General features: G+C 36.6%; 6 protein-coding genes and 1 long non-coding RNA gene across 15 annotated transcripts in view; 3 read left to right on the forward strand and 4 right to left on the reverse strand.

Moving 5' to 3' along the window:
- Positions 1 to 5,125: 5,125 nt before the first annotated feature.
- LOC140147030 (uncharacterized) lies at positions 5,126 to 16,353 on the reverse strand. The gene is made up of 8 exons (XM_072168806.1): positions 16,130 to 16,353; positions 15,059 to 15,361; positions 13,565 to 13,636; positions 11,822 to 11,893; positions 11,292 to 11,366; positions 9,790 to 11,088; positions 9,114 to 9,404; positions 5,126 to 7,035 (listed from the first exon to the last, which is right to left on the reverse strand). The coding sequence occupies exons 1-8, from the start codon at positions 16,182 to 16,184 to the stop codon at positions 7,025 to 7,027; spliced, it is 2,178 nt and encodes a 725-aa protein (XP_072024907.1). The 5' UTR covers positions 16,185 to 16,353; the 3' UTR covers positions 5,126 to 7,024.
- Positions 16,354 to 21,847: 5,494 nt separating this feature from the next.
- Positions 21,848 to 38,938, reverse strand: LOC140160170 (uncharacterized). Its single transcript, XM_072183450.1, has 8 exons — positions 38,617 to 38,938; positions 38,285 to 38,356; positions 37,213 to 37,284; positions 32,167 to 32,295; positions 31,677 to 31,952; positions 31,164 to 31,430; positions 24,845 to 25,080; positions 21,848 to 24,199 (listed from the first exon to the last, which is right to left on the reverse strand). The coding sequence occupies exons 1-7, from the start codon at positions 38,936 to 38,938 to the stop codon at positions 24,938 to 24,940; spliced, it is 1,281 nt and encodes a 426-aa protein (XP_072039551.1). The 3' UTR covers positions 21,848 to 24,199; positions 24,845 to 24,937.
- Positions 38,939 to 56,608: 17,670 nt separating this feature from the next.
- LOC140166250 (uncharacterized) lies at positions 56,609 to 59,412 on the reverse strand. The gene is made up of 3 exons (XR_011860836.1): positions 59,162 to 59,412; positions 57,529 to 57,753; positions 56,609 to 56,853 (listed from the first exon to the last, which is right to left on the reverse strand). It is a non-coding gene; the product is annotated as an uncharacterized lncRNA (long non-coding RNA).
- A 1,618-nt stretch (positions 59,413 to 61,030) lies between these two features.
- Positions 61,031 to 72,831, reverse strand: LOC140160178 (uncharacterized). Its single transcript, XM_072183458.1, has 6 exons — positions 72,759 to 72,831; positions 71,668 to 71,796; positions 71,184 to 71,453; positions 66,640 to 68,943; positions 61,726 to 62,151; positions 61,031 to 61,344 (listed from the first exon to the last, which is right to left on the reverse strand). The coding sequence occupies exons 1-6, from the start codon at positions 72,829 to 72,831 to the stop codon at positions 61,031 to 61,033; spliced, it is 3,516 nt and encodes a 1,171-aa protein (XP_072039559.1).
- A 4,942-nt stretch (positions 72,832 to 77,773) lies between these two features.
- Positions 77,774 to 89,182, forward strand: LOC140147057 (uncharacterized). Of its 2 annotated transcripts, XM_072168831.1 has the most exons (4): positions 77,774 to 78,663; positions 79,756 to 79,932; positions 87,541 to 87,762; positions 88,508 to 89,182. In XM_072168831.1, the coding sequence occupies exons 1-4, from the start codon at positions 77,859 to 77,861 to the stop codon at positions 88,516 to 88,518; spliced, it is 1,215 nt and encodes a 404-aa protein (XP_072024932.1). In that variant the 5' UTR covers positions 77,774 to 77,858; the 3' UTR covers positions 88,519 to 89,182. The 2 variants fall into 2 exon arrangements, with proteins under 2 accessions (XP_072024932.1, XP_072024938.1); XM_072168837.1 differs by lacking the exons at positions 87,541 to 87,762; positions 88,508 to 89,182 and adding an exon at positions 83,960 to 84,205.
- A 3,487-nt stretch (positions 89,183 to 92,669) lies between these two features.
- LOC140147072 (vam6/Vps39-like protein) lies at positions 92,670 to 180,377 on the forward strand. Its single transcript, XM_072168847.1, has 19 exons — positions 92,670 to 92,853; positions 102,407 to 102,472; positions 104,909 to 105,019; positions 111,056 to 111,150; positions 114,200 to 114,307; positions 115,165 to 115,251; positions 117,108 to 117,294; positions 119,620 to 119,740; positions 120,080 to 120,197; positions 123,802 to 123,931; positions 124,963 to 125,243; positions 126,452 to 126,593; positions 128,121 to 128,281; positions 128,886 to 129,102; positions 130,890 to 131,018; positions 132,082 to 132,230; positions 133,080 to 133,229; positions 135,421 to 135,555; positions 179,126 to 180,377. The coding sequence occupies exons 1-19, from the start codon at positions 92,781 to 92,783 to the stop codon at positions 179,300 to 179,302; spliced, it is 2,637 nt and encodes an 878-aa protein (XP_072024948.1). The 5' UTR covers positions 92,670 to 92,780; the 3' UTR covers positions 179,303 to 180,377.
- Positions 180,378 to 194,954: 14,577 nt separating this feature from the next.
- The window catches only part of LOC140147081 (spectrin beta chain, non-erythrocytic 1-like), a 107,922-nt gene continuing 14,518 nt past the window's right edge, over positions 194,955 to 288,358 (forward strand). The window contains exons 1-34 of one of the 8 annotated variants that reach the window (XM_072168855.1): positions 194,955 to 195,111; positions 213,035 to 213,165; positions 221,849 to 222,000; positions 241,491 to 241,664; positions 247,885 to 248,173; positions 251,134 to 251,434; positions 254,256 to 254,373; positions 255,366 to 255,688; positions 256,390 to 256,528; positions 257,316 to 257,481; positions 259,259 to 259,294; positions 263,021 to 263,265; positions 263,794 to 263,994; positions 264,634 to 264,750; positions 265,898 to 265,936; positions 269,414 to 269,491; positions 269,870 to 270,034; positions 271,028 to 271,230; positions 271,934 to 272,159; positions 272,976 to 273,092; positions 273,484 to 273,759; positions 273,905 to 274,072; positions 274,902 to 275,074; positions 276,086 to 276,314; positions 276,791 to 277,054; positions 277,668 to 277,886; positions 278,638 to 278,928; positions 279,500 to 279,708; positions 280,175 to 280,379; positions 280,939 to 281,133; positions 282,109 to 282,288; positions 283,082 to 283,326; positions 284,412 to 284,550; positions 286,851 to 286,895. In XM_072168855.1, the coding sequence (XP_072024956.1) occupies positions 213,063 to 213,165; positions 221,849 to 222,000; positions 241,491 to 241,664; positions 247,885 to 248,173; positions 251,134 to 251,434; positions 254,256 to 254,373; positions 255,366 to 255,688; positions 256,390 to 256,528; positions 257,316 to 257,481; positions 259,259 to 259,294; positions 263,021 to 263,265; positions 263,794 to 263,994; positions 264,634 to 264,750; positions 265,898 to 265,936; positions 269,414 to 269,491; positions 269,870 to 270,034; positions 271,028 to 271,230; positions 271,934 to 272,159; positions 272,976 to 273,092; positions 273,484 to 273,759; positions 273,905 to 274,072; positions 274,902 to 275,074; positions 276,086 to 276,314; positions 276,791 to 277,054; positions 277,668 to 277,886; positions 278,638 to 278,928; positions 279,500 to 279,708; positions 280,175 to 280,379; positions 280,939 to 281,133; positions 282,109 to 282,288; positions 283,082 to 283,326; positions 284,412 to 284,550; positions 286,851 to 286,895 (6,030 nt within the window). In that variant the 5' untranslated portion in view covers positions 194,955 to 195,111; positions 213,035 to 213,062. Of the gene's footprint in view, positions 195,112 to 213,034; positions 213,166 to 215,984; positions 216,237 to 221,848; positions 222,001 to 241,490; positions 241,665 to 247,884; positions 248,174 to 251,133; positions 251,435 to 254,255; positions 254,374 to 255,365; positions 255,689 to 256,389; positions 256,529 to 257,315; positions 257,482 to 259,258; positions 259,295 to 263,020; positions 263,266 to 263,793; positions 263,995 to 264,633; positions 264,751 to 265,897; positions 265,937 to 269,413; positions 269,492 to 269,869; positions 270,035 to 271,027; positions 271,231 to 271,933; positions 272,160 to 272,975; positions 273,093 to 273,483; positions 273,760 to 273,904; positions 274,073 to 274,901; positions 275,075 to 276,085; positions 276,315 to 276,790; positions 277,055 to 277,667; positions 277,887 to 278,637; positions 278,929 to 279,499; positions 279,709 to 280,174; positions 280,380 to 280,938; positions 281,134 to 282,108; positions 282,289 to 283,081; positions 283,327 to 284,411; positions 284,551 to 286,850; positions 286,896 to 288,358 lie in introns of those variants that run through there. The other 7 variants (XM_072168875.1, XM_072168868.1, XM_072168860.1 and 4 more) reach the window with 7 other exon arrangements.

Below are 288,358 nucleotides of genomic sequence, written 5' to 3' on the forward strand. Positions count from 1 at the left end.
TTGGCTTCATTATTAACTAAATGGAAACTATAGATGGCGCTATTTATCCTAAATCATATTTCTTTATTTGCAACGGGTAGGTGATTAATACTGCCATTAAAACAGCTGGAATAGGTGAAACAAGCAATAAAGAAATTTTATGAACATATTTTACCAAACAATAAAAGGAATTATTTGTATCAAAAGCTTGAAAGCGTAATTTCCAGTAACTAAATAGCGCACCAATTTTGTCATTAATAGATACATTTTATGTCCGAAAAAGCTTTAAAAATGCTATAAAAGTGAATAATTTTGTAGAAGAGGGGAAATTAAAGTTGAGAATGACTCAAAAGCATCTGATATCACTTTTAGCTGTTTAAGCCTAAAATTTGGTTGTACATGATGTTTTGTTTGAAAAACAAATAAATGATCCCATCAAACAACCGTGGAACCAGACTTATTTCTTATGAAGTGTTTCATCTTTTTTTTTTTTTTTTTTTTTTTTACGACATGGCATAACTGGGCATTAACAGCAGAGACAAATAAATCATTTAGAAGCTGCTGACGAGGATGCACCCAGAAAGCGATTAACCTCCCTGCTAAAGCTGGCCTCGATCTAATGGCTGGAATTTGGGCAGGTAGAGAATTCCATAATTGGGCTGTAGATGGTAGAAATGATCTTTCATGGCTGACAAGGTTTGATCTTGGGACTTCCACTGCTAGGTCATGGGATCTCACAGACCGTCGCAACCTGGGGTCATGGACATGGATGTCTGGCATCAGCTGGCATAACAACTCAGGGGCCTCCTTGTAAAACATACGATGGAAGAGGGTGGCTGCTCCAACTGCCCTGCGGTGGCTCAATGGCTGAATACCATGATCTTCATACTCATTTGTTGGCAGACCAATGACACGCTTAGCTCTATTTTGGATGGAGTCAAGCTGAGCTAGTGAGGTGGGAGTTGCACCAGTCCAAGCACTGCTGGCCTATTCCATTTTTGATCGTATCATGGCCTTGTAGATGATGGCTCTCTGTGCAGGTAGAATATAGGGTGAAGCTCTTCTGAGGAGTCCCAGTCGCTGACCGGCTGTCTTTGACATTTTGGTGACTACTTGGTTCCAGGACAAGTTGTTATTCAATGTAAGACCTAGAAGGTCCACGCTTTCAGCTTCTTCAAGAGTTACACCAAAAAAGTGAAGTGGTGGATGGTTGCCATCAGCATCTCTTCGGTTGGGGATGGTAGTGGTTTTACATTTGGCAGCACCAAACAGGACATTCCATGTCTTAGCCCATGTCTTGATCTTGGCCAAATCCCGGTTGAGAGATGCTGCAGCAGGAAGTCTATCTTCTCTAGATTTGATGAAGGACATAATGGTAGCATCATCTGCGTACAAAATGGACTGAATGTTCAGATCTTGTGAGATGTCGTCAATGAAGATGATAAACAGGAGGGGGCCTAGTATGGAGCCCTGGGGTACCCCATGATTGATTCTTTTCGATCCAGACTCCCTCCCATTCAGGACGACCTTCAGTGATCTATCTTTGAGATAGTCCGTCAGCCAAGCATGAAGAGTACCTGAAAACCCTAGTGCAGAAAGTTTCTCAAGCAGACCAGTGTGCCACACACGGTCAAAAGCTCTGCTGATGTCAAGGCAGACGACCCGTGCTTCTTCTCTGTTGTTGAGTGAGTTGGCAAGACATTGCGAGACATATGTCAAAGCATCTGATGTAGAGTGACCAGCCCTGAAACCAAACTGCCGAGGGGAGATCAGATGATGTTCATCCAGGTGTTTCCACATTTTCTTGCTAACAAGCTTCTCCATCACTTTTGACATAATACACAGCAGAGAGATGGGCCTGTAGTTTCCAGGTGTATGTTTATCACCCTTCTTGTAGCACGGGATGACATGCGCACACTTCCACTGAGCTGGCATGTAACCTTTGTCAAAACATAATTGAAAGAGGCGAGCGAGTGGAGTAGCAAGTTCAGGAGCCGCCATCTTCAGGACAAGAGCAGGAACATCATCTGGGCCAGAAGCTTTGTTGATATCTAGCTTCAGTAACTCTTTCTTAACTTTGCTGGGCCAGAACACGACCTTCGAGCAGATGGAGGAAGTCCTAGTGTGCAACTCTGGGATACTTTTGTTGTTGTCTTCTTCAGGGATGGTAGATTTTTCACAGAAAAGGGAAGATAAACATTCTGCCTTGTCTTCTGAAGAGATGTGTGTATTTCTATTTGCCTTCAGTACTGGAATTTCAGACTTTCCACCCTTCCCAGCTAGTCTACGTGCTGTCCACCACCAGCTCTTTGACCCTGTTTTCAGTTCAGTAGTCATCTTCTCTCACCCGTATTTTGTGGGAGGATATAGCCTTTCGGGAAATAGAGGTGTAGGTGTTTCGTGCCTGATTATACTCTAGGCGAGACTCTCCAGTAACTTGTCCTTTCGTTGCTTTCATTGAGGAAAATTACAACACAAAGTTCCAAAAATTATACTCCCCTTTGTAGTTTCCTCATATTGTGCGGATTTGATTGCAAAATCCTTGTCTTCGTGATTCGGTCTTTCGGCCATGTACATCCCCGTTTTCGAAGTGGGTTAAAGAAACTTGGTTTTCCCAAACGTGCCGCCAAAGCTTTTTCCAAGTATGCCTCTGTCAGTTCCATGATTGGAACCAACATCATTTGGAGACTGCGAAACAGGCTCACCAAAGTCAATTATCTCTTCCTGTTCATTATCACGTTGTTTGTAATTTATTCATGTAATGATTTATAATGCCGCTTTGGTGACCCAAATGTATTTGTTCATTATTGAATAAAAATTCGTATATGTATGTATGTGCCCTGTAATTGTAAAAAGTACTAGAACTCAATAGCTCTCATTCCCCTACTCGAACACTCTTTCGCTGGTATTTTTGTAACACCATTGTTTCATTTTGGTCTGACCCTGTTTGCAAGTTTCTTTACCGATCAGTTACTCTGTTAAATGACTATATTGACACCCTCTGTTGGTCAACGTTACATTAAGGTTACGCATCGCTTTCTTGCCTTGCGGGGCTATTATATATTGAAACTCCATTAAGTGCAAATCCTCACTATGAAAGCTTCCGGCCTCAGCCATGCCGAGCCTGCGGCTTTGAATGTTTTTTAAAACCTGGCGGGCTGGGGGCCCAGTATCAAGAAAAAATATCAAAGCCGCAATCCCGGTAGGGCTGAGACCGGAGACTTCCATAGTGAGGACTTGCAACTAATATATAATAGCCCCGCAGGGCAAAATATCAAGGTGAATGCGTAACCTTAACGTTACAGATAGCTCTTCATACTTAGAGACAACCCGTCACCCACTTTTATTTCGTTGCCCCTTCACCCTCTCATTCTTGAGACCCTGCCAGATGTCGGGGTAATTTTTGCATATGTTTGCATATTCTTAGCTACTGACCATCTGGCACCGCTATATAGGCTGCATAATACCTACTCTACAATAACATAAAAAATGTCAAAATGTTGTTTACTTTACCAGCAAGATAGCATACCAAACCACCTGAGCGTAAATTGTAAACGCACTTGTGGTTCCTTTCTCGTGATAAACTTATTTTCCGAAAGCATACAATTTATAGCCAAATTAGTGAGCGTGCTGAAGATGAAGTAGTTGGTGCGCATGTGTCGAGGGTATGATAAGCGGGAAAAATAGCCTTGAGTCCAGATTGCATGTGGTTATCGCGAACGTATTGTTTGGGAACATGAAGGATCTAGTTGATTGTGATTGGCCTGTTGATTTGACTGACATCAACGGTTTACTATGTTAACGTCCCAATTATTGGTCAATAACATTGAGTGCGGTGATCAGTCAATATTATTGAGGCACGCATGCGGTGTGCGGTGATAAGATGTGTGCCTATGGCTGCATAATACCTTCCTGAAGTAATACACTGCGCCCAAAAAGTATCAAAACACTCAAAACAAAAGCCATTTCTTAAAGATACTAAAACAATAGATAGATAGAGAATATTGTTCTGCGTATTTTGATACCTAATTCGATATGATATGACTTTATTTTCCTAGCTTATAGCAATTTGAAAAAAGTAAAAGAGCTTTTCAAAAGTAACAACAAATTGCATTGGCTTTTTCCTCGAAGCACGTAGATATTATCACAGCAGAGTGAGCGTTCATCCGTTTGGCTTTATTGAACCCGTAACAATAGGCAGCATAAGTCGCCTTTAATGAGGAAATATTTGAATTTGTTACTTGAAACTCGAGACCATTTGTCATTCAAATGAGTATAGTTTAGTGGAATAAAATCGCATTGTGCCAAATAAAACTCTCCATCTATTGACTTGTTTATTGTGCAGTTTTAATATGGCTTTTGCTTTAAGTGTTCGGATACTTTTTGGCACAGTATATATAGGTCAAACGTAGTCCATTAATAGAGAGGACCGGGTAGATAGCATTCCAATCCACCTGAGCGTGGATTGTACCCCTAAAGCACTCAAGGGTCCTTTCTGTTTATTAACCGGAAAATTGAGCCAATTAGAGGAGTCGTTGCTTCTGCTCGATTGCAGACGGTTTGTTATTTGCGATGAACTGAACGACAGAAACCGACTGTGAAGGAGACTAGGGGAAAAGGAGGCATTTCGAAGGGGACTAGGATCCGGACTAGGATGCGCTTTGGGTTACAGGGTGCTGATTGAGAGTTATGGCACGGGGATCATCAAACTAGCACCAAGACCTTGTTCACTACTTCATCAACTATCTTCAATTGACCGCACTACTTCATCAGCTATCTTTAGATAAGAGCATATTACTTCAGTTAGCTTTAGATGAACACACTAATGCTCTGTTATTAGCACCAAAACCTTGTACACTACTTCAACAGCTATCTTCAACTGATAGTACACTATTTCATCAGCTATCTTCGGATGAACACATTGCTTCATCAGCTCTCTTCAGCTGAGCACAATACTTCGTCAGCTTTCTTCAGCTACTACTTCATCCGCTTTTTCAACTGAATACACTACTTCATCAGTTATCTTCAGCTGATAACGCTAATAATACACTACTTCAGCTATCTATATCTTCAGCTGATCAGCAAACTACTTCTGTAGTTTAACATGTTGAATGCTGTTGTCATATAAAATATGTAAAGCTTGAAATACGCACATGTATTTTCATTTATTCATTCTATCTTTATTGCGGTAAGCTTTTCCAATACATGTAATAAGTACTGAAGCAGTGGCGTGCCTGGACTTTTTATCACACATTGTGTTCATTCGCGCGAAGCTACAATTTTTACAATGTTTTTTTGATAAAATCAAGATGGCCCCGAATGTGTGAGTCTCTTATCCCCCTCCCCTTGTCAGGCACACCACTGACCCAAGAGGTCCAGATCAACAATATAAGTCTATGATCAGACAAAATCAAAAATGCAAAGAATACAATAATACAAAATAAGGATATAAAAATAATGCTTACATGCCAACGAAATAACCAATATAAATGTAATTTACATAGCAAAGAACAAGAGCATTTGAATTTGAATTTGAATTTCAACAAAACAACAGGACAAAGTAGTCAAGAATATGTACATAAAGTTTAATATCAGAAAAAAATTATTTGGGGACAAATGTTTGTACGAAAGGTAAAAATTTTCAAATGATGGACGGCCTTTCCTCCCAGCTACACACACTTTAAGTAAATATCTTTAAATTTATAAAGTTTACTTCGAGGACTGTTAAATATGAACAATGTCAATTTTTAAAAATTTTCAATAAAATTTGCATTATATCGCGAATTTCAACAATATTAAAATGATTTGATATCAGAAGGACATTCCTCGTATTTAGAATGCAATTTGGTGTGTCTGATGTGCTCTGGCCTCACAAAAATACAAAGGTGGGTGACCGACACCTTATAGATTTTATACACAATAAGAAAATTCACCATTAGTATTTCAATTCAATATATACACATTTCACAAGTAATAAAACAGTTAAAGATTTAAAACACATTAAAATTGATATATGAGAAATGTCGGCAATATTTCAATTATTAAATATATACATTTAAAAAAAATATTGCTTTAACCTTTGGCCAAATACAAGCTTAAAGCCCTGTTTGCAATATTTTTTCAGTGTATGCGCTATAATTTTTGAGAAGAATGCAAAAATAAGCACAAAATTGGCCAGGGGTGTAGTACCCCCTTAACGTGCACATGGGTGATTCTTTCTGTACACGGGACCAATGGCTTTACTATTTTGGATCTCATCACTTTATCATATCAATGATTCCTTAGGGCCTACTAGCTTATAATTCCTTGCATCAATTGGTCGCATTGTTAGTACAGTAATAATCCAGGTAAATCTAGCAATTTGTTTTTCTCAACTTGAAACTTACTAAACCGTGTTATTATTTTCACTACACTGAATTACTACGAGGTTCTCATAACATCATACTAAAAGACCTTACATGGACAGGAAGGTTCAAGTGGGAAATTTTATACATTGTTTTGTATTTATCTTTAAAAGAAACGACGACAAGTACATGAACGTAAAAATTTTCAGAAAAGGAAATGATGCAAGGATATCATACAAAAAGGACTGAAGATTTCTAACAAAATGAGCAGTGCGGCCAAATTTATATTCCATGACAATCTTTGTTCGTTCACCATTACAAGCTACCTTAAATTTCTAAATAGATGAAATTGCTTATTTATGTCCCCGGGTTTCCTCCGTAAAACCCCAAAATTTCGAAAAAATTTCACTTTTTGCAGAACTTCGGCAAATCAAAATTTGTTGATTTGCCCCCCCCCCCTCCACTGCTTATAGACGCAAAACTAGTTACTACTTTCTCAAACTTGTGACTTTGGACCTTATAATATTTTCATACCTTAAAATAATGGAAATTATAAAGCCTCTTTCCACTACATGGATTTCTAAGGACCAAGTGAAATATTCTTTTGCCTGGACTATACGTTAGGGTATAAAAAATAATGTACTTTTAGCTGGATCGAAGTCCTATATGCGGCAGTGTCATTTAATTCGTGGTCTGAACAATCAACCGGAACCTGTTGAAATAAGTAAAACGACGACTGAATTATGCAAAATATAGTAATATTTTCTACAAAAGGCAGAGAAATTTTGAACGAATGGATGGTCTTTTCTGTATTTGGAACTGCATATGGATTGTCTTTATTATCAAAGGCAATGTTTTAATATCATACTGATCTAAACTTAGCTGCAAATTATTGCACTGTTATCAATATTTTAATACCAAATTCTGGACAACACGTGGGGACCTCCTTGGTGAACTATAACGGAACCGGCCTCTTCACAGAACCTTGTAACAAAGCCACTGAGCCAAAACTGTTAACTCAAATATTTCAAAAACCTGAAACTGTCGGGACTATATAGTTGGCATGACAGTGACGACATGTAATAATATATATCTGTATATGTCATACAATCCACTGGTTAGTCCTTCCAATGATAACAGTTCTTTCGTTTTCCTCTAGACTTGCTTCAAGTCCTTTGGCGTCCATAGTTAGTGAATGTAAAATTCATGGAAGCTTTGCCACATGTTCCCAAAATTTCTGTTTCAAAAGTTATTCTTTCGAAATAATTATTTACCATCATAACTTTGTAAAAATTTATTTGACATTTGAATTGTTGAGGCCAGATAGTGGACTTTCTGATCACTCCAGGCATAGGGGTAGTGTTTGAGCAAAATGCCCACCACGCCACGCCCACCCCACAAGGCACACTTCCTCCCTAGCTCATGTTATTTAAGTATTGGCACAATATTCGGTAAAAATGTTTGCAAAAATAGTTTACAATAACATTTTTGGAAAACATTTAAAAATATTGTTGTAGTGTGTTTTCATACAAAACGTTTCAAAACGTTATCATGACCTTTATATAACCCGACATTTTAATGTTACTAAAACGTTTTTACCTAAACCAATAGCCAAAATATAACTTATTTAAGGGCGTACTACACCCATATATTGGTTTGATTGGTCTAAAAAAATATTTTTTCATTTATAGCGAGGCGATATATGCACGGATCATGTGAGATAAAAAAAAAATTTTAAATAAATAAAAAAAGGTTGGCATTTTATGATTACAACATACAAAAATTTAAATATATGAATATGCATTTCATATGTTGTTTAATATTTTCTCCGTAGTTTCCCTCATTCTTCAAACACTGCCCTCTTTACTGGGCTGTAAATGTATCGCCACTGAAACGCACAGTATCCCTGATGGGGATGCCTTTGTAGCCGAAAAAGGTTAGCAAGAACATGAACTAACCTGGTGAACTTAGGTACCCAGCAAATACAAGGTTAGAAAAGGTTGCCCAAACCATGTAAATTTCCAATTTTATAGAGGGTATATGAAGGATATAAAACGTTTTCATAACGTTCAAAAACATATTTTGAAAACTTACTGCAAAATATTCTAACATAATGATATTTAAGTGTTGACGAAATATTTGGCAAAAACTGTGTGAAACAAATATTTAACAATTTAATTTTGACAACATTAAAGGAAGTCTCCAGCAATCACAACATTATGTCTTATATGTAAGAAAAATAATTATCATGCACGAATCACGTGGTTTTATTTAAAACAAACTCATAGTGACCATAAAAATGAATAAAAACATCCGTCTCTCAGCACGCGATATTCAAAAGTCCCGGGCGCAGAGATTGTCGAATGCAATGACGTCTCAGTAATACAATAAAGGCTGACGACAATGGAACACAAATAACCATTACGTCATTGCACTTAAATAATTTCGGCGCGGGGATTTTGAATATCGTGTGTTTAGAGCCGACTGTTTTATTCGTTTTTATGGCCAATATGAGTTTGTTTTAAATAAAACCATGTGATTCATGCTTGATAATTATTTTCTAACATATAAGGCATAATGTTATGATTGCTGGAGACCCCCTTTAAAGAAATTGTTGTTATAGTGTGTTTTCATAAACCCGACTTTAATATTATTAAAACGTTTTTACCAAAACCAGAACCCAAAATACAACCCGTTTATAAACGTTTTAAAAAGGCGCTTTGTGTTTGCTGGGTAATTAACTGAGACAGCTTTTAACAAAGCCATTAAAGCCCAAAATATTTCACAAACCTGTTGTGGTAGGAACTTCAGCAGTTGGCATGACATTGGTTGGCATTGCGGTGGTGACTTGCGGAATACTAGATATATGTACCTCATACATTTTATCTGGTATTAGTCCTTCCAACAATGTCCCTTGTTCATAGTTCTCAGCATATGTGTCATTCCATGTATCAGAGTCAATCACTTTATATTCAATCTTAAACCTATCAACCGTCATATCATTAGGCCAGATCCATTGTACTTGAAGCTCTTCATTATATACTTGTATACATGCTTCATACATAATATTGATAGTTGGATCTGAGTAAAATAAATGCAAGAGCAACAAAATGTCACCTTAAGATTCGGACAGAGCCTTCATTATCACTTCATCATGTTGATACCTAATTTATTACCTTAGGTAATAATTATAAGTCACAATTCAAAGTTTTCTCAGAGTTAGATGAGAAGCAAAAACGGCAAGAGACAAAGAAGAACAATCAAAGATACTATTTTTGAAAGTATACTATACTTTTAATCTATTTATTTTCTGCATATTTCTAGTGAAAGGAGGTGATAGGAGACGCAGCATGTCCTACGTATAATACATTGAGTGTAAAACATCACAGTCAGTTTGATTTTTTCTTTTTAATATTCCTATATCCTTGACCAAGAATTAACATGAAGCATAACATAATAATTATACCTTGCGTTGATGATACAGAAGTCACTTCTTCTAGTGTAGTTGGTGCAGCTGTACTGGCAGTAGTGATAGATTCGTAATTGGTTACCTCTTCTTCTGTCGTTTTGTCAGTAGGATAAATAGTGGTAAATTCAGGCTGGATTACATCTGTTCCTGCAGTTGATTCAGCAGGACTAATAGGAGTGGTAGATTCAGATGGGGTTACCGTTTCATGGCTAACAGTAGTGGTAGATTGAGGCTGTGTTCCTTCTTTTCCTGTAGTTGATTCAGTAGGGCTGATTGGAGTGGTTGATTGAGGCCGTGTTACCTCTTTTCGTGTAGTTGATTCAGTAGGACTGACGGGAGTGGTGGATTCAAGCTCTGTTACCTCTTCTCCTGTAGTTGATTCAGCAGGACTAATAGTAGTGGTAAATTCAGGCTGTGTTACCTCTTCTCCTGTAGTTGATTCAGTAGGACTGACAGGGGTGGTAGATTGAGGCTGTGTTACCTCTTCTCCTGTAGTTGATTCAGCAGGACTAATAGGAGTGATGATTTGTGGCACAGTGGTTGATTCAACTGGAATGTCAAGAGTGGTAGATTCGGGCTGGGTTACTTTTTGCCCTGTAGTTGATTCAGCAGGACTGACAGGAGTAGGAGATTGAGGATTGGTTACCTTTTCATGACTGACAGTAGTGGTAGATTCAGGCTGTGTTGCCTCTTTTCCTGTAGTTAATTCAGTAGGGCTGACAGTAGTGGTAGATTCAGGCTGTGTTGCCTCTTTTCCTGTAGTTAATTCAGTAGGACTGACAGTAGTGGTAGATTCAGGCTGTGTTGCCTCTTTTCCTGTAGTTAATTCAGTAGGGCTGACTGGAGTGGTTGATTCAAGCTCTGTTACCTCTTCTCCTGTAGTTGATTCAGCAGGACTAACAGGAGTAGGAGATTGAGGATTGGTTACCTTTTCATGACTGACAGTAGTGGTAGATTCAGGCTGTGTTGCCTCTTTTCCTGTAGTTAATTCAGTAGGGCTGACAGTAGTGGTAGATTCAGGCTGTGTTGCCTCTTTTCCTGTAGTTAATTCAGTAGGACTGACAGTAGTGGTAGATTCAGGCTGTGTTGCCTCTTTTCCTGTAGTTAATTCAGTAGGGCTGACTGGAGTGGTTGATTCAAGCTCTGTTACCTCTTCTCCTGTAGTTGATTCAGCAGGACTAACAGTAGTGGTAAATTCAGGCTGTGTTACCGCTTCTCCTGTAGTTGATTCAGCAGGACTGATAGGAGTGATGATTTGTGGCAGAGTGGTCAGTGTCTTTGTGATAGACCCAATGGCTGTTGCGAAACACAAATGCAGATACGTTTTTGAAAGTTGATCATCATACAAGAATTGAAATTTTTAACACATACGACATGGATTTGAATCTTTTCTTCTCGGTTATTGACAGAACATACAAGCGGTCTCCCAACAAGAGCCATCAACAAATTGACAAGTATTGGAATATAATTTAAGAAACAACATTAATTTTGATACATACAGGCTGATTCTGCAGGACTGGTAAGAGTTGTAAGTTGTGTCATAGTGGTCAGAGTTTCAGTTGTTGTATCATTTCCTGTCGATCAAAACCAATGCAAGGTAGACTATTGATTTGGATAATTGCTTAGAATGTTTAGTTTAGCATCAAGATTTATATTTACTCTTGTTCTTTATAATATAGGATGATTGCTGTGTAAAAGTGTTACATCAATTGAAACAGCAGAGACATGTCAGATGTAAAGCACAAGAGCTAAAAAACAACAACATTCAAACCCCATACAATAATTGATTTGAAATTACTGAAGATACCAGTGTTTTTGATGATACCAGATGAGCACGTACAGTGACAGTTTTGGAAAAAGATGCCAATATACAGTAGTAACTGTTATTTACAAACTCCCCAGGCTGTCATTTCCTGAAATTCTGAAAAGTGACGTGAACTAAGATATTTGGGTTGACACATGTATTTGTAACAGGTGTTTTTTTTATCAATATGTACCCAAAACGTCACTATTAAAGTAGCTTACTTACTTTGAGGTAATTGTGGACGTGTGATATTAAGTGTAGGTGGAGGGTCTTTACAAATGCAGGGGTCTGTAAAATCTGCAATTATAACACAAAAGGAATCATATGAGAACAGTACAGTATAACAAAATGGGTAAGTTATATATAGCTTATGTTCTGATCCGTGGATCAATTGGCTATTCAAGTTGAAATCCATTCCCAGCAAACACAAAACGTTTTCGACATCATTCGGAAAAGGTTATAAAAGGTTGTCCGAAAACGTTTAAATGTCGGGTTACATAAAGGGTATATAATGGGTATAAAACGTTTTCATAACATTAAAAAACATTTTTTGATAACCTACTGCCCAGCAAACACAAAATGTTTTTCAGAAAACGTTTAAATTTCGGGTTATATAAAGGGTATAAAACGTTTAAATAACATTTCAAAAACATTTTTGAAAACTTGATACTAAACATTCTAAACAGAACGTTATTTTTGGTTTATTTTTGGGTTGAAAAAATATTTTGCAAAAATGTTTGCCCGAAATATTTGCAATAACGTTTTAAAACGATTTCATGACCTTTATATAACCCGACATTTAAATGATATTAAAACGTTTTGAAAACAAAACATTTTAAGAACATTTCTGCGTTTGCTGGGTGCAAATATTTCAAACATAATGTTATTTAAGTGTTTACAAAATATTTTGCAAAATATGTTTGCAAAAATAGTTAACAATACCCTTTTTTAAAACATTTTAGAAATATTATTGTACTGTGTTTTCATACAAAATGTTTTGAAATGTTTTCATGACCTTTATATAACCCGACATTTTAATGTTATTAAAACGTTTTTACCTAAACCAAAACCCTAAATATAACTTATTTTAAATGTTTTAAAAACGTTTTTGTGTTTGCTGGGTACACACTCTACATGCCCTATGTAAGACATGACTTTAATCTCCCACACAGGGGGTATAGATTTCAAATGGAGTTACCCATTCTGGTAAACCCCAAATGAAATTCACACAACCTGTGTGGGATATTAATAACACCCCTTCCCCCAAACAACAACAACAACAACAACAACAAAACCAAACAAAAACAACAACAACAACATAAAAAATTGTACAAATTTGGAAAAGAACTTGCTCTATTATTCAAAGGCTCGCAGGATAGTTCTGAGCAAGAATCTTTCATCTTATTCTGATCCACTGAATGCTTGCGAGATGGGTCTCTCTCTGATGACATTATTTAATAATGACATTATTTAAAGTAAGAAAAGTTGTCAGTTGGATACTGACAAAGTGTTTTGTCTTACTACTTTTCACGTAGCAAAATAGCTTATCGACATATTTTTAAAACTAAATATTTCAAATGGTTTTGAAACAATTGATATTTTGTTCTTTATAATAACACCTCCTGCAGAATGTGGAATAATTGTTATTCTCAATGTTTTATTAATATATTCAAAATAATTTGTCACTGGTTTTTTAAATGTTTTTAATCATGTAATTTAGCCTCAGGTCTGTAATGTGATGAAATTAATGAATTGGATATAGTACGATACCATAAAATAGAATTATACTTTTGCTACTGGATATCGTCTTAAAGTTATTGAAAGAACATAAAAGTTGCCTGGTAACAATAGCCATCAAATATGCAAATATATTTCTCTTTAGGTAATATACTTGAAACATTTTTACTTTGTGAATATTTTCTAAAAGAAAATGATTGAAGAAATAGAACATTGAATTGTGCTACATACCAGGGACTGTGGACATACATGGTGATTCAGTAGGATTGATATGACTGGTGGTTTCTGTTGGCGATCCATTGTCTGTCGATAAATACAAACAAAAGGTAGATAATTTCCCCTGCCCAGGCAGGTTGCTCGATAATATAATTATTCATTAAAATTACGCGTCTTGCATTATTCATAAACACGTACCTTTTGTGGGAAAAGTGTTATTCTCAATGTTTTATTGATAGAATTCAAAACGTTTTTGTTGTTTACACGTGTTATTTATCAATGTTATTCAGCCTCAATTCTAACAATAGGCCAATCGTTACCTAGCTGGGGGGTTTTCAACCCCCGAGCTAGGTACTGTTTTGCTATCCGATTCTTCTTTCTTTCTTCTTCTTCTTCTTCTTCTTCTGGCAACAAACTTCAAAATGCTTCTCCTCCTACATGTTACACCCTACAATTACGTAACTTGCACATATGTATCGGCTATATCCTGTGGCCATATGGTGCAAACAGAATTGGGATCAAAGGTCATTAAAGGGGCATTTTCTGTATATATCCAAATATCTTCAAAATGCTTCTTCTGCCACATATTACATAGCACAATGATGTCACTTACACATGTGCATCGGCTTTACCCAGTGCCCATACCTTACACACATAATTGGGGTCAAAGGTCATTAAGGTGATAAAATCTTACAATTATATTATCTGGACATCTGTAAGGGGTATGGGGCTCAAACTTAGTGACAACAAATATAATGACCAAGGGAACATTTTGCAGGGGTCAGGTCAAAGGTCATGCAGAGGTCAAATTTTAGAAATGCATTTTCTGGACATCTGTAAGGGGTATGGGGTTCAAACTCACTGACAACAAACTTAATGACCAGGGGAACATGTTGGAACATTTTGCAGGGTCAGGTCAAAGGTTATCTGGGGTCAAATCTTATAATTTCATTTTCTGGACATCTGTAAGGGGTATGGGGCTCAAACTCAGTGACAACAAATCTCATGACCAGGGGAACATTTTGCAGGGGTTAGGTCAAAGGTCATGCAGAGGTCAAATTTTAGAAATGCATTTTCTGGACATCTGTAAGGGGTACAGGGCTTAATGTCAAGGGGAACATTTTGGAACAGTTTGCAGGGGTCAGGTCAAAGGTCATCTGGGGCCAAATCTTAGAATTTAATAATCTGAACATCTGTAAGAGGTACGGGGCTCAAACTCAGTGGCAACAAACCTTATGACCTGGGGAGCGTTATGGAACATCATGCAGGGGTCAGAGGTGTCAGGTCAAAGATCATCTGGGGTCAAATCTTAGAAATACATTTTCTGGACATCTGTAAGGAGTACGGGACTAAAACTCGGTGACACCAAACCTCATAACCAGGGGAACATTTTTGGAACATTTTGCAGGAATCAGATACCTCCACAACACCAACACGCGCAGCTAGGTTTGTGGTCTATGACCACCATTTGCCACTAGTTATAGTTCTGATCAAAAATTACTTCCTTACATGTTGCGGTTGTGTATGGAACAGTTGATAATATTTCTGTCACTATCTCAGTTATAAATTTGGTCACCCATACTCCTGAAGTTGAATCAGCAAAACTTGCAGGAGTGGAAGATTCAGGTTGTGTTGCTTGTGATGTTTCAGTAGGGCTTAGAGGAGTGGCAGATTCATGATGTGTTGCCGCTGTGCCTCTTGTAGATTTACTTTCACTGAGTGGAGTAGTAGCTGTTTGTTGGGTCCTTTCATCTTCTGTTATTAATACGGTTTGGGTATTTGGTTGAGATGTAGAACTCCGCAGCGTAACACCTGTGAAGATAATGAACATCTTAGTCCTTACACTTTGAGGGTCTGTGTGGGTAAATGGCTAAATGCTAAAGAAAGGGAGGGGGTGCGTAAATAGTCATTAGGTCATTGGTACCAAAAATAATGGTATACGTGTAAAGTGGTTGACAAAGCGTTTAAAGCGAACAAAAGAAACGTAAAGTGGAAGCGTTATTTAGCATAAAGCGTGTAACCAAATATTCAAACCAAAAAAAAATACTTCAGTGTTGTGTAATGATTATTAACATTCCTCAAAACCACAATATGAGGACAGTACCTCTACTTCCTTCATATTCAGATTGCTCAGGGGGTTGCACCGCCGGTGCCAATCCAAATGAAATGGTCTACTGCTGTAAAAACGTTGGGAAGTAGACCTTTTTTGTAGAATAATTCACAAGAGATCCACTTTTATTGGTAAAAACGTTCAAATTGGCCCTTTATTTAAAAAAAAAATTACAAAGGTCCATTTTTGAATGAATAAATTCTGGATTAGCCAAATCATAACAAAACAGTAGTGTACTGACTTCTATGGTGCAAACAATCTCTTTAATAATACAAGATTTGCCGAATTATTGTAATCTATGATGTCAGTATGTAAATCCTCGCATGTCAGGTTTGTTCGGTCAGAAAAACGCAATCTGAATGTCCAAATTTCAATCCGAATGTTAATCTCAGCTAATCTCTAGGATCTACAATCAAGGATCACCAAATTATTTTAAGCATGTTTGAAGTTTATATATCAATTAATCTCACCTGATATTCCAACAATGTAAATAAATAAAACACACAGAAGGCTGAAATACTTCATTGTACAAGTAGATGTTATTATTTATATTGGTTAAGCGTAAACACGGTGTATGCGGTACTCCTAAAGCCGATTGCACTATGTAACAAATTCGACCTCAGCATGCTCACCTGACCTGTTATTTTTGTGCAATGAACTGATTAGACTCATTTATACACACACTGCAAATACAAAATTGCTCAATGTTTAGTAAATAACTAGTGAATAGAACTTAGTGTTGATTAAATTGTACTAAAAATTTAATCAATTGACTCTTTTTTGTTTCTCTGTTTCCCTTTTACTCAACATTGAGCAATTTTAACAATTTTGTTTATTTAGAGTGCAGGTGTTATTTGTTGTTGTTGATTAATTTCAATTATTGTTAAGTTCCAGACAACTCTCTGAAATATTTTACACACTTATGTTCCATGAAGTCCACTATAGACTTGGAGACAGCTGGCCTATCCTTTGCATACACAATCCTTGCAATGATGACAATATTAAATTTCACGATTCACTCCTTTCTTCTGTGAACAGTTTCCATCCAGTCTGTGAGAGGAACCAGTGTATGCAATTATCAGTCCTTAGAATAGGGTAGTCTGTTTCGAGACTATCCTATATGAACTATCTGGCTTGGGAACAAAAGTAAAGATGGCAAATATTTCTGATGTAGATGTGCTTCACTGTCCATCTCATACAACATATTTGTTGAGTATACCATTTGGGCATAACTGTCTGCTTTTACATTTACCAGGAGAGTTGAGAATATAATCAACTTCTCACAATTTTGACTCCCCTCATATGTGATGCGATCGAGCAAAATCAGTCGGAACTCGGAAATATTGATTTTGAGATATAGCCAAACAAAGGAACTATTTCCTTTTGATTCCTATTGTTTTGGAAACTCTTTAATCGTTCATAGCTTTGGAACTGGTTGTTCAATTTCAATGGGGTTTTCTGCAAAATCCAGCATGAAAAATGTTTTTACTATCCTACTTCAGAAACTCAAAATTTGATATTTCCGAGTTCCCACTGATTTTGCTTGATCGCATCACATATAGACCTAGCTTTCATATGGACCAAATTACCTAGCTTGTAAAAGCAAAATGTTAATGTGTTCATACCTGTAATAACTGATATTGTCAACAAGTCATTAAGTACTAGTACCTTTTCTGACCCATTTAAACATGCAATTATTTCACCCATAATTAAGAAAGGGTCTCTCAAAGCTGATGAATTAAAGAACTATAGACCTGAACATCCCATATACCTCGAAGGTTGTTGAAAAATGTGTCATTAATAACATCGACAGGCACATTTAAAAGAATGGCCTTGGTGAGGTTTTACAGTCGACCTATACCAATTCACAGTACGGAAACAGCTTTGTACAAAGTGAAAGATATAATCATGAAATGTATGTGTCAACATCAGGACGTTTTTCTGGTTCTACTGGATCTCAGCAATGCCTTAGATACGGTTAACCATAAAATGTTGCTTAAGAGACTGGCTGATGAAATTGGGGTTCGAGGTAGGGTATTAAGATGGGTCCAGTCGTATTTGTCCTGTAGAACAACTCGGGTGTGTATAAATGATGTGCTATCTGACCCTCATGACATTGAGTTTGGTTTACTTCAGGGGTCCATTGTTCACAATTTATACTCTTCCTATAGTATTGTAAAACAGTTAGGCATACAACTTTATGTTGGCTTTAACCCAAAAGATCATGTTTCCATATCTTCTTCGCTTCATCGGCTCTCTGCATGCATCAAATCCACAAAGAACTGGGTTAATAACAACATACTCAAGCTAAACGATGACAAGACAAGAGTTTATGGTTATAACATCACTACACCTAAAACATCACATATCTCCTATTTCTTGCTTGTCGAGGACGTTACAAATAGTGATAGTGTTCGTAATCTTGGTGTCATCTTTGACTCACAAATGTCCATGTCTTCACATGTAAAATCTCTCTGCACCAACTTAAACTTCCAACTTCGCAATATTTTGCGTATACATAGGTTTCTAGACTATGATACCTGCCACCTCGTCAAACGTGCCATTGTTCTCTCCAGACTGGATTATTGTAATGGACTCCTTCTTGGATCAACCAAAACAGACATCCAGAAATTACAGAGAATCCAAAACTGGACCACGAAAGTTATTTGCCAAGCGTTGAAACAAGATCATGCCACGCCGTATTTACATCAACTGCATTGGCTACCCGTTGAGGATAGAATTACCTTCAAGATCTTGGTGATAGTGTTCAAGTGCTAGTGTTCAAATGAGATGACACCGGTTTGCTTATCGCATTGTCTTTCTCTTCACATTCTAACCCGTCAAGGTCTCCGTTCAGCAGCAGACACAACTCGCCTCTCTGAGCATATTACTCAACAACGACATTAATATCTTTTGAAAAAAGGACATTCTCATACACAGCTCCTTGCATCTGGAACAGTCTACCTGTCATCATCAGAGAGTCTGCCACATTACCTGATTTTTAGAAATCATTGAAAACATATTCTATAATTTTGCATAAAGAATCTGACTGAAACGGAATTAAACGACTGGAAAAAATCTTGAATCACAGGGAAGACTTGCGGACCTCGGGAAAGGAGATTACGCATGTTAGATGGAGCATTAAAGTGTCTATCTAATTAAGTTTATCAGCAAAGCTAGACTCCAAATTGTTGAATCAAATTCATTGCTCCATTTTATGTTTCCTCAGGTTAGCAAGTCGTGCTCTCTTTGCAGAAATCCATATGATACAATTTCACATGTTGCAAACGTCTGCATGCAATTTCGTTACAATTACATTTCAAGACACAACCGGATCATCAATATCTTTGAAAAGGAAATTAAAAAAATACAACGGGTGTGATATCTACCCTGAAAAAGATCATCTCAGGTGCCCTGATCACGAATGACGATGATGGAATTGAATTCGCAAACATCTTTCAGGACATTCAAGCAAGAAAACCGGCGAACCAGACTTATGTCTCATGAAGTGTTTCATCTTTCCAGTAACTTGTCCTTTCGTTGCTTTCATTGAGGAAAGTTACAACACAAAGTGCCAAAAATTATACTCCCCTTTGTAGCTTGCTCATATTGTGCGGATTTGATTGCAAAATCCTTGTCTTCGTGATTCGGTCACTCAGCCATGTACATCCCCGTTTTCGAAGTGGGTTAAAGAAGCTTGGTTTTCCCAAACGTGTCGTCAAAGCTGTTTCCAAGTATGCCTCTGTCAGTTCGTTCCATGATTGGACTGCGAAACAGGCTCACCAAAGTCAATTAACTCTTCCTGTTCATTATCACGTTGTTTGTAATTTATTCATGTAATGATTTATAATGCCGCTTTGGTGACCCAAATGTATTTGTTCATTATTGAATAAAAAATTCGTATATGTATGTATGTGCCCTGTAATTGGAAAAAGTACTAGAACTCAATAGCTCTCATTCCCCTATTCGAACACTCTTTCGCTGGTATTTTTGTAACACCATTGTTTCATTTTGATCTGACCCTGTTTGCAAGTTTCTTTACCGATATCAGTTACTCTGTTAAATGACTATATTGACACCCTCTGTTGGTCAACGTTACATTAAGGTTACGTATCGCTTCCTTGCCTTGCGGGGCTAGTATATATTGAAACTCCATTAGGTGCAAATCCTCACTATGGAAGCCTCCGGCCTCAGCCATGACGAGCCAGCGGCTTTGAATGTTTTTTTAAAACCTGGCGGGCTGGGGGCCCAGTATCCAGAAAAATGATCGAAACCGCAATCCCGGTAGGGCTGAGACCGGAGACTTCCATAGTGAGGACTTGCAACTAATATATAATAGCCCCGCCGGGCAAAAAATCAAGGTGAATGCGTAACCTTTATAGACAGCTCTTCATCCCGTCACCCACTTTTATTTCTTTACCCCTTCACCCTCTCATTCTTGAGACCCTGCCAGATGTCGGGGTTATTTTGCATATGTTTGCATATTCTTAGCTACTGACCATCTGGCACCGTTATATAGGCTGCATAATACCTACTCTACAATAACATAAAAAATGTCAAAATGTTGTTTACTTTACCAGCAAGATAGCATACCACTTGAGCGTAGATTGTAAACGCACTTGTGGTTCCTTTCTCGTGATATATTTATTTTCCTAAAGCATACAATTTATAGCCAAATTAGTGAGCGTGCTGAAGCGGAAGTAGTTGGTGCGCATGTGTCGTGGGTATGATAAGCGGGAAAAATAGCCTTGAGTCCAGATTGCATGTGGTTATCGCGAACGTATTGTCTGGGAACATGAAGGATCTAGTTGATTGTGATTGGCCTGTTGATTTGACTGACATCAACGGTTTACTATGTTAACGTCCCAATTATTGGTCAATAACATTGAGTGCGGTGATCAGTCATTGAGGTACGCATGCGGTGTGCGGTAATCAGACGTGTGCCTATGGCTTCATAATACCTTCCCTGAAGTAATACACTGCGCCCAAAAAGTATCAAAACACTCAAAACAAAAGCCATTTCTTAAAGATACTAGAACTAAATTACAAAATAAAGAAGTCGATAGATAGAGAATTTTGTTCTGCGTATTTTGATATGATATGATATGATTTTATTTTCCTAGCTTATAGTAATTTGAAAAAAGTGAAAGAGCTTTTCAAAAGTAACAACAATTTGCATTGGCGAAACACGCATATATTATCACAGCAGAGTGAGTGTTCATCCATTTGGCTTTATTGAACCCGTAACAATAGGCAGCATAAGTCGCCTTTAATGAGGAAATATTTGAATTTGTTACTTTGAAACTCGAGACCATTTGTCATTCAAATGAGTATAGTTTAGTGGAATAAAATCGCATTGTGCCAAATAAAACTCTCCATCTATTGACTTGTTTATTGTGCAGTTTTAATATGGCTTTTGCTTTAAGTGTTCGGATACTTTTTGGCACAGTATATATAGGTCAAACGTAGTCCATTAATAGAGAGGACCGGGTAGATAGCATTCCAATCAACCTGAGCGTGGATTGTACCCTAAAGCACTCAAGGGTCCTTTCTGTTTATTAACCGGAAAATTGAGCCAATCAGAGGAGTCGTTGCTTCTGCTCGATTGCAGACGGTTTGTTATTTGCGATGAACTGAACGACAGAAACCGACTGTGAAGGAGACTAGGGGAAAAGCAGGCGTTTCGAAGGGGACTAGGATCCGGACTAGGATGCGCTTTGGGTTACAGGGGTGCTGATTGAGAGTTATGGCACGGGGATCATCAAACTAGCACCAAGACCTTGTTCACTACTTCATCAACTATCTTCAATTGACCGCACTACTTCATCAGCTATCTTTAGATAAGAGCATATTACTTCAGTTAGCTTTAGATGAACACACTAGTGCTATATTATTAGCACCAAAACCTTGTACACTACTTCAACAGCTCTCTTCAACTGATAGTACACTATTTCATCAGTTATCTTCGGATGAACACATTGCTTCATCAGCTCTCTTCAGTTGAGCACAATGCTTCCTCAGCTTTCTTCAGCTGAGCACACTACTTCATCCGCTTTTTCAACTGAATATACTACTTCATCAGTTATCTTCAGCTGACAACGCTAATAACACACTACTTCAGCTATCTATATCTTCATATAAAATATGTAAAGCATGAAATACGCACATGTATTTTCATTTATTCATTCTATCTTTATTGCGGTAAGCTTTTCCAATACATGTAATAAGTACTGAGCTCCCAAGAGCAGTGGCGTGCCTGGACTTTTTATCACACATTGTGTTCATTTCGCGTTAAGCTCCTAAAAATTGGCATTTTTACTATATTTTTTTGGATAAAATCAAGATGGCCCCGAATGTGTGAGTCTGTCATCCCCTCCCCTTGTCAGGCACACCACTGATCCAAGAGGTCCAGATCAACAATATAAATCTATAATCAGACAAAATCAAAAATGCAAAGAATACAATAATACAAAATAAGGATGTGAAAATAATACTTACATGCCAACGAAATAACCAATATAAATGTAATTTAATAGCAAAGAACAAGAGCATGTGCCCAATTTCAACAAAATAACAGGACAAAGTAGTCAAGAATGTGTACATAAAGTTTAATATCAGAAAAAAATTATTGCACTCCTTTGTTTAAAACTATAATATACAAAAAGGCATAGAAATTTGAGGTCTTTGGGAACAAATGTTTGTACGAAAGGTAAACATTTTCAAATGATGGACGGCCTTTCCTCCCAGCTACACACACTTTAAGTAAATATCATTAAATTTGTAAAGTTTACTTCGAGGACTGTTAAATATGAACAATAACAATTTTAAAAATTTCCATAAAATTTGTATTATATCGCGAATTTCAACAAAATTAAAATGATTTGATATCAGAAGGACATTCCTCGTATTTAGAATGCAATTTGGTGTGTCTGATGTGCTCTCAGGTCCCACAAAAATACAAAGATGGGTGACCGACACCTAATAGATTTTATAGTAAATATGAAAATTCACCATTAGTATTTCAATTAAATATATACACATTTCACAAGTAATAAAACAGTTAAAGATTTAAAACACATTAATATTGATATATGAGAAAATTTCGGTAATATTTCAATTATGACATATATACATTTTAAAAAAAACCTAATTATTAATTTAACCTTTGGCCAAATACAAGCTTAAAGCCATGTTTGCAATATTTTATTTCAGTGTATGAAAAGAGTTTTTGCCACTTATTACAACAATATTACACATTTAAAATTTCTTCTTCTTTCAATTTCTTCTTCTTTCTATTCACGTGATGTACATCAATTTTCAGTATTATTGCACGGGGTTTACGTGCACATACCTATGCACGATCCTGGAACTTAGGATTGATTGCAGATATCAGAACCGGGGATGCTCCCCTTCTCTTTTCGAACAGCTCGGACGCATAAGGGGATACTACACCCCTGTCCAATTTGGTACCTATTTTTGCATATTTCTCAACTACTGCACTGGAAATTTTATTTCAACATAGACAACAGTTGTTGAGTTACAGACAAAAATGAGGGAAACCAATATTTGATCAATAAATCAATAACTACTTGCCTTGAGTTGCTGAATTTTCAGTGCAGTAGTTGTAGTCCTTGCCCCTATAATATACATATCTTACTTGTCACCAATGCGCTATAATTTATTTTTGAGAAGAATGCAAAAATAAGCACAAAATTGACCAGGGGTGTAGTACCCCCTTAACGTGCACATGGGTGATTCTTTCTGTACACGGGACCAATGGCTTTACTATTTTGGATCTCATCCCTCTAGCTTATAATTCCTTGCATCAATTGGTCGCATAATCCAGGTAAATCTAGCAATTTGTTTTTCTCAACTTGAAACTTACTAAACTGGCTTATTGTTTTCACTACACTGAATTACTACAAGGTCCTCATAACATCATACTAAAAGATCTTACATGGACAGGAAGGTTCAAGTGGGAAATTTTATACCGTTTTGTAAACAAACGACGACAAGTACATGAACGTAAACATTTTCAGAAAAGGAAATGATGCAAGGATATCATACAAAAAGGACTGAAGATTTCTAACAAAATGAGCAGTGCGGCCAAATTGATATTCCATGACAATCTTTGTTCGTTCACCATTACAAGCTACCTAAAATCTCTAAATAGATAAAATTGCATAATTATGTCCCCGGGTTTCCCCCGTAAAGCCCCAACATTTCGAAATTTTTCACTTTTTGCAGAACTTCGGCAAATCAAAATTTGTTGATTTGACCCCCCCCCCTCCACTGGTTATAGACGCAAAACTAGTTACTACTTTTTCAAACTTGTGACTTTGGACCTTATAATATTTTCATACCTTAAAATAACTGAAATTAAGCCTCTTTCCACTACATGGATTTCTAAGGACCAAGTGAAATATTCTTTTGCCTGGACTATACGTTAGGGTATATAAAAATAATGTACTTTTAGCTTGTTTGAAGTCCTCTATGCGGCAGTGTCATTTAATTTCGTGGTCTGAACATTCAGTCGGAACCTGTTGAAATAAGTAAAACAACTATTCTGAATTATTCTCAAGAGTTTAGAATGTTGACGACTGAAGAATGCAAAAGAGAATAACAATTTGGTTTATTATATAGAGAAAGAAAGGAAAATAAAATAAAAATTACATGGGTAAAGAAGAAGACACTCTGCACGAAAAAAAGGTCTTTTGAAACTGAATTTGGAATTTATTTAAATAATCAAAAGCAATGTTTTAATATTATTCTGATCAAACATTGGTACTCACAATTATTGCATTGTTATTTTAACAAAAAGTTCTAATCAATCTGGTAAGGTAACGGAACCGGTCTTATCATAGAACCTTGTAGCAAAGCCACTGAGCCAAAAGTATAACTAACATACTCCAAAAACCTGAAATTGTCGGGACTATATAGTTGACATGACAGTGGCGACATGTGTAATAGACATCCGTATGTCATACAATCCACTGGTTAGTCCTTCCAATGATATCATTCTTTCGTTTTCCTCTGCATTTTGTAATATCATATCATATTTTGACCACATTGTTAGCATTGTTATAAATGATTTGAACATAGAAATGGTTAAAACACACGGCCTCTTCATAGCACCATGTAACGAAGCCAATGAGCTCAAAATATAACTGAAATATTTCACAAACCTTTAATAATAGATATCCGTACTTCATAAATTTCCCCTACGGTTACTCCTTCCAACCATGTCATTCTTTCATTTGCCTCGGCATATATGACATTCAAGTATCAGTTCCTGACAATCTATATTCAACCTGAAATCCAACTACCGGACGCTTTATTGGCCAAGACCAACGCACTTGAAGATTTGTATTGGACGCTAATATCGATCCATCGTATAGAATAGGATCTGATACACTAGGATCTGAGCAAGAAATAAAAGAGTTAATCAAATAAAATGTAAGCTCGAGATTTGGACACAGCCGTCACTATAACTTTATATCATGATCCAGGCAGTAATCCCAAATTTTTGTTGCACGTCAGCGGGGCAGGGCGGTAACCGAAAGGGGCACCCCCTAAAATTGACCCCCTCTCTCCCACCACTAGCTCAAAATCAAGAATACAATCTATACTATCCGGGGGATTCACCAAATTCTCATACTAGTAACCAATTGAAACTGATCAATCGTGTCGGGAAGAAACCAGTGTTGGACCGATATTGCGTATAAGCTCGTATGCTGATGTATGGTAGTATATATATCAGTCGCAACCTTTCTGGTTGTCAGACTCTTAAATCGAAAATATTGGTTTTTTAATATTTTAATATTTTGCTGACTGCAATTATGAACAAATCTTTTCAATAATTTGCCATAAAATTTGTATTATAGCGCAAATTAAAAAAAAAAATTGATATTAGAAGAACATCCCTCGTATTCAGAATGCAATTCGATATGTCTGATGTGCTCTCATGTCCCAGAAAAAATGCTGTGCTGATGTTGCTATCTGATGAGCCCTTAATCTGAAGGAGTGGTTTCAATCTTATAGCGATTGTAATTAAAGAACAAATCTTTAAAGATTGAATATTCAGTCGAAATGATTGATTTTTCAATCGTATGCTGACTACAATTAGGGACAAATCCTTTACAATATTGAAAATATAATTTGAAGTTTTCATAATACAAAACCAAAATTTGTGACACTGACCTGACAGTTTCGTATGTCTTGGACGACATACTTCTTCAGAGTGATTGGTATCCCATCATCCTCTGTGCTGGTGGTAGCACAGCTCCATCCCTTGGGGCGTGGTCTTGAGGAGAGGGTCATACACATGACTTAAATGGTAGGCCCCCTCGTCCCTGTTCATGACGGCTGGGCCTCTCTTACGTATCCAGATTGATTCTCTGATGAAGCGAGTACTCGCATCACACTCCTTCTGTAAAACTTTGGTATCGTCCCAGTTGATGACATGGTTCTGTTGAATGGCGTGATCCGCTATGGCTGACTTGCTTTGCTCTGTAACTGACTCTTTTCTGGTCTGGCGCGTAAAGTTCTTTTTGCCCCTTTCCACTTTTTCCGTTTCTTTTTGGTGTTCCTTAAGCCGGGTGTTCAATTTTCGGCCGGTCTCACTAACGTATGTACAGTCACAGTTTTTGCAGGGAATCTCATAGATACAGTCAGTTTTGTCTAGCGGGTCAATTTTGTCCTTCGGATGAACTAAAAGCTTCCTCAGCGAGGTGTTTGGCTTCATGGCAGTGGCAATGTTGTGCTTCTTGAACACCCGATTGGCTCTCTCAGCCACGCCTTCGACATATGGAATAACTACAAGTCCCTTGGTCTGCTGAGAAGTGTCTTTGGTTTTGTTTTTGGTAGCTTTCAAAGGTTTGTCCCTGATCTTCTTTTTGACTGTCTCAATTGTCCACTCTGGGTAGCCACACGTTTTCAATGCTTTCTTGATGTTGTCTTCCTCTTTCTGTCTGTCTTCTGTTTCTGTCACGATCTTGTCCATTCTGTCCAGTAAGGTGCGTACTACTCCTAACTTGTGATATATTGGGTGGTGGGATCTAAAGTTGAGATACTGGTCTGTGTGGGTAGCCTTGCGATAAACCAAAAGTTTGACTGAGCCATCCTCCTTTCTGACGATGAGCGTGTCTAAAAATGGGATACGGCCGTCTACTTCCTTCTCGTAAGTGAACTTTATGCTGTCTGTTGGATCAGTGTTGTTCAGGTGGTGTGTGAGGTTGTCAACTTGATTGTCTTTCACTATTTCAAGGATGTCGTCGACATACCTCTTCCAAAGTCTAGGCTTACAATTCAAGGGCGCTGTAGCGATGGCTTGCTCTTCTAAGAATTCCATGTACAGATTGGCTGTGATTGGAGACACTGGGCTGCCCATAGCTGCGCCAAACAATTGTCTGTAAATCTTGCCCCTGAATGAGAAGTATGTTGTGGTAAGTACAAAAGCCAGGAGTTCCATCACGTCATCAACTGAGAGCAGTGTTCTGTTTTTGAGAGACTTGTCTTTAAGCAGGCGTTGTTTTATGACCTCAAGCGATTTATCCACAGGTGTATTAGTGAAGAGCGACACCACGTCGTGAGAATTAAAGATCTCTCCTCCTCTATGTATACTTGGGCTAAATCTTCTGCAAGCTGTTTGGAGTTCTTAACATGGTGTTCCGTCTGTCCAACTAGGGGAGCCAAGATGTCTGCTAGCGCTCTGGATGTATTGTAGCTGATAGAACCTGTATAATCAACAATAGGTCTAACTTTGTTGCCTTCCTTGTGGATTTTGGGTGTTCCGTAGATCCTAGGTACATTTTCCGCTGTGGGGAACAAATGGTCGTACTGCGATTTGGTGATCTTCTCTTCCTTCTTCAACCTACTCAAAATGCCTACAAGTTGACGCTTGTAGCGTGGAGTGGGGTCACGGTCAAGCTGTTCATAAGTCTTTTCATCGCTAAGCATACCTTGTAATTTTTGTTCATACTCATCAGCCTGCATGACAACTGTTGCTTTGCCTTTGTCTGCCGGAAGCACAATGATAGATTTCTCTTTGCGTAGCTCATGAATTGCCTGTCTTTCCTCTTTGGTGATGTTCTGTTTTGGTGTTTTTGCACTACGTAGAACTCCTGCCATCTCCGATCGGAGGTAGTTTTCTACATGCTAACTCCGTCGCGACGATGTATTCCTCATGAGGTAACACAGTTGGCGAGGGTGCAAAATTCAGCCCCTTGGCGAGTACGGACTTTTGCGGTTGAGTAAGCTTAAATTTAGACAGATTGACGACCCATTTCTTTAGTTGTTCTCCTCCTAGTTCCGGGTTTTCTGCCGTATTCCTGCGGTTGCTGTTCGGGGAGCGAGATTTTTCTATCAGCAGATCCAAATTTTGTGTATGCCGCCATTTTGTTTTCTGAAATTTGTTCTCTGTTTTCCGGGTCACATGATCAGTCACCTGATTTTTGATGTCGTCGGTAACCCGCGAAGAAATGTCATTTTCAAGCCTCGATTTCTGCTGTTTGAAGCCATTTATACGGTTGTTAGTAACTCGGATTCTTTCCCGGAGAAGCTGGTGTTGTGCTTTTCTATTATTTCTCTGGCTCGGTTCGTCTTGATCGGACATTTCAGTTTGAGACTCCGTGGTGTGATACGCAATTCTTTACAGCGGAGTGTAATAACGAGGTGGTTTCTGTGACGGGCGATCTTTTTGCCTACTCCTTCTAAGTCACGCACGATTTTCACGGTGTTTTGTCCATAGTTATTTCTTAAACTTGTGAAGAGATTCATCAGGTTTGTAGATAAATATAATTTGAAGTTTTCATATACAAAACCAAAATTTTTGACACTGACCTGACAGTTTCGTATGTCTTGGACGACATACTTCTTCAGAGTGATTGGTATCCCATCATCCTCTGTGCTGGTGGTAGCACAGGGGCCTACCATTTAAGTCATGTGTATGACCCTCTCCTCAAGACCACGCCCCCAAGGGATGGAGCTGTGCTACCACCAGCATTGATGTTGCTCTGAAGGGATGCCACACGTGGATACTATAAGAAATGTAGTTTTGTAAAGATTCCAAAAAAATCCGCACATTTTGGAACATATATTAATTATTTAGGAGAGTGTTTTAGGATTTTGTTAGAAAAGGGATGATTTTTGATCATCTATATTTTATTGTTTTATGCATTTTCCTGTCATTTCCTGCAAACCTAATAAAGATATTTTGATAATTGAAAATAGGCTGTATCATAAATCGTAGAGGTTGAAAGCGTAACCAAGCGTGCAAAATTATTATTTGCCATGGAACTTCGGTCATATTTTATTTGAAATAAACTGTATGTTAGGATCTGCATGCATGGTATGCATAGTATTGATGGTATACAGACACTGACCTTTCCCTAAAACTAGTAAGCAGCAACTTGTGTAACACACCCGTCATGGGTTCGAACCCTTTTGTTGTATTTTATTGTTAAACCTAAATAGCGTGATTGCTTTTGAATGAGCTGCAACACACATATTTTGTTTGAGGATAGCTGGATCTATCTCCTTTCTTTACATCTTCTCTGGTTATACATACCTGGACAAAATACAATGCAATTAATATTGTAACCCACCACTTGAACAAGATTTAGTCAAAGCAAACAAAGACTAGAGCTATTTAATGATTCTATAGAAATAGATAGAAGATTATTATCCTCTTCCGCAATAGGATTATTGATTGGTTTAAACAAAATCAAATGAGAAACATGTCGCGCCTAATTGAGGTACCTATGAATACGACCTTCACGCACATTTTACATTGTATCTCAGAATACAATTTGCCGACTTTACGGCTCATTCGTAGTTTACACACACAAATAATAGAAAGATGAGGACATAATTATTATTGAATGAGAGGGAGAGTAAGAGAGGACAAAAAGAAAGAAAGAAATATAGTGGAAGAAGGAAAGAGAGAGAAGGGGAGCACGGGAGTGATTAAGTTAGTGTAGGCCGAGGAAAGAATAAGTACAGAGAAAGAAAAGGAAAATAATAATTATTATGGAAACTAAACACATAACAGCACTAAGCAGTCATTCGATGACATCAATGCCGTTATTCGTTACGTAATTAAAACGCTCAGTCAGATTTCGCACCTGTCAAAGTCACCCAATTTCGAAAACTGGACGTTGAATGTACATTTTCATGAATATTGATTGGCAATATTTTCCAATATGTCAGCGCTCTAATCAGGACATAATAGAACAAAGAACGTTGCAGTCCGCTGGGCCTACACACGAACATAATACTAGTGATTTCATTGTCCAACCGTCAATAAAATCAAACTAGATTAGATTTAATCAATAATATTGAAGAGAAATATTATTTTGTATCTAGTCCTGCACCTAGGGTCCCCAATATTGATCAATCAAATTGATCGCGTATGGGCCGCATGTGCAATAAAGCCATTGGATTTTGGCGGACGCTGCTGTGGTGTACATGTAAAGCGGTTGACAAAGCGTTTAAAGCGAACAAAAGAAACGTAAAGCGCAAGTATTCTTAAGCATAAAACGTGTAACCAATTAATATTACACCAAAATATATTAAAAAATATTAAACCAAAAAATACTTCAGTGTTGTGTAATGATTATTAACCCTAACCGCCTAGGGCCTTTTTGGCGACGGAAGGGAAAGAAGGAAAGAATAAAGAGAGAAAAGAAGGAAAGAAGTTGTTTGCTCTGGGTGGGATTCGAACCCGAGACCCCTCGCATGCCAAGCACTCGGTCGGCGACACTTTGCCACGGGTCTTGGGCTTCGCTGGCCAGCGGAACCGTTCCTACATATCACTTAGGGCGATTGCGTCATCACACCACGTGGGATGCATGCACGAACAGCGCATATATCAAGTAGTATTTTGTAGAATTCAGGAGCGTAAGGGTTAAGGAAGCCTATACTGAGTTTCGATAGTGGTAACCTAACCCTAACCGCCTAGGGCCTTTTTGGCGACGGGAAGGGAAAGAAGGAAAGAATAAAGAGAGAAAAGAATGAAAGAAGTTGTTTGCTCTGGGTGGGATTCGAACCCGAGACCCCTCGCATGCCAAGCACTCGGTCGGCGACACTTTGCCACGGGTCCCGGGCTTCGCTGGCCAGCGGAACCGTGCCTACATATCACTTAGGGCGATTGCGTCATCACACCACGTGGGATGCATGCACGAACAGCGCATATATCAAGTAGTATTTTGTAGTATTCAGGAGCGTAAGGGTTAACAACATTCCACTAAACCATAATTATGAGGACAGTACTTCTACTTCTTTCAAAAAAAATCGGATCGCTCAGGTATTGCACCCTAAATGCCAATTCTAATAAAAAAGGGCTACTTCTGTAAAAACGTTGATAGGGGAAAAATTGCTCATGGCTAAACGATAGTGCAGATAATATTTAAGCATTTGAACGCACGAAAACATAAATCAGGGGGTTTGGTATAACATCCACACCCCTTTTGTATGACGAGATTTAATTCAATTCTTTGAAATTACCTGGTACAGCAGTTGTCGCTAAGTCTTCCAAGTAAATGGTTGTGAGGCGACAGGATGCTTCATCACTGCTATCATCACAATCTGCTTTACCATCACACAATGAATTTACATCGACGCATCTACCATCATCGCATACGATTTCTCTGATTCCACAGCAGCCAGGTGGTTCATCACTTTCATCTGAACAGTCAAAACTTCCGTCGCAATACCAAGAACCATTAATGCACACACCATCGTTACATTGAAACTTGTCAGTCGTACAAGAATCTGTGCCCAATATACACAAACAAGACGATGGTCAAACAAATTATAAAAGCATTAATCAAATGTACGTTGATTTATATAATCTTACTGTAATCTATATAATTATATAATTTGGCTAATGTTGTAAGTGTGTGTATGTGTGAAGGGTGGGGTGTGTGTGTGTGTGTAAAAGGCTTCGTCAGTTTATGGTAATCTAATCTTTTATTTTCTGAAAAATTTCAGAGATATAATTCAATTCTTTGAAGTTACCTGGTATATCAGTTGTCGCTAAATCTTCAGTGACCACGTAAATGGTTGTGAGGCGACAGGTTGCTTCATCACTGCCATCACCACAATCTGCTTTACCATCACACAATGAATTTACATCGACGCATCCACCATCATCGCATACGGTTTCTGTGGTTTCACAGTAGCAACCAGTCGGTTCATCACTTTCATCGGCACAGTCAAAATATCCGTCACAATACCAATAATCATGAATGCAGGCACTATCGTTACATTGAAACTCGTCGCTCTGACAAGAACCTGTGCCCAATATACACAAATAAGACGATAGTCAAACAAATTATCAAAGCATTAGTCAAATGTACTTTGATTTATATAATATTTCTATAATGATAATATATAATATAATTTGGCTAAAGTAAGGCTCCGTCAGTTTATGGTAATCTAATCTGTTATTTTCTAAAATTAACTTTGGGGTTCTAAGCCGACTTTTTATATAAATGGCACGTTTTACCTAAATATGATGATGCAGAAGTCAAGTCTTCAGTCACTTCATCTCCTGTAGTTGATTCAGCTGCACTGGCAGTGGTGATAGATTCAGACTGGGTTGCCTCTTTTCCTGTAGTTGATTCAGTGGTTGATGCTAAAAATGTAAATATGATAACAATTCACATTAATGTCTACTTTTAGAATATTTAGGACATACAGGGGTGAACACAACTTAATTTTTTGGCTTACTGTATATTCTGGCTTCAGGCCTGCCTATAATATAGGCCTACTAATACTTCATTAATATTCAGATGGCCCACATTTAATAACCATATGCTTGTAATAATTGCTTTAAATACGTGCAGGAACATTGTCAGATATTAAAGGGACATTTACACATAACAGCACCGAAAATGGCTCCGATTGTGGTTGTGGAATGCGCCAAGCTAGCTGCTCTCTCAACCTGGTCCAAGTCAAATTTTGCACTTTGGGGCATATTATATCGAATCACTTGCATCTGAGATCACAGAGTATCATTAATTTCCTAATAAAATAATCTACTACAATAATAATATACATTGGGTCTGGATGAAGTGGCCTCTATTTTATATAATACTTAAACCCCCCAAAATTAGCGATATTTTCAAAACAAGTAACGCCACTTCTGAGCATGGCGGTCCTTTACAGTTCTTACTATTATAGTCCTTTTCAGTTTCGAGATTGTTCTTAAATCGAAATAATCACATGTACGTGTGTCAAGTCATGCACAAGTCAAATCATAAAAATATAGAAGTGCACCTACTTCTGTGGGGCAAACAATCTCTTTAATAATACCAGATTTGCCGAATTAATATAATCTATGATGTCAGTATATAAATCCCGGCATATCAGTTTGAATGGACAGAAGAACGCAATCTAAATGTCCGAATTTCAATCCGAATGTCCAAATGTCAATCTCAGCTAAATCTCCTGGATCTACAATCCGGGATCACCGAACTATTCTAGTATGTGTCAAGTTTATATACAGGTCTAATTCACTGACGGAAAACTCAACCAATAAAGTATCGAAACGATTATAGATGGTCAGATATATCGGGAAATTAAATATATAGCAAAAACTTATTTAATGTATATAAAGCGCAGCTTTCTCCTACGCATTTTGATACCTCTTTTGTTGCTCTGCGATATCATTTGGTCAAGCTATGGGCGCTTGAGTGGCTTCAAGTCGGATTTTGAAAGTTGCACTTAGCTCCTATTCAAGCCAAATGCATTCGTCGTGTACACACAAACAAAATCAAGACAAAGATGTGCTCTCTTTACTTAACTAATGAACTTTACTTTATTTTACTCCTTCGACTTCCAACTTCAATACTTGCTACCCTTTACTGATCTCTGACTTATCTCATGAACTCTTTCTGCTGACATCTCAATACTTAACTTGGTGTGCCCACCATTACACACTCATTTGAATTTGGCGGACAAAAGCAATGGTCATTTATTGGTTTCAGTACAACGCATTTGGCTTGAATAGGAGCTAAGTGTAACTTTTAAAATCTGACTTGAAGCCACTCAGGCGCCCATAACTCGACTAAATGATATCGTAGAGCAACAAAAGAGGTATCAAAATGCGCACGAGAAAGTTGCGCTTTATATACATTAGATACGTTTTTGCTATATATTTCAGTTCCCGATATATCTGACCATTTATAATCGTTTCGATACTTTATTGGTTGAGTTTTACTTTTAAAGCAGTTTTCAACGAGTTGATATTTATGTAAACACTGTGTATATACAGTACTCTTAAAGCCGAATTAATGATGCAGCAAAATGTGACGTCAGCAAGCTCACCCGACCCGTTATTTTTGTGCAATGAACTGATTAGACCCTTTTAGACTTGTTTATATATACAATGCAAATACAAAATTACTCAATTTAATCTTTTTTGTTCCTCTGTTCCCTTTTCACTCAACATTTAGTACTTAGCTATCACAGATGCTGACCGCAGGCCGCAATCTTTTTTAAGCTAGTAAAAAATAAACTGTCAACAAAATTTAATTCTATAATGAAAAGTATAACATGAAAGCATACAGCCAATGATTTACAATAATTTGCAATGTATTGCTGCTGATTAATGTCACTTATTATGTTTCAGAAGCCTCTCTGAAGTATTTTACACACTTATGTCCGATAAAGTCTACTGTAGACTTGGAGACAACTGACCTATCCTTTGCGTACACAATCCTTGCACTGATGACAATATCAAATTTCACCATTAACTTCTTTCTGAGAACAGCTTGGATCCCCTCTGTATTACTTTCTTTTTGACAGAATTGATGTGTTTTTACCAGAGTTGTAACTGGTCGAAATACATCCACCATATCACCTTTTTTTTTTTTGGATTCTGCATTATCTTTGCTCAGTATTAAAAGGTATAATATTTTCACTACCTAACATCTCTGGTACCAGCTTTAATTTGAGAGCATTTTTTCAACCGCATTTGTTAGTGTTTTTCTCGTAGAGAATTGTAGCCAATACTAGTCTTGTAAAGCGGTTTTCAACGAGTTGATATTTATTTTAATCTCACCCGATATTCTAACAATGCAAATAAATAAAACATACACAGAAGGCTGTACATAATACTTCATTATGCAAGTAGGTGCCATTCTTTTTGGTTAAATGTGAACACGGTTTATACGGTACTCTTAAAGCCGAATTAACGATGTAGCAAATTATACCTCAGCAGCTCACCTGCCCTGTTATTTTTGTGCATTGAACTGATTAGGCTCATTCGTTTTAACAGACTGCAAATGCAAAATTACTCAAAGGGAGTAAAAATTTAATTAATAGACTCTTTTTGTTGGTCTGTTTTCTTTTTACTCAACATTGAGGTTTTTTTTTAGTTTTTATTTAGAGTACAGGTATTATTGGTTGTTGTTGATAAATTTCACTTGATGTAGATGTGATTCGCTGTCACCTCATTCAACATACTTTTTGAGCATATTTATGTGACATACCTGCCTGCTCTTACATCTACCAAGAGTGTTGATAATATAATTAACTTCACAAAATTTGCCTCACCTCATATGGGCCAAAGTACCTAGTTTATAATCATGATAACGGATGCCCTGTATTTGGAAAAATGACTAGAATTCATTAGCTCCCATTCCCCTGTTTGAGCACTCTTTTGCTGGTATTTTTGGTCAAACCATTGTTTTATTTTGGTCTCACCCTGTTTGCAAGTTTCTTTACCGCTATCACACACTCTGTTAAAACCATAATATACGATTTCGATTATTTTTTTTTACTCAAAATGGTGAAATAATAACTGTCTACTCAACCTGGTCTCCCTAACTAAACTGCCGTATATAGTCAGTTTGCATATGGCTTTAAACTGACACTATAGAGCAGTTTAGATGACTATATTGACGCCCTATGTTGGTCAACGTTACATTAAGATTACGCGTTGCTTCCTTGCCCTGCGGGGCTATTATATATTTGAACTATATTAGTTCCAAGTCCTCACTATAGAAGTCTCCGGCCTTAGTCCTGCCAGGCTTGTGGCCTTGATATTTTTAAGCCCAGAGTACGGGCTGGGGGCCCAGTATCAATAGAGGATATCAAGGCTGCCAGCCCGGCAGGTCTGAGGCCGTAGACTTCAATAGTGAGGACTTGCAACTAATGGAGTTTCAATATACAAAAGCCCCGTCGGGCAATAAAACTGCGTAACCTTAACAAACCCCGTCACCCATTTTAATTTTTATTGTTATGTGTGCTTAATCATGGTCCACTGACCGGGTGGCATCGCTATAGGCTGCATAACACCTTCCTCGCAGTAACAAAAGCCATATATACAATAGAACTAAATTACAATATTAAGTAGTCGATAGAGTCACTTTTGAAATTCGACCATTTGTCATTTAATTGAGTGCAGCTTAATTAAATAAAATCACATCAATTGGCTACTTTATTTTGCAATTGAGATTTTGTGTCTTTAAGATATGGCTTTTGTTTTAAGTGTTCGGATACTTTTTGGCGCAGTATAATTATATAGGTAAAATGTAGTCCATTAATAGAGAGGATCAGGTAGATAGCACATTAATCCACCTGAGCGTGGATTGTACCCCTAAATCACCTGAGGATCCTTTCTATTTATTAACTGGAAAGTTGGCGCCAATCAGAGGGGTTGTTGCTTCTGCTCGATTTCAGACGGTTTGTTATTTGCTACGAGTAACCTAGGAGCAACAGAAACCGACTGAGAAGGAGATTAGGGGAAAAGCAGCTGGCGTTTTGAACGGGATAGGATGCGCTTTGAGCCAGGGGCTAGGGGTGCTGATTGAGAGTTATGACACGGGGATAATCGACCTATTGCTCTGTAAATGGCACCAAAACCATGTACACTATTTCATCAGCTATCTTCAGACGAGCACACTACTTCATCAGCTATCTTCAGATGAGAACATTACTTCAGTTGAGAGCATTTAGTTGACCACAGTTGAGCACATTCACGGCTGTTTAATAGCATATCATTTTAAATAAAAGGTGAACACTGATGACGCTATTTATCTAAAATCGTGTTTTCATCTTTACAGTGTCTACTTCTTGTAAAGATGAAAACACGATCTGTCTGAGCATAGGTGTGACTAAATTTTAAATTCTCGTTGTGGCGGGGTGTGACTAAATTTTAAATTCTCGTTGTGGCGAGGAAATTTGAACATTTCGATTGTGTTTTTCTGACAGAATGGACACCCTCGATTACGTTGATTCGGCATATATTGTATTATACAATTATATATTATTAGATGGCTTTGAGTATACGAGAATATACCACATGAGTCACGAAAATTCCGACCGAGCCAAAGGCATATAATAATGCATCCAATATCCTTATATAATATGAAGCTTTTATGAAGTAGTAAATGTTGTTTACACCCCCCCCCCCCGCTGTCATTTCCAGAAATTCTGAAAAGTGACGTGAACTAAGATATATGGGTTGACACATGTATTTGTAACAGGTGGTTTTTTTTAAAATCAATATGTACCCAAAACGTCACTATTAAATTAGCTTACTTACTTTCAGGTAATTGTGGACGTCTGATATTAAATGTAGGTGGACAGTCTTTACAGATGCAGGGGTCTGTAAAAGCTGCAATTATAACACAAAAGGAATCATATGAGAACAGTACAGTATAACAAAATGGGTAAGTTATATATAGCTTATGTTCTGATCCCTGGATCAATTGGCTATTCAAGTTGAAATACATATGCCCTATGTAAGACATGACTTTAATCTCCCACACAGGCGGTATAGATTTCAAATGGAGTTACCCATTCTGGTATACCCCAAATGAAATTCACACAACCTGTTTGGGAGATTAATAAATCCCTCCCCAAAAACAACAACAAAAAAACAAAACAAAAAAAACAAAACAAAAAAAACCAAACAAACAACAACAACATAAAAATTGTACAACAATTAATTGCTCTAATCAGATGTGAAGATTAAACAACGATCAAATTTGGAAAAGAACTTGCTCTATTATTCAAAGGCTCGCAGGATAGTTCTGAGCAAGAATCTTTCATCTTATTCTGATGCACTGAATGCTTGCGAGCTGGGTCTCTCTCTGATGATATTATTTAAAGTTTCCCAAGGGGCTTCCAACACCATAAGTAAGAACAAAAGATCTTCTTCCCCTGGCAGGTGGTATCATGCTTGATGCCTTTAGATGCTGACAAAGTGTTTTGTCTTACTACTTTCCACGTAGCAAAATAGCTTATCGACATATTATTGAAACAATTGATATTTTGTTCTTTATAATAATACCTCCTGCAGAATATGGAATAATTGTTATTCTCAATGTTTTATTAATATATTCAAAATAATTTGTCACTGGTTTTTTTAAAAATGTTTTTGATCATGTAATTTAGCCTCAGGTCTGTAATGTGATGAAATTAATGAATAGGATATAGTACGATACCATAAAATAGAATTATAATTTACTTTTGCTACTGGATATCGTCTTTAAGTTATTGAAAGAACATAAAAGTTGCCTGGTAACAATAGTAACTCTTTAGGTAATATACTTGAAACATTTTTACTTTGTGAAAATGATTGAAGAAATAGAACATTGAATTGTGCTACATACCAGGGACTGTGGACATACATGGTGATTCAGTAGGATTGATATGACTGGTGGTTTCTGTTGGTGATCCATTGCCTGTCGATAAAAACAAACAAAAGGTAGATAATTTCCCCTGCCCAGGCAGGTTGCTCGATAATATCATTATTCATTAAAATTACGCGTCTTGCATTATTCATAAACACGTACCTTTTGTGGGAAAAGTGTTATTCTCCATGTTTTATTGATACAATTCAAAACGTTTTTGTTGTTTACACGTGTTATTTATCAATGTTATTCAGCCTCAATTCCAACAATAGGCCAACCGTTATAGTTCTGATCAAAAATTACTTCCTTACATGTTGCGGTTGTGTATGGAACAGTTGATAATATTTCTGTCACTATCTCAGTTATAAATTTGGTCACCCATACTCCTGAAGTTGAATCAACAAAACTTGCAGGAGTGGAAGATTCAGGTTGTGTTGCTTGTGATGTTTCAGTAGGGCTTAGAGGAGTGGCAGATTCATGATGTGTTGCCGCTGTGCCTCTTGTAGATTTACTTTCACTGAGTGGAGTAGTAGCTGTTTGTTGGGTCCTTTCATCTCCTGTTATTAATACGGTTTGGGTATTTGGTTGAGATGTAGAACTCCGCAGTGTAGCACCTGTGAAGATAATGAACATCTTAGTCCTTACACTTTGAGAGTAAGGGACCGGGCGGAGGGGGAGGGGCGCTCCAATAGTAAAGTGATATGCATGTGCTGTTACCATTTACAACACGGTCTTGGGGGGTGTCTGTGTGGGTAAATGCTAAAGAAATGGAGGGGTCGTGGACAAATGCTATAGAATGAGGGGCTTTTGAGGGAGATCCTAAAATGGGTTCTTCCCGGGGCAGATGGAGTACCAAGTAGGAGTTTTTAATGTCTTGGGAGCGAAAGCCGGCCTTTTGGGGGTAAAAATAAAAATATGGGCTGGGGAGGACTTCTTTGGGGACAACATGAATGATAATATTTGATCTCTGGGGTCAAATGGGAGTCTTTGGGATACCACATAATGCGTATCTTAGCAAGTCCAGTGATAGTTTTTTCTTACAAATATATTTATACAAGGGAGAAGGGCATTTTTAATTGGGATGAAAAGTATAGCCGTATCATATATACATTTTGATGTCAACAGTCATGGGTCTGGGATTTTATTTTCCTACATTAGTGGAACCAATGTTTTTGGTATCCTTAAAGATGTTATGATAAGGATTTGATTGATTCCCTTTTCTCTATTCCCCCGTGGTTTCCACGAGAGGTCAATGGTCACAAAGGAGCAAAACTTAAAAATAGTCCCATCATGATGTATCTCAAATTGTTCCTCTCATCACAGGGAGTAAAAAAGTCAATTCCATTTTATTTCTATTGTACTTAGTTCAGGAGTTATAAGGTCGAATAGATCAAATGTCAAAAATTTCATACCCAGAGATCAACATTAACATGATTAAAAACTGGCTCGATTTCATCGAAAGTGGTCTCCCCTTAAGATATCTCAAACACATATTGAATTCACAATTATAGTGCAATAAAAATATGTACAAGCATATCATTTGACCCATGACCCATACTAAAAAAGTCATTTAGTGTCATGCACTAGAAGTGGCGTCATAATCGGATTAACTATCATAGCAATAGATGAATACAATTTTTGAATAGATCGCCCTGCACTACAAGCAGATTGCACTAGTCACCTGCGTATCTCAGCAAACATAGATTTAATACAATACCGCTCTTTTCAACGATACTAATCTTACAGGTCTTTCTTTGACATCTATGGTTCAATGCCACACCACTCCACGCCATACATAAATTCTGCCAGTCACATTTCCCCAATATGAATTTTTTTTAAAGTAAAAGTAAAATTTTAATTTTAATTACACTTTATTAAAGTTTGGCGGAGGCGGGGTTCGAACTCACGGCGGCGGACTGCTTTGGACACACTATGAACCCAGCGCCTTAGACCACTCGGCCATTAGTCTTGTTGGAATTCATTTGAAACTTATTTGAAGATATAATCGCAACTTCAACATAGGCCTACCACGTGACAAGCAAAGGCAAAAAGCGTGCCATATTTTGGAATTTTATTTGCCTAAAAACATTTATGTGTATTATTAGCGCTCAATTATTGTTAACTGCGTGTTTTATACAAAAAAAATCCAACAATTAACATGATAACTGGGCGTCTATATGGACAATACATTATATCGATTTTGACACGTGCTTGTGTCTCAGTACATTTCCATGGTCAGTAAAATACTATAGAGGAAAACCTACCATTTTCTTGTATACACGTTCGATGTTTTGATCAAGTATGTGAATATTCGACATTAGACCCAAAATGTTTTTTCAGGAAATAAAAGATTAGATTACCATAAAAACACAACAGTAATCTTTGGTTGGGTCTAATGTAATATTCACATAGGATTTTCAACGTTTTTTCTATCCTTATTCTTGCTCAATTAAAAAATATTTTGGCGTATATAAAATTGAAATAAAATTCTCTGCTTCTTAAACGACATCAAATGTGCCACAATTGGGTATCACGAATCGTTATATATGATGTGCAGTTAATATTCATATTTTTTTAATACAGAGGATGCTTCAGTTTTGACAGGAAAAATATTTTCTTGAAAACCCTCTCACTCGGTTAATTTTAAAAGGTAACCACGCTTCCCTAGAATGTGCAATAAATTAGCATTAAAATTTTTCTTATTCTAACAGCAAGCGTTTCTAGAATGTATTATGGCGAAATGTGGTGTAGTTCAATGCATCGGTACCGCGTGAACGTCACTTCGACGGCGAATATTACTGAATAGAGAATATCCGATCCGAAGTTAGTCTTGGGTATCAAAAAGAACAGCGTAAAGGGATTGGTATTCGTACGATATCATAGTGTGTCATATGCAAGATTATGCGGATAATTATTTTGGAATTTTATTACAGAGAAAAACCGACAGACACGTGCGTAGATAGTCAGTCATAAGGTCATTGGTACCAAAAATAATGGTATACGTGTAAAGTGGTTGACAAAGCGTTTAAAGCGAACAAAAGAAACGTAAAGCGGAAGCTTTATTTAGCATAAAACGTGTAACCAAATATTCAAACCAAAAAAATACTTCAGTGTTGTGTAATAATTATTAACATTCCTCAAAACCACAATATGAGGACAGTACCTCTACTTCCTTCATATTCAGATTGCTCAGGGGGTTGCACCGCCGGTGCCAATCCACTGCTGTAAAAACGTTGGGAATTAGACCTTTTTTGTAAGATAATTCACAAGAGATCCACTTTTATTGGTAAAAACGTTCAAATTGGCCCTTTATTTAAAGAAAAATTTACAAAAGGTCCATTTTTGAATGAATAAATTCTGGATGCAAGCCTGTCTATAATATACTCTATATATCAGATGGCCACACCAATATCTAATAACCATGCTTGTAATAATTGCTCTAAATACGTGCAGGAACATTCTCAGATATTAGGGCAAATTTACACAACAGTAAAAATGACTGTGAATGCGATAATGGGATGTGCTAAACATAATATATTATGCTCTCTCAACCACCTCTACTTGGTCCAAGTCAAATTTTGCACTTTGGGACATATTTTCATCAAATCATTTGTATCTGAGATTATCCGAGTAGAGAATCAACAATTTCCTAATAAAATAATTTACTACAATGATAATATACATTGAGTCTGGGGGAAGTCGCCTCTATTTATTGTGTCAGTACTAAAAAAAGTATCATTAATACTATTTAAAAACACGTCACGCCAATTCTGAACATAGTTGAGACAGTTCGTCCTGCTTGCGGTCCTGTACAGTTCTTACTATAGTCCTTTTCAGTTTCGAGATTGTTCTTTACGTTGAAATAATCACACACACATGTGTTAAATCACGTATCAGCCAAATCATAACAAAGCAGTAGTGTACTGACTTCTATAGTGCAAACAATCTCTTTAATAACACAATATTTGCCGAATTAATGTAATCTATGATGTCAGTATACGAATCCCCGCATGTCAGGATTGTTCGGTCAGAACAACGCAATCTGAATGTCCAAATTTCAATCCGAATGTTAATCTTAGCTAATCTCTAGGATCTACAATCAAGGATCACCGAATTATTTTAGCATGTTTGAAGTTTATATATCAATTAATTCAAATGACAGAAATACTTGTAAAGCAGTTTTCAACGAGTTGATATTTATTTTAATCTCACCTGATATTCCAACAATGTAAATAAATAAAACACACAGAAGGCTGAAATACTTCATTGTACAAGTAGATGTTATTCTTTATATTGGTTAAGCGTAAACACTGTGTATGCGGTACTCCTAAAGCCGATTGCACTATGTAACAAATTCGACCTCAGCATGCTCACCTGACCTGTTATTTTTGTGCAATGAACTGATTAGACCCATTTATACACACACTGCAAATACAAAATTGCTCAATGTTAAGTAAAAAAGAGTGAATAGAACTTAGTGTTGATTAAATTGTACTAAAAATTTAATCAATTGACTCTTTTTTGTTTCTCTGTTTCCTTTTTACTCAACATTGAGCAATTTTAACAATTTTGTTTATTTAGAGTGCAGGTGTTATCTGTTGTTGTTGATTAATTTCAATTATTGTTAAGTTCCAGACGACTCTCTGAATAGTTTACACACTTATGTTCCATGAAGTCCACTGTAGACTTGGAGACAACTGGCCTATCCTTTGCATACACAATCCTTGCAATGATGACAATATCAAATTTCACGATTCACTCCTTTCTTCTGTGAACAGTTTCCATCCAGTCTGTGAGATGAACCTGTATGCAATTATCAGTTCTTAGAATAGGGTACGAGTCTGTTTCGAGACTATCCTATATGAACTATCTTGCTTCGGAACAAAAGTAAAGATGGCAAATATTTCTGATGTAGATGTGCTTCACTATCCATCTCATACCATATACCATACCATATTTGTTGAGTATACCATTTGGGCATAACTGTCTGCTTTTACATCCACCAGGAGAGTTGAGAATATAATCAACTTCTCACAATTTTGACTCCCCTCATATGTGATGCGATCGAGCAAAATCAGTCGGAACTCGGAAATATTGATTTTGAGATATAGCCAAACAAAGGAACTATTTCCTTTTTATTCCTATTGTTTTGGAAACTCTTTAATCGTTCATATCTTTGGAACTGGTTGTTCAATTTCAATGGGGTTTTCTGCAAAATCTAGCATGGAAAATGCTTTTTACTATCCTATCAGAAACTCAAAATTTGATACTTCCGAGTTCCCACTGGGTTTGCTTAATCGCATCACATATAGGCCTAGCTTCATATGGACCAAATTACCTAGCTTGTAAAACCAAAATGTTAATGTGTTCATACCTGTAATAACTGATATTGTCAACAAATCATTAAGTACTGGTACCTTTTCTGACCCATTGAAACATGCAATTATTTCACCCATAATTAAGAAAGGGTCTCTCAAAGCTGATGAATTTAAGAACTATAGACCTGAACATCCCATATATCTCGAAGGTTGTTGAAAAATGTGCCATTAATAACATCGACAGGCACATTTACAAGAATGGTCTTGGTGAGGTTTTACAGTCGACCTATAAACCAATTCATAGTACGGAGACAGCTTTGTACAGAGTGAAAGATATTATCTTGAAATGTATGTGTCAACATCAGGACGTTTTTTCTGGTTGTACTGGATCTCAGCAATGCATTAGATACGGTTAACCACAAAGTGTTGCTTAAGAGACTGGCTGATGAAATTGGGGTTCGAGGTACGGTATTAAGATGGGTCCAGTCGTATTTGTCCTGTAGAACAACTCGGGTGTGTATAAATGATGTGCTATCTGACCCTCATGGCATTGAGGGTCATAAATCAGGGGTCCATTGTTCACAATTTATACTCTTCCTATAGGTAGTATTGTAAAACAGTTAGGCATACAACTTTATGTTTTCACATCTTCTTCGCTTCATCGGCTCTCAGCATGCATCAAATCCATAAAGAACTGGATTAATAACAGCATACTCAAGCTAAACGATGACAAGACAAGGGTTTATGGTTATAACATCACTACACCTAAAACATCACATATCTCCTATTTCTTGCTTGTCGAGGACGTTACAAATAGTGATAGTGTTCGTAATCTTGGTGTCATCTTTGACTCGCAAATGTCCATGTCTTCACATGTAAAATCTCTCTGCACCAACTTAAACTTCCAACTTCGCTATATTTTGCGTATACATAGGTTTCTAGACTATGACACCTGCCACCTCGTCAAACGTGCCATTATTCTCTCCAGACTGGATTATTGTAATGGACTCCTTCTTGGATCAACCAAAACAGACATCCAGAAATTACAGATGATCCAAAACTGGACCGCGAAAGTTATTTGCCAAGCGTTGAAACAAGATCATCAACTGCATTGGCTACCCGTTGAGGATAGAATTACCTTCAAGATCTTGGTGCTAGTGTTCAAGTGCTAGTGTTCAAATGAGATGACACCGGATTACTTATCGCATTGTCTTTCTCTTCACATTCTAACCCGTCAAAATCTCCGTTCAGCAGCAGACACAACTCGTCTCTCTGAGCTTAATACACACCTATGACGTCGCGCTATTGTTTTACCGCTCCATTATTTTCCACGAATGGAGCGATGATCACAATAACACGCCATTCGTAAATGCCTTTCTCTTTTCTCTGAAAAGCAAATACTTTTCAGGGACAAAGTACTGGCATTTACGAATGTAGTGTTAATATCAATTGCACTTTTGAAAAGCAAGTATTTGCGAAAAGTGCGGTATTGTTATCATCACTTCATTCATGCAAAACAATGATACGAAAAACAAGAAGAAAATTATTTTCATTAATACAATAAATTGAGGAAGCGGATAGCAACATTTGCACAGTATTGTCATGGGACCTGAGAGCACATCAGACATATCGAATTGCATGCTGAATACGAGGATTGTCCCTATACCTAATAATAATAATAATTTTGATTTTGTGAAATTCGCGATATAATACAAATTATTAAAATTTCATATTTTTATATTTTTCCAAATGTAACAGTCCTCGAAGTCAACTTTATAAATCTAATGATATGTAATTAAACTATAGGCCTATGTAGCTGGGATGAAAAGCCGACTCAATTGAAAATTTGACCTTTCATATAGAACTTAAACATTTGTTTCCAAAAAGACCTACATTTTTTAGTGTTTTGAGGAAAAAATCTATATCTTTAATAATGAAGGTCACAATTTTCATATGATTGACGGCTGTTCAACCCAACTTCCTACTATTTACTGCATATCGTTAGATTTATACAATTTACTTTGAGGACTGTTAAATTTCAAAAATATCAATTTTTAATAATTTGCCTTAAAATGTGTATTGTATCGCGAATTTAATAAAAATCTAAATTATTTGATATCAGAAGGATGTGTCTGATTTGCTCTTAGGTGCCACAAACAAAATACGTAAAAACGTCGCTATCCGAGCCCTTACAATGCAATCTGTGAAAAGCAAGTCAAGATCAAAACGGGCAGGTTAAATTGTTGGCTAAGTACGTTGTACTTATTATGCAAGATGTGTTTTACCCTCACTTAGGCTTTACTTCGTAGGCCTTTACTTTTATTTATTTGGACCTTTCTTTCTACGCTTACTGTTTTTTATAACATTTTTTTTCCTTCTTTATTTTTTTATACGTTTTCAGTGGCTTAGGCCCTACATATAATTTGTCATATTTTGGGCAACATTGCTACATATACATAATACACATTCTGTATCAATGTACAGGGTGTCCCAAAGGTCTCGATACCATTTTAAACGTTCATAACTCATAACTCCAGCACGCGATAACAAAAGTGAAGGTATCGTTGAAAAGAGAAAACTCTGGCAATTTTTTTGACACCAAATTTGACATGTAAACCCACTAACATAATAAATAATCTACGGTGAAACAGCTGGGCATATTACACAAAAACCATACAATAAGTTTACAGCTCATCTCCGGATCCCAACTATCCATTACCTCCTCTCAACTTCAAGACCAATGTCTCTCCATTCAATTCAATTGCAAATATCAAACAGTTCTCGTATTATAGAATTAGACTATCAAGATGATATACAACACCAGGAATTGTGTACTAATGCTTTGATTTTATTCAGAAATCAAGCCAGTAAAAGCTATTTTCTAAAGTTGTGTAATATTCCATTCTTCAATTCTCTGCTCTCTCACAACCTGCACAAAATTCCTGCACCAGGAGTGTAAGGACATAACTCTTAATATTTCGCAGTGGATGATGAAAGACGGAGAGGTGAACATTTAAAGTATCGTTCTTCATATTGTAATTGCAAACACAAGGAAACAACCAGTTGTTTTCCATTACAAGTGTTCAAAAGTCAAGGCATATTCTAAGCATTAATAATAACACATTTGATCTTCAGTCGATGCTTCATCATCAGTGTGATCAGGGCCAGGGTTGAAACTTCTATTTGAATATATAACCATTGTTAGATTGGAAATTCTATGAAGAAATGTTTTCAATATATCATCATCAGCCATATCATAACAGAACAAGATAAGCTTTTTCTTCCAAATTTTACTAGAATAGAAGGCGAGGAGCTAAGTCTAAAAATCGATTTTATAATTCTCAACGCAAAACGCATATTTTTGATTACCACTATTGACATGTTGCATTTTAGTTGCATTGTTCATTGGTCATATATGTCTTATTAAAAAAGGAAAATTTATCATGTTTGGCATCCAAAGAATTGCCCGAATTTACTCTTTTCAAATATGTATTTTGATTTTCCCTCGGTTAATCCTAGCGAAAGATATGACGGTTCAAAAAGGTATCGAGACTTTTGGGACACCCTGTATTTAGGCCTATGAATCTGTTTATTTTCAAATCGTTCTCTTCGGGCATGTTTAATAATGATAAAAGCCACAGTAGGTCTATTTTCTGTATAATTTTTATTTGTCATTAGTATATTTGATGTTTCATCTGATGGTATTTTGGCATGCTTGAATATTTACTTACATCGATCAGTAGGCCTATCCGATACCGTAAAACGGGTAACTTTGGGCACTTTTCAGAGTTTTTAAACCACTGCTTCCAAACAAAACCAAATATATTTCTAATTATCTCTTTTTTATGACGTTAGGGTTCCTTCTACACCTTGAAGTTTAAAAAGATTTTTGAATAATTTTGAAAGGGTGCCCTAGGGGTTGAAAATAGCCTGACCAAAGTTACCCCGCATTTGGGGCAACTTTGGTCAGAGTATTAGGCTACATTCCATGAAGAAAAGAAAATGAAAAAAATTGATCTTCGCTGTATATGGGCAAGGTTTTGTTTTTTGTGACATTTATCCCCATGCAAAATTAAGCAAGCACGCATCCTTGCTCACAAATATCGATTTTTATTTTGTCTGAAAAAAATGTAAAAAATGCTCATTTTTGGTCAAAATGCCAATATTTTCGTAACTTTCAAAGAAATTGGACATGAGCGACTTCTTCCAAATATATTTCTTAACAAATTGAGACCAAATATGACTAAAAACAATATTGCTGTACGGAAATATGACCATTTAAAAAATATATTTGAACGACCAAAGTTACCCCGCTTACCGAAGTTACCCCCCTTTTACGGTAATTAAATATTACAATGTTAGGGACGCTCCATTTGATTTCGGAAGGGGACTGGAAGTTGAGGTGGCTTTTATTTCGCGTCGAAGGCGGCGAAATTTGTTTTGTTTTTTGCCGACAAAGTTCAAGGACAATAATAGGCCTAGGTAAAATGTGTTGTAGTACATTTAAAATTTTCGTACCTTTTCGTACCTGATTTTGGTCCTTCTGCTGCGAATCAACGATATATATCCTCGGAATGATTCCATCACAAAATTATCCAAGATAAACAATAGTGTCCATAATTGCATGGTTGTTCCAAAATCGTAAACTCGATTCACAGAGAAGAGTATCATTGCTCAGGTATAGCGATAGGTGTAGTTTTCTTGAGGTTGACAACTGTAATGACCATTTCATATGAGCCTATACATGCTATATGACCTTTTGCCAATTTTCTTTATTATGCAAAATAGAGACCTAAACGCAACATGACGCAACTACTTCAACAGTTAATACATTAGAAGTGGGCATAAAGAACTATTGATGGTCTAATCACTTTAATGATTTTACGAATCTACGTTTATTCAATTTGTGTAACAAACATTATAAATCTTTATAATTCAAGAAGGTGGTTACGGATGATTTGAACTAAACACCTGGATCGTGATATGATGGGTATTTCTATAGAAATTTTACATAAAGCTGAGTCGGACTATTTTTGCACTCGCACCTAAAATTTAGTACGATCATTATATTAGCGTATTGTCCGGCATCAATGAGTAATTGATCAATTTGTAAAGAGCAACCTATTTCAATAACACTCCATTCGTGAAAAATAATGGAGCGGTAAAACAATAGCGCGACGTCATAGGTGTGTATTAAGTCGGTTAATGGCCGCGGATTAGAACGTGAGTGGGTAAGAATGGCTTCGCCGCTCCGCGGCTCAGCCATTCTTACCCACTCACGTTCTAATCCTTGGCCATTATCCTATACATAACTCAACAACGACATTAATATCTGTTGAAAAAAGGACATTCTCATACACAGCTCCTCGCATCTGGAACAGTCTACCTGTCATCATCAGAGAGTCTGCCACATTCGGGGCCACAATACCTACTTTTTAGAAATCATTGAAAACATATTTTATAATTTTGCATAAAGAATCTGACTGAAACGGAACCAAACGACTGGAAAAAAATCTTGAATTACAGGGAAGACTTGCGGACCTCGGGAAAGGAGATTACGCATGTTAGATGGAGCATTTAAGTGTCTATCTAATTAAGTTGATCAGCAAAGCTAGACTCCAAATTGTTGAATCAAATTCATTGCTCCATTTTATGTTTCCTCAGGTTAGCAAGTCGTGCGCTCTTTGCAGAAATCCATATGATACAATTTTACATGTTGCAAACGGCTGCATGCAATTTGTTACAATTACATTTCAAGACACAACCGGATCATCAATATCTTTGAAAAAGAAATTAAAAAATACAACGGGTGTGATAGCTACCGTAAAAAGCTCATCTCGGGTGCCCTGATCACGAATGACGATGATGGAATTGAATTCGCAAACATCTTTCAGGACATTCAAGCAAGAAAACCCACGGTTGTTTGATGTATATAGAATTGGCTTCATTATTAACTAAATGCAAACTATAGATGGCGCTATTTATCCTAAATCATATTTCTTTATTTGCAAGGGGTAGGTGATTAATACTGCCATTAAAACAGCTGGAATAGGTAAAACAAGCAACAAAGAAATTTTATGAACATATTTTACCAAACAATAAAAGGAATTATTTGTATTAAAAGCTTGAAAGCGTAATTTCCAGTAACTAAATAGCGCCACCAATTTTGTCATTAATAGATACATTTTATGTCCGAAAAAAGCTTTAAAAATGCTATGAAAGTGAATAATTTTGTAGAAGAGGGGAAATTAAAGTTGAGAATGACTCAAAAGCATCTGATATCACTTTTAGCTGTTTAAGCCTAAAATTTGGTTGTACATGATGTTTTGTTTGAAAAACAAATAAATGATCCCATCAAACAACCGTGGAAGCAGACTTATTTCTCATTGATCACGAAAACATGAAGTGTTTCATCTTTCCAGTAACTTGTCCTTTCGTTGCTTTCATTGAGGAAAGTTACAACACAAAGTTCCAAAATTATACTCCCCTTAGTAACTTGATCATATTGTGCGGATTTGATTGCAAAATCCTTGTCTTCGTGATTCGGTCACTCGGCCATGTACATCCCCGTTTTCGAAGTGGGTTAAAGAAACTTGGTTTTCCCAAACGTGTCGCCAAAGCTGTTTCCAAGTATGCCTCTGTCAGTTCCATGATTGGAACCAACATCATTTGGAGACTGCGAACCAGGCTCACCAAAGTCAATTAATCATCTCTTCCTGTTCATTATCACGTTGTTTATAATTTATTCATGTAATGATTTATAATGCCGCTTTGGTGACCCAAATGTATTTGTTCATTATTGAATAAAAAATTTGTATATGTATGTATATTATGTGCCCTGTAATTGGTAAAAGTAAGTAAAGGTAAAGGAGACGATCCTATATAAACAGTGATCGGAGTGCCCATCTCTCTTTCATTGGCGATTGGGCCAGACTCCTCCATGTAATGTTGCTATAGGGCGATCGCTACACCTCCTCTATAGCGAGTCTGTTACATTCCCAGCATTTAAGAATGCCGGTACTCATTTAAACACCTGGGTGGAGAGGAGTAAACGGGATAAAGTGCCTTACTCAAGGGCACAACACAATGGCATCACCGGGGCTCGAACCCGCAACCTTTCGATTATGAGTCAGTACCCGTTCCGCTAGGCCAAAAAGCTTGGTAAACGTACTAGAAGTCAATAGCTCTCATTCCCCTATTCGAACACTCTTTCGCTGGTATTTTTGTCACACCATTGTTTCATTTTGGTCTGACCCTGTTTGCAAGTTTCTTTACCGATATCAGTTACCCTGTTAAATGACTATATTGACACCCCCTGTTTGTCATCGTTACATTAAGGTTACGTATCGCTTTCTTGCCTTGCGGGCTATTATATTTTGAAACTCCATTAGGTGCAAATCCTCACTATGGAAGCCTCCGGCCTCAGCCATGCCGAGCCTGCGGCTTTGAATGTTTTTTAAAACCTGGTGGGCTGGGGGCCTAGTATCAAGAAAAATATCAAAGCCGCAATTAATCCCGGTAGGGCTGAGACCGGAGCCTTCCATAGTGAGGACTTGCAACTAAAAACAAAAACAAAAAATCAAGGTTAATGCGTAACCGTAACGTTATAGACAGCTCTTCATACTTAGAGACAACCCGTCACCCACTTTTATTTCTTTACCCCTTCACCCTCTCATTCTTGAGACCCTGCCAGATGTCGGGGTTATTTTTGCATATGTTTGCATATTCTTAGCTACTGACCATCTGGCACCGTTATATCATCACTTTACCAGCAAGATAGCATACCAAACCACCTGAGCGTAGATTGTAAACGCACTTGTGGTTCCTTTCTCGTGATATATTTATTTTCCTAAAGCATACAATTTATAGCCAAATTAGTGAGCGTGCTGAAGCGGAAGTAGTTGGTGCGCATGTGTATAAGCGGGAAAAATAGCCTTGAGTCCAGATTGCATGTGGTTATCGCGAACGTATTGTCTGAGAACATGAAGGATCTATATAGTTGATTGTGATTGGCCTGTTGATTTGACTGACATCAACGGTTTATTATGTTAACGTCCCAATTATTGGTCAATAACATTGAGTGCGGTGATCAGTCAATATTATTGAGGCACGCATGCGGTGTGCGGTGACAAGATGTGTGCCTATGGCTGCATAATACCTTCCCTGAAGTAATACACTGCGCCCAAAAAGTATCAAAACACTCAAAACAAAAGCCATTTCTTAAAGATACTAAAACAACAGATAGATAGAGAATATTGTTCTGCGTATTTTGATACCTAATTCGATATGATATGACTTTATTTTCCTAGCTTATAGCAATTTGAAAAAAGTGAAAGAGCTTTTCAAAAGTAACAACAAATTGCATTGGCTTTTCCCTCGAAGCACGCAGATATTATCACAGCAGAGTGAGCGTTCATCCGTTTGGCTTTATTGAACCCGTAACAATAGGCAGCATAAGTCGCCTTTAATGAGGAAATATTTGAATTTGTTACTTGAAACTCGAGACCATTTGTCATTCAAATGAGTATAGTTTAGTGGAATAAAATCGCATTGTGCCAAATAAAACTCTCCATCTATTGACTTGTTTATTGTGCAGTTTTAATATGGCTTTTGCTTTAAGTGTTCGGATACTTTTTGGCACAGTATATATAGGTCAAACGTAGTCCATTAATAGAGAGGACCGGGTAGATAGCATTCCAATCCACCTGAGCGTGGATTGTACCCCTAAAGCACTCAAGGGTCCTTTCTGTTTATTAACCGGAAAATTGAGCCAATCAGAGGAGTCGTTGCTTCTGCTCGATTGCAGACGGTTTGTTATTTGCGATGAACTGAACGACAGAAACCGACTGTGAAGGAGACTAGGGAAAAGCAGGCATTTCGAAGGGACTAGGATCCGGACTAGGATGCGCTTTGGGTTACAGGGGTGCTGATTGAGAGTTATGGCACGGGGATCATCAAACTAGCACCAAGACCTTGTTCACTACTTCATCAACTATCTTCAATTGACCGCACTACTTCATCAACTATCTTCAATTGACCGCACTACTTCATCAGCTATCTTTAGATAAGAGCATATTACTTCATCAGTTAGCTTTAGATGAACACACTAGTGCTCTGTTATTAGCACCAAAACCTTGTACATTACAACAGCTCTCTTCAAATGATAGTACACTATTTCATCAGCTCTCTTCAGCTTAGCACACTACTTCATCAGCTTTCTTCAGCTGAGCACACTACTTCATCCGCTTTTTCAACTGAATACACTACTTCACCAGTTATCTTCAGCTGATAACGCTAATAACACACTACTTCAGCTATCTATATCTTCAGCTGATCAGCAAACTACTACTGTAGTTTAACATGTTGAATGCTGTTGTCATATAAAATATGTAAATCTTGAAATACGCACATGTATTTTCATTTATTCATTCTATCTTTATTGCGGTAAGCTTTTCCAATACATGTAATAAGTACTGAACTCCCAAGAGCAGTGGCGTGCCTGGACTTTTTATCACATATTGTGTTCATTCGCGCGAAGCTCGCAAAAATTGGCATTTTTACAATGTTTTTTTGATAAAAATCAAGATGGCCCCGAATGTGTGAGTCTCTCATCCCACTCCCCTTGTCAGGCACACCACTGATCCAAGAGGTCCAGATCAACAATATAAATCTATAATCAGACAAAATCAAAAATGCAAAGAATACAATAATACAAAATAAGGATGTGAAAATAATACTTACATGCCAACGAAATAACCAATATAAATGTAATTTACATAGCAAAGAACAAGAGCATTTACCCAATTTCAAATTTCAACAAAACAACATTAATTCATTCATTCATTTATTTATTTCCACAATTCACATAGAAATACAAAATACGCATTAAAATACCATCAAAAAATCATGGAGGAGATGGCCGAAAGGCCAGTAAGGCCAGAGGTAGCCATCCTTTAACAGAAAAGTTACCAAACAGAAAATTCAACAGCAAATAATAAAATTAAAAACAACAAACAAACAAACAAGAAACAAAAAACTACAATGCTCGTCAATTAATCATATTTTGAAATTAAGTGTCTTTTGTACACGTTCCGGAAATGTTTCACTGAATAAGACGCTCTTAAAGATTTTTGCAATGAGTTCCATAATATAGGACCAGCTGTACGGACAGCGTGATCGGTGAAAACCCTGCTATTTTTAGTCAAGTTATAGTTATTAGCGTTTCTTGTTTGGTAATCATGAATATTAGATCGTAGGGTAAATAAACTGTCAAATAAGCTCGGTAATTCATTAATACTGTACTTATACATAAAAACTCCCAATTCTAATTTATAGGTGTCATTGTTTGCTAAAATGTTATATTTGGCAAACAAGGGGGCTGTATGACTTCTGTAATGACTACTGGCAACTGTCCGTATCGCCCATTTTTGGAGTTTTACAATTTTATCCAAATATGTTTTACATGTGTTTCCCCAAATTAATATTCCATAGTTCAAATAAGGTTGAATAAAGGTACAATATAGAGTATAAAGAATGCGATCTGGTACAAAGAATTTGAGTTTGTTCATTACACCAATATTCCTTGAAATAGTTTTTGCTATACAGTTAATATGACACCTCCATGTTAAGTTTTCGTCTATGAGTACTCCCAGGAATTTGGTATTATCTACCCTTTCTAGAACGATTTCGTCTAAAATTATCTTAACATCTACATTACAGACAGTTGTTGTTGAATCAATATTTATCCAATTCTTGGACGTCATATGTGGTGTTCCCAGAATCATATAATTGGTTTTACTGGCATTTACTGATAATTTGTTTGCTCTGAACCAATTACTGACTTCCTTTAGTTCATTGTTAATTAACCAAAATTTGCTTCTCAACAGGACAAAGTAGTCAAGAATATGTACATAAAGTTTAATATCAGAAAAAAATTATTGCACTTTTGAGGTCTTTGGGGAAAAATGTTTATTCGAAAAGTAAAATTCTTAAAATAATGGACGGCTTTTCCTCCTAGCTACATACTCTTTAAGTAAATATCATTAGATTTATAAAGTTTACTTCGAGGACTTTTAAATATGACCAATGTCAATTTTTAATATTTTGCCATAAAATTTGTATTATATCGCGAATTTCAACAAAATTAAAATGATTTGATTTCAGAAGGACATTCCTTGTATTTAGAATGCAATTTGGTGTGTCTGATGTGCTCTCTGGCCCCAGAAAAATACAAAGGTGGGTGACCGACACCTTATAGATTTTATACACAATAAGAAAATTCACCATTAGTATTTCAATTCAATATATACAAATTTCACAAGTAATAAAACAGTTAAAGATTTAAAACACATTAATATTGATATATGAGAAAATGTCGGCAATATTTCAATTATGACATTTTGAAAAAAACTAATTATTGATTTAACCTTTGGCCAAATACAAGCTTAAAGCCATGTTTGCAATATTTTATTTCAGTGTATGAAAAGAGTTTTTGCCACTTATTACAACAATATTACACACTTAAAATTTCTTCTTCTTTCTTCTTTCAATTTCTTCTTCTTTCTATTCACGTGATGTACATCAATTTTTATATTGCACGGGGTTTACGTGCACATACCCATGCACGATCCTGGAACCTAGGATTGATTGCAGATATCAGAACCGGGGATGCTCCCCTTCTCTTTTCGAACAGCTCGGACACTTAAGGGATACTACACCCTGCCCAATTTGGTGCCTATTTTTGCATTTTTCTCAAAAATTATAGCGCATTGGTGACAAGTAAGATATGTATATTATAGGGCAAGGACTACAACTACTGCACTGGAAATTTTATTTCAACACAGACAACAGTTGTTGAGTTACAGTCAATAATGAGGGAAAACTAATATTTGATCAATAAATCAATAACTACTTGCCTTGAGTTGCTGAATTTTCAGTGCAGTAGTTGTAGTTCTTGCCCTTTTATATACATATCTTACTTGTCACCAATGCGCTATAATTTTTGAGAAAATGCAAAAATAGGCACAAATTGGCCAGGGTGTATTACTCTTAACGTGCACATGGATGATTCTTTCTGTACACGGGACCAATGGCTTTACTATTTTGTTATCAGACATTTACATGTCTGTTAAAAAATGAATCCTTTGTTGACACCGCATAGTGGCAGCCTGGATCTCATCATTTTATCATATCAATGATTCCTTACTAGCTTATAATTCCTTGCATCAATTGGTCTCATTGTTTGAAATTAATAGCTAAATAAGGAATCAAATTATGTAACCAAACTAAATTGACTTTGAATCGATTTGTTTACTCGACAACTGACTCCTGAAAATATGAAGGGTAGGTTGCAGAGTAAATAGTAAATAACAATAGTTGCGGCATAACTTTAAGAATTTACTCGTAGCAACTTAATTGCGCAGATGGAAGTCACAAAATCGCCAGCTACTCGCCAAATTACTAAACTAAATTTCAGTAGCTTACTCAGGAGTTACGCTAATTGTGTGCACTTAGCGGTCAGTACAGTAATAATCCAGGTAAATCTAGCAATTTGTTTTTCTCAACTTGAAACTTACTAAACCGGGTTATTGTTTTCACTACACTGAATTACTACGAGGTCCTCATAACATCATACTAAAAGACCTTACATGGACAGTAAGGTTCAAGTGGGAAATTTTATACATTGTTTTGTATTTATCTTTAAACGAAACAACGACAAGTACATGAACTTAAAAAATTTCAGAAAAGGAAATGCTGCAAGGATATCATACAAAAAGGACTGAAGGTTTCTAACAAAATGAGCAGTGCGGCCAAATTGATATTCCATGACAATCTTTGTTCATTCACCATTACAAGCTACCTTAAATTTCTAAATAGATGAAATTGCTTATTTATGTCCCCCGGTTTCCTCCGTAAAACCCCAAAACTTTTTGCAGAACTTCGGCAAATCAAAATTTGTTGATTTGCCCCCCCCCCTCCCCCACTGGTTATAGACGCCAAACTAGTTACTACTTTCTCAAACTTGTGACTTTGGACCTTATAATATTTTCATACCTTAAAATAATTGAAATTAAGCCTCTTTTCACTACATGGATTTCTAAGGACTAAGTGAAATATTCTTTTGCCTGGCTAATACGTTAGGGTATAAAAAAAATAATGTACTTTTAGCTGGATTGAAGTCCTCTATGCGGCAGTGTCATTTAATTCGGGGTCTGAACAATCAGTCGGAACCTGTTGAAATAAGTAAAACGACGACTGAATAATGCAAAATATAGTAATATTTTCCACAAAAGTGATAACAATTTGGTTTATTATATAGAGAAAGAAAGGAAAATAAAATAAAAATTATAAGGGTAAAGAAGAAGAATTTTTTGCACGAAAAGACGGTCTTTTCTGTATTTGGAACTGAATATGGATTGTCTTTATTATCAAAAGCAGTGTTTTAATATCATACTGATCTTAGCTGCAAATTATTGCATTGTTATCAATATTTTAACACCAAGTTCTGGACAACACGTAGGGACCACCTTAGTGAACTATAACGGAACCGGCCTCTTCACAGAACCTTGTAACAAAGCCACTGAGCCAAAACTGTTACTCAAATATTTCAAAAACCTGAAACTGTCGAGACTATATAGTTGGCATGACAGTGACGACATGTGGAATAATATATATCCGTATGTGTCATACAATCCACTGGTTAGTCCTTCATATGATAACATTCTTTCGTTTTCCTCTGCATTTTTGTAATATCGTATTATTATAAATGATTTAAACACAGAAATTGCTAAAAACCCACGGGGATTGTTACCCTTGTGAACCTGGGCAACTAGCAGAACCGGCCACTTTAAAGCAACTTGTAACAAAGCCGGTGAACCCAAAATATAACTGAAATATTTCACAAACCTTGAATAAAAGATATCCGTACTTCATACATTTCCCCACTGGTTAACCCTTCCAACCTTGTCATTCTTTCATCTGCCTGTGCATATATGACATTCCAAGTATCAGTTCCTGATAATCTATATTCAATCTGAAATCCATTTACCCGAAACTCTGATGGCCAGGTCCAATCCACTTGAAATGTCGTTTGCTGTGCTTTTAGCCATCCTTCATATATAACATTTGAGACTGAGTAAGAAATAAATAAAATATCAGCTGCGAGATTTGGACACAGCAGCCATTGTAACCTTGTAAAGTGATTCAGGCAGTAATCCCGGAATTATTGCTGATCTAAATTCTTGTTGCACATCAGTTGCATTGTCGAAGGAAGTGGGATAGGGCAGTAGTTGTAAGGGGGACCTTTCTAAAATGCCCCCTTCCCAACACAAGCTCCAAGTACAAGAATGCAATATCCGGGAATGCACCAAATTCTCATACTAGTAACCAGTAGAAACTGATCAATTGTGTCGGGAAGTAACCAGTGTTAACTGGACCAATATACATGTATATATTGCATACACTGTTGTGTACTCTCTTAACTTTACTGATTGTTAGACTATTATATCGAAAAGATTGGTTTTTTCAATCTGTTGCTGATTGTAATTATGGACAAATCCTTCTCGACTTCATGCTGAATATTCAGTGAAAGGATTTGAATATGCAATATCTTTAATCTAAGAGAGTGGTTCTCAATCTTATAGCGATTGTAATTGAGGACCAAATCTTTCAGTCGAAATGATTGATCTTTATTGTTTTTCAATCTTTTGCTGATTGCAATTAGGGACAAATCCTTTCCAATTAAATAAAAGATTGAACATTTCAGTTTCAGTTTGAATCTCATTCCAACCATATGCAACGTTTGCCGTTTGGAGTAACCCTATCAGTCTAAGGAAAGAGTTCAATTGGCATTTTGGATTGACGTCAAAAGATTGAAATACTTCAATCGATTAATTTAAGAGAATACTGATGAGTCGGCATTTTATGATTACAACATACAAAAATTTTAATATATGAATATGCATTTTATATGTCGTTTAATATTTACCCCGTAATTTCCCTCATTGGTCAAACCATGTCCTCGTCACGTGACTAATTTATCGCTATTGAAAACCATAGTAACCCTGATGGGATGCCTTTGTAGCCGAAAAGTGTTGGCAAACACATGTGACCACCCTGGTGAACATAGGTACCCAGAAAACACCAAACGTTTTGGCCATTATTCGCAAAAGGTTAGAAAAGCTTGCAATAAAAGGTTTACATTTCGGATTATATAAAGGGTGTAAAACGTTTTCATAACTTTCAAAAACATTGTTTGAAAACTTACTGCAAAATATTATAACATAAAGATATTGAAGTGTTGACGAAATATTTTGCAAAAACCGTTTGCCAAAAAATCTATTACGATAACATTTTGACAACATTTGAAAAATGTTGTTGTAGCGCGTTTTTATGCCCTTTTCCAAAACCAAAACCCAGAATATAACCGTATTAAGCTTTTTAAAACGTTTTTGTTTCTGGGTAATTAACCTGGGCAGCTCCATAAAAACGTTTAACATCGCCATTGAGCCAAAACTATAACTCAAAATATTTCACAAACCTGTCGTGGTAGGAGCATCAGTAGTTGACATGCCAGTTGGTGGGATGACAGTAGAGATATTGTGCCTAGTAGATATTTGGACCTCGTACTTTGAATTCGGTGTTAGATCTTTCAACGTTGCCGTTGTTTCATTTGCCTCGGCATATGTGTCATTCCATATATCAGTTTCATGCAATTTATATTCAATATGAAAGCCATCTGCCGGTATATTACGAGGCCAAACCACTTGAAGCTCCGTACGGTATACTTCTAACCATGCTTCATATATAATAGTTGGATCTGAGTAGGAAATAAAAGAGCAATAAAATATCACCTCGATATTTGGACAGCCACTACTCTAACTTTATCATGTTCATTTCATGTCCTAGGCATTTATTGCCTAATTTATTACTTTAGGTAATAATTATAAATCATAATTCAAAGTTTTTTCAAGGTTAGATTAAAAACAAACACGGCAACAGGCAAATAAACAAAATGTAATAATAAAATACAATAAATATGTAAAGATTGCAATTACTATTTTCTTAGGTATACTGTACATAAATCTACTTTTTTGACACTTTTCATGCTTACATCCGTCGCTTGATCGGAGGAGCGATTACCGATCACACGTCGCCCGCATCAAATCGGTACCAGCATCAAATCGTTTGGAACGTTCGCTACTTGCGTTTGATCAGCATATTCACTGTGATTTTTCTGTCATTCGCTGTGACTGCTGAATGATAATGCGGCATTTAATAAGAGAAACTCGTGAGACCCTCAGGATCCATATTGGGATGCATATGTACATCCATTGCCTACTCAAAACAAGACCAATAAAGGTGGCATGATGCAGTCATGTCTACAGTAGAATTCACCACGATCTTTGCAGGACTTAAACCTCATTAAAAGCTATAGATAACACTCATTGAAAACAGCTCAACGGATTAAATCAGATCTTCTCTGGTTGTGCACATGTGTCTGTTTTACATCTGCGGTATCGCAATGAGCTGGTATTATAATTTCAGTTGGGTAACCGATTATAAAGGAAACACAAGGAAACAATGGTATGTGGACCTTTGTTCACGAAATGAGACAATGGTCTGCTTTTTGTTAACCAGCATTCTTGAAAATGAGCAACATAATGATTGTTGACTTAACACGGTTTGGAAATAATTTCTTCATATTTTTGGTGTTATCTGACGTTTACATATCCTTCCTGAAACACAAAAGTGCGACTATTTCCAAACACCTAAATTAGCTAAAAATTTAGGACATGTTACAAAACTATATTTTCTAAAATTTCGTAGAATACTTTAAATGTAGCTTGTACCGTTTTTTTGTGGCATCCTTCAAAACTGAGCGGTCCATTACCAATATTTTCGGTCAAATCTCCATTCAATTTACACGGGGAGTTGGCTAGCTATGAACTAGCTATGAACTAGCTATGCCTTACCCTCACTCATATTTTACCAAAGTGCGACTATTTCTGAACATCTAGCCTAGCTGTAATTTTAGGTCATGTTAGAGAAATATATTTGCTAGAAGTTTGGAGAATACTTTAAATATTGGCCGGTTATTTTTTACACAGTGATGTTAACTAGGCAAATGCATATACTTCCAAGATACACTATTTGTAAAGGTCGCGCGTCAATGGTGAGAGCACTGTGTATTGTGTATAGGAAAACGGACAGTAACTGCAGTATGGTATGTTCAACAGAACCGTCAAAGATATGTACGCACTATTTTTAAAAGTATACTTTACTTTGAATCTTTTTTATTTACTGCATATTTCTGGTGGAAGAAGATGATTGAAGAAGCAGCATGTGCTATGTAATAATACATTGAGAGTGAAAGGAAACATCACAGTCGGTTTTGATTTTTTTGCTTCTAATATTCAAATGCAGAGGAGTTTTTCCTCCTCCTATATCCTTGACCAAGAATTAATATGAAGCATAACAAGTTCTCAATAATTATACCTTGCGTTGATGATGCAGATGTCAAGCCTCCAGTCACTTCTTCTAGTGTAGTTGGTGCAGCTGTACTGGCAGTAGTTATATATTCAGAATGGGATGCCTCTTCTTCTGTCGTTGATTCAGTAGGACTGACAGGAGTGGTAAATTTAAACAGGGTTATCTCTTCTCCTGAAGTTGGTTCAGTTGGACTGAAAGGAGTGGTAGATTGAGGCTGTGTTACATCTTCTCCTGTAGTTGATTCAGCAGGACTGACAGGATTGGTGGATTCAGGCTGTGTTATCTCTTCTCCTGTAGTTGATTCAGCAGGACTGACAGGAGTGGTATATACAGGCTGTGTTACCCCTTCTCCTGTTGTTGGTTCAGTTGGAATTACAGAAATAGATGATTCAGGCTGTGTTAACGCTTCTCCTGTAGTTGATTCAGCAGAACCGACACGAGTAGTAGATAAAGGCTGTGTTACCTCTTCTCCTGTAGTTGATTCAGCAGAACTGACATGAGTGGTAGATTCAAGCTGTGTTACCTCTTCTCCTGTGGTTGATTCAGCAGGACTGACAGGATTGGTGGATTCAGGCTGTGTTACCTCTTCTCCTGTAGTTAATTCAGCAGGACTGACAGGAGTGGTGGATTCAGGCTGGGTTACCCTTTCTCCTGTAGTTGATTCAGCAGGACTGACAAGAGTGGTAGATCCAGACGGGATTACCCCTTCTCCTGTTGTTGCTTCAGTTGGACTTACAGAAATAGATGATTCAGGCTGGGTTACCGCTTCTCCTGTAGTTGATTCAGCAGAACTGACACGAGTGGTAGATTGAGGCTGTGTTACCTCTTTTCCTGTAGTTGATTCAGCAGAACTGACATGAGTGGCAGATTGAGGCTGTTTTACCTCTTCTCCTGTAGTTGATTCAGCTGAACTGACAGGAGTAGTATATTGAGGCTGTGTTACTCCTTCTCCTGTAGTTGATTCAGCAGGAATGACAGGATTGGTAAGAGTTGTAAGTTGTGTCATTGTCGTCAAATTTTCTGTTGTTGATCCATTGTCTGTAGATAAAACCCAATACAAGTTAAACTATTAATTTGGATAATAACCTAAAAAAAGTTCATGTAATAAGTCCTGAATGTTCTTGTGTTGAACATTCAGATTTGGATTTCTTGTAGCTTATTGAAAGAACTTAAAAAGCACCACCATACAAGTTTACTGATACCCTTTATCAAGTCTAATATCGATGTTCTAAAAAGTGTCACATTTTCACCAATTGAAACAGCAGACACATGTCAGGGGATGTAAAGCACAAGAGCTAAAAAGGAACAGAAATGTCTGAAAAGACATTCAAAACCCACACAATGATTAATGTGATGTGAGGTGCAGAAGAGTGTTTTCTGATGATACAAGAAGAATGGTGACATTTTTGGGAAAAGCTCTAACTGAATATACCGTATAATTAGCTGAAGATAAATAGCCTCATGGGTGTTAGTTGCAAATCAATGCATTTTTGTTACTTTAAGTAAAAGCTAAGGGCATATAGATTCAGAATTCGCCGGGTGCCAAGAAGGCATCATTGAGTAAATTGAGTTATTTAGGTCAAAGGTCACATGGGGGATTACATTTGAAACATGATGCAGTCATGTCTACAGTAGAATTCACCTCGACCTTTGCAGGACTTAAACCCCATTAAAAGCTATTTAACCAAGATAACACTCATTGAAACAGCTCAACTGATTAAATCGGATCTTCTCTGGCTGTGCACATGTGTCTGTTTTATATGTGCGGTATCGCAATAAGCTGCTATAATACAGCTTCGGTTGAGTAACCGATTATAAAGGAAACGCAAGGAAACAATGGTATGTAGAGCTTTGTTCACGAAATGAGACAATGGCCTGCTTTTTGTTAACCAGCATTCTTGAAAATGAGCAACATAATGATTGTTGACTTAACAATGTTTGGAAATAATTTCTTCATATTTTTGGTGTTATCTGTCGTTTACATATCCTTCCTAAAACACAAAAGTGCGACTATTTCCAAACACCTAAATTAGCTAAATATTTAGGACATGTTACAAAACTATGTTTTCTAGAATTTCATAGAATACTTTAAATGTAGCTTGTACCGTTTTTTGGTGGCATCCTTCAGAACGGAGCGGTCCGTTACCAATATAGCTCAATATTTTCGGTCAAATCTCCATTCAATTAACACGGGGAGTTGGCTAGCTATGAGCTAGCTATGCTTTGCCCTCACTCATATTCTACGAAAGTGCGACCCCTTCTGAACATCTAACCTAGCTGTAATTTTAGGTCATGTTAGAGAAATATATTTGCTTGAAGTTTGGAGAATAGTTTAAATATTGGCTGGTTATTTTTCACACAGTGATGTTAACTAGGCAATGCCCATATACCTATAACATACACTGTTTGTAGAGGTCACGCGTCAATGGTGAGAGCACTGTGTATTGTGTATAGGAAAACGGACAGTAACTGCAGTATGCATCTAACCTAGCTGTAATTTTAGGTCATGTTAGAGAAATATATTTGCTAGAAATTTGGAGAATACTTTAAATATTGGCCGGTTATTTTTCACACAGTGATGTTAACTAGGCAAATGCAATATACTAACGTACGCTATTTGTAGAGGTCACGCGTCAATGGTGAGAGCACTGTGTATTGTGTATAGGAAAACGGACAGTAACTGCAGTATGATTATCTAATCACGTTATGCAATACCACAAGTTCTTCCTTTAGTTCTAAGGAGTAAACTAGTCAATGCTCATATATCTCTAGAATATCTAATTAATGAGATATAAGTCAAAGGGAAAAATCAAAATTGTAGAGAAGTAACAATTCAAAATGCTCGAATTACAATTAGAATAGTCTCAAATTGTCCGTCATGACAAGAGAAAAAAATATAGCTACATGAACAGAATCTAGATTTAATGTTATGACCTCTGAATTGTCAAGGTTATATTATACTCTATAGAGTTGTTGGAACATTATTACATCATTAATTAGGCATCCTGGAGATATATGACCATTGACTTTTTTTTATTCCTTAGGACCAGATGTGTGATATTTTATAACTTGATCAAAGCATTTAAATGTCCATGTGACCTTAGACCTCAATAACTCAATTTGCTCAAATTTGCTTTCTTGGCATCCGGCAGATTCTGAATAACTTTTCCTAATACTTGAAGCAGAAAAAAGCGGAAAAAGAAGCGGCAACAGCCAATAGCGTAAACAAAACAGACAATATGACACAACACTGCCTGGATGCTTGACGCCCCAAGCCCATTAGAGAATGAATTTGGAGAAAATCTTCTGATAATTGCAAACACTCGCTGAGCAGCAATACCTTCCCTCTAAACTTTTAATCCGATAAGCTGATTATCTATTTGTTTTCATGAATTGGAAGACATTCTTTGATGTATTACTGAGCTCAATCATCTGAAATTACTGGAGCGTGAGCCACCCAGGCTGGTGGCTCAGCATAGTATTTTATTAACAGAAGGTTTTCTCCAAATTCGTTTCCTAATGCGAGGTGCGTTTTTAGCTCTATTGGCCCCGTTACAGAAAAATATGCACAAAATATATTTCCCAGTGCAATGTATACATTTTCAAAATGAATGTGAAGAAAAAATTATTATTGCCGGAGGTGGGAATTGAACTTCCGTGGCAGTCCAAGATACTTACCGTTACACCACATATACATTGGGGAAATTTTAGTATAATTATATTATAACATATCGTTAAATTTTTTTTTTTTTAAACAGTACTTAAGGCCAAGAAAAAAAGAATGTTTGTCTCAGACACCCGCGCGCATTGCTATGTGAAATCCAATGCGTTGGCCGTAATTTTATTTATTTATTTTTTGCCCCTATTTTCATTTTTTCAGTATGTATAGCGATCCAATTTTGCCTTTTTTTGCAGTTTGGTTGTTGTTTTTTGTACACATTCCGCCATGATTGTAAAAGAGATAAACAAAACTATTCATTGTGTAGGCCTATATATTACTATGTTTCTGTATTTGAATATCAAAAAGTACATAAATATAGCATATCTCATATCCCATATTCTTAAAAAAAAAAAAAAAAAAAAAACGCATAGCACTTAGCCTTTTTACCAAATGTGTCAGAGACATATTTTCTTTTTTATTTGGCCTTACAATGAGGTTCACTGTCGAACCGCAACGGATTTAGACTGATAAAATAGTGCTTGATAACATACATACACTTTTGGAATTATTTGAGACATTTTCGCGTTTAAAGGTTAAAAAATAAACCTCAAAGACACAATTTCATGCCTAATATTGATACTGCGATTTTTTAAAGGTATATCCAAGCACCATGTTTTTATCCGACATTACTTGAAAAAAATTATTGTTTTTTATTTGAGCGAAAAAAATACAAAGCAAAAAGGTATATCTCTAAATTGTTCTGATTTCAACATGTATCGATCGACTTTTAGCACGACTATGCATAACAATAGAGGATGGTCAGTAGCGTTCTGAGTGATAACTTTTGTGGAATAAGTGTTATTCTCAATGCTTTATTGATAATTCAAAACGTTGATGTTTACACGTATCATTTTTCAATGTGATTCAGCCTCAATTCAAACAGTACATGGGCGTGGCAAGAGCCTCGGTATGGATGGCGGATACCTTCAAAATATACGTAAGATAATACGCCTAACCTTACACGCCTAAGATGAATCTTAGACGTCTAAGATGCAATATTAGACGTCTGAGAGTTTCGCGGCAAACTTAAATCGACGAATCACAGAGCCAGAAATCACAAACAACCGATCATCTTAAGCATATTCAATTAGTGGCCAATTTAGACGCCTAAGATTTTACACGCTTAAAATTTTACACGTCTAAGATTTCTTAGACGTCTAAGATTGACCATTCACCGTGACCTATAATAGTGGTGGACGGTATCGCGATTCTCCCAAAATATACGACGGACGCTTTATAAGCTTGCTGTGTTATTTGGAGGCACACCACCAAATAATATCCCATTGAAGTACATGTAGTAAAATTACAAGAAAGTAAGTAATCCGGATTACAATACTTCCCTTGTGTTAAGATTCATCATTATATATCCGTGGTAACTATTTCACATTTGTCTTGATTTGATTTTTCGACATACCAGGGGCCTCTTGCTTCTATTGTAAATACAGCAAAGATGTAAATGTTACATTTAAAGTGAACATGAAATTGTTGCGTATAATTTTTTATTGTAGAGCCTTATGGCGAATCTTACAGGGGCCCATCAAGATCTGGTACAACAGGACAAACCACCCTACCGCTTAAGTGTTGACAAAACACTGCACTTACAAGAAAGTGAAAGTATGGTTAGTGTTACAATTTCAGTCATGGAGGCTCTGCTTTCATCCATCTGAACCTCAAGCTGAACCCCTTATTTCAAGTTCGCTTTTGCTCGGGGCCCCTGAACCCTCGGGCCCATGGGCCTGTCCACCCGCTTGCTATTAAGCCCCTGAAACAGTACCGTTCCGATCAAACAAAATTACTTTACTTACATGTTGAAGATGGAACAGTTGATGACACTTTAGTCACTTTCCCAGTTTCTCCTGTAGTTGATTCAGCAGGAGTCGTCGCAGATTCAGGTTTGGACACCCATACTCTGGTAGGGGTGGCAGATTCAGGCTGTGTTACCTTTTCTCCTGTAGTTGATTCAGCAGGACTGACAGGAGTGGTAGATTCAGGCTTTGTTGCCTCTTCTCCTGTAGTTGATTCAGCAGGACTGATAGGAGTAGTAGAATCAGGCTTTGTTTCCTCTTGTCCTGTAGTTGATTCAGCAGGACTGATAGGAGTAGTAGAATCAGGCTTTGTTGCCTCTTCTCCTGTAGTTGATTCAGCAGGACTGACAGGAGTAGTAGAATCAGGCTTTGTTTCCTCTTCTCCTGTAATTGATTCAGCAGGACTGACAGGAGTAGTAGAATCAGGCTTTGTTTCCTCTTGTCCTGTAGTTGATTCAGCAGGACTGACAGGAGTGGTAGATTCGGGCTTTGTTGCCTCTTTTCCTGTAGTTGATTCAACAGGACTGACAGGAGTAGTAGAATCAGGCTTTGTTTCCTCTTCTCCTGTAGTTGATTCAGCAGGACTGATAGGAGTAGTAGAATCAGGCTTTGTTTCCTCTTGTCCTGTAGTTGATTCAGCAGGACTGATAGGAGTAGTAGAATCAGGCTTTGTTGCCTCTTCTCCTGTAGTTGATTCAGCAGGACTGACAGGAGTAGTAGAATCAGGCTTTGTTTCCTCTTGTCCTGTAGTTGATTCAGCAGGACTGACAGGAGTGGTAGATTCGGGCTTTGTTGCCTCTTTTCCTGTAGTTGATTCAACAGGACTGACAGGAGTAGTAGAATCAGGCTTTGTTGCCTCTTCTCCTGTAGTTGATTCAGCAGGACTGATAGGAGTAGTAGAATCAGGCTTTGTTTCCTCTTTTCCTGTAGTTGATTCAACAGGACTAACAGGAGTGGTAGATTCGGGCTTTGTTGCCTCTTTTCCTGTAGTTGATTCAGCAGGACTGACAGGAGTGGTAGATTCGGGCTTTGTTGCCTCTTTTCCTGTAGTTGATTCAACAGGACTGACAGGAGTAGTAGAATCAGGCTTTGTTGCCTCTTCTCCTGTAGTTGATTCAGCAGGACTAATAGGAGTAGTAGAATCAGGCTTTGTTACCTCTTTTCCTGTAGTTGATTCAACAGGACTGACAGGAGTGGTAGATTCGGGCTTTGTTGCCTCTTTTCCTGTAGTTGATTCAGCAGGACTGACAGGAGTGGTAGATTCGGGCTTTGTTGCCTCTTTTCCTGTAGTTGATTCAGCAGGACTGACAGGAGTGGTAGATTCGGGCTTTGTTGCCTCTTCTCCTGTAGTTGATTCAGCAGGACTGATAGGAGTAGTAGAATCAGGCTTTGTTGCCTCTTCTCCTGTAGTTGATTCAGCAGGACTGACAGGAGTAGTAGAATCAGGCTTTGTTTCCTCTTGTCCTGTAGTTGATTCAGCAGGACTGACAGGAGTGGTAGATTCGGGCTTTGTTGCCTCTTTTCCTGTAGTTGATTCAGCAGGACTGACAGGAGTAGTAGAATCAGGCTTTGTTGCCTCTTCTCCTGTAGTTGATTCAGCAGGACTGATAGGAGTAGTAGAATCAGGCTTTGTTTCCTCTTTTCCTGTAGTTGATTCAACAGGACTAACAGGAGTGGTAGATTCGGGCTTTGTTGCCTCTTTTCCTGTAGTTGATTCAGCAGGACTGACAGGAGTGGTAGATTCGGGCTTTGTTGCCTCTTTTCCTGTAGTTGATTCAACAGGACTGACAGGAGTAGTAGAATCAGGCTTTGTTGCCTCTTCTCCTGTAGTTGATTCAGCAGGACTAATAGGAGTAGTAGAATCAGGCTTTGTTACCTCTTTTCCTGTAGTTGATTCAACAGGACTGACAGGAGTGGTAGATTCGGGCTTTGTTGCCTCTTTTCCTGTAGTTGATTCAGCAGGACTGACAGGAGTGGTAGATTCGGGCTTTGTTGCCTCTTTTCCTGTAGTTGATTCAGCAGGACTGATAGGAGTGGTAGATTCCGGCTTTGTTGCCTCTTCTCCTGTAGTTGATTTAGCAGGACTGACAGGAGTGGTAGATTCAGGCTCTGTTAATTCTTCTTCGGTTGATAATTTAGTAGGGCTTAGAGGAGTGGTATAATCATCCTGTGTTACCGCTGTTTTTCCTGTGGATATAGATAGACTGAGTGGAGTAGTAGATGTTGGCTGGGTCCCTTCATCTTCTCTTGTTAATACGGTTTGTTGGGTAGATGGTTGAGATGTAGAACTCCGCAGTGTTGCACCTGTGAAAGTCAGAAAAAAGGGATGGGGTATGAGCGTTTGGACAGTATTTATTGTGGGACATTAGAGCACATCAGACATATCGAATTGCATTCTGAATACAAAGAATGTTCTTCTGATATCAAATAATTTTGATTTTTGAAATTCGCAATGTAATACACATTTTATGGCAAATGATTAAAACTGACATTTTGATATTTAACAGTACTCGAAGTAAACTTTATAAATCTGATGATATGTACTTAAAGTGTATGTAGGTGGGATGAAAAGCCGACGATCAATTGAAACTTTTGACCTTTCGTATTGAAGATATGGATTTTTCCCCAAAACACCCAAAAAAATTCGGTCTTCTTTTTTTTGGGAAAATCCATATCTTCAATATGAAAGGTCAAAATTTTCAATTGATCATCGGCTTTTCCTCCCAGCTACATACACTTTAGGAATATATCACTAGATTTATAACATTTACTTCGAGGACTGCTATATATCAAAAATGTGAAAAATATCAAATTTTAATAATTTGTCATGAAAATGATTGTGCTCATTCGTCACGAAGGAGAACAAGGTGCCTGGAACAAAGACTGTCAGCTACTATAATATCTGATCTAGGTCAATAGAGGGCATAGTGATTGAAAAAATAATGGTTAGCACAGGTTACCCAGTCTCTGCTTAATTCAAACAGCACGCTTTTGATTTTGACTAAAAACCAAGGTTAACATGCTGCTTAAATTCAATTGTATTTTTTTTTTCCTCAAATATTATAGTTACCCAAAAACATAAATTTTGGTAGCTTAAGGATCACTACCTCCATATATCATGAATTTACTTTCAAAATGAGACTTTTTCGTCCTGAAAATTGGGACATGAACATGAGGTAAAATCAGCATATTTCAACGTAGCATCTGCGTTTTATTCCAACACTAAGCAGCCATTCGATGACATCAATGCCGTTATGCGTTACGTAATAAAAACGCCCAGTCAGATGTATTTCGCAACTGCCAAACACAAGTCACCCTATTTCGAACTGGACGTTGAATGAACACTCTCATGAATATTGATTGACAATATTATGTCTGCGCTTAAATCGGACATAAAAGAACAAAGAACGTTGCAGCCCGTTGGGCCTAGACACGAACATAATACTGATTTCATTGTCCAACCGTCAATAAAAATATTATTTTGTATCTAGTCCTGCATCTAGGGTCCCCAATATTAATCAATCAAATTGATCGTGTATGGGCCGCATGTGCAATAAATTAGCATTAAAATGTTTCTTATTCTAAAGCTGTTCTAGAAACACTTAGATTTTGGCGGACGCTGCTGTGGTGTACATGACAGGTGGTTGGCAAAGCGTTGAAAGCGAACAAAAGAAACGTAAAGCGGAAGCATTCTTAAGCATAAAACGTGTAACCAAATATTAAACCAAAAAATATTCAAAAATATTAAATCAGTGTTGTGTAATGATTATTAACAACATTCCACTAAACCATAATTATGAGGACAGTACTTCAACTTCTTTCATATATATCGGATCGCTCAGGTATTGCACCCCAAATGCCAATTCTAATATAAAAAAAGCTACTTCTGTAAAAACGTTGATAGGGGAAAATTTGCTCATGGCTAAACGATAGTGCAGATAATATTTAAACATTTGAACGCACAAAAACATAAATCAGGGGGTTTGGTACAACATCTACACCCCTTTGGTATGACGAGATTTAATTCAATTCTTTGACATTACCTGGTACAGCAGTTGTCGCTAAGTCGTCCAAGTCAATGGTTGTGTGGTGACAGGTTTCTTCATCACTGCCATCATCACAATCTGCTTTACCATCACACAATGAATTTACATCGACGCATCCACCATCATCGCATACGGTTGCTCTGATTCCGCAGCAGCTAGGTGGTTCATCACTTTCATCTGAACAGTCAAATCTTCCGTCGCAATACCAAGAATCATTAATGCACACACCATTGTTACATTGAAACTCGTCACTCGGACAAGAACCTGTGCTCAATATACACAAATAAGACGATTGTCAAACAAATTATAAAAGCATTAATCAAATGTACGTTGATTTATATAATCTTACTATAATCTATATATATATAATTTGGCTAATGTTGTAAGTGTGTGTATGTGTGAAGGGGGGGGGATGTAAAAGGCTTCGTCAGTTTATGGTAATCTAATCTTTTATTTTCTGAAAAATTTCAGAGATTCAATTCAATTCTTTGACATTACCTGGTTTATCAGTTGTCGCTAAATCTTCCAAGTCAATGGTTGTGAGGTGACAGGGTGCTTCATCACTGCCATCATCACAATCTGCTTTACCATCACACAATGAATTTACATCGACGCATCCACCATCATCGCATACGATTTCTCTGATTCCACAGTAGCAACCAGTCGGTTCATCACTTTTATCGGCACAGTCAAAAAATCCGTCGCAATACCAATAATCATAAATGCAGACATCATTGTCACATAGAAACTTGCCGCTCGGACAAGAACCTGTGCCCAATATACACAAATAAGACGATAGTCAAACAAATTATAAAAGCATTAGTCAAATGTACTTTGATTTATATAATATTTCTATAATGATAATATATAATATAATTTGGCTAAAGTAAGGCTCCGTCAGTTTATGGTAATCTAATCTCTTATTTTCTAAAATTAACTTTGGGGTTCTATGCCGACTTTTAATATAAATGGCACGTTTTACCCAAATATGATGATGCAGAAGTCAAGTCTTCAGTCACTTCATCTCCTGTAGTTGATTCAGCTGCACTGGCAGTGGTGATAGATTCAGACTGGGTTGCCTCTTTTCCTGTAGTTGATTCAGTGGTTGATGCTAAAAATGTAAATATGATTACAATTCACATAAAGGTCTACTTTTAGAATATCTAGGATATACAGGGGTGAACACAACTGGTACCTTAATTTTTTGGCTTACTGTATATTCTGGCTTCAGGCCTGCCTACAATATAGGCCTACTAACACTTTATTAATATTCAGATGGCCCACATTTAATAACCATATGCTTGTAATAATTGCTCTAAATACGTGCAGTAACATTGTCAGTTATTAAAGGGAAATTTACACATAACAGCACCGAAAATGGCTCCGATTGTGGTTGTGGAATGCGCAAAGCTAGCTGCTCTCTCAACCACCCCTACTTGGTCCGAGTCAAATTTTGCACTTTGGGGCATATTATATCAAATCACTTGCATCTGAGATCACAGAGTATCAATAATTTCCTAATAAAATAATCTACTACAATAATAATATACATTGCGTCTGGATGAAGTGGCCTCTATTTTATATAATACTTAAACCCCCCAAAATTAGCAATATTTTCAAAACAAGTAACGGCACTTCTGAGCATGGCGGTCCTTTACAGTTCTTACTATTATAGTCCTTTTCAGTTTCGAGATTGTTTTTACATCGAAATAATCACATGTACGTGTGTCGAGTCACGCACAAGCCTAATCATAAAAATATAAAAGTGCACTGACTTCTATGGGGCAAACAATCTCTTTAATAATACCAGATTTGCCGAATTAATATATAATCTATGATGTCAGTATATGAATCCCGGCATATCAGGTTTGATTGGACAGAAGAACGCAATCTAAATGTCCGAATTTCAATCCGAATGTCCAAATGTCAATCTCAGCTAAATCTCCGTTTGGATCTACAATCCGGGATCACCGAACTATTTTAGTACGTATCAAGTTTATATACAGGTCTAATTCACTGACGGAAATACTTTTAAAGCAGTTTTCAACGAGTTGATATTTATTTTGATCTCACCTGATATTCCAACAATGTAACTAAATAAAACACACAGAAGGCTGAAATACTTCATTGTACAAGTATATGCCATTCTTATTTGGTAAGTGTTAACACTGTGTAATACAGTACTCTTAAAGCCGAAATAATGATGCAGCAAAATGTGACGTCAGCAAACTCACCTGACCCGTTATTTTTGTGCAATGAACTGATTAGACCCTTTTAGACTTGTTTATATACACAATGCAAATACAAAATTACTCAATTTAATCTTTTTTGTTCCCCTGGTCCCTTTTTACTCAACATTTAGTACTTAGCTATCACAGATGCTGACCGCAGGCCGCAATCTTTTTTAAGCTCGCGAACAAATGCGCAACAAATAAACTGTCAACAAAATTTAATTCTATAATGAAAAGTATAACATGAAAGCATACAGCCAATGATTTACAATAATTTGTAATGTATTGTTGCTGATTAAATTCACTTATTATGTTCCAAACGCCTCTCTGAAGTATTTTACACACTTATGTCCCATAAAGTCTACTGTAGACTTGGAGACAACTGGCCTATCTTTTGCGTACACAATCCTTGCACTGATGACAATATCAAATTTCACCATTTACTTCTTTCTGAGAACAGCTTCCATCCGCTCTGTGGTACTTTTTTTTTACAGAACTGGTGTGTTTTTACTAGAATTGCAACTTGCCGAAATAAATCCATCACATCACCTTTTTTGGATTCTGCATTATCTTTGCTCAGTATCAAAAGGTATAATATTTTTTCTAACTTACATCTCTGTTACCAGCTTTAATTTAAGAGCATTTTTTCAACCGCATTTTTTAGTGTTTCTCTCGTAGAGAACTGTAGCCAATATTGTTTTTATTCGGAAAGTTCCATCAAATAATAACCCAGTATGTGCAGATTGTACCTTGCAAGGTCAAACTGTTAGTCTTTGCTTTTTGTTCTTCGTCCTATGGATTAAGGTGATGGGATTGTGATCTGTGAAGCCAAGCAAAGAGTATACTGTGGTACTCAGAAACGCATAAAAATATCAATGCTAAGGCAAAGCAATTTGCACACACTCTTGTGGAATTCTTTCCCTTGTGCTTGTCAGGCTTAAGGTTATTAACTGTTGTGATTTGGTAGTTCACAGCATCTTACGAATGGTAGTGAGCTTTGGCAAAAATTGCATTGCTCAATTCATAACGAGCGTGTAGAAGAATTAAAATATCACAGATGCACTTTGATAGGTGCTGCGGTTCTTGAGTTACGTTGTAAAGAGGGCTGAAACAACAACACTTTTGTAAAACGTACATAACTCATTAACAACAATAAATTAAGCAAGTTTGCAAAGTATACGATTTGTAGAATGAACTTTTGCAAACATCAAGGTGTTATTTTTCAATAATATATTGATCTAGATAATGAAAACCGATTTTTAGGTTGCTTCGACCAACAATAGAATTACCTCTTATAAATGCATCTACGCGCAGTTTCCACCTCGATACACCAGAGTACACAGATATTTCCAGATAGCAAGTCTAGTCTCCACGCAGTCTGTGTAATACTACACGGTTGAGTGCATATCAAGAGCTGTGTGAGATCTAGTGGAAAATAGCCGTCTGTGATTGGTTTTTGCCAAAATCTCAAGTGTTCCCTTCATCCAATCAAGAATTTGTTTGTATCGAACAAAAGCTGACACTTCCCCCTAAAAACAGTTTTTCACATTAGGTCAACAGATAACGAAATTCAATGTTATAGCAAGGCAAATGTGGTAAATCTGTTGAAAACTACCTATCCAAGCACATTAAGTGACCATAATAAGTTTAAAAAAATCAAAACCTCAAGTGTTTCTTACAATAGTTTTCAAATTTTATGTCATTTAATGAAATTAAAACACTTATATTGGCCATATACTAGCTATATTAGAATGAGCAATGGCCAATTCTCTTAAAATTGCAAATCTTGTGCAAAAAGTTACTGATTTCGCCTGTTTTGTCATACTATTGTAAATTCAATGAACTATGACTTCGCTAAAGAGCGCTTACAAATTGATATGGTGTGTTCTGAAATAGGTCTACATTTAATTCATACATGTAACAAGGGGATCAGTGGAAATCACATCCACCAAGTTTTACAACAATCCAGCAATCTATATTCAGACGACCTTTTAAAAAATGTTTTTTTACGACATGGCATAACTGGGCATTAACAGCAGAGACAAAAAAAAAATCATTTAGAAGCTCCTGACGAGGAAGCACCAAGAAAGCGATTACCCTCCCTGCTGAAGCTGGCCCTCGATCTAATGGCTGGAATTTGGGCAGGAAGAGAATTCCATAATTGGCCTGTAGATGGTAGAAATCTTGGTTTGATTTTGGGACTTCCACTGCTAGGACATGGGATCTCACAGACCGCCGCAACATGGGGTCATGGACATGGATGTTTGGCATCAGCTAGCATAATAACTCAAGGGCCTCCTTGTAGAACATACGATGGAAGAGGGTGGATGCTCCAACTGCCCTGCGGTGACTCAATGGCTGAATATGATGATCTTTATACTTATTCGTTGGCAGACCTATGACACGTTTAGCTTTATTTTGGATGGAGTCAGGCTGAGCTAGTGAGGTGGGAGTTGCACCAGTCCAAGCACTGCTAGCATATTCCATTTTTGATCGTATCATGGCCTTGTAGATGTTGGCTCTCTCTCTCTGCAGGTAGAATATAAGGCGAAGCTCTTCTGAGGAGTCCCGGTCGCTGACCGGCTGTCTTAGAGATTTTGGTAACTACTTGGTTCCAGGACAAGTTGTTATTCAATGTAAGACCTAGAAGGTCTACGCTGTCAGCTTCTTCAAGAGTTACACCGAAAAAGTGAAGTGGTGGATGGTTGCCATCAGCATCTCTCCGGTTGGAGATGGTAGTGGTATTACATTTGGCAGCACCAAACAGGAAATTCCATGTCTTAGCCCATGTCTCTATCTTGGCCAAATCCTGGTCGAGAGATGCTGCAGCAGGAAGTCTACCTTCTCTGGATTTGATGAAGGACATAATGGTAGCATCATCTACGTACAAGATGGACTGATTGTTCAGATCTTGTGATATGTCGTCAATGAAGATGATAAACAGAAGGGGCCTAGTATGGAGCCCTGAGGTACCCCAGCATTGATTTTTTTTTTCGATCCAGACTCCCTTCCATTCAGGACGACCTTCAGTGATCTATCTTTGAGATAGTCCGTCAGCCAAGCATGAAGAGTACCTGAAAACCCTAGTGCAGAAAGTTTCTCAAGCAGACCAAGGTGCCATACACGGTCAAAACCTCTGCTGATGTCAAGGCAGACCACCCGTGCTTCTTCTCTGTTGTTGAGTGATTTGGCAAGACATTGGGAGACGTATGTCAAAGCATCTGATGTAGAGTGACCAGGCCTGAAACTAAACTGCTGAGGGGAGATCAGATGATGTTCATCCAGTTGTTTCCACATTTTCTTACTAACAAGCTTCTCCATCACTTTTGACATAATACACAGCAGAGAGATGTGTCTGTAGTTTCCAGGTGTATGTTTATCACCCTTCCTGTAGCATGGGATGACATGCGCACATTTCCACTGGGCTGCCATCAGTTGGAGATCTGCTGCCAAGCGATTCCTGATGGTGACAGTTAAAATCACCAGCTAGGATGCAGATGTTGGCCTTTGTTTTGGATAGCAGGCGGTCTAGGCTTCTATGATACCATATCTTCTATTATATCATACCAAGGGGGATCATAACCAATTCATGACAATCCAAATATCTATTATCAGTAACTGTTAACTTGATTTGACCTTGATGGTTTTGATGCTTAATTGTGTGATTAGACCTACGTTTTATAACACAGCTTTGGACATTCTGACAATCCAACAATATATACTTAAATCGACCTCAGATGACCTTTAACAATTTTGGCGCATCGACAATCTGACAATCTATACTTAATTCACCTCGGGTGACATTGACCTGACCTTCAACATTTTCGCGCTTACATGTCCATAACAATGTAACTCTTACAACTTCCTGTCAACTCTCTGATTCATAACTCTAAACTTCTGTCTGTTTGCCTTTTCTGGTTTTTTTACCATTAAGTACACTACAGGTGTTTTTTTTAATTAAATGGCTAAAAGTGATTGTGCAAAAGTAGAGTTTCATGCCAAATATTACAGGCCCTAAAAACTTTATTTGTGAACGGATTTTCATCGTTCATAAAACAAAATGTATGTTTGATATATTAATTATTTCATTTGCACAATTATTAGTAAGCCGGTAAAGTGATTGTGCAAAAATATAGTTTAATGTCAAATATTATAAGTCCTAAAACTTTATTTGTGAATAGATTTTCATCATTGACAGAACAAAATATATTAATTATTTCATTTATAAAATTTTTCTTAGTTTTCATCCATAGCGGTGTTATGGCAATTCAATAAAGAAAAATTCTGACATCGACTGCTCGGTGGAACAGATGGGTAAGTGCAATAGCTGCCATGTGTAGTTTCCATGTGTACATGAGTACAACATACTGTGTGTAAATTGCCAAATGTTCACAGGGTAGCTATTGCACTTACCCACTTCTTGACCTGAGCAGTCGACATTCAAATGGTCAACATAGGCCTACATGCGAGAGTTGACGCTGGGAAAAGTCGACGTTCAACCATGTTAACAAAAAAAGTTATTTGCAAATTGTTGATCGTTAAAGATCAAGTATTTGGTTCAAAAATATATAATTGTCACTTTAAATTTTAAAGTCACGTAGCAATAACAAAAGAAAACAATGATTCACCAGGTACCACAAAAATGGTTCTGAAGTAGAATTTATACTGCATCGCTGAGCGACGAGCGATTGGTATTTGACCAATGAGGAAGCGCGCTTTTTCCAACGCAACAAAAAAGTGCCCCACCTCATTGGCTACAAACCACCTCAGCGATGTAGTATAAAGTCTGCTTTACTCAGTGATCCGGAACAATAATTGCCATTGTTGTTACACTTGTTGCCAGACTAGATTTGAAGCGCTCCGTGTTTAATTCTCAGTATATTAACAGAACTATACAAATCATATCAACAAACTTACCTAGGTCGATTATCTGTAAATCATCATGGCAGTGTCTGCGATGAAATTCGCGATCGTTGTTTCTACAATCATGGCAACCCTCCAGAGCGGCAATTGTCAAATATTAGCTATTGGCCCGGGATTTCAAGAAACCAACTCACTACTGCGAAATGTCACGAATACTTCAGCTACTGTATCCTATATTCTGCAACATGTGGAACAATCTTTGAAAAACCAAGAAGATTTGCATATCGTCACTAACATTTTGCTTCAGAATAGCAGTTCTACTGCAGATTACATAGCGTCTATGCTACCGGAAATAATTCTACTCTTACTAAATCAATGGAGGTTGGAGAATGAATATCGCAATGACACTATTGATGTACTTCACAGCCAGCTTGATGCTCAGCAAGATAGTCATGATGAGACAAAGACCTACTTGCATAATCAGCAACACACACTGACTCAGATGGCAGAAACGCAAACGCAGATAGCTGAGACGCAAAATCGGACTCTAAATAAGCTGAGTGAGATAGGCGAAACACAAACACTCATTCTAAGTCAAGTAGTAAATTTATTGCAGATGCAGAGCCAACAACTGGAGAATATAACATCTACTATGAATACTATGGTGTCTGTTCTAGAGAACCAACAAGAAGACGTTCAGAACATTTCCCGTTCGTTACCAATTGTACTGGACCAGCAAGCTAATGAGATTGAACTTTTAAACCAGCAACTGTTGACCATGAAGAATTGTTGTTTGGAAGCTACTGCCGATGATTACGAGGTCCATGTAACAAAAGCAGAAATGACCACCAAAGAAGATGCAAGGACCACCGAAAAAGCTGCAGGTATTTTACCAATAAATGTCTGGCCCAGAAAGAGCAGTTTGTTCTAGCACAAATCTTACCAATGCACTTATCAACCCAAATATCACAACTTTTCAGCCCGGGGGGTGTAAATAAAATGTTAGTATTAATAATAGGCTGGCAGCTATTTCCAAAACTGACACTATAATGTGGCTCCTCTGGTGTCATCAGAAAACACTGTTTTGCATCTCCAGTCATTTTCACATTAATTATTGTGTGAGTTTTGAATGTCTTTTCGGAAGTTTTCTGTTCTTTTAGCTCTTGTGCTTTACATCTGTCATGTGTCTGCTGTTTCAAATTGATTGACAATGTGACGCTTTTACACACCAATCACTGTGTTAACCCTACGAAAACTACCTGCCGATTGGCCAAAAGAAGTTTTCATAATCAATTGGACCAATAGAATAATGTGAATTATTTGCAAAGCTCCATTGTGATTGGTAATAAAAAATGAAGATATCATTATTTTAATTGACAAATCAGAGGTTATGTTAGATCGGCAGGTAGTGCTCAGGATATTAACGCAGTATGGTATTGTCTTTAAGTAACAAGAGTAAATACAAATATTGTTGTTAAACTTGATAAACGGTATTAGTAAACGTGGGTGGTTTCACTTTTTATGGCCTTTCAATAATCCAGAGGAAATCCAATACCGTAAAACCTCGTCTAAAAGCATATAGAGTGCTTCTGATGAAAGCTGAATTAATCCAGGCGCCATTTTGAAATTTGAGCAAATAAATTACAAATCCATGCATATTCAAACAAGTATTATTGTAAGACCAATCTATTGTCTTGGCATATTTACGCATGTATCGTATTAATTTAGCTTTCATCAAAAACACTATATATGCTTGTAGACGAGGTTTTACGGTATATGTATATAGTAACTTTCGAATGTTCAAACCAAGAACATTAAGAACTTCCTATTACATGGATTTGGAATTCGTCTGGTTATTATCCAAATCAAATATCAATAGTCTACCTTATATTTGTTTTTATCGACAAACAATGGGTCAACAAAATTCATGTCGAGTGTTTTAAATATTCTTTTGTAATTTTCAACTTTCAATAAAGTGTCTCCTTTCGCGCCAGACGTTGCGTCAACAACAGCAACACTGACCAATCTGCCAGAAATTCTAACTCCTGTCAGTCCTGCAGAATCAACTACCGAAGAAGAGGTAACACAGCCTGAATCCACCACTCCTGTCAGTCCTGCTGAATTAACTACAGGAGTAGCGGTAACAACAGAAGGTATAAACTAAAATTTTTCCTATAAATTCTGGTTGTATCGTGTTGTTTTGTTTGCTTATTTTCGCTCTCGTTAGATGTAAAACGTTTATCGGTCGGAACCATGCCTTAATCACGGACGTTGTGTGAGTGCTATTGACTAGTACAGGTGTATTTTTCGACGGGAATGGACTGGAACTAGATGTGAAACAAATGTAACCTTAGGCAACATTCATGATCAACTTCTTCTTAAAATCCAAAGTGCAAAATGTCTTTGTGGTATAAGGGGAAGCTTCCATCATCTAATTTGACAATTTCAGATAGCTACAATAGTGCACTTGATTTCAGTTTATATGCACTACAATATTGTGCAAATTATGTTACAGTTGTCATATTTGGCAGATGAATAGTACTTATAGTGCTAATTAATCTAGACTATGGAGGTATTTGGACAGTACCCTCACTATATTAGAAAAAGGTCATTGAACCTGTTCAAAACTCTCACACCATCGTGATCCACTGGTAATAAGGATTCAGAAAGAGTATACTTTGACCTATCTATAGTGATGTACGGTTATGGAGTTATGGGCAAACATGTAACATTGTGACGTCATAGGTCCAATTTTGCCCCCGTTAGGATGGGGCGAAAATGAAATGCTCTGATTATGATGAAACTGGTCTCAAATCATTTGTCTTGCGGTAAGAAATCAGAAAAGGGATCGTTTTAACTCTATCTTCGATGCTTTCTTATCCAGGTAACACAACACTTTGTCAAGGTCAAATTGATACAATATAGAACTCAATGCAACTCAATAGGTATTGTCGATTTTGATGTGTTACTGAGATAACGAAACATCCTACATAGCACAAACTATTATTTTTCTGATTTATCATGGAAAGGCTAATAATTTTCAACAAATCGGAGCATTTTTTCAATTTTGCTCCGTGTGGTGTCAAAATTAGACATATATGACGTCTCAATGTTACCCTTTTTGCTCATAACTCCATAACCGTACATCGCAGATAGGTCAAACTATACTTTTTCTGAATCCTTATGACTAGGGGAATATATTGCTTGTATTTTTAACTAAGTCCGAGCAATTTTGAACTTGAACTCTGTGTAAAAGTTCAACGACTTTTCCCACCAAATTAGGGTGCTGTTGAAATGCCTCCATAGCCTATAATGATAAGACGTATAAGTAATCTATCTCTGCCAAATACAGCAAATTTAACATGAATTGCGCGATTGATACGGGAATTTATTGGACTACAAAGAAAACACAAATGTTTAACAGTTCCTTTGTAACACATATTTCAGAAAATAGCGCAATACCCTGGTACATTGTTAACAGAGTAAGTTTTGAATTTCAGCAAATGCTTGTGGACGTTATGCTTCGTCATACTGAGCCATTTTTGTAACACGAACTACGAAGGGTGGGTAGTGGTAACACTGGTAATCCTCTATATTTTGCAATATTAAACGTCATAATTATACGTTTATATTTGTTGGTACTACGGGTATCTTCTATCCCTATTCAGTGATACCAAAATGAGCACAAAAATTACACATTTAATATCGCTATAGCGTCATTTATTGTGCTTGCACCCTTGCAAAATTGCATTACGTTTTGTTACCTGGAGAGATTTGATCATGTCTCACCTCCTTTTTCAACCAAATCGACGGTAATAACTCTTCTAGTGAGGGATCAACATTTAACCACAAATTGCCTCTGGCAAAACTCACTTCCTGGGAACTGAATACCACACAAGGTCATTTTTATGTAACTCATTGACCCATTTGTGTTATATACTGCCTCCAGCTATAATGGCATCCTTGTGATCTGGTCAACTCATTAACATGTATCAACCTCAGGAGGGAATTCAATTTTTGATAAATTCTCTCCAGGTAGTGAAACGTAATGTGGGCAATCCTGGCCATGTACAAAAGTATAGGCAAAATTGATTGAATTATCCCACGAACCCTCGCTTTTCACTGGATTTTCTGCTGATCAGAATATAAAAGGAAAGTCTATATAGTTTAGCCCAGTTAGAAAGCCATAACCCTTAGAATGATTTCACAGAGAAATTATAAATCGTGGGTTTTTTTACTGGAGAAGCGTATGATGTGTTTAACCCCACCCTTATGGTAATTTTGGATGGTCAGCTCTAACCACGGGTAAGGCGGTGGGTAAAATTTTATCACTAAAATAAGCGTAAAAGATGGATCTACGATTCGCTGAAGTCATTTAGGTGTAAATGTATGTATATTAATGCGGGGTGACGGTACAACTCCCTCCCCCTTTGTAAATACTAAATACTAGAGTTAATGACGAGTATTTTCTTTTTTTATTATTATTCCCTGTGCTTGGAACTGGTGGAGGGAGAAAAAACATACACAATGAGCCACCAGTTCCCAACGATCATGAATCTATACATAATAAATAATAATTATTTTTAAGAAATGGGATATTAACGTTTAGCGACGTTTTCACGTATTTTTTTATGAATCTAATGATGTACTGAAAGTGTATGTAACTGGGATGAAAAGCCGACGATCAATTGAAAATTTTGACCTTTCACATTATTGATATACATTTTTTCCCCAAAAGACCTAATTTTTTTGGTGTTTTTGGTAAAAAAATACCATATCTTCAGTACATATCATTAGATTTGTGCGCTCTGTCATGCGCTTCGCGCTCGCCATCGCCGCCACCACTTCGCGGCGTGAGCGCTCCGCGCTAGAAATCGGGGCATCATAATCAGTTTCCAATGATTAGCATATTCTGATGAGTGTAGGTCGGCTTCGGCTGGCTTGCATGAAACAATATTGTAAATAATGCTTTAACCCTAACACTGACCCATGCTTTTTGGTATCGGAAGTCAGAGAAGATCCGAATTTTTCAAGAAGAAGAAGAATTTTTGACTTGGCACCCCCGGGATTCGAACCTTGACCCCTCGCATGCCAAGCGAACGATCGCGGACCGGAAGTTGCTCGGGTTATTGCTGCCCGGCCAGCAATTCCGTGAGCATATCACACTTCGGGTGATTGCGTCATCGCAGACCCTGGGATGCATGCATGTTATGAATTTTTCATCGTGGTATTTTGTGGTATTTACTGGTGTTATAGGGGTAGAGGACACTCTAATCTGGAAAAATACATCTTTATTAACCCTAACACTGACCCATGCTTTTTGGTATCGGAAGTCAGAGAAGATCCGAATTTTTCAAGAAGAAGAAGAATTTTTGACTTGGCACCCCCGGGATTCGAACCTTGGACCCCTCGCATGCCAAGCGAACGATCGCGGACCGGTAGCTGCTCGGGTTATTGCTGCCCGGCCAGCAATTCCGTGAGCATATCACACTTCGGGTGATTGCGTCATCGCAGACCCTGGGATGCATGCATGTTATGAATTTTTCATCGTGGTATTTTGTGGTATTTACTGGTGTTAGGGTTAATAAATCACCAAGTTTATTTTAAATGTATTCCAGCACTTTACTGTGGATGATTTACCTCACTTGGATTTATTTATCTTTAGATTTATAAAGTTTACTTCGAGGACTATTAAATATCAAACATATCATTTTTTAATCATTTGCCATAAAATGCGTATTATATCGCGAATTTCAAAAATCAAAATTATTTGATATCAGAAGGACATTCTTCGTATTCAGAATGCAATTCGATATGCCTGATGTGCTCTCATGTCCCACAAAAATACTGTCCAAACGTCCGTACCCCATCCCTTAAGGAACACAAAAGGACAATCATAAAAGAGACAAATACGATGGACAACGACAACGTTCACTCTCACCCACAAACAAAACAAAACACAAGCACCAGTCTTGTGTGTAACAAGGGCACACATTGCTACATGGTTACACCCATCTTGATCCTGCCATAATTAGTTTGGAAAAAAAAAGAAAAAAAAGTGAAGAAAAGGAAAACAATTCAAGGTGCTTCAAGATCAATGGTCCATTTTTTGATATGGAGTCGCAGTAACCTTTACTTTCAGCAATTTTAAATGCCGAGTATTTTCTTTTTATATTGCAGCTATTGATGCTAATCAATGCGTATCCAACCCTTGTTTGAATGGAGCAACCTGTACGGACAGAGTAGGGTCGTATACTTGTACTTGTGTGCCAGATTGGACTGGAATTAATTGCGACCAAGGTACTTTTAGTAATTTTATATGATTTGATATGAAAATGAATAATACAATTTTATTTAAAAAATAAAATATTTCCTAATAGCCTCCTAATTATGTTCTCGTAATCGTGATATATGGAGGGACCTGTGAAGATGGAATCAATGAATACACATGTCAGTGCGCCGCAGATTATACGGGAACCCATTGCGAACTGAGTAAGTATTCTAAGTAGTAGTAAGAGTATGAGCGGCGTGAGCCGCGAATATTCTTACAAACTAGTAGCACCCACCAAAATGCTCTTATAGAGGTGTCCTCTTTATGGCCATCTGTCTTGGTCTCAAACTTGTCATCAACTCCAACTTGTTTCTCTATAAACCTGTCACCAACAATTCCTTTACTTAAGAGGTTATCTACATGTAGGGTCATGGCAGGTAACTGGGTAATTCATTGAGCAAGGTAGACATGATAGATGGTCATTGTATGTGTCCAGATTTATAGACTGAGTTTGACAGTCTGTTGTTGTGTGACAACCTTAATTTCTTCCTATACATTTTTACCTTGCTTTCTTTACTTCTTCCTTACTGTCTTCCTTATTTTCTTTCCTATCTTTTTTTTTACTTTCATTCTTTCTTTCCTTCTTCATATGCATTTCTTTCTTTCTTTCCCTTCATCCTTCCTTTCTGTTTTCTTTCTTTCTTTCTTTTTCTTCTTCCTTCCTTTCTTTCTTTCTTTTCTTTGTTTTTTCTTTCATTTTTCATTATTATTTTCCTTCTTTCCTTTCTTTCATTCTTTTTTTACTTCTTTCTTTGTTTTTCTTTCTTTTTTTCATTCTTTCTTTCTTTCCGTCCTTCTTTCTTTCCATTTTTCCTTCAAAATCCAAACTATCAGTGTATTAAAAGAGTATCTTAGCTTTAACCAGCTAGGTCCCTCACATTGAGATGTTTCAAACATCTGTCAAATATGGTACATATCTCTTGTCACTACTATAATTAAAAGGGGGTCTCCTAACAAATATGATCTGGTTTAGTTTTGTATGTGAGGTGAAGGTCAGAGTATAGTTGCCTTTGCAAATCCAAAATATTGGGTATTGGTTTTACACCCACATATGTTTACAACATCAATCTGTCTCAACAATCTGTTATCAGTCAAGTATGTCACATATCTGTTGTCACTTAATTGAAAGTGTTCTCTTGTTGAAAGTTCTTTTAAAAAGACACAATACAGTTCATATTGCATTGTACAATTTAAATATGGAAAATTATAGCACTGCTGGAAAAGGGTACGGTGTGCTACTAGTAACCATAGCAGGCCATGTTAAAGGAAGGTGACCTGATGATATATTTGGAAAATTCTTCAAATTAAAACTTATATTAAACATAAAAATTAATGTCGTCCATTTGAAGCATTCATGCAAAAAGAACATGTAAATGTTCCTTGTAAATGTGACTAATTGAATTATAAACTGATATCAAATGAAGGTAGGTGATAAAATATTGAAAGTAGGAGTTCCAAATCGGTGTATTTCCGAAGATATCATCAAAATATTGTTGAATTAGTCTAAAACGTGGTATACCACAATTGAGACTAATTTGGCAGTTTTTTGATGATTTCTTCGGAAATATACTGATTTGGGACGCCTAATTTCAGTATGTTAATGAGAAAAATATAAGCTTTCACTTCACACCAAAATCTGCATTTTGATGGGGGTAAAGTGGGGGATGTTTAAATCACATTGGCAGTATATAAAAACGATTAAAATGAAGTAGCCTAGTGCACCAAAATCCCTTTTAAATATATTTATTTTATTATTATAGCTTGGAATGCATGTAGTTTTAAAAATTGTGTAATTGTTATATCTCCTGAACTTATGCACCTTGTATTTTTTTTTTTTGCAGCCATTTTGTATTGATATCATTTTGTTGAAAAATAAAGGTTGTTATAAAGGGTTTAAAAATAGGGCCATATCCTTCATATCAATAGAATCAACTATTTGTCAACGTGTTTTGTCGTTGAGATGGGGGAGGGAGGGAGGGGCATTATCTCAATATGTTGTAGTTTTATCCTGATGTGTTTTATCCTGCTTGAGTAAGTGCAATATATCGTGTTTCTTGAATCATGGGGCTTCTTGCTTTTAATATAGTGCTGTTTAAAAAAATGTTTGTACTTTTAATGTGTTAATAATCTTTTTAAATTTTATGTGTATTTATAGTGCAATACTTTTGTTTATTTTCATGACCAGCTTGCAAGTGTGGGGTCCATTCATCTCTTAGATGCCAGTACTTATTTTGTAACTTTTGCTGGGCGCTGGCAGCTCTTGCTTGTTGGTCTAATATTGCTGTATATATTTTTGAAATGCCTAATGAATAATAAATAAATAAATTAATTAATTAATTAATTAAATTTTTGAAAAAAGGGGGGTCTTTTGGTGACAGGAAAACAAAAAGGGGGTCATTCGGGTGAGACGGAGTTCAAAAATTAAAAGGGGAGTCATTGGGTTAGAGGGATTTGAAAAATGGGGGTCAATGTGGCCGCACATCCCCGTCACCCATTTTAGTGATTGTCCCCGAGTATTTTTAAATAAATTTTAAAATCGGTAAAGATTTGTTTCTCAATTACAATCGTTATAAGATTTAGAACCGCTCCTTTTTGGCGTTTTAAAGATAAAGATATTGAAAAATCAAATCACTTGACTGAATATTCAACATGTTCAGTCGAAAATGATTTGTCCTTAATTGCAGTCAGCAAAAGATTGAAAAACTAATCTTTTCGAGTTAAGAGTCTGAAAAGTTATGAGAGTAGCAACTGATACTGCCATACATGCAATAATTACGTTATATTGGTCCATAAACACTGGTTACTTCCCGACACGGAATCCCCCGGATATTGTATTCTTGTACTCGGAGCTGGTGGTGGAAGAGAGGGGTCAAATCTAGGGGGATGCTCCTTGCGGCTATCACCCTGTCCCGCTTCCAAATGCAACTGATGTGCAACAAGAATTCATATCAGCTACAATTTGTTTATTACTGCTTGGATTATTATCAAGTTAAAGACCCATTCAGTGATCCCAGCGCAAGTGTAAAAAAAATTTAAATTGTTTATAAATTGCTTAAAAGTGAAGGATAAGTCATTCAAATTGTCATTTGGTATTTTTGAAATGTCAAATTTGGCTAGAAACGAAGAAAACAGCAGTACTGAAAAAGTTGAAGCCCCATTCAAATACATGTAGCTAATTTAGATACTGTCAGTATCTAAATTACAGATTCGTGTAAGATGTCTTATTTTGTCTTTTAAAAATACACAGCTTTCGGCTGAACCACTCGCAGCCTATGTTAGCACATCTATGACAATGACAAAGGTACAAAAATCTGAATTTTGATGATTATTACCATCGTTCAGATGAGCAAATCACTGAATGTGCCTTTAAATGGTGGCTGTGTCCAAATTTCGAGCTGACATTTTATTTACTCTTTTATTTCTTACTCAGATTCAACTATTATATATTACCGACGGTTAGTAGCACATGGAACGGCACTTCCAGTGCATTGGACCCTGCCAGAGTTTCCGGTAGATGGCTTTCAGATTGAATATAGATTGTTAGGAACTTATACTTGGAATGTCATATATGCCGAGGCAAATGAAAGAATAACATGGTTGGAAGGGTTAACCAGTGGGGAAATGTATGAAGTACGGATATCTATTATTAAAGGTTTGTGAAATATTTCAGTTATATTTTTGGCTTATTGGCTTTGTTACAAGGTGCTATGAAGAGGGTCCCAGGTTCACTTGTTTTTTTAGCATTAATGAATAGTCATTTATTATAATACTAACAATGTGGTCAAAAACCGTAGACCTGTATGACAAAAATGCAGATTTTTGTTTTTGCATGTTTGGCCACCTTCAGTGCAGTCTCGATGATTGTCGACACCAAAATCACTACTAGTATTTAATCAAAACGAAAGAATGCACAGAAAAAATACTGAGTCAGTTGACATCATTTTGATGAGTCTATGGTTTGTCCTTGAGACGACACGCTTTGACATTTTATTGAGTCAATTGACTCATCACTAATGAGTCAAGTGACTCAGTAATGAGTTAAATGAGTCAATTGACTTGCTTCAAATGAGTACTGAGTCAGTGTATTCATTAGTGAGTTAATTGACCCGTTCAACTCATTACTGAGTAACTTGACTCATTAGTCAATTGACTCAATAAAATGTCAAAGCGTGTCATCTCAAGGACAAACCAAAGACTCATCAATTCGTCAACTGACTCACTTCACTGAGTCAAGAGACTCATCAATGTTGTGTCTGTGTTCCCACTTTTTCAATCTACTATTTTTGTTTTTACATGTTTGGCCACCTTTAGTGCAGTTTCGGTGATTGTGTGTAGACTCCAAAATCACTATTTAATCAATCACTCAATCAGAATATATGTTTTACTTATTTCAACAGGAGCCGACTGATCAAACCACGAAATTAAATGATACTGCATAGAGGACTTCAATCCAGCTCTACTCAGGGATGAAATACAAAATAATTATATTTTTTCACAAACAGGGGATGTCTTTCAACTCAATAACTCTCATAAAGTCTTTAGTATTGTGGCAAATTCTTTTTTTATTATTTCATTAGAGAATGAATTTGGAGAAAACCTTCTGACTAATTACAAACACTCGCTGAGCAGCAAGACCTTCCCTCTAAGCTTTTAATCCGATAAGCTGATTATCTATTTGTTTTCATGAATTGGAAGACATTCTTTGATGTATTACTGAGCTCAATCATCTGAAATTACTGGAGCGTGAGCCACCCAGGCTGGTGGCCCAGCATAGTATTTTATTAACAGAAGGTTTTCTCCAAATTCATTTCCTAATGACATTTATAGATGCAAGTTTAAGGAAAAAATAGTTTATGTGGGTTAAACCATTCCTTGAAATTCAAAGAGATGATGACTAACATATTGCATTGAAAAAAGATAAACTCTCTCTTCATTATAGAAAACAAAATGATTTTTAATTTATTGGTTTTTTGTTAATTAATTGTTTTTAATAATTTGTTACAATGTGCATGTACTTGGTAGTTGAATATATTTTTGATTTGCTGCTCTTTTTGTCTTTGTTTTAAGTGATCTTTAAGTGGTTCTTGTGATTTGTAATTTTGTTTATTGTGATTTGGTTTTGTAATAAAAAACATATGAAATAAAAAAATATTTGGAGCCGTTTTGATGTTTATTAATGATGTTATGGCAAAGAATATTGTACTTGTGGGCACGCAGGTGCGAAAACGTTATCTTATAAAGGGATGGGGTATGAACGTTTGGACAGTATTTATTGTGGGACATTAGAGCACATCAGACATATCGAATTGCATTCTGAATACGAAGAATATCTTTCTGATATCAAATAATTTTGATTTTTTGAAATTCGCAATGTAATACACATTTTATGGCAATTGATGTTTTTGATATTTAACAGTACACGAAATAACCTTAATTAATCTGATGATATGTACTTAACGTATATGTAGGTGGGATAAAAAGCCGACGATCAATTGAAAATTTTGACCTTTCGAATTGAAGATATGGATTTCCCCCCCAAAACACAAAAAAACAATTTGGTCTTTTGGGGGAAAAAATCCATATCAGCTACATACACTTTAAGAATATATCATTAGATTTATAAAATTTACTTCGAGGACTGATATATCAAAAATGTGAAAAATATCAAATTTTAATAATTTGTCATAAAATTTGTATTATATCGTGAATTTCAAAAAATGAAAATTATTTGATATCAGAAAGACATTTTTCGTATTCAGAATGCATTTCGATATGTCTGATGTGCTCTCATGTCCCACAAAAATACTGTCGAAACGCTCAAAACGCTAATTCCAGATCCCTTAAGGTATAGATGATGACTTCAGCTGACCTCGTCAGTTATCATTAATTTTTAAATCTCCTGCTTGATATCCTCAGGAACAAACAACAAAGGAAGAAATCAATAATACATTTAAGTATTATTCCGCGATTCGGTTAAGGTAACCGTTACCTCATCTTCGGACAATGCATGGTCGAGGTCCAATGACCTATAACCTTTTTTCAAAACGCCAAGTTATTCAATCAACCACTTTTATTGGTCATTCGGATGAAATCAGTCATTCAGGGGAAATGGAAGGTCCCGTGGAAGGAAAAAACTCTGAGAAATTCAAAATTTGCCCCCTCAAAATAGGATTCCTTGGCCTTTTAAAACCCCAGAGCTTCCGGGGCCGCTGCCCCCTTGACTTCTGACTTCGTCTGTAACATCAATGCTCATCCTGTCCAGGAAAACTGGGACACATTCAAACATGTCCTTTCCGATCTCATGATTAAACATACCGGTATTCCTAAAAAGAAAGCCACCACAAGACACAATTTGCCTTGGTATAATAATAAATTGAGATGTATGCAGCGCAAATTAAAAAGACTTTATTAAAAGCAAAGAAAGATAAATTCGCCTGAGGACGAAGAAATTTTTACTACGGACGACAGCTTAGAAAAAGCAAACATTCTGAACAGTTATTTTAAGTCGGTTTATAGGAAAGAGGATACCAACAACATCCCTGATCCCACTGGCGAGAGAGTTGAAGACATTCCACCTCTTCATATCAGTGTGAACGGCGTTCAGAAATTACTGGAGGAGTTAAATTCCAATAAAGCGTCTGGACGGGCCAGATACCTTCCAGAATCTTAAAGGAGTGTTCCACATAGCTAGCATCTTTACTCAGAGCCTCCAAAAACTTCCAAACAGGTGATCTACCGCTTGATTGTCTAACATCCCATATTACACAAGTCTTCAAAAAGGGAGACCGTAGTTCACCATCAAATTACAGGCCAATCTCTTTGACCTCGATCTGTTGTAAAACAATGGAACATATTTTAACCAGTCATATTATGAAACATTTTGATTGTCATCAAGTTCTCACCGAATCACAACATGGGTTCAGAAAAAGGAGAGGATGTGATACGCAACTTGTCCTTACTACGACAGATATTGTTGAATCCATGGACAGGGGTTGTCAGGTCGATGCCATATTATTGGATTTCTCCAAGGCATTCCACCGAGTTCCACATAAGCGCCTTTTAAAAAAATCATTATGGAGTCACCGGGAATATATTCAAGTGGATTGAGATCTTCCTAACCAAGAGGAAACAGTGTGTCGCCCTCGATGGTATTCAGTCTCAGCAGAGGTAGATTCCAGCGTGCCACAGGGCACTGTTATTGGACCGATGAGCTTCCTAGTTTTCATCAATGACCTACCTTGCTGTGCCCGGGTTGCTGTGTGAGTGCTGGTACAAAGACCAGACTCTTTGCCGATGACGCATTCATCTATCGAGAGACTGGCAGATGATTTTTAATACCGATAAATGTTTCAAAATGAACTTCACAACTAAGAAAACCATCAAAACCTTTCCATACACATTGTCCAAAAAACTCTTGAGGCAACACATTCTCATCCGTACCTTGGTCTGAAGTTTTGTGACAATCTACGTTGGAAAGAGCATATCTCTGAAGTCACAAATAGCTGTAAGAAGATACTGGGTGTCATCAGAAGGAACTTCAAAGCTTGTCCTACATACATCAAGTCTCGCCTCTATTTGTCAGAAACCTACGCAAATAACTTTTTTCCATGGACAATTCCACACTGGAACGGACTACCCCACGACATTTTAGACATACCAGACTACGGAAACTTCAAGACGCCATTAGGCTACCTCAAATTCGACAAATCCAGTCTTAGGTCATTGGTTTTTACCAACTCTGATGTGATGCGGGTACCCGTTTATTCAGAGGATAGCGTCCAGATCCAGATCCAGAGACCAAAGACGCGCCTGATACCGCCCCCCGGGGGGATCACTCAAATATGACATTGTACCGCGGTACGCATGCGTGACCAATTTTTTTTCAAACACCCCTAAACGAGTTTTACCCTAACAGCAAATTTAGCCCCTTAATAAGGTAATTTAATATAGAATTTACCCCCTAATGAGTTTTTTGGCCAGTAAAAATGAAAAAATGTACCCTTTTCGGACTCGTAATTTACCAAAAATTTGAAAAGGTACCCTAAACAAGTTGTTCAGTTTCAGAAAACTACCCTTATTCTTGAAAATCAGTGTTTTTTAGACCCTAAATGCGTCACTCGCGTAACTCGCCTTGCCTAAAAAAAAAAACCCCTTTTCCTTGTTTTTTTGGTCACGCATGCGTACAGACCAATTATGTGAGTGGCCCCCCGGGTACCGCCCACACCCTTGTAACTATTAACTATAGTCCCCCGGGGGCTATGGCTTTAACCAGTGACACCGAAAGGGGGTCCCTTTTTACTATATTTGTGTGTTCGCGCATAAGATGGCTTAAACAGGCCTGACACAGACGTTATTCATTGTGTTTTGCTGAAGTCATCCAAAAATGGAAAAATTCATAGAAAACTATTCATCATGTTCTGGAACCACTATGTGACCATGACTTTTTTCTGACTTTTAGCTCACCCTGATATACACGAAGTCGATCCGGTTTAAGTTTACTGCAAAACATGATGACGCCCTCTTGCGTCACATGACATATTGCAAATGGCGAAATGAACACCGACGGTCGAACGAGTTAGGAAACTCTCAATAAAATCAGCTCGAGTGCGTTCCTGTAGCAAAATCAAAAGTTGTTAATAGCCCTGAGTGATTCCATGAGGTTCTGTTACAATGCATGATGCATATGAAGCTAAACCAATCTTGGAAAAGCTGCCGTTGGCGATAGAATCGATAGCATGTCATGGTAAGCTTACCTATTTGTTTACAATTTTAAATACTAAAAAGTGTTATTCAGATTTCCTTTTACAAATTAAGCGTACTGCTAGCCGTCCAGCGCGTATTGTTTTGCACAAGCTCCAATGCACGTACGCTTGACGTCGCGCGCATATAGGCGATGGTTCAGCTGTCAAAGGAAATCTGAATAACACTTTATAATCAAATTTAAAAGTAAGACTTGGCCAAACTGGAACACTGTGAACGCTAGTAGCTCCGCGATAAACACACACGAATATAGCGTGGTACAGAAGAAAGTATACATGCGCCTTACACTGCGTACACGCTTAGTACACTACGTGGGTATACCGTCCCAGTGTCAGTTCCACTATAGTACAAGGAACTTATACGATGTCCTCATTCACAAACTGATACGATCTGTCCATCGTATAAGACTGTCCCCGTAAGGCAATGTGGTGAAGGAATATTACACAGTCAAGAATAGGCTCCATCATTTTTTTATTAGGATCCCTCCAAGTCTCCCAAAATATCAAAAGCGTTGCACATTTACTTACTTAAGACTGTCCTTTTTTTTTTTTTGCTTAGACAAAGTAGGGCCAAGCTACCTAGAAATGGTCAAATTTTGGCAAGAAATATCTCTGTGTAATCCTATGTAAGTCCCATATCACATCGTTATCGGCGATCGTGATTTTCTGAAGTTTGGCTGGTACCCACTAGCGCCATGCACGTGACATGACACAGCTAAAATAATCGACCGGAAATCGGGGATCATTAAAACGTCAACAAATTTTAAAACACAGAAAGCAGTAAACTTAATGGCGAGCGGTCCGAATTTTGAGCCATACAAGTTTACGTGGTGAACTAGTTCCACTAATTGAAACTCCCGGCTCCGACCGGGAGTTCCAACAGGTGCTGTACCGCTGGGTGTGTGTTTGTATGTGTTTAATGTGCATTCACATACACACTTACCCGTCGGTATGACGAAAGTGTTGCTCCAAAAATGATTGCAAATTCCACATTTGTAATCATTTTTCACCACAAAATATGATATGAAAACACAGGTGAGCAATGTATGAATTTATATATGGAGAGGTCAAACAGGTTGTTAATTATTGTCAATATTAATATTTTGCGACATTTAAAATGAAAATAATTAACACTGAAGACATCCTATGGCACCTTCTACAACTTGAGAACAAGTCCTCAAATGTTCAAAATTTGTAGTTACTACAACCCAGTGTGGGCAAGTCATACGTCATATGCAACACGCATGTTCCAGTTTGGCCAAGAATTACTTAATTTGATTATAGCAAGCATGCAGGGTAGGGTGCATCAAACGCCCCTCATGTCATGCAGATTTTTTCTACCTATTCTTAAAATGTGCCATTGGGCTAGAAAACACCCTGTGTAAAATTTGAAAAAAATTGAAGGCAGGGACGGATTTAAGCAGTGGCCCGGTGGCCCGGGGCCAGTGGATTTTGCGTCGGGCTAGTAAACTTCCAACAATGCTGGCCCGGCGGGCCACTAGATTTTTGAGCCTGATATAACACTTACGAGACAAGATATCAGTGATGGTCATATTTACACAGTTTTCTGCTCTGCCTGTCACTTGAAATTTATATCTTTATTCAATGATTTTTTTTGTATAATATTTATATTCTCTTATTCTTGCGTTGCTAGCAACTTAGAAATATACGGCCGCTTTTTACAATGATAGCAGGCCTATGTACTACTTTAGCTCTTCCATGCGCTACATAATTATATCTGATGATGATAGCGATACCGCAAATACCGCCTAGTTTGAAACTTTTGGAACTAAAAAAGGCAGGACTATTGACTGAACTTGTGTTAGTGACTACACTCTCTACATTCAGTACATTCAGTACAAAACAAATTAAAATGTTAAGGTTTGCTTGACTTTAAGGGCTCGGATAGTGATGTTTCCACATATTTTTTGTGGGACCTGAGAGCACATCAGACATATCGAATTGCATTTTGAAAACAAGGAATATCAAATAATTTTGATTTTTTGATATTTGCGATATGATACACATTGTATATGATGACAAATGATTAAAAATTGATATAGATTTTTCCCCAAAAGCACCGACAAAAATTTGGGTTTTTTTTGTGTGCAGTAGAACATATTGAAAAAGCTGGGCCAGTAAATTTATTGCAGGGCCACTAGATTTGCCATTTCACTGGCCCTGAGGGCCAGTAGAAAACTGAAACCTAAGTCTGTCCCTGATTGAAGGTGGTCAAGGGTGGCCTTGGTGGCGTTGAAGTTGCGAGGTATTGAATTGCCTTCTTACATATGGCAGCTATTTTAACACATTTGTTACCACAGGATAAAATAGCTGCCATTTGTTTTATTGCCTGCCGTGATACTGAGTGATCATAACGGATATCAAAAAGTTACAAAATACAAAACAATAATCATGCATAAGCTTAGAATCCTCACTAATATCAACTTAGAAAGAAATAGCTCCCATATGTGCTATTTTCCAATAATGACTGTATGTTGTTTATCCTCCTAGTTCTTTAATATATGTTGGTTTCTTGACAATGCTGCAGGTTTAAATGATATTTGTTTCTGCAAAAACACATCTATAAATAAGGTATTTATTCCTAAATGCTTAGAACCATTCATTTCTAACATAGTATAAAATAACACCAATGCCTATTATTCATAGAAGTTGAGAATGCTGCAGATTCCCTGTGCAGATCAACATCTGAGAAATTTTGAGCTGTAATTAAATGACCTGGGGCACTGCATAAGTCTATGGATGGCAAAAGTCTTGTATTCAATAAAGATCCATCTCCTAGAAGAATCCCGATCACCAAGAAGCAGCAGTTATCAAAGTTGCAAGACTTTGTGACTTTCGTAATTCGTAAATCTATAGCCCTTGGTGGATTACTTGCAGTGTAGTTGATGCTCTTTCAAATGATCTGCAGCTCTTTCATAGTCTACTTCATCACTATGCTGTGAACCTGGATGTCTCCAGCAGCGCTGTCAAAGCCTCAAAGCGATACCTCTGGTACTTGATATCTGAAATGGTACCACTTTCCTTTTTAGCAGCTAGATACCCGAGGATGAGAAACAACAATGGTTGGCTGATAGACTCCTTAAGCTTCAACCAAGTGAAGAAATACAAGCACCAAGAGACAGATTTGGCACAGGGTTTGGAAAACCAAAGTTCCCAGAAGATATCAATGAGTCCACTACTTTAGATGATTTGGTGTCACAAGACTTCTGGTTTTATAAAAATTCAGCATCTCCACATCAACTCCACTTGGGCCAGTTGTTAACAGTTTCTGTGAGGAATTCCAGGTTGTTACCGGTACCTGCTGCCTCTTGGTGATCTGTTCCTGCAGAAAGTTACTTAATGAATTCTTCTAGGAGACAGATCTTTATTGAATACAAAACTTTTGTCATCCATCTAGACTTATGCAGTGCCCAAGGTCATTTGAACTTAATTACAGCTCAAAATTTCCAGATGTTGAAATCTGCAGCATTCTCAACTTCTATGAATGATAGGCATTGGTGTTATTATACTATAGAGGAATTTGATGAGACAGATGCCCTGTTTAATTCTAAGCAAACTAATGCTGTATTGATTTCAGATTTATTTGCTCCATTGCATCACAGATATACTTAAATTTAAGTATCTGTGATTGTATTCACATTCGCGACCCTCCTCTCACAGTGAATGGAATTTATCCAGTGTGACGTCACTAGGTGTCACCATAGCTGGACCTTAGGACCGATCGTTATTTACGGCAGGGGGAATGGGCGTTTTGGAAAAATATTGACAAAAAATTTTATGTTCCTCCTCATTCCGCTCAAAAAAAATTTTATGCTCCCCTTGTTTTCCCACTTTTCTCCATTTAAAATTTAACAATCCCCCTCCTGGTTCAACTAAAATTTCAGGTTCCCTTAAAGACCCTAAAAATTTCGTGTTCCCCTAAATTTTCCCATTCCCCTCTGTCATAAATAACGATCGCTCCCTTATAATATAAATGAACGGTTCTTAAATTTTTTTCAAATTTTACACAGGGTGTTTTCTAGCCCAATGGCACATTTTAAGACTAAGTAGAAAAAATCTGCATGACATGAGGGGCGTTTGATGCACCCTAATGCAGGGAACTTACGTTGTCCTCATTCACAAACTGATACTATCTGTCCAACGTATAAGGCTAAGACCGTACTGCGGAGTGCTGAAGGAATATTACAGTCAAGAATAGGCTCCGTCACCCATTGTTTGGGATCCCTCACAATCTCCCAAAACATCAAAACACCTAAGCGATCGCCGATGCATTAAATTATTATAAAATACAACTGTCTTTTATCATATTAGTTATTACGCACACAAAGTTTTGTCAATTTGCCTAGAAAAGTCAAATTTTGCCAAATTTAATCTCTGTGCAATCCTATGCAATTCCCACATCACATCGTTAATCGGCGATCGTTTTTTTATCCTGAAGTTTGGCTGGTTCCCACAAGCGTCATGCACATGCACAGCTAAAATAATAGAACGAACGGGAATCGGGGATCATTGAAACATCAACCGTTTCAAAATACGCAATGACAGTAAACTTATTGGCGAGCGGTCCGAATTTTGAGCCATCAAGTTTACGTGGTGAACTAACAATTTACGCTATGTTATAGGCCTAATGTTTTAATCTTCTTCTTCCAATTACATGATTATGTACCGTACACATATCTCTCTTAGAACTTGAACTTCCGACTATAGTCATACTGTGAATGTTGTTGGAACTTTTGTCTTCTGCAAGGGTTCTTTCAAGCGTTTAAAACCATCACGTATGTCATGTATGGCCATGCGTTTTGAGTTGGGCCAGTAAATAGGTGGAGATGTTACATGCGCGCGGCATTTTAGGGTTCATCTTTTTAATTTTCTCAGTTAATATGTAGCCTATGTAGTTAAATTTGGTGTCAAATTAAAGCTTGTGATGAGACCAATACAGTACACCTTAAAAAAGTTGTAAAAAGTTATTAACATTTGAATAATTTGCATATAATTAGCATAATGTGCGGGGTGGAGGAGGATCAGGAGGAGGAGGATCAGGAGGAGCAAATTTAATAAAAGTGACCCCCAGGGGTCATATGATGCAAGAGGTCCATTTCTTTTTTCACATTTTTACAATTCACTTTAAACTGCATTTTATTATACTATAACACCATACAATCATATTCCAGGTAATTTAATTTGCTTTGAGAAGCAATTTTGCATATTTTATTTTCCGTTCGGGTTACACATTGAAGTCAATGGGAAAATATGCCTTGAAAGAAGCTGGTGCAAAATCATTTTAATTTTATTGAACCTTATGATGTTATACAAGCTCTGACTGAGAGGAATTCAAATATGGAACTTTTAAATATGTGGGGTGAAACTAACTTTTTTTTTAATTTGTCAAATTTTACATTTTTTCCCTAAAATATTTGGTATTTTCAGTTTCATAACTCCTTAGTGTTACACTCTGTGTCATTTTAAAGCGCATTTTTTGATTCCTTGGTTCATTTGCAGCCAGAAAATGTATACTTTTATATACATTATTCATATCTAAACAAAAAACATGCAATTTTCATCTCGCGAAAACATGTAACGCATTACCGGCCCAACTCAAAACGCATGGCCGTATATGTGCAGACTTGTTAGTCCGAATAATCAGTCCCAGAACAAAATATTAATTTCTGACATGATCGTGTTCTGGGTCTGAACTGTTTCCATATGAAATCTTGATGGCAAATTGGACAAAAGAAGCACATGGTTCTACTTGACAGCTTTTTAATCCCTATTCATGTTACGTGAATCACGCTATTAATTGTGGACCATCCTTCTGATACTTGAGTGTTTGGACAAGCAGAACGGTCTTTTTTCTACCTCTCTGTTTGTAAACAGACGAGGAGGTCAAAATTGTCATCCTCACCGAATAGGAAAGTCAGCGTAATAGTGCGGCACTACAGACTTGTCAGTACATCTCGAACAACTCAATACATCATTACATGCACAATGTGTGGACCAAAATATTTGTGTACATAATTTTAGGCTTGTATCAAATTGATATTTTGTACAATTTGTACAGCTATCGAATCTACCCTGTCACGATCAAACGTAGCTGTGTGTAAAAAGTGTCCATAAACACTGGACATCGCCAATACATGAAGTTGCGTTCTTCTTTCGTGTAAAAGAGTGGACATCGCCAATATCATATATTTATGACAAAACGTGTCCAGAACGCGAAAAGTGTCCAGCTCTCACACTTGCTCTCTCGGCTACGACAATGAGGTTTGTTATGACGCGGATATGAGCTGACCTTGTCAGACCGATTCGCAATTAACCTAGTTACATTGGGTGACAAAGATTTGTAGCGTTGCACAAACACCTTGTATAGCAACACCTTGATAGGTTTTCTAGTCCAGTCGTTTTAAAAAATGGTACAGAAAATGAATGTGTATTGTATATAATTATCTTATCTAATCCCGATTTCAGACTAATCCTGTCATAATTTCTTGAGATTAACAAACAGTATAACAGTATCCCCCTTTGCGAAATAAAATAACTAAATTGCCGGCAAACACACTTGTTTGATGGCGAATGCAGCGGTCTCGCAGGGGTAATTTCTTCATTTTTATCTGGCAACACTAACAAAATCGCGCACAACATGTACAGGTCTGACAATTTCCCACAATGCCTTGCGCATTTCCGGAAGAAGGCCTGGCAATTTCCCAGAATACCTTGTACATTTCCGGCAAAATGGTAAACAACACATGACGTTTCAATAGGGAAAATGGAGATATCGAAGTCGCATTTTACATCAAACAGCCGCAAGAGTAAAACGTTCTGAAGGATCGGTAATGATTAACAGCTGGCCTCCATTTGAAGTGCATATTGAAGTTTGTGACTTCGTATGTTATGTGCAATAGATATTATAGGATTTTTAGGAAGCTTAAAATTGGCAAAAGTTCCAAGATTGTATTGATGTTCTGGACATGTCACACCGGAAGTGTGACGTGACCACACTGGACATAACTTGTCAGTATGGGAGCATATTTCCCATACATGTACATTTGTTGAACGAATTCGCGTTATGAGATGAGACGAATTCGCTTGTATGTAAGATCTCATAGCTCTATGCTGCGAATAAAAATGTTCAATTGGCGGTGCTGTCTTGGATTTTGGGGAACCCGAATTTAAAATCTTAAATTGTCTTAAATCATATAATGCAAGCGCATCGAGCAGGAAATTTTGCATATGGTCATTTTCACAGTAAAGGGTGTAACTTTTGATTTTTTGGGTCAAAATTTCAAACCACTTAAATATGTTTCTGTTTACTGAAATCATGCATAGAAGCAACTTAAATTCCAGTAAAATAATGTTTCAAGGCTTAAACCTTTTGATTTCTAATAAAAAATTGACATTTCCATAACATTTTGGTTAAAATCTAAGAAAAAAATGTATTTTACATAACCTCAGAAAATTATGACATGAAAGCTGGAATACATGTGAAATCCCATTCCAAAGTAAGTCAACAGATATAAGTTAAATTTTATACCATGTTTTGCTATGTTTGTAATTGCAGTTTTGAAAATTTTTAACATCAAGTGTCATTTACAATGGAAATTTCCAAACCTTAAACATATTTTTTAAGTTTTAATTGGGTTCCTAAAATAATTTGAATGTCTAACTTCATGTACAAATACTACTTGATGAAAGGAACCTCCCAGCCAAGTTTCACAGAAATTGGAGTTATTTTTTAGAATTGGCAATTCAAGCGATTTGTGTTTCGGAGGCTTCAGTTAACAACACCGGTGATCATAAAAGTAAAATATTTGGCTAACCACTACAAGTTGACATAAAAAAATAGGTAAAAACTATCACAATTACCAATTTTCATGCTTTGCTTCTAAGTATTGAATTTCAGTTGTAACAAAATTAAATTATCACAGCATGTCATTTTTTTTGTTTCGGAGGCTTCATGTTAACAATTGTTAAACATTGCAGAAGTAGTTTTTTTGAAAACAACAGTGTTGGGATCATCTAAGCTGTTATTTTCTTGTGTATATTGAATCAATGATTCTATGCGGCAGATATTGTAGATTTATCACATGTTAATTTTTTCACCCATTTGTTAAGCATGGTGTTTTTTGCATGTGAAGCCTCCGAAACAGGCTTTTTTGGATATCAGTATATTTTTCAAACTTTTAACCATAATGTCAAAAATTTTTTTAATTTATGACATTCTGCACATATCAAGTAATAATTACAATGCAGATATCAGTATGAAACACACCAATTTAGATATGCATAGATGATAATTAATCTTATTGTTGTTTCGGAGGCTTCATTTGTTTCGGAGGCTTCAAGTGTTAACGGAAAGTTTGTATTGGGTCCCATTTTCAAACGGTGATATATATCTCCACGATTTAAAAACATGTGACTTGAGGATCTACTTTGCTACATTTTGATAAATAGATTTGATGAGCTCTTTTATTTATATTTGCACAAGCTTGCTGAACAGTTTGTTTCGAGGCTTCAAAAAGTTAACGGAAAACGGCTCTTTGAAGTCAAGATTTTATAAAAATTTTAAAAGCTTGCAAATCTACTAATTTTTGTTACCCATTTCAAGTTAAGATAACAACTGTTATGAATCAAGAAGAAGTGAAGAAATAACCAATAATTATGAACCAAAGCTACACCCACAAAGTTTGTTAACAATTGTTAACGGAAAATGAAGCCTCCGAAACGACAAATATCGAAGTCCGGTTCTCAAAAATACAGGGCTGTTCACAATTAAATCTAATGTGGCAGTGTTTACTGAACATATGACTGTTCTTTCAGGATAAGAAAAATTATCCATGAACTAACTGAAGAAAACACAGGGTTTTACAAAAATGTTACTGTTTTTTATAGTTTTTCAAAATGGCAATATTCGGTACATTTAAGCCTGCTTAAACTGAACGCAGTAACTCCCAAAGCTGATTATGCTACCCAAGGTAGCTGCTAACTAGATGACTTATGTGGCCAAAAATCATGGAATTCTGTGGCTTTATTAGAACACTACGGATTAAAATGTTAAAAATCCAAAGTTACACCCTTTACCGTGAAAATGACCATATATATTTGAATGTGTTCCTAATGTTTTCCTACACCTTTTTAGGGTGTAATATAGAAACGGTGCCCAAAATATCTGTGCCAAAAATCACTTTTCCCCCCCCCCCTTCGACCTGACAAAAATCGCTTGACCTCCCCTTTCGACTTGCCAAAAAATGCTTGTCCCACCCCCCTTTTGGCCTGCCAACAAATCTTTGCCCCCATCTATAATTCACCACCCCGGGGTGCACATAATTATTGCACCACCCCTTATCGTTGAACTACTTGTAGTCACTACTACATAAGAAGTAAAGTTGTGTATTTTGGAACATTTCCTTTCTTATTCTTCTTTTGGCAGTTGTAAACATCCAGAGTTTTATCCCTTCCTTTTCTTATTCTTCCATTTTTTTCAGTTAGTAAACATCCATTTTTTTACCTTGCTTTTTTCAGGAGACCAATTATTGGTAGGCACCAAGCCTGGACATCTTCTTGTGTATAGTGTCACTGGGGGACATGGTAAGCTAACATACGAGGGGGTATCAAAAAGTTTTAGAAATTGCCCAGAAGTGAAAGAGCTATATCAATGAAATTTTGTCAGTGCAATCACTGGTCCTTATGTACACTATGGTGCAAAAATGGTCTCATAAGTATGTTTACTTTTTTTACAGGAGCTAGATGTCACTACTTGCCTATGTAACCACATAACCAGCAAAATGGAGCAAATTGAGGCATGCAGCATGAATAAGTTCCATTTTAAGTGTTACAGTGCCCAGAAAATCTGTGATGAAATAAAATTCCTTTTCCAAAAAGCAACAGTGACATATCACAATCACCACCAAGATAACTTTCATTTCATCATCAATTTTCTAGGCACTGCAACCCTTCAAAAGCAGGATCTTAATAATGCTGCTTGCCTCAATTTTCTCAATCTTGCAGTTTATGCGCAGTAACTGGGGCAGCAGGTTATTGGCATCTAGTGCCACCTGTAAAAAAAGTAAACATACCTATGAGACCATTTTTGGACCATAATGTACATAAGGACCAGTGATTGCACTGACAAAATTTCATTGATATAGCTCTTTCACTTCTGGGCGATTTCTAAAACTTTTTGATACCCCCTCGTATAGTCATGAATGTGGTCAAATAAAATGTTCATATAAATTACAGAAGGCACTCAAGAAAATGCCTTTAGGGGGTACTGCACCCCTGGCAAATTTTGTGCCTATTTTTGCATGTTTCTCAAAAATTATAGCACATTGGTGACAAGTTAGATGTATATTATAAGGGCAAAGGCTACAACTACTGCACTGGAAATTCAAGTAGTTATTGATTTATTGATCAAATATTGGTTTCCCTCATTTTTGACTGTAACTCCACAACTGTTGTCTGTGCTGAAAAGAAATTTCCAGTGCAGTAGTTGTAGTCCTTACTTACTTGTCACCAATGCACTATAATTTGTGAGAAAAATGCAAACATAGGCACAAAATTGGGCAGGGGTGTAGTACCCCCTTCAGAGGCATTTCACTAACATTTTTTAAGTTCTAAAATATATCTGAAGCCCAATTTTTTTTTGTATAGTGTAAAGATGGGGTTTGGCTTATGATGGATGTAAAGATAGGTTTGTGATGTGTCAGCATGCATGGTAAAAAAGTGCAATGCCCCCATGGATATTGGGCACCCAAGTTATATGGTCTCAAAACCGTATCATTTTAAGAGATGCTTCCCAAACAAATGCCCCCCCATGGACATTGGACACCCAAGTCGGTATAATATGGTCCCAAAGACATAATTTTAAGAGATGCTTCCCAAACAACTTGTAAAACACCATGTATATATCGTTATGAATTCGGCAGATGGCCGAATCCGGATTCGGCTTTTGGTAAATTCATTTTAAGCATGCATTACTTTTGAATTTGAGAACAAGGGATCAATGCTGTACATAATAGAGGGCAGTATATCAATTTTGTAACGGAGATCAGATGATAACAGCATAGTAGGTATTCAAAAGAGGGCGGCATACAGGTTTAGCTAACGGTGCATTGCAGTACGGTCAACGATGATAACCGTTAAAAAGTCGATATGCTGCCCTCTATAGGTAAAGTATTGATCCCTTGGTCTCAAATTCAAAAGTAATGCATGCGTAAAATGAATTTACCGAAAGCCGAATCCGGATTCGGCCATCTGCCGAATTCATAACGATATGTGCCCTGTTCTAACAAAACCAAAGTCGCATTTTTGACATTTCATGACTTGAATACAAATGTAAGCACTAGGCAAAATTATATAAATAGCATCAATACTATGACCAGCTATCTACATTTGTGTACTGCGACCCCCTTTGTTCACCAGGTCACTTGTGCCTGGCCGAAGTTTCGTCAGTGTTATCTCCTCGATTTCAGCTGTTAATGCCAAAAACATGGCTGGCGACTTGTTCTGGGTTTTGCTGGAGCTGGTCACACATGAATAAGGAGACACCGTTTTGGTGATATATAATTTTTTTTGGCCCTTCCAAAATTGACCAAAAATTAAAATTTGACTTTCATTGCAAGTTAGAACTAAATAAAGGATTAAGATTTAGCTATGTTTCATTTAGCAAAACAGGATGATTCACAATGTATATTTTTAATCCAAAATTTTATAGTCATTATATGATTACGTGTCAATGATATCAGTAAAGTTTTAACCCCTGGACACTACTGGTCATCTAACAGCATTTCTGATTGGTTGATAACTTAAAATGCTCATTTCAATTGCCAATATGACTACATGAAGGCTTTAAACTATTCATGGTCAAATTTGCATTTGCAGATGATCTTATTAATACCCTCCTTGATTGGTTCAAAATTGGACACAATATTCATTTTGGTCAATCGGCAGGTAGTTGTCATGGTGTTAAACATGTAACAAATGCTTTAGTGTTCATTGATTGAAAGTTGTATTTTTTATACACAGGGAGCCAGAATTTCAAAGTTGATTTATTGAAGTCTTTCAAGTCCTTCTCCAAGAAACCAATCCAGCAACTTGCATGCGTCCCTGAACTCCAGATACTTATTAGTCTTTCAGGTAAGTACTGTTAAACATGTCCAATTATAATACTATTGTTTGCTGCTTGTTAGTAATGACACAAAGCAAGCATACCAAAAAGTGCTTGACTCATAAAAATACTTTGGTCGCAACCCATCACATGACTTGTGATACACCTGTGTCCTACCGCACCATTTTGACAGGATTACCTGCTTAACTTTCTAAAAACTGCACACAAAAAATGCATTTCAAAGGTTGAGTTGGACACAGCTGCAGAGAATGAGGTCTCCAGTTTCTGGAGGAAAGTCTGATACAAATTGTTTTGTTTTTTTAAATAAAATGCTAGAGTGAGCAATATCCCATGAGGAATGACACAAGTCCAGTGAGTCAAGGCACCTAGGCACTATAAAAGACAACCCAGTGGGGACAAGTTGACATGTCAAAGTTGAATCAACGTTGAAATCCAAATCAACCTGATTTCAACCTGAAGTTGAAATCAGGTTGATATTTCAACGTTGAAATCAGGTTGAAATTTAAATCAACTTGATTTCAACCTATTTTCAACCTAAGATTGAGTAAGGTTGAAATAAGGTTGATATTTCATTGTCAAATCAACATTGAAATGAGGTTGAAATAAGGTTGATATTTCAACATTGAAATATCAACCTTAGATTGAATTCAACGTTGATTCAACATTGATGTGCCCACTGGGAAACCACATGGGCCAATCAGTGGTAAACATAACATTGAGTAAGGTTGAAATAAGGTTGATATTTCATTGTCGAATCAACGTTGAAATGAGGTTGAAATAAGGTTGATATTTCAACGTTGAAATATCAAGCTTAGATTGAATTCAACGTTGATTCAACATTGATGTGCCCACTGGGAAACCACATGGGCCAATCAGTGGTTCACATGCAGATTAGGAACAACAAGAGTGAAGGGGTACAGTAACTTAAGCATCAGACACATGAAATTAGACCGGCATCAGACACATGAAATGTAACTGGCAGTTTCTCAGACGTCAATCCAGAATGTTGACAACTGAGGATGTTAGTCTCTGGTTAGCTGTTGAATGTATGTGCAGGGCACAAAGTAGATCCTCGGCCGAGTTACAAAGTTACCACAATAGAGTAGCTTTATTCCGTGTGGTAGTAAACAGATAGTTGTCCAAGATTCTGCTTGCTGATAGTTGTCCAAGATTCTGCTTGCTGCTTGTGCAGGCATAATATATGTGGGCATCAACCTTGTCTGTTGTGAAAAGGACCCACAAGTGCATTAGCATAACAATATATATATACTTTACTCACTGTAGGGTGCATCAAATGCCCCCTATGTCAACCGATTTTCTTCTTATTTGGCCAAAGTGTGCCACTTGCTAAAATATTAATCTACAGCAAATTTAAATTCAATCGGATGTCGTCTTCTGGGTCCACCGGGAGCTCAAAGTTTTGACGGGATATTTGCAGCAAATATCACAATTACACATGAGGCAGCTTTTTATCTTTCAATTGTTTGCACATAAATATCATGGCTGCCGTATGCATTTTGTATCTAATTACACTTTTAGAGGGGAAGTGGAATTTTGTATGGTTTCACATCATATTTTTAGTGATTGACAAGTGTTGAACAATAACTATTGCTTTGGAAATTAATAGCTGCCACATACCAACATGTTATTTTAATACATTTGCGGTTATTTGCACATACAAGTCATGGCTCACGCATGCATTTTGTATCTAATGGAAGTGGAATGTTTTATAGTTTCAGATCATATTTTTAGTGATTGACTAGTCTACTTTAGTAGACCATTTTAACATTCTTCTATTCATCCCTCTATTCCCTCTGACCATGGAAAGGCAGTGGGCCAACCCTGTTCTGATCCAAGAGCTAGCTATCCATGCAGAACGGTCACTTGGGATTTGTTGTGTTATATGCATGGAATGGTATGAATTGTTTAAGGGAATGCAAAGCAGTCTAATGATTGACAAGTGTTGTACAATATTGCTTAAGAAATTAATAGCTGCCATATATACCAACATGTTATTGCGGTTAATTCCATGCAATTTACCTGTTCAGTTTTACAAGTCTAGTACAAAGCCACACCAATGTTCATTAAAAAGGTGTTTTTTTTGGAGTATAACCATGTAGCATCACTGAAGCAACAACACTAGCTGACATTACAACAGGCAAGGACTTATGGTTCACCATGCACATTCTGCAGCTTGATCATAAATTTCTTGCAGGCTATGTTGACACATGCCTCAATCCCCAGGTTTACAGACCATGGTAGTCAATGTTTGTGTGGTAAATGATGCTGCAGAGCATGGTGTCAAGCTCAGCTCAGACTTCTTATCAGCAGCCCAATCTGAGGAACATTATCAAAATGTCTTACAAGATGTGGAACAAGACAATGTGAATTTTTATATATTTTTAGTCACTCAATGTTTTTTACAATAACATTTTCTGTGGTAACCCTATAGCAAAAATAATGCTATTATTTTGCAGAGCACACTTAGGCCCTTACAACAATATCAAATTGCATGGGGTTCATGATTCACCCAAAATAAATATTTCCATCCCAATTTGGTGCAAATTTATAATCGGAAATTTAATCTTTTCACAGATTCCATGTATGTAAGTGTCTTTAGTTGCCCATTATCACCCCAAAAACCTATCTATTTATATCAGACTAACTAAACACATTCCAACATGCTTTTGTGGCAGGAAGAATCACTGAAACAAGTCATCATAATTTACTTAAAAACATTAACATACCTGATAAACAACTTGCGCTTACCGAGTAATTAAATACGCCGATGGGAATGCATCTTAAAGATAGTACATGAAATTTATCTATGTCCCATGAAAACAGGCTGATTCTTTCAAACATACATACACAAATATTAGGATTTTAACTTCATAGACTGTAAAAGTATTTAAAGAGTGCAATTGCACACATTTACATCCACATAGTCCATGCAGGTTGTGTCCGATAGCATGTTTTGATACCAAAATATGATACACAGTCTTTAGGTATGACAGCATCAATTGGCTTTAGGATTGGCTTTGTAGTGATCTGGATTGCCTGAATGTTGTGCAGATTGTACATTTTAGTAGTATCCATTGATGACCATAGTTCCTGGAGGATACTGATCTTGATGTCCAAATTCATCTTCATTTTCATGGATTTTCCGATTTATTGGATGCAAAAAGGTCTTTAGCATCATGCTGACATTAATTGACTTAAAATAAACAAAAATGTGCACTCTTAATTACTGGAAGGTATATAGGCCCAACAGTTAACATTATTTGGCTTTTTAAAATAAAATAAATCAATGGACATGAAATATTATTTTTAAAATAATTATTTTCCTACCGATTTGCAAGTTTATAATTGTCACAAAATCACTATGTTATTATTATTTTCTTAATTATCACCTGGTTTGTCCATACTATACATTCATTTACCTACTTGTCAATCATAAAACAATAAAGTAGAATATGTTAGCTTTCTTTTGGTACCAAATTTATAGCCATACACAAAGATTTGACAAAAATATCATCGTTTCTGCAAAAATTGTACTAAAAATGTCAATTTCCCATATAGTTTGTACAGGCGGCGCCGCCTCCGCCTCCACCCCTGTACTTCAAGCTACAAAAAGGTATATCTTCACTTCTAGATGGACTATGGCAATGCCACTTTGCAGGAATATGGCATAATAACACAGCTTTCAAATGAGACCACATGCATTGATCTAGCTTTTGTAATTATGAAAATATATGAGATTAACTGCAGCTTGATACCAAAAAGCGTAACATCTCCACCCTTTTTGGGTGGCGAGTTTAAAACGCGTGACCATAGATGTTATTCTCATCAGCGACTGATAGCTTGTTTAGGACTTTCAACAGAAGACAGAAGTACCTGCATATGCAAAATTGACTGTTTCAAAACACCCCGCCAAAGTCATGCAGGTAACACCAAAGTCATGCAGTGAATTGGTTTAAATAAAGAATACTACGGGAACCAGCGCCTTTTGTTAGAAGTCACACATGAGTAAATTGAATCATTCAGAGTCAGAGGATGATGTAAGCACTTCCCAGCAAGTCTTGCGGTTAGCACAGCTGTGTGAGTGAACATGACACCACTGCCTGCCAACTGCATACACACGTGCATGGTTAAATTTGAATTTGGACAGATATATTTACAATAAAAACACCTTCAAAAAAGTTGGTCGATTTCACATTCTATGTTATCTACAGAAGGTGTGAATTATCCTACTTGCATACATCACTTTAGATCTGAAATCGACCAAGTAATAATGACACACGGGCAATTCTAAAACAACATCTTTTGCACAGAGTTCAATGGGATTTGGAATTTTAAGTGGCAGTTGAAACTCTAGTGATAACACTTTTACAGTGCATCATGGGGCTTCCTTAAATCATCCTCTGATTCAGAGTCTATGATTGGATAACCTCTATTGCATGTAATTAACCGCAAATGTATTTAAAATAACATGTTGGTATACATGGCAGCTATAGAAGCAATAGTTATTGTTGTACAACACTTGTCAATCACTAAAAATGTGATGTGAAACCATAAAACATTCCACTTCCACTCTTTAAGTGTAATCTGATACAAAATGCATGCAGGAGCCATGACTTTTATATGTGTAAATAACCGCAATGTATTCAAATAACATGTTGGTATATATGGCAGCTATTAATTTCTAAAGCAATAGTAATTGTACAACACTTGTCAATCACTAAAAATATGATGTGGAACCATAAAACAATCCACTTCCCCTCTTTAAATGTAATTAGTAACAAAATGCATACGGGAGCCATGATTTTTATGTACAAATAATGGAAAGATAAAAAGCTGCCTCATGTGTAATTGTGGTGGACCCAGAAGACGACATCCGATTGAATTTAAATTTGGTGTAGATTAATATTTTAGCAAGTGGCACACTTGGCCCAAATAAGAAGAAAATCGGTTTACATAGGGGGCGTTTGATGCAGTCTATCTACCTCAAGTCACCAGCACTAGCTTTGAAGTTCAGCATGTTCTGCGGTAGCCAAAGATCTTTTAGTAAAGCTAGATGAGAATTAGTGTACATGTTTACGTAACCTCCTTCAACTCATTTGCATAGAATTGGATACCAGGATCGTATTCGGATTCGTTGAACTTCGAATTAGCATACTTTTGGATACCTCCATATTTGGGTTTACCTAATTAATTATTAATTATTAATGACGATTACTTTGTTTACATCATGACGTCATTAGAGCTTGTCACGCGTCCAATTCGAAACACGAAAAACATTTGCACTTTTCTTTCAATTTATGTTATATCGTGAAATACCATATAGCGGAGGTGTTAGTTTTTATTTAAGGAAAATAATCCTGGCAATGACCCCATGTTGACAACGGCTAAATATGCTGTATTAGTTCTGGAAAGAGTCCGGCGATGGTCGGCCTTTTTTTTTCTTCATATTTTGATGTCATTTAGTAGACTTGCTTACCAGTCGCTTTTCATTATCCTAACTACAGCTTGCACATTGAAAAGTGAACTTCGACGTACGTGATGCGAAAAATTCTTGCCGTACCTTTTTTGATTCATTTTTCAGCCGGGACGGTTACGTTTGCGGCCACGCATCGGTATAGGGATGACCGGTTCTTGTGTATATTAGAATTCTGTGGCGGTAGCTTAGCGTTACATGGTGGGTGTACATAATCAACGTGCTGCATATGTACACGCAAGAAACCACGCTAAGCCAACACAGCACATGCTGAACTTCAATGACACTTGCGAGTCATTTTCTCGATGGACTACATCAATCCGGTTGAGGACTGGGTTGAAGCTTGATGGGTTAGATCAGTCAGAAAAGGTGTACTTAAGAGGTTGTCACCAGATGGTTTGTTTAGTGATGAAGGAGCACAAAGCCGGCTGAGACTGGACACACACAGGGCTATTAGTGTGCAGAACACAATGTAACACCATATACATGTACCAAGTGGCATTTACCCCATTTTACATCTGAACTCTTTTGATTATCATTATATTTTCAGATAATGTAATCAATGTCCATGATTTAGCGCAATTCAATCAGATCACCAGCATCGGCAAGACCAGGGGAGCCACTCTATTTTCTATTGATCTTCAGGTAAGAAACTTGAGTTTCATTAGCAGTTTTGGAGCAGAAAGTCTCCAATGTTTTTTTACAGCATTTTATCTCAGTTTGTCTTGTTAACAGTATGATGATTACCACAGAGACAGCTATCGTATTGTCTGTAATAAATGCCCTGGGGGCGTTGCATTTTTCCAAAAAGGTGGGGGGGGGGGGGGTTGAGTTGGGTTGCGTATACTTTGTAGAAGCATTTACATGCTGCCTGGATACAAAATTGTGCAATTTGGTTGGCCGATTATATACATAGATTGGTCATGGGGGCTAGGGTGCATCAAACGCCCCTCAATTTCAATATATCATTCTGTCCCATAAAAATAAGCTGTGCAAAATTTGACGTGAATCAGAGGTTGTCTAGTGGGGCCTCCAAGGGCCTAAAGTTATTGCATTGGGTCTATGTATAAAAGTTTGTTGACCCCTGTACAATTTCAATTAGAAGCTAGCCAATGTTTTTAAATACCCGCTAAATCCAAACCGTTTGGTCTCAGCAGCTGTAATTACACGAGCTGATAGTATGAATGATCCTCTTCGAGATAATATTGAAATAGGCCCGGAAGTATGAATAACAGTGCGTTCAGGACAGTGTCACACAACCCTTTTCTTCTGAATACTTTTAGTCAAGATTTCAATGTCTCGAAAAGGAGCATTCATACTATCAGCCCAGGGGTGGGGGGGGCACTCAAATGATAGTGTACACATGCGTGACCATATTTTTTTGAAACATCCCCTTAACGAGTTTTACCCTACCAACAAATTTAGCCCCTTAAGGTTAGCCGAGAGTTTTTCATGCGCTTGATTTCAGAGGGGCGTAAGTTCATAACAGAAACAGCCATGCAGAAAATGAACAAGCGTACCGCGACGTAGGCCTACTTACAATAGAATATCGATCCACGGTCAAGACATGAAAAGGCTATGAAACTTGGCTTAGCTCGTGCCCGGAGCTCGGATGCCGGGGTGGCACAAGCCGCTTTCGCAATTTTCACAAGGATTTTATAAATTTTAAAATTGATTGGTGGCACTTCGTCAAGCTACGCCCTGGAAAATGTGTTGATTTTGAATTTATAGCATTGATATCTTTGATGAAATCAATGCTGCTATTCCCCTGATTACAATGTAAGGGTAGGCAACAACAACAATATCAAAAAGCAATTATTTGTAAATCGAATTTGGGATGAAAATCAACAAGACAGACTTAGCAGGCCTACAAATTTCTGAATTATATAAAGTGAAAAACAATCAATCACGATTCACTGCACTCAGCTTAATCAATCAAATAAAACTAAAAAGAAAGGAGCAAGAAAGAATAAAGAAATACTGAAAAGAGAAAGAAAGAGAGAGAAAGAAAATGAACGAAAAAGAAAGAAAGAAATGAAAAAAAAAGAAATGAAAAAAGAAAGGGAGAAAGAAAAGAGGAAAGAAAGGAAGAAAAAATGAGAAAAGAGAAAAAAAAAGAAAATTCAGCCACACGGAGACTCGAACCCACAAAAATAGTTCATATTAGATTCCCAGTCCAACGCTCTATCCACTCGGCCATAGATCAGCTTACGCAATTCACTGTTCTCAAAGCGGATAATATAACTATAATTGGATGCAATTAAATTATTACAATCGCGTCCGCATTATGGCTCTTAGAATAAACACGCATGTCGGCGCTGAAATTTTGAACGAACTGATGGAAGAAAACCTCGCTTTTTGCAAAACTAGCTTCAATTTGGAGTGAAAATCAAATGGAATAGCAATTGCCAGAATGTTGAGAAATAATGTAGGTATTCAGATGTCTAAATTAACGTATCGTAATCAAGATATCGATAATTTCACAAACCAGCTTTTTCTCAAGCAAATTCTCCAAAATTTTCCCCCAAAACAGGCTTTTAAAATTTAATCGGTACTGTATTTGGTTCTTCCCCATGGTAACATTATTTCTTTGATCGATTTGTAATACAATACGAAAAAGAAGAAAACAATCACTCGGTGTAGATTTATACGTATAAAAAAAAAAAAAACCTCATGGAACGTGTTTTTGATCTTGTGAACATGGTGGGTAAAAATGCTTTAAACGAAGGATTTTCAAATTTATTCTAATAATTTGTATATAACACACACAAAAATGTTAAGCTACATCCAATGCACCAACATTTCACTCGCTGCGATATTTGATTACTGAGAAAACTCTGTTTTAGAGAACAACTTTATGCGTCTTTTTATACGTTTTTTATACGTCTCTTTGTGTAACCTTAATAAGGTAATTTAATATAGAATTTACCCCCTAATGAGTTTTTGGCTGGTAAAAATGCAACAAATGTACCCTTTTTGAACTCATAATTTACCAAAAATTGGAAAAGGTACCCTAAACAGGTTGTTCAGTTTCAGAAAACTACCCTTATTCTCGAAAATCAGTGTTTTTGACCCTAAATGCGTCACACACGTAACTTGCCGTAAACACTCCTTTTTACTTGTTTTGTTGGTCATGCATGCAACGCGTACAGACTGTTTATGCGAGTGCCCCTCTCCCCGGACTATCAGCTTGTGTGATTTCGGCTTGTGAGACCAATCGGTTTGCATGTAACGGATATTTTGAAACTTCGAAGTAGTTTCTAATTGAAATTACACAGGGGTCAACGAACTCTAATACATAGATCCAATGCAATAACTTAAGGCTCTCGGAGGCCCCACTAGACAATTTCAGATTCACTTCAAATTTTGCACAGCTTACTTTTATGATCATTGGCACATTTTAAGACAAGGGACAACAAATTCTGTGACATGAGGGGCGTTTGATGCACCCTAATGGGGGCAGTGTGACTTCATACGCTTATGAGACACACAGATTGTGTTTGAGAATTAATTATACAGACAGCGACTTAGATCAAAAATACTATTGTGTTCCATACAAGGACATGGTTACAGACTGTGCAATAATTGACTGCATGGCTGAATACTTACATTTATACATTCTGATAATTTTCTTTCTGACAAGTTCTAAAATATTTCATTTTGTTACTTTCCTTTCACTTTCCTTTTCATCCAGAAGCCTTCCAGTAAGTCAGGCGGTAATTATGGCCTCAAATTATGTGTTGCCGTCAAAAGGAAACTACAGTTATTCTACTGGAGGAACAGATCGTTTGAAGAACTTCAGGTAAGAAAGGAAGGGGGTATGGAGGGAGAGAAATAAGGGGAGGGAAAATGAGAAAGAAATTCATTAAATGAACAAAAGAAAACGGGAAGAAAGGAATTAATGCCATTATCAGATAAAGCATTTAGCAAAGTGGCTGAGCGAGCCATTTTGAGAAAAGGAAACAGGAAGGACGAGATACGCATGGCCAGGGAGACACAGAAGAAGCTAACAGATGTAAAAAGAAGGAAGAAATGAGAAAGGCCAACTAGAAGAAAGCAAGAAATAGATTAGTTATAAAGAACAATGGAAGAGATGTGGGAAACAAAAACTGTAGGACAGGTATGGACACAAAATGAGAAGAAGAGGAAGGAATAAGGGAGGGGAGATTGTAGTGCATCAACATTAGTTTTGTGTGTACATTTGAGACCTGTTCTCACAAAATGAGGGGTAAGTCTCCAGCAGGTCAGATTTTTGGCTATTTCTCTATTTACGATCCTGCCCAAAAGTGTCTGCTTTTGACAAGACACGTCACATATGGTTCATTGTACATGTCAAAAAACAATAGAAAATATAAGAATTCTTCATTGAAATTTTGACTTTTGAAGACCAAGTGAGGGAGCAACTCGTGACTAGTTGCATGTCATATTAAAGCTTATGATCCAGAGAATACGAATCGGGTCATAGCTCAAAATAAAAAAAATTGTAAGAGCAGGTCTCATTTAATGATATCCTTAGCTTCATATCTGCCCAATTCCTCTAGTTACAGTAAAGAGAGATTGCATTTGAAATGTTACCTGAATGGATGTGTTGATAAAGAAAGTTAAACCGTTATTCAAAGCATAAACTTGATATGACATGTATTTTTTTTTTTTCTTTAGCTTGGAGTGCCAGATGTTCCCAAAGCCATGGCATGGTGTGGCAACTCACTGTGTGTGGGATTCAAGAGGGATTACTTCCTAATCAAGGTAATGTCCATTCTTTGTGCATAAAACAAGTTAACTTGGGCCTGATCTAACTTTGGAGGTTTTACTAAAGGTCTGTTTATACTATGCCGCAATTGTGATGCGGTGCATGCTGATATATTGATTACTTTTTGCCGCAACTTGTCATATTTCCAAGTTAAAATATATTGCGATATCGCAATGCAGTATTTTGCAGTACGATGCAGTGTGGCAATGCATTGCGGCATCGTATAAACAGACCTTTAGAGAAGGATCCTTTTCTTTTCTTCTGTTACAAAGTCTAAAAGTTAACTGCAGCTATCTAATATTAAACTACACATATTTGCTCAATGGAGATCCTTTATCCTGTAACATTAGGCCTAAAAAATAATAAAAAAAGTTTGTATAAGCACCAAAGTCAGGGTAGGTTGGTCGGTTTTATTATCTTTTTAAAAAAAAATAATTTGCCACATACAATATTAAAAACCACAAAAAGTTGACCACAAAATATTATGGTAAACAATGATTCCTCAGATTTGTCCGGCTCATTTTTATTAGAGTTGTGCGGAACAAATTTCAAACAGGCAAAACATTTTGCGAATTTTAAGATTCAAATTTGAAGAAAAAAATGAAGAAGAAAAATGGGACTCCGTTTGGGTTGGTCGAAAAGGGCAACACAAATCTTTTTTTAGGCCTTATCGACAAGTGTCATTACACTTGTGTAGTGAGAAATTTCTTTGTAAACTTGTGAGCAAAACTTAAAGACATTAAACTAGAGATTGAAATTCTCTGTTTTGTAAATGTTAATTTCTGTATTGTTTTCAGTTTTATAAAAATAAACATAAAAATTTACCCACTCTAGGGAAATCCGATTTTTTTCCATATTAAAAAACACTATGTCCACAAATGAATCCAACATTGCGATGCACAAGTTAACCTCGCAAAATCGGTGATGTAGCCAAAAAAAAATCCTGAAACTGCAAATATATGACCCCTAAAGGCAAGTACATGTAATGATAACTTTGAAGTAAATTTCAGTGTAATATTTGATCGGTCTGTGCATTCTGTTGAATTTACATTGGAAATTGGACCCAAATAATCTTAAATTTTGCCTGTTGTTGCGAAAGTCCATTTTCGGTTTTCTAAAATGGAGGACTTTGGGCTCTACATTAAACATTCCAATAAATATTTCTTTTGAAGTTGGATAAGAAGATATTAGCAGGGGTGTGATTTTTCCGATTTCGATTTTTGGGATTAAAAAAAAATCTGGATTTTTGTTTTAATTTTTTTTTTTTTTTTTTTTTTTGTCGCTTTTGGAGTGGCCCTGGACCAAGAGCTAAATACTTAACAGAGATGTCACATTTCCGGAATTTTGTTTCCAGATATGAGAAAATCTCCAATTTTAAAATGAAAATTCCTTAGAACCCTGACTGGATGATTTATAGACACACTGTACTGTGCAAAAATGGTGATGCAATTTCTCATGTGTATGTGAATGATATACTGGAAGTATGTATTCACAGATAATGAATGTGTTTATACTATAAAGTGAAGTATTTTAACAGTTTCTCATTTTTGCATTTTACCCCATGAAATTGCATCTCCAGTGGTGCTCAAGTGTGTAAAACCCCTCTGGCTTCAAGGGGCTTCGCCCCCTCGACCTTGAGCGGGCCCCTGGACCCCCGGCCGCAAGAGGCGAGAGCTCCACTCGCTTCGCTCGCTCCGCTTCGCAATTTCATTGCCTTGGGTTTTTTTTTTCAAAAAGCACCAATCACACCCCTGTATTAGGGATCAGGATTGAAAATAAACTTCATATGTATTTGTTAAATGTTTTATTTATTTCCCATTTTGTTTGATTTGTATGCCAATTTATTCTGCAGATTGAGAATGGCGAGTTAAAAGATCTCTTTACCACCGGCAATGCCTCACAAGCAGAGCCCACAGTGACAAGGCTATCAGAGGACATGTTGGCCTTGGGAAGAGACATGATGAGTATTATCATTGACTCTGAAGGAAACCCTGCCAAGAAGTATGCATTGACATGGTCAGACTATCCGCAGGTGCTAGGTAAGACTGGGATGGAGTTAAGTACTACAGTTTCTGCGAAAGAAGAACGGCACTTGTTTATATTTTGAGAGCGTGCACAGGGTAAACACGTAAGTGGGGTTCTGATTGGCTAATTCAATCGTCTGACAATCATAATAACAGATGCGGTATGTCACTCATTAACAGGACACTCGCGGCGATCTGAGCAAGGCACTGCCGTTCTTCTCTGAAACCGAGTGTAACTCACTGCAATGTGTTTTTCCTTGAGGGTTAAGACAGAAAAGTAAAATGTGTTTTTCCTTGGGGTTTAAGACAGAAAAGTACATTTTTACTTTGCCTGCTTTGTCATAACTTTCCGTTGCAGTACTTCAAGCAAAGCTAGTCAGGGTTTGATTTTTGCAAGCAAAAACAGGATAAAGTGGCAAATGGCCAATTTTTGCCTGGTTTAAACTGGTAAAAATGGCAAAAAAAAAGGCAAAAACTCATATACCGGTATACATGTAGTCAGTCAAATATTAAAAAGTAACACAGAAAGCTTCCAATCAGTAATACACAACTATAAATGAATCATTCAACGCATATTTTGTCTCATCAAGTCCTTAAAATGAAAGCATTTTGAATTTAATATGCTGCGTTTCAGTAAGTGTACTAGTGAGCATTGAAAATCCATGCTTTTAATTTCTTATAATTACAAAATCTGGCCTTGTTATACTCAGGAAATTACTTTTTTTTACTTAATAATTTGTTTTGAGATTATGAAAAAAGGTGAAACATTTGTCACTTAGTTTTTGCCATTTGTGCCGGCAAATGCCAAGTGGAAAAAAAAGCGGTTAAAACCATGGCAAACCCTGTAGTATTATTTGTTCATAATTCTCACATTATTAATTGCTAATATTTATATGATCAATTGTATTGTTGGGGATTATGCATACTACATAATAGTGGTTATGCATGGTGCATAGCAGCTGTTGGAAAAATATGAAAAAGTGGATCCCTTGAACACAAAACATCCATGGAGAGTGTATTATGATATAGGATGTATGACATTTTGTAACAAATGTGGTTCAATTGATTACTGAAACTGACCTTTGACCCAAATCTTCACTAGGGATGTCCTTGGTTGAGTTTTACATTGCAACTTATTAAATATGTCAATTGAGGGCACCTTACAGAAACACTTTAAAGTGCTTCTGTGAAAATGGTGAGGTGCATAATGTAGTGAAATATAAATTTCAAAATTTAGTATTTTTTGTAATCAGGTAGTTTGGTGTTTGTGTATTGTGGTTACTTTTTGAGATCTGCTCACACAAAACCAAGATAAAGTCAAAACCAAGATAAAGTAAATTATAATACCTCAGATTGTCCGCTTTAAAATGAAATATCACCTACCGCAAAGATTCTCCCAATGGTGCAAATAGACTCCCTTGACACTAGAATTTTAAGAACGAACTAAATATAACCTGCTGTAAAAATTCCACTAGCAAATAAGGGCACAGACCCTCAGTTCTTGTTAGGATTTTCAGTGGAGGGAGCTCTATATTTGTACATAAAGTTTACCGTAATGCAAAAATACCCATGTGCGCCATAAGGCGAACGTTTTCGGTATTATGATTGCTTATTTGGCCTTCGAAAATACATCTTCATACAATGGTTCACCCCCAGTTTGATAGTGACGTAGGTGTGCATTCCACAAGACACAGTATCAAATCGTGCGCGTAAAGTTGATCTCAAAGAGCGTACATACACATGTACAGGTGGTTTGTCAGCACGCTTGCAGCGTAACATCAAAAAGGCATTGACGTCACTACTGAACTTGAGGTGAACCAATGAATTCCTTTGTTGTTTATTGATTTTTGGCATGTTTAAATGTTATTCAGATTGAAGTAAGACTACATAATTTGTGAGCCAGTAATTGGGAATAAGTTGTATCTACAATCTTTGAAAAAAAAAAGTAATTGGAACGCTTGTCGCACTCTGCCAAAATTCTGTGCATAAATGATCATGGAAATGACGTATATTGTGTTTGGGAACAAACATGACATCTACAACAATGAGCTACCCTTCCCCTCTCCCCATCAATCATTGTTGGAGTACAATGGGAATCTGTTGAAGACATTGGCATTTCTCAACATTGCACGGGGGAGATGGGGTGACAGTTTTCCGTTTTTTACACACAAAGCATTCCAAGACTTATTTGGAGGATTTTACCTTAGATGCTTGGACTGCAACAAGAAATCATTCAAATAAAGTAGACAACATTCTGTGAAACATGTGACTGTCATTTTACCACAAAACCAAATTGCCATGTATTTAAACCAACATTTGTTTTTATTGTACTCTCTTCAGAACATGACCAACCCTACATTATAGCAGTATTACCAAAGTATGTTGAAATAAGAACCGTTGACCCAAGACTACTAGTACAGACGATAGAGGTCAACAAACCCAAGTTTATCACTATGGGCAGGTAAGGAAAGTAAAATTATGTGAACAAAATATACGAATATATAAATCTATTGATTAATCTATCAGTTAAGGCTATAATGTATGATCTTTTGAAATAATTTTTTTTTATAAACCCTAATTTTGTTTTGAATATTTGTAATGTTTACACATGTCTTAACTTCCACCTTAATGGAATCAGATGAATTTCATGTGATTATAGGACAAAAGAACAATTTTGAGATGATGTCATAATTACAATATTAAATCCCCCATAGAGCTCCATGTACATACAGCCAAGATAACCTGTGGGTTCATTTCATTCTACCACATTATTATCTGCTTGTATTTTGTGTCTTTTCAGTGGCCATGTATACGTCGCATCACAGAATTTTATCTGGAGACTAGTACCAATCCCAATCACAGCTCAGATCAAGGAACTACTACAGGACAAGCAGTTTGAATTAGCACTTCATTTAGCAGTAAGTTATCATTGTGATGCCTCTGCTGATTCTAGAATAATACACAATTGATTTTTTGGAAATTGTGGGATAGGCTTTTACTACTGGATTTCACAACAATCAATGGGTTTTTAGCAGGTTCGCTGTCAAACAAGTTTAGATTGGTCAAGCTTTCATCAGGAGTAGCTCTGACTTCTTCAGGACAAAGTACCTAAGAATGAGACATGCAGGCCGCCCCTTGCCTACTGGTCGCTCTGGAAAGAGCTGTTCACTGAAGACTGGCCCTTGTCAACAGAGAACAAGCATTTTTTTTAATTACTTGAATATCTTCTTTTGCTAGATGAAGCATAGCTATTATTATTATTATTATTTATTATTTATTCTTTCTTTATTGAGGGTTATACTGCTTCAGTGACAAGCACTGCTTTTCAAGCAGGCCCTCATTGATACATGTTATATAGCAACAAAATATATTACGATACACAATATTTACAAAGTATCATAGAGTATTTACAATGTATTTACAATATATTACAAATAAGTATAATGGTACCATCAACTACAAGATAATTATAAATACCATGATTCAAAATACAGAAATACAATAATTATATTTATATACAAAATCAAGCAAGTAAATGAATAAAATATAGAAAAAGACAGGCCTAAATTTCTTTAATTTTTGATTGAAATTGGCCTAAAGTCATATTTTCCATCTGAGCTCTTACTGTCGGTGGCAAAGAATTCCATGCATAGGCTGCCCTGACATGAAAAGTACGTTGACCTGAATTTGATTTAAATTTTGGTACAATCAATGTATTAGAAGTATGATTTCTAGTTATATGATTATGGTTATCATGAACAAAATCAAATTGAGAAGATAAGTACAATGGATATTCATTCTTTAAACATTTGAAAACAGTCATTAATAGACTATTATGCCATCTTTGATCAAGTTTAACCCACTGCAATGTATTCATTAAATCATTAGTTGGTGTCCTTATATCTGCTGAGAGAATTATTCTAGCTAGATTATTATGAAGTACCTGAAGCCTATTATGGTACTCTACACTAAAATTTGACCAGACCATGCTTCCATAATCAAAGTGGGGAATAACAAGAGCATTGGATAACATTACAGTGGTTTTGTATGGAAGGAAATATTTTATACGTTTTATTATGCCAGTTCTTTTGGAAATAGTTTTACTAACATTATCGACATGAGCTTGCTATCAAATTTCACACCTAGATATTTAAACTCATCTGCTCTTTCAATATCATTGTTGTTATATATTAAATGTACATTGTTGAACTTTTCAAGCATTTTGTTTGTACCAAAGATCATAAACTTAGTCTTTTCAACATTTAAAGTGAGTTTGTTTACTTTGAACCATTCAGCTACCCTACTTAGACATGACTCCATTTGAATTTTAAGATCAGATTCATTTTTAGCTTTACACATTAAAGAGGTATCATCTGCATACATTACAGTTTTACATTCAGACACAGCATTAGGTAAACAGTTAACAAAAATTATAAACAGTAAAGGACCTAAAATTGAGCCCTGAGGAATACCAATATCAATTGGCCTAAAGTCAGAAAAAGTTGAGTTAACATTAACAGTTTGTTCTCTGTTGTTTAAGTATGATTTAAACCATAATAATTCATCCCCACATACCCCATATTGTTTAAGTTTCCTAATCAGAATATCATGATTTACAGTATCAAATGCTTTCTTTAAGTCTATAAATAAAACGCCTGTAGCATAACCTGTATCCATATTCTTTAAAATGTAATCTTGAACATCTAGAAGGGTTGTTCTTGTGGAATGATTTGGACGAAATCCTGATTGAGCATTTGATAATAGTCCTACATTACTCATATATTCATATAATTGATCATGAACAGCTCTTTCAATGATCTTTGATACAAGTGGTAATACAGAGATAGGTCTATAGTTACTAACATTAGTTTTATCACCCGATTTAAATATTGGAGTTACTTTAGCCTTCTTCCATGCATCAGGAAAAGTAGACCCATTCAAAGACAGGTTGCAAATATGAACAAGGCATTTTGAGATGAAAGGCGCAGCCAACTTTAATAACCTTACATTGAATGGATCTAATCCTGATGATTTGCAATTTTGCATTTTACTTATTTGTTTAAGAACAAATTCATTAGATATTGCTCTAAAACTAAATTTGTTTACACTATCATTTTGATGAGAACATACAGTATTACAAGTGCATACATAATTATCATTGTTATTATTAAATTTACTCCCAAGTTCATTACCTATAGAAGTGAAAAACTCATTGAACTCATTTGCCATATCCTTTTTATTACCTGAGTAATTACCATTCTTTTTAACAACTGCTGTAGGTATACTTGATGTTTTGTTTGGTATAATTTTCTTAATTGCTTTCCAAAGATTTTTACTATTATTTATGTTGTTATTTATAGCCTCGTTACAATAACTCTTTTGCAGTGAATATTTCATATTGTTTACTTTATTTCTAAGAGACTTTGCTTTACTCCAATCTTCAGCAATATTTGTCTTATGTGCTTTTGAAAAATAGTAGTCCCTATCTTTACTTAGTCTCAAAAATTCACTGTTCACCCATTCAGGTAAACAACCTTTAACTTTCTTTTCCTTAAATGGTGCATGCTTGTCACAGGCAGCATTGAATGAAGACTGCCATTCATTAAGTGCTTCATTGACATCATTTATATTACATATTCTACCCCAATCAATATTTTTGATTGTATCAATATAATCTACTTCATTGAAGTTTTGAAACACCTGGATCTTACAATTTTTGGTGGAAGTTTCAACTTATTACATTTTCTTACAGCATATATTAATGAATGATCACTAAGACCTAAACTATGAACACCAGATGAGATTATAAGTTCTGGTTTTGATACAAATATTAAGTCAATTTTTGTTTTACTAGTTTCGGTTATTCTTGTATAATCTGTTATAATTTGTTTCATATTAGAATTGTTTGCCAACCTTGTCACTTTTCTTAAATTACTAATTTTAACCTGATCTAAATTAAAGTCTCCTAAAATATATACATCATCATATAAATCGTTACATTTCTTAAATATATCATCAAGATTATCAAGAAAATCAACAGTACAGTCTGGTGGGCGATAAATACTGCCAACTAAAATAGGCTTTGTATTGGTTAAATTAAGTTTTGATCTTAATCTTACCACAAAGGTTGTATCAACACAACTTTTTGTGTGAATCACACACCTAAGCCAAAGCCTAATGTACGAATTGTGCACCTGCAGTTAGTTAGCAGGTCTGTATTCATGCACAGAAAATGAGCGTCTAGGTAGACGTTAAACACATAGACCCAAACAATCAGAGTTTAAATGTGCTACTAACACCCAAATTTATTCTGCATATTTTATCTATTAGAGTAGATGTTCCAAAAGCCTACAAATTTTCACATCCACATGCGTATAAAACTGCAATTTTGCGCAAACATCCACCACTACAACGTTAGCTTGATCATGCACGATGGCAGCCATTTTTGTTGTTCCAGAAAATAAAATTTTGTCAATAGGTGGAAACAATAATATAAAATGGTATTTGTTGTTTTCTTTATAGAATATGACGGATGAGGTAGAAGCAGACAAACAGAGGAGAATACAACAGATTCAGAATCTCTATGCCTTTGAGCTCTTCCAACAACATAGATTTGAAGAATCTATGAAGATGTTTGCCAAACTAGGAACCGGTATGTATACTCAAGGTTGAAAATAACACAGACAACTACAGGGTTGGGTTGGGTTCTTAGATTTATTGGCACTTATGGGATACTCAGACCATTTGCAACATTTTTTACTACCTTTATTTATCATATTCAACACCGGAGACAAGGCAGATCAATATACTCTGGGAAGAAAGCATGTTTTAGATGTAGGAGGAAATTGGAGAACCAAAAAGCTTGTATGAGGGAGTATGGAATGGAAACCGAAATTGCTAAATGCGCACAACATCGTCCAGGACCGGCAAGTCTTGAACTTCAGTGCACCTCAGCACCTCAGTGGTGCTAAGCAACTATAGAACAGCTACGTTAAGCTGCTCGCCCCCCCCCCCCTACACACACTTTTGGAAAGGAGTCAGTCATGGTTCAGGATTCACTTTGGGCTTACATAAAGTCAAGAATTTGACGTCATTTTGCCTCTGGTTTTACAAAATTGTAACCTTTTTTACCCAAATTTGTTGATATTTTAGAATGAACTTGATTTTTCAACTTTTCGTTGAATTTATTTTTTGATAAGCTTACTACAATATTATGACTAATAAAAAATTGTATTTACTCTGTTATTTGCCCCCCTCTAATAAATGCCCTCATCATTTTTGTTCAACTAGATTTTTTAAAAATGCTAAAAAATGCTAAAAAAGTAAGCTAACCATTGTCCACACACGATCAGTATTTGCCGAAAATGACATTGCAAACCGGAAGTGAACCAAAAGACGTTGATCCTTAGTTTATAGTTTGTCATATTGGTGCGATTATTAAACTTACCTATATTTTTCAGGAATTATTGTTGTACAAAAGACCTGTACATAATAATACAGTATATAAGGGACAGTAAGAACTGTTTTTTTACTTGTGAGCATATGAATATCTGTTGAAACATGTTCACCATGAAATTTGTATTCCTGATATAATAAAAAATGTAAAAATCTTAGTCCAGACATAAGCTTAACCACAATGAGATTAATACAATTACATTGATAATATGATTTGTCATTATACAGATCCATCTCAAGTGATAGGCTTATTCCCAGACCTGCTTCCCAAGGAATATCGCAATATGCTAGAATACCCCAGTGCAGTGACAGAATTATCTGGTGCAGAACTGGAGAAAGGTCTGACAGCTTTAATAGAGTACCTGACCCAGAAGAGACAGGACTTGATGAAGATGTCCAGTCAGGATTTGAACCAGGCATCTACTATTATGGAAGGGTGTGCCACGGTGACCTCACGGAAACAGATGAGCCTTATTATTGATACTACACTACTGAAATGTTACTTGCAGGTTAGTAACTTTGGATGTACCATATTCATCCATTAACCGCCCATGCCTTATAAGCGCCCATCCAACGACCCATCCATGCAACTTCACATGTATCAAACACAAAACCATCTACACATAAAATCCATATTCTGGGCCATTTTTTACATATGCAATTATGTAAACAATAGAGGCCCTGCATGAAATTATCGATTGGCTCCAAACAAAGGATTTGAGCCGGTGTTCTTCACCGTAGTTATGGCGGAGTGCAGTCCATTCAATCAAATGTTGTCATCAACCTATTTGATCGTAGTGCAGGGTTATGTGTGTGAGACGAACTGTCACGGTAGATTGCAATCATGCTTTTGTTGAATGCATTTGAGTAGTCCGCCATATTTACGGGATGATACGTCACATGCAAGGCCTCTATATAAAATTAAGCGCCCACCCAAAATGATTTACAAAAGGAATACATTATTTGTGATTGTTTGGACGTGAGTTTGGCCTCTGTTTGGGGTTGTCCACAGGGTCGGCAAGACCAGGCCCTGCTGCGACCGACATTTGATTCCCTGTTATGTCAGATTTATTTGAGCCAAAACTTGCCCTTGTGGCACCTATTTGTGTGAAACTGATACTATAGAAAAAATATTAAATTTGTGTACATCGTGGAACATTCAATTACGCTTGTTACTCCGCGACTAATCATGCTAACTACACGTGCGTACAACGCTACTCTACGCGTCCATATTAGCGAGACTATCTGCGTACAACTGCTTACTACGCACAGCCACGCAAAGAGTATGTTCCACGATGTACACGAATTTGATAATTTTTCTATAGTGCCCATACCATTGTAGCAGTTGCATTCAAAAATCGTTAGTATTCAAACACTGGTAGCGTTTTCACAATCACTTTTCCAGTCATCGTGCCTTCAAGTCAACTGGATGTGATTTGACGCTAGGGCATGCTAGCGACTTATTGGTCAGATACCGGCAATTGCTTTAACAATAAGCGACGATATGATATGGCCTTAAACATTGTTGTTTTCCTTTGGTGAAATAATTGAATTTCATAATAAAAGACAGAATGATTACCTAGTCACACGATCTGCTGACAGCCAGCAACAGAATTAAGCCCTGCTCAGTTTGCAAATATTGGTGGTGAGCATGTACACCAGTCTCCTTGTAGAAGGAATTGTGCTTAATATTTGAATACACTTTTGGACATTTCAGACAAATGATGCCTTAGTGGCTCCACTCTTGAGACTAAAGGATAACCATTGTCATCTGGAAGAGAGTGAGAGGATCTTGAAGAAATACACCAAATATAGTGAACTAATTATACTGTATGAGAAGATGGGATTGCACAAGAAAGGTAAGAAATACACCAAATATAGTGAGCTAATTATACTCTATGAGACGATGGGATTGCACAAGAAAGGTAAGAAATACACCAAATATAGTGAACTAATTATACTCTATGAGAAGATGGGATTGCACAAGAAAGGTAAGAAATACACCAAATATAGTGAACTAATTATACTCTATGAGAAGATGGGATTGCACAAGAAAGGTAAGAAATACACCAAATATAGTGAACTAATTATACTCTATGAGAAGATGGGATTGCACAAGAAAGGTAAGAAATGCACCAAATATAGTGAACTAATTATACTGTATGAGAAGATGGGATTGCACAAGAAAGGTAAGAAATGCACCAAATATAGTGAACTAATTATACTCTATGAGAAGATGGGATTGCACAAGAAAGGTAAGAAATACACCAAATATAGTGAACTAATTATACTCTATGAGAAGATGGGATTGCACAAGAAAGGTAAGAAATACACCAAATATAGTGAACTAATTATACTCTATGAGAAGATGGGATTGCACAAGAAAGGTAAGAAATACACCAAATATAGTGAACTAATTATACTCTATGAGAAGATGGGATTGCACAAGAAAGGTAAGAAATACACCAAATATAGTGAACTAATTATACTCTATGAGAAGATGGGATTGCACAAGAAAGGTAAGAAATACACCAAATATAGTGAACTAATTATACTCTATGAGACGATGGGATTGCACAAGAAAGGTAAGAAATACACCAAATATAGTGAACTAATTATACTCTATGAGAAGATGGGATTGCACAAGAAAGGTAAGAAATACACCAAATATAGTGAACTAATTATACTCTATGAGAAGATGGGATTGCACAAGAAAGGTAAGAAATACACCAAATATAGTGAACTAATTATACTCTATGAGAAGATGGGATTGCACAAGAAAGGTAAGAACACAATATCAAATCGCAGATACTCTTTTCATGTGTGTTCATTATCTGTTTGAGGTACATCCGAATGTGATACAACCTCAAACTGTAGGCCGAATGTGATATGACCTGAAGCCAGCAATATTTTTTTTTTCTTGAGAACAAACAGGATAACAAATTCATCATTAAGTAGACATGTATCAATGCTGAGTCAATACAATCTCAAATTAATAAAAGTTATACTTTCGCCGGCATGGACCCGTCTCAGCTAGCGTACATAATCACTCTTGTGTAACATGAAGCAGCATGCAACTGTGTGTCACGACATGGCTCATAATTGTCTTGCTGTATTTATCAGTTGTCAACTTGGTATTATGCAGCATGGTACCAACAGAATTAAAGTATTCATGTCAAGTAAATGTACTACTTGTTGATATATGTGCCCTGGTTGCGGTATAAGAAGTATGATACTAAGGAAACATTTTTATCAGGGATATCCGTTTAGAAAGTACACTTAAGTTGAAAGTGTGGTTTTAGAAATTGACCAAATGATTCCAAATCCATGTTTTGCACTAATTAGCTCATTATATGTTGTTGTTGTAATGTTGCTTTCCCCATCAGCTCTTGATCTACTAATGCGTCAATCCCAGAAACCAAACAGCACCTTGAAAGGACACGAGACAACAGTGGCTTATCTACAGAGATTAGGAAAGGATCATTTTGATCTGATTAAGGAATACTCACAGTGGGTGCTAAAAGCTCATCCTGAAGATGGACTGAAGGTACGCAAATATGTATTAGGTCACAGTGCGCTGTGTATGTATGTATGTATGTAATATATAGTTAATCAAAACAGCTGAAGATAGTGCTCGATATAACATAATTACGCAGTTTTATGTATTTATGTATGTAACTTGAAGTAATCCATTATCTTGCTTGAAACATTCATTAGATTACATCAAATGGCTATTTTCAATGGAGTTTTTGAATGATTGATTGATAAATAGATTGATTGATTGATCGATCGATTGATAATGATGTAAGCATAAAGCATAGTAGAGCAAAACAATCTACCAACAATCAATTTTTAGGGAACTCCATGCATACTACATGGGATGTTTGTTATATTTTTAAATTTTGTGCTTATAGAGCCTTATAGAAGGTACAAAACAATTTACCGATGAGCCTCTTCCATATAAATCCACTTGCCAGGAAGTTTCAAGTGAGATGAAAGGATCAACCCCACAAATGGATGAGCACAAGTGTCTCTGTTTGCAGAGGTAATCTTGTTTTTTTTAAGAGATGATTTAGATTCACTCTATTAAACATAATTAATCTAGTAAAATGACATGCTCAACCTGTCTGGATTTTCTCTTATCTCTACAGATTTTTACCGAAGACATTCCAGAAGTTGAATCCTTGCCACGTCCTGGTGTTCTAGATTATCTCATAACCAAAGCTAAAGATCTCGCTATACCTTATCTAGAACACATCATACACAACTGTAACGATGTCACCCCTGATTTCCATAATAAACTCATCCATTTGTATAGGGAAAAAGTGCAAGAACAGTTAGAAGAGTACATTCCATCATTACCTGAAGGTAAGGTCAAAGTATTTAAAGAAGTGGACATCATCAGTTTTGGCCACACAATTTGTTTTATGAGAAATGTGCTTTCATGCCCATGTGAACATTAGTCTACTCCCTATTCCAGAAAAATTACTAATTAAAAAAAAATTATCTTGTTTTGCCAAACATAGTTAAAACAATTTTTGAATGAATTGCTCTGCACTATAAGTAGGCTGCACCAGCGATATAGAATAAAAACTAGATAACTAAAGGACCAATCACAGGACGAGCTAGCTGGAGGAATGGCGACCATTATGCTAATTAGGAGATTGTTGTTTATGTCTGTGACGTCATTTTTGCCAAAATTTTTGTGCCGAAAAATGACGAACAATTTCAGTTTTCTTTCCATTACTGTTATATTGTGAAAAACCATATAGCTGTGGAGTTAGTCCAATATGTTAGGAAAATATTCAAACCGATGACCCCATGTTGACACTGGCTAAATAAGCTGTTTTTTCACTCGTAAGGGTGACAGTCACTGTTGCAATTTTGTCATTTTATTTTTCACAGACGAAATGAGAAGATTTGACCTTTTGAGGTCATTTAGTTGATCTGTTTACCAGTCGTTTTGATTTTCGTAACAACAGTTCGCCCTTTGAAAAGTGAACTTCGACGTACGTGGTGCGAAACTTTCTTGCCACCACTTGCCAAGTTTTCTTACGGTGCTTCCCGAATTTTTTTATCGTGTGGTTGATCAGTGCATGAGCGGCAATGACACACGGCACCAGGGCATTCGCTTAACTGCCTTGGGCTGCACTCATCACCTGTCATGTCTGTGTATGTTTGCAATCATAGATTGAATACAATACCATTCTTTTCAAAGATACTCATCGTACAGGTATGAGTGAAACATACACGGACTCTTCATAATGTGAAATTTCCATAGAATTACAAACCAAGTCTTTATGCCTATTCTTTGATAATCAATGCTGCGATACAGCGTACGTCTAGTGCAGGGCAATACATTCAAAAATTGTTTTCACCTATCATTATGGTAATTTATCCTGTTACATCACTACTTCTACGGCAAATTGAAATTGTCTGGAAAGGTTTGCATTGGAGAGTGTTCTGGTATAACCAGCCCTCGAATTAAGGATCTGAAGGGGCACGGCAACTTGTTTAGGGCAAGTTGATAATTGCCTTGGATTTTCACTGAAAAGGCAAGGCAGCACTGCAGTTTGTAATATTTCAAGAGGGCATCATGGCAACTGTTGAAAATTTGAGAAGGGCACCAAGGCAAAGTGAAGAAAACACACACAAACATAGATAGATAATTTTATAATGAAGAGGCAGGGCTGGGGCACCGACGGCAACTTCATTAGAGGGCACGGCAAGTGACTGCCTTGGGTAAAGGACATATTTTGAGGGCATTACGGCAGTGGGGATGGGCACCCACGGCAAAATGCCATGGGTGCCGTGGGTTAATTCAAGGGCTGGGTATAACGACCAAGGAAATGGTAATGAAAATTGGGAAAGGTGGGGTGGGATTTATGAGCAGTCTGACTGTCAAGAAATGGGACATTCTGTTTGAAATCTCCCACACTGGGGGTGTAAATTTGAAGTGAAGTCAACCATTCAGGAAAACCAATTTGAAAGTTGCACCCCTGTGTGGAAGATTTAGGTCATGCCTTCCGTAGAGGGTATATGGATTTCAACTGGAATAACCCAATGCAGGTTATTTTCCAGAAACAGGTTGGTAACTCCTATGTCGGATTGAATAATTAGATTCTTACTTGATGTTCTTCCTCCCTCTGTTGCAGGTCAGGCTCCAGTAAGAGCAGGAACAGAACCTGGTGAGCTGGGAGAATTGCGGCGGAAACTGCTCTTCTTTCTAGAAACGTCCTTGCATTATGTGCCTGAGAAGTTACTAATACACTTTCCAGTAGATGGTGAGTAGTTTTTTTAAGTTGAAGTGCTAGTCATATGTCCTTGTCATTGACAGAGCTGGCAGGTTGGTGTATTTTTGATATTAGGTGAGTCGCCATCACACATTCTTAGTCAGTGGGTATGGTTCAGCTTGTAAACGTTAAATTTCATTGGTTCCTGGAAGCCACCTATCAAGGGGGGTGTATGTGTAGTTAGAGAATAAACGATAGGAATTTTTGATTTTACTATCTACCGTGTGATAGACGACAGGCAGGTCCAATATTTTGAGTGGATGCTGGTGCAGCCGGTATCCACTACTATCATCATGACTAAATCTCCCCTTTTTTCTGAAATGAACGAAACTTGTTTACCATTTTAGTTGCGCGTACTGTGATCTCGTTCGTGTATTATTATAGAACTTGCGCTTCGACAAGTATCTTCCATGACGACACGTTTGCTGTCGTCTGCGGTGTGATAGACGGCATGCAGAAACCAAAGAAATTCAGCGCAAACAAGCGAAACCATAGCCACTGGTGAAGAATGTGTTATACACGCACACAGCAGCAGGTTGCTCAATTGAAGTTGTAAACAAGTTGTATTCATTTTAGAATACAAGGTGTTTTCATGATGGCAACTTTGTTGCAGGCTGTGCCAGCATCCACTACTTTAAATATTGGAGCTACCTATCCTCTATGATATGATAAGAAGATAGTATAAACAAAAATTTCTAGTGTTTATTCTCAAATTACAAGATAAGGTGTTTTGTCTTATTATGCATTAAATTTGCAGTTTTTTGAAATTTTTACTTTATTATTCTGAGACAAAATATAAACCATAGATATTAAACACACAGATTGGAATTTTCCATACCTGTGACCTCTAAAATAAATAAAAAAGTTTCTTTTGTGTACGCTCGCGCTATTTGCGCTATTTTTTAGTTTGCTCACGCGGTACCTGCGTCGATCCCCATAGGCAACATGTTATGATTCCACAGTATGGTATTAACAAACAGCTTTTTTAGCATTACCTGCTTTGTTTGGTAGAGATGAAGAGACTTATTTTGTATTTTATTTGTTTTCATTTCAGGTTTCTTTGAGGAGAGAGCATTATTACTTGGTAGACTAGGTAAACATGAGCAGGCTCTTGCCATCTATGCACACTTACTAAAGGACACAAGGAGAGCAGAGGATTATTGTAGGCGCAATTATGCCATTGATAGAGAAGGAAATATAGATGTAAGTTCACAATAGTTTGCTTTCAGTGCGTATAGTAAATTTGCTGCAAACTTTTGATGAAGGGGTACTGCTGCAATGTTAACAAGGCAGAACTAACAAGGCATACGATGCGTAGTTCAGTGACATAACAACAGCAGGTCATGTGACATAAGCAGCCAATCGGAGACAAGTACGTTTTTAAAAATCGAGGTATAATCTTAACTAACATAGATGCAACTTACTTTTTTATTTATATTTTTTTATTTATTACACTTTATCAATGGTATATACAATAATTATAATATAACATCAAAATATATTGCACATGAATATTCAAAAGTACATAAAAAAAAAAGGAAGTATAGATAAAATTTTGCACCAGTGAAAGGCAAGGACTAACAGGTGCAAAGCACCTCTAGGACAGTCCCACCAAGGATCAAAACAATGAGGACACCCCCTCCCCCCTCCCAAAAAATTACCATCTTGTACATAGTAAAGTACGTCCTTGTCAAAGTTTTTAAACAATTTACTATATATGTAAGGAAAAATTGATATGTAATCAAATTTCTGATACCCCGAAAGGCTGGTTTCTGTGTTTGCAGTTTAATACTAATTTTGAGCAAAATGGAAAAGGGGTAAAATTGTAACGTCATCATCATTCAACTATCTCCTATTGTTTTGTTTTTCTGATATTTTCAGCAATATATTAGACAAGGATGTTAATTTTCAAACAGTTTCATAATTTTGTGAAATTTGCTCTATTGATCATTTACAAATGTATGGAAAATAGTACATTTTCAGGAATTGGTCAGCTTTTCAGTATTTTTGGACCAGATTCTGAGATTCTTCTGTATTTGCTTTTTATTTCAGGTTTATTTGTGCCTGTTTCGTACGTATATAAGCCCACCAGACCCTGACTCATTGCGGATAATGGAAAACATTCAGCCACCTCCTGAACCAAATATAAATGCTGCATTAGAAGTACTGGAATTTCATCATGACAAAATTGACACAGCCAAGGTAATTGAATTCTTTTTCTTTCTTCCTTCCTGCCTGCCTACCTGCCTTCCTTCCTTCTTTCTGCTTCCTTCCTGCCTGTGTACCTTTTTGCCTGCATGCCTTCCTCATTTGTGCTTTCCTCCTTGCTTCCTTCCTTCCTTCCTTCCTTCCTTCCTTCCTTCCTTCCTTCCTTCCTTCGTACCTTCCTTCCTTCCTTCGTACCTTCCTTCCATCCTTCTTTGCTTCCTTGCATGCCTGTGTACCTTTCCTTGTTTCCTTTGCTTGCCTTGCTTGCTTGCTTGCTTGCTTGCTTGCTTGCTTGCTTGCTTGCTTGCTTCCTTCCCTCTTACACTCTTCTTTCCTACCTGACTTCCTTTCATCCTTCTTTCCTTCCTTCATTCCTTTCTTCCATCCTTATTACCTGCCAGTCTTCCTTCTTTTGTGCCTGTGTGCCTGCCTTGCTACCTCCTATCTCTCATGTCTGCCTGTCTGCCTTTCCTGCGTGCCTACCTTCCTACCTCTTTCCTTCCTCACTTCTTTAGTATCATCAAGGCTAGTTTCAAAGCTGTATTGCATAAATGCAGGTAAGAGAACCATGGATGATTTACTCTATTACAGGCTGTATTTTAACTGGTCGATGCTGTGTATTTTGGTCAGCTGTATATAATTTTTTACGACGCATCGTAAGTCTCAAAGTCCATCAAAAGTTACAATCTATTATAAATCATATTTTACAGAGAAGATTTGCAATTGATAGAGAATTGTAAGTGATAGAGCTTCATTGCAGGAAGACACGGTCAAGTTGACAAAGAGTGCTGGCAACCGTAGGCCAAAAGAAAAGTTGGTTGGTTGTCCTCGACCACCCTGTGGAAGGCAGGGTCAGTCCGTCAGAATTGGTTTTGTATTGTTTACTCAACTTATAACCACCGATAAAACTCAATCGAAATTGAATTGGGATTACCCAAAAAGTCACAGGTCTGATTAAGGGATTCCGTCATGTGTATCAAAATCATTTGGTGTAGCCTATAACTTACCGAAAGTAGCAGAATTCAAGTGAGAAAAATAATAATTTTTATTTGTAAAATTTTACACTGCAAATTGCTGTACAATTATATCAGTAAGCATGATATGCAGAATATCTTCCCACCTGTTCACTAGTTCAGTTCAGTTCAGTTCAGTTTTATTAGTCCACTGCAAGATTCAAGAAACAGGTGTTCTGGGTCATTCAGCTGGTTAAAAGTATATAGATCACAAGAATATTTTGATATTTTTTTATGTGGCCTGAAAAATTATGTGCAATTTATAATGTTGCAATATGTGCCCCCTCCCATAACCCTGTCCCGTCATATATTCGGTTGGCATCCCTTTAATTTAGTAACTATTGGGCTTTGCCTGGCTTCAGCCAAATGTTATAAATAAAATAAATAAATATAAAAGGTAAAAAAATGTATAATGTTTTGGATTGGCTCAATGAGTAAGGTGGGTCGGTCGAGGACAACCAAGTAATTTTTCCCTTACTATGACTTCAACCTTGGTGAAATTAGTCCCAGGTTTGACATTTTGGACACTTAAAAATGTTATTTTGCATGATCCATCATACTATATGCTATAAAATGAGTTGGAGAAAGATAAATTAGATTTTAATACTGTATATCTTGAATTAACCCCTCTCTCATAAATGCCCCATCTTTTTTCAAAGAAAAAGGGACCAAAATTCATTTTCATGCATGTAAGCATGGTAAGTAAGCTTAAAACTGGCATGTCATCATCACCAAATTGCATGGACAAACCGTATTCTTTTTTTAAATTTATTTATTTATTTATTTATAACATTCGGTCGAAGCCAGGCTAAACCCAATAGTGCTCAGAGGCTATTAAATTCAAGGGATGCCATCCAGATATGACGGGATAGGGATATGGGAATAGGTCCGATTTTAGATGCAGGAGGAAAACCGGAGCACCCGGAGAAAAACCTGCGAAGACGAGCATGGATAGGCAACCAAAATCACATGTGGCACCGCGGGGAATTGACCCCGGCCACAGTGGTGAGAAGCGAGTGAGAAGACCACTACACTAACCCGCCCTCCCCATTCTAACATAAATTTCCATCCAATTCATTGCCACATTATAGTAGAATGTTCATACATATTATTTCTAACTGCTGCATGGTAACGTTTTCAACTTATTCTTGGTTTCTTCTTTTTTTCATTAGGCCTTAGAGATGCTTCCGGACACCACCCAAGTCAAGAACGTGTATGTATTCATGAAGAAGGTGCTAGAAGGGAAAGCCATGGTGAAAAGAAGTAATCAGATCCTCAAAAGTTTATTCTACTCGGAAAACCTGCAGGTAAGTTTGGAAACCATCCAAATTACTGTATACCACAGGGTGGATCTACACAGGAACATCTTGAAATGTTGTAATCTAGTGGAGTAAAAACTGTCAGCTTTTTGAAAAAGTATTTGGTCTACTCCCAAAAGGGAAGGGTTAGAGGGAACAATCCGTTGGTCTCTCTAAATCTGACCACCCGCAACCTCCCCCAAAAAATTCTTCCTTGAATGTAAAGCGGTTATCCAGTAAAGATGAGTGAAGTGTTTATAGTGGACTCCGGAAGACAATGCATAATTCCGGTTTACCCCTTATACCCTGTGTTATAGATTAGAGTTAGAGTTAATGTTATAGTTATGGTAGTGTGCAGAGTATTCCAGAATTATTCGGAAGACAATTTCAATGTGTTGCCCACAAAGATGTTTTACTTTAGTAAAACCTAGATACGCTGATGCCTATTATGATGCACGGCAGTGAACGTAACCGTTCCGGCTGAAATCCGGAAATGACGTCATTTGTTCTGGTGCTGCCACTTCCGGGTAACGTGGGAGAAGAACATGCCTTTTGCAAACAAAATGGCCGACTCGTCCCGGCCCCTTTCCAGCGAAAATACAGCTTATTTAGCCAATTGAACATGGGGTCACTGGTTATAATATTTTCCTATCATATTGGACTAACACGTTAGCTATATGGTATTTCACGATATAACAGTAATAAAAAGAAAACTGCAAACGTTCGTTCGTCGGATGTTTGACGAAGTGACCAGCTCTAATGACGTCACTATGTAAACAACATAGAGGTATAAATAATTAATTAGTTAATACCAAATATGGAGGTATCCAAAAGTATGCTAATTAGAACAGGTTAGAAGGCACGACGAATCATAATACGATCCTGGTATCCAATGCTATGCAAATGAGTTGAAGGAGGTTACGTGAACGTGTAAACTAATGCGACTCTTGTGTATACTAACCTCTGTGGTTGCCCATGACATAGCATTTCTAATTGAGCAGAAAATAGTTTTCTGGTTACTTGTAATTGTTGGGATCCCTATTTGCCTTTAAAAGTAAAGCATATAATGGATAAACATTATTCTGTATAATGTTTAGAATGTGTGTAGTTTGTGACATATTGGTTTACAATCTTGAAAATGCTAATTTTTGACTGAATATGGGAATGTTGGATTTACCACTTATCATTTTTAGAATAAGGCCTAAAAAAAATTGTTTGATTGGCGTAACATGAAAAAAAATTAGGGTAGGTCGGTCGGCAATTTTTTTTACACACATTTTAAGCTGAAAATCACAATTTTTGTCTCTTTTTTTAAATGTTAATCTTTTTTTGATTTTTGTATTCATTTTTTGCAAAAAATAAGAAAAAAAGTCTAGGGTCGGGCCTATTTTTAGGGTCGGTCGGGTTACGCCAATCAAACTATTTTTTTTTAGGCCTAAGTTGAACACATCAGTGACAGGATTGAATATGAATGTGAAAAGCTTGTGAGGAGAAGGCAAACTCTGCAATTTTTACATAATCTCCCAGCCATAGTGGGTGTTGGTATGTTGGGTTTTTGTGTAGAATTATTTCTTTTTGGGGGGGGGGGGGTGCGACAGGCTTAAAGGGCTTTAACTCTATTCGAAGAGAATAATTATTTCATTACAAGTTGACACTTGTTGAAATTTTTTTATTCATATTTCTCCTGAAAAAAGAGAAATTGTGTTGGTAAAATGCGGGCTCGTACAGGTCCTCCCCCCATTCGAAAAGAAATTGATTTCCAAGGCAGCGGGCTGATGATGTCAGTAAATGAAGAGGACACTATATAACATAACACATGAGCCCTAGAGCTCTTTTGAAGTTCATTCATGTATAAATGTGTGACCTTCATCATGATAAATTGAGAATGACAACATGAAGTTAGCTCCCGGCCCATTGAAATTGTTATTTGCATAATAAATACAATATTGATGTGTCACGCTCAAATTCTAAGCTTTTACGGTAATATTGCTATAAAATATTTTTTATTTTTTAGTCCAAATATTTCTCATCATGTTGATATACATATGAATTGTAATATCACAATTTACTAACATATAATAAAGAAGCAGCCTGATTTTATCCATGTCTAAAAACCATTAAATTTGTAATACTTGATTCAGAGTTTTTTTCTGATAACAAAAACAGTATACGTTCTGTGCATTGAGAGTAATGACAGCCCATTCTCTCAAAGCTGTCACACTTCATTTCATGACATCACAGATTTTTCTAGGTCAAATCTGTCTCGTTCAAAGGAACTCACCGCTTACAGTTGTTTTTTGCGGAATATCAATTTTAAACGACTTATTTTCTCAAAAAAGGAGTCATTTTCATTGTCCTCATAATATTAGCTTGCCAATGATATGTTGTCCAAGCAATATATATGCCCTTTAAATGAGGACCTTTTGTGAATTTGTCCTTCAAAAGAGGGCAAATTCCAATGTTTTTACAGAAACAAGTGGACCTTTTGTGAATTTTCCTTCAAAAGGGTAAATTCCAAGGTTTTTACTGCAAAAAGTGGACCTTTTGTTTGTTTATTTATTTATTTATTGATTGATTGATTGATTGATTGATTGATTGAGCACGAAATAATGGTTTATTAATGGTATAAATCTAAATCTAACTGACTGTCAAAATGTCCAGTATTCATTGTATCTTGCTTATTTTTAGTATAGGTCGATTTGATTCGGGGTTTTTGTTATTAATTTATTTGAATCTAAAATAAAATTTAGAAACAGTAACTGGTCTAGTAGCCTCATACATAGAAAGGAAAATGTGCATTTGTGACACGATCATGGGAAATACCTCGGATGTCGCTAATATTGATTTTGAGATATTGGCAAAGAAAGTGTTAAAATTATTTTGTTTAATGTTGTTTTCAGCGATTGATAAATTGACGTATTTTGCAAACAAAAGTCGTATCAACATGGGGTTTCCAGTTTCTGAAAGCTCTAAATGTCATACCAAGTGGGATGACGTCATCATGAGGAGCTAGATGGATACGAATATTCGGCAAACAAGCGTTGCATGATGGCTAATTTCTGTTGTTTATGTTGTGAAGAGTGTCAATGACGATGACCCTCATGCAATAGGTCCCAGTTTTTTCTTTGAATGTCAACAGTGCCTAATGAACCATAGACCATGTTATTAGATGGTCTATGAATGACCTAAGGATTATATAATATGCTGTGCATCAAGCGGGTGACAGATCTTGACTGGAAGTTGACAAAACAATGTGAATGTAATTGAGAAAATTATAACAAAAAAACAAGTGTTTAGTAATAGGAATATGTCTGTCAACCAAATTCTTTGCATGTATATTTGCAATAAATCCTTATGATAATCAGGGATGCAAGTTTTCAATTTTTTTATGGATTTTCGTTATTTGTCCAGATTGTGTTTTTTTTTTGGTTTTTTTGCATTTCCGGATGTGGATGATGGTATTTCATTATAAAATTTTTTTAGGGGGGTGACACCCTTGTAGCCTAGCACCCAATCCTTAGCGTTCACTAAAAAGATAGTGCTCTGATCAAGCATTCGGCTTGCTCGCTACACTCGCACTGTTTCAGGGTGTGTTTTTTCAACAGGTGCTTACATGTTAAAAAAGGTTCACAAAACATATGGAAGATTGTGTAATTTATATTATAATAATAAGAAAACTTGATGCTGCCTCCAGAAACCATGGAGTGTAAACTTTGTATTTGTCTGTGACAGCTCCCAAACAATGTGTAAAACATGAAACATGGAACAAAACAAAAAATAATTGTTTGTTGTGATTGATTTGGGTTTGAAGTGTGGGGGTGGGTACAATGTATTCAGGGCTAAGATGATATGCCACCAATCATCATGTAAGAACCATGTTAATACTGCCCTCTGTCTCAGCCATGAGTCATACATGCTCATAAATATTCATGAGTTGTCCACACCTGGGAGCTAAGTGGCCTGCGTTGCATATAATGCATTGCCGAGTTAAGTGCTTTTCACACTGTACAGAGTCAGCAGATGATTTATTTAGATGTTAAATTGAAAATGAAAATTTGTAGAGAACAAATGAATTATAGTCATGTTTGTTCTAACTGGGTGTATTTTTGACCAAATGCATAAATTAAAAATATATATTGTTTTTATAATTCAGATTTTATCCTTTGTAATTTATAACATTGACTTTGCTTCTGTAGACTGGGTGGGACTTTGGCACCATCCATGTGCTGTAAAATCTGTATTAATTTTTGTGTGGCTAAATTTTCACTATCATTTAAATTCTAATAATTATGCATGTTTTTAGAATTTTAAAATTTAGGTTTTCCCACTTTGGTCTCAGCATTTTAAAGATATTGTTACTTATTTGTTGTTTAATGCCATTTTTGTGCTAGCATGGATGGCATGTGAGAGAGGTGAATAACGATATAGTGTAAATATATTTGCTTTCATGGAATTATCTTGGTACGTGGAATGATGAGTCACAGCGATTTATTTAGCACTTTGTGATTGGTATTTTAATTTGATCTAAAGGGTCAATGTTTATTTGGCGTATTGGAAGGTGTGAGAAAAACAAATATGTTAATTATTTGCATGGACATTGATAGGGGGTGTGGACAGTGGGCATTCATCCCCTCATGTGTTTTGAGGAAGAGAAGGCTGAACAACATGAAAACGCTCCCCCTTGGTTTATCATTTAAAGTTATAATTTATAACCTAAACTAACCAAACATTAGGAAATAATGTTTATTTATTTGTTTTGAGCACTTCTAAGGAATTCAAACAACAATTACAAAGGGAATTTTTTTAAAGTAAAGTAGACTTTTGAAGAAACTGATCTGATTGATTGATTTTGTCTAATAAATAGACACTGTCTGCAGCATATCTAAGGATAAATCAACATGATCAAGCTATGATATCATTGGATGAAAATAGAATAAATAGTACAGATAACATAAAATATTATTTGTATCCAGAATGTTTTCATGACTCATATTTTTAATTTGGGATAATAGTGACAACCGTATAGTGGCAATTACTATTCAGTATTCAGATATAGATATTTAGATATATGCATTAAATGGCATTAAATAACAGGCATTACAAATATATTGCATGATTGTATTGTAATGAACTCCAATCAAAGAATTGATTCTTTCCTGGCAGATCCTCAATTATATTTGGGCTTGATACCAACTGAAATGATTTCTAATCATGGCTGCAAAAAATAAGTACCATTTGGACATTAACAATAGTAACTTTATAGACTGAAACACAAAATGGCTGTCCTCTGTCTGTTGATCTGAGGTGACAGTAATGATGCAGCATGGTGAGCATTCATGTAGATCAGATGGTGATATGCTTCTATAATGCCAGTTTAGTTCCTGCCTGCCATCTATCATCCAGTTATGAAAAAGATCAAAAATTATCATTTAAGGAGGATGTTACATAGTGTTTTAATCTTCATTGTTCCCACTTCTATCCTTGGAATTCGATGAATATTTTGTTTCCACTGGAACCAAAAATGTCCATGGTATAATGTGGAAATGGGGCTCCCATTAGGATCAATGTTACATTTATTTTGTTTTCAAAAATAGCTGCCAATATGTTTTGTATTAGATGTTTTTAAATAGCTGCCATTTATCATTTCAATTTGTATCATACAACCAGCATGCTTTATTCTTTTGAGAGCCATGCTCGAATTTGTTCACGGAGCAACCCATTTTATGAAGCACCAACTCAAGAATCATAGGCTCACAAAATGCATGTTTGGCAATTCAAGTTTTTGAGACTTTAGCATATTAATAATAAATTGAATATGAAGCAGCCATTTTGTGGATTTACGTGACAGTAAGAGATGACACGCTGAGAAGATTCTGGGTCAAGGGCAATGAGGACAGCTGTAGGATAATAGACGGGATTCATGGTGATATGTGATGATGAGGAAAGATGAAGGCTGTGATGGTATGCTAGACTGATAGCGAAAGCAAAACGAATGTAAATTTAGAGGATCAATGTTTATTTTGCTTAGTGTCCCTGTAAACATTCAAACATTCGCTCTGTGAATGTCTATGTCAGACAGCTGTCTGCAGGATATAGACAGATTTTCAGTGGTTAGTGCAATTTCGCAGTATCTTCAATAGCTGCCGTGTACACACTTCAATTTCTATATTCGATATTGTGCATGATGTTAAAATACGACACCTGGCAGCTATTGCAGGTAGCCCTTCTTGCAGTGTTAAGACCCTTGATTTTTCATGGTGAAGTTTAAAATATGCTAGACTGAGCACAGTGAATGGAGATGGATGTGGTTTAGCTTAAGTGCATGGCAAATAATGGTGGCATGGAAGGCTGTTTTTAGACACCAATGTGTTCAACATATTTATGGAAATATAACAATATAGTGCTAAGAAATAGTCTTCATTTTAATGTCTGCAAACTCTTATTTGATAAGGTTTGGGTGATTGTAATGCACAGTGAGATTTTCATATCTATCAAATTAAACTATATGAAGAACAAAAATTCAATATAAAATTGCATTGTCACACTACTCCCATTATTAAAACAAGTAATGCAAATTTGTGATACAGATTGGGAGGACAGGGGGCATCCAACAAATAGTTGGCACATGTATCCTCTCCAACTTTGATTTTGTCCTTTTTTGTATCAGAGATTGAGCTTGACCCAGGGTTGTCCCTATAAATTGTGAACAATAATTTCAGGTTCCTTCCTGTGCATTTTAAGGTTGAACCAATGAAGCTATTTCATATGCTTTTTAATTTAATACTAAAAAGGAAATATAAAAGATTTACAGGAACTGCAAGTCTGCAACACCAAAATGCTGCCGCCTGTAAAAATTCAGAGAGAAAATCCTGTAACAAATCACAATGAACACATATGTAAACAAATATAACAGATGGTGTTTGTTTAGCCAAGTAACCAAAATAAACACACACAGGATCAATACACGATCTATAATATCTAATGAGAGACTAGATAACATTAAATGTGAAGCTGTTGGTGTGAAAATAACCTGGGGAAAATAAGGTCATGGCCATTATCAAACACGTTGAAAATTTGAGGCTAATTCCAAATCATATGTTACTTTCTGAAAAGTGAAGACTTAAGTCCGGGGGGGGGGGTCGCTCACATGCGGTGGTCAAGGGTCCCCTTTTCAGACTCTCCGGCAGTTCCTTAAGACCCACATTTGGATCATGCTCCAGTTCTTTGAGTCTCAAACTCTGACAATTGGAATTTGGCAGTTTCAGCTGCGCATCCTATAATTTGGCCCAATTTCAGTTCACTAGACTCCCCAAAAATGTTGAAATTTCAGTTCGTCAAGCCCCTATTTTGCCTGAAAATCAGATCTTAGTTCCCAAAGTGCGGCATGGAGTCAAATTAATCTCTCAGCCAGTTTATACAGAAAATAGATGCCAGTAGAAATATACACCATGATTACCATGGTTGTGGCTTAGCAGGGATTTCTGGTAGAATTGATTAATCAATGATATAGTGATTTGTGTGGTAATGGGTGCCATAGCACCTTGCAAATGAGTAGTTATTAATTACAGCTAATCCTATAGCCCAAAGCAATACATATTATTGGAGTATGATTCATGTATTGTTGTAGTTAAAATATGAGAAGATGTACTACCATTTTTTTTTAAATTTGAGTGCATCTTTCATATTCATTAAAATTATATTTTCAAAGAATTCAACAGTTTGATAGCTTTATTACAAATACATTTTTTGGTGTGGCGTTTTCGAAAGATTAGTACCCCAGCTAGTTTGGGTTCCTTTGCTTACTTGCAAGGATAATAATTATCCAAATTAAAACTCGGAAAAACAGAGTATGGGGTTTTACCATAGTACCCTTTTACCTTTTTAAATCATTGAATATTCTTCTGCATATGAAACACCTCAAAATTCATAATACCGATTTTTGTCCATGGATAATTAACTAACATCAACTAATTATATACTTCATTAATATATTCTTGTTCATTGATTGGTTAAAAGTGGATCACATGACCAAAAATAGTTCTACCATCAGTACTCCTATCCGTAAATAGTACCTCTAAGCCGTAAATAGTATTTTCAATGTCCCGGATGAGCCGTAAATAGTACCTCCAAGCCGTAAATAGTACTTTTGACCATGCGTTCGCGTCTTGCGCGCATTCGATGCGACGGAACAGTTCACGCACGCTTGAAACTGCCATAGCGTCATTTCAAGCGCTGCTGTAATTGGTTAGCCCGAATTTAGGCTATTCGATTTTTTGAAGGGTAGGTTGTGCTTAAATTGGTGCTGTTCACTCAGGATAGAAGCGGATGAGTCAAAACGTCAAATGATTTTCTTTTAACAAATCAATGAACAAAGAACATATTAATGAAGTATATAAAACAAATATATACTGCCTTTATTCGAAGTTCTGGTTAAAAATATGGTCCCTCGTTGAGATCAATTAATACTATTTTCCTTCGGGCTGCGCCCTCAGGAAAATAGTACTATTGATCTCACCTCGGGCCCATAGTTTTAACCAGAACTTCTCATGGCAGTATATATTTGTATACTATATACCGTTATTCACTCTGATGTGGCAGTGACGATAACGTGTTGAGGTAGCTTTTGTGCGTGTGCATCTATGCAGCATTTTCAAGTATGTGCGTGTATGCGCCAGCACTTTGGGTGAAAGCTAGCAATTTGAAGCTGCGTCCAATGAAATGCGCACTGATGTCACTGCCACATCATGGTTGAAAATGGTATAACAAAGCAACATAATCTAACTTGGTCCGGTACCAATCTTTTAGAAACACCCTGTATTATAGGCCAATGAAAGTCGATAATGACTTGAATTGAATTCATTATTGTGATTTTCCAAAAATAACAATGAAAACTGAAAATTTGCAATAAAACAATGAAAATCTGTACATATTTAATGGAAAAATCAAAATCAAAACATCCATTTTGCTACCAAACTTGCAGCCTACACTAATTTGGTCATATAATGAAAGTCACAAAAATAATGAATAATGAAAAAGTTACCTCACTTGTTTTTAGAAATTATGTGATGGGAAACTCAAAATTGATTACAAGGGACCTGATATACTGCTCTATAAAGGCTAAAAGTTGAATTGACAAGTTGGCACTTCACAGGACAGATTTGGACTTATGGACTATCATGTTTGTGCATAATTATTACAGAAATGTGTGATGAATAATTTTAACAATGTGTAAGTCATTAACATACTATACATTCATATCACACTTGTCTCTTCCATTTCCACATGAAGAGTAAGGGTTGTTCTTTCTGTTTATAGCAGGTGTTTCTCCTTGGTAAAGGCTAAAATACAGGTATTTGTGTTCTGGTGTTTCCGCTGCGGCAAAAATAGCGTTTTCCGTTGCAGCAAAAATAGGGTTTTCCGCTGCCTAAAATTTCAAGGAGAAGAACAAAGCTAATCATTTGAGTGGAAAATCTCAGTCGGATCCGAAACTTGCAGCGAATGATAATCGCTGTGGAGGACCGAAAATACGATGTCTCACGCAAAAAATGTACAGAAAATGACTAACCTTAAACTAGCCGTTAGGAAAAGAGAGTTGGTAAAAATGTGGGTTTTAAGAGTTTTGGAGATTAAGTGAATTTATTTAATTAATTAAATTTATTTATTTATTATTTAGGCTGATGTTACCAATACACTGGCACTGTTTTCCCTTAGTTCTCTGAAAGGCAGACATGCTGCATGTGTCTGTCTGATAAACGGGTACAGAGCATGATTGAGGGCACTGGCTTTTTAAGCCTTTTTCAACGAAATTTTTTTTCATATCATAGAATAGCCAAAAGTTTCATTTTAATAGCAAGAAATGGCATGTAGAACTTTGAACCCAGACAATGTTACACCACAGCTAATAATACAGTTCAAAACATTTGGTTTCCAGTGCAGTGGGAGAGGCGACAACCGCATGTTAAATTGGAAAAACCATGCAAAATCAGTCCTAGAAAAATTATGTTCACAGACTTCTAATTCCAGAGATCCCATACTCCATGTAATTTGACAGTTTTTAAATCCGGGATCCATATAGTTTAATCTGTGATGGTTATGTGACCAAGACTGTAATAATTATTTACGAGGCTGAAATTCTCTTTCTCAATTTCTCTTAGAGTTCAATAACCAGAACGTATACTTGCTATTGAAATGATGCAATCTACAAAATTATTTTATGTTCTTTAAATTGATCCATTTATATCTCGCTATTATAAGGTCCCCAGGCTGTATGCAGGACCTTGTCTCTGTTCTGCAAACCCCTTACTGTACAATCACAATAGTTAATTTGCGGAACATGCGTTACTTTTGCTCTGAGGCATCTATTACAAATGTAGATTAGTGTTTGCCGAATCCATGATTTGATAGCCCAATTGGGTGACTTTTGAAGATTTTCCCTTGACTTTTGATTCGTTCTTGCACATAGAAAGTAATGGTTAAGAAAAATATAGGGTGACTTTTTGACATTGGCTCCCCCGATTTTTGGGAAATTTCTGTTTTATAGAAGGCAATGATTTAAGAGAAATATTGGGTGACATTTCTGTAATTTGATGGGTGATTTGGGCAAAATAATTGTTTGCAACTGTGATAAAGATATTCATCATCATCTATGTTATCTACAGTTTTGGAATTTCTTTTGAAATTAGCAGTGGATTTACATTTGGCTTGGAAGGTTATCTGTTTCAAAATATTTTCCAACATGCTATGATACTGAACCACTCAGTATGTCTTCTTATGTTGCGCATTAATTTCACATAGAATGTAAAGAAACTCATCAATTCTATTCAAAAATACATAAAATATTTTGACTGTTGTCTGCTTAATTTTCAAGTGCATAGGGTTAATCAATTACAATTATTAGAATGTATTTTGCAGTAGCTCAATTTTCACACACGTTGTGTCTCTTCCAGTCCTGTGAAATTAAAACATGCAAAATTTGCATTATTATATGTAAATTAATTTTAAAAAGCCACAGGATGGTGAATTTGGACAGCAAAGTGGTAAAATTGCTCAAGTGTGAATAACTATTTACACAAAAATGATCAAATTGTCATTAATATTAACATTCAATTGTAACATATGTTGTGAGTGAGTCACCCCTGTCTGAGTCAATGTCAGGTTGCAGCACAGTTTAATTTCGGTATTTGATGAAAATTGGATACTTCAACACCAATAAATTGCGGATGACATTTTATTACTTTTGATAAATCAGATTTAGAAAGATAGATTAAAGTGCATTAATCTTTGAGCTCTTTTTGCCATGTAGTTTTGTATTTTAAGAAAGGCGTGAATATAACAGTGATAGCTAGAATATGATAGGCCACACCTAGGTTTGAAAAAAAAATCATGAAAAAAAAATCTGTAAATGTGTTTAGACATTCTATTTGAATATTCTAATTATGACATTAGGTCAGACAATGTTGATGCTCATCTTCAGGATAATTGAATGATCTCTACATAGTTGGTCTTGGTATATTTTCATACACATTAATAGCTATGTGACAGTGGTAGTGGCAGCTGTCTGTCCATGGTGTAAAGAAGATGCAGCAGAGGTATAAAGCGTAATATAATAAACTAGGGCATATTTCTTAATGTGATAAATTATCAAAAAAATTAATTGAAGTGCAATTGAGCTCACTTTTTATGTATTTTATGATTTTAATATAAACAGCCACACCCAGATTAAAAAACAAACAATAAATCAAAAAATACAAAAAGCTGTAATTAAATATAAATTTAAATCTATAAATGTTGTTTGGACATTCCATTGGAAGATTTTATTTTGTGAAGTCAGATCAAACAGTCTTGACATTCATCTTCAAGATACTAAATTGTCTATTGAATTTATTGAGGTTGTTGAATTTGTTCTGTGAATAGTTGGTCTTGGTATATTGTCATAATGCATCTATTTCTTACATTGATGTGTCCAAAAATAGTGACAGCTGTCCTGTGGAAATTAGATAGAGTAGAGTATAAAGGGTAATGCTAAGTTCTGGTATAATATTACTTGACTTGATAAATCAAATTGTTTGAGTATCATGATTGGAATGGAATTCGGCTTAGTCGGTAACAGTAGCAAAGGTAGCTTCCATTGGTAAGGTGTAAAACTTCTTTGCATTGATGTTTGACAATGCGAGTTCTATTCCTTGCGCAGTCTCTGTCTGTTCTTGTGAATAATTGAGCTACCTTGAAAAGGTTTTTTTTTTTTTTTTTTTTTATAGCATTTCAAGATTTATCAACATGACAAACATTAATTTTGCAATGTGCATGGGTACCTCCGTTTTAAAAGCAGGACATACTATACCTTCTAAAATAAACAAGGGCATAAATATCACTTGCTCACCCTTTGTAACATTAAAACATTGGTAGTAATACTAGTATGTATGATATTTCCCTTAGTGAGTGGCCTCTTTTAACTAGACAATGGCCTCCGAATCCTCTTCACTTGGGAGACGTAAACAAGTAATCCGGATCACAAATTGTTCCATGTTCACTAAGTAATTGAAGGACTTCTTAAATTCTAACATCTCTCTAAATATCACTAGCTTATGCTGCCCTCTGACGGGATATATTTGTAACAAGGCTGAATCTCAGGTGTGTTTCTCATTATAAAGATAGCTTCCATAATTACATGTGACGTGGAAGTTCAGCGCATGCATAATTAGCTTAGACATTAAAGGGGCTTTACCGGAATAATATTGTTCCCTACGTAATGAATTGAGTGGCTTATTAGCATACATTATTACCATCCATTCGTCAGACTTCAATAATTGTGATCTAAATCAGGGTGTGTTTGTCATTATCAAATGTATGATTACGTGTGATAGATGAATAGTGGTTGCATATTGTAGATATTAAAGGGACGTCATCTGAATATGCATGTTTTTTGTCGCTCCACCCTCTATTAGTCTTGTGTAACTGTAGCAAAATCTTATGTATGATTGTCATTATAAAGGTGAGCATGATTGATTGAGAGTGACATAGAAAAATAGTTCATGCATATAGGCTTTGCATGAAGCGCTTACTCTCTGAAACATTAGTAAGCATGCCAAACCCTATCAGTTAAAAGCAGGTTATCCATTGTCAAATTCTGTTCAAATGTAATAATATTGATTGTTTATAATATGTAGGAAACCATGAAAAAGTGTCTGTATTTGTATGCATCAAATATGGCCTACCTGTATGAGTATATGTTACTGTCATACCACCCAGTATTGGGTGGTTAATATTTACCATGGTTGAATCTAGCCTGCATGTCAAGTGTGTTTGTCATGTGCTATTCATTATAAGTTGTATGGGAGCATGACTGTAGAGCTAGACTGCCATTATATTATAGGCATTAAAGGGGCATCACCTGATGTTGTATAAACTACTCACTTATTATCGTGTAGTATGAATGGGTAGCAACTGCATTTTGGGAATGAGCCTGTGGACAGTTTTGGCACCTTTAAATATTTATATCTATACTTCGACTATAATTATGGGCACTTTGATTCAATACTTGAGAAGTAGATTTCTTGTGTGAAATCATTTATACCAGTATGTTTTTATACCAAGATATTAGGAGCATTTTAAATATGTTCATAGATATAGCCCAATAAATGAGTGGGCAAACAGAAGAGAAGTTAAGGCAAGTAAGTATAAGGCACCCCCAAATGCACCTAATATTTTGAAATTTGAATACATGAACATTAAGTATTGGATTTATTTCCCCATAACTATAGCTTCATTTATTTCTGACACATTTTGGTTACAAATTTTGCTACAATAAGTACAACACCTATTGTTGTTACTATGTATGAATTAGGTCAAACATTAGCAGACTCCAACATGAGACAAATTAATGCTTCAACGTGTTTCCATTGATTTCCTGTTGACAGCTAATGTATCAATTTCAGCTTATTATTGGTAAAAAAAGAAGTTCTACACTTAGTGCGCATATTATTTTCCTCACATAAACTACTAAATCCAAAACCATCACTTTTTTCCCTGAGTGGTAACCTGATCAGTATACCCAAAGGAAGATCTCTCAGGAAGAGATAGGATTTTAATGGAGTCATCACAAACAATACCAACCAAACAAAACAGACACTTGTAAATGTTTCTCTTTTGAGATTGACTTACACACACTTAGTCTGGGGTGAGTCTGTTAGGTTCAGTTGTGAAATATGATCAGATTGTATTTATACAAAAATGTCTTCCAGTGAAACTTATAAAGAACCGACTCAAAAATGTAAATTGTTTTTGTTAGGTTTTTATGATCGATGTTCTAGCGCATGTTGTAACTTAATCAGAAAGTGTGTAAATTTGAGTAATGTTGTTGAGTAGCAACATTGCTTATTATTTAAAATAGGAAAGGCTGATTTGAATTAGAGCCTGCTCCAACATATTGTTCTTTACAAACAAAAGACAAATCTTTGAAATAAGACAAAAGTTGAATGATGATAATCCATGCTATTGCCTGTATTTGTATGTTCAGTAGATAGTTCAATATTATATGCTATCTTCAGTAGATAGTTCAATAGTATTTGCTATCATCTTCAGCAGATAGTTCAATATCATTTGCTATCTTCAGTAGATTGTTCAATAGCATTTGCTATCTTCACTAGATGTTCAATAATATTTGCTATCTTCAGTAGATAGTTCAATAGTTAGACGGTTCAATAATGTTTCCTATTTCAGTACTTCCTATTTCAATACTATTGCTATCTTCAGTGGATAATTCAATATTATTTTGCTATCTTCAGTAGATAATTCAATAATATTTGCTATCTTCAGTAGATAATTCAATAGTATTTGCTATCTTCAATAGATAGTTCAATAGTATTTGCTATCTTCATTAGATAGTTCAATAAAGTAAAAACAGAATATTATTTGCTATCTTAAGTAGATAGTTCAATACCATTGCTATCTTCAGTAGATAATTCAATAATATTTGATATTGTCAGTATATAGTACAATGATATTTGCTATCTTCAGTAGATAGTTCAATAGTATTTGCTATCTTTAGTAGATAATTCAATAATATTTGCTATATTCAGTAGATATCTACATAGTATTCGCTGTATATTTTCAATGTATTGCTACAATATTATGCATGGAAGAAAGGGCATGTGACTATTTCAATTAGGGACAAACAGTGCTATCTTTATTAGATACATGTAGCTGTCAGCACTATATGATTAGCAAGCCACAGGTTCATTGGTTCCATGAGTTCAAATCTCCACCACCATGACTTTGAATTGAACGAATAGTAATATATAAAGCAGAAAGAAACTATAATGTTCAAAGAGAAGCTCATTATAATGTTAAGTCGGACATTCTATTACATTGTATGAGGTTTATTTGTGGTTGGTATTTATAATATGGATGACTGCCTCCGCTAGGAAGCTTTGTGCACTCATCGTATTCATCATCATTATATTGGAGATCATGTAGAGACAATATAATGAGAAAAACAAGCCCTGACATTTAAGACCTTTCCTCTTGCTGCGTGACTGATTAGTCTACTTGAATTACTTCAAATTTTTGCTATTTTTGTGGCTGTTTTTCAGAATAAGACAATACTATGTGATATACTACATGTGTCACAAAAATATATTTCAAAACTTTGCAGTTGCCTGCAATATAAAATGTTAAAATTATTAAATCAAAATTAACGATGAAAATTACATGGGTACAAAATTAGCGGTGCATTTGCTTTATAGTGATACATATTTTGAAATAATATGCTTAGCAACACTGAAGATACATCAATCAACAATTATTTACCCATGACTGTAAACATTCTTGCTATTAATATTTTGTAGAGCTTGACCATGGATATTTTGTGATGGGTAGTCTTCAAGATGTATTACAAATGCTGGATTGATGTTTATACCAAGCTGTCACATTAATATAATCTTAATTTCATATCATGTTACAATTAGTGTGTCAAATTGACATTAAGTAAACAAAGAGTAACAATATTCAGGATATAACTCGATAAATATTCTCTTTTGCATACTTCTCAAAAGGAATGCTAAAAGCAACTTTATTTTTTAATCTCTAGAAACAAATTTCTACCAATACCTATTAACTAATGCTCATGAGAGCTTTTATCCATCTTATGAGTCTGATATGTAAAACTTGGTCAGTCTTTTTACAAGTATAACCTAGTTTTCTGGATATATCAAGTTATCATATGTCAAGATTAGAGATCTCATAATAATTATAATCCATGGTATCATTTTCATACCTGCCAAGTGTCCCGATTTTGGCGGGACATCCCGATTTTAGACCCCTAAAACGTCATAAAATCGGATGTCCTGATTTTCTAAAAAAAAAAAAAAAAATTTTTTTTTTTTTTTTTTTTTTCAAAAATATTTTTGGCCAAAAATGAAGTTATATAGGCCCTAAATTACTTGTTATTGAAGGTTGGAAACCATAGAAATACTGCTACTTTTTTTTTTTTTTTAAATGCCAATTTTTTTTTACAAAGTTGGATTAAGTTGTACATTTTGATTACTTTTGCTTCTATTGAACAGTCAGGGACACATTGAATTAGTGTACATTGTTAGCTGTTCAATAGAAGCAAAAGTAATTAAAATGTACAACTTTATCCAACTTTGTAAAAATAATTTGGCATTTTTTTTTATTTTTAGTAGCAGTATTTCTCTGGTTTCAACCTTGAATAGCAAGTAATTTAGGGCCTATAACTTGCTTTTTTGGCCAAAAATATTTTTGGAAATAAAAAAAAGAAAAAAGAGGGGAGGTCAAAATTTGATGAATCATCATTTTTATATTATGCATTATATATATCAATTTCAGCCACGTAGGCCATGTTATTAGGCAAAAAAGAACTTTAAAGAATGTCTCTCATGTACAAAAGTATAGGAAACTGAACATTTGAAACCACTTTTTTAGGATGAAGGAAGCATTTTTTCAAAAAAGTAGACTTTTTGGGGTGCTAAATCTGGTAACATTGCCTGGGCTTAGGTACCTACTTTGCATATTTTATGGTATAATTTTGAGAAAATAAGTCAAGATAACAGCCTTGAAGAAGATTGCATGTATATATAGATATTCTTCAAGGCTGTTATCTAGGTTTGTTTTCTCAAAATAACCTTATTTTTTAATCCATTTAAATGTAATTTCCCCTCAGAAATAATAATAATAATAATAATATACACTTATAGAGCGCGTTACAAACAAAACAGTTTCTCAATGCGCTTTACAGAAAAAAAACCTTAACTACAAGATATACTACAAATTTAAAAAGCCCAATAGAGCAAAACAAGATAAAATCAAGCAAGATTATTACAACACAGCATAAATGCTAATTCAGAGAACAACGAAATCATAACCACCACCAGACGTGCTTTCGCAGTGTTGAACGGGGGAGAGGCAAAAAGAACGCAAGCAGCAGGCCGCGAGAACCCGGAGACACTAGAAAAACACGCCAAGTGGTTGAAGCAAAAAATTAAACAATTAATGATGCAATCAATTAAATAAAGCCAAACAGAAATGCATTTAAAAAACAACACTATTTGCCGTGGGAAGAGAAAACCGATGTTGCACCCGTCCAAGGCAGGACAAATAACACAAAAGAGAGAACAACACCAATATAGCTCAACCCACTACAAAAAGCTAATACACAGGCATATTGATAAGTAATACATATAGCATAAAAAAATAAACATAATAAGTATAAGACAGTCTGAACAGATCCAAAAAGATCAAACAATATTGCACGAGGATGAAAGATGCGGAAAACGAGGCGTCAAGCAAAGAAAATACCCTCGTGAAATACAGAACGATCATATCATTATGAATATGTATACAATTATAGCACCAGAAACAACATAATAATATGCAAGCTATAAAAATATGAAACACATATATAAGAACGAATTAGATATCCAAATTAAACAGGTATGTTTTTAGCAATGACTTGAAATGGTGTCTCCTGTAGTGTAAAATGTGTAGAAACCCTCTGGCTTCCGGGGGCTTCGCCCCCTCGACCCCACCAGGGGCCCTTAAGCAAGCCCCTGGCCATAGTCACGAGCGCTACGCCCGCGTCGCAAGCTCGCTCCACTTCGCAAGTGTCCCTATTTCTAGTTTTCAAAAGTTGGCAGGTATGCATTTTAGATTTCACCAGTCCAGACTGATGGATAAAACATATGGTAACATGCTGCTGATAAAATGGAGCCAGGAATGATGATGATCAATAATTAGAAAGGCAATAAACTTAGGCAATATTTCTGGCATGATTTGATGGCTGTGTAAAATGTTTTTTCCATGAAAAACAAAAACATCATCAGTGCAAATATTGGACGACTCTACACCAGAACGGGATCTGCATTAAAACGCATCAATGCAATCTCCTGAATGCACACCCATAATAGCAAGTGTCTACACAGCGCTCGAATACACATCCAGAAAATGATTGCGTAGTGAGCATGTTTTTATAAGATTGTTACAGTACATAAGCGTGTAGGGCGCTCATGGTGCGATCATCACTGCGATGCCATGTGCGTGTAGGGCGCTCATGATGGGAGGTTGTCTGCACGCACAAAAGTAGATCACATTGATTCCCTGGAATGTATTCTGAACCTAAGTGCAGGGGAGTTAGGAAGTTGTAGAAGCACAACGCCGATAAGGGAATTGTAGAATACTTATTTCAACTAGTAGATGGTCAAAAGGTGTAACCTCTGAGCAGTCTCATGTGACTGTCTGGTTTAACATAGGGATGAAGAAAAATTGATAGACACCAACCAAACTTATTTTTCACCTTTACATATTATTATTTCTAGTAGTATAAATGAGCAGGGTTCTCACATGTACATACTCTGCAAAATTCATGGAATTCTGACAAATACAAAGTCACAGAAAAATGTCATGCAAAAGTCATTGTTTCTTTTCAAAGAGAAAGTGAGAATGCACATTTGTTAAAATACGTTTATGGGACATTTGGACATCCAACCGATCGATTTGAACGTACCATTGGGCAGGAGAGGAGCCATCTCTGTAGACGATAAATCAATATGACCTTCATCAAGTGAGGATCAGCCAAGCACAAAAAGTTTCTTGTTTAGCGCAACTGGCATATTATCTTTAAGCATTTCTTACTGTAGGCCTATAGGCCTAATCATATACAGGCTTGCCTCTAGTGTAATGTGCGAGTAGAATGATTTTTTGTGATATTCTTCTTGATTTGATTAGTATTATTACTATTTCTTTTCTTTTAACACCTTTACATCATATGCCTATTATGATACAGTTTTCCACATACGCCTTCCAGTTTGCCAAAGGCATATAGAAAATAACGAAATACCTGTGTGATAGGCTCTGACACAAACTACAGCGACAATTAACTGATGGCATGGGAAATAATAATATCAATGTAGAATACTTTGTGGGAACAAGCTAATTTAATGTAGTATATGATTCTGAATATTTATTGCAATGTATTGGTTAGTACTTTTGTGTTTTTCCAATATGATTTAAACATGTTTAATACACGCCTGCATTTGTAATACTTGTTGGGGAGTAAACAAAATATTCTGTGTACGTGGCCTGAACCAAAGGTCTGTAGTGCAAATCTGTTTATTTATCCAGCGTTTAGAGAATATGTACTCAACCGTTGCTGTCAAAAGAGCTTCAATTCTGGATTCTTGTCCGAGTATTTAATAACATTGTACGTACCATATATGCCTACTGCGTATGCGGTGGCATACCATAATTCTCCACTGACGTATAGAACAGCATTAACAAACTTTGATACTTCTTGGACCTAAAGATTATAAGAGATTATACACCTGGATGATGTTGTATTTATACTTGCACCTACCAGCACCTACTGCGATGTCGCCCGAAGCTAGCCTTTCGAATATGCTTCTCGTGTGGCGTGTGTTAACAAACGAATTAGGTATGAAGCATGCACGCAAGGTTAACACCGTCACACGTCTGCACATGCCCGTAGATGCTAGGCCTAATATGAACTTTCATTTAACATTCTAACCAAGCACATGCACCTCAAATCAAACCTTCTACCTCTCCTCCGGCAAACATAGTCCAAGGGTCCCTTAAACGTACTATACAAGTGTTAAAGACGTTAAAGATAAAATAGAGAAAATCATTTTTTTTTATGCATTTAAATTAGAGGCAAGTTTGGCTCTATGATAGGTAGTCGGAAGATCAAGTGTAGTCGGAAGATCAAGTGTAGTCATACATGTATCTGTAGGTATGGAATCTTGTGATTCTGTCATTGTAAAGATACAGAATTTTAAAATTGAAAGTTTTAATCCTGTAAGGTACTCTTTTCAGCTGTATAAGGTATGTGACTTGCAATATATCTGCTGACATTATATATGCCAACTTAGTACTAATATATAATAATAGTATACACCAGGCACAAAAAGAAACTCGTCAGTTATATTCATCCTTGCTGTTCAATAACTTGATAATTTTGGATTATTCTGAAATATACATTTTGTTAATTGGACTTTGCTTTCTCATTTGACACCCTGTTCGTGAAAAACGAACAAGAATTGACCAAGATATGCATTTCCAAAGCCTCAAACCCCAAAATCAAAAGTTGCATTTTCAAAGATTTTCAATAGGAACGCATCGTTGTATTGCACACAAGCACCACAGGCCAATCAATAAAGCACACAGTGTAACAGGCACAATTGAATCGTTAAAATTGCAACTTTTCATTTTGGGGTTTGAGAGTTTGGGGCGCATATCTTGGTCAATTCTTGCTCAATGTTCACGAACAGGGTGTCAAATGAGAAAGAAAAGTCCAATTAACAAAATGTATATTTCAGAATAATCCAAAATTATCAAGTTATTGAACAGCAAGGATGAATATAACTGACGAGTTTCTTTTTGTGCCTGGTGTACAATAGCATATATTTGATTGAAAAAAGCGTACTATAAAAATTCATAAATGCAGTTCCAAACTTGTATTGTTGAAAGAAATACAACATCATATGTAATGGGTTTGGAAAGGTAAAGCTTGATGCCCCACATCGCCTGCAGGACTTGTATCTGTGCAGCGAAATTGCTATTGATTCTGACGACATGGCATCCTCACATGTCACTCTCCCAGGGGGCTCAGTTCTGTATCTCATTCAGCACTGTAAATTAACAAGCTGAAATGAGCATGGTTGGTAGCAAACATCAGCTCCTTAACTTTAAGGTCAAAGGTTGGGGTCATGTTGGTGAGTGGTGGCTTGTGAACTGTGTGGCTGGTGTGGAGAATGATTTAGGTGATAGTGTCTTGTGTTATAAGGCAAAAGGTAGACTCTTTTAGAGCAGGAAAATCTATTTCTGTCATGAGTTGTCAATATGATCAAATGATTGGAAAACATGACTGCTTCAGAAGAAATCTAGCTTGACTGTCTGAACCTGGGTTAAGTGTATAGGACATAGTGGCCCATTTAAAAAACAAAAATGATTTTTTGATAATTTTGTATTATCATGTAAAATACAAATATTGAAATGTGTCCAAACATGCCATATTAGTCCTAAACGTTGTCCAAGTTGTATATAAAACCCTTCCATAGTCAGAGTATTTATTGCATTCAAAAGCCATGCCTATGCAATGAGGACACTAGTTTCAGATGGACAGAGAATCTATTTTTATCATATGACATGTCAACATGAGGAGCAGTGGATTGCAATAACAAGATTGTTACTGTGCCGATGAAATAAACACATGCTTGACAGTAACGTAAGAGGGACACTCGGGGCTGTAGTCACTTTGGTTTCTACATTATATATAAGACAATTGTATTTTTGTTAGCACTGGTACAGCCAGAAAGTAGATCTGTATTAGCCACAGGATGAGCAAAAACAAGTTTCTGAGATGTGTTTAACTTTTCTTATTTCTCATAAACTTGAAATTGCTTACCGAGAGGAAGCTTTCATCCAGTATTTTCTTGGACGTCTTCAGCCCCAATATTTGAGATGTTATATTTCATTGGGAGATGTGCTGGTGCTTCTTATTTCATATGACCTGAGATGAATGTTTAATTATTGTGATTCCATAAACAATTTTGTTTTTACATTTTTGGCCCTTACACATATGTGGGGCTTGTGTTATCATCCAAATGGTTGTTTGCCTGGTTGTTTGTATGGCTGTCCGGTTCTTGGTTTGTTTATTTGTTTGGCTGTCCAGGCAGAAGCAAATTCATTAATCCACTGTGCAGCTCCAACACAATAACCGATTAACTTCATTATGTTTTCAGGGTTATTAGGAGTTAAGAAAACCTAATAATGATAATATTGGATGGCTTATTTCAAGATGATACCATAACATATCGGATTCGTCATACAAATATCGAACTCGCCGTTGGCTCGTCCCAATATTTTTATGACTCATCCGATATGTTATGGTATCATGCTCAGCCATCCAATATTATATAAAACTTGGTATGGTAATAGGATATGGTGGCCTCATGTGCTGTATAGTTTTTTTGTCATGTTATTTGCATATTTATGAATATTAATGAGCTGATTTGCCTATTTTGTCTACATTGTATTAATCCGCTCTGCAGCTTAAATGCAATAAACGATTAATTTCATTATTATGTTTTCAGGGTTATTAGGAGTTAAGAAAACCTAATAATGATAATATTGGATGGCTAATTTCGCATGATACCATAATATATCGGATTCGTCATACAAATATCGAACTCGCCGTTGGCTCGTCCGATATTTTTATGACTCATACGATATGTTATGGTATCATGCTCAGCCATCCAATATTATATCAAACTTGGTATGGTGATTGGGTTTGGTGGACTGATGTGCTGTATAGTTCTGTGTTGTGTTATTTGCGTATTTATGAATATTAATGAGCATATTTGCATATTATATATTATTTGTATTTAGAAACCATTGTTATTTACACACCTTTGTGTGGGGGCCACCTTAATTACAAACCGCATAACTCTAGTTAAGTTAACAATTACAAATAATTAAGCAGGTTTTCCAAGACTGATATATATATTTGGAAACTTTGAAATTTTTATAAATTTACCACTCACCAAGTCTCCTTGTCTTATGCTATGGATTGCTTGTCATACTAGCTCAACATGAAGGAACTTGTACTGTATTTCACCCATATTTTTTTCATCAGAGAGAATGAAGAAGCCACTGAATATGAAAAATAGACACATAATCTTTGGTAGGAATCCCATATAAAATTGATAAAATTGCAGGGACCATTTTAATAAACATCACATGGTCTGAAAGTGTCAAAAATGTAATTTGCCAGCTCTAGTTAGAGGATTTCTAAAGCATGCATAGAACTCATATGATGTTGAATTTTTCACCAAACAAATCTCAGAGACTGCCATGTCAAATCATTCAAAGGGCTTTGCTTGGCTAATAAAATATTTACTTTAGGATTGATAGTTGAGTTAATGTCACTCATCTTGTCAGCATTTGAAAGGTTATCTCACATGAAATGCCATCCACTGTAAACCTCTATAGAGTTTCTTGTCTGACATGGTAACATGTACCGGTACCTAGACATAGTTGAGTCATGTCTGGAAACAAAGGGAATATGATTGGTGGTTCAAATGAGACCATTTATCTATACCATTGTGATGAATCTGTATTTATAGCAATGACAAACAGACTATAAGAATTGGAAAAATCAAGAAAAAATATGTAATATCATCAGTTTGTGACATCAAACATGTTGTTGCTGTTGTTGTTTTGTTAGGTTATTTTTGTTGTTGTTGCAATAGCCTTTCTTTTGGAATTGATAGCATAATTATCACATTCAATGATCATGCACCAAAGTTCTTAATGCTGCAGTGCACATGTATGTTTTTTTGTAGAAAAAAAGCTTAAGTGCTACGTAGTGTTGGGGTGTGTGTGTGTGTGGGGTAAGGGTGTGTATATACCACTTTTCCTTGTTTCTTACCATTTTGGTGCCACTTAATGCTACAGCGGCTTACACATACTCATGTGCACAAGTTTGAGAGACAAACCCTTAAAGGAAGATAGAAATATGTGATTGTACTTGGTATCCACTGAAGATAACAAAATGTGATCTCCTGAAGATAGTAGCATATAAATTTAGCATGTTATCTACTGAAGGAAGCAACATGCGATTTTACAATGCTATCTACTGAAGATAGCAACATGTGATTTTACAATGCTATATACTGAAAATGGGTGATTTTACAATGCTATCTACTGAAGATAGCAATATGTGATTTTACAATGCTATCTACTGAAGATAGCAACAGGTGATTTAAGCATGCTATCTACTGAAGAAGAAAGCAATATGTGATTTTACAATGCTATCTACTGAAGATAGCAACGTGTGATTTTACAATGCTATCTACTGAAAATGGGTGATTTTACAATGCTATCTACTGAAGATAGCAATATGTGATTTTACAATGCTATCTACTGAAGATAGCAACAGGTGATTTTAGCATGCTATCTACTGAAGAAGAAAGCAATATGTGATTTTACAATGCTGTTTACTGAAGATAGCAACGTGTGATTTTACAATATATACTGAAGATATGTGATTTTCAATGATATCTACTGAAGATAGCAATATGTGATTTTACAATGCTATCTACTGTAGATAGCAGCATGTGATTTTACAAGTATATCTTCTGGAGAATGTAACATTCTGATTTACACTGCTTTCTACTAAAGATAGCAACATGTGATTTTACAATTACCATACTCATTCCATTAATCACCCATGCCCCTATAAGCGCCCACCCAGTTGACAACAAGCAAACTGTGATAATAGAGAGCCTGCGGAATGAAGTTACTGGAACTTTAACGGCAACTTCAAAAATATCGATTTGATTTCTTGCTCAACTTCACTTCAACGCGAACGTCAGATTGGTTTCTGTACCAACAGCGTCTTGTTGTTTAAACTAGGGGAAGTGTATCAATGGGTGATCAAAAGAAGGGTATGTAAAAGCGAATGCATCAAATTTCTCCCTTTTTTTTGCTGAAGTGGTTTGTTGGTAACACTTATTACAATAGGCGCTTAGTTTGAATAAACATGGATTACATCTCTTGGCGATGACCAATGCAATGGGAATTAGGCCTATGTTATGAGCTATACGCTAATATTATACTTCTAAACATGTTTCAATTAAATATTCTTGTGATATGCCTATATTATTGTCCCAAATTATTATAATAAAAGCTGAATTATTATTCCAGTAAACGTCAGCTTTGTCAATTTTATATTTCCATCAGGACACAAGCCCATTTTATCTGTTTGCTCTCCCTAGGCCCCCCCACCACCACCATCACCACCTCTCCATATCATCCCCTCCCTCCATCTATTCATCTATCCTCACTTTCCCACTCCCCAGTGGCGTTGCCAGGAGTTTTCTTTTAGGAGGGCAAGGACTCCTCTTTGCATTCTGATCGAATTAAATATATCTCCCCCGAATGATCCTCATTTTGTTATTTAAAAACTCCCAGAATTTTGAATTTCAACCAACATATTTCTGGATGCTCCTTTTCTGACATTCTTATTTTTTGTAACAAATAGGCCTCCTCTTTTAATAATGAATAATTTGGTTGACATACAATACCCATAGGCCTATAATATGCGTATAATAGCGTGGCACATGTTAGACCAGCTTTCTGCTGAATTGGGGTACCGGTACATAATGTAGGCCTAAATGAATAAAATAAAAATTGACAAAAACATGCTATTTTAGTCCATATGTGAATTTGAAAGGGCCATAGATCAAAAACTATAGGTCACAGACATTCACCATCATTAACTTTTTTGTTCAGAATAACTAGGTTGATATAATGACATATTTTGAAATCAATAAAATATATATTTATTTTTTTTTCCCATGCAAAAATTACATTTTTAGGTCAAAAATGGCCAAAATAGCACAAAAATATGGTTTTTGCCATTTTTTTATATTTTTAGAGTTGTGCTGTGACATTTTTATTCACCAGTGTTGGAAATCCATATGACATGTAATATCTACAATAAAAATGAAATTTCTACTCAATTTATTTTTAAAGTTACTCATTTTTAACCCCAAATAACTCCAAAATGAGTAAAGTAAAACGTGGGAACTTTTTGGATATTAATTCAGACATATATTTACTCTTGATTTGTTATGTTTTTATGTTCTGCCCAAGAGTGGACTACGGAAGTGAAAGATAAATGCCCATGTCTCATAGTCTACCAAACCAAATTAGATTTCCAATAATTGGTCTATTAACTAGACAATACATAAGTGGTAATTATGTAGTCTATGAGGAAATATGCAAACCATTGTTTTAATTATGACGTATTTTCATCATAATTTACGGCACACTATAGATTCTGGCGTTAACTTTAACTTCAAGCGGCTTTAATGGCAGAGTGGTTTTGAATACATAATCCTCTATAATCCTCTAGACGTTAAAGTTAAAGTTAAAGTAACTCCATTTCGCAAGCTCTCTAATATTTGAAACTGCCCATGCAAATCTGGATCATGGTCTGAAACATATGTCATGCACCCTGATGTTGATAGACGAATATTTGGGCCATTTTTTCAGTATGCAATTACGTAAATAATGTAAAAAAATAAGCGCCCACCCAAAATGACTTTGTTAAGCGCCCTAGACGGTTACTGGAACAAATATATCTACTGAAGATGGTAACATTCTGATTTACAATGCTATCTACTGAAGATAGCAACATTTGATTTTTCATTGCTATCTACTGAAGATAGCAATATGTGATTTTACAAATACAATTATATTTACTGAAGATAACAACATGTGATTTTTCAATGCTATCTACTGATGATAGCAATATGTTATTTTACAATTATATCATATACTGAAGATAGCAATATGTGATTTTGCAATGCTATCTACTGAAGATAGCAAGATTTGATTTTTCAATGCTATCTACTGACCATAGCAATATGTGATTTTACAATTATATCAACTGAAGATAGCAATATGTGATTTTACAATTAGGCCTATCAGGGGTGTGAGAGTTCAGCTTTTTTAGCTGATTTCACCTATTTGTATTGCCAAAATTTATGTGTTTTCTTTTATTTTCAGCCCATATTTAGTGTTTTTACCCTGATTTTATGCTGTTTCAGCTATTTTAGTCATTTGCCTCTTTTTTTTGTCTGAGGCCTCTCACACTCCTGAATTATACAATGCTATCTATTGCAGATAGCAACATGTGATTTTATAATGCTATCTACTGAAGACGGCAATATGAGATTTTACAACTATACAAATTGGTCATCTACTGATGTCAACATGTGACAACATTTTGTGATTTTACTATGCTTTCTACTGAAGACAGCAACATGTGATCTATGCTATCTACTTAAGATAGCAACATGTTGTTTACCAGTGCTATGAACTGAACATTTCTACTGTATTTTGTTTTAGGCATCATGTACCTGTGTATGTAAATGCTACTTTATCAACTTGTATGTTTTGGTAGTTTTATAGTCAATGATGCATTGAATAAAAAACAAAGATTAACATTAAATGGTTTGGTTAGTACACATGAACCAAAAGGTAAACAAATAAATGTGAAATTAACAATGGTGTCTGGTGTAACATTCCCAGAAACCAAGTTGCCAGAATGTTAGTGACCTTGCAGTGGTGCCACATTAAATATCCAATAGAGATAAGCCATTCATGTGTTATTCATATTAAGCCCGTTACATGAAATATGTGTGTTTTTATTTCATCACTTGTTCATATATGAATTTACCACTCATGGTCTCTGCAAGGTCAAGTGCAGAAGGAGAAATGTTGGTCCGATAATTTTTCATAATTATCCAATAATTAATTCAAAGTTCTGGTTTTCTTGTGCAGACTTTGCTTGCAGTATTTTGTTGACTTTTAATTAAAAAAACTCTTATGAAGGTATGGGAGTTTCATTTTACGCTGAAAATAAGGAAAATAATGTGGCATGGAAATTCCCACATTAGCAGACACTGACAATGTATACATTTTTGTGCTGCATTTTTGCACAAGTACAAAAAAATAATGTTAGTTTATAAAAACATACATTGGACCTTTGTAGCATTGGCTATTTTTAGAATCGAGGAAATGAGTCTGACAGTCTGTAGTCTTTGGTGTGTTAGTTGAACCCTGTGTACATGAATGTCAATATAGGCTTAAGGCTGTATTCCGATAGATGGTGTGACTTAGGGGGACATTGTACTTTTTGTGTGCAGCAAAATTAGACACCATCCAAAATTAGTTGATGACTAAATAATTGTGCTTGTCTAATTTGTTATTGTTTTTAAGATTACACTCTGTTTCTTGTTCTCAGAAGGTGGAGTGTCTAGGGAATGTCCAGCAACCTTCCACCTCAAGGGAATTGTGCCCCTTCCCCAGGGGGATGAATAACTGAAATGTGTCCCAAGTAGAGTGTTCTTGCATGATTATATTGAAAATCTGGGGACTGCAAGCTCTATAAGCTACCCCTTGGGCACATCACTGTTGTCTTACCATTTGTAGAATTTCTGAGTATTACTTTAAAATCTGACAGGTGCCATTGCAAATTACGTCTAATTAGCTTCAGAGAAAAAGTGCTCCAGTAGTCTCATTTTGGAGCAATAGTCTCTATCAGGGAGTAAATGTAGTCTTGTTGTCAAACAACTTGTCCGCTTCAAGAGAATTTGTAATAAAATGGAATATGATAGTAGGTGCCGGAACTTTGAATCCAAGTAGAAAATCTTTATTGAATATCCTATGGCTGTATATTCAATGCAGGTGTGAATGCAATCTTTAGCTTTAGTTCATGCACAAATATCAGTGCTGCTGTTGTGATGTATTAAAAGATGTTGTCTATCCTGCTTAGAGCAAAAGGTCAAACATTTTTTCAATAGCACACACAGTCAATTCTTGGCAGTTGTGTTGACCAGTGACATACTTTTAGACAAGATTGATTCTGACCTGACACATTTTTGATGTTGCAGTTTATTATACTAAGGAAAATGTGTCATTCAGAGGTGCGAAATAAGGGGACAAACCAAAAGATTGATGATGCCATATTATATAAAGGTAGCAAAATTTGTTATAAAGCTGACTCCTTCCACATCTGGAGCAAAACTGGAAGTGGTTCAAAATGATGTAAATGATTGTACAAAAACATAAATTGAAATTTCAATCCTCTCCCTTGCTAAACCAACTAGTTTATTCATAGCACTTCAAAAATCTTTTGTTTTTTCCCATTTAACCAACGGCTAACATTGGGAGGTGTGTATTGTTATTGTGTCATATTAAAAATGGACTCATTCCTCTTGAAGTTTGTCATATTTACCTTACAGGATGAATGGTGCCATTACATGTATACACACTGCTTGTGTTTGCATTTGTGCATTCTTCCAGTCATCAGGGAAGTGTTCAAAATGTTTACAAGTTATTGTATTTAAGCAGTGGTGTAGCAAAGGCAGCTGCCCCCATGAGAAGTCTTTCCCCCCTCTTGCTCCCCATCTGTGGGATACTGGGCACCCTGATGTTTAAGATATTTAGGCCTTTTTTTTACTTTTAAGGCTTAGCCCATTTTAGACAACATTTCATCAAATATTCCCCCCTTGAAAGTTGTCTGCCCCCCCCTTTCCCTCCTGCCTAAGCCAATGTTTTTAAGCTTTATGAACTCTTCTTGTCATTGTTTTTAAAAGCACAATAATCTTTGGTAAAATAATAACCAGCACCCTTGGTGACAGGCCCACTTGACATTTATGATGTGCATAATGTTTATGCTTTGCTCCAAGACAATGACGCCAAGATTGAGCTGGGATACCCCAAGGCTCTGTCTGATATTTGTATTGGTCAGTTTAAAATGCTCCACGGAGAAAATATCATAGGTGATTGTAAACTAACACTTCGGACGAGGATAAACGCTTATGAAAATTTATTTAATGCAACGATAAATTAATTAATTGGATTAAGAAGGAAACTCAAGTTTATTTCCTGTAGGTGGCCTGAAAACCAAAAATTGTTGTTGGGCAGGAAAAACCTCATTGGCCCCTGAACATGTTTAAAGCAAAACCTCTTCTGTGACCTGTTGGCAATTTTGTTTTAAACATGCTCAAGGGCAACAAGCAACGAAAAAATGTAAAATGCCTTCTTTTAAGAACAGGATATGTCCTAAAAATGCCTCAAATTGCACATACTGATGGTCAAATCAATTATAAAATCTATTTAATATGACAAATATAAATTTGTATTGATTTGTTATAATATTTATTGTTTTTGCTCGTATTTGCAGTGAAATCATGTGAGAAGTGGCTCCCACGTCATATGAAAAACAAATGTGTGCAATAGCAGTCCGGTATAAAACCAGAATGTTCACCATGAGGAAAAATTATTTAGTTTGAAAATGATAAAATGGATTTGTGTTGTACTGAAAATGTGTTCAACATGGAAGGAATAGGGCTAAGATAACCACATTTTGAAGCTCTTTTATCGACCTTAAAATCAGAGTGTGTAGTGCTCAATGGAATAAGGCATTGTATTGATTTTTTGCAGCTAATTACTATTGTTTTTCTTGTTTCTTGATTTGCCGAGTTCTTTCCAAATCTACGCAGTAGGTTTTAAATAATGTACTCATAACCACCTAAGCTTTGTTTGCACTCTCAAAAACTTCCATGAAATCACAATTTCCCATGAATAGGAAACTGTGGAACATCCAATGTGTGTTGCATAAAATCCCATCATATGCATTTGCTATGCCAACTGAAAACCATACACCCTCTATGAAAAACATGACTTTAATCTCTCACACAGGGGGTGTAGATTTCAAATGGAGTCACTCATTCAGGTATTCCCATTTGAAATTCACACTCCCTGTGTGTAAGATTAAGGTTATGTCTTCCAGAGGTGTATGGATTTCAACTGGAACAGCCCAATGTTACTTTACAGTTTATGCTGCTTTCAGATTCAAGTACAGAGCGAGGCTTCAAGCCAGACAAGTGATGATGTGACACACCACTTTGGAAAATGTACTCAGTATTTCTAGATACAAATTTCAATTTGAAGTTAAAGGCCTATTCAGTGATCCCAACGAAGGTGTAAAAAAGTTGCGATTGTTTATAAATTATCTATATTAAGTGAAGTATAAGTCATTAAAATTGTCATAGGTAGTTTTAAACTGAAACATTTGGCAAAAAAAACTAGGAAAACAGCAGTATTGACAACGTTGCAGTTCCATTCAAATACATATGGCTAATTTCTATCCTTAAGGTTAGCCGAGAGATTTTCATGCGCTTGATTTCAGAGGGGCGTAAGTTCATAACAGAAACAGCCATGCAGAAAATGAACAAACGTACTGGGACGTAGGCCTACTTACAAAAGAATATCGATCCAAGGTCAAGACATGAAACTTGGCTTAGCTCGTGCCCGGAGCTCGTGAGTCGGGGGGTGTCATGAAGGATGGCATGTCGGTCAGATGCCGGGGAGCACAAGCCGTTTTCGGCAATTTTCATAAGGATATTTTAAAATTGATTGGGGGCACTTTGTCAAGCTACGCCCTGGAAAATATGTTGATTTTGAACTTATAGCCTTTATATCTTTGATGAAATAAATCAATGCTGCTATTCCCCCGATTACAATGTAATAGGGTACAACAATAGGGCCTAACATCAACAACAATATCAAAAAGCAATTATTTGCAAATCGAATTTGGGAAGAATATTCAACAAGACAGACTTAGCAGGCCTACAAATTTCTGAATTATATAAAGTGAAAAACAATCAATCACGATTCATTGCAGTCAGCGAATCAATCAATCAATCAAGAAAGAAAGAAAGAAAGAAAGAAAGAAAGAAAGAAAGAAAGAAAGAAAGAAAGAAAGAAAGAAAGAAAGAAAGAAAGAAAGAAAGAAAGAAAGAAAGAAAGAAAGAAAGAAAGAAAGAAAGAAAGAAAGAAAGAAAGAAAGAAAGAAAGAAAGAAAGAAAGAAAGAAAGAAAGAAAGAAAGAAAAAGGAAGGAAGAAATGAATGAAATGAAATGAAATGAAATGAAATGAAATGAAATGAAAAAAAGAAAAGGAGAAAGAAAAGAGGAAAGAAAGGAAGTAAAAATGAGAAAAGAGAGAAAAAAAAATTCAGCCACATGGGGACTCGAAACCCACAACAGATTCCAAGTCCATAAGATTGATAAAGGTTCTTGTTCAGATCCAATAAAATGATACTACTCACTCAGAAATATTTCAATTCCTATCAGGAATCTTGTTCACTCTGGTACTGGTGTTTCTAGGTGTTTTTATTTCTGAGTGAGTAGTATCATTTTATTGGATCTGAACAAGAACCTTTATCAATCTTATGAACTATGAATGATCCTGATGAATCTGTTTCAAGAGAAAAAGATTCCAAGTCCAACGCTCTATCCACTCGGCCATACATCAGCTTACGCAATTGCTTGGTCTCGAAGCGGATATATAACTATCATTTGATGCAATTACTTGATTACAATCGCGTCCGCACAATGGCTCTTAGAATAAACACTAGGGTGATTCACAAAAAATGAAATTGGTATTTTTCAACGGGACACCCCCTCATTTTGTTCATTTTGGTAATAAAATTATACCTGCAAAATATGAAAAAATTTAAAAAAGTTTAGGGGTGCTACCGGTCAATGAACTTTTGTACACAAAGTCAATGGGATTTTTTGTCAAAAATTTCAAACGCTTATTTCAGGGCCTAAAAAGTCTACCAGGCTTGCAAAACTGAAGTAAATGTTCAATGATATACCTAACTTTGTGAAAACATGGGTGTTTTACCAAATTAAAGTTCATAGTTGACTGTAATAATAAAAAATGTTTCAAAAGTGACAGAGGGAGTGTAGCTCAAGAAAAGAATACCCTGGGATATCCCCTGGAACCCCACCAGGCACCCCAAATTTATACCATATTGAACTGAACTGTTGATAAAAAAAAAGATTAAAATTCTTCACATATTAGTTTACCCCAATGGTGATACCAGCTTTTGAAATCTTATGTAATAGTAACTATCAAAATCCATACATCTGTATCAGGGGTGGTCATTATGGCCATACCTGATGAAGATTTGTATTGTTTGAATTGAATGACCACAGGAAGGATTAGATTCACCATGGTTGAAAAGAAATGTATATAAATTGGTGTCACAACATTGGATAGTGGCCAGTTCAAAACTACACCTTGTGCAAGGTACTTGTGACAAGAGCTAGAGTGGCTAAGACACATTTACTACTGGATTACACATTAAACATTACACTACACTTACATAAAATTACAAACCTACACACATTCAACACTTGAATAACATAATTTACAGTTACAAACCTACATACATCTATACTAATAAAATAATAAGCGGGCTGTATCTGTCTGTCTATCTGTCTATCTATCTGTCTGTCCGGCTATGCGTTTATGCCGTGCTTGACGCATCGCTCAAATTTCGCATATAGATAGGTATCGGGCAAAGCATGTTGGCCATGTGGTTTTCAAGGTCATCGGAGGTCAAGGTCAAAGGTCAAATGGGGAAAAATACCCCACGTGGATACAAAGCAGCAAGTGGATAAAAAGAATTCAGTAGACAATCTACAACAAGTTTCAAGCTGCCCAAGCGGGTGTCATTCAGCTTTTGGCTATCTGCCCAATTTGAAATGCACTGTAATGTCTACCCAGAATGCATTGCTGCAAATGATTTGTACATTTCAAACTTTGTCCGATCGGGCCCAAACTTGCTGCCAATGAATTCTATAAGTGCCCATACGCCAATAAGTGCCCACACCCAATAAGTGCCCATACCCCAATAAGCGCCCATACCCCAATAAGCGCCCATACCCAAGTGCTCTCACAGCATCAGGGCTCTCACAGCCGCAGGTGCACTAGTTTTAAAAAAAAGAAAGAACTAGAGCCCCATAAACACAACTTTATATTAGCCAAGTACCATAATATTTTGGCTGTTCCAGCAACTGCCTTGCCCCAAATGTAACAGTTTTCACAAAATGCAATTTTCTGGAAAGCGGGTTAACATTTTACAATATTCTTTAGCATTTATTTTAAGGACATTACTCACACTATGATCAAATATTTTTGGCACAATCAGGGAAAATTAACATGGCTTTTTTGTGTTGTAAAGAAAATGGCTCATAAATCCCATGGACTTTGTGTACAAAAGTTCATTGACCGGTAGCACCCCTAAACTTTTTTGAATTTTTTCATATTTTGCAGGTATGATTTTATTACCAAAATGAACAAAATGAGGGGGTGTCCCGTTGAAAAATACCAATTTCATTTTTTGTGAATCACCCTAATAAACACGCATGTCGGCGCTGAAATTTTGAACAAACTGATGGAGGAAAAACCTTGTTTTTTGCAATACCTAAGCTTCAATTTGGAGTGAAAATCAAATGGGATAGCAATTGGCAGAATGTTGAGAAATAATGTAGGTATTCAGGTGTCTAAGTTTTTTCTCAGGCAAGATTCTCGAAAAAGGTTCCCAAAAAACGGGCTTTTAAAATTTAATCGTTACTGTATTTGGTTCTTCCCCATGGCAACATTATTTCTTTAATCGATTTGTAGTACAATACAAAAAAGAAGAAAACAATCACTCTGCGTGGTTTTATACGGAGCGCACATTTGAAAAAACGTCATGGAACGCGTTTTTGATCTTGTGAACATGGTGCGTTAAAAGCGGCTTTAAGGGGTACTACACCCCTGCCCAATTTTGTGCCTATTTTGCATTTTTCTCAAAAATTATAGCACATTGGTGACAAGTAAGATATGTATATTATAGGGGCAAGGACTACAACTACTGTACTGAAAATTCAGCAACTCAAAGCAAGTAGTTATTGATTTATTGATCAAATACTGGTTTTCCCTCATTTTTGACTGTAACTCCACAACTGTTGTCTGTGCTGAAATAAAATTTCCAGAGCAGTAGTTGTAGTCCTTGCCCCTATAATATTCATATATTACTTGTTCCCAATGCGCTATAATTTTTGAGAAAAATAGGCAAAAAATTGGGCAGGGGTGTAGTACCCCCTTAAACGAAGGATTTTCAAATTTATTCTAAAAATTTGTATAAACACACAAGAAAAATGTTAAGCTACATCCAATGCACCAACATTTCACTTGCTACGATATTTGATTACTGAGAAAACTCTGTTTTAGAGAACAACTTTATATGTCTTTTATACGTTTTTTATACGTTTCTTTGTATAACCTTAAGTAGAGGAATTACAGATTCATGTAAAATGTGGCTATGTTACATGTAGCACATCAATGACACTAACTAAGGTGCCAAAATCTGAATTTTGACAGAAAATACAACTTTGCATAAGAATACCACCTTGCAGTATCTCACCATTACTTTTTAAAAATAGCACTCCCATTTTGCCCATGGTGGTGTGCTTGATGCAGTGACGTGGAGCAAATTGCGTGAACGTGATCAGATGCAATGATACTCGGATGGATAGATGGTGGTTGAATTGGCTTTGTAAACTATTTATTTTTGTGGTGTAAAATTTTTGTGACAAACATTTTAAAGCATATCTTGTGTTAAGTGAGGGTATGATCTTCACTCTGTAGCTCTAAGAGTATGGTAGGTTTTTTCCTTGAATTAATTCCATTGTTGGGTAAGAATCTATCATCCATATGTGCAAAACTTCTTCACGATTTAAAAACAGAAAAGTATATGTGACTAACAATCATGTGACGAGCAAATAACCTTTTTGTATTGACACACACCTGACATGCACTGTAGTGATTGTTATTTTATTTTAAAATATAAATTCTCTTAAGAATCGCTGAACCCAAATAAGGAATAAATGTACTCATGCAGGGAATTTGGGGATTTCAAATTTGGAGATGAAATTTTATAAACTTTTTATAAAAAGCTTTCAACTGCTTATTAACACACAATATCTGCACAGTAAAGGGTTAATCTAAATTGTGTAGGCAAACCATTTCCATACTTCAGTAAATTTTCACACATTCTGTTCACTTCCATGATAACATGAATGTAAAACCATTACCACCTAAATGTATAGGATGGTGGGAAAAATGTGAAATTTACAAAGTTATAAAGAGTCTATCATGTTGATGATATTTTATGAACACACAAAAGATAATCACATGAAAATTGCCTTTTGAGGTTAGCATCTCAAGGTCAGCTAAGGGACAATTGGAGCAGAAAATCGGAATTGATTGCTGTTCTTAGCCAATGGTATATCCATATTTAGAGTGAGATTGAATTTGTTTTTCCATATAAAATATAGAATGCTTTCATAAAATTATGTGCTAGCAATTTTGTTTTCGTACATTGTGTGTTTCCAATTTTGATATGACTACATGGGTATTTGGTGCAATAATAATTGGATGCCTATTTTGATGTCTTGTCTGATAATAAGGGGATGATTGATTAATTGATTGATTGATGGATTGATTGATTGATCAATCTAATGGTATGATTGATGGATTGAGTGAGTGATCAATCCAATCATTTGTTTTTATGATTGATTGATTGATTGCTGTTTCCATTTGTTTTGTTATCAGTAATTGTTGTTCAACATTCAAAATTGATTGATTGATCAATTAATTGGTTGATTCATTGGTCCATTTGTCTAAATCATTCATTCGTTCATTCGCAGCTCTTTAAGTCAATTTATTTTTCTCATTACTTTAATCTGCTGTACTCTGAAGGTATGTTTATGCAAATTCTATAGAAATCAATCAAGTAGATCAAAATTAACTGAAATTTTGAAAATTATTTCTATTAGGATGATGTGTACTTTTAACTCATCTATTAATGATAACCACCTGAGGCACTGCCTAAATATTTTCAACCAAAATAGTTGCTAAGTAGGTGACTTGATTATTTACATGATCTAAAAACAATTTCACCTTAATATATACACACTTGACATTTCATATTTTCTCAGGAGAGCAATCGTTATGGAAGCTATTATTTTTCTTGTGCAAAAGTCAGGGGGCTTGGACTTGGTAAATTAGCAGAGGCCACCGCCACGCGCCACTGTAGGATGCCTTTACAGTTTTTGATGTACCGGTATCTATACTTTTTCCTGAATTTTTTCCATGATTGTAACTAGGAGTTTTAATGTTTGAAAAATATTGACTGACATTTAATATAATTTTTAAGTCATTAATTCGTTGCTATATTGCATGCAAGTATGCTCGTTGTTTTTATAGGGGATGTTTAAAAACTTCGTAAAAACCTCAGATATTTTTCATGTGGATTGCATGAGTTGTAAGAAAAGAACTTTTAAAAACCCTAATCATTGATTAAACGTAAGAAGTATGTTAGTGCATAATAGTATAAGAAAGCACTTACTTGTGTTCAAGCTTTGGCTTTTCATTTGCCAAGCAAAGGCAAATATTACCAAAATGTCCATACTTTTACCTCTTTTGTGTGTACTAGTCGTAAAAAAATAGGGAAAATATGTTTTGCTGATTAATTTTCTTCTCATCAATTACATGTCATGAAAAGGCCCTTAATCTGGCATCATTATCCAGAGTCGTCTTTTTTTCTGATTGAACTACCAATGTTCATCAGCTTATCTGGTCCTGCTAATATAATTTGGAGTCCTATGGACACACCCTTCGGTGGAATATTGGTATTTTCTTTTCGCTTGCATTTGCAATATTCTTTTGAGCGTGATGAATGGTATCTATTAAATTCTGTACACTCACGCATAACCTCCACTCTATTTCCTGACAACTTATATCTATTGACACGGATACATGCAGGCTCCACTTGATATCATATAAATGTCATTTGATAGATACAGGATAGCTGTATTTTGAAATAGCTACGGTGTGTGATATTTAACCACCATACTCTGGCTCTATCCTCACTCACCAAGCCTTGTCATGCACTGTTATGTGAAACTTCCTCTATGATGTTCCATCTGTCTTTAGGGTACTCTATACAGGAAGAAAGATCTGCATTAATGCATATTAATGTGCACTTCCATGGCATGTATTGCGTACAAAATGTGTGTAAAGTAATAATAGGGAGGACGGGTTAGTGTGCTGGTCTTCTCACTCTGGGGGTTCAATTCCCCGCATTGCCACATGTGAGTTTCGTTGCCGATCCATGCACATCCTTGCAGGGTTTTTTCCAGGTGATCTGGTTTTCCTCCATCTAAAATTGGACCTCCTCCTAAATCTCTGTCCCGTCATATTCAATTGGAATCCCTTAAATGTAGAGCCTCTGAGCACTATTTGGCTTTGCCTGGCTTTGGCCGAATGTTATAAATAAATACTTCATGTAAAAGCTATATTTTTAGTGCCACTTTTACTGTGTCTTGTAACGTAAAGCTATGTTCTCTCAGCACCACTTTTACTGTATCTTGTAAGGTAACGTGTAAGCCCGCTTTTGTTATGCGTTTGCATGACGTGCATTTACGTGGTCCAGTCGCCTTTAGATGTCATAACATTACTATTACCGCGTGAACAGTCACTATGCAAGTCTACAGTGATCTGGACTTCAGAAGCTCACATTGACATAGATTTAGTATCCCATATGGAGTGCCCCATCATACAGTATCTTACCCAAGCTTTGAATGATACATATCAGTGTTGGGTGGTGGTGATGATCGTCTCTTCATCTTGACTTCTCTCGACTACTTGTTCTATTTTGTCATTTTCTTGGCTGACATTCTGTGTGTCTCATCTGATCTGACATCTTGAGCCCAGCCCATCTCCATATGGTATACCTGGTTATCTCTACCATGGTTTGTTCATGCCTTGTCTCATGTCGTTGTTTCTTCTGCTCCATAGCACTATTTTCTGTTTCATTTCATTTTGTTTGCTGACCATATCACTGCTGCTAAGGCTTCAGTGAATAGATGGCCCTTTGGTCATTACATTCATCACCGTGGAATATTTATCCATGTAACCATGAAACTTAGAAACTGAAAAAAAAATAGAGTGTATAAGGTAACCCTAATGCCCTTAAAGGGGTTCAGTTCAGTTCAGTTTTATTTCATCAAATTCATCCATTAAATAAATACAATATAAAAAAGCTTTTACAAACATCGTATAATATGGTGAAATGATGAGGATGCCACTGAACGCAGAGCGTGTTGTTGTGGCACCCTTTACAGAAGTTAGTATTAAATAATTATGATAAACTTTAGACTTTAAATTTTAGAATAATAATAAATACAATAGCAAGATATATGCCTTGTGGGTTAGGTATAAACTAATTATCACAAGAGCTGTGCTTTCAATTATAAATCAATGAGTAGTGATGGTGAAAATAACAACCAAACCTACACAGTAGGTGTAAAAGGTTGTAAAATCCCATTATAATATAAAACAGTTCAGGCATGGCATAAGTATTACGGTACAATAATAACAAAAATGTAAAAATTAGCTCGGGTGAAAGCATAAGCACATGATTGCACGTGCACTTGCAACGAGTCTATATAATGAGCTAAGTTATAACTAACATAGCAGGTAACTATATATTTAATGCAATATTTTGTAAATTAAATCTACATATTTAATGGAACGATAAATTAACATGGTAAATGGTGTATAGTTCTGCAGAGCAAGAACAATGAAATGCAAAAGTGATAATCTGCATACAAGGCAAAGCGAGCTAACAAAATTTATCAAATAGCTTATTTTAATATAACAAAGTAATAATAATAATAAATAAAGACTGGAACAATACAAACAGACAGACAAACGGGTCCGATTTGTTGTGGAACATATATACTGAATTAATTTTATGCAAGTAGATCCTGAAAAATGAGAAGGAAAAAACCAAACAAAAACAACAACTGCAGGTGTAGGCTAATCAGTGTTGTACATATGTGCTGATGAGGATTTTTTTAGAGTTGGATTTGAAAGATGGCACTGAACTACAAGATTTGGTAGACTGGGGAAGTGAGTTCCAATAAAGGGCTCCTTGAATACTAATTATATTATCAGCCAATTTGGTATTGGACATTTTAACGTGGAAATCATTGGCTTGCCTAGTATGGTGATGGTGAATACTTTTGTTAGTTCTAAAAAACTCCTTAATGGACAAATCTTTTGGGAGGAGATTGTGGTGGTATTGGAACATAAATGTTCCGAGTTGATGGAAATAAATATCTTGCACCTTAAGAGTATTCAGTTGTTTAAAAAGCGGGTCTGTATGGGCAAGCCAAAGAGAGTTGGTGCATGTCCGAATAATTCTTTTTGTATAAGGAATAATGAATTTATATGGGAATTATTTTGTCAGCCCAGATAATGTTGCAGTAGGATAAGTAGGGGAGAGCAAAGGTGTTATAAAGTGTATGTAATGATTCCTGAGGTAGATAGGGCGAACCTTACGGATAATACCATTATATTTAGAGACCATTTTGGATACATTGGAAGTGTGAGATTTCCATGAAACATCGTCATCAATTAATATGCCTAGAAATTTAGTTGTGTGAACTTTGTCTAAAATATGATTATCTATGAGAATTTTAATATCTTTGTTATGAATATTACTGTATTTATTTTTGAAAATCATGAAATTAGTTTTTTTTTTTTTTTATTAAAGTTTATTTAGTTTAAACCAGTTCGAAATGGTTACTAGTTCATTGTTAACTAGAGTTTCAAGGAGTTTTGATCTTTATGTGAAAAAGAATATTGGTGTCATCGGCAAATATGACGAAGTCCGCATTGTTGGAACAAAGAGGAAGGTCATTAATATAAATTAAAAACAAAAGTGGGCCCAATATCGATCCCTGTGGTACACCACATGTGACAGATGTCATATCAGAGGAACTCTGATTGAAAACTACATATTGTTTTCTGTTATTAAGATAGCTGCGTATCCAATTATTAGCAGTGCCTCTAATACCATAAGTGTCAAGTTTATTTAAGAGAATTTCATGGTTAAGTGTATCGAAGGCTTTGCTAAGGTCTAGGAAAATACCAACTGTATGGAGCCTATTATCAAGATAATTGGTAATTTTGGTGTAGAGTTCGTTGATAGCCATGTAGGTGGAACGTTTTTTTTGAAACCAAATTGTTTGGGACTAAGGATATTGTGAAATGAAATGAAGTCATAAATTCGGTTATATGTAACCTTTTCAAGTAGTTTAGAAATAGCTGGAAGAATTGAGATGGGTCTGTAATTTGAAAAGTCATGGGAGTCCCCTGACTTGAAAATTGGAGTTACTTTGGCAATTTTTAGTTTGTCAGGAACAATGCCGTTTTTGATTGAAGAGTTAAAGATATGACAGAGGACCTTGCTGATATTATTAATAATGGTTGGCCAGAGATGCGTATGTGTAGCCCGCCCGCCCACTCAAGGGGGAGGCCCTTGCAGTCTGTTATATTTGTAGCATGCAGAGTAGTGAAGAAGAGGGTGGTAGTTGGTGCACATGCCTTGGGGATGTGGCAAAGGGCAACAAAGAGAGTGCATGGATGCAGCATATTGATGGGAACTGGGAAGTGTTGTTGGCCAGGTCGGGATTGCTGGTTGTCAGTTATGGCATGGGCAGGCAACCAAAAAATTTGCCCATGTGTCCTCTCCTTGTTACATATTTCTGTGATCATCGGACAGTGCTATATAAATAGCCCCCCAAAAAAAACCCATTCCATCGTGTTTGTGGCACAAAATATCTGGTGGGTACTTTTAAACCATATATAGTCTTGATTAACTGTAACACCTTGAGGGAGTTTTGGTTGGAGATGCCCTATACTAGATGTGTCGCCCACCCCGCTTGCTGAGGAGAAAGCACACAGCCATAGTATTTTGTAGCATTCAGGGCGATAAGTGTTGATAAACAAAATGTTAGCAGAAAATAGATCAATGTCCATACTTTTTTATCTTCAGCATCCCCTCATATGCCTCTTAAGATATCAGGGATGATTTTGTGGAAGCGATAGAAGAGGTCCTCAAGAACACTTGACCCGAGCTGGGAAACAAACTCAATACAAATTTCAAGTTCAATTCAGTGATAATTATTCTACAGGATATACGATGTGGAGATATTACTTCTTGGATTTAAAGCTTACAGTACTTCATATTTCTTGTTACATCTTATCATGTATTATACATAATTATAGTACTCATATTGTCATAATTACATCACTACTAAATGTTTTGTAAATAAGCAATTCGAAATTAAAAAGCAAGTTGAAATTTAATGTTCATATCATAAGGAAATTAATACAGGGTATCACAAAGAATAATTAGTTATTAGATCTAGCCCAGGCAAAAGAAGAAATAAAACAAATAAACAAACAAACAAACTCGTCTTTCCAGATTTCATGTCATTTTGTTTGCACTTTAAAAAAGGGATTTTGAAACAGAGCAGATTTTTCTAGTTCCAAGATTCATGCACTAATTCAATCAATGTCATTGATGATGAACTTGGAACTATTACTTCCAGTAAACAACCTGTGCCTATACATATTACTAGGCTAGTCTAACCGGAAGAAGACTTTCCATCCGCAAATAATTTGATTTCTGTCACATATTATTACAAAGCTGCTTTAAATACCCATGTTGGTAGTGAGATCAGTGAATGTGTATCATTTTAAAATATTGTATGGGTTTCATTTGGCAGTAAAGGCATGGGGAAAGCATCCTCATCACCCTCCCCCTCCCCCCTCCCCCCTCCCTGATAAAATGTGTTTTTAAATCAAGTCAAGAGAGACTTACAGATTGTACTTCCCAACACAGGACTACCAACACGGTTTATTGAATAATTCCTTGTATTGTAATGGGATACACATGAACACATTGGAAGCATTTTCAGCTTGGTGGGTTTTTTATTACGGCCAAGTTCATGTTCCTTCAACATGTGGATTCATTTCATGATTCGATACAGAGGAAGATCTAATTCAATTATTTTGGAATTCTGTGTTCTTATTCTTTTGAGAATGCAGATGATACCACTTTCAAAGGTTTATTCACATATGTTTAGGAAATGAGAAGGGCTGTAGTTTCATTTGTGTGTATTATGTGCTTTATTGATGCTAATGTGGTTGTTATTTAATATTGCTATGAAGTGTTACTCAAGACAGTACTACAGTAGAGAAATTTCAGAGATTATTTGTGCTTTTCTCTTCAAAGATCCATAAAATAGGCATACTATTTTTTATCAAAAGTCGCAGGTGTTATTTTCAGAAAATCAAGACTGGAGCTACATACAGACCCCGATACAGACACACCTAACACAAGTTTTGATTGACAGTGTATAAATATGTCAATATATCAAATAAGTGGGTTATTTTGTTATTTTTAATAATTACATGGTACATTGGTTGAGTGTCCATATTAGCCAAGTCACTGAGATAGTGGTCTCATTACTAATGAATGAAAAGATATTTTAATGTCTTTTCATTGATTAGTAATGAAAGTATGAGACCACTATCTCAGCACTAATCAATGAAAGACATTTAAAAAAAATGCAGTGATTTATAGTGTGCTACACACAGGCACAACAAGCCTCAGCACACTTTACATTAGCAGCGCAAGTTTGATGCAATACAGTATTTAGAATGTGTCACTAATATTTTTTCTTGTCATGTTTTTTGTTGTTTACCATTACAGGTCAGGGAGCAACACATTCATTACCAGAGCAGTAAGTGTGTGATCACCGAGGAGAGGAACTGTCCTGTGTGCAAGAAGAGAATAGGTGACTCCGCCTTTGCCAGGCTACCCAACGGGGTCGTAGTACACTACTTTTGTCGCAATGATATGGCCAAATTCTCCATGGAACCCACATGATAATGAACCATTGGGAAGGAAATGTTTCTTTCTTTGTCTCTTTCTTTAAATGTCTTTAGCATAATGCGAAAACTTGGACTTCCTACCCGCCAGATTTTGTCCCCGATTAAAATCACTGCCACATTCTTTTAATCATTTATTGCTAATGCTTACAACATCTCCATTCATCAGCCAATAAGATTGGGTGGTTCATGGATTGATTTTTAAATCAGCCAATCAGAATCTGGCTTCTATCTTGAATTTGCACACCCAGACAGCACACTGGTAAAATAGTATCAAGGAATTGTGGCAGTGATTTTAATATCATGTATGACATGATCAAAGGGGAAACATCATGTGATGTGATCAAGCAAAAAATTAGTCATATGTCGACCATCCTCAACTTTTTTCCTAGTTTCCCACGTTAAACATGTTAAGAGGTTTAATTGGCTGAAACTCCCGTCAAATTTGGAATTCGGTTCCAGAGGTGTGGTAAATTTAGTAAAGTTGGAAACAATGGAAAACAAAAGGAATTTGATACAATAATTAGCCACATCTCAAAATCAATTCTAGCAACAGACAACTCATTTTGCTTGATCATATCACATATGTCAGAAATTGGCATCACTGCCAGACTGTTTTTATATTTAATTCTTTGTATTATTTTGCTGGCACTTGGTAATAGACTTTACTCCTATGTCCCATCATCCACTATTCCAGGGACTACTTCTGCCACATTCTGCCAGGAGAATGTAGCAAAACACCTCATTCCACAAATGACCCAGAAGACTTTAAGATTTCCAATTTTTTTCTACTAATCTTTTACAACAGTAATTTCCAAAGTAAATCTTGTTTTTTCGTTGGGAATCCTCTATATCTTGTGAGATATAAATCTAAAGAAGACATGGAAATTCCAAAGTATATACAACTCTTAGTCCTTTTGGTTTTTTACTTTTGAATTCCCAAAGTTTTTGCTCTCATTAATATACTAATTAATTGTTCCCTTCAGATGACTAACTCAAGTGCCGGGGGGTGGGCACTAATTAAGTTGAATATGATACATATTCACTCGCGTCTGTTTGTGGAAATGAGTGATCTAGGCAGGGGCTAAAGTGCCGGGAGGGGGCCAATAAAGTCGAATATGATACAGATGCCTAGGCTAATTGTATGGTACCATTAAGTCGGATCTATCTGTGGAAATGAGTGATCTTGGCCGGGGGCTAAAGTGCCGGGGAGGGGGGCTAATAAAGTCAAATATGATACACATGCCTAGGCTAATTGTATGGTACCATTAAGTCGGATCTATTTGTGGAAATGAGTGATCTTGGCCGGGGGCTAAAGTGCCGGGGAGGGGGGCTAATAAAGTCAAATATGATACACATGCCTAGCCTAATTTGTTCGGTACCATTAACTCGGGTCTGTTTGTGGAAATTAGTGATCTGGGCAGGGGGCTATCCAGGATTATATTTGGAGGAGCTGATGTTTTGTGTTTTTGACTTTAGACAGCATATTTTGTAAATCTTTACCCTATTTCAAGTTCTTTTGCTAAACTTGAACCCAAAGAAGTCTTACTTTGGGCATTGTGCAGATTTTTTGTGAGGAGTGTTGATGACACTTCATGCTGTTATACCTTTTGTAGATGCTAATAACTAGAACAACTAAATAATAATAATATGATATCATATTATGAGTCTTTCACAAGCAGTAGCAAAATCAACTGAACAACTCAAGACAAACATATTGCTTGTCAAGTGTTTTATTTCAGTGTAACATTGTGGGTTTTGCTGGTCTCATACTTTCTGCAATCGGAACGGCACACCGCTGAGCAGCGGCAGCATGCCTATGAAAGCCAATGTTGCCGCTCAGTACTGCGAAAAATCATTTCCTGTTCGCATACGTCAGAGCGGCACCGCTCCCGAGTTGACTTGAATTCAAGTCCTAGCGATCTGCCGCTTTTGGGCAAAGTGGTGGAGTGATCGATATATCGGCTTGCCGTTGGACACCGCTTGTGTTTCTAGTGCGACTGCGCAGTGAAGCAAAAGTGTTGTCAAAGCGACAAGCGGCAGGAAAGTATGAAACCAGCATTTAAGTCGGCCACTATAAAGTAAACCCTGGGAACTGCACAGAGGCACAGACAATACCTTAGTTCCATAAAGCACAGAGAAATCAAATTACAAAAATTAGAATGTAACTTCAGCAAAGAGATTCATTTGGTAGGATTGTTGAGATCATAAACTGGTTAATTATGTTATCCAAATCCAATAAATATTACTCACGGAACTGAGCTTTCGCCATCTTGGCTGATGGCTTGATCACAGATGAACTGGTCCACTGCTTTTCGTGCAAAACTTGGTTGCTATAGACGCATCCTCGTTACCCGGAAGTGATGTTGATTTAAGCAGTGGGTCATATACATGATCTAGAAAGTACGCATCAGAAAGACACTGAAAAGATCGCCACCAAAAATTTCACCAGAGCCAGCAGAAAGCTCTCTACCACCGAACAGCACAAGTCCGCAATAACCGACCACGTAGCACAAAAAAATCACATCATCGACTGGGAGGGGGCCAAATTACTTGATAGAGACTCAGAGCCAACTTGTTTTATAATGCCCATATCTGGTCTAGGCTTGTGAAATCAGAATGTAATTGTTCAGATTCAAACAAAACATTAGAACAGTTTACTATTGATGAGTGTGAAAACATTCCTTGCATTCTCAATAAAAACCAAGTGCTGTATTTTCCTGTAGATTTGTCAAAACATGGGCATTATAAAGTGCAGACAATTTTTTTAGCATTTTGTTTATTTAGTGCAACTCACTTAAGTTAATATGTAGTCATTTGTATTTTGTTTTATTAGAGTATGATATCAAAAGTGATATAATTAAGTAAGATGTTTGACTTTTTGTTTGTTTGATTGAAATCCATGCACTGTGATGTTTTGACTGTTTTATCTTATTTTGTGCAAAACCCATAAAACTTTTAAAACACATGAAAATCATCTGCTTCATAAAATGCTGCATAAAATATCTTGGTCACTTAATTACAGGCTTAATTATTCTGATCAAGAATATGCTCCCACACGGTACATCGGGTAACATTAAAACTTGCATGGTAGCCAAAAATGTTTAGGCCAAATTGCTGGTCAATATAGTCAAAAGTTGACCCATTTTGTTTCATAACTATTGTTTTCTGTATGAGACAAAAAGTCAAAAGTCGCCCAGTTGGGTGGCCAAATTGTGAGTTTGGTAACCCTGTACCTACATACTTAACTTCTCTGGTTCTATCAAAATCCTCTTGCACTTTGATTATTGGGAATAAGTATAGAATACCTATGTCACCCTAAACCCTAACTCTAATCACACGGTGCGGTTGGTACTCTATAGTTATTATACTGATTATTGTGTCAAGAAGTTGGTCACATGATGCAACACTGCTTTGTTCAGCCAATGAGATGCTGATATTAAATCCTGGTATTGAATGACCTTATCTCAAGCAGCCAATCAGGATGTTTATGCATGATATCAGTAAAATAATGCAAAATGATTGTGACAGAACCTGTATCAGCCTTTTTGTAATTATCCATGAATCGCATGATTTTATTGTAAACAAACTCATGATGACCATAGCCATGATGTCGTTGCACTAGACAATTTTGGCGTGGGAATTTTGAATATCGCGTGTTGAGAGCCGGCTGTTTTTATTAATTTATTATGGTCAATATGAGTTTGATTACAAACATAAAACCATGTGATTTGTGCTTGATAATTATTTTTCTGACATAAGGCGTAATGTTGTAAAAGCTTTAAGTTGAATTTGTTAGAGCTTTTAAGTTAGAACTTGCTCTAGGGATATATTGAGATATTAGGTAACAAAAAAAATTCTTGTTCGACAAGCCCGACCAACCCAGATTTTAAGAAACTGGGAAAAAGGTTTTCCTGTACAAAAATGAATGCTGTCCCAGTTTGTTTTTTGTATTTCAAAATATTTTCAGGTTTTGCGATTTTTAAGGTCATTTGCCCAAAAAAAGCCTGACCAACTGCAACTGACCCTACTTGAAAGGTCCGTCCGCTCGCCCCTGGGGTCAGCCTGTAGAACAGGTTTTGTTTTTATTAAATAGTAAATCTTTTATAAAACGTCTCAAAAGGCAAAAAGAAGAAACAGTCGGTTGCTAAAATATTAGGCTAATAGATATACAAAAAAATACAACTCATGTTTATTTCTTAAGTAGGGAAATGTTTCCTCATTTATTTAGAGCAGTTGAGAAATCCCTGATAAGTACATGTATAAATATCAAGGAGTTAATACAAGAAGGACTATCTGCAATAGCTGCCAGGTGTCACATGTGTACAATATAGAATGCAGAAATGGTCAAATTTCTATACAGCAGCTATTGCAGGTAGGCCTTTCTTACACTAATCCTTCTATTATTAATATTGCATAGCTTTGTAACCTGAAATCTGACAATCTAAAGCGGGCTTCAGACTCCGAGTATTGTACGTACAATATGGTATGTACAATATGTATATTATTTAATCTATTGCCATTCTATTTCCAGTAATGTTTAAGTTCTAACGAATGTTTGATGACGAAAAATCGATAATATGTTACATACAATATCTAGCAGAAATATATTATCGATTTTACGTCATCAAACATTCGTTAGAACTTAAACATTACTGGAAATAGAATGGCAATAGATTAAATAACGTATATATTGTACATACAATATTGTACGTATAATAAAAAGTCTGTATACTGCTTTAGATCAGTATATTAAAATGCATAGTATGCCTAGGCTATATGTAGATAGAATGGGCTATTCCAGAAATTAATGGCATGCCCCCGCCCCAAGAACATGTACATTTTTTACCATAAATTTTTGGGAATTTCCATTTCCAAAATTTATCAACAAAAAAAATGGGAATTCCCATTTTGAAAAAAGAAATGCTTTAAAAAATTGGGATTTCCCAGTGCCCCTGAAGAAAGAGACAGGCAAATTTTTGCTAACATTTTTTAGAATTCTAATTTCTTGAGAATTCTCATGTCTTCTTTAGCGTTTTGAGAATAATGACCCTTTTTTTAGGGAGGGGGGCCTGGGGGAATTCCCAGAGCAAAACATGATGACATTTTTAGGAATCCCATGTCTTCTTCAAGGGGAGTGTCTTTGATTTATGGAATAGTCCAGTACTTGTGTGGTTTAGCAGTACATTGGGTATGGTCTTGTTATGGCTATTATAATATTTCTATGTTCTTAGGAGATTGTGTGTGGCCTAATGATTGGGGTACTCGCTTTGATACATGAGGTCCCAGGTTCAACTTGCTTGGATATTAACTTGGGAAACAAAAGACTGAACTTAATTAGCAATGGGTTAAATTCAGACTTCTGCTCTCTCTTTGGTGCAATTATATAGAATTGGGTATATGTACCATGAGAGTTCTCTGTCCTTTGGAGTGGACGCCAAGTCATCAATCTAATGTACAGAGCTATACCTGTACATGTGCCTTGCAGTCAGTTTTGAATTTGCCATCGTAGTAAATATGTCATACCTTAGTTAACTGGTTCACATTTGGTTTGCACGCCTGTTAGCAGCCCATTGACTTTGTGTTGTGATCATTTTGATTGTGGTTCCAAACACAGGTAGGGTGAACCAGTTGACCTGAGAGCAATCAATTTTGAACATCACACTATGATAGTAAATAGAGTAGGGTGGTAACATATGACTATCCTAATCTGCCCAGGTGCTGTTTATCATGGACACCAATGGAAATAAGGTGCTAAAGATTTCTTGGGTTATCCAAGACTGTCCAGCAATTCAAATAATCAAAGAAACAAAATGTTGCACACATTACATTTCTTAACTATATCCTTGCTAGTCCCATTGACATAATGTGACATGATCAAGGGGAATGAGTCACATGTCGGCCCTGGTCGAAAATGAGTTTTACACGTGTTTCTAAAGAGGACATTTAGAGCTTCCAGAAACTGAAACCCCCATGTTGATACGACTTTTCTTTCTGAAGTTTGTCAATCGCTGAAAACAATATAAAACAAAAGAATTTTAACTTTCTTTGCCAATATCTCAAAATCAATATTAGCGACATCCGACTCATTTCCCTTGATCGTGTCACATAAATTCCATGTGGTTATTAACATTATTATGTTCTGTTTTATAGTATAATGTAAAATAGCTTACTACATGAGAAACTGTGATTTGGCTATGATTTCTGAATATTTTTGCACTATTTTCTAACATAAATCTCATTTTTGTAGGAAAAAAATGTTTGAATCATGTATTATTTTATAATTTGCCTGAATATTTTACATGATTTGTTATGTATGTATTATATGTATAACTGATGTATAATAATAAATAAATTGCAATTGTAAAATTGTATGTATACTGCTAGCAATGGCAGATGTACATAGCTAAAAATGAACAAATAAAATATATTATTATTATTATAAGAAATTAACTAAGTCATGTGTGAACTTGGTTTGCAGTGTTTACAGCCTATGAACTTAAGTCTGACTTTGCCTCTTAGTAAAAGTTTTTAAATCCCATTAAATAACATTTTGCTTGATTTGTGGATATGACGTTTTCACAAGTGTCCCTACAGCATATTGTAGCTTTTGATTTTGCATTAGTGGAATGGAATGTGTGGCTTGGATTCTGTTATAATTGAAATCGACAAAATGTGCCAAATTTGATGAAAAAGAGAGTAATAATGAAATGATTTCCGTTTAAAATTAAGCAAAATTTGTCAATCTGAAAATTGTTTGCAAATTTTGCTTAATTTGACAAGTTGGCACTTTTTTCCAGATTATTTTGGAAAATGTTTGAAAAAAGACCCCTTCTCTAAATTAATTTTCAGAAATTTGCAACTTATGATCCTGAAAATTCTACCCGAATCTGTGGTGTACCATGTGGGAAAAAACACCCCACCCCAAGACACCACATCTTTCATGGACTGATCTCACCTATCATCAGGCAGAGTGCACCTTCCCATAGAAAGAAGGAAATTCTAAGGGTGTGGCTGCTGTATTCTGTACATGAAGGGGGTTCTATTCTGTACCTATTATAGGTCACGATCTTAAATCTGAGGAGGCTTTATATCTTTGGTATAATTATACATGTACCTTTCACAAAACCCATAACAAGAATAGGCTATTTGTTGAAGACCAATTCACAAGCAGGCAGAACGGTAGTCAGTCGATGCCTATTGTTAAACAAGACCCACTCAGTCACTTAATTAGGCGCTTGAAACGATCGAATTAGGTGTTGAAATAAGCAAAAGATTTAGTTACACCTTTTCACTTCATAATTGATTTTCTCAGTCAAATGAAAAGTAAATATCAGAAGAAAACTATAATGCTTAGTACTGGATATTTTTTCAGACCCTAAATTTAGGCTTCTGGTGTAAGATTTTCGATTTTCACAGTCTTCATTTTGCCTCGCGAGCTTTTTCTGGGGTCAAAGTTGCTGCTTTTCAAAGTAACATAATTCGCTAACGAAAGATATTTCCCAACTTTGTAAAGCACATCATATGGGGCTATACCGTATGTCATACTTTTGTCAGAATTTCGGTTTTGATTGCACCATTTTTCAATTCAGACTACCAATTTTGTCAAAATCAACTCGCGAATGTACCCATGGATGGATGATTTTGAAAGCCACAATAGAAATGTCGATTATTTATGCTGGTTATATTAGAAATTACGTATTGGTTGGACATTTTGGCAGTCGCAAGTGGAAAAAGGTGAAATAAAAACAGATATTCTGACAAAACTATAATATATAGACCCAGACGATGTGCCTTACAGAGGTGGGAAATATCTTTCTTTAGCGAATTATATTAGTTTGAAACGCTAAAACATGAATTCCAAAAAAAGCTCGCGGGCGAAAAATATTACACTAAAAGACACAATTTCATGCCTAATTTTTTTTTTTAAATATATATCCAAGCACTGTTTTTAACTGACATTACTGAAGGAAAAAAATATTGCTTTATATTTGACCGAGAAAATTAATTTTATAGCAAAAAAGTGCATCTCTGAATTGTGCTGATTTCAACATCGATTTTTAGCGAGAGTATGCATAACAAAAGAAGCTGGTGACCACCGTTCTGAGTGCAAAGTATAATAATAAAAAAAAAGACTTCTGAAATGATTATAACAAATACGGTACCTTCATCCCCATATTCCGATGGTTAATACATTAAAAAGATTACTTTTTCACCATTTTACCGCAAGCAAGGAACAGAAGGGAGCTGTCCCCCGCTTCCGCCGCCTATGGTAGGGAGGGCAATGATGCTTAAGTTGTAGATTGCTGCAACCCGGTAGATATTTATTTTTTGAGAGGTGGAATGGGATAGGGGGAACGTGAAAACATGGGGGAAGAGCGATTTTGGTCAGAGGGGAAGAGGCAGAGGAAAAATTGGTAGATGGTACCCTTGCCCCCCCCCCCCAACCGGCGCCGCCACTGCATGCATTGTAAAAGTACCAGCTTGTTTGAGAGGCAGGTTATTCCCATCCCCAGTTATGGAATTTGTTTCCGACGAAGTTGAAAACTCATATGAATTTATGAAATTTATCAATGTACAGTTGCTGTGAATGGAGATGAAGTCCTTGATATTCAGCAGAAGGTGGTCCTTCGAGTTCAAGGCATTGATGAACTTGAAAAAAACCATACAGGAAAGATGAAATATAGTCACAAAATCAATGAAGAATCCCAGAATCTTCATGCACAAAATTGATACCAGTTAACAAAATCAGATCCACACCTGCTATACACTTAGAATGAGGACCAAGACTAGTTTCATCCATATTTGGATAAAGCCAAGACGTGTGATGGGCATGGAATATGTCTCACTGTCTGAGTGCCGGCACCATCACTCTAGGACTCTAGACTCTAGAAAGCTCTTCAAATCATATAGACATGACAGACGTGAGCGAAGAGGAAGCAAGCACAGAAGCTCACAGAGCTGAACATCCGACATCTCTGCATCAGACGTCAAATGGCTGCAACAACATTGCAACAGTCCTCTACAAAATGCACATCAGATCTGAAGGCGCTGCTATACCAAAGACATATGTAGTCAGAAGAGCTACCCGCTGCAACTTGTCCATGCCTTGCCATGCTCTCACAGTAGGCCTATATACCGGTTTCTAGAACCATTTAGTGGCAGGACCTTCATCCACACTGCAGTTTACGTTTGGAATAGCCTAGCAGATGGAGAAGTTGGAGACATATAGACAACGGCGCACCATCCGTCAAGAGCAGAGTGCTTAAGCATCTTATTTCACGTGTCTGATGCTTTACTGTACCCTTCACGGTGTTGCAAAAAGCTGCTGTGAACCACTGGCTCATGTGGTTTATAGTGCCTAGCATAAGTTCTTGACCTGTAGTGTGTCACGCCAGTTACCATTATGCAATTTAAGGTCTTCATCGCTGTTTTCGGATATTCAAGGAGAGTCTTGATGACAGATCACTTGCCAAATATACAATCATAGGCATACAATATTGATGGCAAACTTGAGGCAAGCCAGGTGAAGACGGTTGGTGGCAGGAGTGGGATGGTTCTCGGATTATGTTGTTTTAAATTCGAGTGGTGTCCTCGAATGGTGATAGCTTTCCACAACTGTCTTCCATTGCTGTCCTAAAGTCTGCTGTCTCCAGTCCAGTGTCATCTTTCAGAATGTCTATGTAGGACAGAGCAGGTCTTCCAGGTTTTTGCCTCCCATGCTTGGGTATCCAATGAACCACTTTTGATGCGGGTACCTCACTTAACAATACGGCCAGCAAACAAGATTCCTCTTTCCCTGATCTTGTGGCTTATTTTTGGAAGATCTCCATGTAGGTTTGCATTTGTCATGATGTTCCTTCCAATGCACATTCAGAACAGTTCTTAGCATGCGGGTATAACAGTCATCCACCCCTTTGCAAGTTTGGGGGTGATGGTCCACGCTTCACATCCATAAAGCAGCACCGACTCCACTGTTGCAGCAAAGATTCGAAGTTTGAAACTCTTGGTAAGAGTTGACTTCCAGATTTTCTTAAGTTTACTGCACGCCCTTCATGCTGCTGCTTTACGTAACTTCACGTCCATTTAATTCTGTGCTTTCCATCCAAGCGCCTGGGTATTTGAAATCATCGACCTCCTCTGGTACTACACCCTCATTTGTTGTGATGCTTTTTCTCCTGTTATTGTTACATGAACTTGTTTTACTTCCGTTCATCTTCAGGCCCACTTTTGCAGCTGAAGTCTCAACTCTGTGAAGCAGTTCTTGTGCCTGCTAGTGTTGTATTTCCTCAGACAACAGTGCTATGTCGTCAGCAAAATCAAAGTCTGTCACCACCACTGGTCCAACTCTCCTGCTTCGCCTCTTCTCCAGGTGGAATCCTAAATCCTCTTCACTTCCCGCAATAGCCATTCTCAGTGCAAAGTCGAGAACAATCACAAACAGGTATGGGGCATCCGGCAAGGGTATCTCCATGAAGCAGCCCTGCTAAGATTTCAAACAATACTGTCTCACCATCTGATGGTATATCTTTGGTGTTTTGGTACATTTTGTTAATAGCTTCAACAATGAGTTCCGGAATACCGTATAGGCATCAGTGGAGTATCTTCAACATCTTGCCTCTATGGATGGTGCGAAAAGCTTTCTTGAAGTCGATGAAGGTTATTATATCGCTAGCCGGTTATGTGCCGTTACCTCTTCAATCAGCCTACTTAGTGCAAGGATGTGTCCAACAGTTGTTCTACCAATTGTAAATCCATTCTGATTTGTTCTCAGATGCTTGTCAATTTCTGGTCTGATCCTATTAAAAGTATCATTCTGTTGTAGGTTTCAGCCACGATGGAGCTCAGACGGATACCGCGATAGTTGCTTCCTGAACTAAGATCTCCTGTTTTGTGGATAGGATCATAGGAACAATATTACGTATGGACTATTGATCAGGTTTCTTCCCTTTGAGAAGTGCGTCGTTACAGAACCCTAACACAATGTCATCTAGGTCGCATCTCTTCAGAACTTCTGGAGGTATGCTGTCCTCTCCACAGCTCTTTCCCTCAACCAAAGATGCTTTATAGCTTCCTCGTATTCGTCTATGTCAAATGGCCCACTTTAATATCAAGCTCATCTAAGATTGATGTTATTTCTTCTTCATCATCATCAATGTTTGGAGGGCTTCCAAGAAAGCCTTTGAAGTGGTTGTACCAATAATGTTAACCCTTTCACTTTGTGTGTTTCCCTTCAACTGACCTGTACTGCATGCCTTTCTACCAGTGATGTCGTTGATCAGTTTCCAACTTTCACCATGTTTGGAGTTGACATGTGCTCTTTCAACCTCTTGCAACTTGCCATTTAGATCTGCCTCAATAACTTCGTTGTACGCATCGTTAAGGTTTTTCTTCGTCTTCTTGTACTCCTCTCTTTTGTCATCAGTTGTGTCCTGTTGATACACCTCATAGTCCATATCCCTGCATAATTATGGTCTCTTGCCTTTATGACTTTTGGATCACGAGAAATGTTTACCCTGCGAGATCGCTTCTTTGCAGGGATGATCTTCTCAGCTGCTTCTTTGTTGGCAGTGATAATTCGGCTATACTTACCGTGTCTATTTCCTCTCTGTCTTCAAGGATTTCAAACATGTTGCGCAGTTCTATGGTGTAGGCCTACATATATTGAGTATTTCTATCAGTAATCAGAGATTTCCAATCAAACTGATTCTTCCTTGGTAAAGTCTTGCTCTTTTTGGGTAGTCTTAATATCCCGGGGGGGGGGCACTTCAACTTTGGAGGTGACGCGTATGTAGGGCTGTTAAGACCCCTTTTCAGCATCGCTGTCACCCAAAGACCCCATCTTTTTTGTCGGACCCCTGCTCTGTCCCGTCTCTGTCACCCGAAGACCCCCTATTTTTCCATTTGATCTGTCACCCAAAGACCCTTACAAGTTCAATTTGAACAGCAACTTTCATTTATCACTGATTTTGTTACTTATTTTGAAAAAACAAAGAAATTTGAAGCCATTTAGAACTAACAATTTGATTTTCGAGGTTTCTGTGGCACTTTTTCGGTTCTCACCCAAAGATTCCATTTCAAAAAAAGATCATGTTCTCACCCAATGACCCCATATTTTTTACATTTTGCTCTCACCGAATGACAAAAATCATGCTCTCACCCAATGACCCCATATTTTTTACATTTTGCTCTCACCGAATGCCCCTGGGTGCGAAAGTGCCAGCCCTACACCTATATCCATTTCAAATTGAAGTGCCCCCCCGGGCTTAATATATTAATATTGTAGCATAAGTTAAATTTCCATCTTGTTCAGATTGGGTGCCACAAGCTTCACGCTCTTTGTCTTTGCGGCATCCACATCTCTTCACTTCTCATGTTCTTATATTGTATTTCTATAAGTAATTATCATTAAGTATTTCTTATCTTGCATTTCCAATTGTATAACTTTTTGTGAATTGAGATGAAAACAAATAAAACTTGAACTTGAACTTGTCTTACTCTTGCAGACACTATTCTGTGATCGGAGCCCATGCACAATAGCAAAGGTGTTATGCCTATGCCTATAAGCGTTCTGGAGACTGTTCTTCCATTTTTCTTCGTATGAGTATTCACTCCAGATTATTATTGTCCCATATTCTCATTCTGTCAAGCTGTCATTCACGAAGGAGGCGTCAGAATACTCGAGCAAACTTATTGTGATCCATGGCCTTCGAGTCCAGTTATTGAAACCTATTTTCGAATTTTAAGTCCATCTTCATAATTTATATAATATCAAGTTTGCTGGTGATCAATGCTTGCCCGAGCCTTCGCTGAAGAGTAGCCCATGTCCCGAGCCCATATCGCGGGAAGACTTCAAGAAGGTTTGGAATTGAGTCACAGGTGAATTGAGGTAGGTCTACAGATATCTCGAGCATGTTCAAAAGTGAGATGGAAAGTATATATTTGGCTGGTATTCTTTCAAGTGGCTTTTTCTACGAACTTCTTGACTGCCTAGCCTCTCTCTCTCTTTCTATTCTGATGTTTTTAAAAACTGTTAAAATATCCTAAACTCGTTTATTTACAGTATTCTTTGTAGAAAATGCCAAAATAGGCATAAATCAAAATATTATTTGGTGTTTCTTAAAAAAAGTCACAAATAACTTGACACGAGTTTTAGGAACACGATTTTCACATATTTTTTTATAGCTTTTTATACTGAGATGTGTTTCACTATATTCGATCACCGTCGTTGATGTCTGATATTAATATTTTGAATTATCTTTACTCATTCACAAGTTAATTATTCCTTCAAGTTGACATCTAAAAAATACTATACTCTTATTTAGTTTTTATTAAAATATGATATTTGTCACTTTTAATGAGCATGCATAGCGCCCTCGTAAGTCGTGTCTACACCTTTATTGGAATATCAACCAAAACGAAAATGCTTCGGATAACGAGGTTTTCATGTATTTTTTGTGGAGCACGAGAGCACATCAGACACATCGAATTGTATTCTGAACGTCGAACGCGAAGAATGTCCTTCTGATATCAATTTTCTTTTTTTTAAATTCGCGATATAATACAAATTTTATGGCAAATTATTCAAATTTGATATTTAACAGTCCTCGATCGACGTAAAATTTATAAATCTATTAAATTTTACTTCAAAAAGAGTAGCTGAGGAACAGAGGATGATTTAATATAGAGTTATTTAGGGGTGGTGCAATAATTTTGTGTACCCCGGGGTGGTGAATTATAGTGGGTGGGCAAAGATTTTTGGCAGGCCGAAGGGGGGGGGGGGGCAAGCATTTTTGGCAGGTCAAAAGGGGGGGACAAGCGTTTTTGGCAGGTCGAAAGGGGGGGGGGGGCAAGCGATTTTTGGCACAGATATTTTGGGCACCGTTTCTATATTACGCCCTAAAAAGGTGTAGGAAAACATTAGGAACACGTTCAAATATGCTAAATTTCATGCTCGCTACGCTCGCATTATATTATATGATAAGACAATTTAAATTAGGGTTCCCCAAAATCATAGTGTGTAAAGGGGGGCAAAGATTTTTAGGCACGTCGAAAGGGGGGGGGCAAAGGTTTTTTGGCACGTCGAAAGGGGGGGGGCAAGGATTTGTTGGCCCGTTTAAAGGGGGGGGAGGGCAAGCGATTTTTGGCAGACCACTTTGAGAATTCACCACCCCGGGGGCCGGGCCTACACCCGGGGCCTACACCATTTTTGCATCATATGTAAATTTTTTCGCGCACATAGGCCTAGGGCCTACTATAAACGTAGTATTAGCTCGCCGTCGTCAGGTGCTTGTTTCACTATGAGCTAATGGTCATAAATGCTAATTAATTATGCAAATATGCAAATGAGAGGGCAGGTAGACAATATAATAGGCTTACATTAGAACATATTTTAAATTAGAAACACTTTGACCAAGTCAATGTTTTCAAAGATGAACCGCGAAAGTCCACCAACCGCGAAACCCGAGGAAAAATTATTAGGCTATTCCTCAGGATTTTCTTCTTCGCGGTTAAATTGTGGACTTCCGCGGTTCATCTTCAATATCGAAAAATATAGGCCTAGATGGTCTGTGGCTAAAAAAAAGCGATTAGAAAGAAATACAGAAAGGAAAGAAGAAGGAAAGTAGGCCTAAGCCACGAAAAAACCGGAAAGAACGAAAGAAAGAACGAAAGAACGAAAGAAAGAAAGAAAGAAAGAAAGAAAGAAAGAAAGAAAGAAAGAAAGAAAGAAAGAAAGAAAGAAAGAAAGAAAGAAAGAAAGAAAGAAAGAAAGAAAGAAAGAAAGAAAGAAAGAAAGAAAGAAAGAAAGAAAAAAGAAAGAAAGAAAGAAAGAAAGAATGAATAAATAAATAAATAAATAAATAAATAAATAAATAAATAAATAAATAAACAAACAAACAAACAAACAAACAAACAAACAAATAAATAAATAAATAAATAAATAAATAAATAAATAAATAAATAAATAAATAAATAAATAAATAAATAAATAAATAAATAAATAAATAAATAAATAAATAAATAAATAAATAGTGATGAAATCCCATGGATGTGCACGGATGAAATATCAAGTATAAAGTTGAAACTATTATGAACAATATAGGCCTACGATAAAATTTTAGTGGAAGAAAAAAAAGTTATTTTGAAAGCTTTGAAAAAATCGCAATAAATAAAATCGAGGTCTTTTTCCCTGGTTTTATTTTTTAACAATCATGTTTAGATAAACATTCACTTCACTTGTCTGAGCATGTGCTTTCTTACAAAATGTAAACAAACCCCAAACTTTCAGCGGGACAACTGCCAAAAAAGGTGGAAAGGTAGGCGTGGAAATTACGTAATCTAACGGTTCATTACACTACGTCACTCGTCGCAGCCTTTTATCTTTCATCTCATTTACATACTAATGAGGCAATTCTCTGATATCCCATAATACTATTTCCATACGCTTTTGATGTCATCGATATCACTCCGCTAAAACTGATGCTATTTTTACCAAAACAAATGAAATCTAATTGAAATCAATTGAAATGTTTGTAAAATTATGAAATATACAAAAAATATTGAATTTTATCTTCAGATTTGATAAAACATCGAAAATCGTTCAAACTGGGCGAACACCTTTTCTAAGCGGAGGAAAGTTGTCTCGCTTGATTGTAAGAGTGATGCGGTGCCTGGCCGAACTGTGGAGCCCTATGAAAGATTCTGTGTGCAGAAATAAACCTGGAAAATACATGAATATAGCACGATCGCAAGGAATATACGGAATATAACCGAAGGAAATATATAAAATAGGTTTTTCTGCAGCAGGTAAGTTTTTCATGATGAGTAACAGTGACTAGAAAATGAAGATATCAGCCGAATTTTACGTTAGTAGTAATATAACGCAATGAACGGTACATTGTAAACACACGCATTCAAATGGGACCGTACCGTACATGTTTACCACAAGCTGCCCTGCCCATCAATACCAAGTGCACGTCCAAATTGCAGTATCATTTGTCAAAGCATGGATGCATGTTTTTTGTTATTTTGGAATAAAATAAGAAATAGATCAATATAGACGATTTTGCTTTGATTATGAAGTTTGCACTATTGTGAAAAAATAAAAACAAATGGAAAACATGCTTGTCCTGACAATAACATTAACAAATGAACAAACAAACAAATATTTTTACAGTACCGGTACTGTGAGTGTGACATCTTGAGTCCTGACTGAAGATCCACGCATCAATGGTATGACTGAGGTTGAGGCCCGGGGGTGCCACTCATATACCATTGCATGTTGTCATCACTGACCAGACACTTTTATTTTTCACCCAAAACACTGACATGCCCAAGGGCTGAAAGGTAACCCTTACCACTGACATGCTATGAAAAAAGGATACCCAAATCACTGACACTGACCACAGCCATGGTGCAAACAAAGGTACCCATATCACTGACCTTACATGTCCCAATGACCCTTTTCACTGACGAAGGTAGAAAGCAATATTTACCTAGTGTATTTCCAATCCCTTTACATACAATTTCTGTTATAATATGAAATAGCCTGGAATATCATCCTTAACACAAAATTGTGGTCATACACAACAAAGCTCTGAAATCTGAAATATAAAGCACTTTTTTTCCCAGTTTAACTTCGGTTTTGCGCGGGTGACAAACAGCGATGGCAAATGTCAGTATGTCACTTCACGATTTCTAAAAGGCATGGTTCCTGTCATATCTGGTTCAGCAGTCAAACGTATGTCGTAATCCATTCCGATTACACAGTATCTGTACCTTGTACAAAATTCGTAGTCTCTACGCCCGTCTCTATGCAGCCCGCTCGGCAGCATGCACAAACATCACCGAGTTTTAATCATGGTACAAGACCGGGCACAAGACTAATATATTACACTTACAGACCCGGAAGTAAGAAGTTGTTTACAATCAGGAACGAAAACAGCGGCTGACGTCAAATGCTGGACTTTGATTTTTCATGAACCCAAAACGCCGACATATCTATTGTAAAAAAGTACCCTTTTTTCCAGAAAACGCCAAAATTGAGACCCTTTTCGGCGTCCCGCTGGACGTAGCCTATGCTTAAAAAGATACCCTTTTACCGCGAAATTTTGGTCGGTGATGACTTCATTGACGGTTCAACTGGCACCCCCGGGGGTTGAGGTAAATGAGGTGCCCTTGCATCATCACCACAAAGATATTGATAGTACGAATAAACAGGCCTACATGAATACAGTTAAAACATGCTTAAAAATGATAGTACGAATAAACAGGCCTACATGAAATACAGGTAAAAACAATGCATACAATTAAAAGAGGCTGCATCCTGCAATCCGCATGCCACATAGCATAGCTGCAGACTGTGCATCCACCTGCAGATTTAATCTTGATTCTTGTTAATTTTTTTTCTAAAGTTCTAAACAAGTCACACATTTTGCCCAGTCTTTGCCCATAAAGTCAAAAGGCCACATGACATGATATGTCACACTGCTGTCACTATCATGACTATGTCACTCATGCACTGTCAGGACTCGGACGGTTTTGGGACCTATCTTCAAGACTGGACAAGATATCACTGCAGGCCAAAATGTAGGAAAAATATTGGCAAGTAATAGTAGTAAATTTCTATGATGAGACATCAGACATGTACAAATGTACATGAGTCTAGTTTAATGCTCATGTTGATGCCATCACCAGGAAGGCTAATTCTACCCAGGCCTTCTTGAATCACAACCTTAGTCACTATAACCGTAAGTAAGATCAAGGCAGCTGCATACACAACCTTTGTAAGACCGATCGTGGAGTATGCTGCAACCTCCTGGGATCCTTACACCCAGCGCAACATCCGCAAAGTTGAACAGGTACAGCGTACCTCTGCACGCTTCATCACCAGTGACTACAGTCGTGAGAGCAGTGTGACTGCCATGCTGAAACACCTGGAATGGCCATCACTACAGGAGAGATGCCAACAAAGCTGGTTGTAATGATTTATAAGATCCACCAAGACCTAGTTGACATTGTTGGACCAACTACCTCACCCAATCCACATCCCAGACAAGAGGACACAAGTCTCACTTCATGTACACTCAGATCAGCTCATCAGTCTATGCCAATTCCTTCTTCCCGCGTACCATCAAGGATTGGAACATCTTGAAGAAGGATCCAGCTGAGTACCCATCCATCCACGCCTTCACGATTGCGCTGAGGGATCGTCTCTTGATGTCGGTCCGCATCATCCACTTTTTAACCTGCACTGTATCGCCACTGTCTTCAATTTTATGTTCAAGTTGTTCCTACCCATGCACACACGCAGTGCGTTTTCCTCATATTGGAGGCTGCACTTTGAAGGAAGGAAGGGTCATCAATACTCATCGTAATTAAACAAATTTACATAGAGCTCTTTGTGTCTTTGGAAACTTCCAATGGAAAAGGTCTTGAGCCCATCTTGGTAACTCACATGACTTGGTTTTGTGTGGCCCACATGCACAGGGTGGAATTTTCTACAATCTGTAATTTTTTTAAAAATTGAGATAAATTTTGAGAAATTAAGTCAGTGGAATAGAATGAATCCCATGGTCTCACGGAACAACTTCAATTAAGGTTACATTAATAATATTAAATCCAGGTAAATAAAGTACAGTACGCAAGGGCTTAGGCAGCCAGCCATGTAGGGAGTGTTTTACAATTTACACACACAAATGTGTAAGTTACACACCCACTTTTTACCAACATGGCCTATACTTTGTACACAAATCATTAAATTTACATACCCAGGTTTTTGAATTTACACACCCAAACCTTCAAATACTGCCTAGAAGACCTTGAAAGTACTGTAACAATATTTCAGTCAAGTTCATGCCTATTAATTCCATTTCTGATATCAATAATGTGGCTACATGTATACAGTCTACATGTATTACACCCAGAGCCACACCCCAGCCCTGCTGCAGGGTTTCCCTTAGCTATTTTTATACTGGTCAGACATGTCTTGGGCATGATGCCACATGTGGCTGAACTTGAACCTGATTGACAGGCTACAGGCTTGCCTGCCTGGTGGCTTGGCTTGTCGTTCCTGGCCTAGATCTGTCTCTTCTTACATTATAATTGCCAGATTTAGTTGTTTGCCACTCCAATGATTCCATACCAGTGGTTTACTGAGGAATGTCCTTCAATGCCAATTTGTTTGGCCATGCAACAAATTCAATTTCAATGCCAAAGTATGTAGTATTGGCTGGGCACATTTAACAGTATAGCCTACATGGCACAAACTGATGTCTGCATATGGATACTGTAAAAGTGTAAATTTGAACTTTGAACTCATGATTTAGAGATGTTGGACTATACATTGGACTATATACTTTTGAATGAATTTCAATAGTTTAGTTGGTCTAGACCCGGGGGTCTAGACAGAGTGACTTGATAAATATTATAAAACTTTATAAAATAAAAGTTTAAAGTGCCCCTCCCACCTACAACAAATTTGATGTACATTCAGTTTCTAATTTAGAATGCAAATAACACACTCATCAGATTGTATAAAAGTTTGACCCACTAACCTAGTAATCCTGTGATCATAACAAATTATAAATCTAATGTATTTAAGCCACCTCCCAAACAAACACATATTACTATGGCAACCAAGGACAAGCTATGAGAATCGATTCTGGCAAAGATTCTTGTAAGTTTACAAATTTGTGTGACTCAAAGTTGATTGTCGCAAATTGATATGCAAGAATCAAATGATTCCCGCAAATTTATTCTGAAAGAATCACGATTGATTTGATTGCATTGTAAAATGAAATTGATGAGATGCTGCAATCACCCCCGGTCCCCGCACTCCGTGCATCCGCGGGTATTCATACTCGTAGAAAATTTCGCGAAATAAGGGGTGTTTTCAGATGAAGAAACCGCGATTCGCTGAAACACACAAAAAAGGGTTTTTTCAAACCGCGTGTTCGCGAAATTGAAAAAAAAATATCGTTCGCGCTTTTAGCGAAAATAGGGTATTGTCGAAGGGCAAATAATTGCGAAATCGCTGAAAAAAGGCGTTTTCCCCTTAAAACTTCGCAAAATGAGATGCAAAAGGGGGTGTTTTTAAAGTTCACCGACAAGCATGAATACCCGCGGATGCACGGAGTGCGGGGACCGGGAATCACCCCAAGTGCTATGCTCAGGAAATCGCTGGCCGGGCCAGCGCAATCCCTGTGCCTAGTGCACTGCCTACGTCGGTGAAAATATGCTTGGCACGCAAGGGTTTTTTAAAAGGTTCAAATCCCGGGGGTACCAACTTACCAAGTGACTTCTTTCTTCTTCTCTCCTTTTTCATTTCTTCTTTAACTTCCGATAGCAAAAAGCAGTGTTCAGTCAGGGGCCGATCCAGGAACTTTCAATAGGAGGGTGCTGAGCTCTGCAAAAATTAGGGGGTGCTGCGCTGCTCTGCAAAAGTTAGGGGTACCCCAGAGGCACCTCACCCCCCAAAATCTGCTCCTGTCAGTGTTAGGGTTAACAATCACTGGGGGGGGGGGGGGTAACCGGTACCGGAAATTGCAAACAAATTGTACCTAGACCTAAATGCTAGGATCATTCATTGTTGACCTAAAAAAACTGAACTATCTACTGTCACCTTTCCAGTTACAAACTCCTAACTGTGTGTCAGCAACTATTCACTCCCTGCACATTTGGAGGGAAGAATGGAAGTATGGAAAAACATTTTTTGACCACCAAGCTGCTTGACATAAATGTAGGCCAAAGTCATATTTAGGCCGCCAAGGCCCGCCATACACATGAAAAGTACATGTACAAGCTTCAGAATCAGTTCAAGTGACATCTGTAAATTGTGGTCTATAGTCATACCATACTGTGAATGTCACTGTTACCCACTATAGACCCTATACAATAAACCAACCAGAATTGTATAGAAATTGAAATGGCAGCCATGTTGGAGGGCAGTTCTAAGATAGCTTTAAAAGATGACAGAGGGAGGGACAGATCTCTAGATTGATTCCACAACATAAATTATGGGTCTAAATTATATTGTATCGAATTGGCCCATGGTATTTTAGAGGACAGAATTTTAAAAAAGAGGATGAGTCTGTTATGAATGAGTGACGTCTTATTGCACAGTACCCTCTATTAAGTGTTAACCTCAAAAGGTGCCAGTGAGATAACCTGGCCCTGCATCATCCACAACTCCACACATTAATTGTATTTTACTGAGATCATTAGCACCCGTCAACCACTTGCTCAATGTAGTGAATGTACATGTAGAAACACGCAAAAGTCTAGATCAGGATGGAGGAATAATTATAATTTTCCTCTACTTTTTTTTCACCCATGTTATTAAAAATGATTCGGCAATCCGTGCATCTATTTGAGAAATTATTTTGATTCAATATAGTTTGATTTGAATAAAATAACACTGCAAATCATAATAAGTATTTTCTTTACATGTTTTCTTCAATCCTAGACTTCAGCATATTAATATTTTGGAATGTAACCCTGTTTGGAAAGTTGCTGAGTGACATTGATCAACAGCGAAGACTTGTTGTAAACACGGTCATTAAACCATATCCTTGCTAATATTCTGCATTTCCTTAAAGCTTAAAAGTGATACTCTGATGGCATCATTACTGAAAGGATTTGAGCTTCAAGAATGAAACAGGTTGTTTTGCTTTGATACCCACTAGACTTGGCAAGTGTTTGTGTGGGTGGTGAATGTGTGACCTAGTTATTGTTCCCTTTTGTGTACCTGCTTGTTGTAGGTTAGTATCATAGTACCTCAGGGGTCTTGAGAGTATACCAGCAATCCGGCATAGATCTTGATACCAGAGTGCCCTGGAAAGCAATTTTGCTGAAGGCACAAGTACTTGTATAATGTGACCAGATCTGATCCAATCAGGCTAAAATTGGCAATAATGAAATGGAGAAATATTGCAACCAAGTATCCAGGGCTCGATTTAGCCTGTGCATGCAAATTTTTTTTGATATGCAGCCCATATTTGAGGAAAAACTGCAGTGGCCCATGTAACTTATATAAATCGACCCCTGCAAGTAGTCAAGAGATCTGGGGATTCAACTGTTTCAACATGCACTGAGCAAGTTAGTAATGGTAGTAACTCAATATTTCAATATTTCCTACTTTGGCTTGAAAGAATCATGGGGTCACATTATAGTCTGGTTTCTGTGAGTGCTTGGTAGGCCCTCTCTGACTTCGCGGCTCGATGGCCCCATGCGCACTTTGCGCACACCACCGTCAAGGAACTTGATTTTACAGGAACCAGTTCTAATTTGGTGCTGTTTGTAGCCCCTTCAATTTCAAAACACTGATTTCCAAGCGGTGTTGGGTCAAATTAATGTTCTCCTATGATCACAGAAGGATAATGCAGAGAGATCCAGAAGATCCAGATTCATGGAAGAAAAATTCCAATGTTTTCTATTTAAAGCTTTAGGCTATTAACCTGAGGCCATTCCCCTCATCTGTCACCCTTAAGCTTAACCTGGCTTTGGACTTAGCTTGCAGTTGGCTGTTGGCAGCTTCAGAATGAATTGATTTAATTTCTCAAAGACTTGTCATCAAGGGATCTGATAAAAGCAATGAACAAGCTTTTCTATATTTAGTTCATTTAGGATAAATTGAATCACAGACAGACCCTATGTGTAGAAAATAACATTTGTCCCAAGTTTTCTCCAAGGAATAAGGTGTTAACTTCTGGGTTTGAATGAGGTATAATATTCCCATCAGTAAAATCCATTCCATCTTGAAACTTGTCATCTGCAATTATGATCCGAGATGAACTTTGCTTGCATTTTCTGCTTGTGACAAAAATACATTGGGATCAAAAATAGATTTTGATTCTCCCCCTAGAGTATACAATTAACAGATCAGGTTCAGCTGACTCCTGACTTCCAATATTACGGTACCGTATTTCATCAAATAGTCGCCCCCCTCAAATAAATGCCCCCACCACTTTTTTCCATGCTATCTTGTGTAGTAAGCTTACCAAGTTGCACACATGGTCGATAATAGCGTCACTTTTTGGCGAAAATCTGGATTGGAAACCCGGAAGTGAACCAGAAGTCAGTGTTTCTAGTTCATAGTTCGTCATTTTAGCGTGAGTTTTAAGTTTACCTAATTTTAAGTTTACCTAATGATTTTAACGGGAATTATCGTTCTAAAATTGACCTTGAATAAACGCCCCCGGTTTGGAAAATGTAACGCCCCTGGGGGCATTTATTTGACGAAATACGGTATGTACCTAGCAGTTCTATAGGTAGCTCCAACCACCACTTCTCTGTCCCAGTATAGACTGTATGTAGCTTGGTAAAATATGGTTATAGTACCAAATTCACTTGTGACATTGACTGGATCACTGGCCCCTTCCTCCCCACACACATGTCAACACTGGCAAATAGCGATACATAGACATACACTGGCACTTGTGAAAGTTTTAGGGAAAATTGTTGAACATTAGCCTTGCCCCACCCCCTGCATTTTGAGCCTGGCTGTGTCCGCGGGTCCTTTGCTGTTGCATTAAGGCTCTCTCCATTCCCGGGTACCCGAGTTCCCGCCCGTTCTTGGGCTACCGGGTCCGAATTCACGGTCAAAGTACCGGAAAAAAAATCAAAAAAAAAAAAGGTTTTTTTTTTTTTTTTTTAATATAATTTTTTTCAAAGTTTTGCGACTTTAGAGAACCACTGGACCTATTCTGAAGTGCTAGGATCACTTACAGGTAATTTGAAAAAAAAATTACGAAAAAATTACAGTTTGTTAACCTTGCTATGCAAACCACAAACTAAAATTTACCTCTGCATATATTATTATATTATGAATGCATGGAAAACCAATGCATTTATAATATGTGATAGATGAAGAGGTAAACATAAGTTTGTGGTTTACATAATAACAAACTGCAATTTTTTTTTCAAATTTTCTGTGAATGATCCTAATGATCGTAGCATTTCAGAATAGGACCAGTGGTTCTCCAAAGTCGCCGAAAACTTTGAAAAAAAAAACGCCCATTTTTTTTTTCGATTTTTTTTTCTTCAGTATTTTCGGTACCCGTTCCCTTGAAAAATCGGGTACCCGAGTACATAATTACCCGTTAGTTGAGAGCTATATGTTGCATAGGTTTCTTGTGCATGTACTGGGGTTGTGGGGGTGTGTCCTCATTTGCCAGTGTTTACAAACACTCAAACCATGCTGACACACACCAACACAACTTTACGAACACACCAGAAAATTGGATAAATTGGAGGTGCAACTTAATCGAAGGTGGGATTTTGGTTTGGAAGATATTGGTTGTTTTGGAATTCTAAGTGTTCCAATGTTTTGTTGACAACTGGTAATTATTAAAACAATGCAGGACAGGATAGGTGTCAGGTATTACCTGTTCTCTGGCCTAATGAGTTTTACTGAATTCAGGAAGTAAGGAAGCAAGGCACAGAGCAGATAAACTTGTTAAGGATATAGCTCATTGAAATGATACTACTTCCTTAATTAGAAGCAATTATCATGAGTACGATCTTCATGTTGGAATGAGTTTTGTACAGCACTCTATGGATCATTAATTGGGTTCACAGTGGTATGGGTATTTGGTTTGTTGATGAACAGGTTGGACCACTACTGATGACAACTCTCTCTGGTGACTCTGATCAATCAGATCAGAGACCTCAATCTTAGATGAATTAGTTGGGGGAGGGGTGCTGGGTGTGGGTATTGGGTTATCACTTGATTTTTCTTGAAATTCCTCCATATAGGTCCACAGCTACATGTATTTGGCTAGATATGGATCTAGGCCTCCATGTATATTATCGAGCAGGCCTGCAAACATGTTTTGAAAACAAAATATTAGTGAGTTTTCAGTTGTTATAAAAAATAGTAAGTTATAATTTAATTAAGATTAGAAGTAAAGATGATACTTTGATAGATGAAATAATGTTGGACCATTTTTTGATCATCTATGGTTGGACTGTTGGTGAATGAATAGCACAGTTGGCACCATGGCAGAAAGAAGATGGCAGTACTAAGCTATAGTGAATTCCTTACATGTCAGCCTACATTGAAGGCCTAAAAGGCTAGAATGTAGTGCCCAGACCCATCTAAACCTGAAACTGAAATGAGTTTAAGTCTGGTTTAAGATAGCTTCCCAAGGTTTTTACATTGTTTTCTATTGAGTGTATGTACATACTGAATGATAAAAGGGATCATCAAATTTGCCAAGTGTGACTCACATTTTAAGGGTGGGTGTGAAGTAGTAGCCATCTATTTACTACATTGTAATCCAATAATGTTGTAATCTTCTCACAGGGCTGAATATTTTATTGAATTGAAGTCTTGATTAATCTGGCCTTTTGAAACAGATTTTAAGAAAGCACGGTAAACTGGATAAGTGGCAGTAGGATTTAGGATTAAGAGCTTATTTTATTTGCTAAACCATGCAACAATTCCACCTGGTTTACTTTGAGAAAACTGATAAATCTAATGTCAGTAAACCTTAAACTAAAGAAATTATGTATTGCCACATTTTGAGACTAATCTCAGGTCACATTAAGCTCCTGCAGATTTGTACAGATGAATTGTTGAATGACAGTTTAACTTTTTAAAAGCAGGCATGTTCTTGAAGAGATCCATTAGAAGAGAACAAGCTACAATGTATAATGTGTCTTATGGAGAAGTCTGCTTATAAAATGTGACTGATTGACCGACTTGGAAGAGTTTCATGCATGAATGTGACGATTTGATTGATTTTGGCCTGCATTAATTTTTTCTGGTGTCTGGTACTGTAAATGAATGGATACTGGACTTGATTTCTGATGACAATATTGAATTACCAAATGTCATTACTGTCCACAGTAATTACATACAGCTTTGTTCCATGACCCTTTTCAATTGTGATGGAAGTGCAAAAAAAGGTGAAACACACTGATGGTAAAGACCACTCGTTAATTGTTTACAGACTGCAGTGGTACATGTAGTGGTAGGCCTCAAGCTATATCAAAATGATCGGTACCCGGTACCCATCTGCTTTGTTGTCCAATAAAATGCTTGAATCTTCCAAATTCAACATTAGATCTTCTTGAAATGACTACCATTTATTACCATTTATGACTATATTACATAAATCTACAAATCAGGTGGATGTTATGCTGTATTTTTCGGTGGCAGTTTGGCCATACACACTGCACTGGATATTGATGGGTACCAATCATTTTGATACACTCTGTAGACCTACTGACATCGTTTACTGACAAAAAAGCTAGTCTAATCCCACATCACATTTCAAAATGTGATGTGGGAAAGCTAATTTTGTGTAGGCCAACATTCTAGTGTTGGACAGGCACACAAGACTTTGTGTATGCATGTACACATGTATAATGTGTACATGTACCTTCCATGCCCTGGATGGTTTATGAACATTATGTAGTGAACATGGTAAAATCATCCAGGTGTACATGCAGGAAGTCTAGAAATGCACAAAGTGTACGTGCAAGCCCTGCCCAGCCAGTTCATTCTGCCCCATCCAGATGGGCAGATTGCTCAGTGCACTGGCTACACATATACATGCTGCAATTGATAGGCATCAAGTAACATCCTCAGTCAGCATCATGGGGTTCCTGTCATCAATCACCTCCTCTACTGTCCTCATCAGGTCAGGCACATGTGTATATCTCTAGCAGTGGCAATACATGTAGGCTACAGGACAATAAATTATGTGCATTTTAGTGTACATGTGCAACTACACAAGTAGGTGTAAACATGTGCATTCAGCTGGATGCTCTCAGTGTGAGCTCTCTAAAAGCTGGATGCTCTCAGTGTGAGCTCTCTGAAGACCATTATCAGTCCACAGGATCCATAGAAGACAGCACAGACCCAGGGTCAGAATCGCAGGCATGACCACTTTATTGACCAGTTTTGTTCTTCATCTCATCACTGCTTCATGTGAATCCTGTCACCTCTTGTCCTCATAAGGTCACAACACCTGTGCAATGACATTCACTGAATGTATAAATAGTTCCAGGGACTCTCTGTTGAAATGAGGTACAAGTAGCAGGGTAAGCTTTCATCATATAGCATGTAGTCATATTTACTTGAAAATAAATCTAGAGGAGCTACTTTCTGTCAGACAAATGATCAAGGCAAACTGAAAACCATGTGATTCACTAAGAGGTTCTGAAAATATAATTGAAGCACACAGAATATAAATTATAAATTTTGTTTCAGAATATATAAATGATATCAGGCCTGGTGAAAAACTTGATTTGAAAAAATTGTGAGAAAATTTGAGCCTAAATGCCATCACATCACTGCACCTCATCAAACCATAGCTGGAACACATAAGGCGTGGCAGTTGCCAGCCATTAAATTAGACCCTGTTCCAGTCTTGACACAGCCATCTCCCACAAAGATTATTTTACAAAATAGTGAGTGTGCAGTGTGCTGACAGAACAATAACACAGGGGTCGAAATAAGCGATAGCCAGATAGCCATGGCTATTAGGTTTTCTGTCGGGCTATTGGGTTTTATCTCCAAGTAGCCCGTCGGGCTACAGGGGTTTTCATGCGCGCAGAAAAATGAAAACATGTGACAGAAAAATAAAAAGCTTCGATCTCCAATATTTACGGCCTGTCCAGAAATTATGTAACATAAAATGCAATGTAACGACATTTGTTGAAGTGAAGTCACCGTAGCATTGTAACATAATTTAAAAATAGAAATAAAATACACTCCGCCGGCATAATTACCCAGATTGCGATATTGTCTAGAACCACTGCTGCTAAGTTATTGCAGTGCTGAATGATGACACGTACATGAGTTGGAAAATTTTCTAATTCTAGGATCGGAAAGAAATGCTTTGTGGGTGGTGTGTAGAGATATGCCATCGGTGAAATACGACACAATGATCGGCCGTAGAAGAAAAAAAAATGACAAAAGTTGCCCTTGAATTATGTTTTATAGTCATCATACTCCAGTAATTCAATAAATATCATAATATTTGGCCTAAACTTGAACTCATTTGCAATGAAATGTCATTTTTTATTGAGAAATGCATGGGTTCCATGTGGTGCCAATGCTGTTGAATTCTGCTCTTTGCCGAAGTTTACTGCATTTTGTGGAATTCGGCGAACTTTAATGGCATAAAGCAACACTTTTATAGTAAGTAAACTGCTTGGGAACTTTCTTAAAAAGCGAGATAGTTGGTTACAGGCGAGAATCGTGGCATGAAAAGCGAGATCACATTTTTTGCCAGGCTTTAACTATTTATACCATGATACCGGTAACACATCATTGTAACCAAAATCACAAAATCTGATACCAATTAATTAAAACGGTACATTCAATACTTGACAGATTCAAGATTAAGAATCCTTCATTTTAGGATTTGAGCGCATATTTCTAACACTTTCAAGGGGTTCAGGGGTTCTGAGAACCCCTGGTTTTAAAACCTAGTGCTACCCCTGATTATGGGGGGTAAGGGTTACTCACTAATAACTGAATATTTGAACAAACGATTGGTTTGAATTGTGCGAAAACAATGTATTTTTCAGGGCTATTGAATTTCCTTCAGGGCTATCAGAAAAAATGGCTAGATAGCCCGGATGGCTATCAGGAAATGGTCCCTTATTTCTACCCCTGATAACACAGGATTTGGATGCAGTCTAGTTGTTTGTACCAGGGGTGATTGGTGGGCTATCCAAGGCATGTTTTATGGGAAATGGATCAAAAGGTGAAGTTATAAATTAAGCTTACATTTCACTGAGTGTAAAGTACTAAGTATTCTTTTGCTTGAACCTTGCTTGATAGTGTGGTGTAATTTGTACTAGTCATGTATCAAAACAGCAGTGTCTTTGCAAAACTTAAAGCCAGTTGTACAATTGCCAGTTTTTTGCCACACAAATGTATTGCCAGCATAAGGAAACTTGGGGCAGTTCACAGCTAATTTGATTTTAGGGATCCAAGGGAAGAGGTCAAAAGATTAATGCATTTTATATTCATTTGCATTCAAATGTGACTAAAGGTTCAAATTTATCTTGATTATTTTATTGACTTATAGTAGATAGTTATTAGCCTAGATCAAAGATTGAGAAACATTATTTGTGGTAGGCCTAAATTGATCAGGACAGGAAGAAATGCATATATTACAAAAATGTCATGAAATGCGATAAAACACATGTATCATGAACGGCTGAACGTAAAACATGGTAAACAGTTTAAAACAAGCAAGTAGGCCTACATGTAGCCTGGGCATCAGCAAGTACCATGAATGAGTACCAGTAAATGAACGAGTGCTCAATCAGAGTTTGATACAGTACCGGTACATGTAATTCATGAATAAGGCTGGGCTTGTGCTGTTATCAAGATTTGTTGCACTACTTTTTGCAGAGAAGGGCATTTAAAAAAATAATAAACAAGAACAAATGCAGACTAAAAATTGCTTTATGAAATTATAAGCCCTTCTATTATCTGAATAGGCCTAAAATTAATAAATGTTATTTAAAAGTAAATCTATGATGAGCTAACAAAAGAAATTTATGTTCAAAAATTGATCAATACAATACAATGTGGTGTACATATTAAGTAGCAATATCATTTAAGATTTAAATGGATAGATCTCTAACAACAGCTGTGGATACTTTACTGCATACAAACTATTGTTAATCAATTCTTTTGCTTTGATGACTATTTGTTTAATGATTACATTGCAATACAATTTGATAATGTAGCCTAATTAGTCTTGAACAGTATTCCAACAAAAACCTCACTTGGGTCTGTACGGTCAATGCACTTTGTAAAAAGATCTGGTTTTTGGGCTTCTAAAAGTTTGTTTTGAAATTTGCTAAGGTCAGTGAGTTTCAAAAAAGTGCTGGGTGTTTGAAGCTTGTTGCAAGATGCTGCATTTTACAGGGGTTCTTAACTTTACAGGGGGTAGGCATTTCAAATTTGTGCTTCAGGGCCAAAATCCAAAATACACGGGAGCTACGGGACATTTACTTGTAACGTCTTATGTATTTCATTACAATACATTTTAGAGTTTGGTCAAAGCCCAATGTCAGGTCGAATTTGGCCCAGGGACTGCCTAGATTGAGAATCTCTGATTTACAACATGTACAAAACTGTTGTATTAGCACTTGTTTAGTGCGTAGGGGACCGTGACAAGCCCTCTCTGACATTACAAAATCCAACTCCGCGCAAGCGCCTTGTTGGTCGCTTTGCGGCCGTGCACATGGAGGAACTGGAACTAGTTCTAAGTTGTATGATAAATTTGATCTAGTGGTGTAAATATATGATAGCCTATTTATAGCGCATCACATGGCTGGATAGATGTCGCTATTCACAATCTGTACGTGGAGTACGCTTGTAACATGGACTCATCTCTTGCTGTGCCGCTGGAATAATTCAATTGTAATGTATTCAGCTGTTCCACTGTGTTATATATGAAATATCATTGGCATAAACAGAGGGTGATTTAAAAAAAAGTGTTGATCAGGTGAATGTTTTCACCCTGAAGGGATAGACTTGAAACTCATACTTACTTTTATTTTTAAAGAGGAAAAGAGTATTTTTATCACTTGGGCAGACAGTCACATTTGGACTTGGTCATGCAAACATGCTGGATGATGCATATCTCCTTACTGTGTCTCACAAAATAAATTTATAGTTTTCACCAAGGTTCTTCAGCGGTCTGCTGATTTGGCGCTGTTTATGGCGTAAACGCGGAAGTGGGGTTCTGATTGGCTAATTGAATCACATCTCAAGCTGCGTAGCAAGGCGTTACCTACTAGTAGTTCTTTTTAATTTTATGGGATAATTAGAAAGAGCAGACGGACACTGCTGAAGGAATTTGCTGCATAGCTGCTGCTTGTTGTCTTCTCACAATACCAGAAGAGATCTACATGCACACCGATCTGCTTATACTCCACACTTTTTTGCTGAAATAAAGGAAACTATCCCGTCGTAATCAGGAAACCCTTGGAAGGCAATAGGTAGTGATCTTAGCACTATGCAACTGATATTACATGTACATATGTATGTTATATCACCAAGCATTGAATTCAGTGGCATCAACACCTAAGTTTGGAATAGGTGATCAGCTGGTTTAGCAGGGAGCTGCAGTTCACCACTTGAATGCGATGCATCAACATGAAATTGAAACATATTAATGACATACATGTCTAGATGGCTCGTCAATATTGTTTTCTGTAAATACCGTAAGTGTCAGTGTAGATAGATTACAGGCGGCATAGGACGCCTTGAGCGACCGTGACGTCTGAGGCTGGCGAAGATACAGGGCTGACAGCCCCATTCAAAATACACGGTTAGCAATTACAAATGGAAAATTAACATACTTGCAGTGGGGTACTTTGCAGAACCCCGACGGTTTTAGAGTAAGATAATTTTGCTTTGACACCACATAACAAATTTAGAATTGTTTGTGAAGATTTCATGATTATGAGTTAATCCAATGGCTACTTCAAAAATAGCGATATCGCATCCACCATCATCTGATAGATTAGGGAGATGTGTACATGTAGGTCAAATAGTTTGGCCTAAATTAAAGCATCTTTAGGCTATTCTATTTGATTAAAAAAAATAAATTAGGTTCTTTGCTGGGTCAGAATTTTGCCGAGAATCCTCCCAAAGATTCTTGTAGACAGATTTGTGTGAATCCTAGTTGATTCTTGCAAACTTTTGTAGTTTACACAGAAGTTTGATTTGCAAGAATCAAATGATTCCCGCAAATCTATTCGCGCAAGAATCAAAATTGCTTCTTGCACTGCAAAACAAATTCTGTTTCTGACCCTGCTATGTTTAATACCAAATATATATTGAAATTGGGCTTACTGAGATAGGTTATTCTCACAATGTTCAACCTTTCTGTTAATATTCTTGTTTGTATACTGGACAAGACGAGATCGGCTTGAACTATAACTTGAACTATATAAAATTCAATGGTCCAGCAATCAAGCATTGCATCCAGACTACAATGTAGTCCAATATATCACAGAATGACAATAGAGGGATATTCCCTGTGAAGTGATCTATACTTCAGGTGGTGTTGCCAAAAATTTTCAGTGCCACGGCACAAGCTCTTTCGTGGCAAGAGCTCAAGTAAAATATTTAGTGCTCAATCTCAAGCATCCAAAATTTGGGTGCATGTTAATACCAACTGGTATACTGCTTGGATGGAAGAACACTTGAATGAACTTTTGGTACTTAATGAATGATCATACATAAGGTGTTACTGCTATTTGAAAATTCAGAGGCTTCAAAATGTTTCAAAAAAATAAGTTCATGGAAGCAAAATACAAAATAATGATGACACTAGCGAGTAGCGAAAGTAGGCCAGTTTTAGGCATTGTGCTACATGTACATGTATGATTATCTAAGCAACAGTTATTGATCTTAAAGTATGGTAGCCCAATTCTGCACCTAAACTGCCCAATTGGCATCACTGTAGACTTTTAACTTATTGACCTGTTACTGTTACACGCACAATTGTCTGATATTGCTAAATGAATTATGTGTAGCATCAGGACTATTTAGTTAGTACATGGTTCACTGAGTGCTGATTCAATAATCAATTGAAGTTTTTGTGATTTGAGAGTGGTTTAAATGAATGAATCAGTTATGATGTGCCATCCTGGAATGGACTGTAAATATTTTGCTGCTTTGTCAGATTCTAACTGGAATTTTAATTCAATGGCAAAAGTTGTCAAGTAGTGTGGGAATAGCTATGCAGATGCATAATAACATTCAGCAAGTGTAGTATAGCATTCTTGTGTACGTACATACTTAAGCATTATAGCGAAGAAATGTAAGTAAGGGACTGACAGTAATTGAATTGAGTCAATTGGCCAGTCTCTACAGCACATATCGTCAGATAAATTGATTGGTATTCTACGAAAAGCCAATTCTAATTTTATAAGGTACTGGTAGTTATTAATATACTGTCAGTATTCTTGGTGACCAGTCTGGTTCATCATCTCTCTGCTTGGTGTACATGGAATTGTGACACTATCTCATCATTTCATCATGGATATTAAATACACATAGTTATGGAATATGGATGGACTGTGATGTGGACTCAGCAGTCCTGGAATAATTTTGAAGGAATTTATGTAATATATTGAAAAAAATAATATTGAGAAATTTATTCCAACCTCTCTAAGAGCCAGTCAGGTTTATGACCTTTTGACCTTTTGACTTAATAGCACCTTCCTGGAAGATTGAAGATGCTTCTTTGTTATGACTGCAAGCACAGATCCTGGATTTATGCAGCAAGCAAGGAAAATGATATTTCATGAGGATGCTACCAGCTACTGGAGTGGCCTGAGTAATCACCATGATATAGAATCAACAAAATCAGTACAAAATATCACATCAAGAATATTGGAGCATTGAGATTTGGTTCTACCTGTCGGCTCTATTGGCAGATGATGTGGGAAGTGAATAACATTGCACAGCAGCCTGTGTTATTTTATAAAGTACATGTGTACATGTAGGCCCCCCTATAAATTACTCAGAATTCACAAGATATTGCCTACAAGTTACATGTTTTAAAACAGATGGCACAAAGTTCTACAATCTGTAGAAGTGATGTCTACCTGACAATGTACAGACTACAGAATAATGTTGATGAAGATTTTAGATCTCCAGTCATACATCCTTTACAAAGCATGAAATGACAGAAACTAATTTTGTGTTTTCTTTTTAATTATTATATTTTTGCAGACGTAAACATTAGGTGAGTGTTACCACCATGGTGGACACCGCCGATAACCAACAAGATGACATCAATGCAGAGTTTGATGATGCTGGGGGTGCTAAATTATTTGAGCGCTCCCGTATCAAAGCACTCGCAGGTGAGTTCAACTTTTGTTTTCAGAAATATTAAAAGTATTTAAATTAAAATTGATACGCAACATCCAGGGTTAGAATTATGGTGCGAATCAGTGAATTGATTCATGCAAAGATCATCTTGTAAACAAATTTGGGGCAATCAAAGTTGATTGGCAAGTGTTCAATCTACTTTGTAAATATGACGTAAGAATTGAATGATTCTCACAAAATTCAGTGGCAAGAATCAAGATCGATTCTCGCTGTGTGCAACAAAATTCTAACCCAAATGTATGGCCTGTCATAAAACATTTGATGGAGAGCACAACAACATGTGACCAGGTTTGCATTTTACAAGTTCATGATCAAGATCATGATCTAAACTTGAGACTAAAAAGGTAAGATATTTTATGAAATCTTTTCCCCTGAATTTTTGTCACAACACACAACATAATGACAGGCAGCCAGACTTTAAATTTAATGAAAGCATTCATTCATTTTTCAGCCACTTCATTTTCCTGTGACAGAATTTCCAAGTTAGATATGAGAAGTTGTCATTACTGATCACAAAACCAATACCGATATTGGATTTTCCCCACACTTGTGCCGTTGTGTGTACAGGATGCTTTCAATAATATTATAAAAAAAGTATGAAAATTCAGTAAAGAACCGATTCAAGCTATAGGCAGTCTGCACACACACAAGCACCTCTTTAAAGATTCACAACGCTCGTTCAAAAATCATTTGATGTAGCACGGTATAAAGTCCAGCTCCATGGTTATCACGAAGTCGGTATTCTGTCAATACTAATTAATACGGGGAAAAGTACAAGAGAATTTCGAGTATATCCTGATGACAGATGCAGCGTGCACCAATCTGTAAAAACATGATCTATAATACCAGGGGCCTGCTCAAATATCACCATAATGCATCTTCCTCTTGTCTTGTTGTGGACAAGGCTTCCCAAGTCTATAAAAATATCTAGGGATGTTCTGAGGATGTTTCAGAATAAAGCTGTATTTTTTGATTCTATGAATATTATAGGTTGTTTAGGAATTTGTTTTCACGGGTAGTGATATGTGATTATTTGATGACTAAAATTATGATGCTTGCTAGAGGTATGGAAATGACATACCTTCTGCATAGTAAATTAGCTTCTCCAGAATAATCATTTTGAAATTGTAAAACAACTTAGTTATTTATACTTAGATCTGATACATGTGCACATGTAAGCTTGAGCTCTGATTGGCTGATTGAATTAAGTCATGAATAATTTATGGCTTGCATTGGCCAATCAAAGATCATTTTAGATGACCATGGGACCAATTCACTAGCTGACTGCCTGAACACTAAAAACGAAGAAAGAGCAATCGTTCATAAATAAAAACAATTTTGAACAAGCAAAAATTGTATTTTGTATTTTAAATAATTTGAGGCAAAATAATGATTACAGAATAATATCCAAACAAATAGGCTAGCAAAACCTATGCCAAATCTGAGATTCAGATCTCATGGCGTTCTATTTAGCACAAGACTTGCGAACTTTGAAGTTTAACTTGTTCTTTAAACTTGTTCAATCTCCCTAGCGACCAACAATTGAATTCATACTGAACTCAGTCAAATGGATAATTACTAACCAAGCATTTCAACTTAAATTTACAATAGAATAAAAAGCCACAAAATCGACTTGGTTGTTCAAATACAAGGCAATTGTTGTTTGGCATAGGTTGCATAGGTCCAGGTAGTACTGTAGTAAGGTGACTTATTGAGAGCATAATAATGCGGGGGAAACAATTTTCATCAATCTTTCTTTTCTCAACTTTTCTCAGCTAATGTTAAATGACTGTAATTATCAAAATAGACCATGCCAAACTTAATTGAGTGGGTTGAGTTGACATAAAAAGACAAATAGTCAATTACATACTGTATTCAGGTAAAAAGTTTGGCAGCAAGTACTTACAATAATTGTAAAATGCTGTACACAGTCTTTTCTAATTATTGGTCAAAATGTAGGCATGACATGTAGGGTAAGTTTTGGTGAAAGTGAAAAATGGTAGCTGGTGAAAAATTAGCTCATCATCAAAAGGTATTGATATGAATGAAACGTTTGTTCAAAGCATCAAGTCCCTAGCCTGCGCTTCATCACCTTTGAACTTCACTTTATCAATGTCATCACCTAATTTCTATCTCTTGATAAGCCTGTAAGCTCATATATCAGGATTATCAGCCAGGTCTAGCCCTGAAGTTCTAATAATCTTTGAGCTAAAAATAACATTTGTAATGATTTGTTATTGCCTATGTTGTTGGTAGAGATAGTTTCAAGTTCACATTATAACCAATGTGCCGACTTGCAATTAAATTAAAAACTCATTAAAGCTAGCAATGTGGGTCAAACCCCTGGTCAAACTAAAAATTATGATTCAAGTGAAAAATATTAGCAACAAATTTTGTACTGTGAGAGGAGAAGTTCAGGTTCAGCGATCATAACCCCTGCTGTGTTTTTGTGTCATGACCTTGGAATGCATGCTGCATCCAACATCCAATTTTCTCACTTTTTAGAAATTTTACTCCCACTCAAACCCAGACTTGGGACTGATTATATTTTGGGACAGTTGTTTGTGTATTGAGAGTGTGGGAAAAGATGGCGAGATTTAGTTTTATCATTCCAGTGCTAAAATGGTATACCCAGGTAGTGAAAGTGTGTTAAAAATTTTGAGCGTTGTATTTTAGAGCCGTCAGCCCAGGGTGATGGTATTTTAAGAACGAAGGCTATGTACAGGCTTCGTGAAGCTTGGGTAGGGTTTTGCACTTGGCATTTTGCTAATGCTAGAGTGTATATAGGGACCTTTGAGATTCGATTGATATATAGTCACAAGTCTGCCAATGGCGGAGGAAATGATTCTCAACTTTAAAAGCCTCAACTTTACGCTTTTATTTGGGAGGAGTATAATGTAAATAAAGTGGAATTGGAGAGCATGTAAGAATGTGACTGGAATTGTTGTTAATTCCTTGACAATAATGTGGTACAAGGCATGCAGAAGTTGGGGACTGAGTTGATCTATAATGCTGTACCAAGAACATGTCGACAACATACAAGGTAAAATGATAGCTGGTTTGAATTGATCAGTAGGTAGAAGTACAGAGTTCCTTCCCTCGCATGCATGGTATTGATTCATAGTACATGAAGTAACGAAGAGGAGTCGTGGAGCATACAACACTGAGAATTGGTAGCCAGGATCTGCCCTGGTGGTTCTCAGTGTTTTATTAGTTCCTTCCATTCATATATTTTGCATAGGCGGAGAAAATCGCAAGGGTCCAACCAGTTGGATAAAAGTGACAGTATGCACTATGCAGGCCCGTAGCCAGGATTTATTTATATTTTTGCTATTTATATTTATTTATGTTTTATATTTCCTTCAAAAAGGGCTGATTTTCTTATTTACAGAAAAAAGTGGATCTTTTTATTTGGCTTGGCATGGGGGAAGGGCACCCACACCCCCTGGCTAGTGGCTATGGCTTTGCAGTATTGCATGATCATACAATTTTGTAAGAAAGAAAATTATTTATAAGCCTACATTGTAGTCAACCATTTCCTTCAGAACTTTCCCTAATTATTATAAAAGCATGGCAAGCCTTAGATCATATTTGGTAGTTTTTTCAAGTGATGTCTGGCCTACATGTTTCTTTTGAAGTGCACAAATCAGCAACAACAACATCAACAACAACAACATGTACAATTCAATGTGGATAATGATTAATAACAAGTTGCTTCACATTTTTTTAATGACTCCCTTAAAAGAATGGGGTGGGTTGGAAATTATTATGATAATTCACTGCTCAAAACTGTTACATTTACATACATTGTAACTTTATAAGCAAGGCTGTGGAACACATACAGGGTTCAAAAGAAATAACTTGTATTTACCTGTACCTGGGAATGCAAATTACATGCGAGATTGGTCGAGGCAAGAAAGCTAATGATATTTGGTAGTCGTATAGTGTAGGTTTTATGTTTTGTGATTAAACCCCGCATTGAACGTGATAGGTTTATGTAGCTATTGGGTAGGCAGACGCCATTATGTTTCAAAATAAAAGATGTCATTCACTAATGTGAGTGGTGGGTGATGTGGTTGAGGCAGTAGACAGGTTTGCATTTTGAAGTGTGCAGTGCTGCTTGTTTTCCTGTGACAATCACAACATACGGCCTCGGAAAGTTGATCAGAGTTTCCCGTAACTTTTTTCATTATTCATTATTTTTGTAACTTTCATTATATGACCAAACGCAAGTGTAAAACACATTGTTATTTACTACCAGATGACAGACGTAATCTATGGAAACAAGTTGAGGGATTCACTGGTAGCGAAATGGATGTTTTGATTTTGATTTGGCCACTGAAAATGCACAGATATTCATCAGGGTTTTTTTTTGTGCAAAAATGACCAGTTTTTGTTTTTATTTTTGGAAAATTACAATAATGATATTCAAGGGCAGGCCAGAAAATGAAAATTTCCAAGTCAATATGGACATGATGAACTCTAGACGAACATTTTAATCCGTTGCTCCAATTTGATTTTATAATTTTAAAAGTAAATTAAAAAACACCCAAATCTATGAGAAAGAATAAAAGCACAATTTGTGCCTTGTTCAATTGGTTCTTGCGAAATGATTTGTTTGTTTTATTAGTGTCTTGGTAAATATTTAAACATAATTGTGCATGTTGTGATTTCATTTTCTTACATTCCCTGATCAAGGTAACACAGTTATCATAATCCTATTTAGTTGTTTAATAAGCCTCATCTTTGTATTTCAAATCTCACTCAGGATAAATAGAAATCACTCCTTGATAAATAGAACTAATTATAACAGTAGGTGTCTATGATAATAATTTGATCAATTGCTGAGCCATGGAAAGACAAGCTCATTCTGTGGAAATATCTCGAGTTAATTGTTCTAGATAGGGAACCAAGACCTGAAAGTCCCAATCAAGCAGAGTTCTCATTCAAAGATGACTTATAGGCCTACATGTACAGGCAGAAAGATTCTCAATATGTTTTGGTAAAATGTGTATGAAAAGCATCAGAGAAGATATCTTTCCCTTCCCATAATCCTTTGCTACATGATGCACCACCTCACTACAATGTACATTAAATGACACAAGTTCTGCACAGCGTCCCTTTGTTTTCACATTGAGAATAGACTGGCGAAACATGGGTCGATAGTCAAGAATAATATTTTGCAAAATCCGGATGTACTCTGTTCATTGAGGTACTTTTTGTCACTATTGATATTGCATTTAGGTAGCAAATCAGTACAGAAAATTGATACGGAAGAAATGCATTGTGGGAAGTATACATGTAAGATAATCTTTTCTGCAATTTAAACATTAATTTTTTAATATAAATATTGCAATTCTGATTTGGTATTGGTGGAAGCATAAAAATGTAGGATTTACTGGGATATTTGCGTACAAAACACACACAAAATGTTCAATATATCAGGCTATTTTAGCCCAGATGAAGGTGAATTCTGGTATTTGATTGGCCAGTGTGTGCGGAGTGTGCAAAATTGTGCAATTTTGGCCCAAAACATGGCATTTTTCAAACTAAAAGGGAAGATGCACACAGCAATTATTGTTTTATTTTTTCTTCTATTAGGATTTTTAGGGAGGATTTCCCCCATACACAAATTTAAGGGGGAATGTGTCCCCTATGCACCCCCTGTTTCCTCCACATGTATTCAGATTACCTTTAATTTTTAAAACCATTTGTAAGGTGCAGTAGGTGTTTGTGTTTACACATGATCTTGTATTGGGATGGCCTATGGACTTGTTCAGTCAGTCACACATAACAAGAGGCACTCTGACATCTAATCAGGTTGGTCATTGATAAATGTCATCAATGTAAACAGACCAATGGACATTGTGTGTTTGTGTTGCGTTGCTTATCTGTTGTGTTCTGATTGGGATCGTGCAGCTGCAGGGTCCTGTATTGCCACATTTTTTTGGATAAATTTTGGCAACAAAATGGCAGAGGTATAATGTAACAAATTGATAGAACTTTTTGTCATGAGGATATAGTTCTGATAGCAATTATTCTAAATCCCCCCACACGTTTGGAAAAATGAAATGGGAGCATTTATTGCAAACAATATGGTAGATGTTTTGTCTCCAAGAAAAATTGTTGAAAAGTTAAATATATTGGAATTTTGTTTCCTTAGTAATCAATACGTATGACATAATGTGCAGTGGCTGTTGTAACTGGCAGTCAAGCTTCAGCTCTGGTTTCTCCAAAAACAGTCTCAACTTTTTTTAAACGGGCAATGTGATAAATATGGCAAATATTTAAAAGTAATAATAATTTTATATTTATAAACCATTAGCCACATAGTTTTAAAATGGATGATTTTCTAATTTTAGTTTAATTGACAGACTAGTGGACAGAAGTATGGGTACTTAGAATTTAGCTATTAAAATAAAATAATCTTCCACAGGTATTCCTAGAGTATCCCAGATACCAATGAAATATATGCTGGTATCTCTGTGAATACAAATGCAGCATGTTACCAGTCAAATTAGTAAATAATTGCTAATCGCATTTCTAACACTCACTAGCATGACTAGTGAAAGTGCATTTGGTGCATGTTATGATAATGAGTTTGCTAATCACTGTAGCTCATCGCTGATGGCTATCAAGCCATGCTGTGCTGACCTGCCCTGCCCTGGAAAATATGCAGTTATCTCTCTGTATTTCGTATCCAGCCTGTATTTTGAGAGGAAAAAATGCTTTATTTTGGTTAAATTTGTGAGCTAGGGTCTACAAATCCATTTCTGGGGAAGAACACGCCCCAAAATGAACAAACAAATTTAACAAGTCCTGCTTATTGCATTGAAGTAACAGTCTGGGAACTTTATCAAAAATAAGAAATATGCCCTCTCTAATTTATCAGAGAAAAATTTCATGAAAGTTTTGTGCTTTAATTTGTGATTTGTAAGTGACTCAAATAATTGCAAAACTAAGTTGTAATACAGACTGCCAGTGTGGGTTTATTTTGTACAAAAATGGCTAAAATAAGTGTTTTGAACTTTATGAAATGAATAAAATTAAAAATGCATATAAAAATGTAAATTTATATTTCAGATTTAGTCTGTGATCTCTTTGTTTCTCTTGCCTATTTGTGGGTTGCTGTCCTGGGTGCTGTCAAAACAATCAATATTCAGTATGAAAATGTGAAAAAAATTATTTTGCATTAATGCATCAAATTGTGCTCATGAGAAGCTGCACCGATCTTCAATAATTATGTAAAATTTCACCTTTTCTAATCTATAAATCTGCAAGTCAATAACTATGAACAAGATTTTTATTACATAGATGGTAGATCATTTAAGGAAGTTGTTAATTAAATTAATTTGCTAATTACAAAATTATGTGATTTGTTAGGTTCAAAGTATTATAATTTAATAGCTATCAAATTTAATCTTGACTTTGTGCATTGGTAGCAGAGGCAGAGTCATACTTAGTTTATAGCAAGTATAAAGTCTTGATTAAATACTGCTGAATACCTTTTAATTCCAAAACACTAGGTAGCTATTGACTATCCAAGAGATAATAATTAACACTATCCATAACAAGCCCATTAATTAATTAATTGCTCAGAACATATGTAATCGAAACTACTGATCACTTCAAATCAAAAGTAGTGACAAACATTTGGATTTCCCTTTTCATAACTTAAGCTCACTTCTCTATAATATTTAACTGGCCTTGATATTTTACATGAAGTAGCTAGACAGTATCGTGAATAATCGGTGCATCTTCCATAATGTATGATTTTCAATTGAGTTTTGATGAAATATTGTGTAATCTCTCGGTGCGGTAACTTTTCCTTTGAGATTTGTGACATGTCCAACTTTGATATTCGACGAGGGGAAGAGAGACGCTCCTGAATCGATTTAATTATTTTGCTATATAAATTGCCTGAAGGGTGTAGTGTACTCAGTAACAGAATCTGTGGTAAACAAGTTACATTCGTTTTAAAATATTGGCAAGCTAATATTCTAGAAATTTGTGGGTATACATATTCTTGTGTGTAATAATTTGCATCTACATCAACAACATAATGAATGTAACAAGAAACTATTCTAAAAGGGGCATTTCGTGATCCACAGTCTAATCTCCCACTTTTGTCGAAAAAAGTTTTCATATTACTGGAAACCTCTGGCTACATAATGTTTATCTGCAAACTATTTCTTGCAGATTCATTCTCTTGGCAAAAATATTGTCGAATTTGTATTTCTGTTAACGAAATTACAACATGGTGATCTACATGTATGGAGAAGTGTTATACTCTCAGATTAATATTAAGTAAACAGATTGGAATTTTCCATGCCTGTGCCCTCTACGCGTACTCGAATTTAGCTGACGCCGGTACAGCGTTCAGACCTGGCGACATCGCCAAGTTTCTTTTTTAGGTACGCCGCTATTTGCGCTTATTTTGAGTTTGCTCACGCTGGTACCTGACTATCGTCAATCCCCATGGGCAACATGCTAAGTTTCCACGGTATGGTTATACTATACACATAATTATGCATTTGCAAACACAAAATCGGAATCAACAGAAATTTTTGTTCTGCTTAGAAGTAATATTACAATCGAAGTAATCTAACATTTTCTCTTCCTTTTTCTCTCCCGCTACATTTTATTTCTTCTCAGATGAGCGTGAACTTGTACAGAAGAAAACATTCTGCAAATGGGTCAACTCCCACCTCCAAAGAGTATCCTGCCGTATCCTGGATCTCTACACAGACCTCCGAGATGGACGCATGTTAATCAAATTACTTGAAGTTCTCTCGGGAGAAAAATTGGTAGGTATTGGTGTAAGTTGTAGTCTTGTGAAAAAAACAGGATGCGAACCAGAGTGAGGACTTGTATTATAAGCTGGAAGTGATGATTCTGCTTTAATTGGACTCTTCTAAACATCTGAGTTGCGGACACTTCTGACAAAGACTTAGCTGAAATAAAGATCTGAGACTTGACAGACATAACAGACATACATGTATGTATAGGTGTTCTTTGACCTTAAGCTGCTGACTCTATATGTTGCAAAATATGTGGGCCTCATAACAGCGCAAATTACGAAGGTATAACATCAACGCAACAGGCGAAACTTGTGCGTATTAGGTGTGTGATGTACGTACCAAACATAGGGTGTGCAAGCCAGGTTTATTTTTGGGCACAGTGAAATCAAAAAAGTAACATCCCCACCTATTTTGCACTGATTCAATTATATTATAGTGTTGTTACCTTACCTGACATAGAGGATAGTTTTGCGAGAATGAAATGGCCCAATCCTATCACTGGAAAATGTCTTTGACCCAGACCCAGGGCTATCAGTTGACACTCAAAACCTGGAGTCTGGAAATGGTAGAACTTGAGTCAAGTTTACTCGGACTTAAAAATAACCCAATGCATATATATTTACTTATATTTGGACCATCTACTACCTGTTTACATACATGTATAGAATTATCGGGTATCTAAAAAACGTTTTGCCTTTGCCTTGACATAACTTTCTTGGTAGGTAAGCTGAGCCAGTGGTGTGACTTAACAATCAGTTTCAACGCATTAAAATCAAGCAAAATGAGAGTTTGTTGCTAAAAAACCTTTGAGATCTGGTTAACAGAATTGTTCAAATTCAAATACCGTATTTCGTCAAATAAACGCCCCCGGGGGCGTTACATTTTCCCAAGAGGGGCGTTTATTCAAGGTCAATTTTAGAATGATAATTCCCGTTAAATTCATTAGGTAAACTTAAAATTCACGCTAAAATGACGAACTATGAACTAGAAACACTGACTTCTGCTTCACTTTCGGGTTTCCAATCGAGATTTTCGCCAAAAAGTGACGCTATTATCGACCATGTAAGCAACTTGGTAAGCTTACTACACAAGATAGCATGGAAATATCTGCATTTTTTAAACATCTTGGTTGAAAAAAGTGGTGGGGGCGTTTATTTGAGGGGGGGCGACTATTTGACGAAATAACGGTAGATACCTCAGGAAGTTCAGGAAGCAAAGTTCCATTTTGATAGAAATTTCAGCTAAAACTTATTTAGGGTTTTTCAAAGTTCCTTTTATCAGGGGTATTAGTGCTGTCAGTGTAGCCAACTTGGGATGTCTCAGTGCTAAATTGCAGACTATTGGCAGATTGCATGAAATTGCATGAGCTGCCAATTGGCATCACCACAGCCGCTTCACCACAGCCGCTTACAGAATACTTATCTGGGAAAAGGAATATTATAAACCATTTAGATGGGGTTAATAGGGTATTTGAATTTCAATGTTCAGGAAAATATGGATAATAATATTTTTTGAGAAAGCTGTAAATATTTTTAATTAAAACGCATCTTCATTCAAACAAACAGACAAACAAACACTCCACTACCAAATTGATTATTGCCCCAAAGAAATAGAGATGCATGTATAAAGCAGCACAGTGTTTATCTGTATGCTAATAGGTCTGAATTCACCCAGCCAGCATTATAGGTTAGTAAGTAATTCCGGTGCTAACCTGCATATTATGCTGAACACGACACGCCTATGCTACGACAATCAAGACGTTCATGGAGAGGATAGAGAGAGAAATCGGCTCAGGATAATTATAATGTGCATGCAAGTCTAATGTTTATGCTCGGATGATCAGTCACATGGTGATGTGCACGCAAGAAGGTCATAAGTGTGTGAGTTGTCATCAGTTACTTTTCAACTGTCAGTTTTGAGGCTTTTGCAGGGCTGGAATTGGCTAAATTGGGTTTAATTATGCTGTTGGTTGTGTAAAGAGATTTTACATGCTTTCCAATTCCACGCCAATGATGAAATGGATATCATTTGTGGGCAACAAAATTCTCTCTTGCCTACTACACTATTTCTGTACCCCTCCCAATCAATACAAACTATTTTCAAATGCTGCAATGGTGTCACACTTTTTACAGTCTATGCTTTTACAGACTCGCAAGTTGCTATCCCTTTACAATGTTGATTCCTATCCTGGATCCACCTGCTGGGTGTCGGCATCATTCATTGCAGCTGATCTACATAAGGTTGTTTAGTGTCATGGGATAGGTCATATAAGTAGGATTGTGTTGGAGTGTGTCTATTTGTATTGACAACTTTGCTTATTTACATATTGGTCAGATGTTTATGTTGTTTACAGGTCAAAATATCAGGGTAGGGGTTCTCAATTCTATTTGTTCACAGGAGTATGGGACATGGAGGGCCAGACAAATGTCAAAGATCCATGTTTGAGGGCCAAAATAGATGTGCCTTGTTTTGCTATGTAGCCTGTGCATTTCAGAGCTGTGCAAGGGCCAACTACCATTGGTCAGTGGGCAGATCAGGCTGCCTATTGAGAACCCATGCGTTAGGGTACAGGTTGGGGCCAGAGCAATCCATGAATCCATAATATGGCCTTCCATGATATAATTTGGCTGTTGAGAGGTTGTATGGCTGAAAAGCTGCCGTCCCAGAGCTGCAATAGTGCAACGTAGATGAGTCTTCTTAGAGGAGAATTTGGAATGCAAATTCAGCTTGTTAACTGTCAGGTTGGAGTTGGAGTGAGATCTCAGGATAGAGCGTGCGAGTGACAAATCGATGAGGAATTTAATGTGTGGGACATGTTATGTTGATGTTGAAAGTGTTTGGAGTACATTCTTGGCAGGCTACTACTCAGTGTTAGGCTCATTAATGGATAAATTGGTAGTGTCATGGGGCTAATATTAGTATCATATTGTATACCTACCAGTAATTGATACAGATAATGATGTTGGTGATGAGATGATGGAGGCAGGTGTGGTTATTTCAGCAAGAGCAAGGATTCTGTTAGGCAATGTGTTAGCATAAATTTAACAGTGATGGAGGCTTTACATCGTAAAAACATGTAGGTTTTATTCCTATATATGACAGAGATTAGCATCAGGATTCAGGAGAATTTAGCAGATTTGGAAGAGCAGTGTAAAGACAGACAGACAGACACCCAGACCGACCGACAGAAAGACAGGCAGAAAGACACACAGACAGAAAGATAGACAGGCAAAGAAAGATAGAAAAATATTACATCAGATGTTCCAATCAATATACACATAGCAAGAATACACTCCAGAAAAGATGTCCACTTGATGTGGACCAAAACAAAAAAAGATGCATTCTTAAAAGTGTTCCTCCATTCAGTATTTTCAATACAATTTACAAAAACCTTTTTCTCAATAAAATTTGTTTGCAAATTACAAATAGCAAAATGTTCAGCACTTGTTCTATCAGAGGCAGTATACTTTGATGAATTTATGAGGTTTACCATTTTAAAATACATTTTATATGTTTATATATCTATGAGTCAGATGTTTCTGTCAATTTCCCACACAAAATAGGTGATCAGACAATTCAAAACGTATCAATTCTGGTAATCAGGTTTTCCCACTATTACCGGAAATTCACCTACAACAGATTCAGATTGATTTCTCTTTGTGCAAGACTTTGCCCTAAAAACTATGGTAATTGCATATAATGATGATGATCAAGCACAGGTAATCTAATTCATCCCATTGAGTTGAAAATAAAATATATTAATAAGTAATTACCAATTCCAAAATTATATCCATCCATTCAAAACCTAGCAGCAAAGTGCTATGTTTACTACCACGCCTTAAGTTTTCACAGCTAAAAACCAGGACACCAATTTATTTCTAAAATCTGCCCAAGGGATTTCTTGGCTCGTTACCATCACCCATTTGCATTTTGAAGACCCTTCAACCCGGGTCATAATTGCATTAAAATATAGACATTTTTAATAACCGTACCTCGTCAAATATAGCACGGTCTCATCTGCCACCACCATATTGTGAAATGGCGTTGACACTGCAGGAGCCGATGGAAAAAATGGGAAAGCAATGGAATTGCTAATTGTTATGCAGGTCACTCAATCAATAATATGCGCACAAATCTAAAAATCATCAGTGTTGGGATTAATGAAGGTTTTTGTTTTTTTATAAGTTAATTGTGTTTTGAAACATAATTACGGTTTCAATTGGAAGGGTCAGAACTGATTAATATGTCTACGGAGGATGGCTCGTGTAACTACGTACCGTCGCAAATAGTTTGGTTGGATGAATAGCCTCTTTCTCGTAGAGTGATATTAATAGCAGGGGTGAAGCACTGAAGACGACTACAAGGCTGGTTCTTCTCTGCTGATAAAATTCATTAAAAATTCACGAGTCCCAAGATTAATGAGTGTCCTAGTTAGTTAGGTTTATGAAGTGCAAAATAATTGTAGCTACATGTGCATGGATGAATGCACTTACATGTTAGTGATATAATCTGGAAATATTGAAAGTTAAATATTCACATGTTTGGAGATTAATGATAGCTGGTAGTTAGTTTATTACATGATAGTCGGAAGAAAACATGCAATTTGAGATACCATGTTCTGTCAAATTAAAACTCCCATTTAACAAATGCCTCCTGCCATATTTTCAATCAAACTGTTCCGTAAATGCTGTCAAAATACCATACAGTATCCGTATTTTCGAACATGCGATCACTGATTTTATGATGCATGCACTGTGCGGCCATTGTTATCAACAGTGGGCTTAAAGTATTTTTGTGGAAATTCTTTATTGTTTGTGGAGCACCGCAGCCAAGGCATTAGCCAGAGGTGTTGGTCAAAAATACGTTATTCTACAAAATCAGGGTGTCCACTTCCTATTCATTCCATTGTAAAAATCAGAATTTTAGGGTGTCCAAATTGAAAACAGGGCGTCCAAATGAACCTAATTAACACTTCCCCTAAAATTTGGAAAATGCGAAACCTCAGGGGCATTAGAGTGAATACTGTAATATACACCAGGCACAAAAAAGAAACTCGTCAGTTATATTCATCCTTGCTGTTCAATAACTTGATAATTTTGGATTATTCTGAAATATACATTTTGTTAATTGGACTTTGCTTTCTCATTTGACACCCTGTTCGTGAAAACGAACAAGAATTGACCAAGATATGCGCCTCCAAAGCCTCAAACCCCAAAATCAAAAGTTGCATTTTCAACGATTTTCAATGGGAACGCATTGTTGTATTGCACACAAGCACCACAGGCCAATCAATAAAGCACACAGTGTAACAGGCACAATTGAATCGTTAAAATGGCAACTTTTCATTTTGGGGTTTGAGAGTTTGAGGCGCATATCTTGGTCAATTCTTGCTCAATGTTCACGAACAGGGTGTCAAATGAGAAAGAAAAGTCCAATTAACAAAATGTATATTTCAGAATAATCCAAAATTATCAAGTTATTGAACAGCAAGGATGAATATAACTGACGAGTTTCTTTTGTGCCTGGTGTAGTACACGATACAATAAGATTTTTAAAGAGTCAGAGTGATTTAAAAATTGATGTTTAATTTTTGAAAAAAAAGACAAAAAGTTGAGTGAGAATGAAACCAGACTGAATGGTGGGTTGGGTGTAAAATAAACTTGTTTGATATGACAGGCAACACGTTATTAATCAATTTCTTGCTGTCAGTGCACATTCAGGAGATTACATATTGTTACATTGAACCAGACATTGAACATGAGTTGAGAAAAAAAAAGCGGGAAAAGAGTATTGATATTATCAGTTTTGTTGGCATACTCTCAAGTTCATGTTCAATTGATAACTACATGCAAAATTCAATTGCACCTAGTCATTCGATAAGTTTGATAAGTTTATAGACACAGAGGGGTCAGGTTGGAGATAATGACGAGTGCTTGGCAAGCATAATATGCAAATAATTCATTCAGCATTTGTGTCGTACCATAGCGACAAAATAGCACAGCGCTTATTCAGACTTCTTTGATAAAACAATTTACATTGCAGTGTACACATATTGAACCTTTGGTAAATATAGCGAGTTATAGCAGGATTTTCCAAACTTGAATCGGTTATTGTTTTTCTTGATTTGGTCATGTGGGATTGTGGATATATTGGCTTGAATCAACTTTGAATGTAAATTGATATTGTATACACTTCAATTGGTTATTTAATATTTCAAAAGAGGCATTTGATTAAGACAGGTTTGGATAAGGATTTGTGTATAAAAAGGATTGACTTAAATTCATTGATTATATTATTGGATTGAAAAAGGACAGGTTCAGGAGAGAAAAGGATTCAGTCTCCCACCCCCAACTTCAAAAGTGCCCCAATAACTATCATTGCAACTACTCTGTGATGAGGGAGATGATGGGGATGAAAGTAGAAACCTTGTGATAGGGTACCTACTATTAAAATTTAAAAAAATTAAAAGTTTTCACTTGAAGTTCTCAAAAGGGTAATTGAAGGAGTACGACATCAAAATGAAATTTGTGCAAGGATATCAAAAAGTAATTCAATTTTGTTCCTGCAAAAGTCCAGGAAATGCTACAAAATGTTGTTATTTCCTAATTCGCAGGCTCAACCGGAAATAAATTATTTCCCATTGCGCCTTTTGTCCTCCTGCAACAAACACATGTTAATATACACATTTAGGGGAGCACGGATCTTCGGCGACGGGCTCATAGCCTCTGCGTTCCCCATGTCGGGGAGCACGGATCTTCGGCGACGGGCTCATAGCGGACAGAAGCTGGTACAAGAAAATATCATCACTTACCCCATCTCCTCCCGACCTTCAACCCCAGTACCTTTCTCTACATCACTTCTGCACCTCCATTCTGTCTTAATCACTCATGTCCTAAACCACTCCATCCAAAGCCCATTCTTGTCCTCAGATACATATGGGCAATTCCAAGCAAAAGTGGACATGACTCAAAAAAAATGAAATTGCCAATATATATTTCTTTTTAACTTTTATATTATTCCAAACAGATGTAAGGTTCAAGTTATAAACTTTTTTCGGCATTTTTCTAACATTTTGGTGTTTTTTTTAAAGTTTCTTTGGAGAGTGTATTTTAAGTGAAAACTGTTCAACTTAGATATTTTCCAAGTGGGCCTATTTTATTAAACATGGGCACTTTTCTTTTAAATTTGATACATTTTATATCTGTGAAATATGGTCTTCAAGAAACATCCAACACATTTTAAATAATCCCCCACTAATTTTTTTCTTTCATTGCATTTTCATAGCACTAAATATGGCGTAGCACGAGTTACCGAAAGATGCATTTTTTTATGTATTTTCAAAATGTTGGCAGTGTAATTGATGCCACTTCTAATTTTCCTTCTACTAGTAGTGCCTTGAGTAAAAATAAGAAATTAATATACAAAACACTATCCATCACATAATAATGACCCATTAAAACTGTAGCACGACGAGTTACCAGTAGCACGAAGTTACGGATGTAGCACGAGTTACCATAGCCCACTTCCCCCTATACCAGCAAAGGTAATGCAAAATCTACCACTTGGCAGCAATAGAGGATCTCCCAACTACATGAATATGCATTTATATGTGACCATGGTATTGGTAACTATTTTTTTTCTTTCATTAACGCTTTTCATAGCACTAAATATGGCGTATACGAGTTACCGAAAGATGCATTTTTTATATATTTTCAAAATGTTGGCAATTTAATTGATGCCACTTATTATTTTCCTTCTACTAGTAGTGCCTTGAGTAAAAATAAGAAATTAATATACAAAACACTATCCATCACATAATAATGACCCATTAAAAACTGTAGCACGAGTTACCAGTAGCACGAGTTACCGATGTAGCACGAGTTACCATAGCCCACTTCCCCTGTACCAGCAAAGGTAATGCAAAATCTACCACTTGGCAGCAATAGAGGATCTCCTAACAACATGAATATGCATTTATATGTGACCATGATATTGGTAACAGCTTTCTAGCAGCAGTGTAGCCAGTGCGGGGGGGGGGGCAGCCTGCCCCATGACAAACTAGAATTATGCAGTTCGTAATTAAGGTGCCCACACACACACAAACACAAAAGTGTGTAAATAACAAAGGTTTGTAAATAAAAAATAATATGCAATATGCAAATAAGCTCATTAATATTCATAAATATGCAAATAACATGACACAAAATTATACAGCACATCAGGCCACCATATCCAACCAAACCAAGTTTGAAGTTGATTGGTTATTGTGTTTATAATGCTGCAAAGTGGAGTAATGAAAATGTAGGCAAAATTTGTAAATAAGCTCATTAATATTCATAAATATGCAAATAACATAACACAAAACTACACAGCACATCAAGCCACCATTATTCTATCACCATAGCGGTACCAAGTTTGTAGTTATTGTGTTGGAGCTGTACAGTGGATTAATGAATTTGCTTCCGCCCGGACAGCTAAACAAAGAAAGAAACAAACAAACAACCAGGCAACCACACATGTGTGGGGGCCAAAAATTAAAGAGAAAAGTGACCTCCTGTTGCAGGAAAATTAAAGTAAAAATATGGAAGGCAAAGATAGAGAAAAGATTCAAGGAGCCAGTTTCCACCCCGATCATGTGCCAAAATAGTGTAAATTTATTTATACCAAATTTTTGCACGCACCAATAAAGTCCTTTTTTTTTAAGCTCAAAGACTTTACATTGTACAGTCTCTCTAAAAAAAATGCTATTTAGCATATATATCCCACTATCAATACCTGGTCAAAATGATGCAACCAAAATTTTTATTTCTTTACCTTCTAGGATCTAGCCTAAGAACCAATCAATTAATATGAGCCTCATGGAAGAACAGAGGATACCTTAAAACATCCACTGAATGAGTAACCGAGGCAAAAGAAGAAATAAAACAAACAAACAAAATAGATACTGGAAATCCTGAGATTAACAGCCACAGTGACATTGTTGATACTGAGATTTGTATAGTTCTGAGATTTCAGATTTGTATTGGAAATTGGTTTGTTGTTGAGTGTAATGAGGCTCATTTTCCAGCTTAGTGAAGTGATTGAAATCGGGCAAACTGTAGAGTATTTGCACCAAGCAGGAAATGGTCTCAACCAAAAGATGACCAAACATTCTGTAACTCAGAAAGCAATTTTTAAAAACTTACAGAGCAAATAACCATGAACATTACAAGTTTTGTGAGGGAATTTAGAGTCAAATAACATGGAAGTAAAAGTTTTATCAATTGTTGACTGTTCAATTTAACTGTTAAATTTAAGCCCTAGAATAAAATATCCAAACAGGATCAAGCAAGGCGTATGTAAGGCTGGGATGTTTGTATGTAATGTGTGTGGTACATTGTATGCTGGTACATACACTGAATAGTGTTATTTGTACATTTTTTTATTTGTACATAGATTGAGTTATTTGATCATTACACCAGTTGTTGAGGAATTGTTATCAAAAAAAAAAGACATTTAGATGAACAATACCATTTTATATATGGCGGACAAACTGTAGCACGAGTTACCGTAGTACGAGTTACCATGTTTTTGCCAGTCAATGTAAAACTATGAGGAGCACAACTTTTAAGGTATACCAAAACAAACCTTATTATAGCAATTACTTATCATATAATCAATAAGGCTTTAGTGTTTTTGTTTTAGCACACCATCAAAATAAAAATGAGTGATTTTTAAGCATGTCCTCTGCTCAGAGTACGAAGTTACCGATTTTACAGCTGTCCCATACATACAAAAGTTGATATCCTGAATTAGCAATACTATGAGGATCTAGCCTTGAATGTTGGGTATTAAAATACAAAAAATACAGATTCCAATCAAATCAATTTAAAAGCTGGAGCACAAAGTATGTAAAAGGACGCCATAAAGTGTAGCACGAGTTACCGTGGAATTGCCCATATATACTCTTCACCCAAGTCCAGTCAAGCCGTTTATCCTTTCTTTCTCCAGACTCTCTTATGCGTACCTGTAAAAAGATAACTGCCACACATACATTAACTCATATGCCCATAAGTTCCACCTTCCTATAAACCAATGCTCAACCTAGGAATGAACTCCTAAGGTACCGTTATCTCTTCAAACCTTTATACCTGTAAATTTGGTATGACCGCTGAAGCCGTCTAGAAATCTGGCCAGTGACTCACTCACGCTCTTATCCGCTATCGAACCTCCCGCCTCATCTGCATCATAAAGGCCCTTACGTCATCGCACACTAGGCTACCAATAGGAAATTCAATTCTTGTTGCCATCTTAGGTCTAAATGGGCAGTGCATTCTCGTATCTCATAGCAAAATGTACCACAGAAATTTAAGGGTGAAGGACAAGTGTTGTTCCATTTTGTAGAGATAATAAAAAAAAAATTCTTTTTTTTTCTTCCTATCAAGTTCGGGAAGTTTTTTGTTTTTCCTCTTGTTACTCAAAATGTTTAAATACAAAATTACGATCTGCTCGGTTCTTCGTTTGAGACGTTTGGAGACAACTCCTCCTTAATACAAGACACTGAATCCAAGGTACAAATAGGTTCCAGGTGCGGATCCAGGGGGGGAGCGGAGGGGGCGCGCGCCCCCCGTAAAAATAGCAAAAGTAGGAAAGATGGGGTGCGCGCTCTCCGTAAAAAAACGAGAAAAGGGGAAAGGAGAGAAAGAGAAAAGGAGAAAAAGAGAAGAGAAAGGCGAGAAAAAGAGAAGAGAAAGGTTAAATTGCGCAGTAATTGAGTCTTTCATTTTGCAAAATTTTCCCCTCAGACACACCTACGTATGCGTAAACAACTGGCCGTTTTTGCTTTTGTTCGACACCCGCATACACTTTAGGCCTATATTGTTTTAAGTAATAACTGAATAATAATGATTAGGCCTACAGTAATAGTGAATAATGATAATGTTCCACGAATGGCTTCGATTGGGCCTTCATTTTCACACATTTCCGAACTTTATATCTAACTAAAATTTTACACAATAATACTTTTATAGTGTCAAAATCGTCCACCAAATGGCTTCAACTGGACCTTCTTTTTGCACAATTTTCCAACTTAGACACCCCCCTGCGTATGTATAAAGAAGTTGTCCTTTTCTTTATTAAATTTATGTTTAAAGCAATTGAATTTATACAATAATATTGAAAACTTGTCCACGAATGTGAAATGAGCCGGCATGGTCATGTCACAAATTTTCCGCTCTTTAAAACTCAAATTTCACACAATAATAAAGTCACCAAATGGCTTCAATTAGGTCTTCATTTTGCAAAAGTTTCTCACTTCTGAGGGGGCACATCCCCCTCAGACACGCCCTGCTTCGCGCGAACAATTAAATTAATACAATTATAATATTGAAAACTTGTCCACGAATAGGAAATGAGCCGGCATGGTCATTTCACAAATTTTCCGCTCTTTAAAACTCAAATTTCACACAATAATAATGTCAAAATGGTCCACCAAATGGCATCAATTAGGTCTTCATTTTGCAAAAGTTTCTCACTTCTGAGGGGCACATCCCCTCAGACACCCTCAAGTCATGCGCTGAACAATTAAATTAATACAATTATAATATTGAAAACTTGTCCTCGAATAGGAAATGAGCCGGCATGGTCATTTCACAAATTTTCCGCTCTTTAAAACTCAAATTTCACCCAATATAGTGTCAAAATGGTCCACCAAATGGCTTCAATTAGGTCTTCATTTTGCAAAAGTTTCTCACTTCTCAGGGGCACATCCCCTCCAGACACCCCCCTGCGTCGCGCAAGCAATTAAATTTATACAATTATAATATTGAAAACTTGTCCACGAATAGGAAATGAGCCGGCATGGTCATTTCACAAATTTTCCGCTCTTTAAAACTCAAATTTCACACAATAATAATGCCAAAATGGTCCACCAAATGGCATCAATTAGGTCTTCATTTTGCAAAAGTTTCTCACTTATGAGGGGGCACATCCCCTCAGACACCCCCATGTCATAAGCCTTGACGCCATGACAGCTTTCAGCGGCCATATAGTTCGTCGCCTCTAGAAATCTCATGTATTTTATGCCCCGTATTTTTTTTTCTCTCTGGATCCGCGGCTGGGTTCACCTTTAATTCTGTGTGCACCATTGGTGTATCAGTACTTAAGTGAACATCTGGGGGATATTTAAAGGTTGTGGGTCACATAATATCTGTTTGTATTCAGATCAGAGAACACTTGGTTTAGCAAGGTCCTACATTAGATATAATTGAATTTAATAGTACATGTTACATATGGCGGAGTGAACATAAAAGTACATTGCATGCCTGGCAAATATGTTTTTGTAAGTGGTGAGCCTAAAAATAACATAATATGAACCAGCATTCCTGCTAGCAAATTTATTTATGCGATGTATAATGCTAATGCACACTTTCACAACCTTTATAGATTCCTAGCTCAATTTTGTTGAACATTCTGCAAGAAAATGATTATTGCAGGATAACAACATGCATAGATTTCCTTTATTTTTATTTTCACTCTGTTTTGGAGGAAGTTGTTTTACAAAAAAATCAACAAAATTAGAATCTTGCAAGCATTCTGCAAGCAGCTCTATGTTTCTCAGGTACCCTAGACAAATCCATGTCTGCACATATTCACCAAATTATGCAAGCATTACTATTTGCACAAAATGTAGGCGGATAAATGTCTGGTTGAACCGATGGTTGAACTGATGCGCTGGTATCAAAAGCAACTCCACAGGGAGGGCAACATCTTTTCAGAGGCAATATCAAAAGAAATGTAACCATGGATGTTTAATTTTACTCCAAGCCTTCTTTCAAGTTGAATTCAAGTTGAAAAAAAAACCTGTCTGCACTAAGGGCACTTACTCCCTAAGAAACTGGGAGTATTATTTGAGGTAGTTGAATTTTGTGGGCACTTAAGGGGGTACTACACCCCTGTGGTAAATTTGATCCGTATGGTCATTTATGTTAAGGGGGTACTACACCCCTCGATAAATTTGTGTCTATTTTTGCATTTTTCTCAAAAAATAATAACACACTGGTAATAAAAATTATGTATACATGTATTATTGGGGCAAGGAATCCAATTACTACACTGAAATTTCAGTGACTCAAGACAAGCGGTTCAGTATGATAGGAAACGAGGTACATGCTAGCGGTACCTTATTTCTTCAAACCACTTGTCTTGGGTCACTGAAATTCCATTGTAGTAATTGGATTCCTTGCCCCTATAATATAAATAACTTTTGTTACCACTGTGTTATTAGTTTTTGAGAAAAATGCAAAATAGACACAAATTTATTGAGGGGTGTAGTACCCCCTTAACATAAATGACCATACGGGTATGCTCCTCGGCAAAGACCCCTGTTTTTGGACCGTGCTACCTCTCAATTTGACTAAAATAGAGCACTGAAAGACCCCTGATTGTGACAATTTCAACTCTAAAAGACCCATTCCTGATATTTCTGACATTTTTTTTCGAGATGATTTTCAGCCAGAAAGCCAAGAAAGACCCTTGATTTTGACTGTTCGCAGCTCCGAAAGACCCCTTTTACAGAATACACCAGTTGTCAGCTCCCAAAGACCCACAATCTCTGAATTCCAGGGAGCATACATGTAGCATACCCACCAAAAAATTGATGTCACTCCTTGCAACTTTATTTTTCAAAACGATTGATAGCAATTGGTGCATGATGTACAGATCCACATGTTAAAACGTCATCTCGGATGGTTGCTCTTAAGATAACGCTGATATTCAGTGTGCATAATAATAGATCTGCTGTTACCTAATTCTTTTCCCATAGAACACAGTTCAGGCAAAGTTCAGTTTCTTCATATGAATGTAAAATGATCTAGGTTTTTTCAGCAGCGATTTTCTGGAACTAGTTAAAACTTGTCAATCGTTTTTTCACGGTTGCAAGCAGGGTAGGAAAATTAATATCCTTATAGACAGCAGACAAACAAAATATTCATCAATAGTTTTCGAGAAAATTGCAATATTTTACATGAATCTTACTGCTTCTTTTGCAAGTGAGGGAAAATATAGTTGATATTTTTCTTAAAAGCATAATACTACAGTAGTAAGTACTGTAAAAGTAGAAATTTTCGCGCAATTAATTTTTCGTGCTCTGGGTTTCCTTACATTGATTGACCCGTACACAAAATGAATATATTCGATGTTGCAATGTTTGTGGTAGCAACTTGGAAAGTGAAAAGCGCAAAAATAAATGAAGCGCAAAAATGTCAACTTTTACACAGTATTTAAACGGGAGAGAGAGGGGGGGGGGGGCTTTTGAGGCTTTTTGTTAGGAAACAAATTTTAAATGGTGTCATTTAAAAACAGAAACATGCATCAATTGAATAGTATAAAAGATATTGCTATCAAGGGCTATTTTCTGCACACATTATTTATAAACAACAATTCATACATACTTGCTATGTAACAGCCTGCATGATTGGTCGAGAGCCAGGCATAAACAACGCTAGTGCCCGGTGGCCCCAGATGTGCGATCGCGGGGTAGGGGAAAATCATGTTTTTAAATAATATTATGTGTAATTTTTTGTTTTTATTTTGATGAAATAAGAATCGCAAAATGTTCTGGTACATGTATATTTTCATGACTAAACGGTTGAATGCCCTCGGGCTGCAAGCGGCCCCTCGGGAATAAACGACCGTTTAGTCATGAAAATATATGAATGAAACCCTAATTATAACTTGAGATGAGCAACTGCTTTTATTTGTACGTATGTACCACCATATATTGCAAACAACCAAGTGTTACATGTACATGTATACACTAATTTGAAAGCTGTAACATTATCATACAATATGAATAAGTCCACAAAGGTAAAAGATATTCCAAAATTGATAAATTTCACACATGCTTTTACAAGTTAATCCCTGAGATACAAAAATATGAATCATGCAAATAGCTAATAAATTTCTAATTTGTGGTGAGAATGAAGCAAGATAATATTTGTAGGATTCTGTAAATTGTATGCTTGGAGTCTTAGAGATGGCAAGAGCTTAGCATGAGCAGCAATTAGCGTTGTCTTGGCCCCAAGCCTCAAGTTATAAATAGTAACATCGATGTTGAGGAGTAGAGTGCAGATTACGATTTTGTGAAAGTAAAATATATACGACTTGATGGAACATGCTTAACAATGGTGATGTATGCGTTTTTTAAAGTCACCTACTGCAGGAAAAAAATTGTATTTCCCTTAAAATTTCTAAAAAAAAAAAAAAAAAAAGGTCACAATTTCTATGTATTTCTTTATTTATGGAAGCAACAATTTCCCTCAAAAGGCTTGAAATTTCCCAGGAATGAGTTTCCTGGATTCCACTTTTTTTTTAAGATAAAGATAAATTTTGGATTTATAAAGCGCCTTTCTCCAGATCTTAGAGGACTCAAAGCGCTGTAATTTCGCTGCAATGGTGAATCATCACAATCAGATCGCATCAACTAGGTTGCTGCCGAACGGCGCACACCTATCCGCATTCAGATTGTAACATCCACCAATTATCTGTGCAGCTCCCCAAATTCCATTGGGTGAAGGAAGTTTTTGATAACCAAACAACTAATCACCGATTTTTGCGATACAGGAGGAAACCAGAGATCCCGGAGAAAACCTGCGAGAGCGAGCATGGAATCGGGATAAACCAAGTGCACATGAGTCCTTGGGCGCTCCGGGCTTGAACCCGGGACCTCAGTGGTGCAAAGCGAGGAATTACCGCTGCTTAACTCGCCTCCCTTTTGCAAGCCAGTTCATCATACATGTAATTTTGATGCACTTTTGATAGTTGTGGTTTGCAGTCAGTGGCATTATTACAGTTCCAAGCTATTGTGTAAAAGGTCTTGAGGCTCAGGATATCAGTTGATGAAATGGATGATAATAAATTATATAGAAATTAACAGTGAATTTATGTTTAGAATATTAGGCAGTTCAAAGATTTTAATATGGTGTACATTATAACATATTTATTCTTGTAGTCCACAAATTTGACAAATTTTGATTCCTTTTGAAAACCTTAATCTGGTCTTCATGGTCTTGTTGTTCATTATGGAGAGTGTAGGACAATCCTCCAAAGAAACACCCCTCTAATCACCACAATGGATGCAGTCAGCAATCTCCTTCCTGAAGCAAATGAGAACTAAGATATTACGGAAAACCTTGTCCCTAACGAACAAAGTTTTGAACAAACTAACTGCATCCAATGAAACGAAATCAAAAATCCTTAAATATCACCACATGTATGATGCACATGCTAGAAACCGGAAACATAATGATACTTACTATTAAACCGGAAGAGCCATGTCTCTGTGTGACAGGCATATTCAGCTCAACATAATTTTTAATTTCACTTCTAGGCCATCAGCTAGTAATTAAACCTCGCCCATTTTTTAATGAAATAAAAGTCTGTGCACTGATCCATTAATGTCAGATTTGATAAATACGGTGTTACTAAAATTAATGGTAAATGTATGGAGCGCATAAGTGCTAGATCGCTATTAATATCAGAATTATTAAACCCTTAAATTATTTGGACTCAAATCAGCATCTAGAACAGTGACATTATCTGACTGGCAATTTATGCATCTTTTCTTTTTTTTTTCTTTTTATTAAATTTAAATCTTTTTTTGTTTAATGTAATACTAATTAGAATTATTATCTAGGGGTCATTTATTTCGTGGAAATGACTTTTGGAATGTGTGGGTGTAGGTAGAGTTTATCAATTGTGGCAGACCGGAAGAAATTGGACAATGTAATTTAGATTGAGGGCAGTGTTTACCAAAAGGTAGCTTTAAAATCTTTCTTATTCAATTTGAAAATGAAAAGTGATGTTAGTTTCTGGCAGGCCCGTATTCATTTTTTTGTGGGGTGCGGATTTTTAAAATGTGGACTTTTATGCGGGGAGGAGGGTCGATTTTGTGAAAAGTGGACCTGCTTCCCAAAATCTGGACCTCTTTTGCACCAAAATAGCATAAAAAAGTAAACCTGATTTTTGCCTTTTTGTGGGGGGGTGCAGCCTCACTCATCTGCGTATGGGACTGATTTCAGGCACCAAGTCTCACATTGGTCACTTTGCATCTGCAGATCCATCAGAAGATAACTTTGTGATCAATTTGCATCCCCTACTCAGATATTATCTTATGGTTATTTGAGATCCTTCATTGATGATTGACCCAATTCCCATGCACTGAGTGTTATGGCAACTAACTCAATTTGGTCCGGTCATTTTGATTTAATATGCAGAATGGCTATGTTGATTAATTCTTTGTAACTTGACTTTCACTATTTGTAGTGTACCATATACCTGACATATTTGTAGTAATGACTCGATCTTTACTCAAAAAAGTGACTCAATTACAATGGACTTGTAAATGTAAACAACAAATTCATGACATTTGTGTAAAATTCCTCTCATGGAAGTCAATATACTAGTAGTTAATGGTTTGTGACTGTGTGTCATCTTTCTGTTGCTCATTTGATTTGCTTTCATTTCAAGAAAATAATGACTTGAGTAAAGATGAGTTATACATGTTGACAATCAAATGTTGTCAGAAGGTGGATGGAGGATTAGCTATTTCCGTCAATCACATGATCGGTATGTTTATATACATACCTAGCCTTGGCTTAGTGACTGTCAATATTGAATCTATTAGACAATTTAAGATCAACTCTTAAAACATTTGTGTAAATAGACTATTAGAAAGGCTAATACAAAAGCCCTTCAATATTACCTGCGTGATTGTCAATAGAGGTTTCTCACACATATGTTTACTTGCCTTGGCGGGGTGAGAAGTTAGTCATCTAACATGATTACATAGTTTATACCTCCGTCTATAGCCCAGAAGAAAATGACGACCTAAAAATTTTGACACAATGAGCTCATTTTTAACGAAATCAATAGTAGGAAAATGCAGCTAATTTGCTATTACATGGGGTGAAATAGAATACGAGGCAATCCTAGATAGCTAATAAAGGCTTAGGTGAAAATACAATGTCTGCTACAGCTACAGGGTTATTGCGTGAACTGAATTGGTAATTAATTTGCATGACCTGACTGAATGTCTGACTGTGTTCTTGATATTAGACGTGGTAGAGATGCTCATAACATGCACGGCAGCCATCTTGGATATCTGTGAGCAAATTGAAGATAGGATGTTGTGTAGGATTGTGGGCATAGCAGTATCGCGTTGCAATACCAATTTGTTGGCAGTGTTTTCATAAACTAGAAGCTTTCCGTAATAATGCCCGTTCATTTGACATGCCTATAATTGGAACGAGTATTCCTCCTACTATCTCTCTTCTGTTCAAGAAAATATATATAACTTGTGCATGAGAAGTTGAAAACCTAGGAAAAATGAAAGAACACCTGAAAAAATATATATGAAACATTTTCACTGGAAGGGATGAAATGTTATGGAATGTAAGATAGCTTAAAGCAAGCATCGGATGTTTTGACGGCTCTTTTCCTTCTTGAGAAATACAACATCTGTGCTTTATTTTATGGTGTAAAACAAATATATCTTAGTTAATATTGTCCCAGAATAGTTATATTATTTATGGAAGAGCAAACAAGAAAGCGTGTGAAATCATAATTGGTTTACTGTCCGATTTATTTTCACATACATTTTATCATGATAGAGCAGAAGGGTCACCTTTGCCAGAATTTGTGCAAATGCAATTTTAAGGTGGTAGAAAGGGAAAAAAACTTGAAAAAAAAAAAAAAAAATAAATGTCGGTGATTTAACGTGCGCTACACCTAAGTACCAGCACACTTCAACAATTATTCCGCTGCCCCATTAGGGTATCAGAATCATTTCCGCTTCCACAAGTCCGCAACTGATGCGCAGGTACTCTCAGCGACTTAGATTGAGATTACCCCCAGCAGCTCCCCAATTTACACCTGGGTGGAGTGAAGCAATTGGGAATTGAGCAGTCTTGCTTAAGGACGCAACACACTGGCCGTGGTGGGGCTCGAACCCGCAACCTTTCGATTATGAAGCTAGCGCCCTAACCATTTATAGGCCACCATTATCAAAAAGCTCCCTTGTTCATGTTGTCAGCTTCCGGATATCTAAATGTAAGGGAGCGACCCAGATCCATGAAGTTCTATGAACGAATAGTTTTATTACGGAGGGACCGGGGTTAAAAATGTTGATTTATGTTGCTACTATTTGCTTAAAAGTCATTAATGTTATTTTGACCTGCAGTCCTACATCTGCTTTCCTTACAGACTGAGAGGGAGGGGATCAGCTAAACATGAAACTAGTTGATAAACACTTCATTGATCTTTTTGTTTGTTCTCTAAATGAATATATATGTATTTATACGACAGACATTATTGTAGTAACCGTCCTAGATTCAGTCTAAAGATTTCACTTGAAAGGTTGTGTATTACAGTGTTTATTTGATGCTTCAAACAGATGTACGTTTATTTCAATATCTAAACTAATTTTCACTTTTTTTTTCTTCCCTCTATTTTATCCACAGCCCAAACCAACCAAAGGCAAAATGCGTATCCATTGCCTAGAAAATGTCGACAAAGCGCTGCAGTTTCTCAAAGAGAAACGGGTGCATATGGAGAACATGGGTTCCCACGATATCGTCGACGGCAACCATCGTCTCACACTAGGTCTTATATGGACAATCATCTTAAGATTCCAGGTAAAAATGCAAAACAAAAGCAAAAGGTGGCATTTTCTGTCTTGTCTTGATTTAGTTGAAGGGAGTGATGAAGACATGATTCACTGTATAATGTATTGAAATAAAAGTGTGTGGCTAAAATTACTTTTGATTTTGGCTCAACAAGTCAACAACCACTATTTTTAGTATTTGATACAAAGTTCTGCAAAATGTTTTTAATGTCAACCAACAAGCCTCTTCTATTCAAGACAAGACAAAATTCGGGAAATAATCATCTGAGGATCTTGAATTTTGCTCCAGAGATGTTGGGATGATAATGATGCACACTTTTCAAGGGATGATGGGGGAAGGTAAGGGAAGTTTAAGTGTGATGGTCATTTGTCTGCTCTTGAGATGGGTCACTAGAATATTGAGGAAACATGAGCGATTTCAAAAGCCTCTCTTCAAAAGCTTGACATTTTGTGACATAATTTAGGGAAAAGTGGCAGATTGCAACTGCTGGATATACCACTTCTTGTGTGCAAATTGCATTCTCATCCCCTACATTTTAACATCTATGAGCTAAGTTCAGGATTCTCGTATATGAACAAAATAGTCTTAAAAATTGAAGTGAAATTTTGAGTGCAAGTTTCAGCACCCTCAGACGCAAGGTAGGTCAATAGCAACACATGCGATTATCTTTTGCAAAGGAAAGATTGTCATGTGGTCTTTGGTATTCAGTGATGCATCAGTAATTGATAAGATCTTGTTACGGAGCCAAGGTCTCGTAATGAAATAAATAGAGGACATGATATTGAGAGACAGCTTACAGCTTCAAGATGGGTGACGTCACAGGAGGATGCAGAATGAGATGTTGTGAAAGGTGAAGTTGTCAGGTGATGTTAAAACAATCATGCTGTACTATTTTCCTAAATACTCTTACAATAGACAAGACACAACAAAAAGAGGGAAACAATGGGAGAAGAAAGGATAACGCCTCCATTTTGATAGACTTTGAAGTTTAAAAAATTGCTTTCCAATATTTTAGATGCCATTACAAAAAATCTCTCTTTTGGTATGGTCCTGTATAGGCCTAGTTAAAAGAATTCCCAAAGAAAAATATACGTGGGTAATACTTTATGTTTGCATATGGTTTCCATTATGTAGCCAGATGCAGCTCGCTTTCTAGAGCAATCGCATCTGCTCATGGCTGTCACATATTCTTGTGATGTTCATGTTCTAGTTTACTGTTCAAGCATAATGAGAGCACACATATTGTATTACTATAATGTGAATACCATCAGACTATGCATCTATCTTAAATGCCTGTCTTATAGCTGTTCTGATTGGTTGATTATATGATGTAGTCATCTGAGTGGCCAATTAAAATACAGCTTATAAATAATAGTCCTCTTCAGCCCTACCAGCATTCTTACCATTTTGCTGATTGGCTCAATAAATGGTAATATAGTCTTCCTGTAACCAATCAGTAGGTAGTATTTATGGGGTTGATCATCTTCAACCTTAGCAGTATTCTTACCATGTTGCTGATTGGCTCAATAAATCGTAAAAATCTTCTTGTAACCAATCACCCGATAGGACTCATGGTTTAACATTACAGATTCCCTGTCTATGTTGTAATACACAAAATTAGATATTTTAGCAATATCAATTTCAACTGTTTTTGCAGTTAATTGGGCTATCCATTAAAAGCCAAATGGTCCGAAAATATTTTTGCCGGCTTTTGAATTTGTGACTCTAAAATGAGCCTTGAAAAGCGTGAAAATAGAATGCTCATGAAAATAACTCCCTAAATACAGTTTAACAAATAAAGTGAAATCAACTGTGGGTGTTGCGATTTTGCAATATCAGAATAACATTGAAACTAGATCCACAAGTAGAACACCTCAGATGTTAGATCACATGTGAAATCGGTTTGACACTTTGTATAGCTATCAAAACTGCCGCAAATTCATGTGTGCTGTGAGCGTAGACGGGCTTAAAATTATGTTGCATAGAGAATAATTTGGTTGCACACACAAGTTAACTCGTTTAGAGAGAGGTCAAAGACTAGAATTCTCATTTGTAAAAAAATTTCTCAGTTTTGGTACGTAAAACTATGTGCCTTTTTTTTTTTTTATCTCAATGCCTTGATCTACATGTCAAATGGTATAAAGTCGATTTGATTTTCAGATTCATTTGGCATTCATAACATTCAAAATGCATATTAAAAATTATTCTGATTTTACTTTGCGGTCTTAATTTTTCACAATTTTAACGGTTCTGAGCAGTTTTGCAATTTCAAATAACTACATTGAAGCCTTTTGTTAAAAATTTTTTTGTGGGCTTTTGAATTCGGAAGTAGTTGTGAAATCACTAAACGCACAAAAATAAAAAGCAAATTATTTCCGGCTAATAATCAAAATAGTGCAAAATGAAAAACCCACACAATGTTTTCAAAGTCAAAGTAATCCAAATTCTACTTCAGACAGTTTCGATTGTTGCCTTGGAAACCGACAATCAAAACAACCGATTAACAGGCCATAACAATACCTGTATTATACCTGGTTGCACGCTTTGTTGCCGCAATTGTAAAATGGCCCACTCCATGTGCATCCAGTTGTTTTTGTAGTACCTGGTAGAGCAGCGTGTGTTTTAAAATATTCCTTTATCATTCAGCGCACTTTAAAATTAAACTGAAGCTACCAACTGACAAAAAGTAACTCGGCAAACAATTATCAATGAAGCAAAAAATAATTTGTCAAATTTACAGTATGGTAATGTTTGGTGCTTTCAGAATGGCAAAACAAGTTTCATTGTAAAATCATTAAAAGTATGCTATAAAATAAAGAAAAATTTAAGGAAACAATAATTCATTCACACATATTTGTGAAAAGCAAAATTGTATAAATTAATCAGATGGTTCATAAAGTTGTGAAAATAGGTAGGGCCATATAAATTGGCCTATGCAGGGATGGGACACCTGGATGCAGTGATTCAGACAAACTGAATGTAATAAAGAAGTATGAATTAAATTGACAGTAAAATGGCAAAGCAATATTTTGATGACACTGAATTAAAATGAGAAAAGAAACATAATGTGCATACCAGAATTGACCTAATGGCCTGTCTGTGTGGGAGTAGTGTGAAAAAGCTCTGGATCTCATATATGAAAGTTCAAAGATCATTATCATGAACACAGCCGCTAGGATCCAAAACATGGGCATCTATCAGGACACAGTTCTTTAACCCCAATACATTTATACATACATTGAATGACCTTTGAAAATTTTGGTACAAAAACTTATACTCTGCAACTTGAGGTCAAATTTTGTACTCTGATTGTTTAATTGAGGCTATTGAACTATGCCATTAGGATGAGGCCATTGTGGTCCATATAGTGAATACAGAAAGTGGCTAAAATAATGCCTGAAGATGTGAGATAATTTTGGTTGTATGAGAAAGCACCTTTGCAAATGCAATACTATACCCTGGGGGAAAGTTCACTTATCTGTGTACACATGCAGGTGTCCTGTGAAATGAGCCAACTGACCGTGTGTTATTTTGGAAATCGTTCTAGCCATTCTCCAATAGTACCAAAATATGCAATGTAAATTGCTCGTTCATGTGTGATCAATCTCTGTTAAAATCGATGTGCTTGGTGCCAAAGGTCTTTGTGGAGGAAATGTGACAACATTGAATTATGAGCTCTATTCCTCTTCTGTAACAAACAATATAATGAATCCCCATTTACAATTTTGTAATAACAAGCATCATTATGAAATCTAGCTATAATCTGTGGCCCTCACAGAATTGGCGAGCGCAGAGAGCGAATTCAACCCAAAGGGCGTTGTTGACGCAACCTCTCTGGATGGTAATACTAAAACAACCAAACCCAAAAGTAGTTAAGTGCTAAATAAAATCTGGATGGAAATTGAAATGCGGAAGTGGATATTTGTCAGTTCAGGGAAGTGGTCAGTTCTTGCACGGTTTTAATTCTGGTACCGCATTACAAAATTCATTTTAAAAAAATTGCCTTTTAATTTTGATAATATCAAGTAAAATTCATCTTCAATTTCAAAGTATTTGTTTATTTTTAAGTTCACACGGAGAACCAATTCTGTAAAAAAAGCAAGTATTTTGATCTAAAATATCTAGTCATATTTTATCCATATGGGAAACGAGATGAGGCATATGAAAGAGAAGACATATTGGAGCCAAGAGCAATAAATACAATGCTGAATGAATGGCAGATAGGGATGGACTGACGCTAGCTAGCTGGGAAATCATCAGGATTGAAGGCATCTTTATTATTTAGCCGAGATGATGGGGATGAAATATTTTGAAAATTGAAATATTTTGGTGATAATAATTTGAAATGCTCCTAAGTCAATATACGAAAGCAAAATAGTAGGATTGGTGTAATTTAAGGGAAAATAGAATAAAGAACAAAAATTAATAAAATACTTCATTGTCATTGAATTTTGTATTATACTAATAGCACATAATCTTGACCATAAAATTTAAACCAAAAATGTTTAAATCTTCAAATTTAATTTTTAGTACTACTATTACCACTTTGTTACAAAGTCATAAAATTGCTCTGTAAAAATGAAAATTGAATGCAAATTAAATTAAAAATAATAAACACAAACAAATAACTGAAATAAGTGAGAAAATATACAAAAAGGTTTTAGATAAAAGCATGCAACTTAAATGATCAAAGCTTGATATTTTGAGGGTAGAAAAGGCAAGGTTATGATGTTATTTGTGCACTTTCTGTATGGATAAATATGCCACCATTATGCCTACATGTAGTCCAAATTGACTCAAATGCAATCAACCATGAGAAATCATATTCAGTTTATCAATCACATTACATTTTGCATTGGAATGTATTAAAATTGAAAGCAATTTACCGCATTTTGACTTTAGAACCCCAAACATCCGCAACCCGTAGTGATTTTAAGATAGAATATCTAATAATCAATAAATCTCACAGTGACCTCAAGACAATACATCTATCCAGAGAGGAACCAGAAGTCACGTTTTATACGTGTACTCTGCTATCTTGGGTGAATTTTCATTTCTATATAGATTTTAACAGCAGGGCCCCTTACTGTAGTCATGCAGAGGTGGCCTAGTTTGAAGGGTTCCCCAGGGGGTTTAGTTGAATCGGGTCTGTTAATATAAGTACCGTTATACAATCTAGTCTCTCTAGCGCGTATTCCGTGCAATATTGTTGGCCACGAAATGACAAGAAACGCAAACACACTTAGCCATGGGATCAAAATAAATTTTCTTTCACTGCGAAAGTTCAAATATTGATTGGTTGTGGTTAAGTAGCGATTTTCATGTCTGGTTGTTACCGGATACAGTTCAAATAATTGTTCGGGATGTGGTCCATTTTAATGATTAAAAATGGAGAGGTATTAAAGGAGGAGAAGAATAAGAATTTCTATATGTATAAAAATATAAGATAAGGAAATGCCAATTTTAATAATATAGCTTGATATAGATTATAAAAGCTTGATCAAAAATTAAGAATGTCAAATTGGTTTTCAAGAAATAATGAGAAAAGTTTTGCCAGAGTTAATAAACCCAGTCAATGTCCAGCTGGATGTGGCAAAGTGAAGCGATTCAAACATCCATCATATGCTTAAATGCTACCATGATGGTAGCAATTAAAACCTTATTTCAACGTCTAAACTCACATGACCGCTTGATTAAACGCCTTTAAACAAAATATGTTATGAGGAAATAATATAAATCTTCTGTGATATAGGGGTTGGTTTTGCTGGTACATAAATTGTACCGGTTACTGAAGTAAAAACAAAAGTGGCTGGGAACCAGAATGTATCATGTTATTACTCAATCATGGTTCCCAGTGTTTTAAGTTAAAGACATGCTTTTTAAATAGCCCTGGCTTATATGAACACCAGCAAGAGTTCTGTGCTCATATGCTTGGGCTGATGTTGATTTGATGTGACACTCAAAATTATGCAACTTTGCAAGGACAGATTTCCCCTTCTGCTTCATTTACTTGGCTTCCGACCCTGACAAAGGAAGGACATATTCGGAATCAAAATGGCTATTTTTGAAAGTACCGGAATTGGTTAGGATAGGCCATCACGACATATATTGTAATGAACATTCGTATATATGGAGATGTTTTGCCGATTTGAGAGTGTACTGTATGTCCATTGACACCATGTTCTCATCGCTTTTTGTGTTTAACTTTGTTTCCTCCGATTCATCACAGATCCAAGACATCAGCTTGGAGGATGAAGATAGCCAGGAAATGCGTTCGGCGAAGGATGCCCTCCTCCTGTGGTGCCAGATGAAGACGGCAGGATACGGCAATGTCAACATCCGTAACTTCACAACGAGCTGGAGGGATGGGCTCGCGTTCAATGCACTCATACACAAGCACAGGCCGGACCTGATCGACTACAACAAATTGACCAAAGCTAACCCTGTACATAATCTCAACAATGCTTTCAACGTAGCCGAACAGACATTGGGACTCACAAAGCTCCTCGATCCAGAAGGTAATATGGGTGCAATTTAGAGCAGTTCACATTGACCTTAAGAAAGTTTCCGATTCATAATCCCACTCCTTTGAATCGCATATTTTGATCATTCAAGTTGAGATTAATTACCATTGCTTTAAATCATACCTTAAGGTTGTTCAAGTTTAAGTTTGAATTGACCATAATGATCTTTTGTCACACATCACATAATATCTTGATCTACCCACATAATTAAAGAAGGAGAACTGGGACTCCCCATGGGGAGAAAATTGTGGGTATTTGGGTCCTTGCCGACGGTGCGCGGAGATGAACGAAAACAATTCTGCGTCTCATCTTTAGCGTCTTGGTATCGCGTGCAGTTCGCATTAAGTGCGTCTCTCAAATGTGCCAATTGACCATGTTGCACTTGCATGACAACGATTGCCTTGAGCGCATTCCGAGGGAAACCGATTACCCCCACTTTTTGCTCCATGCCTTTATCAAGATGGCGGTCGAGTCCCAGTTCGCCTTCTCTAATTCTGTGGATCTACCTTAGATATTGCAACTAAGATCAAAATGTTGCACAAAGATGTTGAACTTTTATGTAATGGCTTTAGTTCGCTTCACCTCAAGTTTAGTAGTGATGTCAGTGCTTATTCGCAAAGGTGCTGAAAAACTGCCCTTGTAGTGCGTGTGTGTATGCTCTGACAGATTAGGTTAGAGCATGCGATTCGATACAGTAACCACTTACGTCACCACCAAACTCAGGTGAAACAAATTATAGTTTAGAAGTTAAACTATCAAGTAACATACCTGATACTATAGCATAACAGGTAGTTGATAATACATCTGATTATGATCACCTGCAACTGGAGATTATCAGATCTTTTGTGATGTCAAGGTTTTCAGATGGCCTACATGTAGGACTGGATATAATCAAAATTTTGTATGATGCCAAGGTTCAATCACATTCACATCTTATTCTTACTAAGTCAAGGATGGATTCATATTGCACTGATGTGCATTTAAAAGAATCTACTATAGTTGAACAATTCAAATGAATTCAAGATCAGTTTCAAGGTGTTGGCATGATAAGTTCTTTGTTAAGTTTCATGGCTGTATTATGCAAAATTAGATATTTTTGACAAGTATAATACATGTACTTGAAGGGCAAAATCTTCATATGAATCAAGAAATCATGCCGGAGGTCATTAAAAAACAATGTGGTGCCCATCCAGGTACCGAAAAACCATCAGACAGTTTGGCATAGTAACCCTTGTAATTGTAAAATTAGTTATAGGTTTTACTGCCGAATCACAGCTGACCGTAGTAATATGTGAAATCAGGGAAGTGGTGACATGTTGCATCAAAATGTGCTCACATGTTATTGTTGATAACAGAGATGCAATTACAAGATAATTAAAAGATAATAACAACAGCTTTTTAAATCTCGATAGACTGCTCTCTTTAAATATGTTATGAAGACAAGACACCAATATCTGTGCATTTCTGTATATTCTTTCTATATAATTTACAAAATCGGCATTATCTCAAAACTTGTTCTGTCTACACAGAGTACCTTTAGATATTACGCATCATATTATTCTGCAAAGCATGTGTGTATACACAGCATCAAGGAAGGCGGCAGGTGTATAAAGCATATGCCTGCTTGAAATCTAAACCTATGCTGCTTTCTATTTTGGTTTGGTTTATCAAAGGTGACCTATTGTAAATGCAAAAGGTAGCTCTGAACGACTAAGGAAGTGAACCTTTTTTTTGTTGCCTTTTAAAGTGCATTTTATACTTGTAATAAAGTCTATTTTTGTTCTTAATTCTGTTTGTGAATATCAAATATCCAATATATCCAGAAGTAGGGAATATTTGCGCCATGGATATGAATGCTTTAATTATAACACAAAGTAGAAATATATCGTAAATGAAATTTCCTCTGCGAAATAGGATTTCTTACATATTTCGGGAAATTAAAATTTGAAAAAAATAATTTTTGTTCTTATAATCTTAATCTGTTTGTGAATATCAAATATCGAACATCCAGAAGTAGGGTATATTTTGTGCCATGGATATGAATGCTTATTATAACACAAAGTAGAAATATATATTGTAAATGAAATTTCCTCTGCCAAATAGGATTTCTTACATATTTTGGGAAATTAAAATTGAGAGAAATAGATTTTGTTATGTACAGGCTGCCAGCAGATTGTATAGAAAATGTTTACTGCACTGCTTGTTTAATATCTCCATTTGTCATAAGTAATCAATGTGAATTTTCTAATTAGTAATTGGCATATTACAAGCTCTGTACGCCATAGACCATAGTAATTAGATAAGTACAATGACATGTGGAATTTATGGTGTATGTGCTGAGTTGCATACAAATATCAAAGATGTCGATTTGTGTTATTGGTTTTTTTTTCTGTAAAAAATTCAAAGGGAAGGGCCCACAACCTTTAAAAATTTTTAAAAAGAAAAAAATTATAAAGGAAATAACCCCCCCAAAAAAATCAACTATACTCTAATCAGCTCTTAATAGGCGGGGACTCATAACATCGTGGATTGATATAGAACGGTGTACACACAGCTGGGTACAGCAGTTACGCGAACTGCGTTTTGCGTGAAGACGCATGCTTTTGTGAATTTACGTGTGCGTAATTTGGAACTTTATTGACTCGCGCAGTAAACAAAATTTCCCGCCTATTAAGAGCTGATTATAGTATACAACAGATTGTCCCCCCCAAAAAAAATGTTGAATAGCGATGAATAATTCCTAGTCCCAAAATGTTTTCTAGGTTTTCTAGGTTGAACCATAATTTCACTAAACAAATTAGTACTTTTTTTTAAGAAAAATATTTTGAAATAGTTTATAAAATTTATTAAAAGTATTTAAGAATTAAAAACAATATATTGATGACTTTGACCATGCTTTTACATAGACAAAATTGTACAAGATATTAAATAAAACATAATTTTCTTGTCTTCAGATGTGTGTGTGGAGCGACCAGATGAGAGGTCCATAATCACCTATGTAGTCACCTATTACCATTACTTCTCCAAGATGAAGCAGGAGACGGTCTCCGGAAAACGTATCAGCAAAGTCATCACCGGAGCCATCGAAAACGACAAACTCATCCACGAATATGATAAGATCACCTCCAAGCTTCTGGAATGGATCGAACAGACCATCGAGATCTTGACAGACCGGCAATTTGCCAGCTCATTGGTCGGCGTGCAACAACAGTTGCTAGCATTCAACACATATCGTACAGTAGAGAAACCGCCAAAGTAAGTGTTGGTTCTCTGTAGGTGTTCGGTTCAAATCCTTGGCCTGTGTATTAAGGGCCTGTAGTTATACCACAGGTACCCAAACCCAGCTTCCACCTGTAACATGAAGCTATAGTAAATTGCTGAAAAACTTTGACGAGAATATACTTTACTATGTACGTCGCATATTCACTCTGTTAAAAGCACTTGTCTCTATTCAAGTGGTTGCTCAATGCCATTTGTTGTTGTGATACAACACATCTAACGTGTCGTTTGTTCCGCCTTGTTAACATTGCAGAAGTACTGCACTCAGTTTACAGCAATATACTATTGTATGATTTCATTGTTAAAGAGCTACACACTTTTGTTTCATTGGAAGTCCTTTGGAAATATAAATTGTGACTGGTCAAAGCCATATATAATAATGCCCGATTTGCAAGTCAGTTTCAGCTTCATATGAGGTAGCTTGCCCCTTCATTCAGGATCCAGATTATACGAATTACAGATTGTGCCTTAACATTTTGAATAAAGCATTTCTTTTATCACAGTCAGCATTTCAGTTTAGCATCCTTAACAAGTATGTAAATTAGTTTGATATTAATAATGTTCTGATGAGAAAATTAAGGAACACAAAAAGATACAGTTGATTAATAATATATTAATAAGTACAGGATACGCCAAACAGTAATCTCTAAAATGATGCTTTATTTTTATATTTATTTATTTAAGCAGTTTTGATTTATAACAGCAGAACAGTGATCTGCTCAAGTTAATTAGAATTCACACTCTGCTCGCCATGTTTAATATTAAACAATCACCAAGACCACATTTATTATTACTGAATGTGCCTCTGTCTATGTCCAACTCTCATGTTATATTATGTCCTTCATTATTATGAGACATTTTCAATAACACCAATGACTCTGTGTAAAATTGAAATCTAAGCACTCTGGCCTTGTCATTTCATCGGATTAACTAATATCATCAAAGATCTGGTAACATGTTATTAAAAAAAGTACCTCAAGCAATATGAAAATGAATGCAAATCAATATCATGAATAATAATGATAATGCTAACAGTCCTGAATATGGCAGCCCTGGAATATGGCAACCCTGGAATATGGCAGTCCAGATTTAATGCTAACACTGATAGTCCTGAATATGGCAGCCCAGATTTAATGCTAACACTGATATACCTGGATATGGCAGCCCAGATTTAATGCTAACACTGATATACCTGGATATGGCAGCCCAGATTTAATGCTAACACTGATATACCTGGATATGGCAGCCCAGATTTAATGCTAACACTGATATACCTGGATATGGCAGCCCAGATTTAATGCTAACACTGATATACCTGGATATGGCAGCCCAGATTTAATGCTAACACTGATATACCTGGATATGGCAGCCCAGATTTAATGCTAACACTGATATACCTGGATATGGCAGCCCAGATTTAATGCTAACACTGATATACCTGGATATGGCAGCCCAGATTTAATGCTAACACTGATAGCCCTGGATATGGCAGCCCAGATTTAATGCCAACACTGATATACCTGGATATGGCAGCCCAGATTTAATGCCAACACTGATATACCTGGATATGGCAGCCCAGATTTAATGCTAACACTGATATACCTGGATATGGCAGCCCAGATTTAATGCTAACACTGATATACCTGGATATGGCAGCCCAGATTTAATGCCAACACTGATAGCCCTGGATATGGCAGCCCAGATTTAATGCCAACACTGATATACCTGGATATGGCAGCCCAGATTTAATGCCAACACTGATATACCTGGATATGGCAGCCCAGATTTAATGCCAACACTGATATACCTGGATATGGCAGCCCAGATTTAATGCTAACACTGATATACCTGGATATGGCAGCCCAGATTTAATGCTAACAATGATAGCCCTGGATATGGCAGCCCAGATTTAATGCCAACACTGATATACCTGGATATGGCAGCCCAGATTTAATGCTAACACTGATATACCTGGATATGGCAGCCCAGATTTAATGCTAACAATGATAGCCCTGGATATGGCAGCCCAGATTTAATTAGCCCATGATTGCCTCCATCATCAATAGACTCACTCGATTAAAACCTGAATATTTTCGATATTTGTTTTTAGCAAGTGTTTTTCATTGATTTTTCCACTGCAGCTAATGTTTTCATGAAATATTGGATTTAATAGGTCATGCATAGGTTAACTAGATCATTACATTGATTAAATTAATTGATTGCTAATTAATTAAAGGTTTATTGTCTCAGGGTTGTGAGATAAATGCATGATGAACCATTTTTTTTTTATTAAATTGCATTTTTGAAAGTATCATTTTTACAAGGAAAAATGATTTTCAGAGTGCAAAGCAATAATAACATTTCAAGACTTATTGAAAATCTTTGCCCCATTTCTTTTATCTAATTGTATGAAACCATATTTCCTATTATCTTAAGATAGTATATAATAATGAGGTATGCCAAAAATGGAAGAAAGAACTATAAAGAAAAGAAATACAAAATGTCTTTACCCGGCAAAGAAAGTAAATGCAGTTATATGCTTTGGTTTCCTTTGTTATTTAGGCCAATGGAAAGGTAATCTGTTTGTAATTTTAGCTTACATTTGTAATTGTAATGTAAATGAAGAATATAGAAATTCTTTATCACATAGTAAATTGTATGAAATTGGGCATTGAACAGGGTCTAAATTGTGTTAAACAGAGTTGTATGAAAGAAAGGTTGTTAGGTGACAAAGAATAACTTACATGTATGTTGTTTTTTAGACAATTAAACATTGTTTTCTTGTTCTTTTTCACAGATTTATAGAGAAAGGTAACCTGGAAGTCTTGTTGTTTACCATACAAAGTAAAATGAGAGCCAACAACCAGAGACCATTCACACCCAAAGAGGGCAAACTACTCTCAGATATAAACAAGGTGAGTTGAACTCTGACCCAATGTATGAGGCAAAATTAAACCTTATTGCCATAGTTCCTTAGACATGTTAATCTATCTCTAGCTAAGCACTCGTTCATTTGTAGGAAGTTTGTAAAAAACAGAATAATATTATTTTAAAACAGATTCATCAGGATCATTCATAAAATCTTGATGAATTCTTTCTTTCTTATAAACTTCCTACAAATGAAGAAGTGCTTAGAAAGGAAATGTGTTAGTTCTCAAATTATATTTTAATCATTTCTGTACTAAATTAGTCATGAAACATTACCAAATAGATCTGTACAAGAATGTACTACTTTTGGTGATATTCAGTGGAACCTACATGCATGGGCTTCATTGAGGGGCAAACAGTTTTCTGAATACTTTTTTTTTTGTGAGACGCATCACATTTCACTGAGAAATATTATATTTCAAGATTACGTTTGGATCCAATGTGTAAATTTCAATTATAATCTTGCCAGCACAGAAGCACTCTGAAGGTAATCCCAGTCCAGTTTGTACTAGTGTATGGTGACGTCACAACATGCCCAAAACGCTGCTTGAATGGGTATCGTTGCTGCTAATTTTGATAGTGGATGGTTTCGTGTTATGCAATATAATGCCAAATTTGTTCTGCAAGTGTGAGGTAAACTGATTTGTGTGGCAGGTATTTAGCAATTTTTAAATTGCTAAATGCAGTTGTGCTACAGCATAGGATATCTATGCCTACCAAGAGAGAGAGAGTGTTAGCTGTAGTTACTGTAGCACTGACTTAAAAGTAAGTTGTAATAGATGTAGACTGTTGGCAGCTCCTTTGAATCTTGCTCTCTCATAAGCAAGTGATATCCTAGGGATTTTTTCATATATTACTAGTTATCTTAGTGGTCATTCCATGCCATGTCTAAATTGAGTTGAGTAACATCATGCTAGTGTTTCAAGTTCCAAAGTGTTAAATAGTAAATGTCGTATCTTGTTTTCTTTCCTCCATGCAGGCTTGGGAGAGGCTAGAACGATCGGAGCACGAACGCGAATTGGCACTCCGCCAAGAATTGATCCGACAGGAGAAACTAGAGCAGCTTGCCGCTCGCTTCGACCGCAAGGCCGCTATGCGCGAGACATGGCTGAGCGAGAACCAGCGCCTCGTTGCCCAGGACAATTTTGGCTACGACCTGCCCTCCGTGGAGGCTGCAGCCAAGAAGCACGAGGCTATTGAGACGGATATCTATGCCTACCAAGAGAGAGTGTTAGCTGTAGTTGCTGTAGCACAAGAACTTGAAGAGGAAAGATACCATGATATAGAAAGAGTCAATGCTAGGTAGGTTGTTGTGAAACAAAAGTCTCAGTTTTATTTCAGTCTCAGTTTTATTACAAAAACCTGTACTTGTTAAGTAGTGTCATTATTTATAAAGACAGACAGGTCATGAAATATATTATGTTTATCACTATAATACAGGATATTAAAGGGAGATTGGCCAAGATTTGTGTACAAATGCATTGCATAGAGTGTCCAACTATCCACTATTATTTTCTTGGAGTTCGAGTATGGATTGGCAACCATTTGATTCTATGTATTAAGTGTGCTATTCCAGTTGAAATCCATACACAGGGAGTGTGTATTTCAAATGGGGTCACCTGAATGGGTGACTCCATTTGAAGTCTACACCCCCTGCGTGTTAGATTAAGGTCATGATTCTCATAAGAGGGTGTGTGGATTTCAACTGGAATAGCCCAATTAAACATGTTTAGGGATGAATTCAAAACTCAACCGCCGCTCGACCGCCGGTTCCGGGCTGTTCCGTTCGTTTGGTTGGAGCCGGTTTCTATTGTTCTAAGCAAAGGAATACAGTTCAACTGCCGGTAACCGCCAGTCAACCGGTGGTCAAGTTTCTTACCTTATATGATGGATAATTTGACATATAAATACCTTTGACCAAATGGCTAAACACCATGTACTTCTGCAACTTGTAAGACTTCTTTCAGACTAACAAAATTATTACCACTACTTGTACTCCACAGGAAAGACAATGTACTGCGTCTGTGGGATTACCTGATAGAACTACTCAAGGGTCGTAGGTCACGACTTGACCTCTCATTGGAAGTACAGATGATCTTCCAGGAAATGGTTCTACTCATGGACTCTATGGAAGAAACAAAGGTATGAGGCAAGGGCAAATGATTCTTGTAATAGAGATAAAAGCTGCAGTTGACCTTTTCAAGACGCCGATATTTTTGCTAGATTACGTCAGTTAATTACCACAGACAGTATTTTACGTGCTTTTTAAATTGATTAGAACTTGCTCAGATCTCTCGGATCACAAAGTCTTCTCTTTGTGGTGTGCAGCTCCGTGTTATACTCAAATACCATCTTTCCCATGTTAATACACCATAACAATAATCACTTGTTGACCTAAGTTTAACACTTTGGACATTCAATGCAGAAATACACGTACATAATTCACTTATATGAATGTTTCACTTATGCAGCCAATGCTTGATCCTGCCATGGCTGGATAAAAGAGGTTGGACTGTATTGTATAGAACTGTAGAGATGAAGGAATGTTGTGAAATGGTGAATGTTGGACATGATGGGAACAAGCATGATGGGACCAGTGAAAATCTGGATAACTGAATTGTGTAATTCTGCATTGAATATCTGAAGTGCTTAATTTGGAACTACAAAAGGTTAATCAAAATGGGGTAGTAACAGACATTGAAAGATGGTATTTGAGTGTTGTATGCAACATAGATCTTTCTTAATGCTTTTGAGCATAACAATAAGATGTCAGAACATTAAAAACATGTGTCTCTTCAAGATCTTGCATCCGGATAACAGTGAGGTCCGTATAAAAGAGGTCTGTCTGTGTAAGGGAGGTTGGACCACCTATGCCAAGACCAGCACCTGATTGGATGTATTAATATGATCTCTTCTATTCCATCTGCAGATGCTTTTGTTATCAGAAGATTTTGGCAAACATCTAATGGGTGTGGAAGATTTACTACAGAAACACGGCTTGCTGGAAGCTGACGTCGTCTCCTATGGAATGAGGGTACAACAAATCAACCAACAAGCTAACAAATTTATGGATGAGAAAGGCCCTGAAGGATCAGGTATGCTTGAAGAAATCATGAAAGAAATAAGATGGGTTTCTTGGAGGCGGAGGGTGGGTGGGTGGGAAAAGGTGGAATGCAACTCTTCCTGTATGAGATTCAGCATTTGATGCAATAGACCCTGATCATAACAGGATATCATTATTATACAGGCATGAGAATTTTCAGGCTTTTGCCTGAATTCAGGCAGTTTTGCTGTCCAAATTAACGCATTTTTATTATTATTTTCAGCCTGTTTTGTACCTTTTAAGACCGGATTCACACACTTTTTCTGGTAGTTTTCAAAAAAGCCATTCTCATGCCTGATTATATAGGAGCTATTTGATGGAGCAATCCGGAAAGCTCAGAAAATTATTCTCTATGCTTCAACTTTTATTATTATTTTTTATTCCGATTTGTGAAATCATCTTTGTGTAGTAGCCAGTGTAGAAGGTGTGTTTTTACAGGGTCATGCAAATGTCATGTCTGTATCATTTTCTCGCCGTCTTGTGTCAGTGCGTCAGTTTCATGGCATAATGATCTGTCTGGTATTCAAATTGCTGTCATGGAGTTTCTTTAGGGCGCGGTTGATGACACCTATTCTTCCGCGCCATGCTAAAAGCATTGCATTTTATAAAAGGAAATATTGAAGTAGAAAAGGGGAATGAACTTTATCATGCCCATTGAACTGTAGGCTGCATTTATTGCATCTAGAAAATGTGTAAGGTGTCAGCTGACAAGCTTAATTCTTCCCATGTTTTGAGAGTAGCGCTTTCGGAGCTAACATACTGATTTGGGTGGACTTCAGATACATCATCCATGGACCGCCTATTCCAGTTTCATGTACTGAATTAGAGAAATGGTGCTGTCTGGGGTGGGGTGGGTGTCGAGGGGAGGGGAAACGATAAGAAAGAAAGAGCAAGGAAGGGAGGTAGATAGGAAGAGATCTAGATTTCTCTCACCAAGAAAAAACTACAATATAAGCAAGCGTGCTGACAGTAGCTAAAATAAATGGAGGATATTTACTTTTTTGATCTTATTATAAAATATTGTTTACTATTTTGACAAGGAGGTGCTTTTGTATTATGGTACATGCATAGTGATAATACTATGCCAACCTCAGAATCTTACATTTGCCTACTTAAAGAATGAACATTAACAATTATGTACCTCATTATCTGAAGGGATATAATATCAGATATATACATCACTGTAGAAAGAAACTCAATGTGCAGGAATATGAATTAAAGATTGGTCATATGCTATGAAAGGACCAGTGGCATCACTGGCATGTCTACACTCTACTTTGTATCTGTTCCATTTTATAATCATTTTATTTTAATCATATAACAGCATTTTCTTAAGTTGAATCAATTAACATACTAATTTATATGTTCTTTACCTACCCATTTACCTGTCCTCTAACAATCAGATACCAACTAAATAGTCAAAAACTAATTAATACTGCCTGTGTCCGTCTCTCTGATGATCGGAAAACGTGCCTCCTTTTGTTTTTACCTGGATCAATATTGATCATGTATTGATCAGTTATTGATAAATAACTAATAACTAATATTGCCTGTACACTGTTTTTCAGACTATCTATTCTGTTACTCCTAATGGTATTTCCAGAGTTGTCTTGCCCAATGTTCTTTTACCAATATATATATTAACCAAATCAGTAATAGCCTACTAAAATGCCTGTATATTCTTCTACTAGTTTTGATCTTTTGTCATATTTGAAAACTGACCTTGTCTGGCATTTTGCTCTGTGTATTATTTCCACATTATTATATAGACAAATATCACACATCGCCTATGCTTGGGGCGGAGGGTAAGGATATAATAAACAATTGTTGCAAACCCGGTTCTAGTATACCTTGTCTGCATTTTGTTGCTGCGCTTTTGATTGTTGAAAAAAAAAAAGGAAACAAACAAAATTTGCATACATTGCTGAATTATCGTTCTTTTGATGTTGACTTTGTGGCAACATTTCAGGCCACTTTTATGTTTGAAATTGTTCCGGCCGCACAGTTGTCACTTGGTGTTCAGCACTGAAACATGTTACATAAGTGCACGCTATAAACGTTCACCAAACTTGTGTCAGTGCAATATTCGTTTTGTGTGCAGCAGAAATTAAAATTATTGTAAAATGACTCCCAATGTTTTAGATGGTGACTTGAGTGGTAAGTTTTGGTCTTGTAACATTGGGAACATTTCTTGTTTGTTGTTTACTGTTTCTATTTGCTGAGTAAATTTTGCCAAAATCTTGTCAAGATGTAAAATTGAGCATGTCATTTTAAGAAACACAAAATGGCTGTTTAATAGTAATCCCATAAAAGCAGGGTTTTATCAACAAAATTGAGCCATAAAAGTTATCATTCTCTATCTTTTTCTTGTTGTTACTGTTAACAACCAAATATTTCTCTGTTTAATCCTGGGATTTTTGTTACCTTTGTACATCATTTGAAATTGAGCATTTGCAAGAAAAGCTGCTACCGAAAATGACCTTTTGTGTTGACATTTTATTCTATAAGTTTTAATCTGTTTTCGGTATATTAGAAAGTCATCATGAAATCTCAAAACAAATTCAACTAACTTGAAATGATAAAACCCTGCTACGTTCAGTGACCTGTCCAAAAGTCTCAGCAATGCATTGCAAAAGAAGCTGCACACAAAACTTGATTCAAAGATATCACCAATGCCAAATCTCTATCCTTTCTAAGTACTTTCTGATTATGTTTGGACTGTTACAAGCATTAATTCAAGAAATTTCAAAACCCATGGAGAAACTGTAGAATTCAAAAGACCTTGAATTGCAGGGAAGGGAAAGGGGTCTGTGATTCAGCAGTAAAGACTCAACTTGAATTAGCTGTAAATGATTGGTAGAAATTGAATCCCCCTTTTTTTTTCCTAATAGGAATTTGAGCACAAAGGTGCATGATTTCAGAATGCAGAGCATTGCATGAGAGGAATTTATGTGCATGAGAAATGGAAAGAAATTTGATATTTACATGGAAATTTATGAAAAGACTTTTTTGTGCATGACTGGTTTTTTTTTCAACCCCCAAATTTGTCATTTTAGCAAGATTTTGTGAAAAGATTTAGGGAAAGACATCAAAGAAACAGAAGTTCAAAAGATTTATTGTCTAAAAGAAACTACATAAAGATGCTTCTCTGGTTCAACTTCATGTTATTTATACAACTATCTAGCTAACAGACTAGAATTCACTAGCAGCAAAAAGTGGTACAATTAAATTGTCTAATGAGGTTTCTATATATGCTAGAACTCGTTTAAATGCCCCCGGTTAGGTTTGAATGTTCAATGCGTCAAGATTTACAAGTCCCAGATAAGAAGAATGAGACAGCAATGAAGATTTTTCTCAGCTAGTTGATTTGCAAACTCCTATAGTATTGCCAATAATGGGAGTGCATGCAGGAGCATTTTGCTTTAAAAATGTGCATATATTCAGTGGGAATTTAGAGGTACTTGAATAAATTTGCATGCAGTGCACGAGGTTTAGTGTTCTCTCTAGAACAGGTATATATGAGGATGTCATATACTTTTCAGGTGACATGGTTTAGTCATCTATTTAGCATGTTGTACAATATCGAACTGTCAGTTGTTTTCTGTCACTGCTGAAAAATTGCTTTTTTTTTTCAAAGAGACTTGATTTTTAATGCATCAATGAAAATTGTTTAAGTTTTGACGACTTAATTTATCAATTGTTCACATGCCAAACAAAGTCCAACCACTACCCTGATTTCACAAGTAGAATCTTATCGAGAAAGTACAAATTTAACAAATTTGTGCATATATTCAGTGGGAATTTAGAGGTACTTGAATCTTTTTATGAAATTTATTTAATTAAAAAAACATCCAACTTGCATTTAATATTACAAAGTAACAATTTTCCATTTGTCTAGTTTTCCAGTGTTTTGTGAAATTAGTGAAATATTTGATCATTTTACATACATATACAAATCACATTTTCAGAGCTTAAAAATGAGTGTTTGTCAGTTTCTGTGGAAACACATCAACCGTAATAATTTCACAATGCACCAGTACAATCCCCTCAGATATCTGTCATTTTTTTCACATCACTTTTTGAGTCTCCAAAGTTGAACCCATTGATCACACCACCGCAAGCCAAATCAATCAATTATTAGGTAAATGGTCCTCCTGATAGTTTTCTGATTTGTATGTTACCTATCCCTTCTTTTAACCTCTATGTTACCTCTCCCCTCTTTTAACCTCTATGTTACCTCTCTTCTTTTTAACTAACACCCTTCCCCTTAAACACCCAAGACTGTTATTATCATTCTTTATACATTCCATTTGTTCTTGTCTATTGTTCTATCCCATTCTTACTGCTCTCTCTATTGTTTTTTGTTGCATTTCTATAAAGCGGTCTTACTGCTGTCTGTTACTTATGTTGCTTTTTATTTATTTTTTTGGCCAGAAGAAGGCATTGTTATCAACATGTTAAAATTGTTGCTGTTTTGTTTTGTCAAGCCAGTTGACGTTTTGTATATGCGCAAAGTCTGTTGAATTATATGTCTATAGCAGCAAAAGTCGTTATGATAAAGGGCATTTTACATAGTTTGAGATACCAAAACCAGATCAAAATATCCAAAGTAAGTAAAGTTGCATATAAAACAATAAGGCATTTGTGATTATGGAAACTGAAGTACATTGTACCAACAGGCACAGTGTATTAACGCATCAACCTTTGTTTTGAAGTGACGATCAAATTACATGCGTCTACTGATATTCTGGTGTTAGGCTATTCCAGTTGAAATCCATACACCCCCTATAGAAGACATGACCTTAATCTCCCACACGGGGGGGTGAAGATTTCAAATGGAGTCACCTATTCAGGTAACCCCATTTGAAATTCACACTCCCTGTGTAGGAGATTAAAGTCATGTCTTCCATAGGGGGTGTATGGATTTCAACGGAAATAGACCATTTGTCTGTTTATGCTCAGTGTTATTTCACATATACATATTTAACACACAAGGAATTATTATTGTTATGTGTGTGTCTTATTGCCATAACATTGTCAAACCGTCATGTATAATCATTGGAAAAAAAATCACAAAAAAAATTATTAGCCTTGAATATGTTTTATTGTAAATGTCAATTGTGTTACTGTTGAATCTGTATGTATTATTCACCAGCATACTTGATATGTTATTTTTTGTTGATATGTTGGCTTTTTGTTGTCAATACCATACATGTATGTGATCATCATACATTGATTTAAATTGCTGATGATCATTCATGCTTTGCACGGATCCGTCATTTTGCTACCTAAAACGATATTCTCAGTGCAAATCCATGCTCAAAAGTGCATATTTTAGTTTTTCACGCTTTTCTTGCACGTACTGACCAGAATGAAGCATACGCGGCAATTAAAGCGGTGGTATGAAAGTCGTAAGCAACACAACGTGCATTTGCAAGTAGAATCTCGTTTTGAGATGACCGTGCAAAGGGTGACTGACAAATGTGTAGATGTGTAGTTCACACTCTGTAAATGTCTGCTTGACACACCAGGTTACCTACCAGTGGATCCACAGGTTGTAGCCGACAGAATCACACATCTGGAAGAGTCGTATCAAGAGCTCCAGGAGCTTGCGCGCCGTCGCCAGGATCGCCTTGAAGAGTCGCGCAAACTCTGGCAGTTCTTCTGGGACCTCGCCGATGACGAGAACTGGATCAAAGAAAAGGAACAGATTCTTTCGTCGCCGGATATAGGTCACGATCTCACTAGCTGTAATCTGCTTATCAATAAGCAAAAGGTGAGGTTGGGTTATAGCTGCTTTGTGTTAAATATGTATATAACACAATTACTGTATTGTACATATTTAACACATAGCAGCTATTAGAGTTACAAGGTTTTTCCAGAATGGTGATGTTATGTATTCCAGGCCCAAAACAGTACTAGAGGAGAGAGCCAATTTACTTCCTCGAACTGAAAAAGAATCAAATTCTTTGAATATTAATTGTAGCTATTGGCGATTGAATCAGTGAAACTTAAATTTTCTAGGTTTGAACAGGCTGTTCATACGTTGTGGTGTATATTTGATGAATTCAGTCTGATTTGGCCCAGACTCATGTAAAACTGCTGCTGCGGCTGCACCCAAGCAGCTTTATGCTACAGTGTGTGAATTGATATCAAAATGTGTCTTGTTTGTTTAAGACAGTATATTTCTAACATCTCCAACTGTTGATGAAAATGCAAAACCAAAATTTTAATTTTTGTTTATTTTTGAGGTTACATGTTTGTAAAACATAATCACTTTTTTTTCTTTCTTGACTCCCTCCAGGCACTGGAAGATGAATTATCTGGTCGTCATGCCGAGCTGATGGAAAACTGCCAGGTTGGCGAAGACCTAATCAAAGAGAATCATTTTGGTGCCCCACAGATCCGCGAGCGCATTGATCATGTCAAAGACAGCTGGGACAGATTGCAAGAACTTGCTGCTGCCAGGAAGAAGAGGCTTCAAGAAGCCCTTGATATGTACCAGGTTAGTAAAATTAGTTCAATAAATAAATGTTGGCATTTATATAGCACCTTTTCAACTTTTTTAAAGCACTTAACATATTTGTTCTGCTGCCACTGGGATATATCACTGCCAACAACAATGGCACTAGTATGACTACTCATTACAGCACCCCATTATTCACCTGGGTGGAGTGGAGCAAGTGAGATAAAAGCATCTTGCCCAATGACTCAACATGTGGGCCCTAACGGTGTTCGAACCCACAACCTTGCGATCATGATTCGAACGCCCTGTTAGGCCACCATGCTCGTATGAGGTACCGTATGGGATGAGGGTAATATATTGGGAGCAGTTGGGCTTGGTCAGGTTGCAAAAGAGTTATAATAGGTCACAGTATTCAATCAACTGTAGAGAATAAAAATCATCCACAATTATCTGCTCCCTCCATTACTGCATTTGAATAATGGGGCAGACGATAGTTCTGATCAGGGTAACACCTGGCTGTTCATCCACCCCTTTGTATAATGGGAACACTGTTTCTGAGTTAACAGATTCTGGGTCTAGAACTCAGGACTTGTGGGTTTCTGGACTTGTTGTCAGTATCATCCCAAACCATTGCTTACTAAATAGTATATGCTATTATTTTATGATCTGTCATGACAGTTCTTTGCTGATGCTGATGATGTTGATACCTGGATGTTGGACACTCTACGTCTGGTTTCCAGCGAAGATGTCGGACATGACCAAGCCAGTGTGGAATCACTCCTCAAGAAACATCAAGTAAGCTTTCTTTTATTCTAGTCAGTAAGTCAAGTTAGAATGAATAACATGTTGGAAGTGAGCAAGTACATGCAATTATTGATGAGATGTTTAAATCGATTGTATAACTGTATGGAAGTTATGTAAATATGGGAATGCTGCACTTATTCAAATAACATTATTGTGTGCATGCTAACCAGCATCCGGAAGAAGCGAATGGCATTGGCCCAGGGCGTGTTGGATATGATGTGTGGTGGATAGCTAACCGCCAGTCAGATAGAGAGTCTAACAGCATGCTAATTTTACATGCCAATTGACCTGTAGGCTCATGCATATTCATTATTAATAAGTTTTCACTGCAGATATTGACCTAAAGGAAAAGAGCAACAAGCTGCCTTGCAATGACATGTATGAGAATTGAAGTGAATAGTTCTGGCATTTAGATATGTAACTTGCATCAGACATGAGCCGATTGGTAACACAAATTTTATAGTAATAGTTACACAAATTTATAAAAAAAAAATTTGAACATAATTTTGCAGAAATGGTTTAGTCTGCATAGCATAAATCCCAAAAGGGAGAAGAATAGCGCAATTTCTTCCCCTTTTCAAGGTGACGCCTGAATCCGTCAACCAAATACCCAATAGTAGTACTTAGCTACCCATGTCAATACCCTAAGCTTGGCTAACATACTTAAAATGATGGAAGCTTAACATTTACAGTTATGGACAGAATTCAAACTTACTTGTATGCTGTGTCAGCTGTAACGCTACCTTGTGATCAGTTTATACCTTAGCTCATACTTAATACAGCTTATTTTCGTAACAGCAGAAAATTATTTGATTTTTGTTTCTTCCGTGCATCAATTAAGTTCCGACTTGCGCTATTGTAAATTCACAAAAGAGCGCGCCAGTCTAAAATGGACTTTGCGCAGCTGTGCCTAACTTAGTGTACACTATTTTATATCAGTCCACGATAATATGAGTCGCGCCCACTTATTACGAACCAAACAAAGCTTTGGTATAAGCTGATCAGAGGCAGAAATATAGTTTGACATAAACCATAAGATGCAATCCAATCCCCAAAGCATCCCACTAAGTAGCTAATAGTTCCAGCATGTAATGCTTTCTTTACCAAACGTTTTCTTTTTCCCTCCTACTTAACTTAGGACCAAATCGAAGTGCAATTTATCCTACACCCAGACCCAGTGAGTGCATGGTGGAGGATGGCCCTAGTCTGTGACAGAAATAATGTATCGTATGTTTACAAACAAAAACAAGTCCGCGTCGCAAGGAACAGTAGACATGAGATGCATTGTCGTGTCATGATTAGGGCCACGGTATTAAAACTAACATTTGCGGTTCCTCATTGGTGTTTATCCTAACATTTCTGATCAGAATGTGGAAGGTTATGTCATCAAATCATACTGGGTTACCTTGTTTGGTGTTTATTAATGCTAATCCTTGGTGTAATCCTAGACCTAATCCTTTGATCCTTGCCCTAGCCTAATCCTAGACCTAATCCTTTGATCCTTGCCCTTGCCCTAATCCTAATCTGTACACTAATCCTGAATAAACTGTTATCCAAGTTTGTTAACATCTTACCCTTGATCTAACATGTGTGTTATCCTAACCATTTGACCATACATTAACTTTATATTAACTTTTAATATCATAAATCCGATTTCATTTCTTTTTTTCTTGATATAATTTAATGTCCTTACTTCAGTGTGTTAAGGGATTGGATAACAACGTTGGCATAATATTATTTGTGGGACCTTAGAGCACATCAGGCACATCAAATTGCATTCTGAAAACTTGAAATTTACAAAATAATACAAATTTTAGGGCAAATTATTTAAGTTTATTTCTTTATAACACTACAATCCTCGAAGTTAACTTCATAATCTAATAATATGTACTTATGTAGATGGGAGGAAAAGCCAACCATCATTTGAAAATGTTGACCTTTTGTATTTAAGATTTTTCCCCAAATACCTATAAATTTTAGGTCTTTTTTGATATCATCAGGACATTCCTCATAATCAGAATGCAATTTGGTGTGTCTGATGTTCTCACAGGTCCCACAAAAAATACCAATCAAATGTCATTATCCGATCAAGACTACTTAGCATATATTTGGGTTGTTTTGAAGTTGTATTGGTTCTACTTTAATTGGTGGATATATGAACGGTTCCTTATTTTGGTTTTGTTCTCTATCGGTTCACATTCTCAGTCCATCTGACAATGAAATCACTCATTGCTTGTTCTATTAATATTGATAACCTCTCCTCAATCCATGATGCAGATCAGTCTGAATCCTATCCCTGCATTGTATTCACTTGCATAACCTAGCCATACCTTGGTGTTGAATTTCACTATAAAGTATTCAGTCATATTTTGTTTATTGTTATTGAAATAACCACCCAGTCTACATTTATTGTTATTATGGTACTCAGTTATTATTCAAGACATCATCAATGGTGTGGCCTGTCATATTTATTTACTTGAGTTATAAACTATTTCTAAAGCTAAATTTTGATTCCAGTCACCTATACACAAGCAATTATTGTACTTTTAGGTACGGTGTGGCTCATTGGTTAATAATTAATTCCTTATTGCTACCACATGCAACTAGAGTATAATGTCGGCTTAGATGTCATTCTGGATAAAAAAATTAATTACGGCAAGGAAGTACTACCAATAAATCATGTTGCACATAATGTGGAAGCTTTACATGACACATTGAAACTTGAGTTTCATGGACAGGATAATGGTTCCAGGGGCAAATTGGCAGAAGGCATGCAAATCAAGTCTGTTGTCAGAAATTTTCTTGCCACTGTCTAGTAATATAACCATTTTTCAAACCCCGGATCTGCCGCTGATGGCCACAAATACAATGCATCATTGATGTGGGAGGCTCTGTTGGAGCTTATGTTTATACTTTGGTGTGAAATTTCCAGACTTTCAGTTGATTTCAAATGATCTGATCTTGTTCTCATTTTGAAAAGTTACAGAACAATAGAATAGAACAATACATTTTCAAACTTTTTAAATTTTTAAAAATTTTATTGCATGTTCTTATTGGGGTCTTGATTAATTTTACTTTCTATAATTACAGTGGTTGATATATAATTCATACATAATATTATCTGTGTTCCTAACATGTATATATACACACGTTTTGTCATTAAACATCTTTTGATTTGATTCTTTCATTGTTCAAATAGCACCAATGGGCTATTCCAGTTGAAATCCATACACCCTATGGAAGACATGACCTTAATCTTCCACCCAGGGAGTGTGAATATCAAATGGGGTTACCGTAATGGATGACTCCATTTGAAATCTACACCCCCTGTGTGTGAGATTAAAGTCATGCCTTCCATAGGGGGTGTATGGATTTTGACAAGAATAGCCCTGTCAGTGTGTAATGTCGTTGTTTGTTTTCCCACAGGGTCCTGGTTCACAACTCATTTCCGTTCCTAAAATCAAATTTATTTATAACACTTTAACATTTTTGTAAAGTAAACACTTGTTATGGTGGATTATATTGTTGATTCTATTACTATGTACAGTTTGTTACTTTCGAATTTCTGCTCTTTAAAACATCCTGTTTTTGTCAAATTCCTTTGACATTTGTTGATGTAAATCTCGTCAGTGGGCCAAGTTTAGGAACATAGAAACAGGAATTTTCGTAAGTGGGCCAAGTTTAGGAACATATAAGCAGGTATTTTTTTCCAGGAACCCAATGAGCAACTGTTCTTATGATTAGCAAAGCCATTTGGATGATTGCAAAGCTTAAGTTGTTATTGTCAAAGGAATTTGAAAGTGTTTTAACATAATTAACATTTTTGCATTAGTTATATTTGTTGTAATATTTTGGAAACCAAGATAAATTTACTGATGCAAAAGAGCCTTAATATTAAGGAGTTACGATTTTCTGAATGTAGAGCTAACTGTTATCTCAAATTTATTTGAAAGTTAACATTGTTTTCTTGTACAGAAGTGAAAGTTATCGTTAAATGTTACTGTTTAACCCTATGAAATATTCTCAACATATCACATAGACACTTATTTGGACATCTGATTTGAATTTATGTAACACAACACAATCTGATCCCATCCGACCAAAGTTGGAAATTTTAAAAAATAAGTTATTACTGTTACAAACATGCTTAGTACCTACCGTATTTCGTCAAATAAACACCCCCGGGGGCGTTACATTTTCCCAAGGGGAGGGGGGGGCGTTTATTTAAGGTCAATTTTAGAACGATAATTCCCGTTAAAATCATTAGATAAACTTAAAACTCACGCTAAAATGACGAACTATGAACTAGAAACACTGACTTCTGGTTCATTTCCGGGTTTCCAATCCAGATTTTTGCCAAAAAGTGACGCTATTATTGACCATGTGGGCAACTTGGTAAGCTTACTACACAAGATAGCATGGAAATATCGGCAATTTTGAAACATCTTGGTTGAAAAAAGTGGTGGGGGCGTTTATTTGAGGGGGGGCAACTATTTGAAGAAATACGGTTTGCAGATTTGAAATCCTGAAGTCATACTTGATTTGGTTTGATTGGATCAGATTTTCGCACATTTTACATGTATTTGTTTTTTATTTGAATATGATATGGGACAATAGCAAGACTAATTTTGAGTGTTTTAATGTTGTTTTGCAGGCCATAGCTGATGAGTTACAGAACTATGCCGACACAATTGATGCACTTCATAAACAAGCTGCAGATTTGGGTGACCAGGTAAGATAGCCTAACAATTTTGTTTCTTCTGGTATTCTCAAAAGGTGTTCATCCTGTTTTAATTACTTATGTCCACCAGTCCTCTGGAACCTTCTTTTTTTGTCCTCAAGTTGGTATCAGACTGGTTTGTCATGTGGAAACCTACTGCACAACTAGGCTACTTAATTGTGTGCAAGATTGTATTTCTTTACTTCATTTGAACATGCTGTTTGTATTCCTTTTTTTCATGGGATTATGAATTTGTAGATGTAATATACCAGAAGAAGTATCAGCTTCCCCCCAGGGAAAATCATTTAAAATAAATTCCAGGTCATTTTGCTGGGAAAGTTGTAAGTATTGAAAACTGACTACTATTTTGCTTGTTTTCCCTTCGTTCAGGATCGTGATGCTCCAGAAGTGCAAGCCCGTCTTGGTACCATCGACAGGCGATACAAGGAGCTTCAAGAGCTTGCCAAGCTACGCAAGCAACGCCTCATGGACGCCCTATCCCTGTACCAACTCTTCAACGAGGCAGACATGGTTGAAGCCTGGATAGATGAGAGGGTAGGTAGAGTAATAGAGACAAATCATGTGAAAGATGTTGTTAAGGCGGGTCGGATGTCAGAAGCCAGTTTTAGCCATTTAACTTATAAACGGCAGGGTGCTTTTTAATATTTTATACATTGATCTTATGGGAAATTAGTCAAGGAAGCCAATAATCGCATTTATATTTTCATAGGTCTTGCAGTTCTTGAGTTAAAGCCAATAATATCAAAACGAAAATTTGAATGTGTAGACAGAAATGACACCCTTATATCAAGCCTTGGAATTTCCTTTATATAACCCATACCTTTCTGCTTGAGTGTCTGCTTTACTTGTCTCAATATTTGAGTGCAAATACCGTGAAGGTCACACATCCGTCCCTCGCCTTAAGGTTATTAATTATTTTAAACTGTTGTGATTTGGTAGTTCACAGCATCTTACGATTGGTAGTGAGCTTTGGCAAAAACTGCATTGCTCAATTCATAGCGAGCGTGTAGAAGAATTAAAATATCACAGATATACTTTTATAGGTGCTGCGGTTCTTGAGTTACGTTGTAAAGAGGGGTGAAACAACAACACTTTTGTAAAATGTACATAACTAATTAACAACAATAAATTAAGCAAGTTTGCGAAGTATACTATTTGTAGAATGAACTTTTGCAAAACATCAAGGTGTTAATTTTCAATAATATATTGATCTAGATAATGAAAATCGACTTTTAGGTTGCTTCGACCAACAATACCTCGTCTACCCTTAAGCTAGCAAACACCATGTACCAATTTTATTCAGACTACAAAGATATTCTAATCCTGGGAATTCATTTCTGCAGGCAAACAAATATATTGTGGCTTGCAAACATCAGAAATATGTGTAAAAATCATTAATATTTGGAGCTTAAATATTGGGATGAATAACATTAATTTGTTTCAAGTGCAAAAACTGCTAAAATTATAGAAAGTGATGTGTCTTCTATAATCTCTTGACCTATGTTAACCTTTTTGACCTGTTCATAGGAGACAACACTGATCTCCATGCAGCCATTAGAAGACTTGGAATCCAATGAAGTCATCCTGGCCAGGTTTGCTCGCTTTGAGAAAGAGATGGAATCCAACGCCCCCAAGGTGGACACCGTTAATCAGCTTGCTAAGCAGTTGTTGAATGTAGAACATCCCAACTCACCAGAAATTACAGAGAAACAGAATCATCTCAACCAACGGTAAGGGGTGTTTTTCGTATTGATAAGGCAACAGAAAAAGTCCTTGTTCCACAGGCGGATGGATTTTCCAAGTGGGGTCGGATGGTTGGGTTTTTTTTCTGAGAGAGGCTAAAGGACCCTTAAAAATCAGAAAGCTTAGAAAAATGTTGCAATTTTCAAATATTTTCAATTAAAATCAGTCCACTTCAGCCAAAAAAACATACATAGGATAACTCTTCTGTACATGGGACCAACAGCTTTATATGACTTCGGAGCCACAATATGCCTTCCATGTACTACCTGCATATGCCAGGCAGTGTATGGGGTCGAACTCTTGCAGATTGCAGCTGTGGTCAAGTTTATAGGGTGAAGCATGTAGCATAAATTACGGTGAAGCATATAGGCTGCCGCCTTTCTTCATTATTTCCTTCGTTAATGTGCTAATTTGGCTTGAACTAAAGCATTTTTCACCTTGATGTGGTAGTGACGTCAAAGTGTTGAGGCATCTGTTTCACGCGCGCCTCTATGCAGCGTCTTCAAGCGCGCGTGTGTGTATGTTAGCGCTTTGAGGGAACACCAACGATTTTTAGCTGCACCCAATGAAATACGCACTGATATCACTGCTACATCAGTGTGGATGCTTTAGTTGCACATGGTACAAAATGGATGTACAGCTGATCATCCAGTTTCATTCACTATATCGATATATGTTTGTAATTATCAGATGGGCCGAGTTGAAGGTCAGACTGGAAGAGAAGCGTGAGGCAGTGTTGGCCGTCAGACAAGTGCAAGTCTATCACCTGGACTGCAACGAGACCACACAATGGATCGTGGACAAAATCCGTGTGGTTGAGAAGACCAAGGAACTGGGAGACGACTTGGCTGGTATCATTGCACTGCAGAGACGACTCAAGGGCATGGAGAGTGATCTCATTGCTATTGAGGCCAAGGTAAATTCAGAATTCATTCAAGTTTGGGTGTAATCTCAGAAGCGTAGCCAGGATTTTAGTGTGAGGGGGCAAAGCCAAATTTTGGTCCCCATTTGTCAATTTTTTGTCCCATTTTTAGTCATTTAAAGGACACTTTACTCTTTGGCTTTCCCATTTTCTCCCTGAAAAATTTCTGTGGGGGCAGTTTGCTCCCACCCCCGGGTCATCCTGGCTAAGCCCCTGTGTAAACTTACTTATAGAAGACCAAGAAATTGGTTGATGGTTAGTATCATTGCCCTGCAGGGACGACTCAAAGGTTATATAGTCGCATTGATTCTGAGATGTCTGTGTATTTTGTTAATTTAAAGGCAAGAATCATGATTTTAGGTTTTTCATAACAGTAGCAATACCTTGTCAACTCTTACTATAAAATTGAGTGTAGCTGGACATGCCAACTTGAACAGATTGAGAGGAAAAATGGAGGGACTGTTATCAGTGTTAGTTGGCTTCATTTTGCAAAATATCAAAATGTGTGCTTGAATTAGGAACAAAATGGGCTGTTCTGTTTGAAATCCATATACTCCCTATGGAAGACACAACCTTAATCACCCACACAGGGAGTGTAGATTTCAAATGGAGTTGAAATTCACACTCCCTGTGTGGAAAATTAAGGTCATGTGTTTGATAGGGGGTATATGGATTTCAACTGGAATAGCCCGATAAAAGCAGATGACTTGGGTAACTTGAAAGAAACATTTGAAAAATCTAAATGTTAATGGCCAAACTATAGAAATTCAGATAAAGTAGCATGTTTTGTGATATTTTTTGTTCCCATAGCTGCAAGATCTTGGCAAGGAGCATGAGAACCTTGCAGCGGAACATCCTGAAGATGATGAAGCCATCAAGAAGAGATATGAAGAAATTATGGAGCACTGGCTGGAACTCAAGGAACTGGTAATTGAACACTGATGAATAAACGTTAAATTTGCGAGGAATTAGGCAATTGTTACAGTTCATGCACCTTGAAACATTGCTGCTTGATAAGAATAGATGTATTTGCAATTTTATCAAACAGAACGTAACAGAAATTAAACAAAAATAGATGAGGGTCCTGAAATGAAAATATCTAGGGAAGGTGAAGAAACATACCTCAAATCGAATCGAATGCTTATTAGTGTGGTGGGTTGTGGCGAGCACAATTATGGTCATGAAACTTAGATAAAACTTGAAACACTGTAGGAATAACTGATGGAAGGTTTGATGTTGTTTCATGATATTTACGGTAGAGAACGATAAAATTATGAAGTACTAAATTACATTGTGTACACATTCTTTTAACCCACAGTTGAAACTGCGAGAAGCAGCTTTGGCGGAAGCCGGTGACCTGCAAGAATTCTTGCGCGATCTTGACGAATTCCAAGCATGGCTCTCCAGGACGATGACCACAGTGGCTTCTGAAGACATCCCAGAGACTCTGAAGGAAGCTGAGCAGCTGCTGAACAAGCACGCTGCCATCAAGGAAGAGGTTGATGGTTATGAAGAGAAATACGCCAAGCTGAAGGAAGAGGGAGACCGCATCACAGAGGGGCAAACAGACACACAATACATGTTCCTTAGACAGGTTAGTAGACTGTATGGAAGATGTGTAGAGAAATCAGATTTTTCAAATATGATAATAACAGCGCCTTGTACTGACTTTTTAATGACTCTTAGATGACGTCCCATAACTCTTATCTGATCATCTCGCATTCCTTTTCCTCCTACAGAGATTGCAAGCCATTGACGAAGGCTGGGTTGAGCTCCACCAGATGTGGGACAACCGTCAGATGCTGCTCTCACAATCCCTCAACCACCAGATGTTCCTGCGTGATGCCAGACAAGCAGATATGATACTCAACCAACAAGACACATTCTTGGCTAAAGTGGAACAACCTGTAAGTTCTTGTTTTTGGAGGAGAAACAATATTTAGGGTTGGTTGGAAAAAGCACTGAAATTTTCAATTTTTTGATGCATTTTGAAATTTTGTTTTGAAAAATGCACCCAAAATCTTACAATTTGGGTGTTTTTGGTTAAACAAAATGGTTGAAAAATAAGACCTCACCTACTTCACTGAGATATAGGCAAAAAGTGAGGAGAAAAAACCATAAGAAAATGGACATTTAAAAGGTTCATAACTTTGCCACCAAGCATTCAAGAGGCCTAGGAATTCAACATAAGTAATTGTGTGCAAGTTAGTAATGGTAGTAACTCAATTTTCAAAATTTCCAACTTTGGCCTGAGTGGATCAGATTGGGTCACATATGTGACACGATCTGGTCCATGGGGGCCAAAGGAGGCATTTTTGAAAATCAAGTTACTGTAATTATTACATTATACATAAAATAGTCTATCATTTTATACTGAAAACACCAAAGGTCTAGCATACTCGGTTCAAAAGTTATGATGTTTTTGATGTCTATTTTCTTATGTTTATTACTCCATATTTTTACCTTTATCTCGGTTTCAAATTTACCGCCTTTGGCCCCCATGGACCAGATCGTGTCACATAATGGCTGTAATAGATAGCTTCAGCAAGTTTCAACAATTACATAGAAGGGAAAGAGTAGCTTTTTGATTTTTGATGTCAGCAAAATAAAAAACACCTGATAAAGTTGTATAAAGCATTTGTCTAAAACACTTGAATAGTGATTTGGTTTTATATTTGTAATGCAATAGATATAATGATTTTGTTTTAATACTCACCAAATATTTCTCTTCTGTAGGCATCACTTGAAGCATGTGAGGATGCTATCAAAAAATACGAGCAGTTCCTGGACCAGATGGGTGTCAATGATGAGAAGGTCAACAGCGTGATGGCGTTTGCCAACAGGCTGTGCGACGAGAACCACTACGCAGCTGACAAAGTCAACAAGAAGGCAGAGAACCTGGATGAAAGGTAAGAGTGTAATAGATTTATCCTTTAGGCGACATGAATTCTGTAATCTCATTGGTCAAACACTACTATTTTCCTGCATTCTCATTAATATTAATGACATAACACAGACAGGTATAATTAAAGACACAGATAAAAAGAATTGATCGCGTCATCTGTCAATCAAATTCGAGCACGGTTTGTTTACAAGTGTCGTGATGATGACTTGCTGAACGCGAATTTATAAACGGGCCTTATTGTTAATTTTGCACCTTCGACATGCAAACCATCTCAAAAGTTAGGTCTTTTTAGTAGGAAACTTTCTTAACCGAAAGCACCATGTCCACAATGCCTAGAAATGGTGCTTTTTGCCTTGTAAAAGTACGGAATTTTTCGCCATTTGCTGCTATTCCTTTTCTCCGATCAGCACCAGATAGATCGGTCTTCCTTTTACCCGCCTATTAACCTGTGTTAACCAATCAAGGATCGTAATTGACAGTGACATCAGACGCGATAAATTGTTTTTATCTTTGTCTTTCATTATAATAATTTCTATATTACCTGGGTTCTCACACGCACGCTTATGCATATAATGCAACACAGGCGATACCCTTCGAAAAACAAGTGCGTATGCATATAACGCGACATATGCAATAGCCTTAGAAACACAAGTATGTACCATGCGGCGTGGCTACACTGTTATATAGAGAAATGAATTTATTTTCTGTAAGATTTCCAAACTAAAATCCTTCTCAAACAAGTCGGAAGATATAGAATTCATGTTCACTAAAGGATAAAATCGTTACGGGTAAAAACACAGCACCGACCCTAATATTCTTTAGTGTGTTAAGGCAAACATTAAACAATTTAGTTTTTAGACCTTTAGTACCAAATGACTAATTTATGATGTGTTTAAGTGCTAATAATTATTTCTTCAAGAAACATTGACAAGAGGGTGATTTGTTTGTAGTTGTTATGCCCCTTTATGCAATATTATTCTAAATACCACATTTTGTCTCGATGTTTCCTCCGCAGACGTAAGGCAAATCGTGAGGCAGCTGAGGCTACCCTTGAAAAACTCAAAGACAACCGCAAGCTGCAAGCCTTTGTCCAGGAGGCGGAGGAACTCTGCGACTGGGTTGACGAAAAGGAACTCATGATCCAAGAAGAGAGCTCACGAAGTCTGCCATCAAAACTGCAGAAGCATGTAGCATTCGAGGCAGAGTTGGTTGCCAACAGGGATAGACTCAAAAGCTTAAGAGATGTAGGTGGTTGACTGGCACTTCTGTATCAATTGATTAAAGATTCATACTTCCCATTTGATAAGTTTTTAGTTTTTATTATGTTGAAAAGTGCAATAAACAATACCTTTATTCTCATTCATAAACACAAATAAAATAAAAATATCATAAGTATATACCAAATTTTAATGAAATTTAATCCAACATTTTACATGGAATTACCTAGGGCTTAAATTCGATCAGTCCCGTTGTTGCTATGCACCTCCGATTGGTTCAAATAGCGCGTATGAGTATTGCGTCGACACCCGCACAGATAAGAACCAATAAGGTTGCAGGAACGTTCTCAAGTGGGTAAGAATCTTAAATTACACTAGTCAAATGTGTTCCCTTATGGAAAGTCTGGGGTAGCCATGGAAGATACTTGCGATTCTTATATACCACAAGAGTACATGAACAAACAAATATTAAACTTGCAAAAATATTGCATTCAATCTCACAGCATGGCGACGACCTTATGAAAGAATGTCCAGAGACATGCGAGCGTGTCAACAGGAACATCGAAAACCTAGAGGTGCAATGGGACAATTTGGAGAAAGACAGCAAGGAGAAAGGAGAGAAGCTGCAGGAACTCAACAACCAGCTGCGCTTCTCTCAAGGATGCGATGAGTTGGACAACTGGATCACAACGCTGGAGGATGAGTTGGGCCATGAGGAAATGGGCGGAGATTTGGTCTCGGTCAACACATTGCTGCAAAAACAACAGGTATGATATGAGAAAATGTGGATATACCAATATACCATGATGAGTGTGTTATTATAATTATTTTTTTCCTTGAAACAGTAGTACCTTAAGGTTTACAAATACCAATTATACTATGATCAGCTCGTAATATGTAAGTGAGAATTATTTGTTCTTTGTTACTGCATGCGCCAGTAAAATCCCAACTTAACACCCGATAATTCACAGAAGCTTGCGCCAGTCGTGCAGCTCTGTGTACACCATTTTATATTAATCCAGGATGTACAAGTCCTGCCTATTAGTACAAGCTGATCATAGTGTAGTTTGATAAACAATGTTTGGTACTTGTGTTGTACCACTGCTTTTTGAAAATACAGAAATGAGGTGTGTGACACTTTCCAAATTATTGTTGAAATGTACGCGCTACTTGGCAAATTTCTGTTGGTCACCTGAATAAAATCTTATAATCTTATATGGGAAAATGATTTGATATAATAATATGAAGAAGTCAAATCAAAGAATACTGATACATTCAAACCATTTATGAAATTTGCCTGGTGTTCCCTTGAGTAGATGGAAAGAGTTCCGCTAAGCTTGAATTTAACAATTCACACGTGGGTGTATATTAAATTGTCAGATGTTGGAGAATCTTGTAACGGTGAGGAAGGCAGAAGTGACAGAGTTGGAGTGCTCAATGACTACTGTACCATTAGAACAGATGGAAAGAGTCACTGCCAAGAAGGCACAGGTGGAGCAGAGATTCCAAACCATGTCAGACCCATTGACCAAGAGGCGTGCTGCACTGGAGGCTAACAGACGTGGCCTGGAACTGTTGAGGGACATAGAGGAAGAAAAGGTAAGAAATATCGTATCAGGTGGTTGAAAACCTAATTGTATGTATTCAACTCGTATTGATTGAAGTAGGCATGCAGCGCCACACGATTCAAAAGTTAAGATAAGCTGAAGAATTTAAGAGCTCACTTACTCATTTGAAAAGAGAGTAAGGGATCATTCCAGGCCTGATATCAGCACAACTCTCTATTCTAGGTTTCAGGATCATGCTTGGTTAACTAAAAAGTTCTGTGCATTTCAAACCTGCTCTACAATACAATTTGTGGTATGCATGTATAATATAGGATGAAGCTTCAAGCGGGAGTTTAACAACTATCTTGGCACCAACCCATCAGTGCTATAATCATACTGATAGCAGCTGTTTACATAGATACATAGTTCAGACATAAAAAAAAGGATGAGTTTTGGATTGTAAACTCAAAACCTGGGATTTTGAGACTATTGTAACAAGGTAAATAAGGATAGAGAGAGCATTGCCGCACTGATTAAGTCATCATCTAATCTAGTCGTTTTTGGTTTCTTATAAGTCAAACACTGAATTGTGCGCTATGAAATGAAGCCTTGTCGTAAGAGAAACAAGCAAATATTTCTAAAGTATCCAAGAAATTGACTCATTTGTGTGTAGATAACGAAGTCTTAACAAATTCTAAACAATTTTTTTTGGGAGGAGAATACCAAAATATTTACAATTTGGTATCTGCAAAAGGCAAATATTTAGTGAAATAATTCATTGTGCATTATTGTATTCTCCACAGACATGGGTAGGGCAGAAAATGCCCGTTGCCACATCAGAAGACATGGGTAACAGCTTACAGGATGTCCAGAGTCTGATGAAGAAGAACAACGCCCTCAAGGGTGAAATTGAGGGTCATGGTCCACGCAAGGAAGATGTGATCCAGCGCGCAAAGGCCATGATTGATGAGGGTCATCCCCAGTCTGCCGCTATGGAGCAGGGCATTGGAGAGCTGGATGACATGTGGAGTCAGTTGCAGGATGCTCAGGATACACGCAAAGACAATTTGGTGGACTCGGAGAAAGCACAACAGGTAGGATTTATCTGCAGGTTTCCGTCTTTGTTGTCATCTGGTGGGGGTTCTATAGCTCCCCCAACCATTATGAGATGATTTTCTTGATCATGCTGACATCCGATCTGGTGTGCAATCAGGCCAACCTATTTGCCAACCTCAGTGTTATATGTGCACCTGAAATTTGTTGCAAAGGTGGCAACCTTCCCAGATGTTCAAATGCTAGAATATACCACAAGATGTGGTTAGATGGGCATGGGCTGGGTTTGAGCATGGTTTGTATTATTTATTGGCTTTGAGGCAAACAAAACTTTTGGATTGGAATGTTAACTTAAAGAATTTCCTTGATGAAAAAAACTATTTTATTGAAAGTGGGACCCTTAAGGTATCTAAGGTGTCAATTTGGTCAGAGGTTAGTGGGACTTGTGATGTTTCCTGGTGGAACTTTTAGCACCTGATGAACAATTTCATAACCCAATGACTCTTGAGAACATTAATGTTTAGATTCCGCTGCAAGTCCAATTTCAAGATGTAACACAAGGCAGCCATTGCACTTGCATGACAATTATTCTTTGTTTCTCTTCTCCAACAGTACTACTTTAACGCAGCAGAAGCAGAGGCGTGGATGAGCGAGCAAGAGTTGTACATGATGGGTGAGGAGCGTGCCAAGGATGAACCTATGGCTCACAGTATGCTGAACAAACACAGGCATCTGGAGAAGATGGTTGAGGATTATGCAGAAAACATCAACGAGCTGTCCTTGGAAGCTAAACAACTCATTGATGAAGATCATCCACAGAGGTAAGTCATGCTGCTATCTTTCTCTAAAGGATTTAAAACAGTTTCTGATTTGTTTTGCGATTTTGCCTTAAGTTTGTTCATAATTTTAACCCCAATGCCCCAGGCCTATTTTGGTGGGTGGAAGGAAGGAAGAAAGAAAGAAGAGAAAACTTTGCTCGGGTGCGGTTTTGAACCAAGGACCCCTCAGGTACCAGACACGCGCACAGGCATACCTTGCCATGGTGGTCTACATTGGTTGACCAAGCCTTCCGTGCCCATATGACTGTTTACATGATGATGCAGATGCATATCCGATGCTTTGTGAATTGAGGTTTTTTGATGTTTGGTTATAAAGGAATATATTCAGCAATTGCTGATTAGAATTCAAAATGCACAAAAAATAAATGTAGTCCAAAAAACTGCTTTTACAGTTGAATTCAAGTTATATCGTAATAATAATAATTCTTATATCTCTAACACCTTGCAGCGACCAGATTGCAATCCGACAGTCCCAAATTGACAAACTCTATGCCGGTCTCAAGGATCTGGCTGAGGAGAGACGAGATCGTCTGAACGAGATGGTCAAACTCTTCCAACTCAACCGTGAAGTAGAAGATCTGGAACAATGGATCGCTGAGAGGGAGGTTGTTGCAGGATCTCATGAACTTGGACAAGACTTTGAACATGTTACTGTAAGTAGTACACTTGTTTTGTTCACTTCACTTTGTTGGATTTTGATCTTTTTCCAATAATTTCTATACTATTCAGCAAATTACTTCAGCGTGTCCGTCTGCTCTGTCTGATTATCTCGTAAAAGTTTGCCTAGCAAATGAGGTGCTGATGTGAAGATGACATGATTCAATTAGCCAATCAGAACCCCACTAATGGAATACGCCATAAACTGTGCCAAATTGGCAGACCGCTGAAGTACTGTGCTGAAAACTAGTACGATTTAGAAGAAAGAAAAAAATTGTGTGATTTTCAAGATGAAGAACTTCCTTAGAAGTGTGTAGCATTTTTTTTATTTCCTAATGGAAAAGAACACAGCCCTAGAGCTATTTGTTCACCTTTTATTATTTTATATGGTAACCTGATAAAATGAACAGAGAAGAACTAACCTAATGTCAGATATTAATCATTTATGGCAACTTTGGAATGTTTTAGCTTATGCAACTCTTCATCAGAAAAGAATTGATTCAAGCGAGATAATGTAAAATATAATGTCTAACGTCTCTCCCTTTATCTTCTTAGATGCTGCAAGATCGATTCCAAGAGTTTGCCCGCGAGACTCATAACATTGGCTCAGATCGTGTGGCACGTGTCAACCAGATGGCAGACAAACTGATAGATGATGGACACACAGATGCTGCTACCATCGCTGAGTGGAAAGACCAACTCAATGAGTCATGGGCAGATTTGCTGGAACTCATTGAAACAAGAACACAGGTAAGAAACAATCCAATGCTAAACTGTGATGTCTGTAAATGAAATGGTCTTAAATTAACTACATGTAGTGGTTTAAATAATAATATTTTAACTGGTAACAATTAGAAAAGATCTGTTATGGGAAACTACTTTATGGCAGTTTGTATTGCAGTTTTGAAAAATTGACAAAAATGCAAACATTTCCATGCAATATCATGTGAGTAAGCTTAAAACTTACATCAGTCATATCAATAACGATCGCTGAATTGCATTGACAAAACCTCAAACTTCCACCATTTCATTGCCTAAGTATGGTAGAATTCATTAATTCCATGCACTTACGGGTGTCATTTTGTTGTATTTACCACGAAAATGTCAGTTTCCACGCTTTTGTGTGGGCGCCACCATTAGTATAGTCTTAAATCCCTACTTTCAACAGGAGCACCATCGGGAAATTGAACCCGATTTTAAAGTTTTTTTCACTGAAAATTCACTTCTAATAAATGCCCCCCTTTTGGAAATATGCGATGCCCCGGGGCGTTTATTACAGACAATACAGTATGTCAGGTAATAGACACTGAGCAGGGTAGTTGATATTCAGATACTTTCACCATTGTTTCCAGGCATTTGTTATTATTATGCTTTTCTGAACCTTGAAATAACTTCAAGAAGGAAGTTGCCCTCACATAAAATGAGTGCCGATAATGTCTGTATATCGTTATTGTTTGGTTATACCAAATTAATACAAATTTGAATTCGAAACTGTTCACATTCTGATAAGATGCTTTCTCAAACTGGAGTAGCACCTTAGTTGTTGTTGAACACATATTCCAGCAGTTGATATAATACATATTTTGACTTGGAAATTCAAGTTTTGTCAAGAGAAAAAAAAACCACACAAAACAAACACAGCCACATACAGGAAAACCAGACCTTTAACCTGTGACACTTGTGACCAAACTTAACACTGTATTTCAAACATTTTGTTTTTATCAGATGTTGGCAGCTTCCTATGAGCTCCATAAATTCTACTCCAATGCCAAAGAGGTGCTGGAAATGCTGGAAGAGAAACACGACGAGATGTCACAGGAACTCGGCAAGGATGCGCAGACCGTTACAGTCCTCAAGCGTAAACACGAGGCATACCAGAGTGACATCCACACATTCAAGGCAGCGGTAAGTCAAACAATGCAGATATTAGCAGGGTTCCATAATATTCCTTTCAAGCTTGGATATGCAGGTCAAGACTTGAACCAGGGACCTGTATTTTAAAGTGACCCAATTTACCACTAAACCAGCGAGGGATGACGTAAATGGTAATAATTTTCCTTTACAAGAGAATCATGAAATTTGCATAAAATGTTACATTTAATATCATGTCATCATCATCATTCTTTGGCTGTGGAGCAAGCGACTACAAGTTTTTTCCAGCCACATCGGTCTTGAGCAATTGCTGATAGTTGACCTTGACTCAGCATGCTGTCCATATCCCCCAAAAGACACTGGATGTATTTCCAGAACAAGGTTTGTTGCTGTCCGGGTTTCCTCTTGCCATGAGTTGGGACGTACAATGCATTAGGCCTGTTATCGACTGTCGTATGTGTTGTATTATCGTCAATATGACCCTAAATTCGACATGTCAAAATAAATTGTCCTTTTTTGACACTTTACGACACATCAAAAAGGGAAAAAAATTACCTCCCGAAGTTGACCAGAACCCGGAAGTAGAACGATCCAGAAAGTATGTTTACACCGGACGTTGGCAATCGTAACTCATATTGGCATGATTTTCAGCTTATCTATCGACTTTTTTCAGCATTTTAAAATCTCATTACGAGTTTCGACATGTGTTGTTTGTCGTATTTTTCCCCCGACGAAGTGTTGAATTAGAAATCATGTGTCGATAACAGGCCTACAATGCATACTCTTTTACTCCATATCAATTGGCTTGTTCTGATACACATAATAGGTTGATCAAGTGAAAGAAGAAGCCGCCCTGTTACGTGCTGCCTACGCTGGTGAGAAAGCCAAGGAGATTGATGCTAGGGAACAAGAAGTCATCGATGCCTGGAACAAACTCAACTTTGGTATCGACGAGAGGGCAGAAAAGCTGACCGACACTGGCGATCTCTTCAAATTCCTCAACATGGTGCGCTTGATCCAGATGTGGATGGACGATATGATCTTGCAAGTTACAACACAGGATAGGCCTAGGTAAGCTTGTCTATTAAAGGATGTGAGCCCCATGGAACAGGATATTCTAGTTGGAAGACATGACTTAATCTCCCACACAAGATGTGTAGATTTCAAAGGGAGCCACCCCTTCAGGAAAACCCATTTGAAATTCACACTCCCTGTGTGGACGATTAAGGTATTGTCTTCCATAGGGGGGGTATATGGATTTCAACGGGAATCGCCCATTGTAATTATGCTGAGAATAAAGGAAGCAAAGATCACATCTTTATTATTTTCCTTATACCTTGATGGCCAGTCAGACCATTTTTGAGGTCAGTAAAACCAAAATTTCAAAAATGATAGTAGTAGCCATGATGTTCCGTTCTTCTTCTCATTATTGCATAGTTGTTTGAATTTTTGGATCAAACCCTTTTGAATAAATGAACATGTTGTGTTTGCAAGAACTTCTCAGCGAATCATGACAAACATTAACAAAATACGCTAAGGCGCTACTCTTGGTGCATGAGGGTACAAGTTTGAACCCTGACAATGTTATTAGCTTACTCATGAACAATTAAGTTAACTTGAAATTTCCCTGGACAAATAACTTCACTGCTAATATTGTCCTGTTGTAACTTGTATAAAACTGGGGAGCTGATGCTGGCTGCAAGGTTCATTGTGGTATGTTCAGGGTGTGCGCTTCTTAGCTGCCTGACATGTTAAATGTTTATGGAATGATTGGGGCCAGTAGTTAATGGCTGTCAGTAAAGTGTGCAGAGGCCCGTGGGTTTGGCATATACAGTCTGTCCACAAAGAAGTACAAAGTAAATAGACATCGGAAACTGGAGGTATGAGAATAAATATTTCGGTGCAATGCGTGATTGCGTGTGTAAATGCTTCTTTGGCGCACCAACTGATTCGCGATTTGTACTTGCCGAGCGCACTATGCTCTTTACGCGTTGCGTGTTTTAAACACACATTGCGTGTGATGTAAAGCATCTACCCCCGATGCCACAGATTTGGTTTGTACTTCTATGTGGACAGACTGTAGTGCACTACAAATCACTTCAGTATTTGTTTTGGTTTGTGTTATTTATTTATTTATTTATTTATCTTTGTCACAGGGATGTTTCTGGAGTAGAGCTGTTGATGAACCAACATCAAAACATCAAAGCCGAGATTGATACCAGAGATGACAGCTTCACAGAGCTGTTTGAACTCGGCAAAGGCATGCTGGAGAACAGCCACTATGCCTCAAAAGAGGTAAGCTTTTCACTGCAAATAATCCTATATTTGTTTCACAGACAGAAGTTATTTGTACATACATGTTGTGTGTTTGCACCCAAAGTCAAACTTGTAAATAAAATTGAAGTTTTGATTTGTGTCTCTGAATTTCAAATATTTTGACATGTTTTTGGCACAGCGGTTGTTCCCTCGCCTTGCCCCACAGAGTCCCGTGTTCAAGCCCTGGTTGTGCTTGGTTCCTTCACCAAATGGAATTTTGGGAGCTGCACAGATAATTGGTGGATGTTACAATCTAAGTGCGGATAGGTTTGCGTCAGCTTCGGCTGCAAGCGACCTAGTTGATGCAATCCAATTGTGTTGATTTACCATGGCAGCGAAATTACAGCGCTTTAACTCCTCATGAAAAATGCGCTATATAAATCCAAAACTTTTTTTTTTTTTTTTTTTTTAAATGGGTGTTTGGATATTGATTTGGTTTTTTGTAAAGCACTTCATCTATACAACTGGAATGATCATGGGATTCTATTATGAAAATATATTTATTCAAAAAAAATAACACCGCTGCCTTCAATTAACCTCCTCTGAATTCCTAGGTCATCGTACTTTGGGATAAAATCCAGTATAGTAGCATGTTTGTTTCCAAGATGTGCCATATAACAGTGTATTTTCACCAATTGCAAAGCTACCACAATGTTGAAAATATTAAACTTCATTGTATTTTCTTAATTTCATAATTAATGTTTATACAAATTAATGGGTTTAATATTTGGTTAATTTTGATAAGTTGATTTTGTAGCAGTGGACAAAAAAGCTGTTCTGTTGGCAACATTTTGAGATCATTTGTAGTGTTTTATTTTAGTGAGCAAATTTTCATGAAGCACTGCAACATGTTTTTAATAGAAGCGTGTGTATGTTGAAAACATTAATCATATTTAGAAAATAGAAACAAGTTGCTCATTAGTGCATATAGTATTCTCAAAACATATTGCATTATAATTATATGCTATTGTCAGATTATGCCATACTAGACACACAAAAAAACAGCAATGGGCTATTCTTGTTGAAATCCTTACACCCCCTACAGAAGACATGATGTTGATCCTCCACACATATAGTGTGAATTTCAAATAGGGTTACCTGAATGGGTGACTCCATTTGAAATCTACACACACTGTGCGGAGATTAAGGTTGTGTCTTCCATAAGGAGGGGATGGAATCCAACTGGAATTGCCTAATAGATGCAGATTATACTCGATTGTAGTTCTCACTCAATTCAAATGCAATCTAAAATGATGAAAAATGCAATCTGGCTCTAATAATGCAAATTTGTAATAATAATTCTCTAATGAATAGTTCACAAATTTGCAGTGATCTTTCAGTATACTTGCCACAAGTTCATATTATGCTGGGTTGTGTCTTTTATGGGACTAAAGAACAATTGGTTGTTGACTTCAGTAGAATTCCCGGTTGTTTAGTTAAATGAATGATGTTGAGTCGTTGACTAAAAATGGCAGAAATAAGATTCAGTTACCTGCAGTGATATACGCTCAGTGTGAAACGCTAGTATCACTCATGGCTGTTCTTGCCATTTGTCATTAGTAAATCCTGTTTATAATACATGTCAAAGTGGCTGGGAAAAAAACAAATACTGAAAGATCTTGTTACATTAAAAAATTTGTGGACTATTCACAGAGCAATATTTACCTGAAAATAATAATACCTTTCCCACCATATGGGGAATTTGCTAACTATGGATAAAAAAATAAAAAAAGCGCAGTGATTTATAGTGTGCAACGCACAAGCACAACGCCTAGACGTTGATCCACAAGCCTCAGCACACTTTACTTCATAGACATTTACCCAATTAAATGCCAACAAAAATAACAAAATATGCATTTCATGAGGAAAAGAAGTAAAAAAAAAAGTTATACATTGAAGACACTAAATCGTGTGGAGCATTCATGTTTGTAGTTGTGGTTTATCTCAAGCATTGTGAGTGTCGTATGAATGAAATTGATTTTCTTTTCAATAATTTTGATCAGTTTTGTGAACGTCTAATTTTGTCGAGTCATTTAATGTACATCAAGCATGACAATTAGTCATAGTGTATCTGATTTTACTCATTACTTGCTAAGCATGTCCTGAAGTGAACAATCTTAATACAAGCAATTAAAAATATACGCCAAAATCAACTAAGCTTATTACTTATAGCTCTAAAATGTCTAAAACATTGGACTAATTCCTATTGCGTAAATAGCTCTTTGCATGATATCTGTTATCGTATGTTCGTTATCCTATGTTCGTTTTCTTCTAATCAGAAAGAATCCAGTAAGCCAAGTAAAGATGATGATGGTATTGACGACGTAAGTTTAGGGCTAACCCCGCCAACGAGAGACCGTTGCAAAACGGGTCTCGCATTTTTATTGCTTTTTCTGTTTGCATTGCTTCATTCTCGCATCTTGCTGCTGCTGCTGCAATTTTTTTGCTAACCCATTTGAAATAAGCATTATGAATATGCAAAAGACATTCTGTACATAGATTCAGACATGCCTAATGCATATTCCTGGTTCATATTTCATCACTAACCACTAGCTGAAGTTCAGTAGTCGGAAACCCTGGGACATTGTTGACAGTGTAGCTATACAACCGATGCATACATTTTAAGCTGCATATTTTTTTTCTACATATGAGTTAAAGGTAACATTCTCAATATGTAAGCTGGAAATGTCAGGCATAACATTTCGAAATAATTATTTCTTCGAACAACTATTTTGTCAAATTGCTAAATCAGATTATTTTAGAAGCAATTTAAGACTTCTCGCTTCTCAAATTTCACTCACCGAGCACTTTCACATCTGCTGAAGACGCCGGTTGACCCGGTGAAAACCCTCCGGTGAGTGAAATTTGAGTAGCGTAGAAGTCTTAAATTGCTTCCTATTTATGTTTACCGCTACGTATTAATATACATCATCAGATTATTTTCATTTTAAATCAATATCATCGGAATTGGTGTATGCACGTTGTTGATAAATATCTAAGGGTTTCTGGCTATACAGTTGTAAGGTTATACCATACATAATGGTTATTAAAATGTGTTCTTTTCACTCTTATTGTGAGTAGAACCAATATATAAGAAAAGCCCTAAAAAGTGATAAATAAAGTAAAAAAAGGGGAGCGATGAGATTTTTTATGTTGCACCTGGGATTTGTCAGTCTTGCCCTTTAGTGCTAATCAATCGCAATGTATGGGGCTTCTTTAAGGTACCAAAAACAACAAACAAATGTGCAAAAAAATGCATATGAAAACTTTGCAGAAAATGCATATATGAAAAAAGAAATAATGATATGAGTTTCTTGATAAAGCGTACCATAGGTTTTTGTTTTTGTTTAAATGGGTGAGATCTGAGCATACCAACTTTTTTTGCTGCTTTGGTAGCACGCTGCTTTGTACTTCTATGACACTGTTAGATTCGGTGAATTTCTTCCTTAAGAATAGTCCAGGGTTTCTTGGGAGAATTTGGTTGCATGTTATTTTCTTTGGAAATGTTAAATCAGTTTTTTTTTACAAATGTGTTTCCTATTCAGCAGTGCAGCTTTGTCTATGTACATGTCATGCTGTGACAGCTGTAACCGATTTATAATTTAAGACAAACATTGGCGCATTTCCAGTTGAAATCCAGTACACCCTCTATGGAAGACATGACCTTAATGTTCCACACAGGGAGTGTGAAATTCAAATGGGGTTACCTGAATGGGTGATTCCATTTGAAATCTACACCCCTGTGTGGAAGATTGAGTCATGTTTTCCATAGGGGTTGTATGAATTT

This window comes from Amphiura filiformis, chromosome 1 (assembly GCF_039555335.1).
Source record: "Amphiura filiformis chromosome 1, Afil_fr2py, whole genome shotgun sequence".
NCBI classification, from domain to species: domain Eukaryota; kingdom Metazoa; phylum Echinodermata; class Ophiuroidea; order Amphilepidida; family Amphiuridae; genus Amphiura; species Amphiura filiformis.

Bases quoted from the DNA above. Each gene is read 5' to 3' on its own strand.
- LOC140147030 (XM_072168806.1), bottom strand. From the start codon at position 16,184: ATGAAGTATTTCAGCCTTCTGTGTGTTTTATTTATTTACATTGTTGGA. The intron at 11,367-11,821 runs GTAAGTAAGCTA...TTTGATCGACAG, and splicing joins ACGTCCACAATTACCTCAAA to GAAATGATACAACAACTGAA. The intron at 9,405-9,789 runs GTATAATTATTA...TATTTTACTCAG, and splicing joins TTCTGTATCATCAACGCAAG to ATCCAACTATCAATATTATG.
- LOC140160170 (XM_072183450.1), bottom strand. From the start codon at position 38,938: ATGTTCATTATCTTCACAGGTGCTACACTGCGGAGTTCTACATCTCAA. The intron at 31,431-31,676 runs GTAACTTCAAAG...TATTGGGCACAG, and splicing joins AGCGACAACTGATATACCAG to ATTCTTGTACGACTGACAAG. The intron at 25,081-31,163 runs GTAATTTCAAAG...TTTCTTGCTCAG, and splicing joins AGCGACAACTGCTGTACCAG to ATCCTAGTGTATCAGATCCT.
- LOC140160178 (XM_072183458.1), bottom strand. From the start codon at position 72,831: ATGGCATATACTTGTACAATGAAGTATTTCAGCCTTCTGTGTGTTTTA. The intron at 68,944-71,183 runs GTAATGTCAAAG...TGACTTTCACAG, and splicing joins AGCGACAACTGATAAACCAG to GTGCAACACTGCGGAGTTCT. The intron at 61,345-61,725 runs GTCCTGCTGAAT...AATCAACTACAG, and splicing joins TGAATCCACCACTCCTGTCA to GAGAAGATGTAACACAGCCT.
- LOC140147072 (XM_072168847.1), top strand. From the start codon at position 92,781: ATGCATGATGCATATGAAGCTAAACCAATCTTGGAAAAGCTGCCGTTG. The intron at 129,103-130,889 runs GTAAGGTCAAAG...CCTCTGTTGCAG, and splicing joins CATTCCATCATTACCTGAAG to GTCAGGCTCCAGTAAGAGCA. The intron at 132,231-133,079 runs GTAAGTTCACAA...TTTTTATTTCAG, and splicing joins ATAGAGAAGGAAATATAGAT to GTTTATTTGTGCCTGTTTCG.
- LOC140147057 (XM_072168831.1), top strand. From the start codon at position 77,859: ATGGCAGTGTCTGCGATGAAATTCGCGATCGTTGTTTCTACAATCATG. The intron at 78,664-79,755 runs GTATTTTACCAA...CTTTCAATAAAG, and splicing joins GACCACCGAAAAAGCTGCAG to TGTCTCCTTTCGCGCCAGAC. The intron at 79,933-87,540 runs GTATAAACTAAA...TTTCTTACTCAG, and splicing joins AGTAGCGGTAACAACAGAAG to ATTCAACTATTATATATTAC.